The sequence below is a fragment of the Bos indicus x Bos taurus genome, chromosome 3, assembly GCF_003369695.1.
Source record: "Bos indicus x Bos taurus breed Angus x Brahman F1 hybrid chromosome 3, Bos_hybrid_MaternalHap_v2.0, whole genome shotgun sequence".
Taxonomy (NCBI): Eukaryota; Metazoa; Chordata; class Mammalia; order Artiodactyla; family Bovidae; genus Bos; species Bos indicus x Bos taurus.
In genome coordinates, this window is record NC_040078.1 from 21,472,835 (window position 1) to 21,730,200 (window position 257,366).

The 257,366-nt window shown below is 41.9% G+C and overlaps 5 protein-coding genes across 11 annotated transcripts; 1 reads left to right on the plus strand and 4 right to left on the minus strand.

The window, feature by feature from the left end:
* Nucleotides 1–6,301: 6,301 nt before the first annotated feature.
* CD160 (CD160 molecule) lies at nucleotides 6,302–11,838 on the minus strand. The gene is given in 3 exon segments (XM_027538227.1): nucleotides 6,302–7,142; nucleotides 7,145–7,266; nucleotides 11,171–11,838. Coding segments are annotated over 3 exon segments (525 nt in total). The 5' UTR covers nucleotides 11,473–11,838; the 3' UTR covers nucleotides 6,302–7,041.
* A 14,949-nt stretch (nucleotides 11,839–26,787) lies between these two features.
* Nucleotides 26,788–90,068, plus strand: PDZK1 (PDZ domain containing 1). Of its 3 annotated transcripts, none has more exons than XM_027535285.1 (9): nucleotides 26,791–26,960; nucleotides 66,325–66,536; nucleotides 67,294–67,540; nucleotides 69,496–69,632; nucleotides 78,518–78,713; nucleotides 80,877–81,073; nucleotides 86,925–87,149; nucleotides 87,845–88,141; nucleotides 89,583–90,067. In XM_027535285.1, exons 2-9 carry the CDS (start codon nucleotides 66,327–66,329, stop codon nucleotides 89,634–89,636), a joined length of 1,563 nt encoding a protein of 520 aa, XP_027391086.1. In that variant the 5' UTR covers nucleotides 26,791–26,960; nucleotides 66,325–66,326; the 3' UTR covers nucleotides 89,637–90,067. The 3 variants fall into 3 exon arrangements, with proteins under 3 accessions (XP_027391106.1, XP_027391086.1, XP_027391095.1); XM_027535294.1 differs by lacking the exon at nucleotides 26,791–26,960 and adding an exon at nucleotides 44,015–44,110 and having other exon boundaries at nucleotides 89,583–90,068; XM_027535305.1 differs by lacking the exon at nucleotides 86,925–87,149 and having other exon boundaries at nucleotides 26,788–26,960.
* Nucleotides 70,311–77,619, minus strand: LOC113887975 (endogenous retrovirus group K member 13-1 Env polyprotein-like). The gene is made up of 2 exons (XM_027535355.1): nucleotides 77,455–77,619; nucleotides 70,311–72,202 (listed from the first exon to the last, which is right to left on the minus strand). Exon 2 carries the CDS (start codon nucleotides 71,671–71,673, stop codon nucleotides 70,468–70,470), a length of 1,206 nt encoding a protein of 401 aa, XP_027391156.1. The 5' UTR covers nucleotides 71,674–72,202; nucleotides 77,455–77,619; the 3' UTR covers nucleotides 70,311–70,467.
* GPR89A (G protein-coupled receptor 89A) lies at nucleotides 78,711–136,573 on the minus strand. Of its 5 annotated transcripts, none has more exons than XM_027535320.1 (16): nucleotides 136,374–136,573; nucleotides 129,129–129,188; nucleotides 127,641–127,744; nucleotides 119,306–119,412; nucleotides 118,651–118,752; nucleotides 112,500–112,620; nucleotides 111,682–111,762; nucleotides 107,165–107,274; nucleotides 105,182–105,270; nucleotides 103,929–104,021; nucleotides 95,712–95,807; nucleotides 94,066–94,155; nucleotides 91,569–91,634; nucleotides 91,306–91,437; nucleotides 79,943–79,998; nucleotides 78,711–78,891 (listed from the first exon to the last, which is right to left on the minus strand). In XM_027535320.1, the coding sequence occupies exons 1-16, from the start codon at nucleotides 136,413–136,415 to the stop codon at nucleotides 78,840–78,842; spliced, it is 1,401 nt and encodes a 466-aa protein (XP_027391121.1). In that variant the 5' UTR covers nucleotides 136,416–136,573; the 3' UTR covers nucleotides 78,711–78,839. The 5 variants fall into 5 exon arrangements, with proteins under 5 accessions (XP_027391121.1, XP_027391143.1, XP_027391147.1 ...); XM_027535342.1 differs by having other exon boundaries at nucleotides 79,943–80,003; XM_027535346.1 differs by lacking the exon at nucleotides 136,374–136,573 and adding an exon at nucleotides 135,926–136,008.
* Nucleotides 136,574–147,371: 10,798 nt separating this feature from the next.
* GJA8 (gap junction protein alpha 8) lies at nucleotides 147,372–167,536 on the minus strand. Its single transcript, XM_027535365.1, has 2 exons — nucleotides 167,375–167,536; nucleotides 147,372–149,357 (listed from the first exon to the last, which is right to left on the minus strand). Exon 2 carries the CDS (start codon nucleotides 149,344–149,346, stop codon nucleotides 148,024–148,026), a length of 1,323 nt encoding a protein of 440 aa, XP_027391166.1. The 5' UTR covers nucleotides 149,347–149,357; nucleotides 167,375–167,536; the 3' UTR covers nucleotides 147,372–148,023.
* Between the last annotated feature and the right edge of the window lie 89,830 nt (nucleotides 167,537–257,366).

A 257,366-nucleotide genomic window follows, 5' to 3' on the forward strand; every position in this document is an offset into this window, starting at 1 on the left:
TGGGAAATAGATGGGGAAACAGTGGAAACAGTGTCAGACTTTATTTTTCTGGGCTCCAAAATCACTGCAGATGGTGACTGCAGCCATGAAATTAAAAGACGCTTACTCCTTGGAAGGAAAGTTATGACCAACCTAGATAGCATGTTCAAAAACAGAGACATTACTTTGCTAACAAGGGTTCGTCTAGTCAAGGCTATGGTTTTTCCAGTGGTCGTGTATGGATGTGAGAGTTGGACTGTGAAGAAGGCTGAGTGCTGAAGAATTGATGCTTTTGAACTGTGGTGTTGGAGAAGACTCTTGAGAGTCCCTTGGACTGCAAGGAGATCCAACCAGTCCACCCTAAAGGAGACCAGTCCTGGGTGTTCATTGGAAGGAATGATGCTAAAGCTGAAACTCCAGTACTTTGGCCACCTCGTGTGAAGAGTTGACTCATTGGAAAAGACTCTGATGCTGGGAGGGATTGGGGGCAGGAGGAGAAGGGGACGACAGAGGATGAGATGGCTGGATGGCATCACTGACTTGATGGATGTGAGTCTGAGTGAACTCCGGGAATTGGTGATGGACAGGGAGGCCTGGCGTGGTGCGATTCATGGGGTTGCAAAGAGTCAGACAAGACTGAGCGACTGAACTGAACTGAACTGAGAGAAGCTGAACCATAAGGTTGTGTGTACATGTATATAGAGATTTATTATAAAGAAGTGGGCCACATGATTATGGATCCAAACACAGTTTGATACAGTGCCCAAAGCAGAAGTCTCCATAACCCAGACTTTTCAGGTGTTCATTCCTTTACAGCCTGAAGGTTTACAGACTCAGGAAACTGGAGCCTTACTAGGAGTCAGCCTTACTAGGAGAGACGATTCAGCTTTCACTCATTATCAAAGCAAGTAGAAGAAAGTTGCAATTTCAAATCTTAGTCATTAGACTTGAGGCCTTTACGTTTGTACTAAATGGCCTACCCTTTGAGTTCCATGCAGAGATAAGCAGATTTTTTTCTCATTCATAAAATGTCTTTTTCTTCTTAATCTTTTTTCATTATAATTTGAAATAAGGGAAATAATTTTGTTCGCACATAATTAGGAGAGACTTCCTAGAGATTGGTAGACGTGAAAGTTGAGAGGTTATGTAGGTCAGCTCCATGCTGGCCTCCGAGTGATTATTGCTTCTCGGGTAGTTTCCAGATGAATTAGAACTAGGCAGTTGGGTGGGCAGGGCAAAGTGATGAACATTTAGCTGTTATCTTCAACAGAGAGAAGGACTAATCCTGGTATTCACAATTAATTTTCCCTCAAAATTCCTCTTATTGCCAGTTCTCTGAAGAGTTGGGAAACCTGGAGAGTCCAAATAGCTTCCTTAGTTGTGAACATTTGCTACATAACAAATGAGCAAATACTTGTTAAGTGTTTTCCTTAAGCAGTACTCTGTCTGGTCCGATAGTTACTTCTCAAGTTGGAAGATTTGGTGAGAAGAATTTGTTTCCCCCCCAAGTCTCACTTGGATTAAATAATTATTAGAAAAATTCCTTGTTTATGTCTTTATATTGAACATTTGTGTGTGTGTGTCCATAGGCACATGCATATATGCACATTTCACTCTGGAGGAAGAAGGGATTTGGTGGGCACTGAAATAGATAAAGTGAGCAGGGGTACAGCAGAGGGCTGGAGCCTCATAGTCTGATTCCCTCATGGTACCTGCCTTAGGCCCATGTGTCTCTATACTTCTATATTTTGGGGCACTGTTGGCTTGGGCAGGCATCCTGTTATGTGGTATGTGGCAAAGGGTTTTACTAGAGCTAAAAGTCCGGTTATCATTTTTGAAGGTTGAGAATAAATGGCTTTGAGGAAAGGGTGTTCATTATCTGTTTTTCCTGTATTATAATTAGGTGAACTCTAACACATTTGTCTTGTTTTTAAAATTTCTTTCTTGATAAATGATTGATGACAAATTGACTTCTCACATGACCTTCTGTGTGCTTCAGTTTCATTCTTCTTGGTGTCCAAGTGCTGTTTCTCAAGGAATACAGGTTTATCAGAACTTAACAAAAACTAATCAGGAGGGGATCATAGTGTGTCTGTTTTAAACGATAACAAAACAGCCTCTGGGGTTTGGAGAAGTGAGAGACACCACCTCAGAGTTGATTTTTAGAGCTGATCTAGGAAGGCCACTGACATCTGTGAAGGAAGACAGATTTAGGAAAAGGAGCGGGGCTGATGAATAGATATTTGATTGTTAGGGGAAATCCCGTTGGTCTCTGTGGTAGAGAAGTAGGAAGATAAAGGTGCAGTTTGCAGAAATTTACCAGTGGAGATTGGGGAGTTTGAGGGTACTAGCAGGAGAGAGTACTCTTACTATAAGTTTCCAGAATGAATCTAGCATAAGTTCTGATGTAGGGAGTTGGGGGAAGGATTTGGTGGGGTATACCAGGGGTTCTAAACCCCTGGGCCATGGACCAGTACTGGTCTGTGGCCTGTTAGGAACTGTGCCACACAACAGGAGGTGAGTGTCAGGCGAACAAGTGAAGCTTTCTCTGTATTTACAATCAGTCCCCCTCACATAACCATCTGAGCTCCGCCTCCTGTCAGATCAGTGGAGGCATAATAAATTGTACTGCTCTTGAGTCATCCTGAAACCATCTCCCCAGCCTTATCTGTAGAAAAATTATCTTCCATGAAACTAGTCCCTTGTGCCAAAAAGGTTGGGGAACACTGAGGTAAACATATCACAGGTGTCCATCCTATTGGGGGCGGGGAATTGTAGATTGCAGTAATGTCAGCATCCCAGCAGGCTGTGCCATGGGTTTTAAAATAGAATGTATAGAATACAAAGTGTACAACCAGAGATCTTTTCCAGGATCAAGAGAGGATTAAAACGTCTTATCCAGTGGACACTATTGAGGTTTTGATGTCTTATATACCTGCCAGATAAGTGGAATTACAGGCATTCAAGTTTCAAATTTTTTACATATAAACTTTGTGTTTTGCCGAATTACACTTAAGGTGTTCCCAGAAGTGAAGTCTATATGCTACCTTTCCTCTTTCACCTGAAACACTTAATATCTATAAATCATGAAATGTAAGCTTATGATTCTTTTTCTAATAAGATGTATCATTTTTGAGGTCCAAAAATTATTAGATTCCCTCCCAACAAGATTATAATTGTAGTTTTAGTATCTTGCTGGAACACACAGCAAAAAGCTGCTATGCTTTTAGTAATGCTTTTAAATCAATTTGTCTTTATTAGTCACACAAGAATCTACATCCAGTTGAAGAGAAGTATTACTTATTTGTAAGATATATTAGAGATAATACTTATACAGATTTCTTATGTAACTGCATGGCCTTACAGAGGTTCAAATTCCTTGGATTATGAATCACTCATATAGATTGAAGTTTAGATGTGTGTCCAGAAGAGTACTTATTCATGCATGGAAATTTATAGGCTTATTTGAAATCAGTGGAATTAATACACTTTGAAAGTCAAGACATAAGTGTTTCAAATTTCTGTTTAACTGTCTTGAAATAAGCCGAATAAATAAATTCTTTAGAAGTGGGACCCCTGACTTACTGTTGGGTTTATTTATTCTGCTTAGTTCAAGTCAGAGTTAGTAGTCTAATGCTCTTGAATGTCTTGATAAACTTGGCCAGTAATCATGTGTCCTTTCTGCAGACTTTTTTTTTAATGTAGGCTATAATTAGCACAGCACAATGGATAAAAACTTTTTCTATAGTTGGATATGGCTTCTTTGTGAGACTTCCAGCAATTGTATAATATGGAGTAGTTTCAGAAGAGTCTTTGAATAGTAAAAAAATAAAAGACATCTCCACTCATGTAAACTTAAAATACAGTAAAAAGAACAGCACTAGTACATAAAACAGGTCAATAAAGATTAAAGTGAGTGTACTATAGTGGAGAAAGTTTTGGAGACTTTAGTCAGAATTCCAATGGTTCTGGGTTTAAAATCCAGAATCTCATTTGATTCTCAGAGGAATCCTATGGAAACAGAAGATAAAGTAGGAAATATGCCATATTACAGATAAGTAGATAGAAATAGATAGAAATAGTATCTCAAAACTTCATTTGCCCAAGGACACGTAGACATGTAGCCTGTATGTTGCAGAGTCAGAATTTGAATTAAGGCTTTTTTACTTCATGCCTAGTCTTTTTACCTCCATAAGACAACAAAATCCAAAATCCTTAGTTTGAGGTTCAATGCTATCACTAATAAAGGTCTTAACCCATCTGTTTTCAGCCTTTCTCCCTCTGTTCCTATAAACTTTAGCTCCCACATTTTGCAGGTCCTGGCCAAGGATCACAGGTAAGGTGTCTGTTTCCCCTTGATGGTTTGCCATTTAGCCCTGGTTGAATTGTGTTCCCACCTCTTTATTCATATAGTTCCTCCTATCAGGAATATCCTGCCCCCACCTCTCTGCTTAACTATGATAAGAGGTTATCTGTCCAAAGAGAGACAAAAGGATCTGTGAACTTAGGGAGAAAAGAAAAGGCTGCAAATACTGCTTTGATGTTTATTTAAAAAGAGAGAAATGATCAGAGAGGTTGACAAGTATTTCATTGAAGCTGGACAGTTAGGATCTGTGGTGCACCTAGTCTACACAAATAAACCTTCCTCTTCCTCCAGTACTACTACGTGGATGCTGTTCAACACCAAGGTCTCTTTGTTTCCTCATTTTCTGCCAAGTCAGTTACTGGGTCTGGCGTTCTTCCCCTATCCTAACTATGTTTGCTTGTTTCATCTACTTTCCCTTAACCGTGTCAAATAAAATGTCTTCCAGAAACATTGGTGTTCTCATTTTGTTTGACTTGCTTCTTTATTTGACTTTGTTCGGAGGACATAGAGGAAAAGTTCTTCCAGGGTACAAAAACACAAGATACTTAGCCAGTATTTGAATGAGAACTGTATACCAACTGCTTTTGTGAGAACTGCACTGTTTACTGGTGACTGAGGTAGGAAAAAAGTTAGGTTTGTTCTGGCAGTGAGGAGGGGAGGTGAAGGAATACATTTACTTGCCCATCTTATATTTCCCATATTCTTGGCATATTTAGCCTCTCTTCACCTGTTCCCTGTTATTTCCTTCTCTGTATACTGTGATGTGAAAGATACCCAGCTAAAAAAAGTCAGTTTTCTCTTGCTGTAGCTTTTTAAAAAATTTCTTCTGGCACAAAGCTTACAAAGCTGTAGAAAGAAAAAGGAAGATTTGTATTATGCTACAAACTTAAGAATAGCAACAAAATACCTGATGTACTTTATGCTAGGATGTGTGTTTGATAGACCCTTATGACTGGAGGGAATGGACAAGGAAAGGAGGGAAGAAAGTCTTACATGTGTTGTGTCTTACTGCTTAACGTTGTAATTGTAATCTTACGAAATCTGCATGATCCAGATGGAAGTGGGGAAGAAGCCTACCTTTGATCTCTCCTTGCTGGAAAGTAGGACAATCAAAGAAGGAATAGACGCCATTCAATTTCAAGGTAGGTTTTCCATGGATAGCAATGAATGCACAGTGAAAGGACAGAGACACTTACTGAAATTAGCTTCATGAACTGAGGGAGGCATAGAGATCCAGGAAAGTTCCCTCATTTTTGTCACATGTATGCATAGTAACTTGACCTATGTCATTTCTCTGGGTCTGAGAAAATGTGTGTTTTTGTTTTACTGAACACAACCACATCCATAATTCTGCTGAGTCTTGAGTTGGGAGAGAGGGATGAAAGGAATGAACTATCAAAGTTCATTCTCTTCACCTGACTAGAAAAAGGAAAAGAGCTTAGAGATTTTTTTTCCTCTAGCATAACTTGGGAGTCATAAATGTTAGTAGGTTGAATGGCTAAAACAAATTTCCTCTTTAAAGTTTTTAATCTGTATGAATAATTAAAATTAATTTTGTCAATAAAATAGCCATCTGAGAGGATTTGGATTCAATAAAGAATTATGTCTGAAGGGTCAGACTGCTTGATATTCACCAGTTTCCTCCTGAAAGCTGGCATAGGCTTACGTTTGGCAGATGCTTGCCAAGGAGCACAGATTAGGTCTTTGTTGTCTTTTGATAGTTTAGGTTAAGGGCTGAAGTAAGAGTGTTAGGTAGTCCTGTTTCTGGAAATGGGAGGAGGCAGTCTCAAAATGGGGAGAGTGGTGATGGAGTTGAGAGAGAAGTTGCTTAGCATGTAGTAGGTGATCACTGAGAGCACAGATTTTAGAGTGAGACGGTCCTTATTAATTCCTGTGCACTGGGGCAACCTTTAACCTCTTTATACCTGTTTGCTGGTGAGTAATCAGGGAATATTTACCTGGAAGGGTTGTGAGGTTAGAAGCACCTTGTAAAGCCTAGCCCATCATACAAATTCTTTAAACAAATATATTAAGAGCCTGCTATGTGCCTGATACTGTTTTTTTGTTGGGGTAAAAAAGACAAAGTCCTTACCATATTTATAGAGCTTGCATTCTGGTGGCGCTTGGAAAGTATTACTTACTGATTTGAGGAAGGCCTCAATAGGCTTGAAATTAAGGATGTCGAGGAGAGGCAAAAACCTGTATCAGTTATTGATTATACAGACATGAAATGGTAAATCATTGCAAATTCCAGTGTCTTTTTTAATCTAATAGGGAAAACTGATTCACACTGATGCTCAGAGGACTCAACTACAAGTGTTTTATGTACTCAGACTGACCATCATCCTTTGCTAAAGAGCTGCATTGTTTAAAACCCACCTCCAGACCAAGTCTGTTTCTTGCCTTTCTCATCTTCACACTGTAGCCAAACATCTGTTGCCTCAACTTACAGCCTTTTGTTCATCCAGTAAGTTGGGGGTGTTTGCTTGCCTCTCCCACAGGCTTTCTCTCCTCGTAGGTGTGACCTGCCCAATGGAAAGTCTGATTCATCTACCTCCCCTAGTTCGTATGCAGTCACTAGTCCATTTGGACCAGTTCTGCCCTCATACTGATGTTATGTTTTCTTGTGGACAGCCAGGGCCTGGGGAGCGTTTCACTGTCCCATTCTGGGCTTCCTTTCCACTCCTGGAGAGGCATCAAGATGTTAAAGGTATAGGACCCTCATTTCTTGTGGCCCTTAAGGCTCTTCTGAACATCCCTTGAAGGGTCACCAGGCTGGTGAACAGCATCATCCAGACTTTTCTTTCAGGAAACCTGAGCTGAGAACACATTTACTGTGGCCAAACTCAGGGTGTCCTCTGTGTTTCAGTACCATTACTGCAGTCCAGAAGAGAATCAGTGGATCAGGAGAAAGTTTTGAAAATTAATACCTCCTTTTGCATAATCTCAGGACATCTTTTTCATGATCTCCAAGGATACCTCTCAGTATAATTAGTTGCCCACATAAGTATTTTTTAACGTTTGTGGGAGGTGGTGATGACGTACTTAAGCAACAGTACATAAATATAGAATCTATGTGTGTCACAGTGGGGATGCAAATCGGCCTACCTTGAAGGAACTCTAAAGGCCAGAGAAACAGCTAAAATAGCTTAGTTACCTTAGATTTGAGTGTCCCCAAATCTCATTTCAAAACCATCTTCTGGAGTGAATCAAGCAGTTCAGTCTAAGTTAAAATCTTGGGTTTTGTAATAGATCTGGATTTTTATTTACCACTATTTACTAGCTGAGTGAACTTACACGGATTACCTTTGAGCTTGACCTGTCACGTGACAAGAATACTGCCTACCTCAAAAGGCCATGAAGATTAAATGAAATAATATATCACTTAGCACAATGCCTGGCACACAGTAAACACTCAGTAAATGGTAGACATTGTTTATTGGTATTTTCTGTTACCTCTTTAGCCTTATTTCACCTTCCAAAAAGAACCTTATTTCCACATTTGGTGAGCATCCATATTTACTGACTGTAGTACTTAAGTATGCTGAGAGGATGAGAAAGGCTTTCTATCTTGAGGAGAACCATCACAGGTATTAATAGAAATATTTAAGGGGTATTAGGAGAACACAGATACTGGATTATAAGGACAGTGGCTTCCTTATACTCCCATTCTATTCTCCAAGGCTTAGCACTGTGCCTGGGATATGTAATCAGTCTGTTCAGATGAATAAAAGAGGAGTTTCCATTAGGGAGATTAACCAGAACAGTATTCACATAAGTAGTAGAATGAAATTTCATAGAGCACCTCCAGGGCCAGGCTAAACTAATTCACTGCCGCATGACAGTGAAAAGACATCAAAACTCTGAATGGTGTGTAGTTTGTACAAATTTGCATTTTAGATGTCTGGTGGCAGTATGGATTAGAGGTGGAGATCGTGTTTAGGGACGATGGACCATTTATTAGGCAGTAGCTCGGTGCCAGGCCCTGAGGTAGGTGTGGGATGTATTAAATACATGGGCAGATTTGAGATCTGGGGTTTACCACTTAGGAGACTATACTGTGAGATGTTGAAGACCTGGAAAACACCTTTGGAAAGAAAGGAATGAATATGGGAAAGAACTAGTAGTACTTACTGACCAGATAGGGAAAGAGGAAAAGGGAGGAACCAAGGTTATGACTGTGAATCATGGACAAAAATATGGTCTCAGATTTGATTTTGAGTGAGGAAATGGTAGGGCATTCAAGAACAAGGAGTCAGTTGTCAGGGTAGATTTTTTAATTGAAACTTAGAAAAGAGGTTAGAGTTGATTTGTGGGTCAGTTGCAAGGGGTTGCAGGTTTAAATCGAGGGTGGGTGAGAAGTTGGGAGAGATAGTAGAAAAGATCAAAGGAGTGGGGAATGAGCCTTGAATGAAATTTCATGTTTGAGAGGCGGGAGGAGGAAACAGGCAGAGGAAAGAAAAGAACAGCCATAAAGGTAGAAAAACCAGAAAGCAGTCACAGAAGCCAGTAGAGATGAAAGTTTGATAAGGGAGAGAATGAAAGTGCTGAATGTTAAGCTAGTTAGGTCAGATGGGAAGACACCGGGAAGCTAGGAGGAAAACAAATTCCCTTAGGCTGAAGTAGAAAATTTGGATTAACTAGTAACTGTAGGTGATGATGAAAATATTTGTTAAAAGGCTCTGAGATAGGTTTTTATTTGGGGGTGAAGTGTTAGTCAACCAGTCGTGTCTGACTCTTTGTGACCCCATGGACTGTAGCTCACCAGGCTCCTCTGCCCATGGAATTCTCCAGGCAAGGAACTGAAGTGGGTTGCCATTCCCTTCTCCAGGGGATCTTTCCAACCCAGGGATCAAACCCAGGTCTCCTGCATTGTAAGTAGATTCTATTTGGGGGTGGGTAGGTGTACTTTAGATCTATTTTTCTTAAAGTCAAAAAGATAGTATGTGAAATTTCATAAAAAGTAATAGTGTCCTTTTATCCGTTATCAACTCTTTGAGGTGTTTTACCATATTCCTACACAAAGCCCTAAGACTGCCACTTCTTGATGATAAAGTTTAGACATTGTCTACTGACTTTGTGTTATAGAAAATGAGGGTATAGTTCTTTTAAACCTCTACCCTTCTCTGCATCTTTCAAAAATCATTATATCACAAATTTTCATTTATTTTTACATAATTTGGATTCTGTAAATGTTACTTATTACAGAGCCAAATTGTGAGCTACCATTGTGCTTCCTTCTGTGAAATTTAGTGTTTTCCTTGGAGATGATGGTCATCTTAAATAGGCAGTTTTCCATATCCATATCTTTAATCCTTTATCAGATCTATCATAGACCTTCAGAAAGATGATCTGTCAATTCCATTTCACCCGCTAGAGATCTTTCCGAGCCCTCTATCATTTGTTTTCTTCACAACCAATTACCCTTTTGGGCCCTTTTTCATTCTAGAATTTCTTTATCCCCTTCCCCCTATTAGTTTTCTCATTTCCTGGATGATCTCATTTTATCCGCTGTACTGATTCACCTTGGTTTACTGAAGCACTTTTTTTTTTTTTGAGTCATTGTGTGTCGAACTGTCTTCATTCTTTCCTCGTGTTTAACTGGTAGTTTGGTTGGGTATAGTATTCTAGCTAGAACATAGTTTAGTTTTGAAGACTTGCTCCCTTGTCTGGGAAAAGGAGGAAGTCATATATAAAGTTGAAGTTGGAGTGACCATATTTAGGCTGTCCTAAAGCCTGGTGACTCAGAGGTAAAGAATCTGCCTGTAGTGCAAAAGACGGGAGTTCCATCCCTGGGTTGGGAAGATCCCCTGGAAGAGGGCCTGGCAACCCACTCCAGTACTCTTGCTGGGAAAAATCTATGAACAGAGGAGCCTGGCTGGCTATGATCCATGGGGTCGCGAAGAGTAGGACACGACTGAAACAATGAGCACATGCACACAAAGCAGTGACAAAGCAGGGGAACATACACGAAGGAAATGTGCAGAGATGAGAGGGCTTCCTACCCCAGAGAGATTGAGACAGTAACTGGGGTTCTGTTGGTTTTCTGATTTCTGATTCCAGAACTCACGAGAGCTTGCTTTACTTATTATTATTCCCTGCCCCCCAAATCTATGACAATTTGAGTGGTTTCTGTTTCTTTTTTTTAATAGATTTTTTTTTCTTATGAAAGTTCTTAAGATTTACTCTTTTTAAAAAAAATTTTTTTTATAAAGTTTAAAAATAAAAAAATTTTTTTTTTTTCATTGTGCTGGGTCTTCGTTGCTGCTAGGCTTTCCCTAGCTGTGGTGAGCGGGGCTACTGTTGATTGCGGTGCACAGGCTTCTCATTGTGGTGGCTTCTCGTTGCAAAGCACAGGCTCTAGGCACACCAGCTTCAGTAGTTGCAGCACACAGACTCAGTAGTTGCAGCTTGCAGGCTCTAGATTGTGGGCTCAGGAGTTGATGCACATGGACTTAGTTGCTCTGCAGCATGTAGTATCTGCCTGGACCAAGGATCAAACCCATGTCACCTGCATTGGCAGGTGGATTCCTAGCCACTGTGCCGCTAGGCAAGTCCAGGTTTCTGTTTCTTATGACTAAATGTTCTTCAAGACACCTATCCATTTATAAACTAAAGACAAAATGAGATACCTTTGTATCTATGCTTTGAGGAAAGGCAGCATTTGCCAATGGGAGTGATGCCAAAGGATCTAAGTAATGGGAAGGACTCTTTTTCCAAGGTTACTGCCTATCCAGGACCTGAAATAACTACTGTCTCTATCTGTGACCCTGCTTACTATCCCACCTGGTAGCATTGGGATGATATCAGAAGCTCAGCTATGACTCATATAGACAAAAATGGCCCTGAAGGTGGATATCCAGCTTCTGGCTTCTGGCACAACATTGGTAGGTCTCCCTGTCCAATGGAATGGCTTGGTTTACGGTGAGCACCAACTGAGATGATATTTCACTGATACCATCTCTCTCAGGATCCTATTTAAGTCTCAGTTGCTTCAAGCTTGTCTCAAGGGAACAATCTCAAAACTTGTCCTTGCACAAAAACATGGTTCCCGCCTCATTTTCTTCTTTCTTAAGCCATACAGTTGGTTTCCCTCCTGGGAAGTTGAGCTGAGGGTGTGCATTCATTCTGGAATAGGAAGGAAAGTGTTAGCCATGGAAGACAGGTATATACATGGTTAACTAAATCCACTCACATAAAAATGTTGAGGCAGAGATGGGGCTGCTCCATAGACACTGAATGCCACCCTGTTAGAAGAGTAACCTACAGACTATACCTGTATCTGAGGGAGGTCTGCAATCCCAGTTCTTCATTAATTCTGAAGTGGTTTATATTTTATTTCTATTCTTCAACTGGAACTTCTATAGGCCCTTTAACTATTAAAGAGTTCTTTTGTATACATTTATGGTATAGTCCTAGAGACAGGCATTATTTTTCCCATTTTACAGATAAACTGAGGCACAGAGTGATTAAGTGGTTGCTACTATGCTAAAGCCTTTGACTGTGTGGATCACAATAAACTGTGGAAAATTCTGAAAGAGATGGGAATACCAGACCACCTGATCTGCCTCTTGAGAAATTTGTATGCAGGTCAGGAAGCAACAGTTAGAACTAGACATGGAACAACAGACTGGTTCCAAATAGGAAAAGGAGTACGTCAAGGCTGTATATTGTCACCCTGCTTATTTAACTTATATGCAGAGTACATCATGAGAAACGCTGGGCTGGAAGAAGCACAAGCTGGAATCAAGATTGCTGGGAGAAATATCAATAACCACAGATATGCAGATGACACCACCACCTTTATGGCAGAAAGTGAAGAGGAACTCAAAAGCCTCTTGATGAAAGTGAAAGTGGAGAGTGAAAAAGTTGGTGTAAAGCTCAACATTCAGAAAATGAAGATCATGGCATCCGGTCCCATCACTTCATGGGAAATAGATGGGGAAACAGTGGAAACAGTGTCAGACTTTATTTTTTCGGGCTCCAAAATCTGCAGATGGTGACTGCAGCCATGAAATTAAAAGACGCTTACTCCTTGGAAGGAAAGTTATGACCAACCTAGATAGCATATTCAAAAGCAGAGACATTCCTTTGCCAACAAAGGTTCGTCTAGTCAAGGCTATGGTTTTTCCAGTGGTCGTGTATGGATGTGAGAGTTGGACTGTGAAGAAGGCTGAGTGCTGAAGAATTGATGCTTTTGAACTGTGGTGTTGGAGAAGACTCTTGAGAGTCCCTTGGTCTACAAGGAGATCCAACCAGTCCATTCTGAAGGAGATCAGCCCTGGGATTTCTTTGGAAGGAATGATGCTAAAGCTGAAACTCCAGTACTTTGGCCACCTCATGCGAAGAGTTGACTCATTGGAAAAGACTCTGATGCTGGGAGGGATTGAGGGCAAGAGGAGAAGGGGACGACAGAGGATGAGATGGCTGGATGGCATCACTGACTCGATGGACGTGAGTCTGAGTGAACTCCGGGAGTTGGTGATGGACAGGGAGGCCTGGCGTGCTGCGATTCATGGGGTCACAAAGATTCGGAAACGACTGAGCAACTGAACTGAACTGAAAGTTGACAGATACTGGAGTATCTGGATATCAAACCTGGATTTTATAAATTTATAGTATATGAGAGCCTAAAGGCCAGATTACCAGGCTTTTTTGCAACATATAGTAGAGGCAGATGTCTGATGGGAAGGGCAATAGTATTAGTTCTTAAAAAAAAAAGAAAAATAAATATATTTTTCACCCTTTCATTAGTGTCAGGAAAAATGGGTCCTTTTCTTCCCCACCATAAAAAAAAAAAAATTATGGGTTCCATCCCTCATGAACCCAGGATTCTCCCTATTGACTGTCTCTGCTCTAGGGATCTTTGGATGGGCTGTGCTCACCACAAAGCTAGATGTCCACAATTGCCAGAAGAATGGGTAGGGCACAGCAGCCTCTCCATCCGCATCTTGCATGTTGTCAGCAGCCCCAGGAATAGCAGATGTTGGCTCTGCTGGTGTCCTTGGCCTCACTTTTCCTGAAAGCACAAGGGGATCTCCTACACAAGGCCTGACAGAGATCCAAGACCATCTCCCTGCTTCTGGCAGCAACCTCGCTTGGTTAGTCTGATGGAGGTTTCCTAAACCCTACCTTGTACGTGCATTATTTTGTTAATGATGAATCTCTAGAAATGGCATTGCTGGTCAAAGGGTATATGCGTTTGCAATTTTGAGAAAGTTGCCATATTGTCCTCCACAGAGGTTGCACCAGCATAACTTTCCACCAGAAACATATGAAATGCTTCCTCATACCCATGCCAACAGCATAGTGATAATTTGAGAAGTGAAAAATGGTCTTCATACAGTTTTAACTTACAGTTATCTTTTCATGACCTAGGTAAAGCACATTTTTATATATTCAAGAGACATTTGTTTATCCCTTTCTGTGAAATTGCTCATCTCCTATAGGGTTGATGTCCTTGTCCATCCATGTTGCTGTAAATGGCATTATTTCATCCTTTTTAATGCCTGAATAATATTCCATTGTGTATACATATGACATCTTCTTTATCCATTCCTCTGTCAATGGACATCTAGGTTGCTTCCAGTGACATTGATTATATTTCATCCAAGAGCATGATATTCCTTACCATTTTTAAAAGTCTTGTGTTTTGATATGTGTGTCTCAGACGTTTTTAATAGTTTTTAAAATAAAGGTCTTGTCCATTTCTTAAGTTTATTTCTTAGTATTTTATATTTTATGTCACTATTGAAAATATTATCTTTTCCCCACTGTATGCTTTATGTTTGTCATTTTAATTTTGTTATCATTCACTATATCTTTTATCTCTTCAGTGTTTTCCACACCTGAAAGACTATTGATGATTATATATTAATTTCATACCTAGTTACTGTCTCTTACTCAATTCTATAATTGCTTTTAATCATTTTTCAGTTGACTGTCTTGGCTTTTCTAGTCATATAATCATCTTATTTGTAAACAGTGATAATGACTTCATTTTCTAGTTTTACATTTATGATTTCTTTTTCCTGTCTAATTGTGTTGGCTAATATCTTCAGAAAATATTAAATAGTGGTGATAATGAGTCCTGTCTTTTTCCTTAGATTAATGGGGGATTCTTCAATTGTTTCCTTATTAAGTATTGTGCTAAGTATTTTATTATGTTAAGGTATATATGTTTATTTCTATTTTATTGAATTTTCAAGATATCAAGAATAAATATTGAATGCTTTATTAATTGCCTTTAACCATCAAAAAAAGTTCATTTGTACCATTTTTATTTTTAAATTCCACATACAAGTGATATCATATAGTATTTGTCTTTCTCTGTGTTGACTTTAAAAAAATGCACAATTGTGAGAGTTGTGAGTTTATTTTATTTGGGGAAAAATAGCTCAAAGGTCTGATGTGGTTAATTCCAAGGCTACTACTTGTTTTTCTCACATTCCAACTATGTTAACTAATGTACTCCCAGGTGCACAGTGGATAAGGGATATGGGAACTTGGCAGCAAGCATTGGCTCAACAATGAAATCCTACACCAGCACTACTCTAATAGTTTTTAACTCTTTGAAAGGCTCTATATTTTTAGAATGTTTTAGGCTTCCCATGTCTCTCACGGTTGGGAGGCTGTGAAAAACCTGTCAGGCAAGCTAGAAAGCCATCAGAGGGGTTTGAATTGAAACAGTCCTATCATACCCAGGAGACTTATTAACTAAAGCCCTAAGTTGACCTTTTCCAGAGAAAGGTGGTCGAGGATCAGTTCAGTTCAGTTCAGTTGCTCAGTTGTGTCCAACTCTTTGCGACCTTATGAATCGCAGCACGCCAGGCCTCCCTGTCCATCACCAACTCCCGGAGTTCACCCAGACTCAGGTCCATCGAGTTAGTGATGCCATCCAGCCATCTCATCCTCTGTCGTCCCCTTCTCCTCCTGCCCCCAATCCCTCCCAGCATCAGAGTCTTTTCCAATGAGTCAACTCTTCGCACGAGGTAGCCAAAGTTCTGGAGTTTCAGCTTCAGCATCATTCCCTCCAAAGAAATCCCTGGGCTGATCTCCTTCAGAATGGACTGGTTGGATCTCCTTGCAGTCCAAGGGACTCTCAAGAGTCTTCTCCAACACCACACCCCCTGTTAATGTCAGAAGAGTTGGTGAAAGGCACAAAATAGTAAGACAGACAGATTCTGGTTTTGAGGTAGATGCTCGAGCAGATCCAGGGAATCCCTCGAGGCCTGATCCGCCTTTGCCTGTCAGGTTCTCTCTGCATGACCTTTGTCATGGGTGGGATCTCCCGTGGTGGCTCCCGGCACTGGATCATATAGTAGTTCAGTGTTTAATGTTTTAAGGACTTTTCATGCTGTTGTTCATAACAATTGTACCAATTTATATTCCCACAAACAGTGTAGGAGGGTTCCCTTTACTCCACACCATCTCCAGCACTTATTTTTGTAGATTTTTTTCATGATGCCCATTCTGACTGGTGTGGGTGATACCTCATTGTGGTTTTGATTTGCCTTTCTCTACTAATTAGTAACATTGAACATCTTTTCATGTGCCTTTTGGCCATCTGTATGTCTTCCTTGGAGAAATGTCTATTTAGATTTTCCATCCATTTTTTGATTGAGTGTTTTGTTTGTTTGTTATATTGAGCTATGTGAGTTGTATATTTTGGAGATGAATCCCTTGTCAGCCACATCAGTTACAAATATTTTCTTTCATTCTATACATTGTCTTTTCATTTTGTTTATAGTTTCCTGATTTCAACTCTTGATGACTGTTTCCTTGGCTTGTCTCAGGTCCTCTCCTGAACTTTATTTCCCCATTTGTAAGTGAGGAGGCTGCCTACTTCTAAATATTGAAAAAACTAACACACAGATTTGAACCTGGCTTTCTCCCCAGTTGAAAGATTTCAGTGATTCCATGTAGTGGGTGTTTGTCATTCTTCTGGCCACTCAATAGTATCTTTTGATGGAACCAGCTTCATCCTCCTTTCTCCCCTCATTATCTCCCTGTGAGAGTGTTGGTAGAAGGCAGAGCCCCGATTTCCTTCCAGAAGCCCAAAAGACCAGATACACCTTTTTCCCACCCTCTGAAAGATGGAATTGGACTAATGGGATGTTCGTATCAGGCCTTTGGCTCTTGAGGATATGCAGTAAAAAATGAGATGACAGTGAAATAATACTCACTGGTGAAATTTATTCAAAGTCTAGTACCTGCTCACTGTCCTACCCTTATCATGATGTAGCCAAGTTCAGTTCAGTTCAGTCACTCAGTTGTGTCCAACTCTTTGCGACCCCATGAATTGCAGCATGCCAGGCCTCCCTGTCCATCACCAACTCCCGGAGTTCACTCAGACTCACGTCCATCAAGTCAGTGATGCCATCCAGCCATCTCATCCTCTGGCGTCCATTCTCCTCTTGCCCCTAGTCCCTCCCAGCATTAGAGTCTTTTCCAATGAGTCAACTCTTCGCATGAGGTGGCCAAAGTACTGGAGTTCCAGCTTTAGCATCAGTCCTCCAAAGAAATCCCAGGGCTGATCTCCTTCAGAATGGACTGGTTGGATCTCCTTGCAGTCCAAGGGACTCTCAAGAGTCTTCTCCAACACCACAGTTCAAAAACATCAATTCTTCGGCGCTCAGCCTTCTTCACAGTCCAACTCTCACATCCATACATGACCACTGGAAAAACCATAGCCTTGACTAGATGGACCTTTGTTGGCAAAGTGATGTCTCTGCTTTTGAATATGCTATCTAGGTTGGTCATAACTTTCCTTCCAGGGAGTAAGGATCTTTTAATTTCATGGCTGCAGTCACCATCTGCAGTGATTTTGGAGCCCCCAAAAATAAAGTCTGCCACTGTTTCCACTGTTTTCTCCATCTATTTCCCATGAAGTGATGGGGCCAGATGCCATGATCTTAGTTTTCTGAATGTTGAACTTTAAGCCAACTTTTCACTGTCCTCTTTCACTTTCATCAAGAGACTTTTTAGGTCCTCTTCACTTTCCGCCATAAGGGTGCTGCCGTCTGCATATCTGTGATTATTGATATTTCTCAAGGCAATCTTGATTCCAGCTTGTGCTTCTTCCAGCCCAGCATTTCTCATGATGTACTCTGCATAGAAGTTAAATAAGCAGGGTGACAATATACAGCCTTGACGTACTCCTTTTCCTATTTGGAACCAGTCTGTTGTTCCATGTCTAGTTCTAACTGTTGCTTCCTGACCTGCATACAAATTTCTCAAGAGGCAGGTCAGGTGGTCTGGTATTCCCATCTCTTTCAGAATTTTCTACAGTTTATTGTGATCCACACAGTCAAAGGCTTTGGCATAGTCAATAAAACAGAAATAGATGTTTTTCTGGAACTCTCTTGCTTCTTCCATGATCCAGCGGATGTTGGCAATTTGATCTCTGGTTCCTCTGCCTTTTCTAAAACCAGCTTGAACATCTGGAAGTTCGTGGTTCACGTATTGCTGAAGCCTGGCTTGGAGAATTTTGAGCATTACTTTACTAGTGTGTGAGATGAGTGCAATTGTGTGGTAGTCTGAGCATTCTTTGGTATTGCCTTTCCTTGGGATTGGAATGAAAACTGACCTTTTCCAGTCCTGTGGCCACTGCTGAGTTTTCCAAATTTGCTGGCATATTGAGTGCAGCACTTTCACAGCATCATCTTTCAGGATTTGAAATAGCTCCACTGGAATTCCATCACCTCCACTAACTTTGTTCGTAGTGATGCTTTCTAAGGCCCACTTGACTTCACATTCCAGGATGTCTGCTCTAGGTGAGTGATCACACCATCGTGTTTATCTTGGTCGTGAAGATCTTTTTTGTACAGTTCTTCTGTGTATTCTTGCCACCTCTTCTTAATATCTTCTGCTTCTGTTAGATCCATACCATTTCTGTCCTTTATCGAGCCCATCTTTGCATGAAATATTCCCTTGGTATCTCTAATTTTCTTGAAGAGATCTCTAGTCTTTCCCATTCTGTTGTTTTCTCTATTTCTTTGCATTGATCGTGAGGAAGGCTTTCTTATCTGTCCTTGCTATTCTTTGGAACTCTGCATTCAGATGCTTATATCTTTCCTTTTCTCCTTTGCTTTTCACGTCTCTTCTTTTCACAGCTGTTTGTAAGGCCTCCTCAGACAGCCATTTTGCTTTTTTGCATTTCTTTTCCATGGGGATGGTCTTGATCCCTGTCTCCTGTACAATGTCACGAACCTCTGTCCATGGTTCATCAGGCACTCTATCTATCAGATCTGGTCCCTTAAATCTATTTTTCACTTCCACTATATAATCATAAGGGATTTCATTTAGGTCATACCTGAATGGTCTAGTGGTTTTCCCTACTTTCTTCAATTTAACTCTGCATTTGGCAATAAGGAGTTCATGATCTGAGCCACAGTCAGCTCCTGGTCTTGTTTTTGTTGACTGTATAGAGCTTCTCCATCTTTGGCTGCAAAGAATATAATCAGTCTGATTTTGGTGTTGACCATCTGGTGATGTCCATGTGTAGAGTCTTCTCTTGTGTTGTTGGAAGAGGGTGTTTGCTATGACCAGTGCATTTTCTTGGCAAAACTCTTTGACCTGCTTCATTCCGTATTCCAAGGCCAAATTTGCCTGTTACTCCAGGTGTTTCTTGACTTCCTACTTTTGCATTCCAGTCCCCTATAATGAAAAGGACATCTTTTTTGGGTGTTAATTCTAAAAGGTCTTATAGGTCTTCATAGAACCGTTCAACTTCAGCTTCTTCAGCGTTACTGGTTGGGGCATAGACTTGGATTACTGTGATATTGAATGATTTGCCTTGGAAATGAACAAAGATCATTCTGTCATTTTTGAGATTGCATCCAAGTACTGAATTTTGTACTCTTTTGTTGACCATGATGGCTACTCCATTTCTCCTAAGCGATTCCTGCCCGCAGTGGTAGATATAATGGTCATCTGAGTTAAATTCACCCATTCCAGTCCATTTTAGTTCACTGATTCCTAGAATGTCGATGTTCACTCTTGCCATCTCCTGTTTGACCACTTCCAATTTGCCTTGATTCATGGACCTGACATTCCAGGTTCCTATGCAATATTGCTCTTTACAGCATCTGACCTTGCTTCTATCACCAGTCACATCCACAACTGGGTATTCTTTTTGCTTTGGCTCCATCCCTTCATTCTTTCTGGAGTTATTTCTCCACTGATCTCCAGTAGCATATTGGGCACCTACTGGCCTGGGGAGTTCCTCTTTCAGTATCCTATCATTTTGCCTTTTCATACTGTTCATGGGGTTCTCAAGGCAAGAATACTGAAGTGGTTTGCCATTCCCTTCTCCAGTGGACCACATTGTGTCAGACCTCTCCACCAGGGAGGCCTGGCGTGCTGCAATTCATGGGGTTGCAGAGTCAGACATGACTGAACAACTGAACTAAACTATCTTTTCAGAAAGCACTACTCTGGATTCCGATGCTATTCAAATTGGCAGCATAGAAAAAGGAAGAAATCGCATTTCTTTTTACTAATACCTTCCTTGGTGGCTCAGATGGTAAAGAATCCACCTGTAATGCACGAGACCTGGGTTTGATTCCTGGGTGGGGAATATCCCCTGGAGAAGGAAATGGCAACCCATTCCCTTGCCTGGAGGACTCCATGGACAGAGGAGCCTGGCAGGCTACAATCCATGAGATGGCAAAGAGCTGGACACAATTGAGTTACTAACACTTTCACTTTTCACTTGCTAATCCTAAAAGAAAGGATATAAAGGTCCACAGACCAATGTCACTTGTTCATGTGAAAGTACTAAATATTCACATGGAAATACAAAAGAAAAGATAACAAACCAATTCAGCAGGATATTAAAAATGTAATGTTGTTAGTCATTCAGTTATGACTCTTTGGGACCCTATGGACTATAGCCCACCAGGCTCCTCTGTCCATGGAATTCTCCAGGCAAGAATACTGGAGTGGGAAGCCATTCCCTTATCCAGGGGATCTTCCTGAACCCAGGGATGAAAGCTGGGCCCGCAGGTGGATTCTTTACTACTGAGCCACCAAGGTAGCCCATTGTGTCTCATTACCAAGCATTATCTGATTGGAAAAGAAAGATAAAGAGGACTGCAGTGATTCTTTTCACCAAAGGATGTGGTTAAGTCCAGCAGCTTGTGTCCAACTCTTGATCCCAAAATTTACTTGTGTGACAAGTAAGTTTCTTAGGCTCCTGGGACAGGCACTACACTAAGTCCTTGATAAATGAATACCTTTGACAAACCTGAACACCCATGATGTGTCAGGCAACACAGGTCACAGAAAGGTAACTAAAACGCAGAGACAGACTATTTTAGTGGTTAAATGCAACCTGTAGAATCAGGACAGCTTTGTGATCTAGCTTGGACAATTATTAGCTGTATAATGCTGGGCAAGTTTTTAAACCTTTCTGAAAATCAGTTTATTGATCTGATGGTGATAATAATATTCTCTTCCCAGATTTGTTGTGTGGGTTAAACAAAGCAGCCTGTGTAAACTACATATTATAGCACCTGGCATAGAGTAAGGGCTCAAAAAATGTTAACCATGATTATGTTTTTAATGGTTCCTCACATTTGAGACAATTTACAGTGTCTCAAGCACATACACATACATGACTGTGTTTAGTTCTTTTTTGTTAACTTTACATTTAAAAAATTAAAAAATTTTTGGCTGCGCTGGGTCTTCGTTGCTTTATGTGGGCTTTTTCTACTTGTGATGTGTGGGCTTCTCATTGTGGTGGCTTCTCTTGTTGCTGAGCACTGGCTCTAGGTGTACAGGCTTTGGTAGTTGTGGTGAAGGGGCTTAGTTGCTCCACAGCCTGTGGAATCTTCTTGAACCCGGAGTTGAACCCATGCCCCATGAATTGGCAGGTGGATTCTTAACCTCTTAGACCACCAGGGAAGTCCTGTATTTGGTTCTTATCAAACACTGAGGTATTATGGTTATTTAAAAATTTGTCATTTGAGCTAAAGCACATGGAGGCTTAGAGAGGCATTGTGACCACTTTAAAATCACAGCTTCTAAATAGGGGAGCAAGGATTCTAACTCCTAAGTTATGACGTCTTTCTCTTGGAATTTTCTTTGCCTCTTTTCTCCCACCCATCCAGCCATTCAGGAACAGCTGCAACACAAGGGACTCTGATAACAATAATAAGGTTGTAAAGTGTATCAAGGAATAGGGAAGGAGAAGTTCTAGATGAGGGATCTGGAAAGGCTTCAAGGTGACAGTGGAATTAGGGCTTGATAGATGTTTGCTGGTGCCTTATGGGTACATGGTGAGTGGACTAGGGGAGATTTGGCTTCCAGACCTGGCTCTGCACTGGGCTTTCCTGGTGGCTCAGTGGTAGAGAATCTCCCTGACAATGCAGGAGACAGAGGTTCGATCCCTGGGTTGGGAAGATCCCCTGGAGAAGAAAATGGCAACCTACTGCAGTATTGTTGCCTATGACAGAGAGAATACTGCCCCCTCCCCTCCCACAGACAGGGAAGCCTGGGAGGCTACTATCCATGAGGTCACAAAAGAGTCCGACAGGACTTAATGAATAAACACCTGGCTCTGCACTAGCTAGCTGTGAGAAACTGAGAAGGTCCTATCCCTTTTCCAGGCGCGTTTCCTAAGGGACTGGTGCAGCGGGACAGGAGGGGGCAGTGTAGGGGCTGCTTCCAAGAAGAGAGCGGCAGACAAGTCTGGCAAGCTTGCAGGAGCTGATACAAGAGTCACCGGGCTTCGTGGTGCCTAGGGCCGAGCTGGAGCAGAGCGTGTAAGTCTGTCATGGGCCGTTATGGAAGGCTGTGGGTAGGCGGGGTCCGTGGGACAAGGATGCTCTTGGAGTAAGTCACCTTGGTGCTTGTGAACATCTTGGTGTGATGGAGGCAGAGCCCTGCTGGTTCTGCACTCTGACCGCTAGAGGGCGCTGCCTTCCGGTTGAAGTCTTCCTGAACCCAGGCTTCGGCTCCCTGAGCCGGGCGCGGGGTGGAGCTTGCGGGTTCACCCAGGAAAACCTAGAGGCAGAGGTCTAGGGTAGGGGTATGCAATTCCGGGTCTGATGGGTCCTGGGGTCACAGCCTGTACTAGAGTTGCAGCTGGCACTAAATAGCAAGAAAAGTGGTGGGGCGGGAAGTTGGGACATTCTGGGTCCACCACCTGTGTGGGGACAAGTCTTATCTCCCTCATAGAGCAGAGTGGGCAAAGACATGGATGCTGACTAGGTTGGCACCAGACTGGCACTCTCACCTTTTGGCCTTTTCTCGGGGTTTCCTGAACTCCCTTGGCTGCCTAGGGCCTGTGGACTGTCAGTATGGAGTGACTCAGCCACAGCCAGCAGGGCATGGACTCCTTTCCCTGACCTTTTCAAATGGGAGACCACTGAGTCTTGGATTCAGACGCAAGCTTTCTGTGATGGAAGGCACGTTTCTAAATCAGGCTCACGTTCCTTTTGTGTTTCAAGCTGCATCATGGGAATGTGATGATTAAATGGCACGTGAAGCTGTACCCAGGGTTTTCTGGGATATGTGGACTGTTACTGGTGGGGACAAAATTGTAAGGAAGAGGCTCCATTCTCTCCTCTATCAAAGCCCAGACCTAGCCTCTCAGAGGAGCTGGAAGGTTAGCAATCCACTTCACAAACACCTCTGTTTGCAGATCTCCCACAACATTGAAAAAAATGCTTGAGGCCCAGAGACAGGATTTCATCAGTCACTACAACTTCCTTAGAGTAGAGGCAGAGTTGTAAGTCAGCCAAAGTTCAGGCAGGAGACCCTTGGATCACTTGTCTGCTTTCTCAGGCCTCCCACTCTGACCCCTCTCGACACACTAGAGCAGAGGCCTTCTCAACCTTTACATAAATGCGCTATGAACACTTCTGTTGTCTGGTGAAGCCTGTGGATCATCTTCTCAAAATAACGTTTAAAAATTCATAATATATAGAATAACAAAGGAAACAAGTTATATAAAAACAGTTGTCCAAACATTAGAAGAATGTGTGATAGAGTGGTGTATGGGCTTCTTTAGAAGTAGCATCAGTCTAAATAAACAATTGTAATTTCACAGAAGTGATGAGCATATATGACATAGTAAAAAATCTGCGACAAGCCTGAAGAGATTTGTAAATAACTGTAATTTCTATTGATTGCAAATTCTAATGTGGTTTGTTGCCTACCTTCATAATGGAAGCAAATGCTAACTTTCAACTAGAGACTGGTGAAGATAAAGATGTAACATTTCTCCCTAATTCACTATCTCATGAGTGAATCCATGTACTCCCCAGTTAAGAGGTCCTGCAGGACAGGCTCCTTATTTTGCCTGTGGGGAAACTGAGGCAACCAGGTCTCCTGATTCCTAGGTGAAGGGTCTTCCCACTAAAGTGCATAACTCTGGAACTTGGGAAGAACTATCTCCAAACCAATATCTTCACCCTGGAATTTCCAGGTTTACTCTGCCAGAAACATGCAGTGGCCAAAGCCTCCCTTGTTTGCATCACCCATAGAGCCTACATCTGGGATGTGAGCTCCCCGCAAGGCACCTCACAGGGCCAGCTCCAAGCTCCATGGAGCCTAGTGTCTTTTCCCAGGCTAGGCTTGGGATCCAGAGGAGAATTGATTCAAGCCTTGCTAACTTTCCTCTGCTAACTGTCTCCTTTTTATTGATAAGAATGACCCTTTGTCATTCATTCCTCAAGACTGAACAGAAGAAAGGAGCCTGGAGGACTTAGAAGTACATAAGCAATTTAGACTTTGGTACAGTTACAGTTTAGACTTTGGTACAGTAACAGTACAGGTACAGTTACTTGAAGGAGTTCACCTGGCTTTCCCTCCCATGAACACACAGTGTGGTTCTTTCCCATTTGAGGAAGTTGTCAGGACAGGGTGTGCCCCTGAATGCCTCCTGGAGAATATTGAGCACGCCGGCTTCGTGGGTGTGAGGAACACTTCTCTTCCCAGGCTCTTGAGGGCAAAGAACATTTTAAGACATGGGGCTTCCCAGGGACCTCACTGGAAGCCTGTCCTTGCCTGACCGGTCCTGTTGACTGTCCCATCCCCGCTCCCAGGCCCCAGGTCCCCATTGGGCCTCTTTACCTCAGGACAGAAGTTCTTTCCTGCTCTCAGGCTGGGGGCTCTGGTGAAAGCTCTGTGAATGAGCTCTCAGCCCTCAACTTGCTCTTCATTTTTGTTCAAGCCCCATCCCCCTCTTCTGTCGTTGCTGGTGCCCTCATTACTGGTATATATGGTCTTTTAACACCAGAGATGAGTTCTTTAGTAGCAATCATGGGTCTTCCTACTTTTCTCTTCCTCCTCCACCCCCACTGTGAAATCTTTTCTTCTCTGTCTCCTCTACCTCCTTCTCTACCACTTTCTCTTTTTCCTTTTTTTTTGGCCTGTGTTAGAAATAGACTAAGGTGCTGAAAAGGCTGAGAAAAACCACTCTTTGTTTTCTTCACCTTGAGGGACAAAGATTTTTCACTTGGTAGCTCACTATAAGGATAAGACTGAAATTAGAATATCTTAATATCTTGTCACTATAAGGACAGAATGTGCCCTCAAGTATAAAGTAAGGTGCCTAGTCTTTTCTTGAGAGAAGATTTGGCTTAGGAGTAGGACATCGAGGTCCTGATAAAGACATTGGGATCTGGGGTCAATCTCCTCTGGGAAGGCCCTTACCAGGTTATTCTTTCTTCTCCCTCAGCTCTGAAGGTGCCAAAAATTGACTCATGGGAGCATCCTGACCCAGACTAAGTGATGGCATTTTTATGTCTTTATTCTCTATGCTTTTACTTTTTACTTTCCAGATGGGCCTGTTAATCTATGTAGGGCTGTTTCTGCTGACTCCAAATATCCTGAGTCTGCCGTTTGACTCTCTAGACAACGCCTTCCTGTCCTGGGCTCATTCCTAAGCCACATTCCACAATCAGTCTAATTACTGGGTCTTGGCTTAGATGGTAAAGAAACCACCTGCAATGTGGGAGACCTGGGTTTGATCCCTGGGTTGGGAAGATCTCCTGGAGGAGGGCATGGTAACCCATCCAGTATTCTTGCCTGGAGAATTCCATGGACAGAGGAGCCTGGTGGGCTACAGTCCACAGGATTACAAAGAGTCAACATGACTGAGCTACTAAGCACAGCACAGGACAGAGAACAGAGCTGCTTCAGGATGAAGGGGAAGATGGGCCAGGAGTGATGCAGGGAGGCGGGGGGAGCAAGGGAGATGAGGGGTGATGGCAGTCAAAATGGTCCTATACGTAGAGGTGAGGGGGTGGGTGACTGACCTTATTTCTTCACTCGTGACCCCCTCACCCATTTCTATTCTGTTCTATTCCTCCTCGGTTGTTGATGGCTGGGGAGACTGTGACGATTATTCCTAAACTCTAGATTGTGTACTTTGGTAGAAAAAGCATTGGTCTGAGAATGAGAAACTTTGGGCTCTAACCTCTGCAAGGCTGGGCCAGGCCCTGTGCCAGAGGGGACCCAACACAACACGAAGTCCCCTGGCTCTGCAGCAAACTCTCCATGATTGCCAACCAGTGCTGGGCTACCCAGGAGCCCTAATTGGGTTGGGGGAAGTTTTTCATGACTAGAGTCCCTCTCCACTTGTGTGGACAGGGAATTCCTGTTTTGTAGTACTCTGTGCCCCACCCCCAAATAGTAACAGGACTTCTGGAGTTTGAGGTCCTTTCAGTGGACAAGGAAACCATTGTCTGGGCTTTGTCAGGTGAGACATACATCAGGAACATGTTGTTATTCCATTGAAGTATTCAGCTTTCAGTATTCATAATGAGTCAATTCCAGGAGCCTGCGGTATAGAAACCCTTGTTGAGAAGGGAGGTCTTTCATCCCCTTTCCATGTCTCTCACCAGCATCCTGGTCACAAGGCCAGCCCACCACAGCCCACAGGACACCTGGCCCTGCTGACATAAACTCTTAAATTGGACCTGGTATCTGGTAACCCAGTATCCTTCTTTGTTGTCCATACAATAGTGGTCAAATTTATGACCTCCTTGTTCCCTAAAAAGGAGATTTGTCCATGCTTGTCTCTGTGGGGTACTTAGAAGGTTGGCTGTGAGGGCATTCAGCATTTCTCATCATCCAGCGATTATATAACAAAGATTGTTATGAATGTGAAGAGGAGTTAAACATAACAGGGCTGTAGATGCATAAAGGTGGGCCCCCTGAGCCCCAACAGCATAGATATGTATTCACACTGGTTACTGCAAAAACCTCAAAGTTTTGCAAAGACCTGAGGGCTAGAAACTGAATCATAGAGGGCTTCTTTCTCACAGTGAGTTGGCATCTGTGCATCTTGTAAATAGTTGCCTAAATCATTTTCCTAAGATGCCGCTTCTGATCCCTCCCCACTGAGCATCATTGTATGGTAGGCACTGGGGGCTGACGTGCCTGAGTGCCGGCCTCCTCTCAGGAGAACACGCTCTGCTGAGGCCCCACCCCTGAGCCAGAGCCGACCGACCGCACCAGGTGCTGCAAGTCACCCAGAAGTGAGAGGACACCCAGGAAGGAAAGCGGGAAGAGAGGCCGACCCGTGCACCAGATACTGCTGGGCACTTTCAGGAAAGGTGACATTTGAATTGAGCATTTAAAGAAGAGAGAATTTCAAAAGGTAAGTGCTTTTCAGATAGAAGAACAACAGGAATGAACCAGGAGTGGGGACACTCGGGGCTTGTTTGGAAACCAGTGAAATGGCTGAGGTGGCTAGAACGTAGGTTGCTTGCTGGCTGGAGGGGCAGCCCCATTGCCCACAGTCTCCCAGATGTTTATCTTGTCAGCCTTCACGTGTCTGAGGTGAGTCCAATCACACAATTTAACAGCTGATATATTGTTTCCAAGATATTACTATAAAGTGCTCCATGTTAAAAGAAAATCTGGTTAGTTGTTAAATCATACTTGTATCTCACTTCTATAGAACTGTGAGGTCTTAGAACTGGAAGGGACAAACACAGTCATCTAGTCCAGTCCCTGGCAGGGTGTAGAAGCTTCCTTGTCAGTGGTTCTCAAAATTGAGTGTGTATCAAAATCACCTGGACAGTTTGGTAAAATACACATGTCTGGGCCCAGCCACAGAGTTTCTGATTCAGTAGGGTTGCGGTAGGGTCCGCGGATCTGGGCTCCTAATAAGTTCCCAGGTGCTGCTGTTGCTGTAATTCTTGACAACTAAGTTATTTAATACTTCTTGAATCCTCGGCTTCCATCTCTAGTTGTGTGTGGCTCCTGACCACTCTCAGCACCCACCCACTATTTTTTGTTGAACCCTCCAGTTGTTTGAAAATTCTCCCTCTTGTTGCCTTCAGAACTGCCTTCCTTTTACTTCCACCCAACCATTGCTCCTAATTCTGCTGAGAGCACCACACAGAACGTGTCTGTGGATGGTGGTTGAGTCACAGGCCTGGGCTCATCTCCTTACTCTCCCACTAGGTATGTGACCTTGGGCAAGTCTCTCAGCTTTTCTGGATTTTCCTGATCTGTAGAATGGAAATAATATGTTTCTAAAATATCTAAATAAGATGTTTAGATTGAATGAGAAAGTGTGTATAAAATAATTAGCTTGTTTTTTGGGCACATAGTAAGTACTCAGTAAATGTTGAGTTTTAGCATTACCCGGATTTCCTTCTCCATGTGTGTGCATGCTTAGTCTCTCAGTTGTGTCTGACTCTTTGCGACCCGATAGACTGTAGCCCACCAGGCTCCTCTGTCCATGGGATTCTCCAGGCAATAATACTGGAGTGGATTGCCATTTCTTTCTCCAGGGTATCTTCCCAACCCAGGGATTGAACCCAGGTCTCCCACATTGCAGGTGGATTCTTTACTGTCTGAGCCACCAGGGAAACCCTTCTCTATTGGGATCTCATCAAATCACTGAAGAAAGTTAATCATTTTAGCTAACATTTCTGCTTTCTGGGATAAACATCTTTAGTTTCTTCACCTATTCCTTATGGCAGTGTCAATATTTCCTTCATTTTTGTTACTCTGCTCCAAACAGAGTCTGGTTTGTACAGTTCCCTTGTCAAGTGTGCATGGGGCTCAGACCTGCCACTGGCCTCAGCATAGTTGGAGCCTAGTATACTCAGTGCCGCCAAAGATCACTAGCTTTTGTGGCTAACTTCCACATTTCACTTGACCCCATCAGACTTTTAGGCAATGAAATGCCTGAGGCCACATCTGCACATAAGGAAAAATTTGTTATTTTGTCACATTTCCCCTTGAAGCTCCCCTGGCTGCCTCTGCATGGGGCTCTTACTATGTGTGGGGTGTTGGCTGGGGACATCACTCTGATCCTGGGTCTGACCTGGGGCTTCCGCTTGCTTTGTGACTGCCTTGAGAGCAACCTGGGCAACAGGCCATGTGAAGAAGCATGTCAGAGGCTGACGGAGAAAAGGGATCTACTTCTTTTCTCTGTTTGGCCTCTGCCTCTCCTGCCTCCATGGGCCTGGTGGGAGACCCAGCGTCTCCCCTGGGGAAGGGTGAACTGACCCCTTTGGTACAGCCAATAGTTTTCTGGAAGGAAACCAAACTTCAGGGCCAGAGGGCATTTAGAGCAAAGCTGTGTAGGCATTTCAATCCCCACCCCCTGCCTCTGTCTCTACTGGCCTCTTGCCCAGAGTCCTTGGTAACATCATGAGGAGAGAGTCAGGGCTGTTTTTTATGGGGATGGCATGGCAGCTTCAGGGGTGTAGGTATTAGGGTGACAGGCAGGCTCTGGGAGCAATGCCTCTCACAGTTTCAATCCCAATTTCCAGTCTGTAGTGAATGGCTTACTGGGAATAATGACCTCAAGTTTTAAACTGAAGGCAGAAAAAAATCTGCCCAAGTCACTGGTGTCAAGAGAGAGTCTTACCTCTTCCTGGTCACAGAGGACACCAGTTCCTTTGCAGCCAGGCCTCCCTCCTGCAGAACTGCTGGCTTGGCAGCCTGACACTGCCACCTGCTCCACATGCTGATCCATATGGCGATATACCAGGTTTTTTCAGGATACAGCAGCCTGGTGGCAGAAATGGCTGCAGTCACAGCTCTGTGTGTCTTCTGGGCTGGGGTGCCTCCTCACTGCCACCACAAAGCCACACTGTGCCATGTGAGCAAATAGGAAGACGGCTCCTTTCTGCAGTTCACTGCCTATTAGACAGCAGAGTCACACAGAATGTGGCTTTGAAGCTGCAGATCCCCATCTTTCTCTGCTTATGGCCTCTTGACAGCTGCTCCGCAAGTGGCAGGTGTGGGTTCCAGTCCTGAGCTCTGTTGTAGCTCTGCTTAGCTCTGTCTTTGGCCAAAGGAGTCGAGGAAACTAGCCTCCTGCATTTTGTGACATCTGCACTTCTTCAGCCTTCCTACAGCACCTAGGAATCTCAGGCCTGCTGATGCCCAAGTCTTTGAATCAGGGACTTAGCATTTTGTCCTCCAGAATATTTCCAGGCTGATCTAGGGGAAAGGAAAAAGATACTGTTTAGCAAGGGATCCATTGCTGAGGGTAGGATTTCAGCACTCGTGTAGCTGGGGGCATAGAGGCTGTATACCACCTTATGGCATATCAGTTGGGATCATCTTTAATCTGACTGGGGCTCCTGAGAAGAGGTACTTTCTTCAGTGGATAATGAAGGTGAGTATTGTATGTGTGTGTGTGTTTCTGGCATGTTAAAATTCTAAGCAATGGGGAAAAATAGCATGCACATGAATTAGTTGTTTCTCTTAACTAGAGTGTCAAGAAGTCCTGAGACCATCCTGAAGGAGGCAGTACTTTGAGGCAGGGGTGTCTTTTAAATCATGCCACAGACTTGGGTCCATTAATCTATTCCTTGTCTTGATTCTCTCTCACTGGCCTTTCACGCCTGAATGGGATGATCCTCAGTCTCCCTGTGAGGACTGGAGTCAGGCTGAGGCTGTGGCCTTGAAGTCTCTGGCACTTTCCTTGTTTACCTGTCCCTAAGCTTGTCCCTTTGGGGCCCCTGAGAAGCTGGAAACTTCCCAAGGCCGTTGATCCTCCATTTCTGTGTCTTTCAGAAAAAGGTAAGGATAGACCCTAATCGGTATTCCAAGAGTGCCCAGACTTTGATACATTCAGGAACGGAGGACATGGCCAGTTCTTGCTCTGTACCTGTTTCCTGCCCCCGCCCCAACCAGTGGAAAAGTACTGTGTATTCTGACCCCTCAGCTGGGAAAGGGAAGAGGGAGGGAATAACTACTGAAGTATCCTTTGTAGCCTACTTGCAAGTATTAATAAGTCACAGCTCTCTAGGGGTCCTCAGACCTGCCAACCTGCTACCTGGTTGGTGAAAAAACACTAGAAAGTTTAACTCAGCAAACATGTGGAGCCACAGTGTGTGAACCAGCTGAGGACCATGACTTTGCCCTTCCTCCTGCCCATTGCCTGGTACTGCTGTAAAACATTTATCTCAATTCTGTATCTGGACCCTGGCCTAATAAATTCCTCCAAAGGTATGCAGCCTAAACAGAGTGCTTCTTTGGGTGTTGGATGAGGCCAGAGTAATCTAGGGAGTAACAGAGGAGATTGTCATAAATATTGACCCAGGGGCAGAAAACTGCTGGAGCTTAAAATATCAGGCTCCGGGTAAGTTAATGAGCTACTAAAAAGACAAGGATAATCAGATCTGAAGTTGGGGTAAAAATATGAACGTATCAGGGATATATCTGAAATGTAAAGGGTGGAGGCTAGAATCTTGTACTAAACCAGGCAGACTGGTGTAGTAGAAGGACATTGGCCTTGGATTTATTTTTTATTGGACTGTAGTTGATTTGTAATATTAGTTTCAGGTATACAACATAGTGATTCAATATGTTTATAGATTATAAGCCATTTAAAGTTATTGCAAAATAATGGCTATATTTCCCTGTGCTGTACAATATATTCTTATTGCTTACTTATTTTGTACATAGTACTTTTAAACTTTTAATCCCATATCCTATCTTGCCCCTCCCCCCTTTCCTCTCCCACCTGTAACCACTAGTTTGTTTCTACATCTGTGAGTCTGTTTCTGGTTTATTATATTTATTTATTTGTTTTGGTTTTTAGATTCCTCATGTAAGTGATAACACACACAATTTGTCTCTCTCTGTCTGACGTATTCCACTAAGCATAATGCTCTCTAGGTCCATCTGCACTGTTGGAAATGGCAGAATTTCATTCATTTTTATGACTAGTATTCCATTTTATATACCACATTTTCTTCATTTATTCATCTGTTGATGGATACTCAAGTTGATTCCATATCTTGGTTATTATAAACAATGCTGTTATGAACATTGGGGTACATGTATTTTTTTTCAAATTAATGTTTTCACTTTTTCCAAATGTTTGCCTGACAGGAGAATTACTGTATCATATAGTAGTTCTAGTTTTAGTTTTTTGAGGAACTGCCTATTGTTCTCCATAGTGTCTGCACCAGTTTACATTCCCACCAACAGCTGAAAGGTCTCCTTTCTCAACACCTTTTCCAGCATTTATTATTTATAGAATTTCTGATGATAATCATTTTGACAGGTGTGAGGTGGGATTTCATTATTGTTTTGATTTACATTACTCTGATGATTAGTGATGTTGAGTATGTTTTCATACACCTGTTGGTCATCCATATTTCTTCTTTTTTGAAAAATGTCTATTCAGGTCTTTTGCCCATTTTGGAATCAGGATGTTCATTTTGATATTGAGTTGTATGAGCTGTTTATCTGTTTTGGATATTAATCCCTTATCAGTTATATCATTTGCAAATACTTTCTCCCATTCAATAGATTATTTTTTCATTTTGTTGATGGTTTCCTTTACTGTGCAAAGCTTTTAAGCTTTATTAGGTCTCATTAAAAATTTTTTTTCTTTTCTTTTACTTTAGGAGATAGATCAAAAAAATATTCCTACAATTTATGTCAAAGAGTATTCTGCCTATGTTATCTTCTACAAGTTTTATGGTTTCAGGCTTACAATTAGGTCTTTAATTCATTTTGAGTTTATTTTTATATAAGGTATGAGAAAATGTTATAATCTCATTCTTTTGCATGTAGCTCTCCAGTTTTCCTAGCACTGCTTATTGTGGACACTGTCTTTCCCTCATTGTATGTCCTAGATTAATTGCCCTCGTGTGTGGATTTACTCCTGGGCTCTGTGTTCTGTTCCAGTGTATGTCTTGTGCCAGTACCATACTGTTTTGATTACTGTAGCTTTGTAGTACAGTCTATAGTCTGAAGCTAGGGGTGATAATTTCAGCTTTGTTCTTTTTTCTCAAGATTGCTTTGGCAATTCAGGGTCCTTTGTGGTTCCATATAGATTTTAGGATTATTTGTTCTAGTTCTGTGAAAAAGGTCATGGGTATTTTGATATGGATTGCATTAAATGTGTAGATTACTTTGGGTAGTATGGACATTTCAACAATATTAATTCTTCCAACACAAGAGCATGAGATAACTTTCTATTTATTGGTATCATTAATTTTTTCATCAGTGTTTTGTAGTTTCCAGTTATTTCACCTCCTTCATTAAGTTTACTCCTTGGTACTTTATTCTTTTTGATGAAATTTTGAACAAGATTGTTTTCTTATTTTCTCTTTCAGATAGTTCATTATTAGTGTATAGAAAAATAGCAAATTTCTATATATTTACCTTGTATCCTGCAACTTTACCAAATTCATTTATTAGTTCTAACAACTTTCTGTGGAAACTTCAGGGTTTTCTAGTGTCATTTGTTGTCATTGTTGTTCAGTCTCTCAGTCATGTACCACTCTTTGCAACCCCATGGACTGCAGCATGCCAGGTTTCCCTGTCCTTCACTGTCTCCTGGAGGTTGCTCAAACTTATGTCCACTGAATTGATGATGCCATGCAAATGTCTCATCCTCTGTGACCCCCTTCTCCTCCTGCCCTCAATCTTTCCCAACATCAAGGTCTTTTCCACTGAGTTGGCTCTTCACATCAGGTAGCCAAAGTATTGTCAAAGTATTATCTAAGTGTAATGTCATCTGCAAATAGTGAATTCTACTTCTTCCCTTCTAATTTGGATGCCTTTTATTTATTTTTCTTTTCTGATTGCTGTAGCTAGGACTTCCAATACTATGTTAAATAGAAGTGGTGAGAGTGAGCATCCTTGTCTTATTCTTGATCTTGGAGGAAAGGCTTTCAGCTTTTCACCATTCAGTATGCTGTTAGTTGTGGGTCTGTCATAAATGTCCTTTATTATGTTGAGATATATTCCCTCTATACCAACTTTGATGAGACTTTAAAATGAATGGATGTTGAATTTTGTCAAACGTTTTTTCTGTGTCAATTGAGATGATCATGTGATTTTTATCCTTCCTTTTGTTAATGTGTTTTATCACACTGATTGATTTGTAGATATTAAACCATCTTTGTATCCCTAAAATCACAAGTTTTTTATCCATGGCTCTGCTCTAAACTTGAGGTTAATTGACTTGGTTAAGTCACTTCATCTCTTTGAGTCTTTTTACATAGTAAAAAAATTGAATTGGTACAACTCAATAACAGAAAATCAAGCAATCTGATTAAAAAATGGGCAAAGGACTTGAATACACATTTCTCCAAAGAAGATATACAAAAGTTTAATAAGCACATTTCTATTCTTTCAGGAAATACAGATCAAAACCATAATGAGATGTCATTTCACACCCATTAGGATGACTGTTATTTAAAAAATACAGAAAATATCAAGTGTCAATGAAGATACAGAGAAATTGGAAGCTTTGTGCATTGTTGATGATAATGCAAATAGAGCAGCTGCTGTGGAAACACAGTATGGCAGTTCCTCAAAAAATTAAACATAAAATTGCCATACAATCCAGCAAATACACTTCTGGGCATATACTCAAAAGCACTGAAAGCAGGAACTCGAACAGATGTCTGTACACTCATGTTCATAGCAGCATTATTCACAATAGCCAAAAGTAATCCACTCAACACTGAGTGAATACATAAAATATGGTGTATACACACAATGGAATATTATTCAGTCTTGAAAAGGAAAATTCTAATACATGCTAAACATGGATAAACCTTGAAGATATTTGCTAAGTGAAATAGGCCAGTCACAAAAAGACAAATACCATGTGATTCCACTTGTACAAGGTACCTAGAGTAGTCAAATTCATAAAGACAAAGAGTAGAATGGTGGTTGCCAGATAAAAATAAAAATGGACAGTTGTTTAATAGACGTGTAGTTTCAGTTTGGGAAGATAAAGAGGTTCTGGAGATGGATGGTGGTGATTGTTGCACAACACTGTGAAAGTACATAATGTCTCTGACACTAAAAAATGGTTAAAATGGTAAATTTTATGTTATGTATGCTTTTACCACAATAAAAACAATTGAGATGGAGAGATCCAAGATTCTTCAAGTATGCCAATGCCAAGATAGAGATCCCTTCCAATTGTGGATACTGTGTTGCCACCTGAGCAGGCATCACCCCAAGTTCTGACTGCTGTTTGGACATTACATAACAGAATCCCTGGATGAAGACAAATGAACTACAACTGTACACAACAACACGGATGAATCTCACGAATATCATATTGAATGAAATAAGCCAGACCCGAAAGGAATACACCAGAGCAATTTACTGAAAAAAGACCTGCCTCTTCCTCTGTTTTTGTCATATTGCTTCTATTTGTATGGGTCTGTGTGGGGGCTTTTTAGTCTGTTCCAGTGTTACAGTTTACCTTGTGGCCATGTCATGTTGTCGTAATTATTGTTTCTCTAGTATCTTGTTATCCAGGAGAACAACTCCTTCCTTATTCTTATTTTTCGGAATCAGCTTGTCGAGTTTCACCAAAAAACAAACATGTGACCAAACAATCCCTGTGGGAAATTTGATTAGAAATACAATAATCTGTAGATCAGTTTGGAGAACTATCTTAGTGCTGAAGTTTCAGTCAATGGATATGGTAAAATCTTCATTTGCTTAAGTTTATTTGGTTGCTCTAAATGATTTTTTAAAATATTTTTATTTGTTTTTTGGCTGTGCTGGGTCTTCATTACTGCCTGGGCTTTTCTTGTTTGCAGAGTGCAGGGCTTGTCTTTAGTTGTGGTGCACAGACTTCTTATTGCGGTGGCTTCTCTTTTTGCAGGGCACAGGTTCTAGAGGGCATGGGCTTCAGCAGCTGTGGCATGTGGGCTCAGTTGTTGCAGTTCCTGGGCTCTAGAGGGTAGGCTCAACAACTGTGGCACATGGGCTTAGCTGCTCTGTGCCATGTGGGATCTTCCCAGATCAGGGATCCAACCTAAGTTTCCTACATAGGCAGGCAGATTCTTTACCACTGAGCCACCAGGGAAGCCCTCAGTGATGTTTTCTAGTTTTCTACAAGCATACCCAAATATTGATCCCCTCACCCTCTGGGGAGTCTGGGGAAAGCTTGGGACAGTTGGCCCTAGGCAGGTCACTCCAGGCTTAAAAAGCCTCATCTGTTTACTCTAGTGATGAGCTATGCAACTGTTACCAATTTCTCCATGTGACACGATAGGAAAAAAAAAAGGAAAGCATTGGGATGTCTTTTTACTTCTCTGTTCCTGACCACTTGCACAAAATGCTGTATGTGTGTGGGCAAAAATGCCATCCATGATGCCCCAAATGTTCTGAACTCTCAAACAGAGTTGCCCACTGTGTACTTCTAGCCCGTTTATTTCCATGAGCTTGCTTCTACAACATGTGCCCATAAATTAAGAGGTCTTGTTCTTGCAAAAACCACAATAATGTTATTTTCTATTGAGGATTCGTCAGGTTCTGGGTAGTCTACAAATGTCTTTTTAAGTCTCCAAGAAATACTCTAACGTTGTTAGTATCTGTTCTTCATAGAAGAAAAAACTGGAGTTTTTTTTTTTAATAAATTTTTAAGAATTGAAGTATAGTTAATTTACAATGTTGTTTTAGTTTCTGGTATACAGTGATTCAATTATATATCTCGATCTCTGTATAGTTATATATATATATAATTTTCACATTCTTTTTCCTTATAGATTATTATAAGATATTGATTATAATTCCCTGTGCTATACAGTAGGGCCTTGTTGTTAATTTTATATATAGTAGTGTACTCCAATGATGCTGTGAAAGTGCTGCACTCAATATGCCAGCACATTTGGAAAACTCAGCAGTGGCCACAGGACTGGAAAAGGTCAGTTTTTGTTCCAATCCTTAAGAAAGGCAATGCCAAAGAATTCTCAAACTACTGCACAATTGCACTCATCTCACACGCTACTAAAGTAATCCTCAAAATTCTCCAAGCCAGGCTTCAGCAATACGTGAACCGTGAACTTCCAGATGTTCAAGCTGGTTTTAGAAAAGGCAGAGGAACCAGAGGTCAAATTGCCAACATCCGCTGGATCATGGAAGAAGCAAGAGAGTTCCAGAAAAACATCTATTTCTGCTTTATTGACTATGCCAAAGCCATTGACTGTGTGGATCACAATAAACTGTGGAAAATTCTGAAAGAGATGGGAATACCAGACCACCTGATCTGCCTCTTGAGAAACCTGTATACAGGTCAGGAAGCAACAGTTAGAACTGGCCATGGAAAAACAGACTGGTTCCAAATAGGAAAAGGAGTACGTCAAGGCTGTATATTGTCACCCTGCTTATTTAACTTCTATGCAGAGTACATCATGAGAAACGCTGGGCTGGAAGAAGCACAAGCTGGAATCAAGATTGCTGGGAGAAATATCAACAACCTCAGATATGCAGATGACACCATCCTTATGGCAGAAAGTGAAGAGGAACTAAAAAGCCTCTTGATGAAAGTGAAAGAGGAGAGTGAAAAAGTTGGCTTAAAGCTCAACATTCAGAAAACTAAGATCATGGCATCTGGTCCAATCACTTCATGGGAAACAGATGGGGAAACAGTGGAAACAGTGTCAGACTTTATTTTGGGGGCTCAAAAATCACTGTAGATGGTGACTGCAGCCATGAAATTAAAAGACACTTACTCCTTGGAAGGAAAGTTATGACCAACCTAGATAGCATATTGAAAAGCAGAGACATTACTTTGCCAACAAAGGTCTATCTAGTCAAGGCTATGGTTTTTCCAGTGGTCATGTATGGATGTGAAAGTTGAACTGTGAAGAAAGCTGAGTGCCGAAGAATTGATGTTTTTGAACTGTGGTGTTGGAGAAGACTCTTGAGAGTCCCTTGGACTGCAAGGAGATCCAACCAGTCCATCCTAAAGGAGATCAGTCCTGGGTGTTCTTTGGAAGGACTGATGCTAAAGCTGAAACTCCAGTACTCTGGCCACCTCATGTGAAGAGTTGACTCATTGGAAAAACTCTGAGGCTGGGAGGGATTGGAGACAAGAGGAGAAGGGGACAACAGAGGATGAGATGGCTGGATGGCATCACTGACTTGATGGACATGAGTTTGGGTGAACTCCGGGAACTGGTGATGGACAGGGAGGCCTGGCGTGCTGCAATTCATGGGGTCGCAAAGAGTCGGACACGACTGAGCAACTGAACTGAACTGAACTCCCAACCTCTTAATTTATCCTTTCCCTCTTTCCCTTTTGGTAACTATAAGTTTGTTTTCTATGTCTGTGGGTCTGTTTCTGTTTTTTAAAAAATTTCATCTGCATCATTTTTTTTAGATTTCATATACAAGTCATATACGGTATTTGTCTTTGTCTGACTTACTTCACTTAGTATGATAATCTCTAGGTCCATCCTTGTTGCTGCACGTGGCATTATTTCATTTTTACTTTATGACTGAGTAATATTCTATTGGATATATGGACTACATCTTTATCCATTCATCTGTTGATGGATATTTAGGTTTCTTTCATGTCTTGGCTATTTTAAGTAGTGCTGCTGTGAATATTGGGGTATATGTATCTTTAGGGGGGAGGAGGTATATATATATTTTTTAATTAGGGGTTTTTTGTCTTTTCTGGGCAGAAGGCAATGGCACTCCACTCCAGTACTTTTGCCTGGAAAAATCCCACAGATGGAGGAGCCTGGTGGGCTGCAGTCCATGGGGTCCCAAAGAGTCGGGCACGACTGAACAACTTCACTTTCACTTTTCCCTTTCATGCATTGGAGAAGGACATGGCAACCCACTCCAGTGTTCTTGCCTGGAGAATCCCCGTGACGGGGGAGCCTGGTGGACTGCTGTCTATGGGGTCACACAGAGTCGGACACAACTGAAGCGACTTAGCAGCAGCAGCAGTCTTTTCTGGAGTCAGTGCCCAAGAGTGGGATTGCTGGATCATATGATAACTATATTTTCAGTTTCTTTCTGACAGCACTGAGTCCTTGTTGTTGCTTGTAACTTTTCCCTAGTTGTGGCGAAAGGTAGCTACTTGCTGATTGTGGTGTGTGGGTTTCTCACTGTGGTGGCTTCTCTTGTTGCAGAGTATGGGCCTCCGTGGTTGTGGCACATGGGCTCTACAGCATGGACTTATTTGCCCGGTGGCATGTGGAATCTTCCTGGACCAGAGATCAAACCCATGTCCCCTGCATTGGCAGGCAGATTCCTAACCACTGGAGTACCAGGGAAGTTCTATTTTTAGTTTTTCAAGGAACCCTCATAATGTTCTCCATAGTGGCTATGCCAATTTACATTCCTCCCAACAGTGTAGCAGGGTTCCCTATTCTCCACACCCTCTTCAGCTTTTATCATTTGCAGACTTTTTGATGATGGCCATTCTGATTAGTATGAGGTGAAACCTCATTGTAGTTTTGATTTGTATTTCTCTAATAATTAGTGATGTTGAGCATTTTTTCATGTGCTTTTTAGCTATCTTTATGTCTTCTTTAGAGGAATGTCTATTTAAGTCTTTTGCCCTCCCCCTTTTTTTATTGAGCTAAATAAGCTGTTTGTATATTTTGAAGATTAAGCCCTTGTTGTTTGCATTCTTTGCAATTATTTTCTCCCAGCCCATAGGTTGTTTTTTTACTTTGTTTATGGTTTCCTTTGCTGTGCAAAAGTTTATAAGTTTGATTAGGTCCTATTTGTTTATTTTTATTTCTTTTGCCTTGGGAGACTGACCTGAGAAAACATTGCTATGATTTATGTCCAAGAATATTTTGTCTGTGTTGTCTTCTAGGAGTTTTATGATATCATATCTTATATTTCAGTCTTTAAGCCATTTTGAGTTTATTTTTGTGTATGGTGTGAAGAAGTATTCTAACTTCATTGATTCAGCTGCCTGGCTTTCCAAACACCACTTGCTGAACAGACTGTCTTTTCTCCATTGTATAGTCTTGTCTCTTTTGTTAAAGACTAATTGACCATCAGTGTGTGGGTTATTTCTGGGCTCTCTAGGCTGTTCCTTTGATCCATATACCTGTTTTTGTGCCAATACCACACTGTTTTGATTATTGTATGTTTGCAGCATTGTCTAAAGCTGACGTTTTGAGAGGCAAAGTAATGCTAAGTGATAGAATCATTTCTGGAAACATGGCAGACTAGAAAACCTGAAATCCCTTTCTCTACAAAGTTCATGGAAATACTGGGTAAAATATATATTAAAAAAAAATGTTTTCAACTAGATAGTTGAACTTGGAAAAAAGGAAAGAAATTGCTAAGGTCCAGAAGTGAAGAGAAAGTGAAGTGAAAGAAAGTGAGGAGAAAGCTAAAAACCAATAACCAAGTAGTCTATTTTCCCAGGGTCACTTTGGGACAGGAGTTAAGACCTAGGAACTGAGACCCTGCATGGAGCCCAGAATCTCAGAAGGCTACAATCTCAGTGAAAGGGTGGGGTAAAAACCAACCCTGTTGGCAAAAGGAGATTCATTCATCCACTCACTCATTCATTTTTGGAAAGCTTGTTATAAGCTAGGCTTATATTCTAAGCCTAATATAATATAGGCTTATATTCCAAGCTAGGCTCTTGGAATACAGTGACAAAACAATTACAAATCTCTATCCCTGGGGAGATAATATTCTGGTGGGGAAGAGACAGAATATAATTCATAAACATTATATAAACATGATAAAAGGAGATAGGTTTATGGAAAAAACAGAACAGGGTAAAGTGGATCAGGAATAAGAAGGAAACCACCTGTCTTGGCCTGGACTCTGAGAAGAAAAAGAATCTTCTCTTGCAAGTTCCTGACCATGGATCTGCTTTCAGGAGGTGCTGGTGCTGTAACTGACATTCATTTTTTGCATGATCTAGAAATGGCAACCCACTCCAGTGTTCTTGCCTGGAGAATCCCAGGGACGGGGGAGCCTGGTGGGCTGCCGTCTATGGGGTCGCACAGAGTCAGACATGACTGAAGCGACTTAGCAGCAGCAGCAGCAGAAGCACTACAGCAAGTAACCAACATAAATTGACCCAAGGTTTTTCGTGTCTTTCTTTACCATTCTATGTGTATGGAGAAGATCTGCTTGACAAAAACAAAACAGAAAACCCTCCACCCGAGCTGCCAGGTGTTCCATAGATAAAGCCCAGGCAAATTTAAGCTCACAATAAAAAATATAAAACTGTTAATAGCAGATTTAAGATTCAATTCAGCATCTATTTGATGCCAAATTCCTTGCTCATAACTCTTGTCCCTATATACACCGGGGCAGGACTCCACTACATCCTCATGGGCAGGACTCACAGCACTTAGGTTCACAGAATCTTAGAGTTGGAAGCAACCCAAGAAATCACCTACTCCAATCCCCTAACAATGTAGGACATCTTTCTGTAACATGACACAGGTTATCATCAGCCTCTTCTTGAGTACCTCTAGGGAAGGAGAGCACATTCCTTGGATAGTGGGAGGCTTTATTGTAAAGGAAAAACAATTCTACCTAAGGAGACAGACAGGCTCTGTAAGCCTTCTGAGCCAGGAGATCTGATAGGATAATTAACCAGATGGATTTAAAGGCTTCTTATCTGTAAAATAAGATAAGGGGCTTATCCTGGGGCTTCCCTGGTAGCTCAGACGGTAAAGCATCTGCCTGCGATACAGGAGACTTGGGTTCGATCCCTGGGTCAGGAAGATCCCCTGGAGAAGGAAATAGCAACCCACTCCAGTATTCTTGCCTGGAGAATTCCATGGACAGAAGAGCCTGGTAGGCTACAGTCCATGGGATCGCAAAGAGTTGGACACAACTAAGCGACGTCACTTCACTTATCTGTAAAATGGGGATATTGTCTCGTAAGATCATGCTGAGGGTTAACAGAATAATGGATATAAAGGCTTACCAGGCACACACAATAGACAGTGTTATTTTCCCTTATCTTTAATGTCTAGCTCTAAGTAACTGATTTAAATAATCAGCAAAAAGACCTACTCTGCTTTGCATTAACCAGATCACAGCCACTTATTGCCATGAGATTTTTTAAAATCCAAATTTTAGTGAGGGCAAATTGCATTTGGTTCCATGTAACAGTGGGGAAGAGTTTTGTCATTAAAACAAACAACTGCTCATTTCTGTTTAACTTTGAACCAATAGTGTCTCTGTATATCAAGGCCTCTTCTATTTCCAGTTTCCAGGCTGTTATCTATCCCATCTGGCCTGGGGTGAAGAGTAAGTCTGAGAAGTCTCTGAATACAGACGGAGGGTAAACTGCACTGTGAAGCTGCCTTTTCTTTTAATCATCCAATTTTTTTTTTTAATTTTAGAAATTTCAAGAATAATTCTGCTGACTTTGGCTACTTTAAAAATTAAAGAATTATTTCAATGCAACACAATTCATCCACTTGTAGGTGTATAGTTTGGTTGGTCAGTGTAGACAAAACCCACACTTGAGATAAAGAACTAATTCCCTCACTTCCAACTTTCCCCTTTAGGCCTTTGATTTTAAGAGGGATGCTGACAGGCTGGGATCCAGGGCAAGAAGTATTGAAGTCATGGCAAAGGCAGACCACCTGAAGGAATGAAGAGATCCACTGACTCCCAGAGGAATGAAGGCTTATGAGGGATACAGCTTCCCTGGTGGCTCAGTGGTAAAGAATCTGCCTGCAATTCAGGAGACCGGGGTTCGATCCCTAGGTTGGGAAGATCCCCTGGAGAAAGAAATGGCAACCCACTCCAGTGTTCTTGCCTGGAGAATTCCATGGACAGAGGGCCTGGTGGACTATATTCCATAGGGTCACAAAGAGACGGACACGACTGAGCGACTAACACACATGGGGAATACATCAACCTTCAAATATTTGAAGAGCTGCTATGCAGAATAGAGTACACTTAGTGTGTAGCTCAGAGGGAGCCATGAGGACTCCTGGGCAGAAGTGAGAGATGTTTTGATTCAATATAAAAAAACTTCTAAAAACAATGTTATAACAACCATTTACCTGATGAAAGTAAGTGAGACTCAGAGTTAAAAATGAATTCCTCAAAGCTTCTTGGTGGTCCAGGGGTTAAGAATCCACCTGCTAATGCAGGGGACACGGGTTCAATCCCTAGTCCAGGAAGATCCCACATGCTGCAGGGCAACTAAGCCTGTGTGCCACAACTACTGAAGTCCACACACCTGAGAGCCTGAATTCCATAACAAGAGAAGAGAAGCCACCTCAATGAGAAGCCCACATATCGCAACTAGAGAGTAGCCCCTGATCACTGCAACTAGAGAAAGTCTGACTGCAGCAACGAAGACCCAGGGCAGTCAAAATAAATAAATTCCTCTAGATCAAACACTCAGTAAGTGATGGAGTCAGAATTTGAATCCAGGTGTTCTGATCTTACATCCAGATCTTTCCCCTTCTACTGTCCACTTTGGAAGACATGTAGGAGGCCCAGGTAGAAGTAAAGGTGGAGATGACCTGATATGAACTAGCTACTCAGATGTTTGTCATTGTTGACCATTTACCCTCTGGCTCCTGCAATGCCTTCACCCGAGAGCAGCCAAGGCCCAGCAGAGACAAGAGGCGCTTTTGGAACGTAGGTGGAGGAGGGTGAGGCCACCCTGTCCTCAGCCTGTGGTTCTCTTTGCTTCACTGCCGGGAGCAATCTCTTGCCCTGATTTCCAGTGTGGGCTGAGGATCCAGGTCAGTGAGAAGCCCAGCACTGGGTCTGCCTGTGTGGGTGCTGCTGATAGGGATCAGGTGCTCGGGGCTGGGGGCTGAGCTCAGGACACCACTGTGCTTCCCAGGCGCTGGCCCAGGAGCTTGTGGAAGCGCCTCCACCTGCCCAGCAGGGCTTGCCTGAGAGGTTCTGAACGTGGACGGGGAAACCAGTTGTCGGAGAAGAGAAACAAAGCACCCTCAGGTGAGACAGAGAAAGGAAAAAGAGAGGAGAGAGTGTATGAGGAGAGCAAGGGAGTTGGGAAATAAGAGCAGGGGCTTTACTGGCTCAGCTTCTAGGGAGCCTGCAATGTAAGAACGCCAGGTGGAGAGGAGGCAGGATGGGCATACACGGAGCTTTGCTCCTTTTACCGGGACTTCTTGGCCTGTGGCCTCCCAAGGGTGAGGTGGCACAGGCACTGCTCCCCAGGAAGACCTCAGGGTGCTCAGGTGCTGGCGATCAGCGCTGCCCTTGGCCTGGGGGACAGTGGTGGCTCTGAGGCTTGGGTATTGCTTGGGTGTGGCTCAGGCGAGCGGAAGGCCCCTCCATCCTGGCTGGCCTCCCCTCCCATTCTGCGCCCCTCTCTAGGCAGGTGGGCCCGAGCCTTGGGTTTGCTGAGGGTTTTCCAGGTTTGCCCAGCTCAGAGCCCAGCCAGCTGACAGCAAGCTGGACAGAGGTCATTTGAACTCAGACCACACATCCCTGTTAAATATATCAGCTTTTAAATCAACCTTTGTTCAAAGTCCAGTGAGTTCCAACTAGAGCTCACCAGCAGAGAGAGAAGTGCCTGGTGAGGCCAGTGGCTCCTCTTCCTCCAGGACCTAGGTAAGAACTGACTCAGGGTCCCCGTGACTGAGGGCCCTGACCACCTAGGCCGAGACCCCCTTCTTTCTTTTTCTTTTTCCATTTCTATGTAGTAGCTGGCTGTCCAGGGCAGAAGAGAGCCTGGTGGGGAAGAAGCCAGGCAGGCCCCTTTGGTGATGGTGGGATTGGGGGGTGAGGGATTCTCCACACTCTGAGGTTCTCTGTGCATGAGACAGCCAGACCCTCACAGTCTGGGGTCTGCTTCACAAGAGAATAGGTAATCTGACCCTCAGAGCAAGGTTTCCCAGGGTTGCACGGGCGTTTGATGTGTAGCCAGAGGGAGGGAGACAACAAACTTCACAGATTTCCAGGGAGATTCTTTCTCTCACAGAACCTTTCCACTGTTCAAGGGCTTTGGGTAGTAGAGATTTTCTTTTGGAAGCAGCTGTTAAAAGATACAACCTAACAACTTTCTCACTGGAAAATAAAAATGCTTTTTATCACATTATAGCTCTGAGAAATAAGAAAAGTCAGTGGATTTTTAGGCTGACTGAATTTTAAAACAGATCCCCAGACTTTACCCTCTGGAGTGTCTAGTTCTTTGGATCTTGTGAGGCCATGAAAAATCTTTTTTTTTCCTTCTGCAACATCCCTTCAGATGATTCTTGTGGGAAGGGACATCTGGGAGCCACTACTTAGTAACCTATATCCTAAGCGGAAGTGGTCAAGGGACTTAAGTGTGACTGTCGTCTCGGGGCTACCCAGCAGAGGAGATTCCTGGTCTGGGCTGGCTCTGCAGGAACATACACCTCCTCAGTTACAGTTCCTGCAACGTTGCACCCATAAATGAACTCTCAGTCCCATTTCCAAAAGGCACAGGGGCTCTTTGTCTCAGGCCATGGTTGTCTAGTCACCTGGAGTCACATGTTCTTCCCTGCAGCAAATAACTCAGGGACTTTGAGTCTCTGTGTTATGACAAAGCAAATTGTTCTTATCTTTGATTCTTTTGTTTGTTCTTTGCACCATAAACTATGAAGTTGCTAGTAATGATGTTTTACGTTCATAGACCACTGGTTAGACAACTCTTTCTCATCCCAGGGAAGGAACATGGGACTGGAATACAAATAACTTGGGCTTTGATTCAGTTGTTAGTGACAGGCCATTAGACAAGTCCCTTTGCCAACTGGAGCCTAAAGTTTATTGCCTATTAAAGGCTCTCATCTTTTCCCCAAGGCTGTATTGAAAATAAAATTAGAAATATGTGTTCAAGCATAACCACAAATGTGCTTACATTTCAAATATGTGTCTCCAAAGGCCCCGTGGAGCAGTGGGGCAGCCTTGCTGTCAGCTGGGAGATCTTGTGTTTTAATCTCTTTGAAAGTATTAGTCACTCAGTGTTCTGACTCTTTGCGACCCCATGAACTGTAGCCCACCAGGCTCCTCCGTCCATGGGATTTTCCAGGCAAGAATACTGGAGAGGGTTTCCATTTCCTTCTCCAGGGGATCTTCCCAACCCAGGGATCAAACCCGGGTGTCATGCATTGCAGGCAGACTCTTTATCATCTGAGCCAACAGGGAAGTCCTTAAAAATGTGCAACGAATTTGCATATCATCTCATTGAGTCTCTGTTTACTCATTTATCAGTAAGGGGCTGAGACTAGATGATTGCTGGTGTGCTTTTCAGCCCCCCAAATATGATAGATACTGGAGCTTTGAAGGCTGGCTCCTGCTTGTCATTTGGGCATGAATGGAAATGTTACCTTCCCAGGAATGGCTTTTAAATTCAGCTTCCTCCTTCCACCTCACCACCAGATCTCATCATTTGTAGCCTTTATCATCAGAAATCATCTTGTCTACTTTTTGTCACCTTTGGCAGATGTTAAGCTCTAGAGAGCAGGGGTCTTGACCTTTGTCTTACCTTGACCTTACCTGCTCTTAGAACAATACCTGCCATAGAGTAGATGCTTAGCTTCACTGATAAACGGAAGTTAGTGTGGCAGGGAGAGAGCTATAAGAATAGAGTCAGTATGTTTGGATAATGCTTTTATCAAGGAGGAGGCTGAAGAACTCTGATACTCTCTCAGGCACTTAAGGTCCTTGCCTGCGTGTGTGCTAAGTCACTTTAGTCGTATCCAATTCTGTGTGACCCATGGACCGTAGCCCGCCAGGCTCCTCTGCCCATGGGATTCTCCAGGCAAGAATACTGGTTTGAGTTGCCATGCCCTCCTCCAGAGGATCTTCCTGACCTAGGGATTGAACCTGTGACTCCTGTGGCTCCTGAATTGGCAGGCGGGGTCTTTACCACTAGTGCCACCTGGGAGGCCCTTAAGTCTGATAGAATGGGAATGGACGTCTCTGGACATCTTGGTTAAAGGATTTTCACATTTGTTGCAGGAATTTGATGACAGTGACAAGGCAGAGCTAGAACTAGACATATTTTCCTAAAGAGTTCAGCATCTCCTTTCCTTGGCCCTTCATGATGATCTCTTTGCCTGGTGAGCATCGTCACTAAATGATTAAGTATTAGAAACCTGAATTACAGAACAGATGTGTTCTTACTCTCATGAGGAAATGAGGAAATCACCTATCTCCTCACCCGTCAAATGGGTGTAATAGCACCTAGTTCCTAATGTTACGAGAATGAGACTGGAGAAGCACATGGTGCCTCTGGCACCTTAAGTGCTACTATTCTGATGATCATCAGACAGTTTTATGATGGGCATGACCCCAAGGAAGGAAGGAACCCAGGCAGTGGAGAGGAGTTTTGATAAATATGAAAGATAGCTCCTACTCAGCTCCACGGCAGCTGTGGTCCGAGATTCACCATTCGTGAACATGTGTGCTTGCTTAGTCACTACATCGTGTCCAACTCTTTTTGCTACCCTATGGACTGTAGCCCTCGAGGCTCGTCTGTCCATAGGATTTCCTAGGCAAGAATACTGGAGTGGGTTGCCTATTCCTCCTCCAGGGGATCTTCACTGCCCGGGGATCGAACTTGCATCTCCTGCATTGGCAGGCAGACTCTTTACTGCTGAGCTACCAAAGAAGCACCCCCGCCTCCACCCCTCTGATTCGTGAACATGCCTCTGCTATTCCTTTTGCCTGGAATGCCTTCCTCCTCCCAGTCTAACTACTTGGGTTTCTTAACACAGCCCTCATGGTTGGGAGGCTGGGCAGATGGTGGGAGGAACCCAGATTCAACTGAGTTTAAATCCAGATTCTGCTGTTTATCCAAATAGCCATGGAAAACCAGCTTACATTTTCAGGGACTTTTCTCTTGTGAAGCAGACCATTAGGATTAAGTGAGAACTCATAAAATGTAACCTAGGCTGGTGCTTGGAGCCTAGTAGGAGCTCAATAAATGTGTATAAAAATAACAAACATTTTCTTTTCTAGTTGAAATTTAGAGGCTGGAGTGATTCCTTCAGACTGTAGTGGTCAGGCAAGGATTTGTATATGACCTATAATTTGAGCTTCTCTGGTGGCTCAGATGGTAAAGTGTCTGCCTGCAATGCGGGAGACCCGGGTTCAATCCCTGGGTTGGGAAGATCTCCTGGAGAAGGAAATGGCAACCCACTCCAGTATTCTTGCCTGGAGAATCCCACGGATGGAGGAGCATGATAGGCTGCAGTCCATGGGACTGCAAAGAGTCGGACACGACTGAGCGACTTCACTTTCACTTTTAAAATTTGAACAGAGCCTTGAATATGGTTAGGTCTTTAATTCATCCACTTGGAAAAAAATGTGACCTACTATAAATAAATAATTGGGGGTGGGGGCTGGAGGTGTTTCAGGCACAGCATGTGGGGTGAGCAAAAGGCGGGCTGGGTGTGGGTTGACTACATGTGTGCTGAAAGGTGACACTGAGGAGCAGAGGGGGATAAAGTTGGGCTTGATTATGTTGTGCTTCAAAGCCTTCCTGATCAAGGAGTTTGGAATTTTAGGTTCTTTTTTTCTTTTTTTTAAGTTTTTATTTTGTATTGGAGTATAACCAATTAACAATGTTGTGATATTTTCAGGTGAACAGCGAAGGGATTCAGCCATATATATACATGTTTCCATTCTCCCCTAAACCCTCCTCCCATCCAGACTGCCACTTAAAATTGAGCAGTTCCATGTGCTATACAGTACGTCCTTTTTGATTATCCATTTTAAATATATCAGTGTGTGTACGACCTTCCCAAACTCCCTAACTATCCCTTCCCCTTATCCTTCCCCACTTCCTTGCAACCAAAAATTTGTTCTCTGTTTTGTAAGTAAGTTCGTTTGTATCATTTCTTTTTGAATTCCACATATAAGGAATGTCAAATGCTATTTCTCCTTCTCTGTCTGACTTCTCTCAGTATGACAATCTGTAGTGGATTTTAGGTTCTTAAGTGTTATTTTTAGAGACTAACATGGTGAAAGAAAGACCAGGCAATTTGTCTTGAGGCAGTGACTGGGAGAGGCCAGAGGACTTTAAGTTATAGGGAAAAAAGCCAGGGGGCAGAAATGCAGATTCAGTAGAAAAGCAAGATACCTACTTTGGGAGACACTCTCATTCTGGCCAATCCTCAGGATAGTTTGGCTATTTTCAGGTACCAGTTTTGTCAGCAGCACAAAGTATCCTTTCTCCAAGGGTGACTCTTGTTTCCACATGATATTGACTTCGTCTGTCTCCCAACTTGCAGAACTCTTAGATCAGCAAGTAGAGTGAGGAAGGCCTTGAACTCCAACAAGGAGTCCTGTCTTTTAGGACAAAGTATCCTTCATGATGGGTGGGTTGGGGGAGGGGCATTCAGTGCCAGCAGGCCAAATGAATTTCAAGATAAGCAGATTCCATTCCTTATCATAAGAGAGAAACAAGAATCATTCACAGCCTCTGAGCACTCTTCTCTACTGGAACACATTTCATTAATTTCCCATACTTGAAATTTATGGCTGCCTAAGTCCAAAATCACTGTAGATGGTGATTGCAGCCATGAAATTAAAAGATGCTTACTCCTTGGAAAGAAAGTTATGACCAACCTAGATAGCATATTAAAAAGCAGAGATATTACTTTGCCAACAAAGGTCCATCTAGTCAAGGCTATGGTTTTTCCAGTGGTCATGTATGGATGTGAGAGTTGGACTGTGAAGAAAGCTGAGTGCCGAAGAATTGATGCTTTTGAACTGTGGTTGTGGTGAAAATTCTTGAGAGTCCCTTGGACTGCAAGGAGATCCAACCAGTCCATCCTAAAGGAGACCAGTCGTGGGTGTTCATTGGAAGGACTGATGCTGAGGCTGAAACTCCAATACTTTGGCCACCTCATGCGAAGAGTTGACTCATTGAAAAAGACCCTGATGCTGGGAGGGATTGGGGGCAGGAGGAGAAGGGGATGATGACAGAGGATTAGGTGGCTGGATGGCATCACCGACTTGATGCACGTGAGTTTGGGTGAACTCTAGGAGTTGGTGATGGACAGGGAGGCCTGGCATGCTGCTATTCATGGGGTTGCAAAGAGTTGGACACGACTGAGCGACTGAACTGAACTGAAGACCAAACAGTAATCTTTACAGTGGGAAGGTACAGTTAGCAAAAACATATCTTGGAGCCCTACTTATTTTCCTATTTTTGATACTAATTTAAAACTAATACACTGGAGTGTTTTGAATTTCCACAGCTCTTGCTTTGTAAAGGAGGAATCCAGCTGGCTTAATCTGCAGCAAAGATATTGAATCTGCTCTAGGTAAAATATTTTTGAAGAAGGATGAAATTGAATTTCATTTATCTCCTCCTTGCTTGAGACATCTGTCAAAACCAACTGAGATACAATAGGATTTCTTCTATGTTGTTGGAAGAAACAGTGTCTCCCAAGGCTCTTAGGCAGGCTGTGAAAGAAGACACACCTGGCCCAGCACAGAAGCCCACGATCAGGGCTGTCAGCTATAGAGGATTCTCTGATGGTCTGTAGGTGCTGACATAACATCACCAGTCTCTACCAGTTGTAGTTTTCCAACAAAAGTCTGTGTTAGTCACTTAGTTGTGTCTGACTCTGTGACCCCGTGGACTTGCCTGTCAGGCTCCTCTGAGCATGGAAGTCTCCAGGCAAGAAATCTGGAATGAGTTGCCATTTTCTTCTCCAGGGCATCTTCCCAACCCAGGGATTGAACCCAGGTCTCCTAGCATTGCAGACAGATTCTTCACCAACCAAGCCACCAGGGAAGCCCAAAAAGAGTCTAGTGATTTCTTTGTCTAACTCATTACACAGAAATGCTGAAGAGGCAGCATTTCTCACAAGGGCATCATGTGTGGACACGCCTGGTTGAGCTTCCTGGGAAGGTTGCTTTCTCCTTGCTGAAGTTCAAAGTGTTTTGCAGACCAAGCATGGAGTTTTAGGGTAAAGTGAGTAACATTCAGTTTGAATGTTAGCCGAGAGTTCCTGCCCTCTCTTCCCCTCATGCCTCAATGAAACGGAAATCATTTACTCTCTGGTTACATCCTAGGTTATACAAACATCCTCCTACAGTTGCAGGAGAATAAACATTATTCCCCACTATCTTGCTCAGTTTTTGTTCTTTGAGTTTTTCACGCCTTGGGTGTTGGTTACCTAAGCACCTTGTACGGAGAGGTTGTGTTTTCTTTGCAGTCTGACACTGTCTGCACCATTGATTCCTATTTTCCTCTTATCTAAAATAGATGGAGTACCTGTTTTATTCCATCTTATCTAAATAAGATGGTTGGTCCAAAGCACTCATGACTGATGGCAGTAGATTACTGTATTGATAGAATGATCCACTGCATCCTAAATTTGAGGAGAAAGACAAAGAAGACAGCACTGGGTATTTTCTTTCCTGACAGTAGTCATTGCACCTGGCTGTCACTGCCCACAGCCCCTTTCTGATTTCCCCCTCCAAGCAGAATGCTGTTCATACCACATCCGTTCTCTAATCTTTTGGAAATCCAGTGATGTTGGTCCGGTGAGTGAACCTGTTCCCTAGTCACTCCCTGGTGACCATGATCACCTGCACCTCGGTATGTCAGGTGATACTCCCTCACTCCATCTTCTCCACCCTTGTATGTGGGTCCCTTGGCTGCTCTATCTTGTACTCACTTCTGTTAGAACTCATTTTCTCCAGATGTTTGGATTCTCTGGCCAGCTTAGTTCTGTAAAAGCTCCCTAGAATCTTTTACCTCCTTAACACATGACATTTGGTTCCATTTTGGTAATTCTCTAGCTTTCAGTCTTACATGACAGTTCTTAGGGAAATCTGAGTTCATTATCTGAGCTTGATTTCATGGGGGAACAAAATCTTCAGCCGACTTTTCAGCAGCTAAAACTAACTTTGCAGAGATGGTCCAGAGTGAGGAGACAGAATCTCTGACCTGACAATCAGGAGGCCTGCTCATCCCTATCACTCAATCTCTTGTCTGCTTCACAAGGAAAATCAGAAACACTGCTCAAATGTCATCACAGGGAACGGAATTCCCATGGACTCAGGACTTCCACCAGAGAGCAGGGAATATGGTTCACCTGGAGTGGGCTTCTCTGCTCCAGACACTGAGCTTAGATTGCTCTAGACCATCTGTCTTCAGTGATCTTGGCCCGGTGCACTGATCCATGTGCATTTCCTATTTCTGGTGTATTTCTATCTCCAGGTCAAAATTAAGGAAGCCACACATGTTCTCATAGCTAGCAAGTGGTGACAATGAAATTAAAAAGTGGGTTTGGCTTTAAAACTCTGGTTCTTTCTAATGTACTTTATCCAGACTAGAATGCTCAGGGAAGATACAAATAAAAACAAACTCCCTTCACGTCAGCCACGTACCTGTGTTTAGACTTTTTGTTACTGGAAACTACTCTGTCCTAAACATTGTTTAAGATGACTTTTCCTATGTCAGCCACTTAATTTTCAAAACTGTTCCTCAGTCCCCTCTTCCTTCCTCTCCCCATTCATCCTGCCCAGCCAGAAGACTAGAATAGAAGCTAGAACTAGAACAGAAGCTAGAACACTTCATCTTTTCCATCACTCCATCTTGGTAGCTCAGTGCTGCATGCATGCTCAGTTGTGTCCGACTGTGGCTCCATGGACTGCAGCCCAACAGGCTCCTCTGTCCACGGAATTTTCCAGGTAAGAAAACTGGAGTGGGTCGCCATTTCCTACTCCATCAGATCTTTCTGAACCAGGGATCAAACCTGAGTCTCTTGTGTCTCCTGCATTGGCGGGTGGATTCTTGACCACTAGCGCCACCTGGGAAGCCCTCATGCAGTTTCTCTTCCTCACAATTCACACCAGCCTCACAGTCTCACGTTTTAACAAACGCTGGGCTCATTTTACGGAGAAGGCAATGGCACCCCACTCCAGTACTCTTGCCTGGAAAGTCCCATGGGCGGAGGAGCCTGGTGGGCTGCAGTCCATGGGGTCGCTAAGAGTCGGACACGACTGAGCGACTTCCCTTTCATTTTTCACTTTCATGCATTGGAGCAGGAAATGGCAACCCACTCCAGTGTTCTTGCCTGGAGAATCCCAGGGATGGGGGAGCCTGATGGGCTGCCGTCTATGGCGTCGCACAGAGTTGGACACGACTGAAGAGACAGCAGCAGCAGCAGCAGGGCTCATTGTACACATAGAAACCCTCACCTCCTAGCCATCTGTTTTAAAACATGTCATGCTCCAACCTGGGGTAAAAGTGACCACTTTCTTCTTTTATTCTTGATGTCTTGGGTAGGCCAAAAAGTTTGTTTGAGTTTTCCCACAGGCTCTTATGGAAAATCCTGAACGAACTTTTTGATAAACCCAATACATAGTGAGAAAAAGCCATGAGAAATCATGCTGATTGGTCTTGTATAAATTCATGAGATCTATATTTATCTGTCTAATGAAAAAAATATATTTTGGCCTAAGTTGTTACTTAGAAATTTTTATTCAACGTGTTGCCTGTTTACAGTGAAACAATGCTGAGGCTTTGGATAGCCTTTTTGCCAAGATTATAAACTGCCAGCCCAGGGGTCCAATTCTGTTTACTTTACATGAAGCCTTTCTAAAAACTTTGAAATAGCTGCCTGTTTTTAAATATGGGGACATTTCACATAAATCTGGACTTTTAAGTTCTCTTGAGAGATTGGAAGATCCAGCACGCTGGGCTCTTATTTCCTCATCAGCTCAGCTCATTTCAGTTGCTCAGTCGTGTCCGACTCTTTGCGACCCCATGAATTGCAGCATGCCAGGCCTCCTTGTCTATCACCAACTCCCGGAGTTTACCCAAACTCACGTCCATCGAGTCAGTGATGCCATCCAGCCATCTCATCCTCTGTCATCCCCTTCTCCTCCTGCCCCCAATCCCTCCCAGCATCAGGGTCTTTTTCAATGAGTCAACTCTTCGCATGAGGTGGCCAAAGTACTGGAGTTTCAGCTTTAGCATCATTCCTTCCAAGGAACACCCAGGACTGGTCTCCTTTAGGATAGACTGGTGCAGTGGCCTTTGGAGGTAAATACTGCTAATCCACACTCCTCTCCTAGCCACCTTCACCAATTTATCAGTCTGGGGCCCAGTGGAGAATGTGGGGAATGTGGAATGGTCCACATTCTCAAAGTTCCTCATTTGTCTCATTAAGTTGACCTTATCTTCCTCTTTGTCTCATTTTCCCCACTCTTCTCCTGCCTCAGTAGAAGTATTCTATCTCATCAAGGCCAAACCCATTTTCTATGCTGTCTGTATCATCCCTTGATATACAAACATTAAAAATAAACCCATCCACTAACCCTACTTCCCCCTCAAACTGCTATCCCAATCCTCTCATGTATCTGTTTCAGGATGTATCTGTATTCCTTGCCTCTGTTATTTACTAGGGTTCACTTGCTTCTTAGTCCCTTATCTGTCCTGAACTTCCATTTTCTAAACTTAGTGGCATTTTCTGTTTTTATTCTCTTTACCTCCTAGCAGGGTTTTGCATTGTTAACTATGTTGTCTTGAAATTCCTCTTTTAGATTGGACTGTAAAATCTTGGCCATCTGATTATTCCTTCTCAGCTTCCTTCTTGTCACCTAGATATCAGTATTACCCAAGGCTTTATCCTTGGCTCCCCTCCTTTCGTGTTGATACCCCTGGGCATCACATAAGCATTGCTGTGAGGCTTCTAGGCCACTGTTGCCCGAGCTCCAGGTCCATACTTCTGTGTACCTGCAGGATGTTCTGCCAAGTCCTCTAATTTTTAAAAATTTTTACCTTTTGAAGATTTATCCCCATATTTTCTTCTAAGAGTTTAGAAGAAACGGTTCTAACTCTTAATTTTTTCTTTGATTTTGAATTAATTTTTGTGTGTAAAGTGAAGTAGATATTCAATTCCCTCCCCTTTTTTTTCAGTCCTCTGATTTAAAACCATCTCAAACTGACTTTGCCGTATCATTCTTCATGACTATACCATCTTTTAATGGTACAACTTGTCTGTCAGTCACCAAGGCATGAACTTGTGGGTCTTTTTCTTTTTTTGACTTCTTCCTTTCTAACACTCAGTCCAAGTAGGCAGTATTACTTGGAAGGTGCATTAGTCTCCTAGCTGTCATAACAGAATACCACATGACAGAATCCCTTGTTGCTTAAACAAAAATTTCTTTCTTCACAGTTCTGGAGGCTAGATGTCCAAAGTCAAGGTGCCAGCAGGGCTGGTTTGTCCTGAGGCCTCTGTTGGTTTGCAGATAGCAGCCTTCTTGCTGTTTCTTCACGTGGCCCTTTCTCTGCATACGTACTTTTCTGTGTCTACTTATAAAGATGCCAGACCCACATTTTTGGACCTCTTTTAACCTTAATTATCTCTTTACAAGGCTCTATCTCCAAATAGTCATAAGGCTTCAACATATGAATTTTGGGAGTGAAACAATTGAGTCCATAACAGACGGGGAGTCTAAAGCTTGAAGTAGAAAAAGTATCAAGGGTGAAGTGTTAGTTGCTCAGTTGTGCCCAACTCTGGGACCCCATGGACTTCAGCTCACCAGGCTCCTCTGTCCATGGGATTTTCCAGGCAAGGATACTGGAGTGAGTTGCCATTTCCTTCTGCAGGGGATCTTCCCGACCCAGAGATTGAAGCCAGGTCTCTTGCACTTCAGGCAGATGCTTTACTGACTGAGCCATGAGGGAAGCCCAGGAGAAAACTGGGCGAGGGTGATAAGTCCAGGGAAAGTCTACTGCTTGTGGGGAAGCAGACAGAATGAGGAAATGACCACAGAATTAGGGTGTTCTGGCAACTCAGAGCTAAGAGGAGTCAGAAGCACAGCTGTGTTCACATGGGGCAGTGACCTCAGAAGACAGAGCTGCGCATGGACCACTCTGTGCACCTCGATCCGGGGCCAGAAACCAGGCTTGACCACTGGAGCTTTTTGTGTCATAGAATTTTATTAAAGTATGAGAGAGAGAGAGAGAGAGAGAGAAAGCTTCTGACGTAGACATCAGAAGGGAGCAGAAAGAATGCCCCCTTGCTAGTTTTTAGCAAGGTGTTTATGTCTGTTAGAAAGCTGTTAATCAGATAAGAGAGACACCTCAAGGCTGAGGGAGTTTCATCAGGCCCCTCTCCCACAATATGAGTTTTATCTCCCGGTCATAAAACAATTGATATGAATACTGGCTTGTTAAGCCATTATCAGCTCAAGGTTTGAGAAAAGAAGAAAAAAGTTAGTCTTAGGCAGAAGCATTTTGAAGAAAGGCAGATTCCAAAGCAAATACGTAGTTTCATTAACGTAGCTTAAGAAAAACATTTCCATAAGAAAAATGCATTAGTTAGCTCAAGGCAGAATCAGGTGTAGTCAACACAGAATTAAAAGGCGCCTCTTTTAATTTTGTGTAGAGAAGGAAAAAAACTGCCACTTGTAGTTTATCTCCTCCTGCCGCTTGGAGACCTCTGGCCTTCCTACCTGTTACCCTCTCAAATCCACAACAAGATTGTGTGAGTGAGGCAGGCAGTAATTAGGGAGAGTCACAGGGACCTGGTGTATCTCATGGTCAGTGTAAGTAAGTGTTTTGTACACCCGTGTTCTTGTACCTGTCCTGTCCGAGGCCATCTATGTATGGAGAAATCTGAGAGGACAGGATTGAAGACTTAGTACCATGTGTGGCTTAGTCCTCCCTAGTTCCTCCAGCTCTTTCACCTCTACTCTCATGTAGAGGTGCGAGGTCAGGTTGCATGTGAGGAGGATTAGTACAACAGCCATCCCTCCTACCACCCGTGGAGCCCAACTCTGGTCCTGTCCTTCTTCTGCTTATAAGCCTTGCTTGGTCCATGCCTGAGTGCGTGCTAAGTCGCTTCAGTTGTGTCTGACTCTTTTCGACTCTATGGACTGTAGCCCGCCAGGCTCCTCTGTCCACGGGATTCTCCAGGCAAGAATACCAGAGTGGGTTGCCATGCCCTCCTCCAGGGAATCTTTCTGACCCACGGATTGAACCAGGCATCTCTTACGACTCCTGCATTGGCAGGTGGATTCCTTACCAATAGCCACCATGGAAGCCCCTGCTTGGTCCCTGCTGACCACCAAACTAAGGCCAGATCCCTTGGACTGTTACTAGAGGCCTTTACAGCCTAACTTGTCACCCATGACTAAAGGATGTGTTGGCTGTTCTCCTGTTGGCTGTTCTTCAGTCACTTTGGGTTTTAGCTCTTCTTTGACCATCCCCAAGAACTTTGCCACTTCCATGCCTGAGGTTCATACTATTCTTTGTGGCTAGAATATTCTTTTCCTACTTCTGTCCTATTGAAGTCCTACCCATCTGTTGTCAATATCTAAATCAAATCCTATGTAAGTTGCGAAGCTTTCCTTAATTTGTGTCATGTTGTAGGTCTCATAGCATTTATACTCTGCTCATAGTGGTTGCTCATTCTGTACTAAAACTTTTCTTCACCCCTATTTAACTATAAAGTCCATGAGGATAGAGGTGGTGTTTTACTTTATTCCTTCAACCTACTTAACAGTGTTTTGCATATCAGTTCAGTTCAGTCGCTCAGTCGTGTCCGACTCTTTGCGACCCCATGAACTGCAGCACACTAGGCCTCCTTGTCCATCACCAACTCCCGGAGTCCACCCAAATCCCACCCAAACCCATGTCCATTGTGTCGGTGATGCCATCCAACCATCTCATCCTCTGTCGTCCCCTTCTCCTCCTGCCCTCCATCTTTCCCAGCATGAGGGTCTTTTCCAATGAGTCAGCTCTCCACATCAGTTAGCCAAAATATTGGAGTTTCAGCTTCAACATCAGTCCCTCTAATGAACACCCAGGACTGATCTCCTTTAGGATGGACTGGTTGGATCTCCTTGCAGTCCAAGGGACTCTCAAGAGTCTTCTCCAACACCACAGTTTAAAAGCATCAATTCTTCGGCGCTCAGCTTTCTTTATAGTCCAACTCTCACATCCATACATGACCACTGGAAAAACCATAGCCTTGACTAGATGGACCTTTGCTGGTAAAGTAATGTCTCTGCTTTTGAATATGCTGTCTAGGTTGGTCATAGCTTTTCTTCCAAGGAGCAAGCATCTTTTAATTTCATGCATGCAATCACCATCCGCAGTATGAGGCAACTATTTGTGGCATGGACAAATGAAATCAGATTTGGGGCAATATGTCTTCTTGATGTTCAGTAGAATTTTGAGGGATCTTTGTTCATGATCCCAAAGAAGTTGCATGTACTCCAGGATGCTCATTGGAGAATCTAGTTGTTTGGCCTCAGACAGGAATGGAACTCAGGTTTCCACCCATCGGATGATGGAGGAAGAGAAATGGCCTCAACTCTTTTTAAAAAAAAATTATTTGTCTGTACTGGGTCTTTGTTGCTGCATGCGGCTTTCTCTAGTTGAGGTAAGTGGGAGCTACTCTTCATTGTGGTGCTTGGGTTTCTCATGGTGCTATCTTCTCTTGTCACAGTGCACAGGCTCTAAGGCAGGCAGGCTTCTGCAGTAGAGGCATCACAGCATGTGGAATCTTCCTGGACCAGGGGTTGAACCCCTGTCCCCTGCATTGGCAGGCAGATTCTTAACCACTGAACCATCAGGGAAGTCCCAACCTCAACTCTTAAGGTGGTTAGGTTTAGAGGGGCTGGAAAGGGTCCCCTCAGACTTAATTCACAGAACAAAGAGCCTGTGGGAGCTATTAAAGTTTGTTTTCATCTGCTGGATTCTGTTTGCCTGTGTCAGAACTAGAATGTGGTGGGAAGCAGAGGCAAAGGCTTTAGGTTGCCACACACTCCTGTGCTGCAGGTCAGGCAGAACCATGGGCAGAGTGCGATCCTGAGAACCTCTCCTAACCAGGCTGCTACCTTGGTTTCTCAAGTTGAGTAAAGGTGAGCTCAAGGTAGCTGTTAATAGTTCACCCAGCCTTGACATTCTTCTCTGACCCGTGAGGGTGTTATCCCAAGGCTGAGGGGGAGAGAAGGGGAGCTGGGAGCAGAAAGAGTTGTTTGGAGCATGAGCTTGTTAAACTCGCGGGGATTCTAAACATGCCCATGTTCCGGTTTCAGGCCTGGACTGAGCCAGTAGATCTGAGGTGGCGCCAAACTAAGCATCTGTTTTTATAAGTCTCTGTTAGTGATTCTGAGGGCCAGCTAGGATTGAGATTAAACATGTTAAGGTGATTGCGAGGATTAAATGAGATCATGTAGCATGCCTGAATATAGCATGGTGAGTTTTAAAGGGTAATGTGATTTACTATTACTGGCATCACCTGATGGTCTATAGATTTGTGCTAACCACTGAGTAAATCTGTTCTGTCAGAGGAAACCAGCTGCTGCCTTTGGGCAGACAACTCCCAGGACTGAGGAGATGAATGAAGATCCTCTAATTCTTGCTGACTTCACTTTTCCAGGAGTTATCTTTTCCTTCCTTTCCTCCCTCAGAAAAATTTGCTCTTCCCTGACTTGTGTTTGATCTGATCTACAGCAGTTTGGGGATTCTGTTTTTTTAAACTTTTATTGGAGTATAGTTGATTTATAATGTCTTGTTTGTTTCAGGTGTATAGCAAAGTGAATCTTATATACATGTATATATAATATACATATCTGTTCTTATATATAAAATATATAATATATCCATTATTATATATATATATATATATATATATATATAATATCCATTCTTTTCCCATATAGGTTATTACAAAATATTGAGTGGAGTTCTTTGTGCTATACAGTAGGTCCTTATTAGTTATCTATTTTATATAAATGTGTATATATATATATATATTTATATATAGCAGTGTGTATATGTCAGTCCCAATCTCCTTATTCATCACTTTCCCTCACTTTCCTCCTTTGGTAACCAAAAGTTTGACTTCAAGATCTGTGGGTCTGTTTCTGTTTTCAGGATTCTTTCATAAAATAATACCTGGAAACTAACAGGAGTTCGATAACTGCTTTAGAGCAGGAAGTAATTCGGAAAACCCTGTGTTTCCTTTTGTTTTGGGAGATGCTTTGTGTTCTTGTCAGGTTCCCACTGATCTGGAGATGCTCAAATATTTCTCAGGAGACAAGGGATTTTGATAAACTAAGTACCTTTAAAATCCCCTCACCTCTAGTCCTCCCCTGCACTGAGTGGAAGTGGGGGCTTAGGAGCATTTACACCCATGGTATTTTTTTAACTGGACCTTTCCACTTACAGCAACTATCACGGAACGGAAGGCTTTCTGAGGTGCCAGTGACAAGGCAGCGGCGCTTCACTGCTGGGGATCCCACTGACCTGGGGATCAGTTGAAATGGAATCTCACTCTTTTCACAAACTAGCCTTGTCGGGGGAAGTCTTGCAGGTTCCAGACGCAAACACACAAACTGAGGGGAAAATGAGGCTTCCTGCTAGCCTTGGCCAGCTAAGCTGAACCCTTCTGGTGGTTTGAGTCTCACTTTTGTGGTCATGATCCTCTCAGGAGCAGCTCCTGCTCAGACTTGTGGCTCCACCCGGCCCTGCCGGGGGGGTGGGTGTTCCCCTGGGACCGGGAATGGGCCCATGTTGATGGCTGCCTGGACCTGGGAGACCTTTGCCTGCCTTGGCCTTGGAAGAGTCCCCTGGGTCCTACCAGATATTTCTCTCCTGTGGAAAATCACTGGATGGCTTCAGTTCTTTCTCTGGCCACCTTCCTAGGTCCTACCTGCCCTCCTCTGCTGTCATCACCTAGCCTTCCTAACTTCTAAGAGGTACCTGCATTTTCTCCTTGATCATAGACATATTATTCCCTTTCCTGGTAGCAATGATCTAATCCTTTTAGAAGGTGGGGTCTAAAGGTACAATTAATAATTAAGTTTGATTAAAAAAAATGTCTTTGGCTCTTACCTGGAGTCTTTCCTACCTACCAGCTGGCACTTTGTTCTTCCCACAGACAAGCAACTTTGTTGCCAAGAATTAATTTTCTCAGAGCTCAGAAATGGTTAGAGCTTTCTTTCATTTCCAGTGCTTTATTTTGGCTATTTAAACTGGGGAATAAAGCCGACGGAGGTTTTGATGGACTCCGGTTTCAGACGATTGCTCATATGATGTTGTAGAAATCCATGGGCCTTCACTAATTACATATCTATCTACCATAGGGCTCTGATTCCTGTATTCTCAGGAAGTGGAAGATGGGGGTGGGGGACTAAAGAAACAGGATCTTTTTTTTGTTGTTTTTTAAAAATCATTACCTTTACTTGTTTTTAATTTTTAAAAATTGAAGTATAGTGATTTACACTATTCTGTTTCAGGTGTACAGCATCCTGATTCAAAATTTTTATAGACTATACTCCATTTAATGGAGTAGGAAATGGTAATCCACTCTAGTATTTCTTGCATGGGGAATTCCACGGATGGAGGAGCCTGGCGGGCTACAGTCCATGGGGTCTCGAAGAGTCAGACATGACTGAGCAACTGAGCACGTACATACTCCATTTAAAGTTATTATAAAATATTGGCTATATTCCATGTGCTGCACAATATATCCTTGCAGCTAATTTATTTTATACACAATAGTCTGTATCTCTGAATCCCTGACCCCTGTCTTGCCCCTCTCCCCTTCCCCCCCACCACTGGTAACTACTAGTTTTTTTTATCTGTGAGTCTATTTTTGTTTTGTTATATTCATTTTATTTTTTAGATTCCACATATAAGTGATAATATATAGTATTTGTCTTTCTTGTCTGACTTATTCCACTAAGCATAGAACACTCCAGGTCCAGCCATGTTGTTGCAAAATTTCATTCTTTCTTGTGGCTAAGTAGTTTTCCATTGTATATATGTACCACATCTTCTTTATCTGTTCATCTGTCCGTGGACACTTGGCTTGCTTCTGTATCTTGGCTATTGTAAATAACAGTGCTAAGAACATTGGGGTGTGTATCTTTTAGTGTTCATTTTCTTTGGATATATACCCAGGAGTGGAGTTGCTGGGTCATATGATAATTCTATTTTTAATTTTTTGAGGACTCTTTGTACTGTCTTCCACGCACCCATTTACATTCCCACCAACAAACGTATGAGGGTTTCCTTTTCTCCACATACTCATCAACACTTGTTAGTTGTGGTCTTTTTGATGACAGCCATTCTGATGAATGTGAGGGGATATCTCACTGTGGTTTTGATTTGCAAGAAAAGGAGGAAGAAACAGGAAACTACTTAAAAAAATTTATTTCTTAATTAGGGGATAATTGCTTTATACTGTTGTGTTGGTTTCTGCCATACATCAATGTGAATCAACCATAGGTATACATATATCCTGGAGAAGGCAATGGCAACCCACTCCATTACTCTTGCCTGGAAAATCCCATGGACAGAGGAGCCTGCTGGGCTGCAGTCCTTGGGGTCACTAAGGGTCGGACATGACTGAGCGACTTCACTTTCACTTTTCACTTTCATGCATTGGAGAAGGAAATGGCAACCCACTCCAATGTTCTTGCCTGGAGAATCCCAGGGACGGGGGAGCCTGGTGGGCTGCCGTCTATGGGGTCGCACAGAGTCAGACACGACTGAAGCGACTTAGCAGCCGCAGCAGCAGCATACATATATCCCTTCCCTCTTGAGTCTCCCTCTCACCCCCGACCCCATCCCACTGTTCTCAGTTGTCACAGAGCACCAGGTTGAGCTCCCTGAATCAAACAGCGAATTCCCACTGGCTATCTACTTTACGTATGGTAATGTATCTGTTTCAATGCTACTGTCTCAATTCACCCCACCCTCTCCCTCCCCAACTGTGGCCGCAAGTCTGTTCTCTGTCTGTGTCTCCACTGCTGCCCTACACATAGGTTCATTAGTACCATTTTTCTAGATTCCATATATATGCATTAATATATGATATTTGAGGAAACAGCATGCTTGACTACAAAGGTCCTTCCTATCTCAGTCCCAGGTTCCAGAGTCCCAGGCAGCCTCATCATGGAGCAGTGACAGTTTTGCTAAAGTGACAGATCCCGGCCCTGCCTTAGGGGCCAGTGTAACACCAGGGTGTGGACCGGACCCACCAGGACTGGATCTGTACCAGAGCCCAGTCCTCTTGACTCCTGCTGAACCATCTCCACAAGATGGCAAAGGAGACAAATAGTTTCAGGGCTCTATGTTAGTCCAGGCTTTGGAGGTTTTGATTGGCTTTCTGCATTGATACAGTTGAAAGTGTTAAATATTTCATCAGTTTGAGGTGGGCACCAGCATTAATCCTTTAGTGGTTGAATTGTGGGAGGGCAAACAGGGTGGAAGGGTGTAACCGGGGCTTGGAGCAGTGGCTGTTTCCCCATCAATGTGGTAGCGTTTCTATCAGCATTTTTATCATTGTGAACTGGCTCCAATTCTCTGGGCTTCAACCATAGATGTTGAAAAGAAACTCTGATCTTGAACACCTGACCCTTCAAAGACATAAGTGCAAATCAGAGTAATTACTCTCTGACTGTTTGAAACTTGAAACAAACAAACAAAACAACTTGAGATTTTGCCCAGAAACGCATTTGTGTCTCCTTTTATTTCAAACTTTCAGGTCTCTATTGCGATACAGGAAAGCTTTGCTTTTCTCCTCTCCCCAAACACTAGACTGTCCTGCTATCAAGGAGGTTTCACTTTCCATCCTTGAGAGAGTAGGATCCTGTGGTTGCCACTGCAGAGTGTGAGATGGTTGAATTTTAGGGGTGGGTACCTTAGAAATGTGTGGCTTCCCTGGTGGCTTACTGGTAAAGAATCTGCCTGTGATGCAGGAGACTCTGGTTCAATCCCTGGGTTGGGAAGATCCCCTGGAGAAGGAAAAGGCAACCCACTCCAGTATTCTTGCTTGGGAAATCCCATGGACAGGGGAGCCTGGTGGGCTACAGTCCGGGGGTTGCAAAGAGTTGGACATGACTTAATGACTAAACAACAACTTAATTGCTTTTTAAAAATTAATTTAATTGGAGGCTAATTACTTTACAATATTGTAGTGGGTTTTGCCATACATTGACATGAATCAGCCATGGGTGTACATGTGTTCCCCATCCTGAACCCCCGCCTCACCTCCCTCCCCATCCCATCCCTCAGGGTCATCCCAGTGCACCAGCCCTGAGCACCCTGTCTCATGCATCAAACCTGGACTGGCGATCTGTTTCACATATGATAATATACATGTTTCAATGCCATTCTCTCAAATCATCCCACCCTCGCCTTCTCCCACAGAGTCCAGAAGTCTGTTCTTTACATCTGTGTCTCTTTTGCTGTCTCTCATATAGGGTCATCGTTACCATCTTTCTAAATTCCATATATATGTGTTAATATACTGTATTGGTGTTTTTCTTTCCAACTTCACTCTGTATAATAGGCTCCAGTTTCATCCACCTCATTAGAATGGAATCAAATGCATTCTTTTTAATAGCTGAGTAATATTCCATTGTGTATATGTACCACAGCATTCTTATACATTTGTCTGCTGATGGACATCTAGGTTGCTTCCATGTCCTGGCTATTGTAAACAGTGCTGTGATGAACATTGGGGGTACACGTGTCTCTTACAATTCTGGTTTCCTCAGTGTGTACACCCAGCAGTGGGATTGCTGGGTCGTATGGTGTCTATTTCCAGTTTTTAAAGGAATCTCCACACTGTTCTCCATAGTGGCTGTACTAGTTTGCATTCCCACTAACAGTGTAAGAGGGTTCCCTTTTCTCCACACCCTCTCCAGCATTTATTGTTTAAACAATCAACTTTAGAAATGAACATTCATATGTTGATCACAAACAGCCTCATCTCTTGATGAAAACATCTCATCTAATAGTCTTTATTTTGAATAATTATAAGGACATATTTAGAATTTTCTAAGATTTGGATGAAGATTCTCTATAATTACCTCCAAATTTCAGAGGGATTTTCTTTCTTTTCCTTCAAGAGTTTGCAGGCCTATGAAATTGAGAGCTGATAGGAATCTAGGAGTAAGTTTGGACATAGATGTGGATTCAAGTTGGAAAATGGAATCGATGCTTGTGGGATAGATGATCAGCAGAAAGAGAAGCCAAAAGTCAGAGTCAGAGGGACCACACACAGATGCCTGTGTGTGAGAAGCCCCACTCTGGTGCTGTCCTCTTCTCCCCTAACTCCCTACTTCCCCGGTTTCCTCCCAAAGCAGCATCTTCCTGGTGGCTGGTCCTGATACAGTAGAGCAGCCAACACTCTCCCAAGTGTGGGTGGCAACCTTGGTGATTGTGTCTTCACTTTTTTCTGCCCTTGGTCCTCAGTGGGGTGAGCTCGGCCTTACATTCTTGTTGGGCCCTTGTAAAACATTACTTGAAACACTGTTTCTTGTTTCCTTGGCTGCTTAGTCATCCACGCCCCTGGTGGCTTGTCTGCCAGACTCTGCAGAGACCAAGTGAGGTAGCCAAGGGGTCAGGCCATGGGAGGCTTTCTGCTGCGCGTGTACTGTGTGTCTCTGCGGGCTCGGAGGTCAGAGATGGCCATCTGGAAATGCCATGCGTGGCTTCTAGGAGCCTGGAGCACTTTGTTGTCTCTCCTTCACCCCCCACCTCCCCCATCCCATGCCCTGTGCAGTCTTCTGCTCCTGTCCTTCAGGAGAGACGGATGGTTTATTCTGAGTTACTGGTGAGGAGCTGTGATGAGGGGAACATCAGGGTTTGCCCAGCAGGCAGTTGACCCAGCAGAGTCTAGCCTCTGCTTTACACACACCAGCAGTTCTGGCCTCTGTTCTCAATCTCCTATGGGAAAAAAATTGCTTCCACCAGGAGGGGTTGGGAAACCCTGGAAGGAAATTTTGTTTTTAAATTTTATTGATGTATAGTTGATATACAACGTTGTGTTCATTTCTGCTGACAGCAAAGTGATTCACATATACATATTTTTCATATTCTTTTCCTTTATGGTTTATCACAGGATAGTGAATATAGCTTCCTGCGCCTGGCAGGAATCTTACACTTAATGACTGGGTGACGGGGCTCCAAGCTTTTACACTTTTCCTTTCCTCATCCTGTGGCCCAGGACCTCGATCCTACACGGGTGAAAGAAGTAGCAGGATGGGTGGAAAAGTAAGGGGCTTCAGGAGGGATAAACCTGACCTGGCAGCGGGAGCCCTCTCTCTGTGGGGGAATGCCTATTCCTCTCTGACTAGAACCTCATGGTCCTGGAAACCAACTTTTCTGTTTCCAATGTGTCAGCTCTAAGGTCTGGCTTCTCTGATTTTTAATTGCTTGAGGTCTTCCTTATCTTGTCCCATCTCATCACTCTGACTAATTCTTCAGGTCTTGGAAAAGTCATTTCTCTAGGAAGCAGTACTTTATTCTTCCCACCCCATTCCTTGCTCCCAAGACTCTGTTATATTCTCCCTTGTCACTCTGTTCTCCCCTAGTAGATCATTCACCACATGGTTCTGTAAAAACATGTTCTCCCTGACACAAGAGGAAAAGTATAGATCTGTCTTGTCCACAGATTTATCTCCAGTGCCTTGAACTTGGCAAGCTCTTCGGATATTTAAATGAAGGTGGACTTGGATTTTCTTAAAAATTTTAGGTAATATATTTGGAACTAATTTCTTTTGGTCACAGGACAAAAGGGAATTTGGTTTTGGAACTACTGAAATTGAAGCATCTGTGTCCAGTACCTAGCTGAATACATGGGTCTGAAACTCAAGTGAAAGGTCATCTTTGGGGAGAAATAGATTTGGAAATCACTAGCAAGTCCTGGAAGGTGACCTCCCATACCCCAAATGTTGCTTCCTGAACAGCTGGGAGTGGTGTGATTAGAAGAAAAGATGTATAGGAGATGGAGTACAGATTTCTCACCCCAGTTAGACTCTTTCTCAAGGATTTACCTATTCGGTTTTCATCACAGAAATGGCCTCCACCTTCAACCCCCGAGAATGTAAGCTAACCAAACAGGAAGGGAATAGCTATGGCTTCTTCCTGCGAATTGAGAAGGACACTGACGGCCACCTGGTCCGGGTGATTGAGAAGGGTAGCCCAGCAGAGAAGGCGGGTCTCCAGGATGGAGACAGAGTTCTTAGGATCAATGGTGTCTTCGTGGACAAGGAAGAGCATATGCAGGTAAGTGGGACATTTGGAGTTCTTCGAGGATCTCTTTAGCCCCTATATCTCTGATGATTTTAGTTCTGGGTGTTAGTGGAGCTTTCCTGGATGCCACTGGTAGGGCAGGACACCTTTACACCTATCCTCTGCCAGCTAATCAACTCTCCTATGATTAACCAAGAACTGTAAAAGTTATTCCTAGGTTTGAATAGTGTCAGGTCTAATGTGCATTGCATATTTGCTATGTGAAGGGGACTATACTAGGCAATTTCATATTCATTATTTTGTTAAATCATTGGCACAACCCATGAGGTACCATTTCACAGTTGAGGAAGTGGAAGCTCAGACACCTTAGCTTGCTAATGTGTTCACACAGTGAACATATGGGAGTGTCTGACCTCACCCCGATTCTATCTGCCTCTAAGTGGGTGCTCCTTTCACTGTACTATGCTGTCTCCATAGACTCAGGAGGACCTGCTGTGCTTCAGGGCAGTATTCATCCCGGGGAAGACCGGTCCTAGTAAAAGTTCCCTGGGATGGGCTTGGGCTGCACTCTAGAGTCTGGTGGTGCTAAAGGCCCAGCCCAATTTGTCCCTGGATCTTGGTGGAGCCCATGTGGAGATGGCTGGGGGATGATCTGCTGACTACTTGGATGTCAGGGGTCAGATGATAGAATCTCCAGAGTCAGATGGTGAGCACTGCTCTCTCACCCGCAACCCCAGTGGTTGATAGAGGGTAATTAGTGAAAGTTAATCTTTTTCTTTCTTCCTCTTAGGTTGTGGATCTGGTCAGAAAGAGTGGGAATTCAGTGACTTTACTAGTTCTGGATGGGGATTCCTACGAGAAAGCCATGAAAAAGCAAGTAGACTTGAAAGCGTTGGGTCAAAGTCAGGAGCCGAGTTTGAATGATAAGAAGGCGCCCTCTGTGATGAACGGAGGAGCACAGATGTGGATGCAGCCACGGCTCTGCTACCTAGTGAAGGAGGGGGGTAGCTATGGCTTCTCTCTGAAAACTGTCCAAGGTGAGCTTGAAGGTGGGGTGGGGACAAGCAACCTTCTGGAAGAGAGAGATTGGTATCTGTTAATGACTTCGCTGACTAACTTGTCAATTGCTATGGAGATTCAACAGCAGCCTCTCTCCCCTTGGTCCTTCCTTTGTACAGCTGTGCAAAGAGGGATCAGGATGTTGGACAACAGCACTGTGGAGGGACACTGGGGGCTCCTGTCTCTCTGTGTTTGTTAAGCTGAGTCCTCAAGGCCAGAGGGTTAGAGGGTTGACGCTTCTTTGGGGGTAAAGATGGAGGAGAGAATGGAGAATAAGAGGCAAGAAAAAGGAGGTTCTCCATGAGCTACTTTTGAATTAGAATGATATCTCGTTTCATCTCTGAGTGTCCAGGTGGTCACTTATTCAAAAAGTCCTTGAGCACCTATTTATGTATCAGCTGCTGTTAGAGTTGCCGCAGGCACAGCCAAGATCCCCACCCTCCTGTGGCATCAAGATAGTACCCTCAGCTGTGGCTATGCTCTGAGATGTCTCCCTGACCTCTAGCTGAGAGGTACAGTGATTTGAGAAACCCCAACCATCAGAAAGTACTAGAAGTTCTGTTCCTAGAATTTCAGAGTTGCTGGCTGACTCATGAACAGTTGCCTGTGGTTTTCTTGGTTTCACTGGGATTCAGGTTGGAATCGTAGCTGAGTTAGGGTTTTGGTTCCACCTCTAATGTTGCTCCTTCCCTGTTCTTTCTGTACTAGAGAGGCACTGGTGGTGGGTTATAATTTGCTTAACTGATAAAGAGCTTCCTAGGTGGCTCTATTGGTAAAGAACCTCCCTGCCAGTGCAGGAGATGTAAGAGATGCATGTTCGATCCCTGGGTCGGGAAGATCCCCTGGAGAAGGAAATGGGAACCCACTCTGGTATTCTTGCCTAGAGAATTCCATGGACAGAGGAGCCTGGTGGGCTATATATAGTCCATGGGGTTGCAGAGTCGGACACGACTGAGCAACTAAGGCTTGGCTTGGAAAGAGCAGCCCAATACTAAACATGGCTTCTAAGGCTTATTTAACCTGTTAGCAAGAGAAATAAAATAGCTATAAGAGATATCTCTTGAGTTTGTCAGCTGTTAAAACACAGTGATATAGGTGGTCAAAGGAAGCTTGGCATCCCTCAGAGGTTTATTATCAGTAATATGGTAAAAAAAAGAAAAAAAGAAAGAAAAAAGAAATTGCAGTTCAGACTCAATTCGTTTGGCCTTTGTGTAATGTCTGTAGTGAAAGTTTTAAATTAGCTTTATGAAGAAAATGTTTTCTTCATGACAAACATATAAAGAGGTAACAGGAGAAATGCCAAGTATTTAAGAAAGCAGAGTTTAAATTATTATTATTCTTTACAAATGGTTTATATAGTCATAATGAAGGTACTCTTTGCCTAGGCTGAAATATTAGTATCTTGAAAGAACCGACAGCATTTCTTTAAGAAGCACCTAAATCATCCCACCTGCTAATCCAGACTGACCGTATGCGTGCGTGCTTTCCTCTCTTCCTGTGCCTGTTTTCTTTAGCCTGCATCAGTGAGATTTATTTAGTCCACTGGGATGTGGTAGTTGGTGATAGTTTTAAAGAGGACAGAACAGAGCAGATGCCGTCTAATTCCACAAATACAAAGGAAAGGGAGTAGGACACAGCAATGCAGAGTGGACACAATTCGCTACTTTCTGGTTCAAGAGGCCAGTGCCACTTGAGATTCCTTCTTTGTACTTATTTGGGCTCAGAAATCCTATTCAAATCAATAAAAACCAACTGAGTAATGGCTGTGTCAAGTTTGTGCTATGAGCTCTAATTGTCATTCTGTATCAAAGTCTATTTGAGTTAGCCCTAAAAGGCGAAGTTCTAGTTTTATATTATTGGGAGAAAACCCTTTGCTGTTAGACTTTCAGTGTAATGGAGCTGTGACGCTTGTCTACCCCCTACTCTCTTTCAGGTAAAAATGGAGTGTACATGACAGATATAAAACCTCAAGGTGTGGCTATGAAAGCTGGAGTGCTGGCTGATGACCACTTGATTGAAGTGAATGGAGAGAATGTAGAGGATGCCAGCCACGAGGAGGTGGTTGAAAAGGTATATCCCAAAGGAGCACTTTCTCGCCTTTAACTTTCACTCTGCTCTCACTGGAAGTGACAGGAAGACAGGAATGGTAGTTTATGATGGGAAGACTATGATCATGGGAAGCTAAACCTTTGTATTAAGAGCAGACTCATTAGTGGTGTAAGCAGTGTTAACATAGGGTTTTGGAATGAGGCCTTTGCTAGTTTCATGTTGTCTTGAAGAAAAGTGTTCTAAAGAACCATTATCTTCTGGATCTTATGTATAATTTACTGGAATCACTCTCTAAGCTTGCTGCCGGTGCCAGCCAGCAAAGTCGATCAGGTCCCGAGAACGTGCACGGCGGGGCTAAGAAAGAAACTAAAGCAAGAGACTACAACAAAGATGGGGTCGAGAGGTTCAGACACGTCTCCACGAAGGGACGCAGTCTGACACCAACTTTATTCAGCATCTTATATTTATACAGAAAAGCCAGTTGACATTTTTTCTTGGTTGACCTATACATCTTACAAAAAGTCACAAGAAATCTTGAGAGCATGGGAATGGCACCCTGTTATTATTTCTTACACCAGATAACATTTCCCTGTGTGTGAGAAGTTTGCACAGAACTCCAGGTGCCTGCAGTAAATAAGCGCCTAATCTCTGGGGGTGGCGGGACAGAGAGCTATGTTTGCAAGCAAACCCTCAAGGACCGAGGCAGCTCCCAGAGCTGTGTCCTTCGGACAAAGGACCCCGTTCTCACGGGCAGCTCCCCCTTTCTTTTTATATAGGCGCACGCTTATGTTCCTTTAACCGCAGACCATTTCCATAGATGGAAGCCTTTATCATCCATAGATCATCAATCAGTTTTTTAATTATACAAGGTGCAAGAAATAAAAGTTAAAATTATTAAGAATAGTCCTCCTATGGCTGCTCCCAAGTACCAAATACTATTGACAGTAGGTACATGTCGAAAAAGTTCTTTAACAAAAGACTCAGCTCTTTTTGCAACATCCAAATCAAGTCTGGGTGCATTTTCAATGTTCATTATTTCCTGATGTAGATGCAGCAAATCTAAGGAAATATTTTCATTATGCCAAATACCTTCTAAATGAGCTTTCACCTTATCCCAAGCAGTTATAGTACCATTATATTTTTTGGGAGTAACACAGATCCATTGAAAATCAGCATGACATTGTACTCGTAATCTCAACTTTATACTTTGAACCTCTTCACCTAAAAATTTTACAACATCATAAAGGCCATTCAATCGATCCTCTAGCTTTTTGTCAATATCTTCTTGAGTCCCCAGGGCAACGGATGCATTTTGTGCCAGATTATTAACAAAAGTTGCAGTTTGCACTGATTGTGCCAAGGACAGGGCTGCAGTAATCGAGGAAGCAGTAAGAGTTACCAAAGCTACAAATCCCAGAATTATTAACCCTATTCCCCTGCGATAGAGCATTAAAGCACCCTCTACTTCTCTCCAAAGTTCAAGTCCCCTTTCATCATACCAAGACCCATTAATCTTTACAGGAACCATAACAAAAGCAGGCTGTCTTAAGACTAGAACCCTAGTTTGATTAGTAATTCCCCTAATACAGTTAGTCAAAGTACAATTGTTACAAGTTACATTATAATTTCGTAACCCAGGTTGTATATTTACAGATCCTACTAGTAAAGCATAAGGGTGAGGCACACATGCACGAGGGTATCTCATGGTGAGATTCCACAAATAACCGTGTCTCACTTTCGATCCCACCTGAAGGTAGGAACCCTCACATCCAAGGGCGGCCGCTAGTTTCCAGATTTCTGTTTGGAACACTTTAGAGCCGCCCAAGTTCCAAATACGGGATGCAAATTTCCTATTATCCTGAGCTCCGGGGTTTCGGGCCGAGTCTGGAGACCAGTCCCACAATGACTCATTTGTCCCAAATATGTTATAAACCGTAGCAATTCCATCTCGACACAGTTTCCATGGTGCAGCAGTGACTCTTCCCCTTGTTCCAAAGTCGCAGAAAGGGATATCTAAAGGACCAGTTCCATTACGACGTTGAGGAATTCCAGACTCTTTCATTACTCCAGGAATATACAGGCTACAACCATTGTCATAATCAGCATATCCTGACTCCCCAACAAAAAGACATCCTGTTGAATTAAAATATCTAGACAGACAAATAGGTAAGCGATCAAACACTCCATGATAAGAGAAATTAACTTGATTAGGAATAATATGTTTATCTGAAAAACCACCCAAAGCCACAGTATCATTAGTGTATATGGGAATAGACCGACCCTCCTAGCCCACCGGTTGGAGAAGGGGAGGGTTGGGAAAATAAGCCCAGTAAGCACTTGAATATTCTTCAGAATGTGCAGTATTAATCTGATTTAAGATAAATAATAAGGTTATCAGGAAGCTTAAAGGCGATATCGGATCGCCCTGCACAGCAACACTATTCTGTGCCTCTCGCATCAATGTCTGAAGTTGTTGCCGAGATGGTAATTCATCATGCTCTTGAATCGTCAATCTCCTCATCTGGTTTGCTAGAGATCGTCTCCGGCGTGCGTACCAACCTTTCCGGCAGCCGGCGTGGCGCTTCGGCATCCTGTGGGAAAACACAAACATGCCCTCGTCCCCAAATTAGTACAGGATCTGGTCCATACCATTTTCCCACAAGTGGGTCTTTCCAAAAGACTTTAGGTCTTATTGTTTGTGCATCAAAGTTCCAAAATCGCTGTGCTGCTGAATGGCCACTTATATCCAATTGTAAAAAATTTAGAACAAATAAAGCATGGTTTAGAGAGTTGGAGGGGGTATTGGGATACAATTCCCCCTTCTTTAGTTTTTGCAATTGATGTTTGAGCGTTTGATGTGCCCGTTCAATAATTCCTTGAGCTTGAGGATTATAAGGGATACCTGTTTTATGTGAAATAGACAATTGTGTACAAAATAATTGAAAATTTTTTCCAGTGTATCCTGGACCATTGTCTGTTTTTATGGTCTCAGGTGTTCCCATAACAGCAAAACATTTAATGCAATGAGCTATACAATGCTAGCTTCTCCGGATTGTAGAGAGGCATGTAAAAAGCCGGAGAAGGTGTCAATAGTAACATGAACAAATTTTTGTTTACCAAATTCAGGAATATGGGTAACATCTATTTGCCATATATCGTTTGGCAACAATTTTCGAGGATTAACTCCATAATGGGGGACGCTAAAAAATTGAGGACATGTTTGACATTGCTTAACAATCTGTCTGGCAGCTTCTCGAGTAATGCCAAATTGAAGTCTTAAGCTATTACTGTTTTGATGGTGTAAGCTGTGGGAAGTTTTTGCCATTTGTTCCAATGAAGGAAATATCATACGTGTAGCTTCATCAGCCAAAGCATTGCCTTGTGCCAAAGGTCCAGGAAGCCCAGAGTGAGCACGAATATGACCAAAATAGCATTTATTAATTCTGGAACAAATTAAATGTTGTATATCATGAAAAAGAGTTTGGATAGTAGAATTCAGGGTACCAATAAATGGAACAGTCTCAATAGTGTTTAAGGCTCTTATGATATATTGACTGTCAGAATATAAATTAAATGGAGCAGAAATTTGTAATAGAGCCTGAAAAACGGCAAATAGTTCTACTTCTTGAGCAGACTTATAATTAGTACGCCAGGTGGTAGTATTGTCCTGTATAATCAAACTAGCTATTCCATTAGACGAGCCATCAGTAAATACAGTTAGGGCATTGGCAAGGGGCTGAGAAACAACGATTTTGAGGAAGAGAAATTGGTGATAGTGAGCAAATTGCAAAATTTTATCTGAGGGATAATGATTATCAAGCCGTCCACTAAAACCAGCTAAGGCAATAACCCAATTGTCGCTAAAATGAAACAGCCAGTCCTGCTGAATTTTAGAAAATGGAACACATATAAAATGTGGGTCTCTTCCTAGATATACAGTGGATTCTGACCGCCCAAGAGCTATTAGGGCAGCAACCAAATCATAATAGGGGGTTAGTACCCGAGAGGGAGAGGCAGGCAAGTGAAGCCATCTTAAAGGCAATCTTTGGAATAAGACTGCTGTAGGAGCATGTTTAGTAGGAAGAATATATAAACCCCATTCTTGAGTATAGTTGCAATAAGTAGCTTGTTGTTTAGACAGGGCCTGTTTAACTTTATCTAAGGCTTGCCTTCTCTCCAGAGTCAGAGTTCGGGGGGAAGTTGGATCAGGATCACCCTTCAGAATATCAAAAAGAGGCTTTATTTCCCCTGTAGTTAGCTTCAAGTAAGGTCTTATCCAATTAATATCTCCTAACAGTTTTTGGAAAACATTCAAAGTGACCAGATTATCTTTACGAATCTCTATCTTCTGAGCTCGAAACCATTCTTTTTCCAGAAAAAACCCCAAATAAGAATGGGGGGGGGGGGAGAGAAGCGTTGCACCTTTTCTGTTGTGATAATCAAACCATAATCCTGTAATGCAGTTTGCATATAAGCGAATGTTGTTAATAGCAACTCCTCATCTTGATATGCCAAAAGAATATCATCCATATAATGAATAATATATACTTGGGAGTACAAGGACCTAGTGGTTTTTAAAGCTTGAGCAACAAATTTCTGACAGAGTAGGACTATTAGCCATTCTCTGAGGTAAAACTTACCACTGATATCTTTGCATAGGTTCTTTATAATTTGTAGAAGGGACACTAAAAGCAAATCTTTGACAGTCATTAGTGGCAAGGGAAATAGTATAAAAGCAATCTTTTAAGTCAATAATAATTTTGTAAGTATTTTTTGGAATGGCCATGGGGGTAGGCAACCCCGGCTGAAGGGGGCCCATCAATTCCATCGTTTCATTAACCTTTCGTAAATCCTGTAATAGCCTCTATTTACCTGTTTTCTTTTTAATGACAAAAATAGGTGAATTCCAAGGTGAATTTGAGGGGGTAATATGTCCGAGAGCAAGCTGTTCCTGCACAAGCTGATTGGCAGCCGTGATCTTTTCTATTGATAGGGGCCACTGATCAACCCATACTGGATCGTCACACTTCCATTTTATCGGATCAGCATGGATTGCAGGACGATCAATGACCCCTCCTAAAAACATCCTATACCTTTTCTATCATTCTTAACTGCAGGGATCAGGGGTTGTAAAGGCCCTTGTGAATCTATCCCCAACCCCTGATGGGGTAAAAGGCCTTGGTCTAACAATTGATTACTAATCTTTTTATCTGGACTATAAAGATATACCCCCATATTCATCATAACATCTCTCCCCCATAGATTAACCAGCAGTCCTGGCAAAACATAAGGTTGAAAATGTCCTTCATGTCTTTCTTCGTCTCTCTATTTTAAAAAGGTTGAACTCTGTTCTGGGTCATGTGATTGCCCAATGCCTTGCAAAGTAGAAATTACAACCTGCTTAGGCCATTCATCAGGCCAATGTTTTTGAGATATGACGGAAACATCTGCACCAGTATCCAAAATACCTTTAAAAGGCTTTTCTTGAATATACAGTAGAAGCTCAGGGCGTTGCTTATTAATGGCCTGAATCTAATAAGCGTCTGAAGACCCGAAACCTTGGGATCCTCGTTCTTGCTTAATGGCTTTTCCAACTGGAATTGTAGGAAGTAGAATTAATTGAGCAACACGTTGACCAGATTGTATTACTGTTATGCCCTGTGGTGAATGGGCCATAATTTTTATTTCACCCATATAATCAGAGTCTATGACTCCAGGGGCTACTAATAAACCTTTCATCGTAGTACTGCTTCTCCCCAATAGGAGGCCCATAGTGTTCTTCGGAAGAGAGCCAAAAATTCCAGTTGGCAAAGCCTGCATGCCCATTTCTGGAGTTAATACTGTGTAGGTGGAGGAACTGAGGTCCAATCCTGCACTCCCTGCAGTTGCTCTGAACAACTCAGTAACAGTTCTGCGTTTTGGCCTTGAAGCGTCTCCAATTTGGTCAGATTTTGCATCGCCCCATAACATTGTTTCGGGGCCTGGGGCTGGCCCCTCACCCAGTTTCCCGAGACCGGAGGAAGTGGCTTTCCCTGTAAGTCAGTTTTAGAACGGCAATCCTTTGCCCAGTGTTTACCTTTTTTACACCTAGGACAAAGGTTAGGGGTTTGAGCAGGTCTCTGGGCCTGCTTCTGCGGGCAGTGGGCGGCCTGATGACCCATCTGGCCACAAGAAAAGCAGCCAGAGCCAGGGACTCGAAGCCGACCACTAGTTTTATCCCGCTTTTGTTGTTGTTACAGTATTTCTTTGACTGTCTTTCCTTGTAATGCCGCGGCCAAAGTTATGTCTTGAACGTACGAAGGGCCGATATCAGCACAAATCCGTATATAGTCAGATAAGCCTCCCTTTTTCCTGTAAGGTCTCAGGGCAGCTTGACAAGCCGAACTGGCATTCTCATAAGCAAGCTGTTTAGTCAACACCATCCCCGCCTGCTCATCCCCTATCATTTTACCAATTGCCTCAAGCAGGCGGGCAACAAAATCCTGATATGGTTCATCTGGCCCCTGTCGAATTTTAGATAAATCTTCAATCTTTTTATCAGAATTTGGAAGTTTTTTCCATGCTCGTAGAGCCGCAGCACTAATCTGAGGGTAGGCTCCAGGCAAATAATTGACTATTAGTGTCTCGATATTCTCCCTCTCCCACCATCATTTCATAAGTGGTGTTCAGTCCCTGTCGCCGATTGATATCAGCTGTGATCCCACACTGCTCAGCAAACTCAGATTTCCATAGTAAATAATCTCCTCCAGATAAACAAGCCCGAGCAACCTGTTTCCAATCATTAGGTGGCAGATTTTGATTTCCTAAAGCCTCTATAATAGCCTGAGTAAACGGCGCAGTTGGACCGTATTGTGCACAAGCCATTTTTAACTCTTTCAGTTGCTTAAAGGGCAGCGGCTCATAATACCTCTGTTGTTGAGCATTTTCAAATACTGGATAGATTCCTGAAAACCCGGGAATATGTTCTCCTTCTTCATTAGCTCGCTTAATCGCTTGTTGAAGAGGAGATAATAATATCTCACTTTTAACTTTTATGTTTTCACCGGGCAAAGAAGCAGGGATAGATATAAGCTCTTGCGGTTCCACGAAAGGCGGAGGTGGATCGAGTCCAGCAAGAACCGAGGGAGGATATGCTGGAGGCGCAGGCTGGCTGGAGTGGGAGTCTCCCTGTGCATCCTTTTTTACTGCTATAACAATCTTTTGAATTAAATTATCCAGCTGTTCTTCAGAAAGCCCTGAATGCTTTAATTCCCCTTTTCCCAAGGGGGATTGCATGTTAACCATCATCTCCCAAGGCATATCCTCTCTATGGTACTGAGCCGCTTGTTCATTTAACTCTTCCTGTTCATCAGAGCTTAACACATCATCATTCCCTCCAGCCTTACAAGCTGTTCCCTCAGGCACAGCATAAAGCAGCTCAGGCAGAGGGGCAGAAGGCTCTGCAACTTCGGGTTCTGTGGAATCCCTGAGAGCCGTCTGAATTTTATGTCCCTCATGTTCAGGATCCAGACAGTCTCTTATGAGAGTCCACAAAGAAAAAGCATCCACAGGAACACGACTGGGACCATGTAAGGAATAATATGTCTGCAATTGTTTTCCTACCTTTTCCCAAGTTTCCAGACTAACTGTTCTTTCCTCTGGAAACCAGGGACAAACCTCTTCTATAAAAAGTAAAAACTTCTCTAGCTGTAACTTATTTACATGAATTCCCCTACCTTTTAACATAGTTTTCAACATATGTACAAATAACTGGCGGCTATTGCCTTGTCCCATGATTTATTACTCTTGACAATCACCCTCCCTGCCCTTTACTTTAATTAATTAGGAATTCCTCTTTACTTACCTCAATCTTGGCGGGCAGTGGCCGTCGTTGCGCTCCGATTCCTGAGTCCCTGTTTCGGGCACCACCTGCCGGTGCCAGCCGGCAAAGTCGATCAGGTCCCGAGAACGTGCATGGCGGGGCTAAGAAAGAAACTAAAGCAAGAGACTACAACAAAGACGGGGTCGAGAGGTTCAGACACGTCTCCACGAAGGGACGCAGTCTGACACCAACTTTATTCAGCATCTTATATTTATACAGAAAAGTGTGAGAAAGACAAGACAGTTGACATTTTTTCTTGGTTGACCTATACATCTTACAAAAAGTCACAAGAAATCTTGAGAGCATGGGAATGGCACCCTGTTATTATTTCTTACACCAGATAACATTTCCCTGTGTGTGAGAAGTTTGCACAGAACTCCAGGTGCCTGCAGTAAATAAGCGCCTAATCTCTGGGGTGGCGGGACAGAGAGCTATGTTTGCAAGCAAACACCCTCAAGGACTGAGGCAGCTCCCAGAGCTGTGTCCTTCAGACAAAGGACCCCGTTCTAACGGGCAGCTCCCCGCAGCTTGCAATAAATTTCATTCTGAACCAGTGTTACTAAAGTGTTTTAATACAAGCTGGAAGATGACCAGTGTGGGTGATGAATATCGAGTTACACGTGGGGAGTATTTGATGTGTTGTACCCCAAATCTTACGCCCCAGCATGCTTCCATGATGCATGGAAAACACTCAGAGGTTTTCCTCTGGGGTCATATGGAACCTTGAAAATTGACCAACTGTATTCCTTTCCTAGTCTTCACTTAAGTACCTTTCTGGGCTTTCTGAATCCTGGCTTTCACTTGGGTTCAGTTAGCATCTGTATGGGTAACGTCGTACTTAACAAAGGGAAAAACAACTATATAAGGGAAGATAAATAAATACCAGTGAGGTGGTACAAAACAGTATTACAGCTTAAGCTCAGGACTTACATCTCGTATATCCTGTTTAATCTATAGACTGTGTGCTTCAACACAGAAACTTTCCTATTTCCCAGCATCTTTCTTGGAGACTGATGTTGGTCCTCACCTGTGAGTGTTGTTGCAGGTGAAGAAGTCTGGAAGCCGTGTCACATTCCTGCTTGTGGACAAGGAAACTGACAAGCACCATAGCGAGCAGAAGATAAAAGTCAAGAGAGAAACAGCCAGTCTGAAACTGCTACCCTGCCAGCCCCGTGTTGTAGAGATGAAGAAGGGAAACAATGGCTATGGTTTCTACTTGAGGGAAAGCCCAGAACAGAAAGGTAAGGCACTTGAAGAGCAGAAAACTTGGCAGTGTAACCACCCAATTCTTCATCCCAGTCTGACTCCAGAGTTCCATTAGGCCCCCCAGCCCCCCAACAGGGTATCCTTAGGTTTTCATAGCAGAATTATAAGGCGGCATTTTGGATCTGAGCAGTAGCATGCCAGTAAATTGGCTCTCTGGGGGGGAAAAAAAAAAAAGCCCTAATTTGCTGCATGTGTTGTTTCGTTGTGGTGTAAATACTCCCACCATGTCTGATTTCAAGCTACAACATGCTGTCACAGAACGCAAAGTTGGGAAGTATTCTAATGAGCCGGTGTGTGACAGCGCCAACACACCACTAGATCTGAGGCAGGGGTGTGGGTGGGGATCTGGGACATGAATAGAACCAGGAGTCTTTCTGATCCCCTGTAATTCAATAAGAATTAAGGTCCTCCTACACAAGCTGAATACATTAGGAAAAAAAAAATGTAGGTTCAGGCCATGAAAACTGTTATTCACCCAGAAGTTGCCATTTTCTTTCCATCATATATATTTACATTAATTTATGAAACATTAATTTGGCTTATATGGCATAAAAACATCCTCAGGATCTTTGAGAATATCAAACGAATGTGGTAAGAATTCTTCAGTCAAGAAGACCCCTATTTACTAGAGGAGATAAGACACATATGTCCATAACTGAAGGTAGATGGTGAGAAACATCTTAAAACAGGGCAGGTAAGATACTATGGAAATTCAATGTTGGAGCAAGTTTTTCTCACTAAAAAGGTATTGGGAGGCCTCAAAGTAAAGGTAGCACTTGAGCTCTGCCTTTGTAGTATGAATAGAATTTGGGCAAGTTGATGGGGTAGGGACAAGTAAGTCCAATCCATGAAGATAGGATTGTGTGAATAAAGCAGGAAGACACAGGCTCAGTTTGACTGCCATTTAAAGTGTAGCACAGAAAATCAAGTTAGAAGGGTCAGTTGGAGAGACATATGATGGACTGTTAGTGCATGTTGAGGAGTTTAGACTTATTTTCAGAGTTAGTGGGGAGTTATTTTTTGAACAGTGTAAGAGAGAAGACAAATTAAGCCTACATTGTCTTGGGGGCTTTACACATCTCAATTACTCCTAATAATTTTACAAGAATTGCTGAAATTGGGGACTTGAAGAAGATACAATTTTTATATGGTCAAATAGCTAGAATCAAAATTAGGTCTGTTTAGTTCCAAAGCTCACACTCACACTGTCGCGCTGGGGACTCGCTCAGATGTTGCATCAAGATGAATCTGAAGGCAGGTCTGTACTGGAGAAGGCAAACAAGGAGGGGAGAGCAACTGGTAAGGTAGCAGTTTAGGAAGAATTCAAGGCAGGAATGAATACAAACTGAATTTCAGGTAGAGGAACTAGGGCTCCAGAAGAGATGTGTAAAAATATTAAGGTAGCACTGAAGGACTTGGCTGATTAGACACAGGGAGTGGGTGCTGAGGAAGATTCATGCTACATATCAGTGACAGGAGGATGGTGCTCCCACTAACAGGTGACCAAGAGATGCCAAGCAACTGCTGGAAAAGTGAAACTAGAGCTTGTTAAAACTGTATGAGGGGCAAAAAAAAAAAAGGGCGAGAGATCTGAAGGTTTCTGGTGAAGATGGTTTAATTCCTGAAGACTCAACACCCATCTGTGTGGCATGCACTCACAAATCCATTCACAACTGAATTTGCCCAACTGCTACTAAAAGGCTAGCTTGGGTTTCCTGGGGTCTGAATTCTTTGGTTTTGTTCACCATTCTTCCCATCCTCTCCTCCCCTTTTTTATGGCTTCGCTTCTACATAAGCATTCAAGTATGCACACTGACTTCCTGGGACTTTGCTGACCCTTACTGCTTAGCATGCTGTTTTGTCAAGACTGAATCCCAAACACTTTTAGTAATAACATTCTTTTAAGACCCTTTCATTATTAATGACTGGGTTTATTCCTGGAATGAGTTCTGACCAAAGAGCGAGGTGGATAGGATGTGTATAGATATCCTAGGGGGAAGGACAGGAGTTGTACTCAGCATGCCTTTTATACCTATTTTATAAGGGCTTTAGGCCCCAGCAGAAATCCCCCAGTTTGTTTTCTAGGGATCTTTCGGATAATTCTATTTAATTTTTTTTTTTGGGGGGGGGGTGGGTAGGTCAAATCATCAAGGACATAGATCCCAAAAGTCCAGCAGAAAAGGCTGGCTTGAAGAACAATGACCTGGTGGTTGCTGTCAATGGCAAGTCTGTGGAGTCCCTTGATCATGACAGTGTGGTGGAAATGATTAGAAAGGGTGGAGATGAGACCTCTCTGCTGGTGGTAGACAAAGAGACAGACAACATCTATAAACTGGTAAGTAATACAAGGTCACATATTCATGACAAGGTTGGGTCCATTCACTCATGCCCTCAAACTTTGGTTAAGTTACCACTTTGATCTTCATACTGGAAGAGGCATAACATCATCATTAAGGCTGCACTGAAGCTCAAATTGGTAGATAAGAGAATGTGATGGGTTCATGAGGTTTAAGTCCTTGGAAGTAAGATTTTTGAAAGAATTTGCAAATATAACTCCAGAATTTCTCTTGGTGACCTGTGAAAAATCTATGAACAATAGCCTGGAAATAAACAGATATAGTCCTAACTTCCCCAAATAGGGAATGACTGGATTTTAATCTATAGACCAATGTGTTCTATCAATCCCATGTAAAAGCCTAAAGAATGTGAAAGTGAAGTTGCTCAGTCGTGTCCAACTCTTTGCGACTCCATGGACTGTAGCCCACCAGTCTCCTCCATCCATGGGATTTTCCAGGCAAGAATACTGGAGTGGGGTGCCATTTCCTTCTCCAGGGGATCTTCCCCACCCAGGGATCGAACATGGGTCTCCTGCATTATAAGCAGATGCTTTACCATCTGAGCCACCAGGGAAGTCCATAGGGACTAGTTTACAAACCCTTAGCAAGGGAGTAGAAACATAGATTCACCAAGACCAAGCTGTGTCAAACTAATCTTATTTCCTTTTATCTCTTAGTCACAATAGCTATTGTCTGCATATTTTAAAGTTTTTTATAACACATTTATCACAAGAACTGAGGTTCACTCTAGCTTAGCAGACATTCAGGGGCCTTCTAAAGTAGCATCTGCCTTGTGGGGTGTTGGTCACAAAAATGAACAAAGATGAACTTGTTCTATGTGATATACAATAGAAGCATCCAAAGGCATATAAATGATATAGAGGGAGGAATATTATGGATGGTAGAATTAGCCTCCTTCAGATTAAAAAAACCTGAAGCTTAGAGAGACTAAGTGATTGGCTAAACTCACCCATTTTAGCAAAGACTGAAGTCAGTATTTGAAAGCAAGTTTTAATTTATTATGCCATACTCCCTCCCAGCACATTCTGAATAGATATTTCAAGACATTTGTGTAAAGAAGACTAAAGAGTGAACTGGATGATAGAAAAATTAATGGGTTTTTAGCTAGTTGAACAACCACACCTAATAGTACTTGATACTGGACCAAATGTCAACACGAACAGATGTTTAATAGCATGCTGTTTGTTCCTAAGCTACCATATTATTAAATGTGGTTGGAGACATGGAAAACATATTTAATATACTTAAGTCATACAGATGACTTAATGTGTTGATGGATAATTACTAGAGACTAATATTTAAATATCTAGTCAAGATAGAAGAATAAAAACTAGTAAGTTTAAAGTTTAATCAGGAATATATTTCAAGTACTAAACTAACTTAAAAGTAAATTGTATAAATTTCAAATGATGAGGCCTGAACTGATGACTAAAGAAAAAAGTGCAGAAAACTTGACGACACTCTAAGTAGCTGCCCCTACCAAAAAAACTCAATTTAAGGTTACATTAATTGACACTTGGCTTTTGAAGATGATAGTATTACTGTTCTGAGTTGATCAGACTATACCTGAAATTACCAGTAATGTGATTTTGGGTAAATTACCCTCCCTGTGCATGTTTCCTTCATTGTAAGGTGGGTGTATCTATGGCAAAGGGTGGTTATTAAGTGTTAAATGAGTTGATCAACAATGAGTCCAGTCCTGGCAACCTCACTTTAGGCCAGTGTCAAGAAAGGTAACCAGGGAAGAGGTTTTGTAAGACATTATGTGAATATTTGGTTTGAATAACCATAGGTTTTGGGGAAGAAAGGAACACATTGTCAAGAATTTAAAAGGCTAAATGGTAACTATGCAAGGTAATGGATCTGTGTTAATTAACTTGATCGTAGTAATCATTTCACAATGTATATGTCTAGCAAATCATGATGTGTATACCTCAAACATATACAACTGCAACTGTCAGTTATACATTGTTAGAGCTGGGAAGATACATGAAGCAAAAATTGATGAAATTGAAAAACAATTCTACAATGGTAGTTGAAGACTTCAATAGCCCATTCTCAATACTGGATAGAACCAGACAGAAGTAAGGAACTAGAGGACGTGAACAATGCAAACCAGCTAGATCTAATAGTCACACACAGAACACTCTACCCCACAATGGAATACACATTCTTCTCAAGTGCACATGGGATAGTCCCCAGAATAGACCACGTGCTAGGCCACAAATCAAGTCACAAGAGCCAAATGATGGAATCATCCCAAGTGTCCACTGACAGATAAATGGATTTAAAACAAATAATACACACACACACACACACACGAATTTAAAAGGCTATTACATGTGGGAAGTAGACTTATTTTTGAGGTGTCCTACGGGGCACAGTTTCACCAAGTAGAGAAGGCATAAGGAGCTAGCTTTTGGCTTAAAGACAACCAAAGCTACCAGGAAAAAGCTCTGCAGAGTGGGAAGCTCCCAGTTGGAGGTAAAAATCAAACAGAAGTCAGAAGGTCACTGCAGTAGCTGCTATAAAGGGAATTCAGGCATCAAGTCCTCTTCATGCATGCTTGCTTGTGTGCTTGCTGAGTTGCATCCGACTCTTTGCAACCCCATGGACTGTAGCCTGCCAGGATCTTCTGCCAGGATCTTTCTTGACTGGAAATGGTATTTTCCAGTCAAGAAAATGAGTGAGTTGCCATTTCCTCCTCCGGGGCATCTTCCCAACCGAGAGATCAAGCCTGCCTCTTCTGTGTCTCCTGTACTGGCAGGCAGGTTCTCTATCACTAGCGCCACCTGGGAAGTCCCGAGTCCTTCTGATGCCTCCTAATCTTATGACAGAATGACTTAACTATAATTTTAATGTTTTGATTAATATGAGAGAAATTGGATCTAAAAAGATGCCTGTCTCCATCCTCTTCCTCCCTCTTCTCTTGCAAAGTAAGTTCCATAGAGGGGTAGGTACATGATGGTTGGATCTTTGATATATGTATCAGCGAATAAAACAAACACCTAGACCAGTTCTTGGCACATACCAGGCACCCAAATATTTGAATGAAGAATGAGTAAAGACTCATTACTGTCCTCTGCCTCAAGATTAGCTGCTACTGTCAGATACAGTTGATCTGCAGTGATAGCAGAAGTATTTTCGCATGTGATGAGTCACTCTGACAATTTTCCACATTTTAAAGAGAAAGAAATGTGGGAAGATTTGCAAGTACAGCATTGAAAGATCTGCGGTTCACTGAATTGGGTAAGTAGGAGGTTCTGTGCTAGTGCTACTCTTTTTAAAAAATTTATTTTAGGTTGTGCTGGGTTGTGGTGTGCAGGCTTCTCACTGTGGTGGCCTGTCTTGTGGAGCACAGGCGGTAGTGCACGGGCTTCGGTAGCTGCAGCTTGTGGACTCTAGACAGCACGGACTTGAGTAGTTGTGATGAACAGGTTTGGTTGCCCTGAGGCAGACAGGATCTTCCTGGACCAGGGATCAAACCCATGTCCCCTGCACTGGCAGAAGGATTCTTATCCACTATATCATCAGGGAAGTCCTGTGCTGGTGCTACGCTTGTTTAGAAAGAAAGATGTGGTCTTGGGGTAAAACAGATGATACTAGAACCCCAAATCCAGTTTTAGCCAGGTTGTTGAACAGGAAGCAGGAGATCATAAGCCTAAACTCTGCAGGCTGGCTAAAGGTGAAGATGGCTATGGCTTTCACTTAAACGCGGTTCAGGGTTGGCCAGGCTCAGCTTCAATTGCTTGATTTTCTACTCATTGCCTAACAAATGTCCTGTACACCTGTGGGCAGTAATTAAATTGCTGATCCAAGATCTTACCATATCCAAATATACAACTATATAAAATATATAACTAAACAAAACAAAGCTTTAATTCTCTTAACTAAAACCCACAGTCAGCTAAACTCTTCATTCTGTAACAAAAACTAGTCCTATGTTTCCTGTTTCTCTGCCTTTTTATGTTTAAGACCATCACTGCCTTCTTCACGTGGACAGTCTGGGAGTTGAAATGGATTAGAAGTATTTAAAGACAGTGAGGAGTCTGGATGGGAGGGAGTTTGGGAGAGAATGGATACACATATATGTATGGCTAAGTCCCTCTGCTGTCCACCTGAAACTCTCACAACATTGTTAACCGGCTATCAGATCAGATCCGATCAGTCGCTCAGTCGTGTCCGACTCCTTGCAACCCCATGAATCGCAGCACGCCAGGCCTCCCTGTCCATCACAAACTCCCGGAGTTCACTCAGACTCACGTCCATCGAGTCAGTGATGCCATCCAGCCATTTCATCCTCTGTCGTTCCCTTCTCCTCTTGCCCCCAATCCCTCCCAGCATCAGAGTCTTTTCCAATGAGTCAACTCTTCGCATGAGGTGGCCAAAGTACTGGAGTTTCAGCTTTAGCATCATTCCTTCCAAAGAAATCCCAGGGCTGATCTCCTTCAGAATGGACTGGTTGGATCTCCTTGCAGTCCAAGGGACTCTCAAGAGTCTTCTCCAACACCACAGTTCAAAAGCATCAATTCTTCAGTGCTCAGCCTTCTTCACAGTCCAACTCTCACATCCATACATGACCACAGGAAAAACCATAGCCTTGACTAGACGGACCTTTGTTGGCAAAGTAGTCTCTGCTTTTGAATACGCTATCTAGGTTGGTCATAACTTTCCTTCCAAGGAGTAAGCATCTTTTAATTTCATGGCTGCAGTCACCATCTGTAGTGATTTTGGAGCCCAGAAAAATAAAGTCTGACACTGTTTCCACTGTTTCCCCATCTATTTCCCATGAACCAGCTATACTCCAATGCAAAATAAAAAGCTTAAAAAAAAAAAAAAAAAAAAAGACAGTGAGGAGTCTAGCATAGCAGAGTATCAGCTAATGGTTATATCAGCAAATAGTAAAATAGAGTACAACAGACACAGGACTGGAGTGGGGAGTGGGAGATGCAAGTAGTAAATGATTGGAATTGACTTTTGTTACCATATGTGACTGTGTGAACGCCAACTTCCTCTACCCACTCCCCCAACTGATTGCTGCTGCTGCTGTTGCCAAGTCGCTTCAGTCGTGTCCGACTCTGTGCGACCCCTGAGACAGCAGCCCACCAGGCCTCCCCGTCCCTGGTATTCTCCAAGCAAGAACACTGGAGTGGGTTGCCATTTCCTTCTCCAATGCATGAAAGTGAAAAGTGAAAGTGAAGTCGCTCAGTCCTGTCCGACTCTAGTGACCCCATGGACTGCAGCCTACCAGGCTTCTCCATCCATGGGATTCTCCAGGCAAGAGTACTGGAGTGGGGTGCCATTGCCCAATTGATCACTGTAATTCAAATAGTGACAAAAATATCATCTCATGTTTCACTTTCTCTAATGTGTCTAAGGAGCTGTGAAGAGTTCTGAAGACCATCTTACTGAGGGAAAGGCCCAGGTGAACCTCCTCTGCGTGAGGTATTGGGCAAGTCACTCAATGTCTTATGATCTCCCAACAGGGAGACTGCTGACAATTTGTTCAGTGACTTGCTCACTATCATGGAATTAGAACAAACTAGCAGTTCTGTTAGATTTGGATCCTTGTACAACATTCTGTGCTGCTCTTATTTTATGTGTATGTACATTTGCTTACATGTTTATGCTCATTATTCTGTAACTAAGCTCAATCTTCCTTTATACCTTTTTTGTTTGGGGTAGTAGAGATATTTTACAGCCCACAACCAGATGTATCTGGAAGAGGAGTGGAACATAGAGGATACCTTATAAATTAAACCAGTACATTTAATAAAGTGTGAATTCTCATACTTATCATTAATGTTTTTTCCACTTTATTTTCAAAAGGCTGGCTTTTCTCCATTCTTCTACTATCAAAGCCAAGAGCTGCCTAATGGTTCTGTCAAGGAGGTTCCAGCTCCTACTCCTGCTCCTCTGGAGGTCTCAAGCCCAGAAACTACAGAGGAAGTAGGAGATCATAAGCCTAAACTCTGCAGGCTGGCTAGAGGTGAAGATGGCTATGGCTTTCACTTAAACGCGGTTCGGGGTCAGCCAGGCTCATTCGTCAAAGAGGTATGGTGAGCTGGGTCCAGCAGCCCAGCAAACACGGCCACAGTGAGGACAGTCTCAGTGCCTCCCACTCACTAATGGCTCAGTAAAAAGATTACACCAAAGGCCTACACTGAGGGTTTCACTTGGGTTCAAGTAAATACTGGTCTCATACCCTTTACGATAGCTATGAGTACATCAAAGTTCACATCATTTGTTTCTGAAACATCTGTGTGTCTCTTTAGACATTTCAAATTAAATAAACACAGTGAGTTGACATGACTGTGGTTAACAGTCATTACTAACAACTCTTATCTGGGAGTAATACCTGTTTACTTCTGTGTGTCTGGGATAATGCCATTACCCTGCAGGGACAGACAGACAGAAAACTATCTCTGTAGCTCTCAAGTTGGGAATGAAGAAGGGGGACCTATGGAATCTAATGCCTTCACCCTGGAAAGCACCGTATGAGAGATACACAACAGGATATTCAACCATTGTGAACACTATTCTTTTGAGTAGCGCTTATGAAATTGTAGCTTTAATAAGCAGAAAGCATTAGAGCACCATTTTAAACTTCTGTACCTCAAGGAGAAATGTCTGTATTCTCAACATGACTCAGAATAAATTCTCAAAGCCCTCATCTCTCCTCTGAAGAATTGCTAGTCTAACAGTCTGTGGTCTCTGTTTGAAGTGGTAACTCAGCATTCTGCTCACAGGTGCAGAAGGGCGGCCCTGCTGATCTGGCTGGGCTGGAGGATGAGGACGTCATCATTGAGGTGAATGGAGTGAACATGCTGGATGAGTCCTATGAGAAGGTGGTGGACAGAATCCAGAGCAGTGGCAAGACTGTCACACTCTTAGTCTGTGGAAAGAAGGCCTATGATTATTTCCAGGCTAAGAAAATCCCTATCGTTTCCTCCATGGCTGATCCGCTGGATGATGACCCTGATCCTGATGAAGGAAGGCTGGAAGGATCAGAGCAAAACTCACACACGGCAGAAGAAAGAGAACGAGTGAGTGGTGATACATTGCTTTTAGTGATCTAACCAACCAGAGTATGGTAAAGTCCTTAACAAGTGCACCATGTATCTACGTTTACCACAGGTTTCCTAAAACACTAGAACATTACAGTGTAAAGAGAACGAGCAAATTCAGTTACCATGGGTGAGAGGAGGTAGTTTAAGAATAAACTTATTTTTCATAGCATGGAGTTGACAGTAACTTATCAAAATTATAATGAAAACACCAGAAGAACCCAAATCAGACTATTTACATACAAATTCTGGAATTGCCATTTATTACTCTTGGGTAATAGGCTGGGTAATTTACCAGCCTTGGGTAACAAGTAATAGAAAATAATGGATTTATTCTCTGTGCCTCAGTTTCTCCACCTATAAAACAAAGATAATTTGTAGGATTGTTATCAGGATATATTAAGACTGTTGAAGTCTTTGAACAGTGCCTGGTTCATGGTGAGCATGAGAATGAATGGTGGTGGTTAGAGACAATATTCTTTTTAAAATAACTGGCAGGTATTCAAGTTTCATTACTGGGGAAGAATAAACATTATTCTGTTTGTATTTCATTTAGATAAATTCCTTGACAAGTCTCAGTTTCTCTTCATAGATGAACTTGAGGTCCAAAGGTAAACTATCCAAGTTCATAAAGGAAATGTATGACAAAGCCAAGACTCTAAATAAAAGTTTTACATGTTTTTCATTACATTATTTCTGCAGATTGGTAATCTAAAAAGCAAATACTCATTTTTAATGAATACAAGCTATCTTAGTCTGTGTGGGCTGCTAAACAAAATACCATAGACTTGGTGGCTTATAAACAACAAACATTTATTTCTCACAGTTGTAGAGGCTCAGAAGCCCAAGATCACGGCACTGGCAGATTCAGGGTCTGGTGAAGGCGTTCTTCCGGGTTGCAGACTGCTGACTTCTGGCTTGCCTTCATATGGCAGAAGGAGCTAAGGAGTTCTGGGAGGCCTCTTGTAAAGGCCTGATCTGAGTCATGAGAGCTCTGCCCTCCTGACCTAATCACCTCCTCATCACCTTGGGAAACAGGATTTCATCCTCTGCACTTTAGGGAGATACAAACATGCAGACCATAGCATACATGTTGCCATTGACCTTGTATCCTATATTGTTTCACAAAGAAAGTATTCTAGATGTCTTTAAAAATATTCTATAATAAGTCTATAGAAAGTCAATTGTAGTACTATGCTAGTTTATAGAAAAGAAATATGTATATATATATAGATATTAAAAGGAATGTGTCAGGGTCGAACAGCAAGCTGGAAATGAAGCCAAGTGCAGAATTTGGTCACCAAGCTTCTCATAAGTGACTCTTCTTCCTGACTCGAGAAGTGCAAATCTAAAGCAGACCATCCATCTCCTTAAGTTCACACTCTTACCACTTACACATCCTCTGTTTCCTTTTGCACAGGCCCACAGTACAGCCTCTCATTCTTCTTCCAATTCTGAAGACACAGAGATGTGATGAGAACAAGCACTGGCTTTGGCTGACCGCTGTTTCTGGGTATTTAATAGGAATCCTTTCCCAAGGAATGAGCGGACATCCATTTACTGTATTTGTTAGAGAAGAACTCCTTGGAAACCAGTTCATCACATGTGATTGTCTTCTGCTGTTATCTGTCTCAGGTGTGGCTACTGCAGAGAGCTTATTTATGGCCAACTTAGGAAAAGTTAATATACGAGCCAGATGCTTTTCATGCGATCTCTTTCAACCTTCAACTTAACTACTCTTCTCTGTTTGATGTTATTTCTTCTATAGGTTCCCAGAGCATCAAAGATGATTCATAAATCTGTATATGTGAGAACTGCTAATTAAGGTATCTGAGCAGATAAGCCTATTAAAACTATGCTTTCATAAGAATGTTGTTGTTGCTGAAATAAATGCCATTAAAAATGCCTTTTGAGTATGCTTGAATTTTCTCTGTTGGCTGATAGAACCTTAATAGTGCTTTTGTTTCTGGTAAATTTTTATGTTTTAACCTTCATTTTGCCTCTAGAAACCCCGAACACAACAAAACTCAGAATAAGATCTCAGCAACAAAGAGAGACTTCCTGGTAATAGAATTCAAGATTTTCTTAAATTGCATTTCTTAGTGTCCTACAAATTTTCCACAAGCTTCCTATTACAGATGAAGACATTGAGCTCTAGGACAGGAAAGTGACCTATTCCAGTTAAGTTATTCATTGTTTTATCCCACAACTGGCAGATGAAAAGAAAAAATGAAATATCATCAGTGACTTGAATTTAGAGTAATTCACTCTTAAATAATACTAGTAAAGTGAAAGTGAAAGTTGCTCAGTCGTGTCCTTTGCGACCCTATGGACTATACAGTCCGTGGAATTCTCCAGACCAGAACACTGGAGTGGGTAGCCTTTCCCTCCTCCAGGGGGTCTTCCCAACCCAGGGATCAAACTAAGTTGAAGGGAAATCAAGAAAAATGCCATACTCTGACACTGGTACACTGTTTCAGTTGCACACCACTCCTTCCCCAGCACAGATGAACTTTCGGTTATTTGAAGGGGTAAGGGGCTGGGGAGGAGGGCTGGGACGCTTGACATCGCTGACAAGCGATGGTACCAAGCTATCCCTGATAGAATGACAGTAAGGCCCAAGTGTTAACAATCTCTGATTTTAATGATAGTCAATCTCAAGGGAAAGTCATAACCTCCTCCATGGGATCCTTGATTTAAACAGAATCTCATGTGTTTAACCAGCTACCTTACATTTCTCTTACCCCAGAGTTCCAGTGTATTTTCTCCCTTTAGCTTCTTGGCTCCTTTTAGCCCCACCACCTGACATACTCCACCAGCCTCCAACCAAACAGGGTACTCTTGGTTGAGTGCTAGCTTGAGTTACTTCTCTCTCTCATACAAATGAGAAGCTGAAGCTACTCATGATTACAGTATCATCTGAGGACAAAGGCGTAAGCTGCAGGTAGAATATGCTACCACAGCACTATGTTGTTTTAAAAATATTAGGCCCTGGCCCCTCCAGTTTTTCCCTCTTATATCCAAATTCTGACACCACTGGCTTCTAGCAGTCTGTAATAGGCATGAGTTCAAGGTGCCATATGCTTCTCTGGTGCCTGTTTGTGGGCCAGATAGAGGAAGAGTATGCTGGAGAGAGCACTGACCAGGAAGATGACATCAAACCAACGGTGATAGAAGTTGAACTGCAGCTCTCCAAGGACTTCGGTGATGATGGTGCGGTACTCCAGAGGCATGCTCATTCGGATCAGCAGCACAGATGAGACGAAGTACATGCCCTGTAGGTCAAATGAAGCCAGAAGGGGCTTTGAATGCAGTAACAGACAAAGGAAATTGTTACAATATTAAAAAGTTGAAACATTTCTGGTATTTTACGGCTCTAGACATAAAGCTAGTTCATTAAACTTACCATTATCTGAGCTAATAGCAGGACAATGACATTGGAGGACTTACTGCTGGAGATGGCATAAAAGAACTGTCAAGAAAGGGAGGAGAGATGATTATACGGTACTTCTAGATTCCTGTGTCAAAAACATTAAGTAGTATAGTTAGCATGTAAATAAAAGTGTTTTTTTCCATGCCACCATCTTGTATAGAACCGTTCGTAAGATTAAGGCTATAAATAAGACATGTAAACAGATGGCCCCAAAAGGATCCACTTACAGTTTTCCCATATGGATAAGTATGGGAAAATATCACTACAAACTAGTAGCATCACTACTAGTGATGCTTTGTAGGAAGCATCACTATGAACAAAGCTAGTGGAGGTGATGGAATTCCAGTTGAGCTATTTCAAATTCTAAAAGATGATGCTGTTAAAATGCTGCACTCAATATGCCAGCAAATTTGGAAAACTCAGCAGTGGCCACAGGACTGGAAAAGGTCAGTTTTCATTCCAATCCCAAAGAAAGGCAATGCCAAAGAATGCTCAGACCATCTGACAATTGCACTCATCTCACATGCTAGTAAAGTAATGCTCAAAATTCTCCAAGCCAGGCTTCAACAGTATGTGAGCCGAGAACTTCCAGATGTTCAAGCTGGATTTAGAAAAGGCAGACGAACCAGAGATCAAATTGCCAACATCTGTCAGATCATAGAAAAAGCAAGAGAGTTCCAGAAAAACATCTGATTTATTGACTATACCAAAGCCTTTGACTGTGTGGGTCACAACAAACTGTGGAAAACTCGTCAAGAGATGGGAATACCAGAACACTACCTGCCTCCTAAGAAATCTGTATGCAGGTCAAGAAACAACAGTTAGACCCGGACATGGTAAAACAGACTGGTTCCAAATTGGGAAAGGAGTACGTCAAGGCTGTATATTGTCACCCTGCTTATTTAACTTATATGCAGAGGACATCATGCAAAATGCCAGGCTGGATGAAGCACAAGCTGGAATCAAGACTGCCAGGAGAAATATCAATAACCTCAGATATGCAGATGACAGCACCCTTATGGCAGAAAGTGAAGAGAAACTAAAGAGCCTCTTGAAAGTGAAAGAGGAGAGTGAAAAAGCTGGCTTAAAACTCAACATTCAAAAACTAAGGTCATGGCATCCAGTCCCATCACTTCATGGCAAATGGATGAGGAAACAGTTGGAACAGATCCAAAATCACTGCAGAAAGTGACTGCAGCCATGAAATTAAAAGACGATTCCTCCTAGGAAGAAAAGCTATGACCAACCTAGACAGCATATTAAAAAGCAGAGACATTACTTTGCCAAAAAATGTTCATCTAGTCAAAGCTATGGTTTTTCCAATAGTGATGTATGGATGTGAGAGTTGGACCATAAAGAAAGCTGAGCACTGAAGAATTGATGTTTTTGAACTGTGGTGTTGGAGAAGATGCTTGAGAGTCCCTTGGACTGCAAGGAAATCAAACCAGTCAATCCTAAAGGAAATCATTTCTGAATATTCACTGGAAGGACCGATGCTGAAACTGAAGCTCCAATACTTTGGCCACTTGATGTGAAGAGCCGACTCATTAGAGAAGACCCTGATGCTGGGGAAGACTGAGGGCAGGCAGGATAAGGGGGTGACAGAGAATGAGATGGTTGGATGACATCACCAACTCATTGGACATGAATCTGAGCAAACTCCAGGAGATAGTGAAAGACAGGGAAACCTGGCGTGCCGCAGTCCATGGGGTTGCAAAGAGTCAGACAGGAATTAGCGACTGAACTGAACTGATATGGGTAAGCTGGTGGTTTTAAGTATTATAACGTGAAAAGATTCCCACTTACCAGAAACCATGTGATACATATGATTTTAGCATCATTATATAATATTAAAGCAAATTAAACCAGGCCACTCCAAGCCCCTGTAGTTGTTTCTGGGCTCCTGAGCTCTTCCTAAAATTGTGCTGAATGCTTGCAGAGCCCTTTCCCCTTCCCAACCTCTTCACTCCTCTCATTTCAACAGCTCTTGGATTTTGAAATCCCACCTCTTCTACCAGAGAATTTACCTTCCAGTTCCATGAAACCTTCCTTTGCTGATCAGAAAACAGCCCAACGTTCAGCTTCTCCTACTTCCATATTCTCTTTACAAGCGACTCGCCCAGTTATTCGTCTCACCTCAAATACTACCTCATTTATTCATTCCAGCTATCTGCTCAGCATCTACCAAGTGCCAGGTGCTGTTCTAGATGCTGGTGACACATCAGTGAACGAAACATACTGTGATCTCATTCTGTGACCTTTGGTAACTACTTATCTGTCTGGTGTGTGATGTAAATACATTATCATCAATTTATGTGCTAGTCTAACTTTTTCTTTTATTCTGTGGCATGTCTTTTACAAATTTGTAGTTGTTGTTTAAGATCTCAGAAAGCAGAAATCTTAATTAGGTAAAGTTATCTCACAGTGCCACATGTAATTAAGTACTTTTCAACTCAATGATACAACCTACCTTGGTAAGAGTGATCAGCAGTCCTCTGATAGATGTGACTATGATTATTCCAACCAGAATGAAGGAAATGTGTTGGGACCAGAACTTCACCTGTCAAGACAAGAGGAAGAAAAAATATTTGTTAAATCTCTGTTCAAAGAGATGGGAAAGCTAAGACGATACATTATTATCACTTATGTGACTGTGAGAGGGAACTTCATTAATAAGTAAGTGGCAATAAAAACATGTATACAAAGACTTCAGTGGATATCTTAATTATCAGACCTAAAACTTAAGGACAGAAGACAGCAAGTGCAGTGAAGTGATGAAAATAATACTAATAAATCAGAAGAAACACAAAGCCAATAACACAGCTTCAAGTAAAAAGCATGAATTAAAAGGAAACTAAATAGCAGCCTGATAATTTTTAATATTTGTGAATGACAGTTCTATGATCACCCAAAACTTAAATAATAATAGAGTATGTAGACATTCTCAGCTATAGTCTAGGAAGTAGTTGACCTTTATTTGAATCAGAGGATGATACCTTTTCCTTCTCTGGGATTGCTTCAGCGTGAGAGGCAGCTGTGATACCCTGTGCTTGATTCAAGGCTGAAAAGCATCAGAGGGGAGCTGTATTGCCAACATCTGAGAGATGTTATTCAGATTTATGAAATGTGGAGTGGTGTGTAGATGAGTTACAGAAGGAACACATATACATACACAGCAAACTAGCCCTAGAAAGCACTAACAAGGAAGGCCTTTCTAAAAATTCACCCCAGTAAAAAAATTTTAAAAGGAAAATACATACGAAATATGAGTGAGGCATGCTTTACCATATAATTTATATACTACTTAAAGGAAAGAAACCACACTCCTTCACATGAAAAAGGATATACTGTTGATTTATCATCTAAGAAATGTATGCCTTGAGTTGTTTCTCAAGGACTGGAGCTCAATTTGCTCTGGTGTATTTTCATTTTATCAAGTTACCAGGAGCATGCTCAGCTGAGGGTTATCATGCAAACTATGGCCAGGATCATAGAACAACTAAATGGCACTCGTAAGGACTAAGAATGTGACACTGGTTTTATTACCAAAGTGCTAATCAGCTAGAATCATTGGCCATACAAATACCTGGAAAATACACTATTCTACAAATAAAGATATTAAACTTAAATCAGGACAAGACTGTCCCAATTATAAAACAGGTAGAAAGAAGATTAAAAAAAAATTTGTACACAGGTGACAGTCAACCATTTTTAGCTCAAAGCCCATATGAATTGATACAGATAATTTTTTATAGCAGAAATCAGTGTAGTTCTAACACAAAAACACTAATTAGTAGTTAATTTTCTACCAGAGGAATCAAAGGTGAGTTATATGCTTGAAGATATCATCAAGTATCACAGACAGAAGGATTTGAATACTTGGTAGGGAGAAGCTGGAGAGTGGTAGCTGTGACTGAGAAAGAAGGAACTGTAGAAATGATCACTACCCATGAAAATAATAATTGTCAGTCATTATTTATGGTTTTAGGCCCTTTACAAATCTGCCATGTGAATATGCCAAAACATAGAGGGAGAAGAATGAAAGCAGAAACAAGTAGCTAGAGTAAGGACGTAGAATCTAAACATAACAAACGAAGATTTTGATACAACTCTTACATCAAATTGGATCCCCAGATAATTCACAGTGATTTCAATGCCTCTTGTGACTGGATCAGTTTTCCCAACTCGGTCAAAAACGATATTGATGGTTGCCTACAGAGACACAGACCTTTACATTAGAGTATCTCAAAAATCAGTTTCAAAAAATGATTCAAAATAATGAATCACCAAGTGTTTCTTACAGGTGGATATTTCTAAAAATGCAATTCTACTTTCAATCTAAATCATACATACTACTACTAAGTCACTTCAGTCGTGTCCGACTCTGTGCGACCCCACAGACGGCAGCCCACCAGGCTCCCCCGTCCCTGGGATTCTCCAGGCAAGAACATTGGAGTGGGTTGCCATTTCCTTCTCCAATGCATGAAAGTGAAAAGTGAAAGTGAAGTTGCTCAGTCTTGTCCGACCCTCAGCAACTCCATGGACTACAGCCTTCCAGGCTCCTCTGTCCATGGGATTTTCCAGGCAAGAGTACTGGAGTGGGGTGCCATTGCCTTCTCCAAATCACACATAAGAAATCTATTTTGGCTACTCATACATTGGCAAACAAAAGTCCCTATCTACCCTATCTTTTTTTTCCATAGAGTGTAAAGGGGGATAAGGCTATGACATATACACCTCAATTTATTAGGATCCAAAAAGGTAACATTCTGGTAAAACACAAGGTAAGAGAATCAAGTCATTCCAGGGTCATTCCCTATGGTTATTTTCTGAAAACTCTAACAGCAATCACTAAAACAACAAGGAGAGTTATTATAGCTGACAAGCCAACAAAGAAGATCAAATGGAATTATGAAAAATAATAGATTAATCCAAAAGAAGAAAGACAAAAGGAAAAAAGAACACAAGACAAATAAAAGCATACAGCAACAGGGTTGCTCAACCATAACAATAACACATTGAATATAAATGGTTTACCACTGTATAGCACATGGAACTCAGTGTTATATGGCCTGGATGGAAGGTGAGTTTGGAGAGAACAGACATATATACATGTATGGCTGAGTCCCTTTGCTGTTCACCTGAAATTATCACAACATTGTTTGTTAATTGGCTATACTCCAATACAAAATAAAAAAGTTTAAAAAATATAAAAATGGTCTAAACCAGAGGTTAGCAAACTCTGCCACGGTCATATGACGTGTAGATAAATGGACTTGGCTGTGTTCCATTCAAACTTTTCAAATAAAAGCAGGTGGTAGCTGGATTTGGCCTAGGGGCTGCAGATGGCTGACTCCTGGTCCAAATATGACAAATAAATGGAAGAGACCATTAGATTAGATATACAAGCAAGTTGTTTACAAGAAGCCCACTTTAAATATAAAGATACAAATAAGTTAAAACTAAAAGCATGGAAAAAGATTTATTATGCTAATGATAATCAAAGCTGGAATGTCTATATTAATATCAAAGTAGACTTCATAGCAAAATAATGTTGCCAGAGACTAAAAGGGTCATTCCATAATGATAAAAGAATCATTTCATCAAGGGGTACATAGTGACCCTACATGACATACATGAAGAACAAAAACTGATATAATTTAAAAAAGGCAAATCCACAACAATAGGTGGAAATTTCAACACCCCTCTCTCAATAATCAAGCAGTCAGAAAATCAGTAAGAGTATAGAAAAACTTGACGATATTATCAATCAACTTGACCCAAGTGAGACCTGTAGGCTATTCCACCCAACCAGAATAGAATACACTTTCCATTCAAGCACACAAAGAACATTAACCATGGTTGACCATATTCTGGGCCAGAAAACAAGCCTCAAGAGACTTAAAAAGATTCAAATCATACAAAATATGTTCTCAGACCACATGAAATTAAATTAGAAAGTAGTTACAGAAAGATATTCAGAAGATGCCCAAATATTTTATAACACACTTCTAAATAACTGATGAGTTAAAGAAGAAATCAAAAAGTAAATTGGAAAGTATTTTGAATTGAATGAAAATAAATATAAACTATCAAAAAAGTTGCATGTGTGAAATACAAATAAAATAGTGCTTAGTAAGAACTTTGTAGCATTAAAACGCCTATATTTAAATAAAGTTTCAAGTCAATGATCTTAGCTTCCTCTTTAAGAAATCAGAAAAAGAAGACACCCAAAAAAGCAGCAGAAGAAAAATAATAAAGATCAGAGCAGAAATCAATGAAGTAGAAACCAGAAAAAGAGAAAATCAATTAACCCAGATGCTGGTTCTTTGAAAAGTTCAATAAAATTGATAAACTTCTATCTAGATTGATCAGGAAAAAAAAGAATGAGAGATATCAATTCACATCCACCAAAATATTGAAAGATTACCTAATTGAAGGCAGAGTTCCAAAGAATAGCAAGGAGAGGTAAGAAAGCCTTCTTAAGTGAACAATGCAAAGAAACAGAGGAAAACAATAGAAGTGGGAAAGACCAGAGATCTCTTCAAGAAAACCAGAGACACCAAAGGGACATTTCATGCAAAGATGGGCACGATAAAAAACAGAAATGGTATGGACCCAACAGAAATAGAAGATATTAAGAAAAGGTGGCAAGAATACACAGAAGAACTATACAAGAAAGGTCTTAATGACCTGGATAACCACTATGGTGTGGTCACTCACCTAGAACCAGACATCCTGGAGTATGAAGTCATGTGGGCTTTAGGAAGCATCACTACAAACAAAGCTAGTGGAGGTGATGGAATTCCAGCTGAGTTATTTCAAATTCTAAAAGATAATGCTGTTAAAGTGCTGCATTCAATATGCCAGCAAATTTGGAAAACTCAGCAGTGGCCACAGGACTGGAAAAAGTCAGTTTCATTACAATCCCAAAGAAAGGCAATGCCAAAGAATGCTCAAACTACCGCACAGTTGCACTCATTTCATATGCTAGCAAGGTAATGCTAAAAATCCTTCAAGCTAGGTTTCAATAGTACATGAACCAAGAAATTCCAGATGTACAAGCTGGGGTTAGAAAAATCAGAAGAATCAGAGATCAAATTGCTAACATCCATTGAGTCAGAAAAAGCAAGGGAATTCCCGAAAAACATCGACTTCTGCTTCATTGATCATGCTAAAACCTTTGACTGTATGGATCACAAGAAACTGGAAAATTCTTAAAGAGATGGGAATACCAGACCACCTGATCTGCCTCCTGTAAGGAGAAACCTGTATGTAGGTCAGGAAGCAACAGTTAGAACTGGACATGGAACAACAAACTGGTTCCAAATTGGGAAAGGAGTATGTCAAGGCTGTATATTGTCACCCTGCTTATTTAACTTCTATGCAGAGTACATCATGAGAAACGCTGGGCTGGAAGAAGCACAAGCTGGAATCAAGATGCTGGGAGAAATATCAATAACCCCAGATATGCAGATGACACCACCCTTACGACAGAAAGCAAAGAGGAACTAAACCCTCTTGATGAAGGTGAAAGAGGACAGTGAAAAAGCTGGCTTAAAACTCAACATTCAAAAAACTAAAATCATGGATGGCATCTGGTGCCACCACTTTATGGCAAATAGATGGGGAAACAAAGGAAACAGTGACAGACTTTATTTTTGGGGGCTCTAAAATCACTGTACACAGTGACTGCCGCCATGAAATTCAAAGATGCTTGCTCCTTGGAAGAAAAGCTATGACAAACCTAGACAGAGTATTAAAAAGCAGAGACATTACTTTGCTGACAAAGGTCCATCTAGTCAAAGCTATGGTTTTTCCAGTAGTCATGTATGGATGTGAGAGCTGGACCATAAAGAAGGCTGGGCACTGAAGAATTGATGCTTTTGAATTGTGGTGTTGGAGAAGACTCTTGAGAGTCCCTTGGACAGCAAGGAGATCAAACCAATCTAATCCTAAAGGAAATAAACCCTGAATATTTATTGGGATAATGATGCTGAAGTTGAAGTTCCAATACTCTGGCCATCTGATGTGAAGAGCTCATTTATTGGAAAAGATCCTTATGCTGGGAAAGGCTGAGGGCAGGAAGAGAAGTGGGCAACAGAGGATACGATGGTTGGACGGCATCATCAACTCAATGGACATGAGTTTGAGCCAACACCGGAGATAGTGAAGGACAGGGAAGCCTGGCGTGCTGCAGTCCATGGGGTTGCAAAGACTTGGAAACGACTCAGTGACTGAACAACAAAATGACTGTAATTAAAAAGACAGATAATAAGTGTTGGAGAGGATGTGGAGAAATTGCAACCGTCACACATTGCTGGCAGGAATATAAACGGTGCAGATGCTTTGGAAAACAGCCTGGTAGTTATGCAGTTTATTAGAAGGTTGAACATATAGTAAGCATATAACCCAGCAATTCTACTTCTACAGATATATATCTAAGAGAAATGAAACACATGTCCATATAAAAACTTATACATGGGGTTTCCCTGATGGCTTAGAGGTAAAGAATCCACCTGCCAATGCAGGAAACACAGCCTGATCCCTAGTCCAGAAAAGTCCCAAATGCCACAGAGCAGCTAAGTCCATGTGCTGCACCTGCGGAGTCCACACACCCTCGAGCCTGTGCTCTGCAACAAGTGAAGCCACCACCACGAGAAGACTGCGCTGCAACAACAGAGCAGCCCCTGCTCGCGGCGATGACAGAAAAGCCTGCACAGCGACGAAGACCCAGCACAGCCCCAAAACAAACTTATACATGAATGCTCAAGAGCATTATTTACTGTGGCCAGAACTGTCACAATAAAACAACTCAAATGTTCATCAACTAATGAGTGGATACTTTAAATTAATGTGGCATATCCATATAATGGAATAAATAGTATTTGATCATAAAAAGGAATGAAGTATTTACTGATAGAGGCTACAATATAGATAAACCTTGAAAACATTATGTTAGGAAGCCAACCACAAAAGATCACATCGCATGATTCCATTTAATAAAGTTATTAATATATTTATATATTAACATTCAATTATAGAATTTAATTATATATCACATTCATTAATTTATTAATATATTAATATTCCATGCAAACCCTTCTACTAGTTGGAAGAGAAAGAAATACTTCTCAACTTGTTCTTTAAGGTTAGACACCTAAACCATAGACGTTAACAAGAAAACTACACTCTGACATTTTTCATAAACATAGATGCAAAAACTCTTCCACAAAACATTAGTAAATTAAATCTAACAAAACATTAAAAGGATAATACACCTGGCCAAGTAAGGTTTACTCCAGGAATGTGAGGTCAGTTTAATGTTCAAAAATTAATTTTACTGTATTAGCAGACTAAAAAAGAAAAACCACATGATCATCTCCATAGATGCAGAAGTGACAAAATCAAACATGCTTTCATGATTAAAAACACTTAAGAAACTATTAATAAAAGAAAATTCCTCAATCTGATAAAGGCATCTAGGAAAAACCAACAGCTAACACCATACTTAATGGTGTAAGACTGGATGCTTTCCCCCTAAGATCAGGAACAAGATTAGGGTGACTGCTTTACTTAATTCTGTTATGGGAGGATTTGGTCAGTGCAGTAAGGCTTGAAGAGGAGGAGAAGATAGGATGGAACTGTCTATGTAGGAAAACAATGAGAGAGTTTAGCAAGGTAACAGAATACAAAATCAATATGTAAGAATCAATTGTATATCTATATACTATTAACACTTGAAAATGAAAATTATAAAAACACTGTCATTTATAATAGCATCTAAAAATTAAATACTTAGATAAATCTGATGAAAAATGAGAAAGATCTGTACACCAAAAACTATAAAACACTGCTGAGAAAAACTAAGAAAATCTAAATAAACGAAGAGTTGTACCATGTTCAGGGATTGGAAGACATATTGATCAAGACAGTGTGGTATTGGCAGAAGTAAATATATAAGATACATATAAATCTCAACAGAAAAAAAGAGAACAGAAACAGACCCATATACATAAGGTCAATTAGTTTTTGAAAAAATTGCAAAATTGCCTCAATGGAGAAAGGATACTCTTTTCAACAAATGGTACTAGAACATCTGGATATCTACGTGAAAAAAGTGAACTTGGATTCATACTCCAATATTGTATCAGAAATTAAACTTAAGATGGATCAGACCTAAATGTAAAATCTAAAACTGTAAAATTTCTATTTTATATTTTTCATATTAAGAAAACATATGAAAAAAAATCTTTGTGACCCCAGGTTAGACAAAGATTTCTTAGATACAACACAAAAGCATAATCTATAATAAAAAAAGGATAAATTGGACACCATTGAAATTAAGACCTTTGATTTTTGAAGGATACTGCTAACAGAATGAAAAGCCAAGTCACTGATGGGAGAAAATATTTTAAAATCACATATTTGATAAAAGGTTACCAGAATATACTGAAAAACTCTCAAGCCCAACAAAAAGAAAACAATGAACCTATTTAAAAAATGGGCTTCCCAGGTGGCCCAATGGTAAAGAATCCGCAGGCCAATGCAGGAGATGTAAGAGATGTAGGTTCAATCCCTGGGTTGGGAAGATCCCCTGGAGGAAGAAATGGCACCCCACTCCAGTATTCTTGCCTGGAAAATTCTATGGACAGAGAAGCCTGACGGTCTACAGTCCATGCGCTGCAAAGAGTTGGACATGACTGAACGACTGAGCACAATTAAAAAACTGGCAAAAAATCTGAATAGATAAATCACCAGAGAGGATACACAGGTGGCAAAAAAGCACATAAAAGTTGTTCAACATCATTAGGCATTAGGAAAATACAAATTAAAATGATTTAGTACCACCTCGTATCTATTAAAACATCTAAGATTTAAAAGACTGACTACACAGTGTTAGCAAGGATGTGGAATAATTGAAACTCTCAAATACTGCAGGTAGGAATGTAAAATGGTACAACCTCTTTGGAAAAGTTTGGCCATTTCTTCAAAAGTTAAACATATCTGCCATATGATCCAGCCATTCTACAAGCAAATGCTTTCTCCCAAGAGAAAAGAGAACACATGTCCAAAAACAGACTTGTAGACAAATATTCACAGCAACTTTATTTCTAATATTCCCAAACAGGAAACAAACAAATATTGATCAGCAGGTGAACAGATAAAACAAATTGTGGTGCATCCATACAGTGGAATACTACAAAGTATAGAGAGACAAAGGGGCCTGAGGAAACATTTGGAAGTGATGGATGGATATGTTCTCTATGTTGATTGGGTGATGGCTGTTGCACAGGTATACGCATATATCAAAACTTACCAAATTGTATATGTTAAATATGTACAGTTTACTGAATGTCAATCATATCTCAATAAAACTGTTAAAAACCAATACAATATTGTAAAGTAATTAACTTCCAATTAAAATAAATAAATTAAAAAAAATAAAAATAAACAAATGGTCCACACACATACACACAAAAATGTTACACTCTCCTAAAGGCTGCATCTCAGGAAAAACCTTTAGTAGCTTAATAATATGAATACTTGATACCTGAATACACTATCTTTATTTATCCTCTCCCACTGAAGAAGTCAAGATTTAAAAATGTCATCTGCATGGGTATTAACATCAATTTTTTATAACATTTAGATCTGTTAAATCTAGAATCCTCCATTCATCTACACTGATCAAAATTAACTAACAAGCTGACAAAGCTCCTCTTTGTGCAAGCACAGCCTCAGTGGGAAAGTCATCAAACCAGAAAGTCAAATCAGCCTTTTTTATAATCACACTGAAATCCATTAATACCTGCAGATGGGTCACAAGTAAAGACAAATAAAGCGGTGCGTAAAATGCACAAAAAGAATAGAGTGGGAGGGCAAGCCACAAAGAGTAAAAGCTGGAAGCACAGAAGATGAATTTATCTGTAGGAATATGTTTTAGAATTTACTTTTTGGGTATATACAGATTATTAAAAAGGACAGGTGGTTTCTATTCTGAGCTGAAGGCTGGAGTCGTGTTATATACAGTCATGTACTCATGAGTAATATGAAGAGTAGGGCGTAAAACAGGAAACTTCTATAGTCACTTCATATATTTCACAACCTAAGAACTTACTAATGATTTCTGACAGAAGAAAAATGCAACCTCCCTTTTCTAGGTGACCCAAAAAGAAGAGAGGGAAGAGGCTCAGATACGTGAAAGATGACATGCTCTGTTGATGCAGTTGGATTTGGAACTTAGTTCACAGCCTCAATCAGACCCAATTTTCTCTCTGCCATTACTAGAGCAAATTATCTAAACCTTGACAATTAAAAAAATATACTTACCATGAAAATTTTCCAAACACAGTAAATAGAGAAGAAGTAACCCAGAAAATTAAAGTATTTCCCTTTGAAAGTTTTGGAGTATTCTATTCTCTCCTGAGGGAGAACAAACACAAAACATGGTTAGTCTTAGCAAAATGTATATTTACATTCTACAAAAATATTTCTGCCTCTATGAATCACTGTTCAGGCTAAGAATTAAAACCACACATGATAATAATATTAAAATAACAATAATAGTAGTAGTGGGAAAATTTACTAAATGATTACTTTAAACCAAAAATTAGGATAAACACCTTACATGCAGTATCTACTTTAATCTTCACAACAACTCTTATGAGGTATGTCCTTTTTAATTTTACAGATAAGAAAATGAAGGCTTAGAATGGTTAAATAACTTGCTTAAGGACACACAGCTAGTGAGTAAGGGAAGTTAGGCTCAGGTCTACCTGTCTCCAAAGCCTATGTTTATCTCTATCCTATGCAGCTATTCCTGTGAAGTGATCCTCAAAAAGGATTAAAATAGTTGGAACAATCTTAAGTAATAGATTTTGCATGTTTAAATTACATTGCATTTTAGGTGTACATAGGAAAGTTGCTTTTTGCAGTTAGGTTTCTTCTTAATCTGGCGCCTTTAAAATAGAGCTAGACCACAGCAAGGGCTTCCCTAGTGGCCCAGTGGTACAGAATCCACCTGCCAGTGCAAGAGACTTGGGTTCGATCTCTGGGTTAGGAAGATACCCTGGAGAAGGAAATGGCAATCCAGTCCAGTATTCTTGCCTGGGAAATCCCATGGACAGAGGAGCCTGGTGGCCTATAGTTTATGGGGTCACAAAAGAGTCAGACATGACTTTGGGAATAAACAATAACAACAGACCATGGCAGATATCTTACTGCTCTTACAATATTACTAACTTGCAAGAGAATAAAAAACAATCACAGGAGCTACCATAGGAACCACCTTCTTGATCTTGGCCATCAGTAGGAAGTGACGTGTGCAACCTTTCTAGATGATTAAAAGCTTCTTCTGACTATTCCAATAATTTCCATTTTTGAGAGTGTTTCATTAAGGGTTTTGCTACTGGTAGAAGCAATGTCACAAAGAATCCAGGTATCAATGCTTCATGACTGATACTGAAGCTACTGAGGTGCCTCTTACATGGCTTGGCCACAGAGGATGCTACAAAGCTTATTTAGTCTTGCTCTCTCTTCAATCACATTGGTAAAAACCACACTTCAGTTTCCTTGCTCTGTACCTTGGTAGCATACAGATCAGCTGTTTCCAGAAAAAGTTGCCTGCTTAGTTCTTCCAAAGCATCCACTTCCTGTTGAATGAGAGTAAGATCTGGCACAAAATGGGCATCAAGGTTTAAATCACACAGAAGTTTCAAGGAATAGCAATGAATAAAGCACATGCTTTTGGTTTCTTCTATAGCGGGTCCTAGGAACTGCTCATATTTTCAATTTCCTGCTTCATAGCCAGCAGTACTATTTCAGAACTATTTTTTCAATCTCAGACACAGGTGTATAAAAGCTTTACCATTAAGAGCACCACCACCAAACACCTACCACTCAGTTTTACACTAGCTTGAAAGTGGCTCGGGTAGGTAGTTCTGTTTATTTTTGCTTTATCTAGTTAGCTTAAGTCAAATGTCATTTTTGAAATCTCAAAAGGTTAGTTACATAGTAAGAAAAACACCTAAAATATACAGCAAAGTTTTCTCTTGAATTATCTTGAATAAATACGATGCTAGGAAAAGGGATCTAATGTTTACTGAATTCTAATACAGGCTGAGATTTATAGACATTACCTTCTTCAGTTCTTTACAGATCTTATCTTCTATCATTCACAATAATCCCATGAGATAGGTGTCATTATCCATTTTGCAGATAAGGAAAGTAAAGCTCAGAGAGTCAAATATCTTGCTCAAAGTCACACAGCTAATAGGCGTGGAAGCAAAGTCAGAGCTGCCTTACTCTGAGGTCTGCTCTTTCCATTACTCTATGCCACCTTCCAAGAACTCAGTGAGGCTGTGTGATTATCCTCTCCATTTAGGAAAGGACTCAGAGAGGTTAAATAATCCTGATACTTTTTTGACTTGGCTTAGTGTTGCTAAGATAGCTTAAACCTCAAGTTTGGCTTTCATAAATTTTTAAGTAATAAAAATAGTAAAGATAGCCCTTTCTAAAACAGAAGTTTAATTGGTTTTAATCCAAATCCTCCCTCCTCTCTGTGATTTTTCTGTCTATTATCCAAATCAGCAAGTGACCTTCAGCTCCCTCCTCAGTAGTGGCTGCTGTTGGCACAGTTCAGGCCACTGAATACCATGGTTCAGTTACATGTCTGGCTCCCCCATGATTAGGCAGTAAGTTCCTTGAGGAAAGAGGCTATCTTCTGCTCATCAGTTTAGCACTCTGTCTGGAAATAGGAGACGTGAAATAAATGTTTAAATAAATTTAAAGTCACCTTTTTTCCCCCTCTCTCCTGTGGTCATCCCATTTTTTTGTTTGTTCTAATTCCTACCTGCATGTCACACCAGAAAGGTATATCATTAATTTATAGCAAGAACAGGTTACATTCTTTTCCTCCAACTGAGGTAAAAGGGAATTTGTTCTTCCTCAGGCCAGAGATGGGAGGAATATGCATAAGCTATCTCATCTCTAGTCCATCACACCAAATTTTGGCTTGACGGCCTGGTAGCCACAGAGATTTTACACTGCAACCAGCTGGACCAAGACAAATTCTTTAACACAATCTCCTTGATTCTTTAAACAAAAAAGTTACTGGAGATAAAGAGCTGCTTAAAATTTGTTTCTAAAACTGACTGCTTTAGAAATGGGCCCTTACAATCCATATACAAACCAGTCATTTGGGGAGCCACTGTTTCGTGGTGGTTTTTTGGAGTTGGGAAATATAATAGTGTAGTGGAAAGAACTAAGGAGACCACAGTTCTGGTCTTACCTTTGCCACAAGCCACTGTGTGACTTAACTTCTCTGGGTCTATTTTCTCATCTGTAAAATGGAAAGACTGACTTGTTTGGATCCCTTCAACTCAAAGACAATAGTTTTATTATTTTAGGATTATCTATGGCTTTCTATTTCCTAAGCCCAGTCCTGGCCAGCTGAGCTCTGATGCAGTCAGGTATCTTAGAAGAGAATGTCCTGTCCCAACACTAATTTTTCTTCTGCCCTTGGTCCAGAGTTGAGAAAAAGAAATAAGCCAATGGATAAAGGATACTTTCACTTCCTGGTGCTGAAGTGGTAACACTCTTTATCATCCCCCAGAATCCTGATGGTTTGTTATGCACCTCCCCCTTCTGGAACATAGTCCTCCGTGTCATTGCCATCCTGAAATAAAAGAAAATGTAAAGACTTACAGAATGAACTTATGGTTGCCGGGGGTGGGGAATGGTGGGAAGTAAGGATGGGGGAAAGGGATCGTCAGGGAGTTTGGGATGGACATGGACACACAGCTATAATTAAAATAGATAACCAACAAGGACCTACTGTTAAAAAAAGAAAATGTAAAACCTCAGCAAAGGAGCATGGACCCTCAAAGTCCATTCTCATCGTCTCATAGCTGCTCCTTTCATTTGCTGAGCTGTTCAGGGAAGGATTGAATTCTAGAGTCCCACTTTTCTACTGCTTACAACTGAGGGAAAACTATACACTCCCAGAAGGAATGTGGAAAAGGTGAAGGAGCACAGAATTGGAGTTGGCAATAAATCTGAAGACTGGATCTGCCACTTGGAAACTGTAAGGCTTTAGAGTTTTCATGTCCTCATGTCTGGATGATTATGAAGATCAATGAAACAATATATTTACTTATTACCATTATCATTTAAGAACAAAATAAAATAATAGCTAACATGCCTAGATAAAGGATCAGGTACAGGGTAGGAATTCAATAAACGTTTCTTTCCTTCCTTTTCAGAAGCTGACAAGAGAAAAAAAAAATCAGAAAATCACACAAACCTGGCCTCTTCTAAAGCACCATTCTCTCTCTAATGTCAATCTCTTCCTACTACTGAATAAATCAGTGGGACATTTGCCCTTCCTATCAGTTTATGGGAGGGCCTACCACGTCAGTGGTGGCTGCTGGCATGTTCCAGCCTATCACACAGATATTAAGAACAGGGTCCTTTTGAGGCAAAATAGACCATTTGTTCATAAATGGTTACTTGAAGGGTACAATAGGCCAAGGCCTATGGGCTTAAAAAAAAACCAAACACAGGATGAGTTTAATAAAAGTAGATTTGTAGAACTAAAGAAGAATTTAACTCAACGTTAACCTCAAAAGGGTGACAAGAGATAGAAGTGGTAAGGATAAAGAAGCAGCACTGGTGTTCATGGTTAGGACCAATACAAATGGTACCAATGGTACCAAATACCATATGGTATTTCTGAAGGCTAAACTAAGCCATTGGCTAAAATAATAACAATAAAGAAGACTGCCCTGGTGGTCCAGTGGTTAAAAATCTGCTTGACAATGCAGGGGACATGGGACTGGTCTGGGGAGATTTCACATGCCTTGGGCCAACTAAGTCCATGTGCCACAACTTCTAAAGCCCGTGTGCCCTAGAGCCAGCCCATGCTCCACAAGAGAAGCCACGGCAATGAGAAGCCTTCGCACCACAACAAAGAGTGGCTCCTAATTGCTGCAACTAGAGTAAGCCTGCGCAGAGCAACCAAAGACCCAGTGCAAACAAAAATAAATAAATAAAAATTTAAAAATAAACAAAAATTTTTAAAAAGCATTAAAAAAAAACAAAAAGAATGTTAAGTGTATTGGCCACACCTGGATACTGAGTGAATGCAATGTAGTTTCCAAGTTGTATTACTTTCTTCATGGTTCCCCTAGATTTATTACTTCATGGCAAACAGATGGGGGAAAAGTAGAAACAGTAACAGATTTTATTTTCTTGGGCTCCAAAATCAATGCAGACAGTGACTGCAGCCATGAAACTAAAAGATGCTTGCTTTTTGGAAGGAAAGCTATGACAAACATAGACAGCATATTAAAAAGCAAAGACATCACTTTGCTGACAAAGGTCCATATATTATTCAAAGTTATGGCTTTTCTAGCAGTCATGTACAGATGTGAGAATCGGACCAGAAAGAAGGTTGAGGGTTGAAGAATTGATGCTTTTCAATTGTGCTGGAGAAGACTCTCGAGAGTCCCTTGAACTGCAAGGAGATCAAACCAGTCAATACTAAAAGAAATCATACTAAATATTCATTGGAAGGACTGATGCTGAAACGCCAATAATTTGGCCACCTGATGTGAAGAACAGACTTATTATAAAAGACCCTGATGCTGAGAAAGATTGAAGGCAGGAGAAGCGGGTAACAGAGTATGAAATGGTTGGATGGCATCACTGACTCAATGGACATGAGTTTGAGCAAACTCCAGGAGATAGTGAAGGACAAGAAAGCCCGGCATACTGCAGTCTATGGGGTTGCAAAGAGTTGGTCACGACTTAGTGACTGAACACAAACAACTGTATCTATTCATCATTTTTTATTTATCTTTGTCTTTTAGCAATCTGACTATATAAAACTAGTCAAACTTGTGTTTGACTTAAGCCTCTTAGATCTGTAAATTAATGTTTTCCACTAAATTTGGGAGGCTTTTGGCCATTATGTAAGTACTTTTTTTTGCTCCTTAGTCCTAGAGGACTCCAACTACAGGTATCTGTTGGACTGCTTGATAGTGCTTCATCCTGAGATTTTCATTCATTTTTCTTTCATCTTTTATTTCTCTATTCTTCAGACTGAATAATTTCTATTGACCTGCTTTCAAGTTCACTAATTGATTCTTCTGCCATCTCAACTCTGCTAAGCCTACCTAGTAAAATTTTCATTTTAGTTACTGTTGTTTTCAGCTTTTGAATTTCCTTTTGCTTCTTTTTAAAAATATAGTTTCTATTTCTCTTTTGAGACACCTTTTCTGTTCACTAATTAATACTGTATATTTTTTCATTTTTTTAAATGTATTTATAATAGCTGTTTTCAAGTCTGTTTGTTAAAGCTGTTATCTGCGCCCACCTGGAGTTAAGTGTCTGTTAGTTGCTTTTTATCGTGAATATGGGTTACACAGTTCTGTTTCTTTGTATGCCCAGCAAGCTTTGACTGAAGACTTGTCTTTGTAGATATTATATTTCACTGACTTTGTAATCTGTTTTATTTTTCTGAGGACTGTTATTTTTTTGTTCTAGCAAGCAGTTTATCTAGCTGTACTTGAACTGTTAGCTCTACCAGGTAGAGAACTGTGATAATTAGGTCAAATTGGGAGGCTGATTCTTCTGAAAGCCACTCAAATTATGAAGATATGCTGCAGGACCACAAGGCATCCCAGATCCTGACTTACCAAGGTCTATAGGGGTTCATGTATAGATCAGAGCCAAATCCCAAGACAGATTAGTGATGAAATGGCTTAAAAGTACACATCTGCATTTGATGTGCGTCATGACTTTATATTCATCTCTCTACATGAATAAAGTAAATATAGTAAAAGGGAGAATAATCCTGGGAATCCAAACAGTATGTTTCTATATAAAACAGTATGTTTTAATACTGAATAACATCACTCTTATTGTTGTGTTCTAAAAATCAACATTCATATTCATTCATGTAAAATAAACTGTATAGTTTGAATGTGAACGAAACATATATAAGTAAATAAATGTATACACATGTGTATCTACTTCCAGTCCCCTAGTGAAGATGTATACAAATGGAGATAAAGAATTAGTTGGCGAATCTGGACCTCTTTATCATTCTAATATCTATTGTTCTCTCTTACATTAAGTCTTCTGACTTGATTATGTATCTTACTATAGGAAAGTGTTGAAAGAAGACACATGAAATGGAAAAACATTAATCAACTTAAAACTTCTATGACATCATTTTTATATGAGTAATACTAACTCTAATAAGAGTAGACTAATAAGTTTCACGAAGGTAGGAATTGATTACCTTGCTCATCATTCTATCTCTATGTACTATTCAGCATTTAGTACAGTGTCCAACATAAACTAGGCTTTCTACAATTATTAAGTGAATGATTCATTCATATGAATGAATAAAGGCAAAATATTAAAACCAAATGATTGTCCTGCTGAGATTATTAATAGTTCCCTTAGCTATTTATAGTTCACTATTCTAAGAAGTCTGCATGTCACTCAAGTCTTTATTATTATTTCCATTTTATAGATAAGTAAATCAAGACATAAGGAAATAAAGCAACTACCTTAAAGTCACACTGAGTTGTAGGCCAAAGATTCAGATCCAGATAGTCTGAATCTAGCGTCTGTGCTTTTACCTACTGAGACACAAACTTCTAGAAATGCCACTTTGAAAACAAACATTTTAAAAGTACTTTTTAAATAATAAAAACAACAACAATAGTTGGAAGACGTGAAGGATTTTATAAAGTAGTTGGAGAAAAGGAGGTTGAAACAAACTGTGAAAAAGTTTATAAAAATGCAGGACAATAGACTGTTAAAATACTCAATGTAGAATACCTTCAAATATAAAAGATATTCTAATATTTATCTAAGAGAATTTATATTTGAAGTTAGGAAGTAAGGTTGATTTGAAAATTTTCCTTCACACAAGATTAGACACTAAAGTCTCTGGTGGTTCCCTAACTTAAAAATAAATAAGATGAAATTCCCTGTTAGCACCAGTCATGTCAAATTTCCTTGTTGAGAAATTTGAACAGCACAAGTTTTTAATATGCTGATAGCTTACCTTTTTTTTTTGCTTATGATCATATCCATAGTTTGGAGCAGTCGCCGTTCCAGGGCTAGAATATCTGTGTCAGTCACATTCCTATAATAAGCATAAGCTGTTAGCAGAGTTTGGGGTTCCATCTTTGGGCATAATACAGGGCAGCTGGAGAAACACAGGAACCTCAATCATTACCCAGTAATTTAAGGAACTGTACTATTCCTGGGGAATATTAAAATAAGTATAATAAGCAAAAAAAAATGCTTTTATTGTCACTTTTTAATAGCCAATAGTCCTGGGGCCTCAGGGGAGCAGAAGGTAACTAGCTATCTTATAGATTTCCTTAGACTTGATCCAGTGACATTTAGGATATATGTGTATCTACACTTCTAACTTGGCATTGTCGTCTACTGTTTTACTTTTGGGAGGAACCAATTTCCTGAAGTTGGGACTGGCTCACATTGCTGTCCACTAGAAATGTGCTTTGTATACCCGTGGCGGATTCATGCTGATATATGGCAAAACCAATACAATATTGTAAAGTAATTAACCTCCAATTAAAATAAATAAATTTATATTAAAAAAAAAGGTGGGAGTGAAAGGGGTTGGAGGTCAGATTGAAATTGCCATTTTAAAAATAAATGTAGAATAACAAGGGCCAGCAATATATAAGTAATAAGACTCATTTAGAAAGATTCCTAGGCCAATATCCAAAAGAACAGAGAAGAATAAAAAGGCAGTATCATAGATCTAATATTTAAGTATTAATGATGGGGGCATGATGTTACATATGTATTCAAGAAGTAATGAGAAGAAAAGAAAAACAAAATTCTCGTTACCTGAGGAAGTAGGACATGTAAGTATACGGACAGTTGACAGCACCAAATCCAGAAAGAAGAGCCATGAGAGTCACCCCAATCACACCTACCCGGCTGATGAGTTGTTCTATGGATAAGATCCCTAAAAATATGAAAGCACATTAATGCCAGGTGATACAGATAAATCGGCTTTCATCTCACAGCAAAAGGAAACATCACTGAAAACAACAACCATTACTTTTAGCTAACTTACATAAGCTAAATTAATTATTCATATGTGGATTTTTCTCTAATAAATATAAAAGTCTATTGATTTTCTTCTTATCCCAAATGCTTCCAGAATCATCTCTATTCTTGGGTAATGGTAAAATAACAATAAATAACATTTGCTATTTACCCAAGGTAACGTGAACTCTAACAAAGTAGTACTTTTGAGAAAGCAAATCTGTTAGAAAAGTATAAATAGGAGATAATACTTTCCACTACAGTTACCTTCAGTCTACATATTTTCCCCTAATGTCATCAGTTCTTTAGCTATGTCTTATTCATTTTTGCCACCAAGAAGCACATAAAGCATCTAATAAATGGGTTGAATTTATAGAATGAGTAAGTATATGAGTTTTAGATACTCAATTTTATTCCAATTATCAATTGTTTCCTATTTTTTGAGAATGCTGAAAATCAGCATGGTAGTTAAAATAAATGCTATTTTTGATATATTTGGAATAAGTAAAAGAAAGCAATGCTAAGAGTAACTCAGGAAGTCTGGTGTCACAGGGAAAAACGAGTTCAAATTTGGTCTCACTTTCTATTTCTAGGATAGAGTCGACTTCAGCCATCCACTCCTATGGCCTAACACCAGAGGGACCATTCAGGAGTTCTACGGGCTCTGAAGCTGTACTTCCAATATTTAAGTCCTCTTGTGCCTGTATTTCCACTACCCCATTTTAGAGCTCATTGTGATCTCTGGTTTCTAGTCTTTTGCATCCCCGACCTTCCAATTCCTTCCTTGCTGAACCTGGACTCCAAGCTTGTTTAACTTCTCTTCTCAGGACCCTCAGCCCCTACTCTTCTCCTAAAGCATTGATCCTGCAAACTCCTAACCCTAGATCAACCTGACACTCTGCCTTCCCAGTGCCCATGCCTGAGCTGCCCAAAACTACTAGAATGCATGCTGACATTGATGCCATTATAAGTGTATGGTCTCTAGTCTTAACAGAAATCATTCACTACCAAGGAATCCTTTTCTTGCCCTTGGTTAGCCATCTCTCCCTCTACCCCTTAGCAGATATACTTTAACCCATTTTTCCAATCTTTGTTCTTTTTAGCTAATGTGCTTATCACGTAAGGAAGAAGTTATTAGACATCAACTATCTTCAAACATTTACATCTGCAATCATCCTTCTAACTTACCCTCTTCAGAACAAGACGGTGTCCACAGCTAGGGCTTCTCTTCCTGTGCTTTTGATCTAATGCCCCTTCTACCTCCTCTAAAATTTGTTCTACTGTCTGTCCACTCTCTCTCTCTCCCTCTCTTTTATCTTCAATCTTTCCTTCTTTGCTGATTTTTTTCCTTTCAGTTTCAAGTTTTTTCCTAAGAAAAAGTCTGTCCTTGGCCTTGAGTGTACATCTAGGTACCAACCCTCTCTATTTACCCCTTAAATGGAGGAGGTTCTTTCATGTCCATTTATTCTTCAACTGGCTGCAATTCAGCTTTCATCCCACTGTTCTACACTGAATGAAAGTGCTTTCACTAAAAATCACAATGGCAATATAATAGGTAATATTCACCAAGCACCTATTATATACTATGTACTGTTTTAAGTATTCTACTTGTATTAATTCACTTAATTCTCATAACAACTCAGGTGGATATTACTTAAGATCTCATTTTACAGACGATGAAATGGAGGCACAGAGTAGTTAAGTAACTTAGTCAAGCTAACATAGCTAATAAGTGGCAGAGTCAGGATTTAAACCCAAACAGCCTAGCTCCAGAGCCTGGACTCTTAGCCATTATCATAATATGGTCAGGAATTTTCTTCTGATTGCAAAATTCAACATTTTACAATCCATGTTTTATTTGATCATTTATGACATTGAATTGTTCCTATTTTGCATTATTTGTCTTTCTTGGCTTTTATACTACCATTTCTGTTTTCCTTCTCTACTTGCTTTTTCTTGGTCTGTTTTTGTTCTCCATGGACCAGAATTCCCTCTTTCATTTCAGTCTACATTTTCCTTGGGTGATCTTGCCTGTTTCCCCAGTTTCACCTAACAGCATTCAGCTGATGATATCTGTTAGATTCCTGGAATTATCTCCAAGAGGACAGATAAATCTGTACTTTTAAGTTCCTGATTTGTGTATCTAATTACCTACTGAATATCACTTAGATGTGCACAGGCAACACAAATTCTACATATCCTAAACTAAAATTATCTTCCTTTTTCTGTATTACTTTTCTTAGCAAATGATATCATCAACTATCTGGTCACCCAAAAAAAAAATCTATACCATTAGTTTCTATTCAGTCTCTTACTCGGTCTTGAATACACTTCAGGGCTTTACATGATGTCTCTTGTGACTTCCTGCTGAATATACCTTTGGTTTTGTCCTTTAAATCTCAGCTTGAATATCACTTCCTCAGAAAAGTTGATGCTAAGGGCTTGGAATAAATTTGATATCCTTAGCTGCATAATTTTCTATGATAATTTTTGTTCATGGTTGTATCTCTAGCACTTAACATAAACTAGGTGCTCAACAAATATTTGTAAAATGTTAAATGAATGAATAAACCCAAATTCTGAAGGTACTCTTCACATATCTCTTGAATTTGTATCGTTTTTACAGGAAGGAATCATGTCTTATTGATCTTTACTTACTGCCTGGAACATGAAAGGTGTTCAACAAATGTTTGTTGACTGTGGATACATAACTATTGCCAAGTTACATTAAAAAAAAAACCCTAAGGGATTAATACAGGTTATATAAAAAACTGGAAAAATGTGCCCTTTTTACCCTTCAAGGTACTGTCCCTTTATTAAGTATCTTTTTCTGGCTTAAAGTACTTTTAATACTATCTACTTAATCTCAGTATTTCTATGAAGTAAAGGTTAACCATTATAATTCTTATTTTCTAGCTCATAAATGGAAAGTCAGATGGATTAAGTGATTTGCTGCTATTTGCTCACACAGATTCCTTCTAACTTCATATGATTCTTAGTTTCTCTTCCTCTTTCCTACCATGGAATGTCTTCCGACCTTCCTAGGTGCAGGCACTGCACAAGGAATACTTTTACAGACATTTTTTCACATAAGTAAAGACTGGATCTTATAGTTTCTTCCATGGTCTCCATAGCAACAAACCACACTGGTTGTTGAGACAGTCTGGGAAAAGCTCTAAAAAGGCAGTGTAAGCCTCGCTGCTTCCCAGTTATTGCCTAAACTTTTCTTCCTCCTTATTTCTTTTACAGGGTCAAATTAATTAGATACTTGAACATTCCGAAATAAAACCAAAATGCTTATTTACTGGAGCACAAAGGAAAGACTAACACTGAAACTATTCGTTAGCTCTTCTTCTGGGTGTATTCTTCAGGATATCCCCACAGAATTTTAAAAAGGGATGGAACAATAGATGTGATAGTCTTTATCTCCTCTCAGGCACTGTCTGGCTGCACTGGTTACGTGAGTTGACTGCTCTCCAGAAGGCTGGAAAAGGCATCAGTCATACCTTTGAACTACATGTGAGCTTGCACTATCGCTGTTAGCAGCCCTGGGGTCCTCTTACCACTTGTGTCCCTCATTTCTAGTATCACAGACAAATCTCTCTCTGGGCATTCATTTGAAACAGTTTATATGAGAAGTATATCATCAGGGCCTCTCTACTCCAAATTTTTCCACACAATGACATGGGCATGCTGATCACATTAACAAATCTTAAGTTCCTACCCAGAGTGTCAGATTCTTGAACTCATCTACCACCTTGGAGAACCAATTTTTTTTTCATTCACTAATTCAATAGATATGTATTAAACACTTATTATGTGCTAGGTTCCATGACAGGCACTAAGGATATAATGATAAATAAGACATAGTCTCTGACCTCAGGGAGCTCACAGGTCAATGAGGAAGTTAGATAAGGAAACAAGTAATCACAAGTTTTAAAGGTGATATAAGTGTACTGAGGCAGGAGAAACTGACAATTCCTAATGATGGCCAGGAAAGTTCTTAGAGGAATCGACAAGAGTTGAATACTGAAAGAATAAATAGGTATTTTCCAGGCAGAACAGAGGTGAAGGACTATCCAGGCTGATAGAACAGTTCTAGAAACTTTAAGTAATTTGGCAGGACTGGAGGACAGATAGAGAAAGAGAACAGTTGTCAGGATGTGGAAAGTCTTGTATGACACGATAAGAATATAAAGGATTTTGGTATGCTGGTGTTTCTTAACTTTTGGGGGCTTTTTGATGTTACGTGAAATTTCAAAATAACTATTTTTATTTAAAAAATACACAGTTATTATGACATTCCACATGCTTTTAAAAACTGCACATTTCCTCTGACACTCCTGGAGAAGAGTCTTAAAACCTCTCTCCCCCAGATCCCTGCTCTAGGCAATGACTAGACATGAAAGGACACATGGGAGGTACGGCAGATTTACGACACTGGCTCAGGCACCACTCATTTCACTGCCTTTCTAGCATGACTTCTTTTCCTACAGAATCTGGAAAGCCAAAAGCTCTTTCCCAGATTTCCTTGAAGCTAAGATTCTGAATGTCACCTGGGTTGCCTCACATTCACTTGTCCATGTAAGACCTCAAACACAGACGTGAATAATGTGGGAGTGATGACAGCACTTGGGAACTGGAGCAGCTGGAGCCATTTCTAATGTCTGGTCCCCGATCATAGGTCCTAAGTGGCAGGTGACAACTTCTATGGTTTTCTTTTTCCTCCTAATTTAGTACTATGTGGTTGGGTGTTTCTTGTTACTATGCAGCACTCAAGTTTGACACCCTGCTTTACCAGAATTTCTGAAAACTCCCAATACACTGTAATAAACCACTTCCTACTTTAAACTAGTTAGAGTAGAATCTGTTTTCTGCTATAAGAACCTTGATAGGTGCAGCTGCTGCTGCTGCTAAGTCACTTCAGTTGTGTCCAACTCTGTGCGACCCCAGAGATAGCAGCCTACCAGGCTCCCCCGTCCCTGGGATTCTCCAGGCAAGAACACTGGAGTGGGTTGCCATTTCCTTCTCCAATGCATGAGAGTGAAAAGGGAAAGTGAAGTTGCTCAGTCGTGTCCGACTCTTAGCGACCCCATGGACTGCAGCCCACCAGGCTCCTCCATTCATGGGATTTGCCAGGCAAGAGTACTGGAGTGGGTTGCCATTGCCTTCTCCAACAGGCACAGCAGGACAGTAAAATGAAAAGATGTGTATTTTAAAAAAAAAGCTTCAGTATATGAAAGTCTCAGTAGATCCATTATAGTTAGGTGCTCTAATATAACATACACACACATATATATATATGTATATATATTCTGGAGGAGTATTTATTTCTGAAGTAGTTCTAGAAGAACTTGCTTGTTGAGGGATTTTGCCCATTGATGAGCATAGAAAGCAGGGCTCTGTCCACGACCAGTTGTTGAATTTAAAATGAACTTTTTTGTTTGGAGAGACACTAACTCCTAAAAAGCTTTTCATCTACCAATAGAGTTTTATGTCATTGCTCTTTCCCAGAATACATACACTCCCTAGAGACGATCTTCATTATCACTTGAGCACTGACCATTTACCTTCTGGGTCACAGACCACTTTGGGAATCTCATAAGAGCTTATGGATATCTCACTTCCAAATATACATATACATTCCCATCATTCTGCATAAAATACCAGGGGGCTAAAGTTAAGGATACCTTTCTCAATCCATTATTCCCTTAAAGTTCATTCACTAACCTAAAGTCAAAACTCCTGCTCTAAAATGACAGAAGTCTGTTACCAAACCAGCATCTGATACCTCCTAGGATGAAAGAAAAATTCAGTTCAAAACCAGACATTTTTTTAGAGAAATAACTTGCTGTGTTTCCCATAATAAGTAGTTTATAAAAACTGATTTTTTTCAAAGTAGAAAATACTAAACGACACTTTTCCCCTCCCTACCACATACACTCACCATGTTTGGGGCTGAGAATGGGAAATGGATCTCCCAGTTTCCAGAAGAAATACATAAAGGTCAACCATAAGAGACAGGAAAAAAGCAGTCGCTGTTTATGTACTAAGAAAGAGGAGACAAGGTGAAATAAGTATATATAAAAGTTTTCTTTACATAAGTTTAAGAGATCATCCTAATTAATATTTGGCTGCCTTGCTCACTTGGTAAATGATTGGTGGAACAACATAAGTTTTAGAAATTGTTTTCTAAACTTCTTACCATTGTAAGAGAAATCTAGTTGAGTTAGGGGAGACTTTTTTTTTTAAGAATGAAGAAGTCTTTTAAAATGACAGTTGAAGAGGGGGAAAAAGTAATTTTCTGATAAAGTACTAATAACAATCCCCAGTACAAATCAAAAAGTAAAAATAGTACCCTGAACTGGAAAAATGAAAGGAAAGACATTCTAGTAGAAAGAGAAGTAAAGTTGTGGCAGGACAAATAACCTAATCATTCATTTAATATTTATTTTGTGTTAACCTTTTAAAGATGCTGTGTATGAGGTGCCCCCAAATAACAGTAGCTACTGAAAGTAATATAGAAATGAAGCTCTCTGCAGCCTCAATCCCTAAGAACACTCATCTTAAATCATGTGCTGATATGAGGGTAAAATACTCACATAGTCGGATGTTGCTCACAATAAAATAGCCAATGTAAAAAGGCACCATGAAAACCAGGATCAACAAAATTACACACAGGTTCATTTTCCAGTGAAAATAACGGGAGCTGAAACAAATGTCAAAGAATTATCACTAGGAGGGGAAAAGGGCAGCTATTTTCACTCTCTTTAGTCTTCCAAAGGATCTCTTGCTCTTTGAACTCAATACTGAATATATTTCATCTTAGTAGTCAACTAGGCTGTTACTATCTACTCATTTATAGAGATTAAAAAATTTATTATAAAGTTCTGAAAGGTATATATGGCCATTGTAACCTCCTAAGAATTTCATTTTTTTAATTGAGACTGTTAATGCTCTGGTTATAATCATAGGCAATATATAATAACATATATCAATATATATTATTACTGGTAGATGATTATTGTTTCACTTAACACTGGGAGTCATATTTCAATATAAGAATTAAAAGAAAATAAATGTTAATAATATGCATTATAAAGACACATAAATACTTCTTCTGTAACCTCAATATAACTAAACATCTGATCTGCATGATTACTTTCACTACTGCTTATAAAATATTTTATTTATTGATTTTTAGGACTTTTTATAACAATTTACTGAGACATAATTCACATATTTAAAGTGTACGATATAAGGGTTTTCAGTATATTCACATTGTGCAACCATTACTACAATCAATTTTAGAACATTTTCATCAGTCCACGATGAAACCCAGTACCCATTAGCAATCACTCTCCTTTCCTTTCAACCTCCCCAGTCCTAGGAAGAGGAGTTTTCTGTGTAGCTGTCAGTAAAGAATCTGCCTGCAGTGCAGGAGACCCGGGTTCGATTCCTGGGTCAGGAAGATTCCCTGGAGAAGGAAATGGCAACCCACTCCAGTATTCTTACCTGGAGGATCCCATGGACAGAGGAGCCTAGCTGGACTCCTGCCAGGGGATTGCAAGAATCGGACACAACTTAGCAACTAAACCACCACCACCACCAGTCCTAGGAAAGTGCCAATATACTCTGTTTCTATGGACTTGCACATTCTGGATATTTCATGTACATGGAATCATGTAATATATGATCTTTTGGGACTGACTTCTTTAACTTAGCATTAAGTTTTCAATGTCCATCCATGTGCAGCATCTATCAATGTTTCACTTCTTTTTATGGCTGAATAATATTCATACTATTGTATGGATATACCACATTTTGTTTATCCATTCATTAGTTGGTGGACATTTGGGTTGTTCCTTTTTTTAGCTTTTCCACCATTTGGATATCTTATTTGAAGAAATGCCTACTCAGATCCTTTGTCCATTTTTTTTCCTTTGTCTAATTTTTGACTGTGTTATTTGTCTTTTTATCACTGAGTTGTTAGAGTTCTTTACATATTCGAAATAGAAGTCCTATATCAGATTTATGGTTTACAAAAATTTTCTCCCATTTCTGGGATATCGGTAAACTTTCTTGATGGTGTCCTTTGTATTTATTGATTTTAAACTGACTTAAAACTAGGCCTGGTTTCAAAGAAGGTTAAGTAGTTAAATGGCTTATAAGTATATATTAAATACAAGATGATGAAAAAAACTACAAGGTAATATGAAAGGGAGGAAAAACAATGGCAAAATCTAGGTAGAATATCAGGCTAGGCCTGATGGTTATTATGAAAATTCATACCTTAGAGTTCTAGAAACTTGCTACAGGTGGGTCATAAATTTAGCTTTACATTTTCTAACGGTCAATGTAAAATAGAAAATTCGATCAGTTTGATACATCATAGTGTATGTAAGAAAAACAAATTATAAGGGAAGCATCAGTTCAGTTCAGTTCAGTCGTGTCCGACTCTTTGCGACCCCATGAACTACAGCACGCCAGGCCTCCCTGTCCATCACAAACTCCCGGAGTTCACTCAGACTCACATCCATCGAGTCAGTGATGCCATCCAGCCATCTCATCCTCTTTTGTCCCCTTCTCCTCCTGCCCCCAATCCCTCCCAGCATCAGAGTTTTTTTCCAATGAGTCAACTCTTTGCATGAGATGGCCAAAGTATTGGAGTTTCAGCTTCAGCATCATTCCCTCCAAAGAAATCCCAGGGCTGATCTCCTTCAGAATGGACTGGTTGGATCCCCTTGCAGTCCAAGGGACTCTCAAGAGTCTTCTCCAACACCACAGTTCAAAAGCATCAGTTCTTTGGCGCTCAGCCTTCTTCACAGTCCAACTCTCACATCCATACGTGACCACAGGAAAAACCATAGCCTTGACTAGACGGACCTTTGTTGGCAAAGTAATGTGTCTGCTTTTGAATATGCTATCTAGGTTGGTCATAACTGTCCTTCCAAGGAGTAAGCGTCTTTTAATTTCATGGCTGCAGTCACCATGTGCAGTGATTTTGGAGCCCAGAAAAATAAAGTCTGACACTGTTTCCACATCTATTTCCCACGAAATGATGGGACCAGATGCCATGATCTTCGTTTTCTGAATGTTGAGCTTTAAGCCAACTTTTTCACTCTCCACTTTCACTTTCATCAAGAGGCTTTTGAGTTCCTCTTCACTTTCTGCCATAAGGGTGGTGTCATCTGCATATCTGAGGTTATTAATATTTCTCCCGGCAATCTTGATTCCAGCTTGTGTTTATTCCAGCATAATTATTACTAATTATAACTGAATTATTACCATGATCATATTGAAATTTCTCCAAAGATTTCTTAAAGAAGAAAATATGAGGGCAATTAACAATGTTCTTCACACCATGCTTTCAAGAGAAACATCAGTGAGTTTCAGTGGGCTATTTCTTACTGTTTACTCCTTAGTGCATATGGCAGGAATCATAAAACACAGAGCAAAGGCTATCCTACAGAGAGCCAATACCATTTAGTTTAGATAAACTGACAGCTTTTGCTCATCTGGATTACCCACTTTTGAGCATTTAGAGAAACAACATGCACATCCTCCAGGCAACTGTACTCAGTATTTCAGCTAAATTTCTGAAAGATACTGGGAGGCAGTGGGTTTGAAATGACAAGTGTAATCCATATTGCCCATTAAAAGCAAACCATATATTTTAACTGCAATTTGAACTGAGGGTAAAGTGATAGTCTCTTGAGAAAATTAAGGATACCAACAAGATTACGTATTTGAATAGAAGGCTACAGCACTTCTGCTTAGAGATGAGCCAAAAGAATACTCTTGTTCAGGTCGAAGATTTTCCTTTGAAAACTATTGTGAATAGTCAATGCACAGTTAATAATATATGATCACAATCCATAATTCTGTTACATTGTAGGACCAACTGTTAGTATGAAAAAATAGGTATAACTGAAGATACATCTTAGCCTACCCAATCCCTACAAAGGACCTAGAGAAGAACCAGATTTAGCAATGCTACTTTCATAATCTTTAAGATAAGCTATTTGAGGAATATAAATCCAAGTAACTGAGTGACATATCTTACTATATGGGATTAACAATAAATGAGTCAAAAGTTGGGGGACATCAGCTACCAAAAACAATAATTTTGGTTTTAGACTGAGTCAAAGTCCTTTCTAACCTAGACATTACTCATGGCCAGTCAGTCACCTGTTTTTATAAATGAAGTTTTACCGGAACACAGTTACACCCATTTGATTACATATTGCCTCTGGCTGCTTTGGCTCTGCAACAGCAACGTGAGTAGTTACAATAGAAATAGTGTGGCCCACAGAGCCTAAAATATTTACTCTCTGGCTCTTTACAGGAATGGTGCTGACCTCTGGTTAGATAGCAGTAAAACTTTCAGGTTGTGATAATAAAAATTTTTTTTTCTAGCTTTATTGAGAAATAGCTGACATAGACCACTAAATAAGCTTTAGGAGTCCACAATGATGGTTGATTTACATATATTGTGAAATGATTACAAAAGGTTTAGTTAACATCATTCTCTCATTTAGATACAGTAAAAAACAAAACAAAACAAAAAACTCTCAAACTCTCATGATGAGAATTAGGATTTACTCTTAACTTTCCCACATATCACACAGCAAATTAGCCACCTTCCTTCAATTGCCCCTCCTCCAAACTCCCTCTGCTGCTGCTAAGTCACTTCAGTCGTGTCCGACTCTGTGTGACCCCATAGACAGCAGCCCGCTAGGGTTCCCCATCCCTGGGATTCTCCAGGAAAGAACCCTGGAGTAGGTTGCCATTTCCTTATGCGTGAAAGTGAAAAGTTAAAGTGAAGTCACTCAGTCGTGTCCGACCCTCAGTGACACCATGGACTGGAGCCTACCAGGCTCCTCCGTCCATGGGATTTTCCAGGCAAGAGTACTGGAGTGGGGTGCCATTGCCTTCTCCGAAACTCCCTCTAGCAACCACTAATCTGATCTCTTTTTCTAAGAGTTTGGTGTTCTTATTTTTGTTTTTGCTTTTAGGTTCCACATATAAGTGGAACCATACAGTATTTGTCTTTCTCTGTCTGACTTGTTTCACTTAGCATAATGCCTTCAAGGTCCATCCATGTTGTCACAAATGGAAGGATTTCTTCATTCTATACATTGTATATACATTTCATACTTTATCCATTCATCTCTCCATGGACACTGAGGTTGTTTCATGTCTTGACTACTGTAAATAATGCTGCAAGCAACATGAGGTGTTTCGAGTTAGTGTTTTCATTTTCTTTGGACATACTTTCAGAGCTGGAATTGCTGGATCATATGGTAGTTCTATTTTTATTTTTTTGAGGAGCCTCCACACTGTTTTCCATAGCAGCTGTATCAATTTACAACCCTAGCAACAGTGCACAAAGGTTCCCTTTTCTCTACATCAAGACCACTATTTGTCATCTTTTGTCTTTCCGATGATAGCCACTCTAACAGATACGAGGTATCATCTCTCTAATGACTAGTAATGTTGAGCATATTTTCATGTATCTGTTGGCCTGATAAATCTTTGGAAAATGTCTATTCAGGTCCTTTGCCCGTTTTAAAACTGGATTATTTGTTTTTTTGCTATTGAGTTACAAGTTCTTTATATGCTTTGGATATTAACTCCGTATCAGATAAATGATTTACAAATATTTTTTCCCTTCTATAGGTGGTCTTTTCACTTTGTTGATGGTTCATTTTGCTGGGCAGAAGATTTTAGTTTGATATAGTTCAACTGTTTGTTTTTGATGTTGCTGTTTGTGCTTTAGGTGTGATTTAAAAAAAAAAAAAACATTTTCAAGGAGTTTTTCTGCTATATTTTCTTCTAAGAGCTTCATGGTTTAAAGTTTTACATTTAAGTCTTTAATCCATTTCAAGATCTCTTCAAGAAAATTAGCGATACCAGGGGAACATTTTGTGCAAAGATTGGCTCAATAAAGGACAGCAATGGTATGGACCTAACAGAAGCAGAAAATATTAAAAATAGGTGGCAAGAATACACAGAACTGTACAAAAAAGATCTTCACGACCAATATAATCACAGTGGTATGATCAGTCACCTAGAGCCAGACATCCTGGAATGTGAAGTCAACTGGGCCTTAGGAAGCACCACTATGAACAAAGTTAGTGGAGGTGATGGAATCCCAGTTGAGCTATTTCAAATCCTAAAAGATGATGCTGTGAAAGTGCTGCATTCAATATGCCAGCAAATTTGGAAAACTCAGCAGTGGCCACAGGACTGGAAGAAGTCAGTTTTCATTCTAATCCCAAAGAAAGGCAATGCCAAAGAATGCTCCAACTACTGCACAATTGCACTCATCTCACACGCTAGTAAAGTAATGCTCAAAATTCTCCAAGCCAGGCTTCAGCAATACGTGAACCGTGAACTTCCAGATGTTCAAGCTGGTTTTAGAAAAGGCAAAGGAACCGGAGTTCAAATTGCCAAAATCCGTTGGATTATCAAAAAAGCAAGAGAGTTCCAGAAAAACATCTATTTCTGCTTTATTGACTATGCCAAAGCCTTTGACTGTGTGGATTACCACAAACTGTGGAAAATTCTTAAAGAGATGGGAATACCAGACCACCTGACCTGCCTCTTGAGAAACCTATATGCAGATCAGGAAGCAACAGTTAGAACTGGACATGGAACAATGGACTGATTCCAAACAGGGAAAGGAGTACATCAAGGCTGTATATTGTCACCCTGCTTATTTAACGTATAAGCAGAGTACATCATGAGAAACACTGGGCTGGATGAAGCACAAGCTGGAATCAAGATTGCCAGGAGAAAAAGCAATAACCTAAGATATACAGATAACACCACCCTTATGGAAGAAAGTGAAGGAGAATTAAAGAGCCTCTTGATGAAAGTCAAAGAGGAGAGTGAAAAGTTGACTTAAAGCTCAACATTCAGAAAACTAAGATCATGGCATCTGGTCCCATCACTTCATGGCAAATAGATGGGCAAACAGTGGAAACAGTGAGAGACTATTTTTGGGGGCTCCAAAATCACTGCAGATGGTGACTGCAGCCATGAAATTAAAAGACGCTTACTCCTTGGACCAACCTATACAGCATATTAAAAAGCAGAGACATTACTTTGCCAAGAAAGGTCCATCTAGTCAAGGCTATGGTTTTTCCAGTAGTCATGTATGGATGTGAGAGTTGGACTATAAAGAAAGCTGAGTGTCGAAGAATTGATGCTTTTGAACTGTGGTGTTGGAGAAGACTCTTGAGAGTCCCTTGGACTGCAAGGAGATCCAACCAGTCCATTTTAAAGAAAATCAGTTCTGAATATTCACTGGAAGGACTGATGTTGAAGCTGAAACTCCAATACTTTGGCCACCTGACTCGAAGAACTGACTCATCAGAAAAGACCCTGATGCTGGGAAAGACTGAAGGTGGGAGGAGAAGGGGATGACAGAGGATGAGATGGTTGCATGGCATCACCAACTCAATGGACATGAGTTTGAGTAAACTCCGGGATTTGGTGATGGACAGGGAGGCCTGGTGTGCTGCAGTCCACAGGGTTGCAGAGTCGGACACGACTGAGCGACTGAACTGAATCCATTTCCAGTTAATGTTTGTGAGTAATATAAGACGGGGGTCAAGTTTCACTCTATTACATGTGAATATATAATTTTCCCTCCATCTTTTATTGAAGATGTTTTCTTCAATATTGAAAAGATATTGAAGTCTTTTCTCCATTGAGTATTCTTGGCTCCCTTGTCAAACAGTTGACTGTATATGCTTTGGTTTATTTCTGGACCCTTACATAAAATTTAATAATTAGCATGTAAAATAACACTTGCCTAGTCTCGATAGTCATAGGATCTATATTTAGCTCACCCAAGAAAGGTTTGGATTATTAAAGAACAAGTTTAAAAACCACAAAGTCAGAACATTGTCCTGTTTTACAAGTTCTTAATTTATCCATTACGAGACTATGATCATCAACTCTGATTCTCAAAATAGGAATTTGAGAATATAATCTCTTTATAAGTCTCAAGACTCAGGGATCTATATATAATGAGTTACACAGCTTAGCTCAGCATTGATTCCTGACTACAGAGCCAATCCCACTTTATTCTTAAGACTTTTCCATGCAGTGATTTTAAAAAGGTACAACAAAACTCTACACAGAATAGCTGATGTACTCTAAACACAAATACTGGCAAAAAGGAAGCCTGCAGTTTAACAAGCAAGAAATATTTTGGATAGACTGTTCATAACAGGTCTATTTTTTGGAGGAGGACAGGAGTTACTTTTTAAAAATGCTTTAAAGAACACTCTTAAGTTCAATCAGACTTGAACATGCCTGTGAAATAAACAAAATTAACTACATTGGTAAGAACTGGAGTTCAGTCTTCATAGAAGCCCTTAACTAGCTCTGAGGAATTTGGATCTTTCCAGGTAGAGATTTCTCCATCAGCAGGACAATGTGAAGAGCTCTTCCTGGGATTCAATCAGAGAGCAGCTTGAGAAAAATAAACCTTCTTATAGTAAAGCCTGGGACCTAGGTTCTCACAGCCCAGTCTCAATTAGTACTTCAGAACTAATGTTCAGACTTGTTTTCCTGCTATTTCACAATCTTTGTCAAGCCCGTTACTAGGTGCCTGAAACCCATATTTGCTACGATTATTACAGTTACTGCTGCTGCTGCTGCTAAGTCGCTTCAGTCGCGTCCGACTCTGTGCGACCCCATAGACAGCAGCCCACCAGGCTCCCCCGTCCCTGGGATTCTCCAGGCAAGAACACTGGAGTGGGTTGCCATTTCTTTCTCCAACGCATGAAAGTGAAAAGTGAGACTAAACTAACTACACAGTGGATTTTTTTTCAGCTATGGGATGCCAGTAAATCTTCCACCATAAAGAAAGTAACATAGGTCTCTTTAAGAGGAGACCCAATTAGTACTCTTACTCACCTGCTATTCAATACTCCTAAGATTTCAAAGATGATGAGCTCAAACATGGTGCAAGAAAATGCAAAAGTCACAGAGAAGATCACCTGTACCACATACTGACGCACCTGTTAAAAGTCAAATAGAGACGAAAAGTAATTTCCTTGTGTGAAATATTGAGTTGATGATTACAAGTCAGAAAACTTATTTTGAAGAAATTCTCAAGTTATTAGAAACAGGACCATGACAGTAACCTGTCTAGAGCTAAAAGAATAGATGAAAATAGGTTGTACTTCTAATTCATAGGTTACTATTACCATCATCCTCTTGTGGATGAAAAATTTAAAGCACAAGAAGATGAAGTGACAAGGTCAGAAGTAGCACTTAAAATTCTTGATGTACACTGACAAAAAATGACAGATTTAGATATATAGGTTAGTTCTAAAAGGGTTCCTTCAACATTCTGCACAGACCTTGAAACAGTTTTAGAACCTCTCCTAGGAGGCCTTACAGTAATGAGCAGGAGAGAATCTCTAGAAATCTGGGCTCTTTTAGACAACAACTCAAACTCCCTGGGGAAGTTTAATGGAGAACATACTAGAAATGACCCCAGATAGTCCATGACCATTGAGCTTATTACTAAATGAGGAAGATTAATCAGGAAATGTCCAATGTAGGCTGTTGTCTTTCTGAATTCAAACCCTAAGATATGATTCAGACCAGCCTTAGAATTAACTTAGGATGTCAGACTGATAATTAACACTGAATGCCAGATACCCAAATGAATGAGTATATTTATGAGACATTACAAGTTAAATTCTCTCCCAAAGAACTATTTGCTATTGATGTGTATACTAATATGACTAAACCATGATATTTCTTGATCCTGGCTTCTGGGCATTAAAAAAAAAAATCAACTAAGCTTAATTATATTCTTCAATTTAAGAATTATATATTATAGTAGCAAAAGCTTCCCATCTTGGGAGTGAACATGATTATCCTTTTTTATTTTTTTTGACCATCACAGGTCATGAAAGTTCAAGCATAAATGGTTTTTTAACTGAAGTATAGCTGATTTAAAATGTTTCAGGTGTACAGCAAAGTGATTCATATATATATACACACACACACACATATTTCAGATTTTTTCCATTACAGGTTATTACAAGATACTGAGTACAATTCCTTGTGCTCTACAGTAGACCCTTGTTACTTATCTATTTTACATGTAGTAGTGTATATCTGTAAACCCAAAGTCCCAATTTATCCCTTTGCCTGCTTTCTCCACTTTCCCCATGGTAACCATGAGTTTGTTTTCTATGTCTGTGAGTCGACTTTTATGTTGTAAATAAGTTCACTTGTATCATTTTTTTAGATTTCACATATAAGCGATATAATATGATAATTGTTTTTCTCAAACATGATTTTTTCTTTAATGAAGGTATTTTTCTTTTCCCATTTAAAACAATAAGTTCACATAATATTAGCATAATCAAAATGATCTCTTCTTACCTCGTAGTCCTTAAACAGCTGTCGCATGAAAAAAAGCCACCCAAATCCAAAGAAAAGTATCTAGAGGAGAAAGAAGATAGAAGATCAGCATGTCAATACACAATCTTTTGAGAAATGCCTTTTACAGACCACTTTATGATAAAAGGTTGCCTAACTAAATAGCTTATTTTAGAGATTAAAGGTGACATCCACTCATATAACACTACTTATTAAAGTCCTCAAGAGTGGACCAGATGTTGAAATGCTCTTCAATTTTTGAAATTATCCTTGTTTTAGAACATGTTTTAAGTTGGGCACAAATTAAGATAGTAGGCACATGACAGCTCTGTTCATTGTTCTAAAGCTCATTTATTTTTCACTGGTAAATACCTTTTCCACATACACATACTCTGACACAACTCCTCTTCTTGTATTGGCTAAGAATGTTATCAAAAAATAAAATTCTTTTTAAAAATTATAGTTGCTTTAAAAGGTTGTGTTAGTTTCTGGTGTATTCAGTTATACATACACATATATATATATATACACACACACACACATATTGTTTTTCATATTCCTTTCCATTACGGTTTATTACAGGATATCGGATATGGTTTCCAATACTGTGCTATGCAGTAGAACTTGTTGCTTATTTTATATAGTTTGCATATGCTAACTGAAAACTCTGAATTTATCCCTCCCTCACCCCCTTTCCCCTTTGGTAGCCATAAGTGTGTTTTCTATGTCTGTGAGTCTGTTTCTATTTCATAAGTAAGTTCGTGTCATACTTTAGATTCCAAATATAAGTGATATCATACGGTATTTGTCTTTCTCTCTGATTTACTTAGTATGATAATCTCTAGGTCCATCCATGTTGCTGTGAGTGGCATTATTTCAGAATAAAATTATTTTATGCCTTCCAACTCACTTCAGGAGCAAGTGTGAACTCTCGAGTATGATTTAGCAGATTCTTCCTCCTCTTACTATGTCCCTCCTATCCACCAAATTCGTGTTTTCAGCCACATGGAACTGCCTGTGCTTCTTTAGATATAACATTCTTTCATACCAGGACCTTTGCAGATGTTATCCTTTGACAGGAACTTCTCTCCAGTCTCCTCCTCACTTATCCTACAAATCTTTACTATTATTACTTCTAGAAGGCCTTCTCTGGCCTCCCAAATATAGATAACTTACTCTTTTTACATAATCCTATTATCCTACCTTGCATTTCCCTTACTAAAGCATTTGCCACACAGTTTTTTAATGTCTAATTTAAATACACTCTTTTTAAAAAGACTGTAAGTTCTGTGAGGATAAGGGTCACATTTGTCTTGTCAATCTTTGTATTTTAGCACCCAGCACAATGCCCGGGACATAGCAGGCTCCCCATAAATGTTTGCTGAATGGATAAATGGTGCACAGTGAAAGATGGCTTGTTCTTCAGGAACATTCAACCTCAATTCTTTGGTAACAACATCTATGTACTGTGCTAAGTGATGAGGACACAAAGATGAGTAAGATTGTTACTACTGTCAAGGAGGTATAGTATAGTGGTGAAGACACCAAGTAATTATTGTGTAATATGGGACATGCAATGATAGAGACATGCACATGATATTGTTAAAGAACATGAAAGAGGGAGACTAAACAAATCTGGTATGGGGTTAGGACAGATTTTTCTGGGGAAGATAATACCTTGGCTGAAGGAGGTTTTAATTTAGAGTTAAAACCTGGTATCATGTGCAAATTTGAGGATTATATGCATTTTTCTAGAGAGAGGCTTCAAGATATTCACATACACTCAAAGGTTCCCACCGTCCCTAAAATATTTTAAAACAAACAAAAGAACCAAACACTCTCTTAAGGTGTTGAAAAAGAATTAGGCAGGTAAAGACAGGTAGTGGGGGTGGACAGGTCTTCTTTTTCAGACAGCAAAGAGCATGAGTAAAGGCACAGAGGTGAGAAATAGCATGGTATATACTGGTAACTACACATGGTTTGGCACTGCTGGGAGACAAAGTTCAAAGAAAAAAGTGGTTAAAAATGAGGCAAAGAGGGGAGGAATAGAGGACCAATGATGGAAAGCCCCAAAGGTCACTGTAAAGAGCTTGAATCATAGTCTGTAGGTGATGAGTTATTTAAGGATGGAAAAGACATGGCCAGGTTTATTTTACAGAGAAACTATGGGGACTCTCTGAAGGAAACAACACTGTAGAGAAAGAAACAGAACAGGAGGTTGCTGCAGCAGTTCAGATGAGAGATAACAAAGGCCTGAATTAAAACAGTAAAAAATGGTTTTTCCAGTGGTCATGTATGGATGTGAGAGTTGGACTATAAAGAAAGCTGAGCGCCAAAGAATTGATGCTTTTGAACTGTGCTGTTGGAGAAGACTCTTGAGAGTCCCTTGGACTGCAAGGAGATCCAACCAGTCCATCCTAAAGGAGATCAGTCCTGAGTGTTCGTTGGAAGGACTGATGTTGAAGCTGAAACTCCAATATTTTGGCCACCTGATGTGAAAAGTTAACTCATTTGAAAAGATTCTGATGTTAGGAAAGATTGAAGGCAGGAGGAGAAGGGGATGACAGAGGATGAGATGGTTGGATGGCATCACCGACTCAATGGACATGAGTTTGGGTGGACTCCGGGAGTTGGTGGTGGACAGGGAGGCCTGGCATGCTGCGGTTCATGGGGTTGCAAAGAGTCATACATGACTGAGCAACTGAAGTGAACTGAACTGAACTGAATTAAAACATCAGTAGTTGGAGAGGAGGCAACACATTTGAGTACTTCGAAGGTAAAATCAGCAGGGAGGAATTAAGGATGATTAGTTTGGAATATAGGATGAAGAAGGAGGCCATCCACTTTATATAAAGACTACTGGAGGAAAAAAATTGGGGAATGTGGATGGGAGACAGGAAGATGACGGGTCCACTTTTAGATATACTAAGTGCTTGAGGGCCACCCAAGTTGACATAAAAGATTATGAAGGGACAGCTGAGACACACCTGAGAGTTGAAACCGTCAAAGAATATGAGATCATTCAGGAATAGTATATAGAGTGAAGAGAGCAATATGCCAAGAAGAAAATAGTAGAGAGTAGGAATGGGAAGAAGAGACCGGGAAGGAGACAGAGAAGGAATGGTCAGAGAAATAATAGGTGCCAGAACAGTGTGGTATCCTGAAACCAAAGGGAATAGAGTTTAAAGACATGTTAAAAAAGTAGACGGACAAGAGAACCAGGATTGAAAAATGTTCAAAGGATTTGGTAACTGGGAGGTCAACGCTGACCTTAAGGAAAACAGTTTGAGTAGTGAGGTGGAGGCAGGAACTAGACTTCACTGGGTTGGGGGTGCATGGGCGGTAACACAGTAGAGACAATAAACACAGATTACTCAAGGGACAGCCAAGAATGAGACTGTAGCCTAATTAACTCACTTATAGTGGGTGTCAGAATCAAGCTGAAGTCTGTGTGGCTGACCCCAAAGCTTGTGCTTATAATCACTTCACAACAAGCTGCTCCACAATCAAAGGTACATGTGGAAAACATGGCTTTAAACAGGAGTAAGGGGCACCTTATCTTCTGACATGGGAGGAAAGGAGTTGGGAATGGTCATGGACATAGACAACTGCTTAGATTAAGATGTAGAAGGAGCTCACACCTTTTGGCCTCACTTTTGTTGATCAAGTAGGAGGCAAGGTCATCTGCTAAGGGCAGGAGAGGTGAAATTGAAAAAAGGGGCTTTGAAAAGAGTGATTAAAAACTCAGAGAAATTATGAAGGGAAGGGAACAAGGAGCTGATTAAAGAAAAAAAAAAGAATCAATGACCTAAGGGTGTCCATAAACTCAAGGCATCAGCAATCTGCACATATGTGATTTTCTACGAAAGCCTTCAGGCTCATGAGTTCAGTTCAGTTCAGTTACTCAGTCGTGTCCGACTCTTTGCGACCCCATGGACTGCAGCACACCAGGCTTCCCTGTCCACCACCAACTCCCAGAGCTTACTCAAACTCATGTTCATCGAGTTGGTGATGTCATCCAACCATCTCATCCTCTGTCATCCCGTTCTCCTCCTGCCTTCAATCTTTCCCAGCATCAGGGTCTTTTCCAATGAGTCAGTTCTTTGCATCAGGTGGCCAAAGTACTGGCTCCTGAGTTAGCAGTAGACAAACTACAGCAGTGATCCAATTGTGGACTTTACATGCAGGCAAAGAAACAAGTGAATATGAAGGAGCTTGGATCCATGATTTTAGACCAAGTAGAAAAGGAAGAGGGTGAATAGATTAGGACAAAATACCCCTAGACTACTTATGAGATCCTTTGGCTATTTTAAATCATTACCAGTGGAGACATTTAAATTCATAGTTTAGAGGCAATATTTAAATGATTTCTGAAGTCATGACTGCAGTTGAAGTTAGGCATTTAAAGAGCAGTGTATATGGTGAGATGGATAATAAAAAATATATATTTCATTAAGATCACTCTGAAATGGGACTTTAGACAAGAAAAAGAAAACAAATGAAATTGATAAGTCTATATGAGGGGGCAGGAAATGGGAGAAAAAGAGAGAAGAGATACGCACCTTTATATTTCATTGTGGCTTCCTTTCATATTGACAAAAAAAGTGTAAAGACTTTTACACAACTAATATAAAAAAATACCAGGAAAATTCAAGAAGTCCAGGATTAATACAAATTCTGGCAAGATTATACAGGATCTAAAAAGCATGCAAAAGGGAAAAGCAACTTTAAACATTTTGCAAATAAAACAAGAATGTGCACTGCATTTATTCAAAAAAGAGAATATTTTTGAAATTGTGCAGTCTTGACCTTGAGCCTTAGAGTGTACTTTGGAACTGATAAGTCTTATAACTGTAGAGAAGGCTGAAAACAGAGGTTAGATAACAGTTGCTGTCACAAAAGATAACTCCTAAATTGAAAATTAGCTACAGATTAAAAAAAAAAAAAAAAGGCCATTAGCAGGATAGTTTAAAGAACCGACTAGAAAAAGATTCCTTTCTTGGATCATTTATTTACATTTTTATTTAACAAATATTTATTGGTGTCTAATATGTACCAGGTCTTAAGGGTAAGGGTGAACAAGACAGCATGGACACTGTCTCAAGGTTTGTAATCTATGGAGGAGATGGACAAGGAATTATGAAACAATGCGATAGTGCTACTATAAGGGAAATGGGCAAAGGGTACTAGGAAAACATGTCAAGGGATATCTAGTCCAGCCTGGAAGAGGTTTTATGGATATCCATGTTGAGAAACAAAGGCTGAGTAGGACTCAGTCGGGAGAAAGAAGGAGTATGGGAAAAAGGTCCAGAAAGAGAACAGACTGGCGGAAACCTGGAGGCATGACAGCATGGCCAGGTTAAGGAACTAAAAGAAGTTCAGTAAGGCTAGTGTATTGGAGGAGGAAATGGCAACCCACTCCAGTACTCTTGCCTGGAAAATCACATGGATGGAGAAGCCTGGTAGGCTATAGTCCATGGGGTCGCAAAGAAATGGTTAAGGCCAAGGCTGAAGAGGTTAAGAGCGGAGTCTTCATCATAAGAGACCACATAAGCCAATTAAGGATGTGAACTTTATCCTGTGGAATGATGAACAATCTCTATACCAAGATGTTGCCTGGGGTGAACCAGCTTCAATATATGATCTCTGATTTCAGATTTCCTTTCAAATAAATCTTTCAGTTCATATAAAACATGAAAAATGAGGGGGAGATGTTTCTAAGGCAATCACACCTCTCCAGAAAGGTGCTTTTTATTAAATATTTATTAGGCTTCTACTACAAGAGTCCCTTGGACTGCAAGGAGATCCAAACAGTCCATTCTGAAGGAGATCAGCCCTGGAATTTCTTTGGAAGGAATGATGCTAAAGTTGAAACTCCAGTACTTTGGCCACCTGATGCGAAGAGTTGACTCATTGGAAAAGACTCTGATGCTGGGAGGGATTGAGGGCAGGAGGAGAAGGGGACGACAGAGGATGAGATGGCTGGATGGCATCACTGACTCGATGGACGTGAGTCTCAGTGAACTCCAGGAGTTTGTAATGGACAGGGAGGCCTGGCGTGCTGCGATTCATGGGGTCGCAAAGAGTTGGACATGACTGAGCGACTGAACTGAACTCAATACAAACACAGAAAACAAAAAAAAACAACCTAAGATTTAGTTTACTTTAAACTCCTAAAAGGAACTGTTTCTGTCATGTGCCACTTGAAAAAAAGAGCAATTAAAGAAAAATACCTTTAGTTAGTGGAGAAATGAGGTGGGGGGAGATCAGTAATTAGGTAGTCTGAGCTTCTACAAATTTTAACAGTTGGCCAATAAATACTTACTGAGCGTCTGCACTTGGAGGGAGGATAGAGCTATTAAAAAGATAGGGTCTCAAAAAAAGTAAATTCATAAATAAATGAATACATAAATGGTATCAGTGCTATGATAAATGCTGTGTAGAAAATAAAAGAGTAACTCAAAAAATTTACATAGTAAAAACAAAAAGCTCACTAAACGAAGTTTCTACAGAGCAGGGACAAGTCAATGTCTTATTTAGCTATGTATCCTCAGAACTTTATATAATGCTCCATAAACGTGTTTATTGACTGTACGAATGAATGCAGATGGCTAATCTTCATTAGCCATCGAATGAAGCCATTTCTTCCACGAATGAAGGAAAGAGGGTCAGAAAAAGATCCGAAAGCGTGGCCGAGAGGATACACGTTGGAGGTATTAACAAACGAAAACGGATACTTAGATCTCTGAAGTGACGGCGGCAAATTCCTCCGCATCCGGATTCAGAATTTGACAACTAACCTCACGTGTCCCCAGGAGCCAGCCGGATTGGCGAGTCGCACACTCTGCACCCGGAACCACACTCTTCCCTAATCCATGGATCAGCCGCGTAGTCTAGAGCTTCGGGGCGCTTTGAGGACAGCTCCCTTCTCGCGGCACCGGTTCTGAGCCCTAAGGCCACCTGACCTCTCCCCAAAGTGGAAAGGAAACCGGGAGGTGGGGTAGGATGGGAGGAGGAATGGAGTATGAGTGGGGGCGCGGACGGCCGCGGGACTCCTCCTGACAGCGAGGGAGCAGGGAGCCGGACGCAGCAAATCCCATACCCTCTCGGAGCTCTGAGCACGGGTGAGGCAGGCACTACCCGCAGGCGAGAAGGGCGAGACTCCGGGCCAGCCCGCATCACCGAGGCCTGGAGAAGACGACTCGGGAGACAGGTTGAGGAGTCCAGAGGCGGGACGCGGTGGCTCACCTGGGAAGTAATCATGATGCTGGAGTCGATCAGGAAACTCATGGTGAAGAGTAACGAGGGCTCGTGCCTCCACTTTCCCCGAAGCCACAGCACTATAGGCCACGGGCCCCCCTCACACAGGCGGCAGTCGCCTGGGGGCCTGGGTTCGCCAGCCCGACGCCATCAAGCTGCGCCCCAGCCAGCCAATCAGCAACTACGTCCAGCGCTTCCCGCCTCGGGCTCCGAGTGGGAGGGACGCTGAGGAGCTGAGAGCGGGGGGCGGGGCCGGGGGGGGGGGGACGTTCTGGGGGCGGGGATTAATTAGAGGGGGCCTGGCCAAAAGGAGCAAAGTACAACAACGAGGTCTGAAAATTCTAAAGCAGTTGTAATGCAGGATAGCATTTCCACTTCTGAGGCTAACGGAGGTGCGGCCTGAGATAACATCTTATTTTAATTCTCTTTTATAATGGTGAAAGTGAAGTTGCTCAGTCGTGTCTGACTCTGCGACCCCATGGATTGTAGCCTACCAGGCTCCTCCATCCATGGGATTTTCCAGGCAAGAACACTGGAGTGGGTTGCCATTTCCTTCTCCAGGGGATCTTCCTGACCCAGGGATAGAACCCGGGTCTCCCGCATTGTAAGCAGACGCTTTACCATCTGAGCCACCAGGGAAGTCCTTATAATGGTGAAGTTAATAATAATGGATTATACCACAAATCATGCGTTCTACATGTCACAACTTAGCTTGGGTCCACAAACAATGGCATAAAGAGGGAAGAATATAAAGGCAGGTTTTAGCACATACAGCTAATCAAGTAAATTTCTGATTCTTTTACCACACTTTTGAGAGGCAATTAGATGTATTGGAGCATGCTCAGAGGTGAGTCATCAGATAAGGACAGATGAAAGGAATTGAACAAAGAAGGCTCAGGTACATTGACAGTTGTCTTCATTGGAAAGAATGGATAGAATTGATATGGCCTCAAAAGATATTTGTAGGACAAAGGAGTTAAACGAACATAGATTTAATTCAAAACAAGGAATAATTCTTTAAGAGTCTGAAGATGAGTTATTTTAGGAAATAGTTGCCCCACTCATGTTGGAATTGCTCAAATGTAGACATAATCACTACTTCATCCATTCAATACTCATTTCGTGAAGGCTTAATGGCACTGCTGTGGAGCTTATCCTTTTCCACCAGGCCTCTACCTAGTCCATGAAGTCCCTATAATCTCATCCTGAAGCTGTCCCCAGTTGAAGGCCATCACCCAATGTGAGACTGGCTGCATTCAAGGCTGCAGTCAATACCTGGAAGTCAGTACTTGCAACTTGGACCAGAGTGTTTAGTCTACTACAGTCTGAATCACTGAGACTCAGATTTATTACACACAAGGAAATGTATCTTACTTTCTTAGACTTGAATGCTACTCATACTAAGCAGCCCAAACACCTCTCAGACGTCCTGTCCCCAATCCAGAAGGCCAGGGAGCAGTGGAGACATCCCTACTAAGGGAGAGTCTTAGCTAGAGAACTTTGTGTCCCTGGCTACATCTATCAGGGAAGAAGTAGCATCTGTGAAGCAGATGATGAGTTAGACTCTCACCTATCAAGGCTGTGTGATAGTGCAGAATGCTGCGTTAGCCTATCAAGGCAAACAGTTTACCTTAGTCGCTTACTGGAATGCATGGTGGGGATCAGGGTCTCAGTGAAGCTTGCAGCAGAAAAAGGTATACAAACCCACTGGCCCCAGGACTGTGTAAAGCTTTGAAAGACACCATTCAAAATTCTATGACAAACCTTGACAGCATATAAAAAAGACATTACTTTGCTAACAGAGGTTCATCTAGTCAAAGCTATGGTTTTTCCAGTAGTCAGGTATGGATGTAAGCGTTGGACATAAAGAAGGCTGAGTGCCAAAGAATTGATGGTTTCGAACTGTGGTGTTGGGGAAGACTCATGAGAGTCCCTTGGACTGCAAGGAGATCAAACCAGTCAATCCTAAAGGAAATCAATCCTGAATATTCACTAAAAGAACTGATGCTGAAGCTCCAATACTTCCACCATCCGATGCAAAGAACTGACTCACTGGAAAAGACCTTGATGATGGGAAAGATTGAAGGCAGGAGGAGAAGGGGATGACAGAGGACGAGATGATTGGGGCATCACCAACTCAATGGACATGAGTTTGAGCAAGCTCCAGGAGATGATGAAGGACAGGGAAGCCCGGTGTGCTGCAGTCCATGGGGTCACAAAGAGTTAGACATGACTGAGTTACTGAAAAACAGAAACAATTCAAAATTCTCTTTACTGTTAACACCTTTGTCCAGGTCAAGGACTGATGTGGGTGATCCAAGGAACTGCTACCCCCTGCTTTTGATTTTAGAATGTCTCCAAAAATCTTCACACTAGATAAACATCCATGTGACTGAACTTCTTTACAAGTTGGTCACCACTCTTCCAAACCTTCTTGGCTATGCGAGTTGGTTCTTTCTTCTTATCTAGGCTCATTTTGGATGTGTTGACCCTGGTGTTGACCTAGTGTGCACTTAGGATGCCTTGTCCAGGGCTTTGGTTGGTTCAGATGAGTCAGAGGTAGTTCTGAATCAAGTGGCATCTTTACCTCAAATCTTGCTCCTCTCTAGTTTATTCTCTGCACAGTAGATGGAGCAATCTTAGAGAATGTGACTAAAAATGCAATGAAAGTGATGGTATGTGATTTCCAAACCTAGGTCATAAAAGACATTGAAGCATCTGCCTTAATCTCTTGATTCACTTGTTCTAGGGGAAACCAGCCACTGGTTCATGAGGACACTCAAGCAGACCCATGGAGTGGCCCAAGTAGAGAGATACTAACTTACCAGCACCAACCTTCTGTGTCACATAACCACGTGAATGGGTGGATCTTACCTCTTCAGTCAAGCTTCAGATGACTGCAGACTTTGTCAATATCTGACTGCAACCCTATGAGAGACCCCAAGCTGCTCCAGAGTTCCTGACCCTCAGAAGCTATAAGAGATAATACATATTGTTGTTTCAGGGGCTCCCAGGTGGCACTAGTGGTAAAGAACCCATCTGCCAATACAGGAGATGTAAGAGACATGGGTTTGATCCCTGATTGGGAAAATCCCCCTGAAGAAGGGCATGGGAAACCATTCCAGCACTCTTGCCTGGAAAATCCCATAGACAGAGGGGCCTGATGGGCTATAGTCCACGGGGGTGCAAAGAGTTGAACACAACTGAAGCAACTTAGCTGGCACACATGCACGTTGTTGTTTCAAGCTGTGAAGTTTTGGAGTGATATGTTACAAAGCGATAGATAACTAATACATGAATCATCACAGACTACATTTTTTACTAAATATTTGCATGGCATAGCCTGAGGCTCTGTCTTTGTAACCTTTTTTTAAAAAATTTATTTATTGGTTTGCATGTGCAGGTCTTAGTTGTGGTATATAGCTGCGGCATATACCACAGCTATATTTGATCCCTGACCAGGGATCAAACCCAGGCCCCATGCACTGGGAGCTCAGACTTTTAACCATGGGGCTGCCAAGGAAGCCTTCAATCGTTGCAACCTTTGATTTTCATTTCTTCACCACTCACTGTTCACCTGTCAAGCTAAAGCCACATATCTTAGGGTTTTGTTATAGCTACATCTAACCTCAATTTATATAAAGATACTGCTAGGCCCGATAACAGATAAATCTTGAGATCTCAGAGAATTAATACGACACAAGTTTATTTTTTGTTTCATGTGAAATCCAAAAGTCTGATTCATGGGTATTGGAAGAGGTGTTGGTGGGGGTGGTAGTGATCCTCTAGTCTGTAGTCATTTGAAGACTGACTGCCATTGTCGACATATGGCTTCCAAGGCTGCTCTGGGTGATAACAGCCAGCAATTAGTCTGAAAATTTCTCTTTTTTTTCCCTGTAATTATGATAAAACAAGCCCAGTGCCTTAAACCTGGAATTCCTGGGACCTTCAAGGAAGCTCTTCCTCAGATACATTCCTTACAGTGTCAGCCTGCTCTGGTGCTGGGGCATACTTAGCCAATTATCTCTTTTCTGCCCTGGGAGTAGTATTCATTCATTCCCCAGACATTACTATGTTCCATTCACTGTGCTAAGTACTGAATATTCAGAGATTATATAATAATATTGTCAGGCAAGTGTATTCTCCTCGGTTCTGTCTCATCACAACAAAGATTTGAAGTGACGATATGAAGTCTCTTTTTGAAGTCACTTTTGATAAGTGCTATGATCAAGTGTACACAAATATTAAGGGATCAAAAAGGAGGGAGCAACTCACTTTGTATAGGGAATTTTGTGAAATTTCATAAAGAAGAAGACAACTGAGTTGAATCTTGAAGGATGAGAAGGAGCTGATTACAGAAAAAAGGCTGGACAGGGCAGAGTCCTGAAATACTATGAAGTTCCTTCATCACTAAATGTCAGGCTTGTCCATGTTGGGGACCAGCCAATGGCTCTGTAAGACTGGGGCATATGCATGTGTGGATGGATGTGGGAAATGAGGCTAGAAATGTGGGAGATGAGGCTAGGATGTGGTGTACCTACCAGTTAGAAGCTTGTAAGCAACAGGAATAATTTTGGCAACATTAGAAAAAAAAGGAACTCTGGAGTAGCTTAGCAAACTGAAGAAAGGTTGATGAACCATGATCTGTAAAAAGAGGAACTAAGCATTTGCCAGAAATCTAGGTAAGCAGGGAACTAATTGTGAATCTCTTCAAGGGGTTCTGTCAAGATAAATGAATCCCAACTACGTTTCAGTCTCTGTTACTAGACTCAAGATTCACATTCCAGGGAGAGAGTGTATGACTGGCCCATTTGAGTTCAAACAAACAAAACTTGACCCATGATGGATTGAGGGCTCTCCTTTGGGGTCGGCCTGCCCTCCCGCCTCAAGGGTGTACTATTCTTTGTTTGCTGAATAAAACTCTGAGCTGTAACCAAAAGAAAAAACAATGTTACTAAGAATCTCACCAAGATTATATCCAATTGAGGAAGCATAAATCCCAATAGAGATGTTTTTAGAGCAGAAGGGAGAATAGATTCTGGGCAGGTAAAAACAGAGGTCTTCTTTAAGTGGGTTGTAGTCACTTACAAATGCTTTGTAAGTCATGTTAAGGAATTTAGAATTGGGGGTAAGCAATTGAGTCACTGAAGGATTTTAGGCAGAGAAGTGATGTGATAAATCTCATGCAGAATATTTTGGCTGATTTTATTTGATGTATTTTTATTTGTAATGAATAACTTTACTTCTTTCTACAGTTCTCAATGACATAAGAGTGAACAAATCCTATTCTTTTGTCTCTTCTCAAGTGGCCAAAGAAGTATATTTTGATTTTTCCTGAGATTTGTGTAGAATAAGAGAGGGGACAGACTGACCAAACTTCAACTGATAAAGAGAGTGTTCTTGTTCTTTCTGAATCAGATTCTCCTCCATTTCACCTAGCGGTGTGCTGGAGCTACTTGTACTGGCTTGTAAGAGTCATTTGCTAAATTTCTTGGAATTTTGTGAGCCAGTGCTAAGTAACAGTTATTAACAAATTACATAAATTTAAAAATGATATAAAGATAATACTCAAAGCTTATCACTTCTTATTTTACTATTATTTATGCTCTTGATATTTATATCTATTGTATGATAGAAATATTTATAATGTTGTGCTATTGTACATCTCATCTCTATGTTCAGTGGCATTATGTTGGTGAGTTGAAATTGAATATGGTGGGAGAATTTACACCAAGGAAATTGACAAACACTGCAAACCAGGGGCTCTTTACCCTGGAAAGAGCTGGTTGTTACACATTTACAAACTTACCACTGCCTCCCTCCCTCTTCCCCAGTGCTCTTGTTCCTCAACCCCTTAATTTCAAAGGAAGAACACCAGAAACTGGGAAGTCTGTTGACAGGGTAGCGTGGCTGACAGGGCAAAAGAAACACAAAGACAGTGAAAAGTCAAGTTAGTTTTATTGTTTTGTAACAGTCTAACATGTGACTATTAGCTCTGACATAAAGATGTGGAAGGCTGGAGAATTCAGGACACAATCTCAGTAATGCCTTTGCCAGAGGTTTTCCCCAGGAAGTTTGTTTTGATTATGTTTCTTAGCTGAGTCTTTACTAATCCTGTTTCATAGATGAAAATTTTGCAGAAAAAGGCAATGAAGCTATCTACTTTTCTCTCCACATGACTTTATGAATTCTTCCAGAATATCCTTTGTTCTGGAGAACTTCCAGAATGCCTTGGAAGGAGACTGCAATGTAGCCCACTGTTCCCTCATTGGTCATATTGAGTACCACTCTCTCCAGACTTTGGGAGCAGCAATGTCTAGGATAGTGGAGATGACTTGTCTTTCATAAATATCTTTCCTGCTATTTAACTGTTGAACCTAGAAATTTACGTCCTTTTTCTCCTTTCTCCCCCAATTACATGCTTAGTTATCATAAAATAATTACAAGAAGGGACAGTCTCCCTGCCTATTTCACTATCACTTCTAGGTACATACTTACTTTGCTTTACACATTGTATTTATGCTTAGAAGAGTTTCCATCCAACCAGGCAAATGTGTTTCATCTACACTTTGCTACTTTGGATTGTGTGATCATTTGCACACAATACACATGGTGGGGGGTAACTCAAGGTTAGGGGAAGGAGCTAGGAGGAGTTGGGGGTGGGTGGGAGGTGCTGTCTGAGTTGTCCGAGCTGCCTCAGGGACTCTCCTTAGGAACTACAGAAAAGCAGCTGTCCACACAAGTCTCACCCCGGGCCTTCCTCACAGCTTGGACTAAGAGCTGCTATATGCAGCTCTTCTGATTCTATGAACTTCCTTCTGCCTGCAGTAAGACTGCCCCAGGGCTGGTACAACTCTCCACAGCGGCCCTAGTGAGCTGAATCCTTCAGCACCACTTTCAGCAATGAATTTCATGCATGGTCAAAGATGTTCTTTTTTGCACTATAATTCTCAGGAATTCAAAACTACAGAAAAATTGACCTCCCCCATCACCCTCATTTTCTTCTTTCATTTTTACTCATTGGCTCAATTTTAACCAGTTGCTTAGTTTACAATCTGTGAAGCATTTGAAAGTGGTGACTGTTATTTCTTCAGTCAACATTTTAGAATAAGGACTTATGACAGATTTGGATAAGACCTTCCCCCCTTTCATTTCCCAATAAGTGAATTAAAAAATCCCACTTATTTCTTCTAGTATGCTCCTGGTATTTCTTGCATATCAATTCACTGGATCTGTCCCATGGAGGAGGGACAGAACTTATTACCCACAATTTACCTAAGGGAAATTGCCATATGGAGTGAGTAAATGACATCTTGGGGTTCCCAGAGTCAGAGAGGTACAGCCCACACTTCTGATTTGACCTTCAGTGTTCCCTGTGGGAAAATCTGATCCCCAGGTTGCACTGACCTTCAGGAATATTTGTCCAACTCTGTGTTGCATACTTCACGTGGGTGCCAAGTAACCGAGTCATGATGAAAAGCAGACAGGCCTTTGTACGATGACCCAAATATGAGACCCAGGGATTACCAGAGCCAAGCTTGAAACTTTCTCACTGAGCTTTGAAGAACTCTATCCTTCCTGGTCACAGATCTCTCCTAATGAAGGTGTTATAACTGCTACTGGGCAGTTAGTCCTTTGCTTCTGGAGAGAGCTGCACTTTTGATGGCCTGCTGTCCAATGCTTCTTTTTACTGGTAGTTCCACGTACCATAAAGGTTTAGTCTAACAAAGGCAGGACCAGGATTAGGATCGAGAGCTTGGCCTTAATGAAGCCCAGGGATAGTGATAATCCTGAGTCATTCATAATTATTTGCCTCAGAATAGATGCTGAGGGATCCAGATGTACGGGGTAAGGTCCTCCACAGACACACTGCTGCCTGTGAATGGAACCTGACAGCAGTTGTGTGCAGCTTAAGATGGAGCGTGAAGGAACACTTTTCCCAGGTAGAAAGTAATTACCCTTCTGTCCCCAGCTATGTCTCAAGGTCAGATAGGTTCCTACCAAACATATGGGGTCAAGATTCTGTTTTGAGTCTTCTCCGAGAAAACATCTCCAGAGTGTCCAGTCCACACCAAAAAGCTGTCACCAGAAAACTGCAAGGCAGGTCAGGAGGGTCAGATAGAAGCTACCCACCTGCCCTTCTTCTCAGTCTCCCTGCTGTTTGAGGAATCAGTCAGGCACCACTCAGCAGGGTCTAGAGTTGGCAGCCAACTCATTAATCCTTCTGATACCCCTGGAGGTAGGTTGGTGGCAAATGCTATCTCTAGTTTGCAGAAAGAAAACGGAGATACAGAGAGGTTAAGAGACGACAATAACACAACTACTAAGTGGCAGAGAGAGAAAAAAAGAAAAATTCGTGGTCCCTTGATGCCTGGGTCTGTTTCTTCCGAAATAAGCTTCCTTGCTTGTTGGGAAGCCTGAGAGGGACAATGGCAACTTCCACGATAGTGGGGTAGGTACAGACTCTGAAGCAGGATGCCACTTTACTCAAGGAAATACACACACACTTAGGCCTTAGCCATGACAAGGAGAAAAGACCCTGATGCTGGGAGAGACTGAGGGCAGGAGGAGAAGAGGGTGACAGAGGACGAGATGGTTGGAAGGCATCACTGACTCAATGGACATGAGTTTAAGCAAGCTCCGGGAGATGGTGAAGGACAGGGAAGCATGGCGTGCTGCAGTCCATGGGGTCGCAAAGAGTCAGACACTACTAATTGACTGAACAAACAAGACAAGGAGACCAGCAGCCTTCACCTACACATCTGCTACTGGTCCCAAAGAGCACCAGCACTTTTCACTTAGAAGAGGAAGCAATTGTTTTCTTTTCTCTTCTGGATTAGATCCTAGTCGAGATAGATACTTTACTCTGGTAGTGATCGAGCTATTCTCGGGCTCTGAGTTTACATCTTCTTAAAATGGGTCTTCAGGAGCAAAACTGTAGGAGCAATAGTGCAGCCATTGGGGGCAGGGGAGTATGATGATGTCCAGTTCTCAGGCGTGGGATTTTATTTCTTTCACCATCCAGAAGAAGCTCTGTTTGGAATAGCTTTGATGGAAAGGGGAAGGAAGATTCAGGTAGTAGCCAGAAAGCCACAGGTCCACAAGATAAATACACTTGTTCAACTGTCCACCGCCTGATACATTCCTACACTGAAAATTTGTCACTTTGAGTTAACCTAGGCAAAATACATTTTAGGCCTTCTCTTTTAGAATGCAAAATTTCTCTGGAGTAATTATAAAAAAATCATATCTTAGAATGAATTTAATTTTTAGACCATTTTGCTTTAGGATGGAGCACCAAGGAGTGGGAATACTGTCACAGGGGAGGAATAGTTTTTGAGGAAGCTTTGGTCTGGAGAGCATATCTAGAATGAATATCTTAAAAGGAAGGTGGTAACCAGAGGTCAGCACAAGGGATTTGGCTTTTGAGGGGGATGGTGCTGGATGGGGGGGCGGGGGATACAATGAAGGCAGTTTTTCTGGGTCTCTGGGGTTCTCCTGTCCAGTTCCCTGTGATGTCAACTTGGTTTCTATCCCTCCTACCTTAGTCTTGGCACTGCAACCCATTAAGCATAGCTTTGGTTTAGATGAACCATCTTGGTTATCAATTTCTCCCTCTGCTTTGGGAACTGGTTGGCTCTAGTTAAAATTACTGTGTGTGAGAAATATGTAGTTATACCTGAGGATTTCCTCTGATTGGCCTCTACATATGCGGAGTGTTGGTTGGGGGCACAAAGGGTAGAAGATCTTTCCCTTCAGCCTCTAGGTCCCTTCCAGGGATGAAGTCTGACCTGGGACTAGACAGGGACCCTGGCTGTTTGTGTTCCCAGTTTGTAAAAGGCTCTCCCTGGTGGCCCTCTGATGACTCTTTAGGTATACATCTTGTGACCGAGCAAGGCCTGAGGGCTGATTCTCCTCAAGACAAGCCAGAAGGAGGTATCGTCTAGCCCAGAGCTAGGTTTGTTCCCAGTCCCTGATAAAAGGAGGTGTAGATTTCAGGCTGAGTGTTGAAGCTACGAGAGGACAGGAAAGAAAGGGACCTTTTCTGCTTTAGGGAAGAAAACTGCAACCGGGATTTTTAAAACCTTTTCAGTTCAGGGACGGAGAAGGCAATGGCAACCCACTCCAGTACTCTTGCCTGGAAAATCCAATGGATGAAGGAGCCTGGTAGGCTGCAGTCCATGGGGTCGCTAAGAGTCGGACACAACTGAGCGACTTCACTTTCACTTTTCACTTTCATGCATTGGAGAAGGAAACGGCAACCCGCTCCAGTGTTCTTCCCCGGAGAACCCCAGGGATGGGGGAGCCTGGTGGGCTGCCATCTATGGGGTCACACAGAGTCGGACACGACTGAAGTGACTTAGCAGCAGTAGCAGCAGAAGTTCAGGGAGAGGGTATGGAGTCTTGTACTCCTTTTCTGATGGTGCCTAGTGCAGAATTCCTGCTAATACAAGGGATGTAATTGCATCAGAACCCAGGGCTACAGTGACCCAAAAGAAAGGCCAGTGAGAACTCTGGACATCTCCTGGACTGATGATTTAAACTAAACACTCCAAAATGGTAAAATGAGGTTTGGAAGCCACAGAAATGAGTTGAGACCATAAATAATATGACCAATTCCATAGGAAAGCTGGGCTCACAAGTATAAGCTGAACTTGCAAATTGGTGCCTGGAAAATCCCATGGACGGAGGAGCCTGGTAGGCTGCAGTCCATGGGGTCGCTAAGAGTCGGATACGACTGAGTGACTTCACTTTCACTTTTCACTTTCATGCATTGGAGAAAGAAATGGCAACCCGATCCAGTGTTCTTGCCTGGAGAACCCCAGGGACGGGGAAGCCTGGTGGGCTGCCGTCTCTGGGGTTGCACAGAGTCGGACATGACTGAAGCGACTTAGCAGCAGCAGCAGCAGGTTAAATTTGGCTTGCACATTTTGAGGCGGTGGCGGGGGCGGGGGGGGGGGTGCTCACATGGCATATTTAAAACTTAGTTAGCAACGGTAAAAATGTGGAAAACTTCACCTGAACGTTTGGATTTCTGGCTTTTCTTGAAAAATCAGATGGCCAGGTAACACTGTCTGGTAATCGCTGCCTGAAACTGAGCAGCTGCCCTCTGCTCTCCAAATTTCACAGCTCCAGCCCTGGCATGGCATTAGAACATGTGCACTTCCCCAATTTAAACCACTTCACGAATTAAACTGCCTGCATCCTGTAGGCAGTTAAGTTTGGGACCGCTGATATATGCCACACGGTGTCTGCTAGGGAAGTGCTGAGTTGATAAAGTTCAGCTGAGTTTGTAAAGTTGCCACAAGGCTGGTAAAAAGTCCTGAGGCAATCAGTTCTGATTGAAAGGCTTTCTATGGGGAAATGAGGATGAAAGCAGAATTGCCCGTGGCTATGGAGAGGGCCAGGGCAGTCACGAGACTGGGAACTTTGATGGGACAATGGGCTTATCTGGGTAGCCTTTGTACCCGGGAAAGGCAGTTTCCTGGTTGTCTTGCACGCACGGTTCTATCACGGTGCCCGTCCAACCAGGGTGGGTGTGAGGGGAGGGAGAGAAGACTCAAATCGTGTCGGCAACTTTAGGTTTCATCTTGCCGTGTGTTAGCTCAGGCGTTTTCTTTCTCTCTTTGGCACCGCTTCACACGGTGAGATCGTCTGACCTGGCCCGGCTGCTGGCTTTGCTCAGCCTGCTCAGGGGTCTGGTGTCGTCCCCTGGCAGCTCCGCACATAGCGAAGGCGCCTTCTCAGGCGTCAGCTCTTGCTTTGATACCTTCTCAGGCGGCGGCTCTTCTTTCTCAACCTCCTTCTCCACTTCGGGGGGCTCCACTTTCTCCACTTCCAACACGGCCAGGGTCTCTTGGCCTTCTGTGCTCACTCTCTCTGCCTCCTGACTCTTCTCGCCCACCTCTGGTTCTGCGGCCGCTTCTACGGGCTGCTCCTCCTCGACTCCCTCCTGGGCACCCACCTGAGCGTAGGAAGGCAGGGTCTCCTGGTAGGCCCTGGACAAGTCTCCCAGGGGCCCCGGGCCCACCTTCTCCTCGAACTGACTGAAAGGCTTGGCAGAAAGGGGGCTGGCCTCTACCATCCCCACCTCCGTCAAAGGGAAATAATGGGACACGATTTTCTCTTCTTCGAGGAGCTGGTAGCCCTTGGCCTTCTGGATGGAGGAGACGGCAATGGAGTGGAGGGACTTCTCAGGAATCTCCCCCAGTGGCTGCTCCACTGGCCTCTTGAAGGCGGATCGGATTTTCTTCAGGCCCAGGTGGCTCATCTCCAGAATATTGAGGAAGAGGGACACGGAGGCCACGGACAGCATGAAGAGGATGAAGATGGTTTTCTCGGTGGGTCGTGACACGAAGCAGTCCACCACGTTGGGGCAGGGCCACCGGCTGCAGCGGTAGAGAGGCAGGATCCGGAAACCGTACAGGAAGTAGTGGCCCACGATGAAGCCCACCTCAAAGAGGGTCTTGAAGATGATGTGGCAGATGTAGGTCCTCAGCAGGGTCCCCTCCAGCCGGAACTTCTTGGTGCCTTTGCTGCTGCTGCTGCTCTTCTTGACGCTGCCCTGGTCCGCCGCTAGGGGCGCCCTCTCGCCGCCGTTGCCCGGAGACTGCTGGCTCAGCTCCTCGGCCTCGCGCTCCTTGCGCTTCTCCTCCATGCGGACGTGGTGCACCGCGTGCCCCACGTACACCAGCGACGGCGTGGAGACGAAGATGATCTGCAGGACCCAGAGACGGATGTGGGAGATGGGGAAGGCCTCGTCGTAGCAGACGTTCTCGCAACCTGGCTGCTGGGTGTTGCACACGAAGTCGGACTGCTCATCCCCCCACACGAACTCTGCGGCAGTACCGAGGATGAGGATCCGAAAAATGAAAAGCACCGTGAGCCATACGCGGCCGATGACAGTGGAGTGCTCATTCACCTCCTCCAAAATGTTCCCCAGGAAACTCCAGTCTCCCATGATTCACCTACCTACAGAAGGAGAAGGCAGAGCTGAGCGGCCACAGTGCAATCCACCTTTTTTTTTTCACTAACTCTCGGGGTACCTCCCCTTCATGGGTGGCTGAAACGGTCAGTGGGTAAACAGTATCTTTTGAGTGTTTCCTCAGTGCAGACTAGTACTAGTACTAGGGAACAAAAGAGGCATAAAAGAATCTGCTTCCACTGGCTTTATCATCTGTAAAATGGGTTCTCATTCACTTCACAAGCTGCCTGAAAGGATAAATGAGGCAGCGTCTGTATAAGCCTTGAATTACATATCAAATAAGAAATCATTGTTGATCTTAAATAGAAACTCATGGTTTCATGGATTTAAGTCAAGAACACAAGCTGAACTGAGGTTCATGAGGCATAATGCTGAAGAAATATTCTAATTCATTGGTGTCTGCCCTCCCCCGCCCCCAGTTTTTTCCTATGTATGAAATTGCCTGTGGTCACCTTACTTGTGACTGTGTTGGGGTATACAATGATCGTATGTTGAAAGGGAAGTGGAACGAAACATATTTTTTGAATATTTGCTTTGTTGCTGACCTTTGACATTACATTTTTTTCATTCAATTTGATACTGTGAGACCTACTCAATGCGTGTTACAGAGCCCAGCACATAATGAAAGCATGATAAATGTTTAACTAATTTGATTCTATCACATGAGAAAACTGAGGCTCTGAGAGTTTAAGTAAATTGTCCAAGATCAGGTAGCTAGCAGCAGTTCTTTCTGTTAGGTTCTTTTTGCCACCCCTTTGGGACTCATTGCCTGTGATTGGAGCTGTACAGTTCTATGACTCCTGTGCTCTTATTTATGTTTTCTCTACTCTAGGCTGAAATCTGGAAACCTTTCTTAATAGCTTTTCAAATTGAAGGTGATATATATATATATATATATGTACATATATATTTATTTTTATTTATTATCACTCTTTTAAATCCAAAGAATGGGGAGAGTGCTTTGGGAAGAAATCATGTCACAGGGTGAGAAAAGTCCGTTAAGATGGTTTTAATGTCCCACGGAGTGAAAAGGGTTTAGGGTCTGTAACATGTGGCTGCTTTAATAGAACTAAAATTTCATCTGTCAGAAAAAAAATGCCATTAAACACAATAGTATACAATGCCCCTAGCAATGCGATGACTAATGGACATGGGATTGAACTGATGGGGTGATGTGTGCAAACTGGGTCATTTGTCCAGTGCAGACCTGTGGTGCAAGCTGGTAATCTCTGAAAGACTCTGGTCAAAACCTCCACCTTGGCTATGTTCCTCTAGCTTGAACATCTTAAGAGTTGTGGGGTGTACTCATCACTGCCCTCAGATCAGGGCAAAAGCCCATGCTAGAGATGCTGGTCTGGGCTTCTCCAGCCGAGCCCTACATTACAGGATCAGAAGTCCATGGGGCCAGAGGATATGCCCATGGCATTTAATGACAATGATATTTGCTAAACACTTGGATGAGTGATGAAATATGGTATCTTAAATTAAGTGGGAGTGTCATCTTTGGAGAGGGTAAACAAAATGACATCTGAAAGCTTTCTTCCAACCTGTAGTTTGGAGACTGGCCAGACAGAATTTGTGGCAGATACTGATGGCAGGGGTGAACAGTGACCAACTTAGGCTCTTGGCTATTTATTGTTTTTGGTGAAGAGTAGAGTTATTCCTCTTGGAGCCACAGAAACTTCCAGTTAGGCCAGGCATCTGCCAGCAGCTTCTCTCCTCATGGGAAGGTTAGAGCAGCTGTGGCACCCCCAACCATGACCCTGGCTTTGGGAAGAGTTCCTTTCGGGAATGGGGAATTGAAAGTGGGCAAGGGTTCTTGACTCAAAACCAGCTGTTCAGAATCCCAGTCACATGCATCTAGTGATACTACTGCCTTTAACACTCCTCAGGTGGCAATCAAATTTAGTTTTTGCCCTATGAAGAGTGGCAGCCATTCCTATTGCCTTCTGGAAGAAGGTGGGAAACAATCATGTAAACAGCTATGCATAAATCCTACTGGTGACAGAGCTGGGAAAATCCAATATTTTTTAATCAACTAGTTCAATCTAAAATTCATGTCAAAACAATAATTTATGTGGTTTACTCCTGGGAGATCAAGTCTGGCTTTAATGAACTCTAACTGTCATGTTGCTAATGGCTTATCCCCATTGATACATCAGCTCAGTTTGCAAGCTTACTTGTATTGTACCATATTGGTCCCTTTGAAATTTTGTATGTTTTTCACTCATGTACCCAACATGAATGTGTGTGGTGAGCACCAGCTCTCAGGACTGTATGTCTACTAGTCTTGTTTCCTCCTTTTATTTTTTATTTATTTATTTTTTTGTTTCCCCCTTTTAGAGTCGAAAGCCCTTGGAGGACAGGGACCATTTTGTCTTTATCCTCTATGAACCATCATGACACAGAACAAAGACCTTACAGAGTGGGAGCTCCATAGATACCAGGGGATAGGATCAATGGTAATCATTTGAAATCTGAAATTCTCAATCCCTGAGTGCATGTAATACTAGTCTTACCTACAAGGAGCTCCAATTCCTAAGGAACTTCAATCCTTTTTGCTGTGGCTAGCAGTGGGGAGATTGAAAACTTGCAAAGAAGTGGTAAATTCAAAAAAAGGTTGGTAAATGGATCCAGAACTAGTTATTTTGAGGTATTGTCTTGTATAAAATTAAAGATATAAGCTGTAAGGCCAATAATTCTTGACATGTATCATGACACACATTCATGATATATAAAGACCCTCCTGACTACCCCATTCATAATTTCCAAACTAAAACCAGACAGAGCTGTGTCCTTCCACACCTCACCCTGCAATGCTAGGAATGTTTGACTGGTTTTCTTTCTTTTTTAAATGTCTATGTTACAGAATTTCTTGTATTAATGAAAAAAGAGAAACTATAATTGAGGACAAAATCTTTCCAATTCCATGCTGTTGAAACAGGCCAACAATACCATTAAGGAGAAAAGATTTAGAAGTGCTAAGGAGAGGTGCCCTGGGTTATTGACTTCTAAAAGTGAAAATTATAATTAAAGGAAGTCAGATAAGAGTAAATCTGGGCAAACTGTTTCATTGGAATGGCAAAATCTAAAGCAAAGGATTTCCCTTTTCTTCAAGGAGGCAACTCTCTCGTTTATTTTGCTTGTTAAAATCTATTACAGGTGGAAAATAAACTGACAGAGTTCGAGCCTCCACCCTCAAGCTATCCACCATAACACCCCACCAGAGGATTATGGTTTCAGGTAATGATTAAAATAATACCTTATGTTTGGGTAGCCCTTATCTATTTATAAATGGTACATTTTAGCATATCTTATTTCAGTTTCATAACAACGTGTGAACTAAGGCCAGTGGTCATCAGACTTGGATTTCAGAGACTAGTAGAATAACAACAAAATAGGATACTGACTCCAACATATTGCTACTAACTCCTTATTTTGCCAAAAAACTTTATAAATTACTATAACTGCAGTCTTTTTTCACCATCATCTCATAAAAGGGGAATTTTAATACTATAAACCTAGATAGGACATAAATTTGGAATAAAAGACAGGCCTTGAAATCGAACACATTTAACTTGGTGAACAATTTACTCCATTGTTTACTACATCACTGTCACATTTTAGTCCCAGGCAGCTGAATAATTCATCTTGGACCAGAGCTGACAGGTCTACAGATGGATGGTTGAGAACCAGGGAACCTGGCATTATCAGCCCCATTTACCAGGATGGGAGATGGAGTGGGAGGGTAAGTAAGTCTCCCAAGGGAGCTCAGCTAGTGAAGGCAGAGCCAGGACATGAGCCGTGGTTTTCGACTTCAAGCCCAGGGTGGTTTTCAGGATAGCATAGCCTTCTTCTGGCTTTGAAGAGGCAGAACAACACATATACATCCGTGTTAACTAGTTCCATAAAAAGGATTAGAGGCCACTTACCACTGGAGTAGGAAATGGAAACCCACTGCAGTATTCCTGCCTAGAAAATTCCATGTACATAGGAGCCTGGAGGGCTACAGTCCACGGGGTTGCCGAGTCGGACAGGACTGAGCAACTGAGCAAGCAAGCAAGCACCACTCCGGTGGGTAAGGCAGTGTAAATGTGCCGCCACGTTTCTCGAGCAGCCCCTTTAACCACCAGCTGTCAGAACCTGCTCCCAGGAAGATCTTAGCGGTGCTTAACAAACCCATTCCCGTGCTCCAGTAAATACTCCAACATGGAAAATGCTGAGCATGAAGCCTCTCCTACCCCCACGGCACTCAACAGATATTAACATCACTGCTACTTCTATGGCAGAGTTTGAGTGAAAAAGTACAGAGAACTTTCATAACCTCAAATACATGGTTTAGATCCCTCGGGCTACCTGGGGGCATGTTAATTCATTCTGATAAAAGAAAGGCCTTAGAAAGTCAAGTTGTAGTTAGAATTTGGACATCTCTGCCACCACCCCACCTTGTCCCTCCATTCTCGCATTTCTTTCCCTTCCAAACCTCTGCCAACTCAGGCTAATTCCAAGGTTTTTGGAATTGAACTCTAAATCCAGCCATCCTAATCCAAGACTGAACATTAGTGGCAACCTTTCTCCTTTTGGAGAATTCCAGAAGTAGCCCTTAGATTAGGCTGGGAAAGAAGTGGGGGATGGGAGGGGTTGGGAAGCCTTCAAGCTAATATCACCCAGGGTAAACTTGCCAATAGGAGTAGGATCTCCCGGAGAGATATGTGTTCTCTTCGTCTCTTGGCGCTCAGCGGTAAAATGGCAACTTTGGCCTCTTTCCTTTGGCACCTAAAAGCCCACCTCCCACTTCTCTACCCCGCCCCTACTGTGCTGCACGACTGAGCAGATATGACTGGATTGACCCTGATGGGTAGGTTTTACTGTCCAGCAATATTTTAAGCTCCCAGCCAGACAGCTTTTATGAAAGGAGGGATGTTTGGAAAACAATAGGCGAGAGAGAATGGGAGAGCTGTGTTAGGCATTGAGGGGAGGAGAGTGGGGAAAAGCTGATGTGGGAAAGCTTAGCCGGGGCTTCTGCAGCCTCCAAAAGTTTCTTTTAGCAGCAGACTGGCCCTCCACAACAGGAGATCTTTGACTTCTCTCCAGAGGACATAAGCCCTGGGCATATTTTCCCAGCACCTTATCGTGGGCTTAGAGAATCTTAGGGATGTAGGGACAGTCAGAGGTCACGGAGTCAGATGGGGCCAAAGCCACTCCAGAAAGAGTAAACTTGATCCCTTTAAAGGATGATATCTCATCTTCCATTGGTGGTTTGTTCTTGTGTCTCATAACTTTCAGCAGGGCAGTCTCCCTCACTGGAAAGGAGTTTTAATACTCCAAAGAATTCTGGCACCATTTGTCAAGGTAATGATGTTTCCCGCTTTGTTTCACTCATAAATACTTTTGAGAAGCTGAAGAATCAAGGGGAAGAAAGCTGAAGAGATGTCAGTGAGAGTTTTAGACTTTAGTGCCTCCATCTGTGGAATGGGGGTTTGATAGTTTTGCCCACCAAGAGAATGTTGGATGAAACACGAATATGACTGAAGGAGGAATGATGCTTGGGAAGCTAGCGCGGAGCGCTTGAGTGCATGTTCTGTGCCTCTCTGAGCCTGCTCCCTTTCCACTATTGCACTGCTATAATGGTAAAATGGTTGTTGTGACCACATTTTCCAAAACAAAAATTGGGGCATTTTATTCTACAAACTTACTTGTGGAAAAATAGAGCAAAATAGTTGAAACTGGAATTGTTTTAAGAAATCTGCAATGTGTGATTACTAAATCAAAGGCAACTTTGAGATTAAGCCAGGGGGGAAAAGGGCACTTGCCTCAGCCACACTCCTTATTTCCTGTCCTTTCTGGTGTCATGGGCATATTGCATTTTATTTTTCAAGTCCTAGGCATACTTTATTTTTAATCTCACAACAAACCACTGCAGTAGGTGTTCTTACTTTGGTGGTGTTTAGTTTCTAAGTTGTGTCCAACTCATTGTGACCCCATGAACTGTAGCTCTCCAGGCTCCTCTGTCCATGGGGTTTCCTAGGCAAGAATACTGGAATGGACTGCCATTTCCTTCTCCAGCATATTGCATTTTGATGGTGGCAGTTTGAAGGAGGAGAGTTCCAAGGTTGTGGGTCTCAACTTCTACTTTTATTAAAATGTTCACTAGCCCACAGCCTTATTTTCTCTAGAATTCTGATTTCTTTCCAACTTCTAGGTTTAAGGGCCCACAGTGATTGAGATGATGCCCTCCAGGGAATCCCTCTGTTGAAAACAGCCAGTCATGGTTGTTCCCAGTATCAGTAAGGCAAGAAGATGGAGTAGAGAGGGAAAGAAACCCAATCATTCTTTCTTTTGAGAACATTCAGTAACTGTTGATTCCTGACGCTTGTGTTTTCCCCGAGACATCCCAGAACTTTCAAAATGAACTTCACTCACTCAGGGCATCCCGGCCCAGTTTGGCTACGTGCTGGGGTGGCCCCATCTCCTGACATCATTGTGTGAGAGATGATGGTAGAGCATGTGCTTGCATCTGGAAAAACAGAGAATGTCCACATCGCTCTGAACCAGTCAGTCTCTCCAGTTTGGAGGAATCCAGTTTTCTAATTGAGCACTTTCTTTGCTTATTTATTCTGTTGACACTGAAGACGCTCTACTAATAGTGCCCAATTGATTAAAATATATTTGTTGGCAGCTGCAAAGTCCTTGAAAATATAAACACTTAATCCCAAACCTCTTGAGGAATGTTTTGAAAGACATGCGGAGAGAGACTCATCTTAGCTGTTGCTGAGAGATGGGCGGCCTAATCCTAAAGGAATCAGAATCAGTTTCTCACGTCTTTCAGAGGGATGTTTTCTCATGATGGCCCTATTATCTCATTGGATGTAAATAAATCTTTAAAACATGGCACATAACCACATTCAAATGCAAATTCCAATTTTTTTATATTCCATAATTATTTAGAATAGATTATCAACATTTTAAATAATTCAATGGTGGCATTTTTCTACTAGTGTGCATTTTTGAAACAGCGAAGCAGTTACATGTATGCAAAGATTATGGGGTTTGTAGTCAGGAGACCTGGCTCTGGGTGTGGCTCTTCTGCTTCTTGCTTGTGGGCAGTTTATTTGGCTTCTCCAAGTCTCAGTTTTCTCATTTGTGAAATAGACAGGATAATACCTGCCTTTTTGTTTGGTAAAAAGAACGTTTTATAATGATGGTGGCTACTTATCTAGCCCATGCAATGCTGTGATGACTTGTTGGTCATCTTTGCTGTGATCTCTTCTTGCTCCGAGTATGGCTGTGTCCTGCACTCCTGGGACCTGAGTTGGTTTGTTTCAAAGTGTACCTTGATCAAGGTCCAACACTCCCCTGTTCCTGCAGGAAGTGTCAGAACTGGGAAAGACCAGAAGAGATCACTGACTCCAAATGCCTTCATTTTATAGATGAGGAAACTCAGGCTTGGTGTGGAAATGACACTCTGATGTTTTGTTGCAGCTCTGAGGTTCAGGCACTGTCCATGGCTCTGGTGCCTCCGTGTCTCATATAAGCAGAGGGTTCTTTAGGGAGAAGCAGGTGAGCTTGGGCATGAATAGAAGGGCAGATGGTTACATGGGCCAGAGGAGATCGTCCTCAGTCAATCCCAGTGACTGCAGTTGGGGGACATGTATCTCCTCCCCTCTGGGCTTCCCTGGTAGCTCAGATGGTAAAGAATCCACCTGCAGTGCAGGAGACTCAAATTCGATCTCTGGTCTGGGAAGATTTCCCTGGAGAAGGGAATGGCTACCCGCTCCAGTATTCTTGCCTGGAGAATTCCACGGACTTCAGTGGAATGGACTACAGTCCATGGGGTCTCAGAGTTGAACATGACTGAGAAACTAACACACACACACATCTATTCCCTTCCAGCTGCTAAGGTGTGAGAGGGAATGAGCCTCTAAGAAACCTAGGATCAGACCTTGTGGGTAAATTGGGTCCCTTTCCTGAGTGTCTTAGGCCTGGCTCTGAGTTAGTGGGCAATATTCAGAGATTCATTCAACAAGTATTTGTTAAGCTCCCACCCTCTGAGATGTTTAGGACACATTGGTGAATAAAACAAAGATCCCTGTCACAGCAGAGCTTATATTTTGTGCGGGAGGCAGGTAATACTCATTAAATACAATAAGCCAGGGAATCACATAGTAGATTAGAAGCTGATAAGTGCTGCTGCTGCTGCTGCTGCTAAGTCGCTTTAGTCGTGTCCGACTCTGTGGGACCCCACAGAGGGCAGCCCACCAGGCTCCCCCGTCCCTGGGATTCTCCAGGCAAGAACACTGGAGTGGGTTGCCATTTCCTTCTCCAATGATAAGTGCTACCAAATATGAAAAAAATATGACCGGGTCGGGGGATTGGGAGAGCCAGAGGAGGGGAGGTGGTACTGACACAGAACTTACTGAGAACATAAGGTTTGAGCAGACTATAAAGAAGGTCTGCTTTGAAGGGATGGAGCCATGGGGTATTGAGGGAAGGCTGTCAGCCATAGCAACAGGCCCGAGGGGCTGAATCAGAGCAGGCAAGGACAGAAATTGTTGGGAAATGTAATTTTTGTCTCTTGATTATTTGTCCACATATGGTTTGTTCGCTTGCATGTCTTTAAAACTACAATACCACCAAAAGATGAGATCCCACAAGGCATCCGATGTGCAAATTTGCCCTTCCTTTCCATTACACACTTAAGAAAAATTTTTTTTAATTTCAATTTTTTAAAAATTTTAGTATAGTTGGTTTACAATGTTGTGTTAGTTTCGGGTATACAGCAGAGTGATTCAGTCATAGTCATACATACATATAAATCTATTTTTTTGCAAATTATTTTCCCTTATAGATTTTTTAAAAACTTTTTTATTTTATATTGGGATGTAGTTGATTTGTGTGGTTGTGTTGGTTTTAGATGTATAACAAAATGATTCAGTCATATATATATATATATAAATAAATTTTTTTGAAGATTATTTTTCCTTACAGATTTTTTAAAAACTATTAAAATTTTATATTGGAATATAGTTGATTTATACAGTTGTGTTGGTTTTAGGTGTATAGCAAAGTGATTCAGTCATACATACATACAAATCTATTTTTTTCTGATTATCTGCCCTTATAGGTTTTAAGAAATTAAAAAAATTTTATATTACACTTGATTTACAATGTTGTGTTAGCGTCAGGTGTACAGCAAAGTGATTCAGTCGTCATACTTTTTGCTCAGCTGTCACTCTGCCTGGTGCTGTGCTGGGAACACAAAGATGCATAAGGCACAGGCCCCGATGGGATGCTACCGTATGTATATCTGCTCAAGGAGACGGGACCATGGGAGTCTGGTCTGCCAGCCTCCACAGGGCAGAGCAGGCCTTGGGGTGGGGCCTCCATCTTGTAGGAGACTGAATAGCCATGATGCCGAGGCTTGGAATGAGACTGTGTCAGTGTTGCCACTAGCACACGGCCTAAGCTTGTGTCAGTGACTTCCATGTCTCCGCCTCAGTTTTTTCTTATGAAAAATGAGAACCCATATGCACTGAAAAAGAGTTGCAGTGATTAAATAAAGCAACGTGCGTAAAACTGAGTTCAGTATTTGGCGTTCAGGAAGCTCTTGATAAATGTGTATATTAGTTGCTCAGTCGTGCCTGATTCTTTGCGACCCCATGGACTGCAGCCTGCCAGGTTTCTCTGTTCATGGAATTCCCCAGGAAAGAACACTGGAGTGGGTTGCCATTTCCTCCTCCAGGGGATTTTCCTGAACCAGGGATGGAACCTGGGTCTCCTGCATTGCTGGCAGATTCTTTACCATCTGAGCTATCAGGATATATATTCCCACTGTTAAGAAGAAGGTTTGGATACTGTTGGAATGAGGTCAAGGGACCCTTGCTTCACCAGCACTGGGATCAGTACTTGCTGCCTCTTGTTTTCCACATGGCCCTCTCTGTGCCTCCTCCGTGGTGAGCTTGGTTGTCAGACAGGAATTCTTCTTCATCACAGCTATTTGGCTGAAGTTCAAGGGCTCCTGTGCCCTGAGGGGCAAAGGGTTGGGTGGAGGGTGGATCTGGGGCACTTTCACTGGGGAGAGGATTTCCCTCACAGACGCACAGACGAGCTGTCAGGACAAGGCCGGGCTCTCTATTGAGCAGAGCAGCTCATGCATGAGAGCAGATTGTGCCAGTTCTATAGAGCACGATCCTTCAGACCAGCTTCTCCTACTAACAAAGTTATCTTTCCCAATCTGCTTAGGCAGAAGAGGGACACACTTCCTGTCCTTATGCTGAGCACACAGAGCAGACAGGACTCAAGCCAGGGCCGGGGCTGGGCCTGGCTCTGAGTGTTTCTTCTCATCTCCTCCCCTCTCCCTGCTCAAAGTCTTGGGCTCTCCTCAGCTGCCCCATCATCTTGGCAAGAGGAGCACAGGCCACAGACAGTGGCCACTGGCTGGCCAGGGGTGAGCCTAGGGAGCGTCCTGGCATTCTAGGTGCCCGAGAGAGGCTCGGAGAGACAACATCTAAAAAGAGGGGTAGGGAAAGAGGCTGCTGCCGCCTAAAATTCACTGGGATGGGAGCAGTTATTGATATTCTAGGGCAGTGGGCCTGAAACTGTAGTTTTAGCATCAGCACTATAGTTTAAGCATGCAACATCAGCATTGCCTGCAAACTTTCTGGAATGCAGACTCTCAAGCCTGGACCAAGCCTGGATCTACTGAATCAGAATCTCTGGGGTGAGAGTCCAGCAAACTGTTTTAACAAGCCCTTGAGGTGATTCTGAGACTGCTGGAGGTAGCCCCCACTACTAGAATTGATCATCCCAGTCCTGGTACCCAGAATTTTCTTTGTATAGCCTTCTCCCACATCCACTGCCTTTCCTGACACTCTGCTGCCAAGACAAAGCCCTAGAAACCTTTCTTTGGGTCTATCCAGAAAACACAACTCTTGTGATTTCCCTGATGGCTCTCAGCTGCTGTATTAGCCCATCCTCCATCTGTAATATGGGCTTCCCTGTTGGCTCAGTGGTAAAGAATCTGCCTGCAATGCAGGAGATGTGGGTTTGATCCCTGAGTCGGGAAGAGCCCCTGGAGAAGGAAATGGCAACCTACTCCAGTATTCTTGCCTGGAGGATCCCATGGACATAGGAGCCTGGTGGGCACAATCCATGGAGTCGCAAGAGTTGGACACGACTGAGCGACTAAACAGCAACAACAACCGTCTATAATACCATAAATCAGAAGGGGATAAAAATATTTTTATACTTTTTATCTCCATTTTATCAAGCCCCAGTGAGGCTAAGTAATTTGCTCACAGTCACAGAAAGAAAGGGGCAGGGCAAGAACAGAAATCACATCTGCTTGACTCCAAAGCCCGTGTTTGCTCTGGCTGCTCATCTTGTCTCCTTTAATTAGGAGATTCAGTACTACAGTGCTGACCTTTCAGAGCATTTGGGGTCTCTGGTCTTTGTTCTAACCAGTTAATATCTGGGTATTTAACTTTTTTTTTTTTTCTTGTTCTGGGCAACCAACATGGCTGCAAATATTTTCTAAATAGATGAATTCTCTTGGCATATATCCATATTAAAAAACTACAAATGTATTGCATGAACACTTGCACATTGAAAAAAAAATTAAATAATATAGGAGCCTATAAGATAAAAAGTAAAGATCTCTTTTTATCCTCTTCTTCCCCATGAGCACTATAAGATGCTTGACAATTCGCTGTGTATTCTCTCAGACACTTTTTCTTTTTTCACTTAATATATCTTGATATATTTGAAGTATACATATAGAGCAATGGCATTCTTTTAATGTCTGCAGTAGTATTCCATAAAAAGGACATCTTATAAATTTGTTCAGTATGTTCTCTATTGAAGGACACTTAGGTTGCTGCTGCTGCTTCTTTTTTTTTTTTTTTGCTGTTACAAATTTTTAAAATAAATACCCACATATAGATATTTTTGGAATATATATATTCCAATATTCCAGCATGTGCTGGAATATTTTTGAAGGATGTCTTCTTAGAGGTAGAATTAGTTATTCAAAAGATAGGTAAAATTTTTAAGTTGATGGGATAATTCCAATTACTCTCAAACCAGACTGCACCAGACAGGGTTCTCCATATAGGTTGTGAGAGGGCACTTCATGACATATTCTTACCATCACTTACTATTGTCTGTCTTTACATTTTTTGACAATAGGCTGGGCATAAAATATTTTTGGATTTGCATTTTTCTGCTTACTAGACAGATGGAGTGACTCATTACATGTTTACTAGCCATTTGCATTTTTTCCCTCTGAGTTGCCTACTCATATCCTTTGTCCATTTTTGACAGGTTATTTGCTTTCTCCCCATTGATTCATAAGGTCTTTTTATAGACTATGGTTATTATTTCTCTGTCATGTATGTTGTAACGTTTTTTTCAAACTATCACTTGTAATTTCTGTAACTTCGCTTTTAGCATGTTTTGCTATACAGAGGATTTATAGTTTCTATCTAATTGAATCTCTCATTTGAAAATTTATGGTTCCTGACTTTGTGCATGGCTTGGAAAGGCCTCTATGTCTCATTAAAATTCAGGAAATCAGTTAGGAAAAAAAAGTTGCCAGAGTAGACTTTGTTTTAGTTCAGCATTTAAACCTGGACCCTTGAAAAAACTGAATTGTCAGAGCAATATGAGTACTGTCTATTCTCCTCCTGGTTTTTAGCCTCTGTATTTTTTCTATTGGCCTTTTTTTTTAACTGATAAAGAAATTATACAATTTTTATTCATCAACTTGGTGTAAGTGGCAACAGATTTCATCATCATCACCATTTTCAAGGACCTATTCTGATTTGCAAATCAGAAAACCAAACGTAGGAATCATCTGTGTCCTTTTGCTTCTTATAGGTGTTTTTGTCTTGCCTCCTTATCGTTCTGAATGCCTGATTTTTTACTTATATTCAGATATTATGGGTGGGTGGAGAAACAGACAGCATGAATGCTATTATTTTCTGTTTTACAGTCATATTTTCTACCCTCTTATGAGGAGGAACTTTTATCTTTATCTTTTTGCCTCTCTCCCCACCCTCTGCTGCTAAGTCAGTCGTGTCTGACTCTGTGTGCCCCCATAGATGGCAGCCCAGGCTCCCCCGTCCCTGGGATTCTCCAGGCAAGAACACTGGAGTGGGTTACCATTTCCCTCTCCAATGCATGAAAGTGAAAAGTGAAAGTGAAGTCGCTCAGTCGTGTCGGACCCTCAGCGACCCCATGGCCTGCAGCCTTCCAGGCTCCTCTGCCCATGGGATTTTCTAGGCAAGAGTACTGGAGTGGGGTGCCATTGCCTTCTCTGCTCACCACCCCCTATTTGGTGGCAAATAAAATAGCTATAGTCTGGAACAGTTACCCACAATTCCAAAAAAAATTTCCTCTTACTTATTCCTTTACTACTACTGATTTCTTTTTGATTTAAGTAAGGGGTTTGAATCTGACCAGATTCATTAGAAAGAGTAGGGTTATGGCAGCAGAAAAATTTCGTTGTCTATGGCTTAATATAGCAGATCTCTCAATCACTAAGGACTTAGTTTCTTCATCCTTGAAGTAGGGATAATGCCAATCTCTTGTAAGTCATCTAACATGGCTCCTAATCCAAAGAAAACTCAAAAGAAACATTATTTCCCATAAATTCCTCAGTTTCTTGACCTGTAACATGGGTGAAAAATGGGACATACCTTACTGAGATATTTTGAGGATTAAATAAGAAAATAGGGAATTTTACAAATGTGACACCAAGGTTCTTAGGAAGCAATCTTGGTTCCTTGGTAATGGTGTACTCATACCACTAGATGGCGTCATCAACACAGCGAGCTGACGAAGATGATTCTGTCTGATGTCCAAGTGGAGAAAGGGGATCCCTATTTCATTTTCTTCTGAATGTAGTAAGTTTGGCAACAGTTATCACAGTTTAGCTTTCATTTTTTGCTTCAAGTAATTTATTACTGTCAAAGTTTTTCTTAAACAATAGACTTTCCCTAAGGAATGGTTGGAAGTGGGACCCAGAGGCCAGAGAGGTCTTTCTGAAACACAAATTTGGCCTTCCCTATACTAAAAAGCCTTCCGTAGGTTGCACATAGAGGTATTGTTCAATATTTTTATTTCAAATTAAACCTTACTATGTAGTTGAGTCACTTGGGTTGGGGGTGATGGGCCCCAAGTCCTGCCTCTCAGGAGCTCCAGGAAACAAGGTTCAAAAACCACTTCAGGATGAAGCTTGTGCCTTTTAACAAAGCAAATACGGCCCTCTGCTGCCTCGCTATTTGAAACAGCCAAGACATGGGAGTAACCTAAGTGCCCATCAACAGATGAATGGTTAAAGAAGATGTGGTACATATATACACTGGAATATTTCTCAGCCATAAAAAGAAAAAAAATTGGGTCATTTGTAGTGATGTGGATGGAGATAAAGTCTGTCAAACAGAGTGAAGTAAGTCAGAAAGAGGAAAAACAAGTATCACATTAACGCATATATGGAATCTTGAAAAATGCTACAGAGGAACCTGTTTGCAAGCCAGGAATAGAGATGCAGAGGTAGAGAACAGACATATGCACACAGTGTCGGGGTGCAAAGGGAAGGGTGGGAGAGTACCATTGACATAGATACACTAGCATGTGTAAAACGATAGCCAGTGGGGAGCTGCAGCATAGCATAGGGAACTCAATTTGGTGCTCTGTGATGACTTAGAGGGGTGGGAGGAGATTCAAGGGGGAGGGAGAATATGTATACATGCAGCTGATTCACTTTGTTGTACAGCAGAAACTAACACAACAGTGTAAAGCAATTATACTCCAATAATAAAATAAAATAAATTGAAACCTGGAATTGTTAAAAAAAAAAAAAAAAAGAAGAAGAAAAGAACCACTGCAGGATGAAGCTTGTGCCCTTTAACAAGGCATACAGGGCCCTCTGCTGTCTGAAGCCTGCCTATTACTCCAGCCCATCTTTTGCAGCTCAGAGCTTTGCACTTGACCTTCAGCATCTGTGACCTACATGTTCCCTGTACATGTCACTCTGATTCTTGCCTACATTCCTTTGCCCATGCAGTCCCCTCTACTTCATCCTCCCTTCCCCAACTCTGACTCATCTGTGAAGGCTCAGTTTGGGCTTTACCTTCTCCAGGAATTTGTCTCTGATCTTATCTATTTTGTTTTTCAGTAATTCATTTATGTTTCTGTTTCCCCCACTAGTCTATGAGGTTTCTGAGTGGCAGGAAATGTGTCTTCCTTGTGTCTAATTTAGGAAGGCTGGGCAAATGAAAGAACTCAATGTGGTTTTTTGGTAAACAGATATATGAATAAGTGTAAAGTAGAAGAAGAGTCATCCCAGTAGATGAGGTGATAGGAGATGAAGACATAGAAGTGGGAAAGGGAAGGAGTGCTTCAGGGAGTGGATGGTTTGTATCCGGGAGTAAGACGAGTTTCTCAGGCTGCAGGCTGAGCTACCCACAGGAGGCCAGGGTGAAACCTCTCCTCTCACAGCTCTCCTCTCACAGCTCCCATAGTAGCCTTCATGATGGGTCACTAGGGGTTGGGGGACTGTTAACTCCTTCAGAGCTGTGGCAGCTGTAAGAGAAGCCCCAGTGTGGTCTGCTGCTAAGAATCATTTTGACTGTGACCTGGGCTTCACTGACAGCTCAGTTGGTAAAGAATCTGCCTGCAATGCAGGAGACCCTGGTTCAATTCCTGGGTTGGGAAGATCCCCTGTAGGAAGGAAGGGCTACCCACTCCATTATTCTTGGGCTTCCCTGTGGCTCACCTGGTAAAGAATCCACCTGCAATTCGGGAGACCTGAGTTTGATCCCTGGATTGGGAAGATCCCCTGGAGAAGGGAAGGGCTACCCACTCCAGTATTCTGGCCTGGAGAATTCCATGGATTATATAGTCCATGGGGTTCCAAAGAGTCAGACACAACTGAGCGACTTTCACTTTCACTCTGGGATGGAGGGTGAGGAGTGATAGAGGCTGGACTTAGAGGATCCTGCCAGGGCTGACCCCTCGCCAGAATCCTCTTTTTCCTTCCTCTCCTGGGAGAAGAAAATACCTGAGAATGTCCACTGAGGGTACCTGATAAGGACAGAACAGATCCCTTGGGGTTAATGAAAGTGACCTTCCTATGATGGGCTGATGTAGGTTTCAGATATGGGACTCAGTCCTGAGCTAGCACTGTGTGTGGGGACAAAGAGAGCTGACCACAAAGCTATCACCTTCTCTGGCCCTATAGGGCATGAAGGTTTCAGAATGTTGGGAGACTTGTGTTCCCTCTGAAAACAGCAATGGAATTGCCGTACTCACTGGGGCTTCCTAGGTGGTACTAGTGGTAAAGAACTCACCTGCCAATGCAGGAGACATAAAAGACATGGGTTTGATCCATGAATTGGGAAGATTCCCTGGAGGAAGGCATGGCAACCCCCTCCAGTATTCATGCCTGGGAAATTCCATGGACAGAGGAGCCTGATGGATTGCAGTCCATGGGGTTGCAAAGAGTCAGACATGACTGAAGCGACTTGGCATGCACACACACACTGCCTTGGCACTCCCTAAGCAGCAGACTCACTCTGCGAAATGGCTCCAGGTCAGCCTTTTGAGATATTATGTCGCCTCGTCCTGAGCCTCTCCCATGAGGATGGCACCACAGTGTCCTGTCATCTGGAACCTGGAATCTTTACTTTCTCATCTTGTGAGGTTGTAAAGACCTGAGAAAGTTTAGTTTGAAGGTCTCTGGCCAATTAATACCCTACCCCACTCTCCCAGGTAATGCTGGGAAAGAGGCTGCCGCTACTGCTGCTGCTAAATTACTTCAGTCGTGTCTGACTCTGTGCGACCCCATAGACGGCAGCCCACCAGGCTCCCCTGTTCCTGGGATTCTCCAGGCAAGAACACTGGAGTGGGTTGCCATTTCCTTCTCCAGTGCATGAAAGTGAAAAGTGAAAGTGATGTCGCTCAGTTGTGTCCGACTCTCGGTGACCCCACGGACTGCAGCCTACCAGGCTCCTCTGTCCATGGGATTTTCCAGGCAAGAGTACTGGAGTGGGTTCCCATTGCCTTCTCCAGGGAAAGAGGCTACCCATTTCCAAAACACTGGCTACCTTGGGTCTCTATACTTCCTCAGATACTCTGTGGCTTCTGAGGAAGTTGGGGTTTCCCCTAACTTTTGTGCTTCTGACATGACTGGCTGAGGCCAGTTTCTGTAGGCACCCGGCCCTTTCTCCCCAGGCTGTCCATCAAAATAGATCAGAGCCAGGTTACAGTCTCACCGGCATGAAGAAACTCTGGACACATAACAGAGAGGCTTGTGGGAGCCCCTGTAACTCCGGAGGAGGTTCAGAGGAGGGACCTGTAACCGCCCCCCCACCCCGGCATTCCCATGGTCAGAGGGCCTCACGTATGCCCCTGGGACACACCGAGGCATCTTAGTTACACCCCCAAACTGTCTAGGGGAACATTCTGGTAACAGGTCCTATTTTACCTTATTCATGAGAGCTGGCCAAAGATAGAGACGAATGTTGAGAAAGCAGAGATGGAGTTCTAAATCCTCCAAGAGGAGGAATTCTGCTAATGGGTAAGTGTAGTTCATGGCCAGCTTTGCTCGCATAACCCAGGGCTCCAGGGAGGCAAATGACTTCCCCTCTTAATTTCAAATAGGAACCTCCCTGGAGGGCACGGGGGGCTCTTGGCCTGAATCTGGGAGGGAAGCCACTTGGAATTTATTTTTTGTTGAATTGTTCCTTCATTTTTCCTTCCGAGCGGGTCCCCAGGCATCCAAACGCGATGCCTCTCCACGCAGTCGGGGCATGGCTGTCATAAAATGCAACTGCAATCCGTATCTATGGAAACGGGCTGGCTCCTTTTGCTTTTCTCACCCCCCGCTTCTGTGTTGGCCAGGATGGGTCTAGACTTTGCCCTCTGATGGAGCTCTGCGCTCTGATGGAGGGGCGGCTCCAGCTGCACCCCAACTGTCCTCTGGTATCCACCCTCCACTTACCTCCTCCTATCAGAGGCAGAGGAGGTCCTGGGAGGATGGTGATCTCAGTGTGGTGGCAAAGCCTCCGATGGTCCCAGGGCGACCTGCAGCAGGAAGAGTGTTTTTCTGCAGTGGGAACAGCACAGACCTAGGTGCACAGAGCTCGATGCCCCTAGACTGGCTTCTGAGCTCAAGACCCAGACCTTTCCCTAGTCAACAAAATTTATTCCCTGCCTCCTTCCACTCACCCCAGGCTTGGCTGGGATTCTCTGGGCCTTTCTTTCCCTTGCCTAAAAAGGTAATTCATTATTCCTTAGGAGTAATATGTGATGGTGTTTGATTTCAGAGGTTTATTTATTTATTTGGACTTAAGACAAATGAAAGGGAGTCTGCTTCAACCTGGCTAAATGGACTGAAATGGAAACAAAGACATCAGAATTCCCTTTTTCTTTCCAGTCCTGATCTGCTGACTTACCAACCTACAAGCTTTCTTATAGAAGCAATGTACATAAAAAAATGAATCAAATGAATTTATATACCAAACAGAAATAGACTCAGACAAAGAAGACAAACTTATGGTTATCAAAGGGGAAGAGGAGGGGATAAATTAGGAGTCTGGGATTAAAATTTACATACTACTATATATGGGCTTCTCTGGTGGCTCAGTGGTAAAGAATCCGCCTGCCAATGCAGGAGACACGTTTTCAATCCCTGGGTCAGGAAGATCCCCTAGAGGTGGAAATGACAACCCACTCCAGTATTCTTGCCTGGGAAATCCCATGGACAGAGAAACCTGGCAGGCTATAGTCCATGGGGTCACAAAGAGTTGGTCACAAAGTGTCGGCCACAACTTAGTGACTAAACAACAACAGCTACGACTATATATAAAATAGATAACCTGTAAGGACCTACAGTACAGAATAGGATATAGACTCAATATCTTATAATAATCTATAATGGAAGAAAATATTAAAAAGAACATATATTTATGTGCTCAGTTGTTTCAATTGTATCCAACTCTTTTCAACCCTATGGACCAAAGCCTGCCAGGCTCCTCTGTACATGGGATTCTCCAGGCATGAATACTGGAGTGGCTTGCCATGCCCTTCTCCACGGGATCTTCCCGACCCAGGGGTGGAACCCACATCTCTTACATCTCCTGCGTTGGCAGGCGGGTTCTTTACCACTAGCCACCTGGGAAGCCTATACAACAGAAACTAACACAACATTGTAAATCGACATGAAATATAGTTAAAAGAAAAAAGAGCCAGACACTGCAGACAATCCTCATTTGTCTGTATAGGAAACTGGCTGGCAGGATAGGGGGAGCAGGGGGATATGTGGAGACCTCACCACTTAGGCAAAATGACTGTTAAAGCCATTTAACAGTCAGAGGTTCTAAGGGAGTTATTTCCATTCTGGTGATGTGCTTCTGCCTAAGTGTCCAGGAAAGCTTCCAGAGCACCACAGGGGTTGGCCTTGAGTCACTAGAGGGCGATGCTGTCTCTCTTTTGCTCCAGGCACAGTTTTTTGGACAACTTCGGAGGGCCGGCCAAAAAATAATCCAATACAAGGTCTTCGAGGGAGAATGGAGTCGAGTGAGCTCTTTTTAATCACACCAGAATAGATGGACTTGGTCTCAGTGGGAAGGGTTGAGATGATAGGAAATTCAAAGGAGAAAGATCCGGGCCAGCCACATTTGGGGAACTGTTTACTGTGTGACCACATTTTCTGGACCACCTTCTGGTGCCCTCCCTGGTGGAGCTGGAAGTCTCAGAGGATATCCCCCACTTGCCCCCTTTCCCCTCTTCCTACTCACTAGCCCCTTTCATCACTGAAATATTTGTCCTGTCTCCCACAGCCCCAAAATTCCAAACCACCAAACCTGAGTTTCTTTTCTACATCTCTCTCTTCCTTCTCCCAGGCCTGTCTTCGTTTCCTCTGGTCCTGCACAATTCTGCTGTATTCCTTATTATACTGGGGGTGATATTTGATTATAAAAAGGCAAATCTATGCAAAACATGGATGGACCTAGAGATTGTCGTAATGAGTGAAGTTAGAGCAGGAGAAACATCATATGACATCCCTTATATGTGAAATCTAAAAATGAACTTACAAAACAGAAAGAGACTCAGAGACTTAGACAACAAACTTATGGTTGCCTGTATATGCTGCTATATTTAAAATGGATAACCAACAAGGACCTACTGTAGCGCACAGAGAACACTACTCAATGTTATGTAGCAGCCTGGATGGGAGGGGAGTTTAGGGGAGAATAGGTACATGTATTATGTATGGCCGAGTCCCTTCTCTATTCACCTGAAACTATCATAACATTGTTAATTGACTATATTGTTGTTCAGTCGCTAAGTCATGTCCGACTCTTTGTGACCCCATGGACTGCAGGGCGCCATGCTTCCCTCTCCTTCACTGTCTCTTGGAGTTAGCTTAAACTCATGTCCATTGAGTCAGTGATGCTATCCAACCATCTCTTCCTCTGTCTCCCTCTTCTCCTCCTGCCTTCAGTCTTTCCCAGTATCAGGTCTTTTCCTAGTGAATCGGCTCTTCGCACCAGGTAGCCAAAGTACTAGAGATTCAGCTTCAGTATCAGTCCTTCCAATGAACAGTCAGGGTTGATTTCCTTTAGGATTGACTGGTTTGATGTACTTGTTGTCCAAGGGATTCTCAAGAATCTTCTCCAAGACCACAATTTGAAAGCATCAGTTCTTTGGTGCTCAGCCTTTTTTATGGTTCAACTCTTACATCCGTACATGACTACTAGAAAAACCATAGTTTTGACTATATGGACCTTTGTTGGCAAAGTGATGTCTCTGCTTTTCAATACGCTGCCTAGGTTTGTCATAACCTTCCTTCCAAGGAGCAAGCATCTTTTAATTTCATGGTTTCAGTCACTGTCCACAGTGATTTTGGATCCCAAGAAAATAAAATCTGTCACTGTTTGCACTTTGCTTCCTTCTATTTGCCATGAAGTGGTGATGCCAGGGCTTCCTGGGTGGCTCAGTGGTAAAGAATTCACCTCTGATGCAGAAGATGCAGGAGATGCCATGGGTTTGATCCCTGGGTTGGGAAGATCCCCTGGAGGAGGGCATGGCAACCCACTCCAGTATTTTCGCCTTGGAGAATCCCATGGACAGAAGAGCCTGGCAGGTGACAATCCATAGGGTCTCACAGAGTCCCACGTGACTGAGGCGACTGAGCATGCATGCATGAAGTGATGCCATGAAATAATTGGCTATACTCCAATACAAAATAAAAAGTTAAAAAAAGTTTTTAAAAAGGCAAATGTGGATTGAATAGAGTGTTGCTTCATGTGATGGCAAAGGATAAACTTCAGCAAATGGAAGACTGATCTCAAAGATTAGATTCACAGGAGACAGAAACATTCCGGGGCTATCCTGGTTAGAATAGCAGAGTGTCCATTTTAAGAGTTAAGGCTGAGATTGTGTGAATCTAACCCATCCACCTGAATGCTACACACAGCCTCTGTTGCTGAGGGCGGGGTGGATGGAGCTGCTGGGGCCATGTGGAAGGTAGTTGGGAGGGAGCTTCCTCGGCTGTGAGCTACCCACCCTTAGCCTGGCCCTCCAAAAGCCTGCTGGCTGATCACAGGTGAAAGCCTGCCTCAGTAGACTCCAGGAGTCTATGTGGAAGTTCATTCTCCCCTTGGCTTGTCTACACATCCTTTAGAGTGCAGACTCCAGAGGGATCTCCCTCCTCACCAGATCCAGCAAGCACATTTGCATGACCTTCTGAAGGATGAGGGTGTCTTGCATGGAAGACCCTGTAGTTAGAGTTCATCACTGACTTTCTCAACATGATCTAGTATTTCCTTTGCTCTCAGACACTATAATCAGACAGCCTGTCTCTGAGCCTCCCACTCTCTAGCTCTGTGATATTTGGCAGATTAATTCTTTGAAGTCTCAGTGTTATCATCTGTAGATGGAGATGACTGTTATGGGGATTTAATAAGATAATCTCTGTAGAGTACTTGGCCCAATGGCTGGCACATGAATGGCCACTCTCATTATCTGGAAAGGCAGCAGAGTGTGACAGCTAAGCCAGCTGGCTCAAATCTGGACTCTGCCACGTACTAGATGTGTGATATCAAGCAAACCATTTAATCTCTCTGTGCCTCAGTTTCCTGATCTATAAAATGAAGTCTAATAATAGCACCTATGTAATAGGGTAATTGTTAGGACTGAATAGCTAATGCATGTAAAGTACTGAACACAGTTCCTGGCACAGAGTAAGTACCCAAAGGAGACCAGCCTTCATTGCCTGTGGAGCTGTGGGTTAGATCATCCAAATTCTTTTGAATGCCATGATGTATGTTTTAGGGGAATTCTTTTGGCTTCCTAAGAGTCGGACATGACTAAGCGACTTCACTTTCACTTTTCACTTTCATGCATTGGAGAAGGAAATGGCAACCCACTCCAGTGTTCTTGCCTGGAGAATCCCAGAGACGGGGGAGCCTGGTTGGCTGCCTTCTATGGGGTTGCACAGAGTCGGACACGACTGAAGCAACTTAGCAGCAGCAGCACTAAGATGAATCTGTGTTTGTTGCTTATACAATTATTAAAGGCTGGGGCTGGGGACTCAGTACACAGCCAAAAAACATCATTTTGAGCTGTTCGCATGGCACTTTTTCATGGTCAAACTATTAGTGGTCCTGGATAGTTTATGTCTTACTATATGTCAATGTGGAAAGACAAATCTTATTGCCATACCAGTTTTGCAGGTGGACAAAGAGGTGAAAGAGACAGATTATGTGCCCTACTCCAAACTTGCAGAGGCAGGATCTATGCTCCACCCACACAGCAATTGCATTTAAAAATAAAATTAATCAAAGCAGCTTTTGGCATTGGCTGACAGGACAGGCCATGGACAGTGTGTATGACATGTCATTCAGCCGTGTTGGCAGCCTTGGGCACGGCTGCAGTGCGTCTGGGGTAAGGCCAGGAATGAAGCACATCTCAGGGATTCTATCACACCTCCCTCAATACTTGTTTATTTTGAGAGTCTCTAACAGGAAAATGTTAAAAAAAGAAAAGAAAAGAAAAAGCTATGGGTGGGAATCAGAAAAGACCACTCTAGAGAAATCTAAAAATTTCTTAAAATTAAAAAAATATGTATAATGAATTTTAGGGTGCTTCCTAAGTCCTGGACCACTTTGATAAGACAGTCTCTAAATAATATTGCTGTCTTCCGAAAGAAGATCTTGAAGAATAGAAAGATCAGAATGGGGGTGATGTGTCATCAGTCATTCTAAAAAAGTGAACAGAATATTTAAAATGGATAACCAATGAGGACTTACTGTAAAGCACAGGGAGCTCTGCTCAATGTTATGTGGCAACCTGGATGAGAGGGGGTTTGGGGAAGAATGGATACATGTATATGTACGGCTGAATCCCTTTGCTGTCTACCTGAAACTATCACAGCAATGTTGATCGACTATACTTCCAATATAAAATAAAAATTTTTTTTAAAGTGAGCAGAATTAATCTGGAGAAACAACCTACTAGAGTTGACAGCTGGTTAAGTAAAACTGATGAAATGGAATTGGGAAGAAAATACTCAGCTGGCTTCTTAAATGAGATGATGATTCATTAGCGGAGAGACTTAGGGGTGTCTACAGTCCTTTTCTGATGATCTGTGGAGCAGTAGCCAAGATTATCCAAAAAGATACTTACTTTTAGCTTTGGGAAATGTCATGACATTTGTCTTGGCAGTAGATTAATTTTCCAACTAAACTTGTTAGCCTGATAAAAAATAGTTTATTAGAGATTGATGGGCATATGGATGTTGTAACTTCTTTTCATTCACCAAATATTTATTGAGTACCCACTTTGTACCAGGCACTGGGCTAGAAGCTAGAAATACAGTGTTACATCAATTACACATGGTGTCAGTCCTCCTGGAGATTGACATGGACCAAATAATATGTATAAGTAAAGGGAGGCCTGGCGTGCTGAGATTCACGGGGTCGCAAAGGGTTGGACACGACTGAGCGACTGATCTGTTCTGAATGGGCTAATTAGTATTTTCTCAATGGAGGAGACATGGGGGGAGTTGAATATGCAAATAATTAAGAATTGGCCTTCCCAGAAGGTTAGAAATATGAAAGCCCTTTGAAAACTGTGAAGTGTTTACTGAATGATAGAACAGTTCCCTGCTTCTGGACTCATGATAAGTCTCTGAATGGTCACCAGGTTGTTCCTGGTTAAAATCTGGGCCACTGTTTCTGCTGGAACTTCCTCTCTTGAAGGAGGCCAACCTTCTTCTCCAAACTCTACATGGTGAATAAGAAAGACCCCAGGATTGGGTGGGATTAGGTTGAGAAATGATTCTGTCCATTACTGGAGCAGAGATACGGGTTCAGCTCTGCGAATTCATCACCTGGTTTGGCTGGAAATCTGACACACAAAAAGAAAGCACAACAATTTCTTGACCAAAGTTATAAGTAAGAAGGTCTGCTACTGTCCATCACTCATGCTATCAGGAACTGACACAATGTAGGTCTCATTTGCCATAGCATTCTAAGAGTTAGACATCTGTGGATGAGAGTCTCAATGTTATTGTGAGGATGAAAAAAGTATATACCTAGAATTGAAGAGTCTTTTTTTTCTCTAATAGTTAGCACTTGCTAAATGTACATTATATGGCTTGCACCTTTACATTTATCTTTTCATTTAATCATGTAAACCCTGCAAAGTAGCTCTTTTATTCCCATTGTACAGATGCGGGGAATGAAGGTTAAATATATTGATTCACTTGTCCAAGGTCACAATGCTAAGAGGCGGCAGAATCAGGATTTATACCCAAGTCCCCCTGAACTTTAAAGCTTGTGTTTTTTTTCCATCACGTGATACTTTGGAGAACGCAGAGATAGAGATAAGAGCTGGAGTTCAAGACTCTGGTAACATTATTTGCTTTCCCTTGTTAAAGAGACAAGCAGGGGAGGGGAAGGAAGAGTCTACAACTGAGCTTTAAACTGGGGATTCGTGGAAGCAGATCCTACATCATTTTAAGCTCAGCATGTTTTATTGGGTGGGCCCTGGAATGAAAGACTAGGAAATAAGACGTCTGCTCTGACATGGAGGTGGAAGATCCTGTACTCTCACATGCCCATTAAAGCGAGAGATAAAATATAATCAGTCAGGAGAGGGCTTGGATAAAAGAAACCGAGACACATAACTGGGCAAATATACAAGAGCATGAAAGGGACCAAGACCCAGAAGATCACAGAAAGAAGTGACACATAGCTCATCGCTAAGCTGGAGTTATTTCTGCTTAGAGAGACACCAAAGTCCTCCCCTTCCCCTTGTCCCTTAGTCTTGGGAATGTGAAACTCGGGGGGTCATTCACGCTAACTCCATCTCCTTTATGGCTCCCTGTATAATTAGATCCAACCTTTTAAGGAAGAGAGCCCTGGCAGATATGTCTCATGGTTTATGCATAACCCGATTCCTTTCATGTTTCCTGCTGTAAATTTTTGCTTATAAATTGCATTTTTGAAACCCTATTGTAGCCATTCCTGGGGGTGGGGAATTCCTTTGTAACCAGACCAGTCAGCTGCTATTTGGCTGACTGCTAAAGTAGATTGGAAGAGGCTGTAGAAGAACTGTGCAGGGAGAGCAAGGTAAGAACCTTGAGAAGATTATAGTGTCTGGGGATTTCTGGTCTCCAGTCTTCCTTCATTTGGTACTGTCCATAAGAAACCAACCTTGGACTTCCTTCTCCTCTGACTTCTCCCCAGATGCCTTATAAAATGTTAAACTTCCAACTGTGTGATTTTGCTTGTTGCCGTATCTTCTATTCTTAGAAATAAAAAAGCTTTTGCCCTGAAGGGATCTTTTTTCTCCCTCATGTTAGTTTTAAGTTTAATAATTTTTATAACCTCTTTAAACTGGCCTTTTTTTCCACTAGCATAGTCAAATAGAGTTCGTGATTATACCTGCTTAGGAGTTAATTAGCTTAGTTTAAGAGTGGACTTAATGTGGCTCTAACTTTAAGAACCACTGAAATAATAACCACAGTGATGATAACATTGAGTATAATCAATGAAAGAAAATTGTACCGCAATAGGGGATAGTGGTGATACATTTGTAGCACTTAGTTTAACACACTTAGCTGTTGGTCTGACAAAGATCTAAAATCCATCATTCTTAACAATCTATTCAATGTCTGAAAGTGTTTACAATGAAGATGATCATTCTGGTCTCTTGAAAAACTTGATAAAAGAAAAACAGTAAATTATCCCTTTGTTTGGTTGGTTGGGATAATCCCATCCTATCCATATCTCTATTATGGAATTTATTAAATTGCATTAGAATTATTGATTAGTTTAGCCCCTCCAATAAAATGCAAGTTCCTTGAGGGCATATTAATTAAAATTCATATCAATAAAATTTTACTAATCTTTGATTAAGTGGTGTCCAAAAATTCACTAACAAAAAACGAGGGGTCAAATTAATAAAGTTAATGAAATAATTGGGGCTAACCAGCTCAGCTAGCCAGCAGGGAGTTCCCATCCAAATTTATCAACACCTGGCTGAGTTTTGGCAACCCCTGGTGTCAGTTATCTTTTCTGACTTAAATATTGCTGGGGATGCTTCTGTGATTTATTGTTGGAATTTCTAGGACAAAAACAGTAACTGTAGCAATCTCGGGGTGAGTAGTACCCATTTGTTGGCCTACTTCAAGAAAATACATCTGGAAGATCCTGGGGATGTTGAGATTCACCCTCCACTTCTCTGCTTCCAAAGGTGCATATATATGTATATATATATATATATACTGGATAAGGAAATGGCAACCCGCTCCAGTATTCTTGCCTGGAGAACCCCATGGACATAGGAGTCTGGCAGGCTACAGTCCATAGGGTTGCAAAGAGTCAGACACAACTTAGCAACTAAAACAAACAGACTAGAATAGGGGCTGGCTGGAGGATAGGAGCCATGTTCAATTGTCTTAATTCTAGTTTATGTCATTGCGGGAATCTTGTTGTATTGAGTGCTCAAAAATTGTTTATTGAATGAATAGTTTGTCTCACTTAGCATCACCAGGCAGTAACCTGAACTTCTTTGAAACTTAGATTAAAAAAAAAAAGATACAAGTAACCAACAGAAGGGCTTCCCTGGTGGCTCAGTGGTAAAGAATCTGCCCCTAATGCAGGAGACATGGGTTCGATCCCTGGATTGTGGAGATCCCCTGGGGAAGGAAATGGCAACCCTCTCTAGTACTCTTGCCTGGAGAATCCCATGGACAGAGGAGCCTGGTGGGCTACAGTCTGTGGGTCGCAAAAGAGGCGGACATGACTTATTGACTAAATAACAACCAGTAGAAGGAATCAACATTTGGCCCCATTACATCTTAAGTATCTAGAGTGCAGACTAGTCAATAATGTACAATGACATACTAGCAAGTCTAAATTTAAAAGCCTGAAAGAGCTGCACTGCATTTATACCTGATTGGCCTAAATACCATACTCAAAACTGTGCTTAATTCTAGCTTAAAGAGAGGTTTGCATTTGGGTGAAACTGAAGATGGCCATGGTTGTGACTCTGAATTGAATAATTGGTGCTGGAATAGAGCAAAGTGTACTAAAGCTTCCAACATTGTTGGTGGCAGAAGCAGAAAATAAATGGCAATGAAGGAGAAAACAGACCTTTACTTTTTAAATATATATTATTAGATCCTGGGGCCAAGAATTCATCAGATTATCTTGGCAAAGACTGTACAGACATTTGTACATAGTGTATTGAAGAAGACATGTTCAGATGTACTGGAACAGCATTATCTTAACAGATCAACTAATCCTGGCCAAAGACGAACTAATCTAACAAATGATAATGAAACTTAGTATTAATGATTAGCAGATAAATTGTCTGTGGCTTAAGAAGAAAAGTGAGAAAAAATGTGATGGTTGAAAAATGTGGAAGGATTTCTAATTATCACCTGAGTGACTACGGGGGTTTTGCCTCCACCAGACAAGCAGCTTTGGGAACTGGGGTTTCATTACTTGATACTATCAATTTATACAATATTCCTTTAGAATCATCCACATATTTATCATTTCTGTTTCCTCTTTTCCTTTTTGCATCTCTAATATACTATCTGGGATAACTTTATTTCTCCCTAAAAAACTACCTTTATTTTTTCTCTCAGTGCTAGCATACTTTTGATGAAATCTCTCTTTTTTGTTTGTTTGAAAATGGGTGAACTTAAACTTCACTTATGATGATAATTTTTTCTGATGGGTTATCAAATTCTAGACTGCAGTTATTTTTCTTCAGCATTTTTAAATATGTCATTGCTTTCTGGTTTCTATAGTTTCTTTTGGGAAGTCATCTGTCAATTTTATTTTGCTTCTTTGTAGGTAATGTGATTCCATTTTCGCCTTCCCTTGCCTCCTGCCCCATATTCTTTTAGTTTTTCCTTGGTCTTGGTTTTCAACAGTTTTGTGGTAACGTGCCTCGTTATGGGTTTGTTTGTTTGGTTGGTTTTTGTATTTTGTTGCTTGGATTCACAGAGATTCTCAGTGTGGGGCTTGATGCCTTTAATGAGTTGTGGAAAATTCTCAGCTGATATCTCTTCAAATATTGCTTCCTTTCCATTCACTGTCTCACTTCCTTAAAGACAAATATTGTGTCTGTTGGAACTTTCACTGTGTCCATATGTCTCATGCTCTTTTCTGTACTTCTCTCTCTTTTTCTCTGTGTCTGGATATTTTCTATTGATTTTTTTTTCTGGTTTGTGAATCTACTTTTCAACTATCTAATGTGCTGTCAAATCTATCTGTTGAATTCTGAATTTAAGTTATTGTATTTCTTTCAGTTTTAGAATTTCCATTTGATTCTTTAAAAAATATTTTCCAGTTGTCTGAGGAAACTTTTCCATCTTATCTATTTTTGAGTATATTATTCACAGTTATTTTAATTTGATAATGTCATGATCTGAATCTCTCATGGATTTGGGTCTGGGTCTCTCTGGGTCTCTCATTTTCCGTTTTTTTCCCCTCTTGTTTTTCACACATTCAGTCTTGTCTTCTGTTGCTTCTGTAACTCTTGTTTGAGTCCTGGGCATTGTGTATAAAATATCAGAAGCTCTTACTGACATTCTTTGGCTTCAGAAAATAAATACATTTGCTTGCAGCAGAAGTCCAGAGGGAAATTATCCCAATCCAATTGATGACTGAATTCACTGAGAACTGAGATTTATCCTTTTTGACATTTATCATTTTTTGTCTATTTCTAGTTGACATTCACTCCTAAAATGTTACCTTTTAGAGGTCCTGAGTGAAAGCCTAAGGTGTTATCAGAGTTCCTCCTCCTTGGTGGACCCTGTCTCCAGTTTCTGTTCTCCCAGTGTTAAGGCTGCCAGTGGCTCTGCTCAGTCTCCCAGCCTCATAGTCCCCACTTTTAAATCAACAAACGTGTCTAAGATGGTAAAGTTGAAAGTTGTGTTCATCTCTTCATTGTCAAAGTCTTTGTCTTCAAGTGTCTGATGTCTTGGTAGCTCTCTGAACCTTCAAATTGATGCCTTTACTTCAAATATTTATCCAGATTTTCTAGCTGGAAGAATTGATCTGTACAGATTTCAGTCACAGCAGGAAATCTCAATTATGTTAAATGAAATTTCTAGAAACCTCTGATGCGGTCAGTCTGTATTAGCAAACTTGGCTTATAATGCTCATATTATATTAAGAATAAACAACAACAGTTACAACTGAGTTTAGATTAGGTGCCCAGGGTAGCATGAGGAGGATTTTTCATGATGCACTGATACAGTGATCCCCATACCCCTGGCCCAAGGCAATACTGCAAGGAAAGAACATCCACCTTCCTTTCTCTACCTTTTTCTCAGAAAATCTCTAATCTCTCCATCAGGGTAGAATCCCTGCTTGAATTATTCTTGTAGCTGTAGCACGTATAGTATCATGCACAAGGTTTGTGCACCTGTTCAAGGTCTTGCCCTTCCATCGCTTTCAGTTAGTTGGTAGCTTGAGCAAAATCTCATTATCCAGTACAACAGTCTGGTGGTTTGCAGACTTGTGTTCTTGTCACTATGAGACATGGGGAAAACCATTTCCTCTCTCTGGGGCTGTTTCCTTATCCACAAAATGAGGGGTGTGGACCAGATGCTTTCAAAGGGTTCCACCAGCTTAAATTATAAATATTTATAAATATAACCAACCTAGCAGTATTTCAATCTTTAAAATAATTTTAAAATATGAATTTCTAAGTGACAGGATATGTGTGGAATGATTCTGAAATAGTGAGTCCTTCCCCTAGGAAGTTGCTCCCGTCGTCACCATTTCTACTACTTCTACTTGGAAGGAAGAACACTTAACTGGATGCTTGCTGTTCAACAGACACACGCTAGTGATTTTCGCCTTCATTCTCCACTAGAAGCTCCTGTAGAAATTTATACATTGCCAAGACCCCATCCCTAGAGACTTCTTTTTCATGACCTAGGTGGGGTTAGGGATTAGTATTTTTTAAAAGCTCCCACATTCTAATTCTAATGTATAATCAGGGTTTATAAGCACTGAGCTTGGCACAGTGATGCTTACTGCATCCTTACAACAACCAGATGAGATAGATGGTATCAACTCTATGTTACCAGTAAGAAAATTGAATTTCATCAAAGGGAAGCATAGGGTTCACAGCTACACAGGCAGTAAGTATGACCTTTTGGTTACAAGTTCAGAGTGCTTTCCTCACTCAGCAAACAGAGACTGAACATTCTGGAAGTTCAAGCATCTAATTTAGGTACTTGGAGGGATGCAAAGATGACAAAGGTGTGGCCTCTGCTCTCCAGGTGGAAAGAACCCTGGGCCAAATATCTATTAGTTAACTAGTTAGGTGTTTTTATACACATTGTCTATTTTAATTCTAAGAATTATTCTCTAATGGGGAATATTGTCAACCTAAATTTAATACATGGAAACAGAGAGTCAGAGAAATCCAGCAATTCAACAATTTGCCTAACTCCAAATAGAAGTAGTATGTGATAGAGACTGAATTTGAATCCAGATCTATCTGTTTCCAAAAGTTGTTTCACCAGGACTTGTATGTAGTAAAGTGGATGGGAAACATACACTAATAACTGTGCTATGAACTGGTGTATGATTAAGTGTAATAACGGAGCACACAACCTGGGTTTGAAAAGTCTTCTTGAGGGATGTAGCAGTGCTTTGGTATTTGACTTCTGAGGGATTTCCACCTATGCCTTCTCTTATAAAATATCTTCCAGGGTGTTTTGAAGAGTATGATAAAGGTAATCATGTCAGTGGTTTCCTACAGAATTGGTAAGAAGGGTAACACTTCAACATCCAATTAGCAAATGGAAAAAAAATCTTCCCCAATATATCAGAGGGTGATTCTGGCATCAGAAAGCAAGTCAGTGTCACCTGGATTAGGGGCTTAATCTGTACTGCCTCTGGTCCTGGAGGAGGCTGAACCCAGCTCAAATGAAGACTTTAATTTGCAGTAGATCCATCGCCTCATCAGGAGCACTGTCGCCCAGCCACTACGAGATATGTTGCTTGGCCCTGAAGGCTCAGGGTCCTGCTATTCTCTAACCTGTGTAGCTAGGACCCTCCATGTTCCGGGGCAAGATGTATCTTCCCTGAGTGGGAGGGCATGCCATGGATGTCTCCTGGCCAGCAGAGCCTAGAGAAATACAAACTCAATTACTATATACACTTTGTGTATGATCGTACTACAGTACAGAGGGCAAGAGCAGAGGTCTTAGAATCAGATCTGGGCTTGAATACTGATCTTGCTCCTTACTAGCAAATTATATTTACTCTCTGGGCTTCAGTTTTCTCATTTTAAAGTGCTAATAATAATACATAGCCTTAAGATTGTTGGAAGGAATGAATAATATAATGTACTTAAGATACCTAGGCTGGTAGGTGCATAACACATAGAAGATATTCCATAAATATCAATGGTAATAAAGGATACTTTTCTAAGGTTGGCTTTTGGTCCTAGGAAATCATTTTATCTCACTCAGTTTCCCTTTTAAATAGAATCATAAAGAGATTTGTCCATCTTGTAAACTTTGCTTACTTGAGATTAGGAAGTAGTATGAAGATTTTGAATGAAATATTCTAAGTTGACATAGTCCCAAATGTGTTCAGATAATTGGTTCACAAAAGATTTCAAGTGACTAGATAGTTCATTTCTCTATCTACAAGCATTCCCTGATTACATTTTAAAATGTCCCAGGTAGATGAGAATCTATCCTATATTAAAAGATTTACAGGAGCAGGATACAAATTACAAAACTGCTGTGTTTAACAACTAAGCAAACCCTTTCTTAGAGCTTATCTACATCCTTAGTGCTAGAGCCCAGAATTATTTCTTCCTGTCCCTTTGCTGATGGGTAAATTCCTTAAGGACAGAACCTGTGTTATTTTGCTCACTATGGTATTCCCAGTGCTCAGCACATCATAGGCATTTGGTATTTGTTAAATGAATGAATGAAAGAGAACCACAGAATTCTGAAATTGAATTATAGAATACTATAATTTGATGAAAACATAGATGTTGACTGGCTCATTCCCAGCCCAAGACAGAACCATCTTCTCCAGCTTCTAGACAAGGACTCTTACTGCTCCTATTTGAATACTTCAGTGACCGTTAACTCACTTCTTTGAGACAGCCTATTTCACTATTAAACAACTCTGATATTAAAATGAATTTTTACTTAGGTAGAGCTCAACATTTATGTAGTTATTATTAGGTATCTGTGCATTTTCTTTTCATGAGTCCCTCCAGACTTCTTATCTTCTAGTATAATAATATGTTAACCTTTTCTCATGGCTTTATTTTTCTACCTCCTTGTTCTGGGCATCTAATCTCTATGCTCTTCAAGGTCTTTAATGCCTTCTTAGCTGGGAAACTGTGAAGTAGACTAAAGTATACTAAGAAATGTTTCCAGAGATTTAATCTGCAATCTGAACATGCTGGTCCAGTTTCAGTGTTCATCAATTCAATTGCTGTTCAGGAAATTACAGTCAATTTTTTGAAAATCCAAAATAAATAGAAAATCTTAAAGCAGCCAGAAGTGGGGAGGGGGAAAATTAGATGTAGGAGAACAAAGAAACAAACTAGAGCTGACTTCTCATAAGAAACAAAGGAGGCTAGAAAAAAACGGAATGACGTGGGGAAAAAAACCCATCCTTATCAACCCAGAGTTCAATATTTGGTGATAATATCCCTCAGATCTTAGGTGGGATAAAGCACTTTTAGGTAAAGAAAAGCTGAGAGGATTTGTTACCAGCAGATCTGTATTATAAGAAATGCTGAGGAATACTTATTAGTCTAAAGGAAAATGATACTAGATGAAAATTCAGATCAACTGAAATGAATGACAAAATAAATATGTATTTAAATCAGAGGACTATCTTATTTTTAATATTGATTTTATTTTAATTACTTTGTTTATTTGACTCTGCTGGGTCTTGGTTGTGACACACGGAATCTTCCTTCTTCATTGCAGTGTGGGTTGTGGTTATATCTAGAGCAAATGCTAAGAGAAAAAATCCAAAGAGATATAATTTAAAAGCCAATAGAGGAAATAAATGGGAATATGGAAAAAGTTCCATTAATAAAAAAAAAACAACACTAAAAGGCTGAAAGGGAGAAATACAGGGGAAAAAATCTAGATGGGACAAATAGAAAAGAAATAGCAAGATTGGGCTTAAACCCAATGATCTTAATAGTTACATTAAATGAATATGGACTAAATACTTTATTTAAAAGATAGATTTTTCAGATGAGTAAAAAAATATCACGACTCAAGTATATATGATATCTAGAGGAGACACAGTTTAAATACAAAGAACACACATATCAGTTTACAGTCAAGGGAAGGGAAAAAAGATATACAATTAAACAGTAGTACAAGCAATTTGATATGGCTATATTAATATTAGCAGACTTAAGTCAAGGCGTATTTTCAGAGATTAAGAGGGCTGTTTCAAAAAAAAAAAAAAAAAGACGGCTGTTTCATAATGATAAAAACGTCAGTTCATCAGGAAAACATACCATCTCTAAATATACATCTAATAACAGAAGGAAAATGTGACAGAACTAAAAGGACAGACAAATATCCAATTATAGTGGGAGATTTTTTTGTTTTAGGCTACACCACATGTCATATGGGATCTTAGTTCCCTGACCAAGGATCCAATCTGTACTCCCTGCGGTTGAAGTGTGGAGTCTTAATGACTAGGCCACCAGGGAAATCTCCATAATAGGAGATTTTAATAACATTCTCTAAGTAATTTATAGGACAAGTAAATTTTAAAAATCAGTAAGGATAAAAAGCTTAGAACAACACAGTCAATAACTTGACTTAGTGACATTTATAGAACACTTCACCCTATGACAGCAGAGTAAACATTCTTTTCAAGAGCCCAGGGAATATTCACCAAGTTGGACCATAAGCTGAACCATAAAATATCGCTCAGTACTTTCAAAAGACTACTATCTCACAGAATATATTCTCTGACTATAATAAAATTAAATTAAAAACCAATAACAAAAAAGTGTCAAGAAAAGTTCTCAAATATTTGAAAATTAAACAACACATTTATAAATAACCTGTGTCTCAAAGAGGAAGTCACAAGAGATATCGGAAAGTAGTTTTCACTGAATGAAACAAAGGGTTGGTATACATCTAAAGAAAGGCTTGAAGGAAAATTCAAAGCTTTAAATACTTTCTTTTAAGAAAAGAAGAAATGTTTAAAATCAGTGATTTCCATATCCACCTTAAGAAGCTAGAAAAAGAACAAATTAAACACAAAGGAAATAGAAGGCAGGAAATAATGAAGAACTAAAGTTAATTAAATAGAAGAAAAGACAAACAATGGAAAAATTAATAAAGCTAAAAGTTGGTTCTTTGAAAAGATTAATAAAATTCATAAATTTCTAGTAAGGCTCATCAATGAAGAAAACTCCAAAATCAAGAATGAAAGAAAGAATATAAATATAGATGCTACAGATACTAAAAGGACAATAATAAAAATTTTATAAATAATTTTATGTCAATAAATATGATAATTGAGATTAAAATAGACAAATCCATTAAAAACATAACAAAATTTACTCAGGAAAAACAAAAAATTGAAAAAAAAGAAAAAAGTTCTAATTTTAAGCCTTTTCGTGAAGAAAACAGCCCATCCATATGGTTTTATGGAGAGTTTTGTCAATTATCTAAGCAGAAAAAATACTATTCCCTATATAAATTCTTTCTGGAAACAGAGGAGGAGAGAAAGCTTCCTAAATAATTTTATGAAATCAGCATTATACTGATTCCAAAATCAGAAAAGAGGACTTTATGAGAAAACTGAAGACTGTTTTCTTTAAAGAACATAGATATAGATATAAAAAAATAACTCCTCAACAAATTACTGTCATACTAAATCTAACAATGCATGAAAGGAATACTTTTAAAAATTTTATTAAGGATAATTTATTAAGACCAAGTGAAGTTTATCACAAATAATGCAAGGATAGTTTAATGTTTGAAAATCAATCAGTGTAATTCACCACATTTAGAGAATAAAGAAGAAAAGTCATATGATCAACTCCATAAATACAGGAGAAAAAAATTTGGAAAAAATCCAACACTCATTCCTAATCAAAATCCTCACCAGAGAGGAACATAACCTCTTCAATCTGATAATAGACATCAATGAAAAATTCTACAACTAATATCATATTTAATAGTAAAACATTGAATGCTTTTCTCTTTAGATTAGGAAAATGCTCTCTCTACTTCTATTCAGTAATGTATTGAAGGCCCTAGGCAGTACAGTACTGCAAGCAAAAGAAATAGAGTATAAATTTTGTAAAAGAGGTAAAATTACCTTTATTCTCCAATGGCATTATTACTGTGTATTCTGTGGAATCTAAACAAACAAAGAAAAAACCCTATTGGAACTAATAAGTGCACTTAAAATGTTATGGACAACAAAACCAATATGCAAAGATCAGTTATATGTGTCTATACTAGCACCAAAAATTTGGACAATAAAATTTTAAAGTATTATTATCATAGTGTCAAAAGCATCAAATACTTAGAATAAATTTAATAAAAGTGCAAAGTATCTACACTGAGAAGTACAAAACATCATTGAAAGAAATTAAGACCTAAACAGAGAACTTGGAGAAGGCAATGGCACCCCACTCCAGTATTCTTGCCTGAAGAATCCCAGGGACGGGGAGCCTGGTGGGCTGCCGTCTATGGGGTCGCACAGAGTCGGACATGACTGAAATGACTTAGCAGCAGCAGCAGCAAACAGAGATCTAATGGATTCAAAGAATCAGTATTGCCAAGGTGCTCATTCTTTGCAAATTCATCTATAGACTTGTTCAGTTCAGTTCAGTCGCTCAGTCGTGTCCGACTCTTTGCAACCCCATGAATCGCAGCACGCCAGGCCTCCCTGTCCATCACCAACTCCCAGAGTTCACTCAGACTCACGTCCATTGAGTCAGTGATGCCATCCAGCCATCTCATCCTCTGTCGTCCCCTTCTCCTCCTGCCCCCAATCCCTCCCAGCATCAGGGTCTTTTCCAATGAGTCAATTCTTCGCATGAGGTGGCCAAAGTATTGGAGTTTCAGCTTCAGTATCAGTCCTTCCAATGAACACCCAGGACTGATCTCCTTTAGAATGGACTGGTTGGATCTCCTTGCAGTCCAAGGGACTCTCAAGAGTCTTCTCCAACACCACAGTTCAAAAGTATCATTCTTCGGTGCTCAGCTTTCTTCACAGTCCAACTCTCACATCCATACATGACCACTGGAAAAATCAGAGCCTTTTTTGACTAGATGGACCTTTGTTGGCAAAGTAATGTCTCTGCTTTTGAATATGCTGTCTAGGTTGGTCATAACTTTCCTTCCAAGGAGTAAGCGTCTTTTAATTTCATGGCTGCAGTCACCATCTGCAGTGATTTTGGAGCCCCCAAAATAAAGTCTGACACTGTTTCCACTGTTTCCCCATCTATTTCCCATGAAGTGATGGGGCCAGATGCCATGATCTTCGTTTCCTGAATGTTGAGCTTTAAGCAACTTTTTCACTCTCCTCTTTCACTTTCATCAAGAGGCTTTTGAGTTCCTCTTCACTTTCTGCCATAAGGGTGGTGTCATCTGCATACCTGAAATTATTGATATTTCTCCCAGCAATCTTGATTCCAGCTTGTGTTTCTTCCAGCCCAGCGTTTTTCATGATGTACTTGGCATATAAGTTAAATAAGCAGGGTCTATAGACTTACTGTAATCCTAATAAAAATTCCAGTGGGTTTTTTAGAAAATGTAAATTGGTATGTTAATTCTAAAACTTATATAGAAATACAGAAGACTAGAACAATCAAGATAATCTAAAAAAAAGAACAAATTTTTGGAATTCCCATTGTCTGATTAAATAAATATTTTACAATTATAGTATTTAACACAGTGAATTGACATAAACATAGAAAAATAGATCAATGGAACAGAATATAGAGTTCAGAAAGATCCATACATATATGGTCAGTTGATTTTTGACAAATCAGTTCAGTAGAGGAAAGAAAAACCTTTTCCAACACAGTGCTGGAACAACTGGATAAACATACGAAAAAAAATTTACTCTTACCTCATATTACATACAAAATTAATCTGAGATGTATCATAGACCTCAACATGAAAGTTAAAACTGTAAAAATTCTAGAAGAAAACCTGAGAGGATATTTCTTGTGACCTTGGAGTGGAGAATATTTCTTAGAGAGGTTACGAAAAGCACTAACCAAATAGAAACAAACTGTTGATAAATCAGATTTATCAGAATTCAAACTACCTATCAAAAGATACCATTGAAATGAAAAGGCAAGCTACAATCTAGGGAAGAATATTTGAAAAACATATCTGACAAAGAATTTCTTTCCAATATGTATAAAGAACTCTTAAAAATCAATCATAAAAAGACAATCTAACAAATAGAATGGGGAAAAGACACTTAAGAAAAAAAAAGTATAAATGGCTAACATACACATGAAAATGTGCTCAATATCATTAGTCATTAGTAAAACGCAAGTTAAAACTGCAATGAAATGTCACTACCTACTGACCAGAATGGCTAAAATGATAAAGACTGACAACACCAAATGTTGTCAAGAATGTGGAGCAACTGGAACTCACATACACTGGTAGTGGGAGTGTCAGATGGTACAACTACTTTGAATTAGTGTTTGGAAGTTTTTTAAGAACTTAAAGTCATAGCCTTGACTAGATGGACCTTTGTTGGCAAAGTAATGTCTCTGCTTTTCAATATGCTATCTAGGTTGGTCATAACTTTCCTTCTAAGGAGTAAGCGTCTTTTAATACTCTTAATACTCTGTAAGCCAGCAATTTAATGCTTAGGTATTAACCCAAGAAAAATAAAATCATTTTGGCAAAAAGACTTTTGCAAGATTGCTCCTAGTAGCTTTATAAAAGCCCAAACCCATAAACAACCAGTGTCCATCAACAGGAGAATGACTAAATAAATGGTTGTATTTCCATACAGTGGAATTCTGTTCACACTTCCATGTGGCTCAGTGATAAAGTATCTGCCTGCCAATGCAGGAGCCACAGGAGGCACTGATTTGATCCCTGGGTTTGGAAGATCCCCTGCAAAAGGAAATGGCAACCCACTCCAGTATTCTTGCCTGGGAAATCCCTTGGACAGGGGAACCTGGTGGGATCGTCCATAGGGTTGCAGAGTTGGACACAACTGAGTGACTGAGAACACAAACAATAAAAAGGAACAAACTAGATATACACAATATAAATTAATTGCAACAGCATTATTCATAAGTCAAAGAAGCCAGGAGCAAAGGACTATGATGGTATGATTCTGCTTATATGAAAATTATTAATAGAACAGGCCAAATTAAAGTGATGGAAATCAGATCCATGATTGCCAGGGGTCTGAGTATATGGTCGGAGGAGGGGATTGACTGTGAAGAGGCTGGAGGAGCTCTTTGAGGTAAGGGAAATATCCCATATTTTGATTGCAGTGGTGAATATATGACAGTATACACTTTGCGAAACTTAGAGGATTATATTTTTTAGTGGGTGAAATTTATTGTGTGTAAATTATATCTCACTTAGAGATGATTTAAAAGCACAATCTTGTGAGGATAAGAATGTTATCCCTATTTTACAGATGGGAAAAGTAAGATCAGAGAGGTATTAACTTGCTTAAGTTCATACAGCAGATAAGTAGTAAAGCCAGAGTTTAAGCGTCTATATGTCTTTTATGCCAAAGGTCAAGATCTTTATGTCTATAAAGAACTTAAAAATGATTTTGTGTGTATGTTTGTGTTTATACATGCAGGCATCTTCTGCTTCTTCAACTAGCATGCAAGCTCTTCAAAGGCAGGGGATTTCCTATATTCGTTTTTTCTGGGTCTAGTGTGCAGACTGCTCTGTAGCAAAGTTGGGCTGTCTGTAGACCAGAGCTTACCCATCACTCCTGTGTGCAGTGACTTTGAATGGATTACAGGTGTGTCTGAGGAACTGCTCCCCTTGTCCTACGGGCATCTGGGGTTCCTGGGCTAGTTGCCCTGGCTGAGATCAGCTTCATGCATTTAACCCTGGGTGCAATGGAAATATTTTTTTCCTTTATTCCATGAAAAAGATTAAGAAGCACTGACTTAGGAAGTGCTGCTGAAGTTTAAAAGTAGAGAGAGGGTAACTCTGACTGAGATGCTCTGGGTCAAGGACCGATGGGGAAAAGCTTACTAATCAGAGAGAAAGGGAAGAGAAGGGTAGAAGGTAGAAGGGGAAGAGAAGGTTGGATTGGAGTAAGACTGTGTTTGACACATCCTTGGGGAGAGTGAGCAGAGTGGCCAGGTTAGAGCTGGGTTAACAGAGATGTGTTTGAATGAGCTAGATGGATACTTTTCTGGTGAGGGTCTAGCATTGGGTCTAAGGACTTTCAATGTACTTTGCAGTACAAGCTCCTTGTTCAGCTTTCACACGAGATTTAATATGTGAGGCTGGGGTAGGGAAGGAAAAGTGAGTGTTTTTAAGAATAACATGCTGTTCCTGGACTTTGTGGCTGAGGGTCCTGCCGGCTGCTGGGACGAGCCAGCCCCTCAACCTGGAGACTCTTATGTAGTCTGGCTTTCCTTTCACACAGCGTTTGTTCCCAGCCCCTGGCTGCCTCCCCCCTGGGGAGGACATCCGTGGGGACAGTTCCTGTTTCCCTGCCTTTGCAGCCCTTGCCTTCCTGAATGCGATATGATTGTTTCTCTGGGCACAGTGAAAAGATGCCAGTGGAGAACGGAAGTATCTCATGCTTCAGCAATTTTTTTTTAAGGCAAAAAAGAAAAGGCTATTGAACTTGGGAACTCTGGACCTGGAGTCCTCTCTTCCTGGTGTGGGAGCGGGAACATTGTACCGAGTCTATCAATCAGCTCTGTGGGCTAGATATCCAACATGGGAACGATTTGACTCCCATCCATCAGCTAAGCAGTGACAATAGTATTAAATTCCTTCTTGCTCTCGAACTGCTATATTTATGCTTTTCCCCTTGGGGATCTTGGGGCATGGAAATTGAGAACTTCATCCTCGGACCCCTCCCCCCTCCTCACTTTCCACATCTTCATCCCCTGTAAATATTCCTTTTTTTTTTAGCTTTATTTAAAGGAATTTTAAAAATAATTTTATTTAGTTTTGGCTGTGCTAGGTCATCGCTGCTGCACAGGCTTTTCTGTAGTTGTGGTGAGTGGGGGCTACTCTCTGGTTGTGACTTGCAGACTTCTCATTGCAGTGTTTTCTCTTGTTTCAGAACACAGGCTTTAGTGGGTGCGGGCTTCAGTAGTTGTGGCTCCAGGGCTCTAGAGCACAGGCCCAATAGTTGTGGCAGAAAGGCTCACTTGCTCCATGGTATATGGGATCTTCCCAGATCAGGGATTGAACTTGTGTCTCCTGCATTGGCAGGTGGATTCTTCACCACTGAGCCACAAGGGAAGCCCTAAAAAAATTCTTTTTATTTTTGATTATCTTTTTTAAAATTAATTTTTATTGGAGTATGGTTGCTTTATGATGTTGTGTTAGTCTCTGCTGTATAGCAAAGTGAATCAGCTATTTGTTTACATATATCCCCTCTCTTTTGGATTTCCTTTCCATTTAGGTCACCATAGAGCATTGAGTCGGAGAAGGCACTGGCAACCCACTCCAGTACTCTTGCCTGGAAAATCCCATGGACAGAGGAGCCTGGTAGGCTGCCATCTATGGGGTCACACAGAGTTGGACATGACTGAAGCGCCTTAGCAGCAGCAGCAGAGCATTGAGTAGAATTCCCTCTGCTATACAGTAGGTTCTTGCTAGTTACCTATTTTATATGTGCATGCATGCTAAGTTACTTCAGTCATGTCCGACTCTTTGTGATCCTATGGACTGTAGCCCACCAGGCCCCACTGTCCATGGGATTTTTCAAGAAAGAATACTGAAGTTGGTTACCATGCCCTTTTCTAGGGGATCTTCCCGATCCAGGGATATAACCCAGGTCTCCTGCATTGGAGGTAGATTCTTTACCACTAGCGCCACCTGGGAAGCCCACCTATTTTCTACATAGTATCGGTGGTATATGTCAATCCCAATCTCCCAATTCATTCCACCTGCCTTTCATCCATTTTAAATATTCTTTCATCCACTCTTTTATTCACTTGTTCAACAAATATTTCTTGAAAATCTATTATGCATGAGATACTGAGGTAAATATTGAGAATAAAGCATTGCTTGAGACCCCCATCCTTGACCTCACGTGTGTACAGTTCAGTGAACTGTGCGTTTACAGAGTTTCTACTGCATGAAGGTAGTTATCGTAGACATGGAAAGACAGAAAATACAGAAAAAGAGATATCATATAGGAGTATACCTCAAAGCTTTTGAAGTCTGGGTTTCTGTCTAATTGATCTTTAGCCCTCTTACACTACATATGAGCATGGCACATAGTAGGCACACTATGATTGTTTGCTGAATTTGTAAAGACAGAGTATCAGTTTGTCTTTACTAATTCAGCAAACAGTCATAGTTTTTTGAGAAGTCACATAGCATAAAAAGAACATAGGCTCTGAGTTTCGCAGACCTGAATTTGATGTTCAGCTCTACCACTGCTGTGACCTTGAATATGTTGCATAACCTCTCTGGGTCTTAATTTCCTCTTATGAAAAATGAGGATAATACTATTGCTAATATAATACTATTGCATAGTAATAATACCATTACTACGGGAATTTGGTAAGAATCAATGAGTATGTAAAGTGTTTAAGGACAGAAAGTATCTGGCACATAGTGATTAATAAATAGCTTACTCAATTCTTTGGTGTCATCAACAATGAGTAATAAAGGTGAAATGAACAGTAGAGATAAAAACTTACAGACCAATGGAGAAAGTGTGGTTACAGAGGGCTGCAGCTCACGTGGAGATGGGGAGGCCCTGAGCTGTGCCTGGAAGGTCACCCGCATGTGGATAAGTGGAGAGGGGGCTGAGGCAGGGCAGAGGGCATAAGCAGCAGTGAGGCGCTACCTTCCGGGACATGGCAGAGGAAGGGGTGGACTAGCAGGGAGGGTTCCTCCAGGACTTGGCTCCAGACCGGTGGAGTATTAAGTGGAGCTGGCATCCGCTAAGTAGTGTTTGGAATAATGAACCTGGAGCAGTATGCAGGGTGCCTAGAAGGGGAGGCAGGGGGAGTAGTTAGGAGATGACACAATAATCCAAGGGGCATGGGGGCCTGGATTCAGGGGACAACAGAGTAAAAAGGAAAGTGTGGATTTGACAGCCCTTGCGATAGAACAATTAGCAGGACCAGCTTTAGAGAAGTTTGTCTAGGATCACAGAGTCAGTAGCTCCTCCTCCTAAAAATATGGAGTCCATCAGGACCCTTCAGAGATCTTTTCCAAAATCTCTGCCATACTGAGTCTTGTTCTGATACTTTTTAAAAAATTTTGTCTCTTCAGACAATGTTTTTCTAACTTTAAGTATGCCTTGTCATTTTTTTTGTTGCTGAAATTGGGCATGATAAATCTGGGAAAAGGAACCAAGACAGATTGGTCTTTGGTGTGAGACTTTATGTTTATCTGGCAAGAGTTAGGCTGTGCTGACTGTTTATCGTAGCTTCCTGTCAGAGAATAAAATGTTCTCTAGTATCCTTGCTTTCGTCTCCCTCGTTGTCTTTTGGTTTCTTTAGCATTTGTGTGCATGCTCAGTTGTGTCCAGCTTTTTGTGACCCTGGACTGTAGCCTGCCAGGCTCCTCTGTCAATGTGATTTTCTAGGCAAGAATACCGGAATGGGTAGGCATTTCCTTATCAAGGGTTTCCTTAAAGAGTCTTTCTTAAAAACAGTCATGGAAGTTTCTAAGGGGCAGGAGTTGAGCATTTTCTTTCCCCAAGGTTAGGTAGGCTCTGGCAAAATAGTTTTCCTTGAGGGAAGGAGAACAGAGAGCTCTGGGCATATTGGAAAATGGCTACTTTCTCTACCCTCCACTCCCTTACTGGAAGCATGAGATTTTTCTTTAATTGTCCAAGTAAGAATCTAGTAAAACTCAGGAAAGTTTAGGGATCCCCTAAGACTGCCCTTCCTTCAGTTTTCAACTCTTGCACTATTCCTCACTACACTTCCAGCAGTTCATGAGTGATAATTTAAGTGCTGGCTCCATCTGTGGACTTCTGCTCCCAGTTAAGCATGTGCCTAGTGGTCTCTCCAGTTTTCAGGGCAGCAGCTTGCTCTATGACCTTATTCTCTGATGGATCTGAGAAGAGTGATGATTTTCCATTTGTTCCCCTTTTTTCTTGTCATGAGGAGGGGAGCGATGACATTCAAACTCTTTCAATGTTGGACCAGAAACTGGAAGTCCCAGAGGTCTTTCCCCTTTGAAATAAACTTACTTTGGTTGGTCTAAAAGCCAGAGAAAAACAGTTACCTAAGTTTTTAGAGGTAAAGGGGTAATAAACATTATTAAAGTTTTTTAATAATGATTATTCATCATTCACTTATTTATTCAAAAATATTTCCTGAAGGCCTCAGGGTGCAATTGTATTGTGCTGGGCTTTCTGGGAGTTATTAAAAAAAACCAAAAAACAGTAAGACATGGTTCCTGGTCTAAAACTCATGATATCCTCCTGATTTTATTCTTCCCACCTAAAGTTATCTTCCACATCTGACAATTGTTTTTCTTCTCCACTTTAACCAGTGTTGCCTAGGAATTAGCACATTACTGCAATCAGAGAAATCTCAGCCCACATGGTGGCTCTGCTACACATCAGCTGTGAATCTTATGAACATGTCTTAGCCTCTCTCAGGATAATAGCCCATCTCAATGAATTTTCATAAGGATTACCCTATAACCACATGGCATGTAGGAGGTAGTTAGTAAATGGTAGCTATTTTAATTATTTTCTCTGATTGTACCAGAAGGCGATCATGTAAAACACGTGTAACATAAAATTTACCATCTTAACAATTTTCAAGTGTATTATTCAGTATTGTTAGGCATATTCACATTGTTTTGCAACCAGTCTTCAGAACTTTTCACCCTGAGAAGCTGAAATGCTCTAGCCATTAAACAATCCCTCATTTCCCCCTGCCCCAGTCCCACTGTTACACTATCTGTGTTTAAGAAATAGCCTCTTAAAAAAAAAAAAAAACCATCAACATGAGTATTCATCTTGCATGGGCCTCTAGAATGAGACCTGAAGACTTAACATCACTCCCTGGGCTGGTCTTTGGTATATTCACGCAAGAAGAAAACTATACACCCTTGTCAGGGCCCAGCTGAATCCTGGTCTGAGCCCTGGAGCTCTCAGGACCTGGATCCTTGAGATCAGTACTGGATCCTTGGCATCATCAGTAATAAGCCAGGGATTCCCCCACCTTGTGATTTTCACAGTTTCAAGATGAAGAGTGGGGACGTGATCCCTGAGCTGCAGCCTCACCTTCTCATGCTGTGTGTTAAGGCTGTTGTTGGATGACTTGAGCTCTAACCTGTAACTCATGTCCCCAGTAGGAGTAGATTCTGACCTTCATGCAGGTGTCTCCCAAACTTCTGGCTTTGACTTCTTCTTGAGTATCACACTTTTTAGATTTTTCAATAGCAGTCCAAACTCAGCAGGTCCCAAGTGAACCCACTGTCTTTCCCTCACAACTTTCTGTGTTTTTCTGACTGTGCTTTTCATTTCTATAAATGATTTTTCCACATTCCTATTTCTTATCCTTTGAAATTTTCTTCTAATTTCCTCCCTCTCCTTTACCCCTACATTCCATCAACAGCCAAGGCCAGATAAGTCTAATTGATTCCTTCCCTGTCCCCTCATTGCCATTATTACAAGTTTTCTTTTCGTCTCATCAGGAGATCCTGTGCTTATAGAGAGTTCTGTATAAATTCTTTTTTTTAGGAATTTGTTTTCTTATATAATTTACTTGGCTATGCTGGGTCTTGGTTGCAGCATGCAGAATCCCTAGTTCCCTGACCAGGAATTGAACACACGCTCCCTGCATTGGGAATGCAGTCAGTCACTGGACCACCAAGAACATCCCTATAAATTAACTTGGGAATCTCTTCATTTTCCAACTCCTCTTGTGAATCACTGTCAGAACAATGTTTGTAAAACCTGTCTCTGGTCACTCATTACTTACAATCTTTAATATATCACAACTGCCTATGAGATATTGGCAAGATATATCAGGCATAGGTCAGATATAGCAGTCTGCTACTGAATGTCTTCCAAACTTTGTCTCTAATCCTTTCTATGTATATTAATTACCTGCTGCTGCATAACAAATTATTCCAAAACTTAGTGGCTTAAAACAGTGCATATTTATTATCTAATAGTTTCTATGGGTCTGGAATCTGGGTATGACATAAATGGGTCCTTCAGGTCAAGGCACCAGCTGGGACCACAGCCATCTCAAGGTTTGCCTGGGGAGGAGCTGCTTCCAAGCTTACCTGGTGGTGGTTGGCAGGTTTCAGTTCCCTGTGGACTGTTGAGCCGAGGGCCTCAGTTCCTCACTGGCTGTAGGTCAGAAGCTACCCTCAGTTCCTCATAAATTGCACTGTTCCACTGGGCAGCTCATAACATGGCAGCTGGTTTCGTTATTGAGAGGAAGGTAAGAGGGGGAGATGATGAACAAGATGGAAGTCAGCTCAGTCTTTTATAGTCTATTGTGTGGTGGGGCAAGGAGAGATTTCACAGGAAGGGAGTGGCTATTAGGAGGCCATCACTGGGAGCCGTTTCAGAAGTTTCCTACTCTACCAGGCTTCTTGACTCCTCCATCCACTTGATGCCCTGGGTACTGGCCCACATCTTGTGCTGGCTGCGACTTGAATACTGCCACTCTTTTATACCCCTATGCCTTTACTTAGGCTGTTCCTTCCATCTCAATGCCCTCTCCACCTCCATAGCTATCTATGAATCCTTAGGTGCATGTGTGCATGCTCGTGCTAAGTTGCTTCAGTCGTGTCTGACTCTTTTCGACCCCATGGACTGTAACCCACCAGGCTCCTCTGTCCATGGGTCTCCAGGCAAGAATACTGGAGTGGGTTGTCATTCCCTCCTCCAGGGGATCTTCCCGACTCAGGGATCGAACCTGTGTCTCTTACGTCTCCTGCATTGGCAGGGTGGTTCTTTACCACTAGCACCACCTGAACAGCCAAAAGTGAAAGTGTTAGTCGCTTGTTGTTTTTGTTTAGTCATTCAGTCGTATCCAATGCTTTGGATGCCATGGACTATAGCTGCCAAGCTCCTCTGTCCATGGAATTCCCTAGGCAAGAATACTGAATTGGGTAGCCATTTCCTTCTCCAGGGGATCTTCCTGACTCAGGGATTGAATGGGGATCTCCTGCATTGCAGGCAGATTTTTTACCATCTGAGCCACTAGAGAAACTTTGATTCAAACACCACTATTCCTGTACCAGGTCTGGAATAGATCTTCCGCTCTGGAGTCCTGGGGCGTACCCAGGGGCATATCTATATATTGGCTGTTATCACATTCTGCTCTGTGGGAGACTGGTTTGTATAAGTGTACTCCCCAACTCTCAGTAGGCTGAGTTCTTTGAAGACAGAATTATGTCTTAGTCAACTTTTTAATCTTGGCCCTAGCACAGTTCCTGAAACACAGTAAACAGTCAAACATTTGTTGAATTGCAAACAATGGTGAGGCCTGAGAGCCCAGGTTCTGTGCAGATGGAATGCTGTTAATAGCAGTGGTGGGGGAAAGACACCCCATGCTTCGCAAATAGCCCTTCAGGGCTGATGAAGCAGCTGCCTTGCTGTGGCTCCAGGGATTAGTCAGGGACCTGGAACATCTGTAGGGACCGTGGGCTGCTGGGGACTAGAAGTCACTGATACCTGATCCTATATAGGAACTCGGAAAGAATAGAGTCAGGTTGTGTTATTATTCCATTTAAAGAAATTCTCCTCATGACCCCAGCAATGCCAATGACCTAGAAATCAAGGGGGAAAGGAGCTAATATTACTTAACCCCTAAATTTTGCTAGTATTTAGTACTCAGAAAATCCCCTATAGAGTGATTACTATATGCCCATTTTAAAGATTAAAAAATCAAAATTCAGAGAGGAATAGTAACTTAGTGGAACTTAGTAATTCAAATTCAAATGTGGCCACAAAGCATGTGCTCCTTTATGACACCACAATTCTGCCAATATCTACTGAGTAAGTAGTTTGTGCAAATCTCTGTGGTAGAACATTGAAGATTTCAAAACCTATAAGCATGGATCATATCTTTCAAAGGGCTCTAAGATAGAGTTGAGTTTGGATGAGTTGACTGGTGCAGGGTAACTGAATTTAATTAAAGATGGTGGACAGTCCCATACAGAGACATAGATGCAAACACACATCACACACACACACACACACACACACACACACACACACACATTTGTCTATATATGTAATAGGGAAAATAGTTTAAAATGATTGATGGCAACTGGGAAGACTGGGGAAGTTTCTTGAAGGAGATTAACAGTAAAAAAAAAAAAAGGTAGGATTCTGAGTTTAAGAAAGAAATCTCATGTTTCATGCTATGCCTCTCCACCTAATCCTGAGCAACATATATACTATTGATATCTATTGATGTGCTTAGGTGTGACAAGAATTAGAATCCAGATTTGCTTGGTTATATACATGAATTCAGAGTTGTTAAACCTAAATCAGGAAATACTGAATTTGTAATCAAAAGGATAAATTAGAGTAAATTTTTTCTAACATATTAGATTCACTAAAGCTAACTTCCTGAGTGATTAAATGAAATGCAAGGGCTGTGAGCAGTAAAATGCTGTTTATTTGTGAAATACTAGAAGAATGGTCAATCAATATTCCTGTCTTTTCATTTGTGCTGCTGCACAGTTAATTTTGTGAACCTAAATGCAGGACTTTATATTTATCTTGATTATATTTCATCTTGTTATCCTGGGGAGATCATTTTGGATCCTGACTCTGTCAATTTCTGTGTTTTCTATTCTCAGCTTCATTTGTGCTGTACATTGATAAACATATTCTTGTATTTTCATCCGGTTTATTATTAAAAACTTTGAGGGAGTCAGGGCTGAGGCCGGTGGCGGAGGCCGGCAGCAGTGAGTCTGCCATGTCTGCATACAGCCGTCTCCCACAGTGGTTGGTAGAGCTTGGCAGGGACACCGCCGGTAGGCACAGTGACACACTTGGCTCCCTCCTGCCAGAGTGGGCAGGGGAACAAAAGCAACCGAGTTCAAGTGTTGTATAAAGCCTCTGCAACAATAAGAACTCTTATGAGTCTGCGTTTTCTAATTGCTTTCATATTGATTATCTCATTTGGGCTTCACAAACACCTCATGAAAGAAGGTGTAAAAATGTTGATTTTCAGAGAACTCTGATGAACTCAAGACTATCAGAAGTAACTTCATGTGGCTGTAAGGGGAGCTGGATCTCAAATCCTCTTCTGACTCCAAGACCTGTGATTTTTTTTTTTTTTTTACTTGCCTTTTAATAGCCATTTTCATCAAGGATGAAAACATTTTTTTTTTCCCTCTTATTGTCACTCACCACACGTGTAAGGAAGGACTGGCTAGTTGCGTCTCCCCGCTAGACTCTATGCTGCATGAGGGCAGGGACCGTGCTCTTCTCTTCATAGCTGCATCCTTTGTGCCTAGATGGTGGTCAGCACCGTGTACATGCTCAATGAATATGTTTCTAACAAATAAATACATGAGTAAACACAAACTATCAATCATAATGTAATTGTTAATAATAGCAATCTTCATCTTATTTAGCAGAGTTAAGGTTTAAAATTGTTCCCTTCCACTAAGCACTGAGTAAATACAGCAAAATGGCTACACCCTGATCTCTTAATAAAGAACTCAAGACACTTTCTAAGTACACTCTGTTTATCCTCACATGCACCTTGACAATAGGTATGGGTTAGAGGTGGTATCATCATAACACCCACAAGAATAGAGAGATTCTTTATCTCACCCAAGACTGCACAGACGTTTTCAGAGCAGCTGTTAATAGATTTTATGTTTTTTATCTTCAGTCTGTTGCTGAGGCTGCTAAATCCTACTAAGCTATCAGGCACCAGAGCCTTATGCAGCTTTTCAAGCGTCTACAGTGCTCCCAAGTTAATTCACAGAAATGGCTGCAAGACTGTGCAAAAACAGCTGGTTACCTCTCAGCAGAATTAGCTGTAACCAGTTTAGTCACTTGCTGAGAGAGAGCAGGAAATCTCATGCAAAAGTCAGCAACATTCTTCATCGTGTAATATAGCAAGTAAATCTATTTCTGAGCAGACCCAGGTGCCTGGCTGGTTTAAGAAGATTCAAGGGCAGACAGAGATCTGTGGTCTAAAGAGTGGGAGAGATTGTTAAAGCCAGATCTGGGTCTTTGATTTGGTGGCTCTGGTACAGACAGGCCAAATATTTTGAGAATGGAGAGAATGATTTGTCAGTGAAGTTAGAGCAGAAATGTGGACAGATGGAAAATGTTGAGCCCCACTCAGGCAGCTGCTGTTGTGCTGACAATAGCAGCTCCTTCCCCCAATCTGAGATGAGCAGCAAACTCTTGCTCTCTAATCCCACAGGTCAGTGATGCCCTGCAAGGCAGAGATGGAGGACAATCTGCCCAGGGGAAATCAGACCATAGTTTATTTTTCAATAGTATATTTGGAAAAAATCATGGAAGTTCCAGAAAAGCTATAGAGAGGAAGTAACTATTTTTCCTTAACCCTTTGGGAATAGGGTTACCAATCTGATTCTCTGTTATTCTGAAAATTTTGGTGTGTATTTCTTATAAATAATGACATCCTTCCATGTACAAGGAATAAATCAGTGAACAAAATCAGGAAATTAACCTCAAAGCATAACTACTATCAGACCCCATTTAAAGTTTGTCAAGGGTTGCAATAATATTCTTTACAGCAGAAGGATCCAGTTCAAACTCATGCTGTATGTCAAATCTCTTTGGTTAGCTTCGATTTGGTAAGATTCTGTAATCTTTCTTTGACACATCTTTAACACTTTAGAAAATTATAGGTCAGTTATGTTACACAGTGTCTCTTCATTTAGGCTGTTTCCTCAGACTAGATTCAGGGTATGCATCATTGGAAGGGTTGATGCAGAAGCTGAAGCTCCAATACTCTGGCCATGAAAACAGCTGACTCATTGGAAAAGACCCTGTTGCTGGGAAAGATTGAGGGCAGGAGGAGAAGGGGACAACAGAGGATGAGATGGTTGGATGACATCACCAACTCAATGCACACGAGTTTGAGTGGATTCTGGGAGATGGTGAAGGACAGGAAAGCTTGGCATGCTGCAGTGCATGGGGTCTTGAAGAGTCAGACATGACTTAGTGACTGAACAAGAACAAAAATGCATCTTTGGAAGGAATAGCACAGAAGTGATTTTATGTTCTTCTTGGCGCATCATACCAGGTGGTACAAAATTTCATTTTTTCTGGTTACTGATGCTAACTTTGTTTGCTTTATTAAAATGATGTTTCCCAAGCTTTTAGTCTCAAGTTACTTATTTCTTCACTGTAATTAATAAATATTTTGAGTGGGAAAAATGAAACTATGTAACTATTCCTCAACAAACTTCCAATTTATTCATTTACTGTTTTACATCTGTAAGGATTTACTGCTTCTTTCCTAATTTATTCAATGAATTATAATCTTTTTCTATCATTATTTATTCTGACATTCGTATTGTCCTCAACTTGACCACTAAAAGCCTCTTCAAGTTGCATTTGTGTGGTTTTTACATATCTCTATCATTTTTGAGTACTTTGTTGTCTCTGGCAAAAAAAAGAGATGTTATAGGCTGATCTTATATTTTCCCTACCCCAGTTTTAAACTCACACATTTCCATAAAGAGCCCTAGCTCCTTTAAGTGGAGAATGATATTTAGAAGCCAGGATCTGGGCAATAGGTGTGCTTATTACTATGGGATGTTGCTCCTCTCAAGACCCCTCCTTAGTGGACAGAGCTAAGGAATATATGTATGTTTATATACACACACTCAACTCTATAACTATACATTTTGCAAATTATACCTCTAATTCCAATCCAACATCAGAGAGTTTATTTTAATTTTCTTTTCTATATTTGTAATTCTATTTTTTGATGATGAGAAATCTGGCTCCCACTGTCTATAACATATTTAATTTCTTGATCAATACCTCTGTGTGAAGCCAATCTCCCATCTCCATGGCCATCCCCTCACCTGCAAAGATACCCTCCTCACTCTACTTTGGCTCTTCACACAAGGTTTGGAAGAGGGTACCAAGCCTGGAAGGAGACTGAGAAAAGTATGCAGCTACAAATGTGTGCTACCTTTCATGAAAAAGAAAGGATGACTCAGAGTCCAAAAATTGAAAAGCTATAGAGGATTTAATCCCATGTCTTGAAACCTAATCAAGGAAGTCTAACATTTGCCTAGCTTAAAGTCAGAACTGTGATGAACCAGGGACTCTTTTTTTTTTTAACCTTCTATTTTCCTCCTTTATGGGCCAGAATGTCTATATTTATCATCCAATGCTGCTGCTGCTGCTAAGTCACTTCAGTCATGTTCGATTCTTTGTGACCCCAGAGATAGCAGCCCACCAGGCTCCCCCGTCCCTGGGAGTCTCCAGGCAAGAACACTGGAGTGGGTTGCCATTTCCTTCTCCAATGCATGAAAGTGAAAAGTGAAAGTGAAGTCGCTCAGTCGTGTCCGACTCCTAGCGACCCCATGGCCTGCAGCCTGCCAGGCTCCTCCGTCCATGGGATTTTCCAGGCAAGAGTACTGGAGTGGGGTGCCACTGCCTTCTCTATGACTGTCCCACTATTGTATGTTGGAAGTGAATTATTTGTCTCTTTAGTTTCACAAGTCCTTAAATGGAGAGTAATTGTGTCCTAGTAGTGGTACTTAATTGGTTATACCCAAGATCTTCATTAGTGCTTGATTTGAATGATGAGATTTTGGACTTTAAGGTGATTAGATGGTGAGATTTAGATTTGGATTATGAGATTTTGTTGATGATGTGATGGGATGAAAATTGTGGAATGGTATATTAGTCAACCAGGGCTGCTATAATGAAGTGCCATTGACTGGGTGGCTTAAACAACAGAAATTAATTTTCTCATAATTCTGAAGGTTAGAAGTCTAAGATCAAAGTTCAGCAGGGTTAGTTTCTCCTGAGGTCCTTTCTCTTGGCTTGTAGAAGGCTATTTTCTCTGTGTCTTCACATGGTCTTCTCCTGTATATGTCTATTCCCAGATTTCCTCTTCTAATGAGGGAACCAGTGATATTGCATTAGTGACAATCCTAATGACCCATTTAAACTCAATTATTTATTTAAATGGAGAAGAAAATGGCAACCCACTCCAGTACTCCTGCCTGGGAAATTCCATGGATGGAGGAGCATGGTAGGCTATGGTCCATGGGGTCACAAAGAGTCAGACACGACTGAACAACTTCACTTTCTTTCTTTCTATAGTTCCTTTTGGAGAAGGAAATGGCAACCCACTCCACAGTTCTTGCCTGGAGAATCCCATGGACAGGGGGGCCTGGTGGGCTACAGTCTATGGGGTTGCAATGAGTCAGACACGACTAAGCAACTAACACACACACACACACACACTTCTTTAAAGACCTTATATCCAAATACATTCATAATTCTGAGATACTGGGGGTGGGTAGGATTTCAATATATAAATTTTAGAGGGACACAATTCAGCCTGTAACAGATAGGCTATTTTGTGTGTGGGATGGACATGAAGCATTGGGGACTCAGTTGACCATGGTAGGCAGAATTCTAGGATGGTTGCCAAGATTCCTGCCCCCCTGGTGTATACACCCTATATAATCCTTTCCCCTTGGTGTGACTGGGAACTATGAATATGATAGGGTAGTCACTCCTGTGATTATCTTGTATTTTATAAGGCTCCATCTTAACAGACTGGAGGGGATTAGCTTTTCTTTCCAGGCTTACAGAAATAAGTGGCCAGGTTGTGCAAGAGCCACATGGCAGGGGAGGACCTCTAGGAGCTGAAATTAGCCCCCACTGACACCCAGCAAGAAAGCAAGGACCTCAGTCCTACAGCCACAAGGAACCAAACTCTGCCAGCAACCATATGAGCTTGGAAGAAAAAGCAAAACTCCATAACAAAATGCAATCCAGCTGACACTTTGATTGCAGTCCTGAGCAGAGGACACTACTAAGCCACGCCTGAACCCCTGGCCCACAGGAACTGGGTGATAATAAATGCATGAGGTTTTAGATGAAGTCTGTGGTAATGTTACATGTCAATATATTAGAAAACTAATATACCCTCTGCAGTTGCAAATCCTTGTTTGCTGTTGGCTATCACTCTCTGCACTTGCTATACTTCCCAAGATCTAACCAACACACTGGACTTCTACCAACAAACAAGCATGCAAACAAACAGTTTTTGCAATGAGTATTGGGATTCAGTAAGTGTCCATTAAGCTCACTTCTGCTTCTGGGGAATCTCTAGTGTTGGATTTCATGGAAGGAGCCAGCAGCTGGTACCAGTTTGTTATCCTGTCTCCATAGTACCCAGATATGCATTTGAAGAAGATCCCCCTTGGTCCTACATGGTGAGTGAATTGGCAAGACCAGCTGCAGGACAGCAGTTAGGAGCTGCTGTAGAGGCCAGGTGAGAGACGACAGTGACTTGACTAGGTGATGGCATGGAATCTGGGCTTGGATTTGAGAAAAGGCAGTAGAAGTCACTCTCAACCTCACTGCCCAGAGATAACCAGTGTTAATATCAATATGAACCATGTTTATATTTTGGTGTATTTTGTCTTCCTTTTTTAAATATTTATATATGTAATACTTTATTTTTAAAGTGATGGGATGACATTGTGTTTATAATTTTGTATACTGATAATTACCCTTGTCTTGTGGTCAATTATCTGAAGCATTCAATATTATTTTAAAATATTATATTTAAAAAGTCATTGTCTATTTTGTGGTCCCTGCTGCATGTGGGCTTAGTCACTCAGTCACGTCAGACTCTTTTCAACCCCATGGACTGTAGCCTGCCAGGCTCCTCTGCCCATGGGATTTCCCAGGCAAGAATACTGGAGTGGCTTGCCATTTCCTCCTCCAGGGGATCTTCCTGATTTAGGGATCTAATCCAGGCCTCCTGCATTAGCATATGGATTCTTTACCATTAATGCCACCTGGAAAGCCCTCATGGTCCCTGGGGCCATACTAAAACATATTAGTGGAAAATACTTAGAAGAATTCAGGAGAGAAAAATGGAGTGAATGAATCTGAGAGCTAGGAGAAGTATACATCCATAGGTGTCCCCTGATTATCTGACTATGAGAGAGGGTAAGAGTTGATACCATCTGTATTGAGCTTAAAGTTGGCAGCTGTGGTTTGGGAATATTGGAGTGGGTTTCCATGCCCTCCTCCAGGACATCTTCCCAATCCAGGGATCAAACCCGTGTCTCCTGTGGCTCCTGCATTGCAAGTGTATTCTTTACTGTTGTGCCACCAGGGAAGCCCATTATAACTATTCTGTGCTGTGCTGTGCTTAGTCACTCAGTCATGTCTGACTCTTTGAGACCCCATGGACTGTAACCTGCCAGGCTCCTCTGTCCATGGAAAGTCTCTAGGCAAGAATACTGGAGTGGGTTGCCATTCCCTCCTCCAGGGGATCTTCCCAACCCAGGGATTGAACCTAGGTCTCCTGCATTGCAGGTGGATTCTTCACCATCTGAGCCACCAGGGAAGCCCAAGAATACTGGAGTGGGTAGCCTATCCCTTCTCCAGGGGATCTTCCCAACCCAGAAATCAAACCAGAGTCTCCTGCATCGCAGGCAGATTCTTTACCATTAGTGCCATTTTTTGACCCCGTGGACTGCAGCACACCAGGCCTCTCTGTCCTTCATCATCTCTCACAGCTTTCTCAAACTCATGTCCATTGAGTTGGTGATGCCATCCAATTATCTCATCCCCTATCGCCCCCTTCTCCTCCTGCCTTCAGTCTTTCCCAGCATCAGGGTCTTTTCTAATGAGTCAGCTCTTCACATCAGGTGGCCAAAGTATTGGAGTTTCAGCTTCAGCATCAGTCCTTCCAATGAATATTCAGGGTTGATTTCCTTTAGGATGGACTAGTTTGATCACCTTGCAGTCCAAGGGACTCTCATGAGTCTTCTCTAACACCACAGTTCAAAAGCATCAATTCTTCAGCACTCAGCTTTCTTTATAGTCCAACTCTTATATCCGTACATGACTACTGGAAAAACCATAGCTTTGACTAGACAGACATCTGTCAGCAAAGTAATGTCTCTGCTTTTTAACATGCTGTCTAACTTGGTCATAGCTCTTCTTCCAAGGAGCAAACGTCTTTTAATTTCATGGCTGCAGTCACCATCTGCAGTGATTTTGGAGTCCAAGAAAATAAAGTCTGTCACTATTTCCATTGTTTCCCCATCTATTTGCCATGAAGGGTTAGGACCAGATGCCATGATCTTAGTTTTCTGAATGGTGAGTTTTAAGCCAGCTTTCACTCTACTCTTTCACCTTCATCAAGAGGCTCTTTAGTTCCTCGTCATATTCTGCCATAAGGGTGGTGTCATCTGCATATCTGAGGTTATTGGTATTTCTCCCGGCAATCTTGAGTCCAGGTTGTGCTTCATCCAGCCCGGCATTTTGCCTACTGTCCTACAATTCTACTGGGTGCTTAATGTGATCTGGAGTAGATAAGGGTAAATTTTCAAATAGTCTTTTTTAATATATATCTAATTTTATTTATTTACTTTTGGCTGTGCTGGATCTTCATTGCTGCAAGGGCTTTTCTCTAGTCACAGCGAGGGGATGTTACTCTTGGTTGTGGTGCTCTGGCTTCTCATTGTAGTGGCTTCTTTTATTGTGCTCTAGAGCTCCTGGGCTCTTGAGCACAGGCTCAATAGTTGTAGTTCATGGGCTTAGTTATTCTGTGGCATGTGGGATCTTCCAGGACCCCAGATCGAATCTATGTCTCTGGCATTGTCAGGCAGATTCTTTACCACTGAGCTACCAGGGAAGCCCCTCAAATAACCTTTTATAAGGGAAGCAAGAACAAGTTGGATAATAGGAGAGCAACTGGCTGTTTAAATATTTTTTAAAAATTAAGTCCACTAAACAACAAATCAACTATCCTTTGAGAATCTATACATTCTACTCAGGTCCCACTAACTTCCCTGCAATCCTCTTCTCAGAACTTGCTTTCTGGTTTCTAGAAGTCCTTACATAGATTACACAATACACACACACACACACACATATACACAAAACCTCCCGCCGCTGCACCCACCCCTCTCCCATGAGTTCAGAGCAAGGCAAGTGGTCAAGTTAGTGGAGACTTATCTTTGGTCTCGTCTAACAAGTCTCTCCTCCCACTTTGCATTCCCCAAACCTATCTCCACTCTTCACCTTCCCCTACCAGGGACAAAGCGGGGTCTTTTTCCCACACACACTTGGAAAGTTGTCAAATAATTTAAGCCAAGGTGTTTGCTGATAACAAATGTGCTATGGCTGATAAGGAAAGTGTTAGCTGATAGGCTTAACATCCTAGAAATATTTGCATTTTCATAGGGGCCTTCTAAAAGGAGAAGATGTCTGGGGCCTCAAAGAAAGAAGTCACTTGTTGGGATTGCTTTGGGGACCTGAAATTTGGGGGCAGAACTCCCTGATATAGTCTCAGACCGTCTTCTCCACCCACCTGCAGTGTCCCTTTCAGATAAATACCTGACTGCCCCTAGATGAACAGGCAGATACCCCACTGGCCCAGCCAGACAGACTCCTGCTCTGCCCTCTGTCCTGCTTTCCTCCTGGTCTCTTTGGGAACTTTGGGAAGAATGGTGAGAGTGGGAGGTTGGGGAGGGCTTGTTTCACCCCAAATTGGGAGATGTGAGGTTAGAAGGTTATTTCCTTTATTGGCTGCATATGTATAGGAGAAAGTTTTCTATAAAGACTGTGATTTGAAATTAGCTACTTAAATGAGCTAGACTAGCAAATGGCTCAGACAGTAAAGAATCCACCTGCAATGTGGGAGACCTGGGTTCAACCCCTGAGTTGGAATCCTGGAGGAAGGCATGGCAACCCACTCCAGTATTCTTGCCTGGAGAATCCCAGTGGACAGAGGAGCCTGGCGGGTTACAGTCCATGGGGTTGCAAAGAGTCAGACACGACCGAGTGACTAAGCACACACACTTAAACAAGTTGGACTAGAAAATTTCACTTCTTACTGCACTGTTGAATATGCACATCTCCAAACTAGCAAAAGATTACATATAATTTAGTGTCATAAAATAACAATTGATCTTGTACCTTTCCTGTGTTTTGTTGGTATAGGCTCTAAATACTCTTTCATCGGAAGAATTTACTTTTATTCTAAGATTCTTTCCTATCCTTTAAAACATCCTTCTTTTCTATGTTTGGTATTTTTCCTATGTTTGGTATTATTTCCAATCCCCTTTCTTGTGTTTCATATTATTATTATTTCTATCTTAGAAATGATTTTCTCATTTGTCACAAAATTGGCAACTCTATGTCAGTTCCTAAATTTTAAAAAAGTTACTGATTCATGAAATCCAAGGGTTGAGAACATAGAATTGAGAGTCAGAACAACCTGCATTCTGTTTTGGATTGATCTTGTGCAAATTGTTTGATCTGTGTAGGCCTCGGTTTCCTCATCTGTGAAAAGGGAGTAATTCTAGTAGTTACCTCAGAGGGTCATTTGAGGATTGCAGGAGATGGCATGCAGGTGCTGGGTCGAAACGATGGCTCCAGGCAGGATTATGAGACTATCCTAGGATGGGACTGGGTGCTTATCAGCCCAGGAAGTGGTGTATGACTTTGCATCCTTGTTTATGCTTGGAGGCAGCCTCTTTGGAGGGAGCCTTCCCCCCCTCCCCCCCCCGCCATAGTAATTCTTCCCCTAACATCTGACGACCATACATATCTCTTGCTCTCTCTCTCTCTTCTGTTTATTGTGGACTATTTTAAAAATCTTTATTGAATCTGTTCCAACATTGCTTCTGTCTTATGTTTTGGCTTTTTGGCCATGAGGCGTGTGGGATCTTAGCTCTCCGAAAGGGAGAGTGTTAGTCACTCAGTTGTGTCCAACTCTTTGTGACCCCATGTACTGGACAGGTTCCTCTGTCCATGGGATTCTCCAGGCAAGAATACTGGAGTGGGTTGCTATGCCCTTCTCAGGATCATCCAGACCCAGGAATTGAACCTGGGTCTCCTGCATTGCTGGCAGATTCTTTACTATCTGAGCCACCAGGGAAGCCCACTAGCTGCCTGACCAGAGTTTGAAACCGCACCCCCTGCGTTGGAAGGCAAACAAAGTCTTAACCATTGGTTTTTCAGGGAAGTCCCCTGTAGTGGTATCTTGACTGTAGAATTACCTGACACTAGTCTTTCCCTGGAGAAGGCAATGGCACCCCACTCCAGTTCTCTTGCCTGGAAAATCCCATGGATGGAGAAGCCTGGTAGGCTGCAGTCCATGGGGTCGCTAAGAGTCAGACACGACTAAGCGACTTCACTTTCACTTTTCTCTTTCACGCACTGGAGAAGGAAATGGCAACCCACTCCAGTGTTCTTGCCTGGAGACTCCCAGGGATGGGGGAGCCTGGTGGGCTGCAGTCTATGGGGTCGCACAGAGTCGGACACAACTGAAGCAACTTAGCAGCAGCAGCAGCAGTCTTTCCTTAGTTGTAGATGGAGTAAACTGAGCATACTCTTCAGCGAATTATGATTTTTCACTCTTAAAAGTTTAAAATTTACTTTAAATGTTCAATAAGACATATTTTTATTATTCCAAAAACTAGAGACTTAGTATTAGCAATTTTATTACCCCATTATGGTTTTTTAAACTCAGAATAACCTGGAATTTTATGGTTATGAAAATGGAACTCAGAGAGATTAAATGGCTTTTTCAGAGCCTCTAGTTAGTAGGTTGAAGAGCTAAGGTTGGATCCTAGATCTGTTTGACTCTGAAAAACATGCTGTAGGGGCTTCCCTGGTGGTCCAGTGGCTAAGACTCTGTACTCCCAATGTAGGGGCCTGGGTTCAATTCCTGGTCAGAGAACTAGATCCCATGTGCTGTAACTAAGAGTTTGCATGCCTCAACTAAAGATCCCACATGAAGATGGAAGATTTCAGGTGCTGCAACTAAGACCTGGCAAAAAAATACAAATAATAACAATCCATGCTATAACTATACTGTGCTGCTGCATGGTAGAAAGAAAGCATCTGTTGTCTATTTCAGTGGAAATTTTGGAGCTAGGACTCTCTTTATCACCTTCCTTGGTGAGATGAAAGTAAAATAATCCATTCGGCCTTTTAACTAAATCCTTTTTCCACTCTAGTGCTAAAGAACAAGCTTTGTCACTTAATAGCTGTGTGACTTTGAATAAATTACATACCCTCTCTGAACTTTAGCTTCCTTTCCCTGTAAAGTAGGAATAGTAACTCCTGCTTCTCTCTCTAGATTATTGTATGCAAAGATAGCTTGTTAAGTGCCATAAAGAGTTGAGATTTTTTTTTGGTGGTGGATCCCCTTGATTTCCTAGCTGACTTCTCTTTCATGGATCTGTTTTATTGATTAGAAAGTCCCTTGCAAGGCTATTCCTTTTATATTTCTAATTAATTGATTTCTACTTTACCTCTAATTGTCCACTTTCTTCAACTTTCCCTTTCTACACCCCTCCCCGTGCCGCCCCCCACCGCCCACACCAGCTCAATTAGGCTGTCTTTCCATTACACTCTGCTGATTACTCAGGGAGCAGAAATTTTTCAATAGGCCATCATGGGCTTCCCAGGTGGCACTAGTGGTAAAGAACCCTCCTGCCAAGGCAAGAGATTTAGATGTGAGTTCGATCCTTGGTTTGGGAAGATCCCCTGAAGGATGGCATGGCTACCCACTCCAGTATTCTTGCTTGATGAATCCCAGAGATTCTGGTGAGCTATAGTCCATAGGGTTGCAAAGAGTTGGACATGACTGAACGACTTAGCAGAGGACAGCACAGAAATTTTTCAAGTGCCTGGTATTTTGGTTCATTTCATACTCTCCGCCCCATCCTGCCCCTGTCCTTGGCTTTTGGTTAGCTGTGCTAAAGTAATCTCCAGGGTTCTAGGGCATTACTGGATTTTAAAATTCTGCCTTTTAGTATTTTTCTTCTTAACACTCCTGTTTTGTTATAAACCCATTTTCCAAGCAAGACAGGTGATTGCACATGCAAACAGCGAGGAACAGTGGTTCCTGACCTTGGGAGGTGGCATGCTGGAATAGGTGATGTCAAAGGTGTCAGAAATATCACAGCATTCGATGGGCTTCAGTCCTCCTTCTAAATGGGTTTCAGTGTTCTAAGTCTGCATTTGGGATCGAAAACACGGAGACATGCTCTCCTCAAGATGGTCCTCTTCTAAGTGTTAAAGATATTCTCAAGCTACCACTCTGCTTTCCCTGAGGAGTGACTGCTCAGTTAGGCATTGAGGGAGTGTCAGCAAAGAGACACAGTCTTGACCAGCAGGGCTATTGGGGACAATACTCACAGATGACAGACCAACAGCTAAGGAGAGGCATCCGTCCTCACTGGGCTTCTTCACACCCCACTCCTAAAGGGGTCAGTGTCAACTTGCGCCAACCCTAGGCTTCTGGAGGCCTCATGAAAATAAAAATGAATTCCTCCTTTTCCTCCTTGAATAAAAGTCAATCTCAAAACAGCACTTATATCAGTTCATATGTAATCTCCAGTATGTACTAGGGACAATCTTGTCTAAGGACAATTCCCTGCATAGAGCCTGGTGTCTCAGAGCTCCCATTACAGCCTTGCGTTCACCCCAGAGAGACCCTTGGCCTGTGTGGACCTCACACTCCTGCACCCTGTCCCCAGGGCATCCCAGGGAGTCAGGCTGGATGAAGAAAGCAGTTGTTCCCTGGATCCCTGTAGAGAGAAGGAAGACTTTTCCCATTCGATTTCTCCTAAGCTCTGGCCCTGGAGAAGGAATAGGCAACCCACCCCAGCAATCTTGCCTGAGAAATCTTATGGACAGAGGAGCCTGGCGGGCTATAGTCCATGGGGTCGTAAAGAGTCGGACACAACTTAGCAACTAAATGACAACAATAAGCAGCTCTGGCCCAAGCGCTGCCCTTACTGCATCATCTCCCTGGACTGAGGGGGAAGCATCTCTCCAGAGGCTGTGTGGTATGAGGAACATGTCTTCTATTTCCCGAGAAGGCTCAGTCCACTGTATTAGTTTACCAGGGCCGCCATAACAAAGTACCGACAACTAGGTGGCTTAAAGCACAAGAGTTTATTCTCAAACAACAGAAGTCTTTTTATTTTTATTTTAATCTTTTGGCTGCACCATGTGGCATGTCCATGATCAGGGACTGAACCCTCGATCTCTGCAGTGGAAGCATGGAGTCCTAACTATTGGATCACCATGGAAGTCCTTCAAACAACAGGAGTTTATTCTTAGTTTTAGAGGCTTAAAGTCTGAGATCAGGATACTGGCAGCATTGGTTCCTTCTGATGGTGTGAGGGAGAATCTGCCTATGGTCTAGCTCTGGCAGTATTTGGTGATCCTTGGCGTCCCTGGTGGCTCAGACAGTAAAGAATCTGTCTGCAGTGTAGGAGACCCGGGTTCAATTCCTGGGTTGGGAAGATTCCTTGGAGAAGGGAAAGGCAACTCACTCCTGTATTCTTGTGTGGAGAATTCCATGGACAGAAGAGCCTGGTGGGCTCCAGTCCATGGGGTCACAAAGAGCCGGACACAACTGAAGTGACTAACACACTTTGGCTTCTAGATGTGTCACCCAATCTTTGCCTTCAACATCACACGGCATTCTCCCTGTGTCTGTATATTTGTCCAAATTTCCTCTCTTTATAAGGACACAGTCACACTGGATTAGGGCCCATCCTGCTGATCTCATCTTCACTTGATCATCTACAAAGATTCTATTTCCAAATAAGGTCACTTTCACAGGTACCAGAGGGTAGGACTTAAATATCTTTTTGGGGGGGTGGGGAGCGACACAATTTGGCACATAACAGCACCTACCTCAGATCACTTAGCTTCTCCTCAAAATTCCTTGCTATTTCCACCCTCTGGCTCCTCCTTGGTGCCAGAGAAGTCTCCCTCGTCCTGTCCCAGGCTGACTCCTACCCTGGTTCTCCTAATTCCATCCTTTTTAACTTCCTCCTGAGACCTCCTAGGTTGGCTAGTCTGTCCTGGGCCCCTCTTTAGGATCTCCCAGATTATAAATTTATTAGGTTTTATATCTGCTTCCATTGACCCGGCCATTGCTGTTTCATGTTCTTGTGTTCGTTTTTCCTCCTTCACAACCTGCTTCCATTTTCCCATCACTCACTTTCACCCCACTAAAGTTGCTCTGTAGAAAGAGCTCTTGTAGGGACTTCCCTGGTGGCGCAGTGGGTAAGAATCCACCTGCCAGTGCAGGGGACACAAGTTCAATCTCTGGTCCGGGAAAATTTCACATGCCTTGGGATAAATAAGCCCAAGAGCCACAACTGCTCTGCAACAAGGGAAGCCACCATAATGAGAAGCCCAGGCACTGCAACTAAAGAAGGCTTGTGCAGCAACAGAGACCCTGCTGCTGCTGCCACTAAGTCACTTCAGTCGTGTCCTACTCTGTGCGACCCCATAGACGGTAGCCCACCAGGCTCCGCTGTCCCTGGGATTCTCCAGGCAAGAACACTGGAGTGGGTTGCCATTTCCTTCTCCAATGCACGAAAGTGAGAAGTGAAAGTGAAGTCGCTCAGTCATGTCTGACTCTTAGCGACCCCATGGACTGCAGCCCACCATGCTCCTCCGTCCATGGGATTTTCCAGGCAAGAGTACTGGAGTGGGTTGCCATTGCCTTCTCCGAACAGAGACCCAGTGCAGCCAAAAATAAATTCATAAATATATAAATAAATAGATAAAAGAAACACCCCTTGTAGATGCAGTAGAGCCTGGTAGCCAAGACTGCAGGTTTTGGAGTCAGACTTCTGGGTTTCAAGTCCTGGGCCACTTAATCTCTTTCATCTGCAGTTTTGTTCCTCTGTAAGTGTGCATAAGGACATAATGACAGCATCTACTACATGGGGCGTGGTGGGGATTAAGTGACGAAATACATGTGTTACCTTAGCACAGCTCCTGGTATACAAGTGAAGTCTCAGCTATGTGCTAATACTTAAATTTTTGGTGATTTTGACTATTTCTTTTGCTATGAAGATGACAATTGTGCTTAGTTGCTCAGTTGTATCTGACTCTTTGGGACTTCATGGACTGTAACCTGCCAGGCTCCTCTGTTCATGGGATTCTCCAGGCAAGAATACTGGAGTGGATAGCCATTCCCTTCTCCAAGAGGTCTTCCCAACCTAGGGATTGAACCTGCATCTCTTGATAGGGGTGGATTGCATTGACAGGTGGATTCTTATTCACTGTGCCACCAGGGAAGTCCCAGTCCTCAATATCTTTTTTAAAGTCTATCCCTCTGTGGCCCTTAACACAATCTGTCCTCCATTCCCTAGTAGGTGAGAGGACAGAGACATTCCTGTCTCATTTTAATATCTCCTGTAGGACTTCCCTGGTGGCTCAGTGGTAAAGAACCCGCCTGCCAATGCAGGAGACAAAAGAGACATGGGTTCAATTCCTGGGTCGGGAAGATCCCCTGGAGGAAGGATGGCAACCCACTCCAGTATTCTTGCCTGGAGAATCCCATGGACAGAGGAGCCTGGTGGGCTACAGTCCATGGGGTCACAAAGAGTCAGATACTACTGAAGTGACTTAGCATGCACTTCATACCCATAAATTCACACAATTATTAGGACTCTTGTGCTGACTTGAAGAGTACTCAACTTTCCACACAAAACTTCTTTTTCAAAAAGACTTCACCGGGCTAAGAGAGAAAGAGCAAATGTGAATGAAGGCTGAAGCGAAGCATAAAGGCAGATCTTTCCCCTGCCTGTCACCATCCAGGGGTATATGACTCTGAGTCTGGGGCTGGGCTGGAAATGAGAACACAGAGAATCAGACTGTGGGGAAAGACTGGCCCCCTAAGCCGGGTCATGGCCCCCTCAGGCTTCCTTCTTCTCCAGCAGCACCAGGCTTCCTCCTTGTCATCTTGCTGCCTTCCTCACTAACTCAGAATCCCCAGACATGCAGCAACCTCTTTTTGTTCCATTGGCCAGAGTTAATCAAGAACAGAGAGGCTTTCAAAGTGATGACTTTGTTCACAGAGACCTGTGGAATGCAAAGGACTTTCTTCTTCCATTTTCAGAACAAACAGCTGAAGGTCAGGAATTCGGCTCCCCCCACCCCCAAGTTCCGGATAGTCTTCCCTTTCCTCCCCCTGGCATCTCACCTCCAGGCCCCTCTACCCCACAAGTGCACTATCGTATGACCGTACCCCCAGGGAGCTGCAATTTAATCTTCAACCTGTTTCTCCAAGGAGATGGCTTTTCTGGAGCACATTTTTGGGAGACCATAGATGTTTTAGGTCTGATCATCCAGCATTCTTTGTTCTGCCCGTGACCAGCCACTCTATTAATGCATCCCCGTGTTTCCATCAGCCGTCTCTTTGTAAACTTGTTATCTCTAGCTGCACTACTAACCCTTCCCTTGCTATCACGATTTCTCAATCCTAGTTTAACCCAAATCACTCATGTGTTTAGAGACCACTGCTCTGGGCATGGACATGGCTTGCTTGTGCATGTCCAGAGCATGTCCCTGCTCTGTCATGGAAACAATCCCAACACTCCGTGCACTCCAAATACTCTCAAATTAACCAAGTCTTTTTAGCTACCTGTGAAATTGAGTTCTGTTTCTGCTGCAAATATTTTCAGGAACTAAGGGGACACTTTGTAGAGTATTCCAAGTTCACAAGAAACATTTGTAAATGAATCAAGGTATTCTTTATATCCTTATCATTCAGATTAATCTGATTTTAGTACATTAAACAGAAAGGCAATATCTCTCCTGTGTACTACAATTAATCCAAATTTCATGTAAGTGGAACAAATATCTAGAGATTTTGTTTTCTCACCTGACTTCAGTAATATGACATCAGTAATTCCCAGGAACCCTGGGGACAGCTGGTGTAATAGTCATGTTTCAAAAGTGGTTGGTCAACTACCACCATACCCAATAACATGGATGAATTTCCTGGACAAAATATTGAGAGAATGAGGCCAGGCCAAAAAAATAAAATACTATATGATCTCATGTTTTAAAGTCAAAAAATGGGAATAACAAATCTATTATGCTAGATGTCAGGATAGTGGCTGCTATGGGGAGGTAGTGACTGATACAAGATGTGGGAGGTGCCGTGGATGCTGGTAATATTTCTTGAACAGGTTATGTTCACTGTATGAAATTTCATTGTGCTCTACATTTGTGATTTGAGTACTGGGCTTCCCTGGTGGCTCAGAGGTTAAAGCATCTGCCTGCAATGTGGGAGACCTGGGCTTGATCCCTGGGTTGGGAAGATCCCCTGAAGAAGGAAATGGCAACCCACTCCAGTATTCTTGCCTGGTGAATCCCATGGATGGAGGAGCCTGGTGGGCTACAGTCCATGGGGTCGCAAAGAGTCAGACACAACTGAGCGACTTCACTTCACTTCTGTATATGTGTTATACTCTTTTAAAAAGAGGGAGGGTTTGTCAAGGGTCTGGATGTTGTGCTTGGGAGCAGTGTGAGGTGAGAGCAATACCTTACTGCAGCACTAAGTTATCAACTTAAATGACTTTTGAAAGTGGCAACTCCCTTATAATTCCCTCAAACGGGCATAGAAGGGCAAGTAAATGGACATGATATAGGGCTGACCAAAAAGCTCTCGGGTTTTTCTATAAGATCTTATGGAGAAACTCAAATGAACTTTTTTGCCAACTCAATGAAATTTAGGGAGTTCTAGGAATTGTACTGAGCATTCCTCATGTTCTTAGATATCTACTTCTGAATCCTAAAATAAGGGACCAAGGTGAGAAAGACAGGTGTCCCGTTAGGAGAGCCAAAGAGAGGAAAGTAGTCTTCTTTTTGCTCCCTGGGCTGGGACATGGCTATGGCCAGGCTGTGGTCCAGGCTTGGCCAATGGCTGCTTTGGACTCTTTGGGGGCAGTTGGAAATGTTTAAGGCAGCAGAGGCAGAGATTCAGATACCTAGGGATTCAGTGTTGAGTTTCCAGTAGAAGCAAGAGTCCATCAACTTTCTAGAGAATTTGTTTTTGTTGCTTGATCTAAGTGAGTTCTAGGGTACCTACCCTTTCTTCAATTATGTCTGACTTTCAAGCCTCCTTGTTGGTTGAGGATAATACCTGATACCCTTTCTAAATACCTTTTCTGATGAAAGTAACCAGAGTAAATTTCTGTTATTTGTCTTCAAAAATCTTGACTAGTACAAAAGCTCCCCAGCAAAAGATATTTCCAATTCTGCTTGCATTTCTTTACCCCAAATGTGTCAGATGGCTTCTAATTCACTAACTAGAGATTATTTGGGGTTAACTCTGCTCCTCTTTCAAAAATACCAGCATATTTTTCAGGGTAAACTAATCATTCATACTTCATTCCAAATCTAGCTGCTTGATCCCTTACTTCTATCTAAGATCAGTACTTTAATAGAAGGGAGGAGGAAAGGGCTCAGGAAGTGTGTCATTTTGGAAAGTGGAGCATTTCAGAGAAGGCAAGAGTGAGATAAGATATTAAGGCAGAGATCCTTGGGAGGTCAGAGGGTCTCATGAGGTCACAAGATTCAAATAGGGTGAGGCAAAGAGGACACTGTGAAATAGGAAAGAGCTCAGAGCAGTGTGTTAAAGAACCAGAGAAAAAATGTACAATTTAACTTTAGGCTGCTCTTTTGCATGTAAGTATTTTTTGTTTTGTTTTGTGTTACGATAAGGAATTGGGAGCTCTAGCCTGTTAGAGTTCTGGGAGTGATTATAGGTGATTTATCATGTTATTGCAACTCCTAGTTTATGTACAGACACCATCAGGAGAAACAGTGTGGGTTCAGGATCCACCCTGCCAGACTAATCTTTGTAAAACAACAGGAGCTTGCTCAGAACCAGTTATGCCAGACTAAGCTCATTTCCTTTGTTGATGGGGTTACCGGGCTGGTGGGTTTCAGCAGGATATAGACCCATGAGCCCAGTGTAGTTAAGTGGATTTGTAATTGGTTGAACAATCACACGCGAAGACTGATGATTAATGAACCTGTGTCAACTTTAAGGGCGGTCTCTAGTCATTTGCTGCAGGGTCTCAGTCAACTTTTTATTAATGACTTGGATGGTTTCACAGAACATACTGATCAAATTTGCTGAGAGGGTTAGTGACTGTGTTGGATGATAAGATCAGGATTCAGAAAGCTCTCAGAAAAGGAAAGGATGTCCCAGCTATAACAAGATGGGATTTGATAGGGATAAAGGGGAAGCTTACACTTAGTCCTAAAGAGCCAATTATATATGGAGAGGCTGGAGGTGACTCAGCTTAACAGGGGCCTGTTGAGAGAGACACCCTGAAGCAGGGGCCTGACATGTCTGAGTGGGCACCACTGCCCACGTCACAGCTGGGGAGTGTGGCTCATTCTGGGTGCTGCCTCTGAGAGCAACAGGGACAAAGTAAAACGAATTCAGAGGTGGGGTCCGAAGCCATTTTGTAGGCAAGACAGCAGCTGAAGGATATCTAGCTTGGAGACAAGAGGGCTTGGAGTCAGGCCAACCATTTTTAATTATTTGTAGGCTGGTAGAGTTGAAGGAGAATTAGGTATCTATTGGTGGTCTCAAAGGGTAAAACACAGAACTGTGAGTGGGAGTTGCGGCTTCCACCTAAATTATAAAACTTCGGAAAACTTCCCCACAATTAAGGAAGAAGGAAGGCCTAGTGGTAAGCCCACAGGCTTAGGAGTTAGGGCTGGGCTTGACTTTCTCAAATATGCCAGTTATTAGCTATAGCTTTGGGCAAGTTGATTTTACTTTTGAATTTTTATGAGGATTAACTGAGATGTGATGGCACCTATGTGTGGTGTGCTACACCTAGAAACTCAATAAATGAGAGCTCTTTTTAAGATGGCTGTACTGTTTAAAAGTTGAATGAGTGGTCTCAGATGGGAGTGAATTTGAGTACAGATGAAATGATGGAGAAGGGATTTTATGTTTCATGTGGTGGTGGTGCAGAGCTAGGTTAGTAGGGCCTCTTTAATTCTGATGTCTCTTGTACAAAGTGAAGTGGGTGTCCCAGTAGATGAGGAAACTAGTGCTGTGGCTCATATCTGTATTTTATTTTATTTTTTCCCAGAATAGCTAGGTTTTGTGATTTACAATGCCCAAGAAGTTGTTTTTATCCCCCCTCAAATTATGCACACTTAAAACTTGACCTACAGATCAAATATAAAGTGTAATGCATAATCTTAATAATAGCTTCTCTTTATTGAGGCTGGATTATAGGATAGTCAATTTGTAAAACACCTTTCATATATCTTTATGGTGACATAAGAATATTATATAATAAATAACATTTAATATGACTTAGGAACATTGTGTAATAAATATTATATAACATTTTAATATAATAATGTGGGAATATTCTATAATAAATGTCACAGGAACATAGAGAGGGAAGCAATTAATTCTAACTAGAGGATTAGAAAAGGCTTCTTGGAGAAAGTGACATTTGAGTTGGGTCTTAAAGAATGAGTAAAACTTTAATTGATGGATGTCAATGGGGAGGCCTTCCAGGCTGGGAAATGGTTTAAACAAAAGCACAGAAGTAATTAGTGGAGATAATGAGCCATCTTCCCAAGGCAGACTCTGCCTTTTTTCTCGTGGATGCCATCATCCTTGCCATCACTGATGGTGTATGTTAACATGAAAGTCCGCAAAAGCTTTTGTAGTCAATGACTTGTTACCATTGCCCCCAGACTGCGGTTATTTTTTTGTTTTGTTGTTAAAATAGATGGAATGCCTATAATACATATAGTCTTCCCAGGTAGCACTAGTGGTAAAGAACCTGCCTGCCAAAGCAGAGGATGTAAGAGACATGGGTTCGATCCCTGGGGTTGGGAAGATCTGGAGGAGGGCATGGCAACCCACTCTAGTATTCTTGCCTGGAGAACACCATGGACAGAGAAGCCTGATGGTCTACAGCCCACAGGGTCACAAAGAGTCAGACATGACTAAAGCGACTGAGCACACACGAACGCACAATACATATGCACAGCCCTGAGGTCTGAGGCAGAAGACCTAGGGCAAGGTAAGGAAGAGGTTACTTTGCCATCTGCACAGCAGGAAAGGATGTCTGATCTCACACTGACGTGGGCCTTCTCCACCTTCCTGGGAGAGGTTTCTGTGGCTTTGAGAAGGCCATTTCTGGCTGGGTTAAATCCATGACCTGGAAGGGGCTCTATGGATGGGAATCCATTGACACTGAGATCTGGAGGTCTGTCACTGATTTTTCATGTATTACTTCATCCACTGGACATGGCTGGAAAGATGAGAGTGACTAGGGGCCAATGTCACGTCACGGGAAACAAGACCCAAAGCCAGGGTGACTTTCCTATAAATGGAAGGAAAAAGATACCCCCTCTCTTTAATCTGTTTGTTCCCAGAAAACTAGGCCTTCTGGGAGCAACTATACCTATCTCTTAGACCAGCCTTAGGACAGGACCACAAGCGGTGAGAGCGGGGTTAGTGATGACTTCGGAATTTGCATGTTAGACATCGGTGGCACTTAGGGCTTCCCAGGCGGTGCAGGTTGTAAAGAATCTGCCTGCCAATGCAGGAGACGCAAGAGATTCGGTTCAATCCCTGGGTCAGGAAGATCCCCTGGAGTAGAAAATGACAACCTACTCCAGTATTCTTGCTGGAAAATTCTTTGGACAGAGGAGCCTGGCAAGCTACAGTCCTTGGGGTCGCTGAGTCAGACACAGCTGAGTGACTGAGCGCACACACACGCACACACCCACAGGGACAGAAGTCAGTTTGGAGGGGATGATAGGATTCTTTTTTTAGAAAACCTTTTTAGTTTGTACTGCGTTATAGCCAATTAACAAACAATGTTGTGACAGTTTCAGGTGAACAGCAAAGGCATTCAGCCATATATATACATGTATCCATTATTCCCCAAACTCCTCTCCCATCCAGGATGCCACATTTTTTATTGTTCAGTCACTCAGTCATGTCCAACTCTTTGCGACCCCAGGGACTGCAGCATACCAGGCTTCTCTGCCCTTCACCATCCCCCAGAGCTTGCTCAAATTCATGTCCATTGAGTCAGTGATGCTATCCGACCATCTCATCCTCTTTCATCCCCTTCTCTTCCTGACTACAATCTTTCCGAGCATCAGGGTCTTTTCCAACGAGTTGGCTCTTCATAGATGCCACATGGCCTTCCAATGAGGCTGCTGCATAGGTGTTAGGATTCTTGTCTTGAAACTGCTTTTGCATAGAGAGCACTGTTTTAACTTAGATTGTATAGCATAAACCATTAAATAAAGTGATACTTTAAAAAATACATTTTATTTAAGAGTAAGAAAATGACCATTGTCCACCTCAATGGGAGAGGTGCTGACAGAGATGAAAAGAATTGGAGTTTAAGTCATCCATTAGTGGATGGGCCATATAGAACCTGAGGCAGAGTACTGATGCCTGGGATTGTTCCTGGGCTTTAGCCCCAGACTGAAATGGGATTCAGGGATAGGACTGCAGTGTCTTTGGTGGAGAAAATGTTTAGACCTCTCTGGAGAACTGGGAAACCAGAATGGAAATCAATCAGAAGCCCAGTTAAAGAGGAGTTGTATCGTAGGTAATGACTCAGGAGCCCGGGAATCAGCCCCACTACACCTTATCTAAGTCAGAGTATTAGTCCCATTCCACCGCCCAGCATTTATTGAGCATGCAGTTTTTATTAGATGTAGGGAACTAAATAGGATGCCACAGATAGACATTAAGATCTTGACCTTAAAGTGCTGCAGGTTTAGGGAGATAGTGATCAAAACTAACTCTAAGATTGATGGGGGAGTCAAGAACTAGGGAGGTGAGAGCAAGAAGCAGAGGTTGTTTAGATCAAGAGTGATAACAGCCACCATTTATTGTTCACTTACCATGTTTCATGCCCGATACTAAACACTTTGTACATTATCTCACTCACTGTCACAATACCCCAAGAGGTAGGTGTTTATTGGATCCATTTTACTAAAAGGCTATGTGACTTGTTCAAGGTCACACAGCTAGCCTCCAAAGCCTGTGCTTGTGATCATCACACTAACAGCCTTGGGTTGGGTGAGATAAATGGGACAGGGTTAAGACTGGAGTAGAGTAGGCAGAGGCAGAAGCTGCCCTACCCCTTCATTTAAGTGATGCTAACTGATGTACATTTATCCAGCAGAATTTACCTCCCTAAGAACGCATTCTGATCCAGAGAAGTAAGATCTTGAACCATGATGGAAGTGGGAGAGGGGGCAGCCAGTGTAGTGAGAACATAAAGGGGAAGAAAGAATTTGAGACACATTTAGCTAAGTTTATAATCTTTATGAAGAGATGGTCCTGACTATAGTTAAGACTTGTCCAGCAGTTGGGGAGAGTTTGAGAATTGAGCCAGCTGAGAGGGACATCACTGTGTTTCTCAGTCTAGTCAAGCTGGAGCCATTCCTTCTGAGGATGAGAAAGCAACTATAGAGAATTCTCTGTGGATTCAGGGATTAGCTCCATGAAGGATGATGCCAGCCAAAAAGAAAAACTACAAGTCACCCAGCCTGGACTTTGACATCAAATTCGTTACTGAGTAATTCATTAGGACTTTCATCTAATCTTCAAGTTGAATTGTTTATTGGCTAACGCAGTCCTTGCCCTTGAATGGTTTTTCTCTGAAATGGTAGGGAGGGTGGAGGAGATGAGAATAGGGGTAACCAGTCTTTTTACCCTGGCTGAAACTTGTAAGTAGTGAGACAGAAATAAACCATAGCATTAAACCACCCAAGGCAACATAATAATATAGCAATTTGACTTATTTCTCAACCATACGTCTGTTTATGTTCCTATTTTTGGAGGATTTCCCCTTTACTTCTCATCACTTGAACATTGACCTCTTTCCAGGCATCATAGCTCAGTCACACTCACAGTGTATGTCACAAGATCCAAGGGTCTGAAGAAACAGCCTCACACAGCCAGAAACCAAAATGTCGCAGGCTGCTGGGCAAAGAAAGGTCAACCTACAGCAGACAACAGGGAGACAGCATTGTTGGCAACCACTCCAAACATCCTTGCTGATCATCAGTAAATGAGAGAGTGTGTCTGTGATGACTGTGCTGTCCCTGATGTCAAATAATCAAGGATTTTTCCTTTTTACTGAATTTGCTTTCTTTGCCTGTAATTTCATTCTTCAAAAAGATAGTTCTTTACATATATAATGGAATGTAGCTTAATTATTTGACTTTTGAGAGACTTTTCACATAAATCAGTTAACATATCTGAAGTAGGAAAAAACCCCAGTCATCCATATGGTAAGGCCCTGCATTCATAATCTTTGGTTTTGGAAAATATGGTTAAGGGACAGTGAGGAAATACATCTAATTCCCCCCACCCATAAGGGGCAGCTCCTTGTCAGAAACAGAGTTTAAGGCAGATCAGAAGCCAGGAATGAAATCTAGGAGCTTGGGCAGAGTAGTTCCTCAAAGTGAGTTCTGGGGTACAGTCTGTTGAGAGAAATGGGAAAGGGAGCTAATACCCATGGTCATCTCCCTTGTTTGTGGCTGTGGCCAAGTGCTTCACACCCTGCCTCATCTAATCTTCCTAATCACTCTCTGAGGTAGGCATTACTAACTCCATTTGTAGATAAAGACGTTGAAGTCCACCATTCAGTTCAGTCCCTCAGTCGTGTCCGACTCTTTGCGACCCCATGAATCACAGCCTGCCAGGCCTCCCTGTTCATCACCAACTCCGGGAGTTCACTCAGACTCACGTGCATCGAGTCGGTGATGCCATCCAGCCATCTCATCCTCTGTCATCCCCTTCTCCTCCTGCCCCCAATCCCTCCCAGCATCAGAGTCTTTTCCAATGAGTCAACTCTTCGCATGAGGTGGCCAAAGTATTTGGAGTTTCAGCTTCAGTATCAGTCCTTCCAATGAACACCCAGGACTGATCTCCTTCAGAATGGACTGGTTGGATCTCCTTGCAGTCCAAGGGACTCTCAAGAGTCTTCTCCAACACCCACCATTAGGGCCCCTTGAAAAGACCAAACAGTGGTTTCCTTAAGTTCAAATTTTCTTTTTCCAAGCTGTACCTATTAAGAAGCTACATTTTCCCAACAGAAGAAATAAAAAAGCAAGGGGAAGTTTAGTTTGCTTAGAAACAATAAGACCTCCTTCTCCTCTCTGCTCATGTAACAGCCCCCACCCTTCCTCCAGTAAATCTACAGGTGATATGTCATTTGGCTTGATGACAGCCTTGGAGATGATCTTCTATTTGCACCTTCTTCACACCAGAAAGGGAGCTTTGAGTCTGCCCCAGGGCTCTGATATCTTGCGTGTGAGTTGTTTGAGATAACTCTCTGGACTTAGTGTGATAAATCTGTCCTGGAAGCTTCTGCTTTGACTCAAGAGAAGCCACATAAAAGCTTTCCGAGTACCATTGTGTACTCTCCACACAGTTTCAAAAGCATCCCAAGTGGAGGATACAATATATTGTTTTAATTACAAGGGGATAATAGGCTAAAGTAAAGGAGTTTTACCAAGAAGAAATGAGTCTCACAAAAGGAGCAATAAAAGCTACTGCTATTGTTATTACTGGTTTCATTCAGGCCTAGACCTCAGTAAGTTTGGGACGGAGGCCAACTTGTACTTGAAAGCCATTCTTCCCTGCCCCATACGTTCCATTCTTCTCTGGGCATCGTTTCTTTCCTCCTCTTTCATGATTTTCAGCCACCAGAGGAGCCCAGTCCTTTCTATTGAGAAGAAAGCCTGGGTTAAATTCATTTATACAAAAGTAATAGGGATGTAATGTGTTACTCCTCCCAGAGGTATTTACATTTCAAAACTTTGGCCCAGAGAGGGTAATACTTAATTCAAAGAAGCAAGCCTCTGTGGTGGGACTGTAAGCCTTCTGGAAGCAAGAATTTCAAGAGAGATTTTTTGAGAGGAAGATACCAAGGGGATAGGAGCTTGGACAATAGTCCCTTATTTTTAATGCCAAAGCATAACGGCTTAACATAAGGCATTTGAGTAGGATGAAATTGGTTTCCTCATTTCCCCATATCAAATTTATGAAGGTGCCTATTGGCCTTGCCTCTACAGAGGTACGGCCCTGGTTTCACTGACTGCTTTCTAAATCAGAATGACTCATTTGAGAAGTGGTATAGCTCAGCTCAAGACAATTCACTTGAGGATGTAAATTCATGTCAAATAGTGATACAAAGGAGTGAAATGTCATCATTACCTTCAAAGTATGAAAGTCGCTCAGTCGTGTCCAGCTCTTTGCGAACCCATGGACAATGCAGTCCATGGAATTCTCCAGACCAGGATACTGGAATGGGTAGTTGTTCCCTTCTCCAAGGGATCTTCTCAACCCAGGGGTCAAACCCAGGTCTCCCACATTGTAGGTGGATTCTTTACCAGCTGAGCCACTAGGGAAGTCCAAGAATACTGGAATGGATAGCTGTTTCCTTCTCCAGGGGATCTTCCCAACCCAGGAATCAAACCGGGGTCTCCTGCATTGGAGGCAGATTCTTTTCCAACTGAGCTATCAGGGAGATTATAATTCCCTTGGGAGAGAGTGATGCGTCTCCTCAGTCTAAGCTAGTGCATTACTGAGGGCCATTAGCTTTGAAACATGACACTTAAAAACAATCTTCTGTTTTTACCCTCTGCTCCCTTGTAGCAAGATTGCCATTTCTCTCTTTTTTAAAAATACTTCTGGGCCAGCAGGCTGGGTCTTAGTTCCCCAATCAAGGACTGAACCCATGCCCCCTGCAGTGGAAGTACAGTGTCTTAACGAGTGGACCACCAGTGAAGTACCAGGATTGCCAACTCTAATATACTGTGTAGAAGATTTGAGCCTCTACTTGGTGGTACCAATTCACTGGGACACACTAAGAAGTTTATAGGGTCCCTTTCTCTGCAACAAATCAGCTTGATGCCATCAACAGTTCTTCCATTTATATGGTATGATATTGTGGTTCATAGTAATGAATGTATATTTAGTCTTCCCTGTTTCTGGCACAGAGTTCCTAAAACACTTGGGATTTCTGAGATAAAAGTGATAAAGTGATGTCATTTGTTATTAACGACAAGCCCCTTTCAAGGACCCCTGAGTTTATGTTAATAAAGTAACTTTAGGAAAGTCCCTGTCGGTATCTGTCTCCACCTCCCTTTACTCTCTCTCTGTCTTATAGATTCGAGTTGCAGCCCCTTTGCCTCATATTTCTTTCTGGACCACTGTGGACTGGACACTTGAATTGGACTATGTCTGGATTTCAGGCCATCTTCTATACCCCCATCCCCAAAGCTGATTTCTTTTTCCCAGTTACTCAGTAATCTTGCTACAATTGCCTCTGTTCTTTCATCCAGTTCAAGTTTTAGAAGGCCCGTGCAGGTCAGAACCCTAGGCCCGTGTTTACTTAGGAGGGGAAGTTAGGCAGTGTGACCCTGCTTTACAAATGCGGCGGCAGCAGCCACTGTTCTTTGAGGTTATTTAGATCAATCAATGGGGACTGAGTGATTGGATGAGCCCCTGGAGAGTCCTGGGATTCTAAAATAATTTTTAAAAACCATGTAGTTTCTCTGGGAGGTATTGTGGAAGTCCGGAAACCCTCCCAAACCACTCTGGAGGGATAGAGTGAGGAATATATATGTAGTTAGTGTAGGGAATGCGTTGATCTTTGTACAAAGACAGGATCGATGATCAAAACAAAAAAGAACTATGCATCTGAGGCATCCACCTGAATCAATCAAGGTCATCCAGCTCATGAAATGTGTTTTTCTCCAAACAGTTTATGGTGTTTGCCATCATTGTAGAGACAAGTTTCTCAAAATATGATTCCTAGACCACCTGCATTAGAATCACCTAGGGAGCAAGTTAAAATGTAGACTTCTGGGTTAGAGCCAAGATAGGATGCTCTCAGCTGCAAATAAGAGAAAAACTCAACTCAAAGTGACTCTAGCAACTGGTTAGTTCAGAGGTTCAATAATCTCTTCAGAGACATTCTTTCTATCTTTCTTCTCTTGCATCACCTTTTTCCACAGGTTTGTTCCCCTCATACTTGGAAGATGGCTGCCAAATCTTCCAAAATCAGCCACAGTGATATCCAGCAAGGGAAATACTCCTTAAATGAGAGATGAACACTTTTCAAGGAATCTTCCAGCCTGCGCTGGCTTCATGGGCATGAGGCATGTGCAGTCACATGGGACCCTGTGCTCAGAAGGGTCTTGTACTTGGTTTAATGCTTGCTTAAGACTCTGACTGTCTTGAAATTCCTAGTAATTTTATCTCTGAACTTGCATTTTGTAAATGAAGTTTGATGAGACAATGGAGCACATATGTGAGCAGAAGAGTTATGTGTCTCTGCCCTTCTTTGCTGCTGTACTCTGTTCGCAGGTAGCACAGAATGCCAGGAGCTCAGCAAGACTCAAAGCTTGTACAATGTGAGCCTGTTATGGAAGCTGCTTCAACGGAGTGTTCATAGAATGAAAAGTATAATAAGAAGTAAATTTTTTTTTTTTTACTTTTACTTTTTTTTCCCACCCAGTTCAAGTTCTAGAAGGCCAGTGCAGGTCAGAACCCCAGGCCCATGTTTACTTAGGAGGGAGTAAAGTAAAATATTTTTTTACTTCTAAGAAGTAAAATAAAACCGTTGAGTTTTATACATACCTTTCACTGTTCTGGTAATAGCAAAGTATGTCTATGAGCTATATAATACAAATTGTGTGATTTCAGTGGTTCTGAATACAAGTTATACATTCTTATATTTGTATTTAGAATTGCTGTTACACAATATAAAAGTAAATGCATGATAATAATAATACTTACACTAATAATTTAGAATTTTAACTTTTTTTTTTTTTTTACTTAGGATGAAAGTAAACCGCAAATAAAGAAATACATGACAAGATTAGAGAACCATCACAGAAGAAAGGAAAACACTTAATATTCTAGGGCCTTTAATGCAATTTTTTCTTGATTTTTGAACAAGGGATCCTGTCTTTTCATTTTACACTGGGCCTCACAAATTATGTAGCCAAACTGGATCCTAGTCCTATGTCTCCCTGGCCACAGTGGTCATTGGCAAGAAAAATGGGTTTACTCTGATCAGTGAGAGAATGAAGCCAATGGCTATGAGGAAAAGGATTCTGACAGGAAGGAGGAAAGGGAATGAATGATTGTTTGATGGTGCAATGGATTGAAGGTGTCCCCACTCCTAGTTCATATGTTGAAACAGCCCTAATCCCAACATGAGAGGTGAGGTATTTGGGAGGTAATTAGCCTGTGAAGGTGGAGCCCTCATAGATGGGATTAGTGCCCTTTTCAGAGGAGGCTGGAAAGCAAGCCCTCTTTTTGCCACATGAGAATCCAAAAACAAGTCAGCTCTCTGTAACCTGGAAGAAAGCTCTCACCAGAACTGGACCATGCCAGCACCATGATTTCAGACTTCCAGCCTTCAGAACTGTGAGAAATAAATTTCAGTTGTTGTTAAACCACGCAGTTTATGGCATTTTGTTATAGCAGCCCAAACTGGCCAAGACAGGTGGGCAACCAGAAACATGTGCTTCACCTGGGTGAATGTGTTGTAAACACACACTGCAGGCAATTCTTACATATGCTAAAGAACTTTTCCGCATTGTGTCTGGCTGAGAAGAATTAAAAGGTAGCTTGTTCTTCCATTGGTGCTTCCATTCCATTGGTAGCCCGTTTGATTAAGTGTTTCTTTTTATTTTTTGAGCATCTTTGGGACTAACTGCACATACTTTGAGAATCAAGAACATCAATTCCGTGAGTGGCTTTTTTCCTTCTAGGCAGTACATTGAAAATTGAGCGCAATGACTCTAAAATAACAGAGAAGCCTATTTATGACAGTGTGGGCCAAACTACCAGATTTTCTCCAGGTGTTGAAAACCGAGTTCAGAACATTTAGTGTGTGTTTTTGCCATTTTCTTCTAGTAAAATATGGCTCCATGAGAATATCTGTACCTTTGAGCTAACGTGCCAATCAACTACTCTAACCTCTTCATCACACCTGCTTTCAGAAGTTTTCTTGTCCTCTCTTCACAATTATTCACAACTCTTGCCTATGACTTGCGGGTGTGCATAGTCGCTTCAGTCATATGGGACTCTTTGCAACCCTATGGAACATAACCCACCAGGCTCCTTTGCTCATGGGATTCTTCAGGCAAGAATACTGGACTGGATTCCTGTGCTCTCCTCCAGGAGATCTTCCTGACCTAGGGATCAAACTTGCGTCTCCTTTCTCCTGCATTGGCAGGTGGGTTCTTTACCACTAGTGCCACCTGGGATTGGCTGCTTATCACTTGGCTTCTATTAAAAAACACCTGTGGGACTTCCTTGGCGGTCCAGCGGTTAAGACTCTGAGTTTTCAGTGCAGGAGAAGTGGGTTGGATCCCTGGTCCGGGAACTAAGATCTCGCACACTGTGTGGCACAGCCAGAAAAAAAATAGAAGTCATCTTAAAAAATAGCAAGAAATAAATAAAACACTTGCCAAAAAAATTGAAAACAAGAAAACAGCAAACATCATTTAAGGTCTAATTATGGCATTTATGGGAAAGAATTTCCAGTCTGATTTTCTTACTGTAAGGATAAGGAAACTGAGACCCAGAGCAGAAAGTGATTAATCAAGGTCATACTGCAAGTTAGGCAGAGCATTCAGGCTAGAGTTCAAGTGTCTCATGTCACTTTTTGGCTGGAGGCTGAACATCCTTGTGTCTTTTATCATGGCCCCTTTCTCCAAACTCTTCCTGCTAGCTGAATCTCTCAGTTCTGAATCTCTCAGAACCAACTCAGAAACACCTGTAAGTACAAAGACTTGGTTGGACTTCTTTAACCTGTTTCTCTTCCTTTGACATGGTTTTTAACCTTGAAGTCATCTTCACACTCTCTTTTATTTCTTTCTCATATATATCCTCTGCATTCAGTTTCCCCACCCTCTAGCCCGTCATTTATACCTGTCATTCTTCTTCTAAAACATTTCTTATGAGGCAGAATTAAAGCAATCTTAATAGCTGGTATTAGAATTCCTGTTAGGGAGGCAACTGTCTTCTTTTTTAAGATAAATTTATTTATTTTAATTGGAGGCTAATTACTTTACAATATTGTATTGGTTTTGCCATACATCAACATGAATCCTCCACGGGTGTACACGTTTTCCCCATCCTGAACCCCCCTCCATCTTCCCTCCCCATACCATCCCTCTGGGTCATCCCTGTGCACCAGCCCCGAGCATCCTGTATCATGCATTGAACCTGGACTGGCGATTCATTTCACATATGATGTTATATGTGTTTCAATGTCATTCTCCCAAATCATCCCACCCTCGCCCTCTCCCACAGAGTCCAAAAGACTGTTCTATACATCTGTGTCTCTTTTGCTGTCTCGCATACAGGGTTATCGTTACCATCTTTCTAAATTCCATATATATGCATTAGTATACTGTATTGGTGTTTTTCTTTCTGGCTTACTTCACTCTATATAATAGGCTCCAGTTTCATCCACCTCATTAGAACTGATTCAAATGTATTCTTTTTAATGGCTGAGTAGTACTCCATTGTGTATATGTACCACTGCTTTCTTATCCATTCATCTGCTGATGGACATCTAGGTTGCTTCCATGTCCTGGCTATTGTAAACAGTGCTATTATGAAGACTCGGGTACAAGTGTCTCTTTCAATTCTGGTTTCCTTGGTGTGTATGCCCAGCAGTGGGATTGCTGGATCATAGGGCAGTTCTATTTTCAGTTTTTTAAGGAATCTCCACACTGTTCTCCATAGTGGCTGTACTGGTTTGCATTCCCACCAACAGTGTAAGAGGGTTCCCTTTTCTCCACACCCTCTCCAGCATTTATTGCTTGTAGACTTTTGGATAGCAGCCATTCTGACGGCCGTGAAATGGTACCTCATTATGGTTTTGATTTGCATTTCTCTGATAATGAGTGATGTTGAGCATCTTTTCATGTGTTTGTTAGCCATCTGTATGTCTTCTTTGGAGAAATGTCTGTTTAGTTCTTTGGCTCATTTTTTGATTGGGTCTTTTATTTTTCTGGAATTGAGCTGCAGGAGTTGCTTTTATATTTTTGAGATTAATTCTTTGTAAGTTGCTTCATTTGCTATTATTTTCTCCCATTCTGAAGGCTGTCTTTTCACCTTGCTTATAGTTTCCTTTGTTATGCAGAAGCTTTTAATTTTAATTAGGTCCCATTTGTTTATTTTTGCTTTTATTTCCAATATTCTGGGAGGTGGGTAGAGGCAACTGTCTTAATTTAAGAAAATCCCTTGATAGATTTGGGGATGGGAGGTAAGATACTGAGTTTGGCAGGAAACCAAAAAACCAGAGATTGCTAAACAACTTGGCTTAAGAACTATGGGAGGGGTAACAGAACAGAAGGAAGGCCCAGGAAAAGTGAAGTGAAGTCACTCAGTTGTGTCCGACTCTTTGCGACCCCATGGAAAATAGTCTACCAGGCTCCTATATCCATGGGATTTTCCAGGCAAGAGTACTGGAGTGGGTTGCCATTTTCTTCTTCAGGGGTGGGCCGCAGCAATTTAGAGGGAAGAAAATCAGAGTTGCTGGAAAATTGCAGAGGCACTTTCTAAGAACATGGACTTTAAAAAAATTTTTTTATCACATATGTATATCAACATATATATATATTTATATTTTTATCACATATATATGTGATACATTTTTATTATATGTACAATAAAATAAATCACATATATATGTTATATCACACATATATATCCTAGATATATGTATTGGCCACACTCTGTGGCGTGTGGGATCTTAGTTTCCCAACCAGGGATCAAACCCGTGTGCCCTGCATTGGAAGCACGAAATCTTAACCACTGGGCCACCAGGGAAGTCTCTGGACTTTTTAATGTTGCATTTTAATTGGTTTGCATTGCTGCAAGGTAAATCTTCCCTCCATTTTCCTCAAAATGTTATCAAAGGCCTTGTAAGATTTGTGGGGTGTGTCAAGGAAATGGGCTGAGTTTCACTTCTGGCTTAGAAGAGTGGCCATAGGCACAGGAAGGTGAGAGCTGATAAAGGGAACTAATTCCAGAACCAGAGACCACAAAAATGTAAGTGTTCTGAGAAAGTGCAGACATCTTGCAGAGGCACTGAACTTTCCACAGGATGTGGACTGGAGATTCAAGCCAATCTTATCTGGATCTCAAGTGGCAGGGTGCCTGCAGCTGACATTTGGGTTATGGAAGATTTTTATTTTATTTATGACGTCAAATTCATTTCCTTGGCTTTCCATGATATTGCCTCACCCTACGAACCCAGCCTCAATACAGAATCCCTCTGCTCCAGCTAAAGTAATATTGGTGTCAGCTGAAGAAAAGGCTTTGGTGACTTGGAGCATCCAGCCTTGCCTCCATTCTCCTGAGATGTCGAATGCCCTTCCTTCCCCACTATGCAAACTCCACATCCCTCAGCTTTGCCCAAGCCTCCTCGTGAAGGTCTGATACCCTCCTGTCTACACACTCTGTTTCTGGCTGCTTTTTGCTCCTACAGTTCATACCCATGATGTCTCTCTCTTTTTTGTCCAATGGACTATTTTTTAGCACTGTTTTAGGATTATAGCAAAATCAAGTGTAAGATACAGAGATTTCCCATTTACTCCCTGCCCCCCTCCAGATATCAACACCTCCTTCCAGAGTGGTACATTTGTTACAATTGATGAACCTACACTGACACATCTAATCACTCAGAATCCATGGTTTACTTTAGGGCTCACTCTTGATGTACATACATGTGATGAATGACACATGTATGTGATGAATGATGTATTCGTCATTATGATATCATACAGAGTATTTTTACTGTTCTAAAAATTCTGTGTTCCACCTATTCATCAGGTCTCCCTGCACCAACCACTGATCTTTTCACTGTCTCCATAATTTTTCCTTTTCCATGAAGTCATATAGTTGTAATCATATTCCCTGGTGGCTCAGGTGGTAAAGAATCTGCCTGCAATGCAGGAGACCCAGGTTCAGTCCCTGGGTTGGGAAAATCCTCCAGAGAAGGGAATGACAACCTACTCCAGTATTCTTGCCAGGAAAATTCCATGGACAGAGGAGCCTGGTGGGCTACAGTCCATGGGGTCACAAAGAGTCAGACACGACCAAGTGACTGACACTTTCTCATGGTATGCAGCCTTTTCATATTGGCTTATTTCACTTAGTCATATGCATTTAAGTTTCCTCCATGTCTTTCCATGACTTACTAGCTCATTTCTTTTTAGTGCTGGATAATATTTATTGTCTGGATGTACCGCAGTTTGTTTCTCCATTCACCTACTGAAGGACATCTTGGTTGTTGGATCTACTTTTAATCAACATACTGTTTTCAATATGTTGCAAATTACTATTCAGATTTGCTTGGCTTTCAGCCCTGCCCTGCTGTGGGCTCATTAAAGCCATAGCCCTTCTTGTTCCTTGGGTGCCCCACAGTGCTTCACATTTACACAGGACACTGACATCCCGACTTAGACCTTCCCCTTTGGGGCAGTCAGTGCACCACATGCCCTGCTTGTTCTGTTGCCTTTAGCCTCGCAGTTTTGTCCCTACACTCAGGAGCAAGGACCTTCCTCTCTTGGACTGTTGAACTTCCTGCTTGGGTTTACTCCCAAATCAAATTTCTCTGCAGGTGCTCTGACACCTCTGAGCTGAGGAGGTGGGCAGTCCCCTACAGAGCCCATAGGCCCCAGTTCACGAGCCCCCGACTTGCCCTTCCTGAGTGGGTGGGATCAGCTCTGGGTCTGGAAGACCCTCTGCTGCAGCCTGTAACAGGTACTCCTCTTTGATAGACAGACTCTGTAGTAAGCACAATACCGCAGAGGGTGGCCCCTGGGGCGAGGTGCTGGTTCCTGGAGATCACTCTCCTGGTAGTCTTCCATGGCCCTGAAAATTCAATGAAGGTAAAGAATCGGCATGAGAGGAGTCTGGGTCCCCTCACTAGTCTCTGGGCCAAGTGGGCAGCTTCCCATAGAGTGACATCTGAGAGCGGGCCTGGGGCTCTCCCACGGGGGCTGGACGCTCCATGCCCTATTGTATTGCGAGCTCTGTGGACACTTAGGACAGTGCCTTGTGTGTGCAATAAACACGTATTGAAGGGATAACTGAAGAGTGATGACCTCCTGTTTCCATAGTTCTTTGTTGGTGGCTGCTGACAAGGGAAAGACCCTGGGGAGAGGGAGGATGGGAAGGAGGGAGGGATTAACACGAATCCTCACCACGAGTGATGCTTCTGGATGGTGAAGTGTCCAGTGTCCGCCCTGCAAAAGGCCACACTGGCTAGGGTGACCCCTGGGCTCCTTCTACACCCAGAAGGGAACCTTCTCAGTGAGGGTCAAGGACACATGCTGCCTTTTCACGGCCTTTGCCGGTGGACAGGACTCTTGCAGCCAAGCAGAGGAGGGGCTGTGTTGGGCAGGACGAGGGAGGTCCTCAGGAGATTACACTGGCTGCGGCATTTCATCAGAGATGCAGCTCACGAAAGAGGAAGTGATGAGGAAACGTTAAAAGTCAACAAGGTGCTGCTGATGTGCTCCGGGCCGCCCTCCTCCTGCTGGTCATGGTCACACAGCAGGTCCCCTATAGCAGCTCCCAAGGAGAGGCTTTCTCTCTGGACCATGGCATGGGACCCTGCTGGCCCTCAGGGTACAAGGACCCTCTCCACTCTGCTGCCCTGGGAAGCAAAAGAGGCACCTGTTCTGTCTCCATGGCAACCTGGAGGCCCTGTCTCTCCTTGTTTGGGAGTGTGGGTGGCCCTGAGTTGGGTGACTTATCAAGTTATTTTAATTCTCTTTAAGTATCCTCATCTATTAAATGGGGCTTGATAATACAACACAGTTCTGGTGATGATGAAAATGAGATTAATTTATATAAAATCCATAGCCCATATTTTCTCAATGAATTAATTAATTCAACAAATACTTAATGACTAGCTGTTATATATCCCTCTCTATATTAAAGGCTAGGGATGCAGCAGTGAACAATCCTGGCTGTCATACAGCTTATATTCTAAAAGAGGGAGACAGATAATAAATAACAAAATAAGTAAATATATAAAATGCCAGATTGAGAGAAGTGCTTTGCAGAAAAGTAAATCAGAGTAAAGGCCCCTGAAGGTGGTTGGAGAGGGGTTTTATTTTACACAGGTTGATCAGGACCAGATGTTTGTGTCCCCACCAAATTCATATGGCAGAGCCCTGATCCCTGATGTGATGGTATTTAGAGATGGGTCTTTGGTATACAATTTGGTCATGAGGGTTGGGCTTCCCTGGTGGCTTAGATGGTAAAGAATCTGCCTGCAATGCAGGAGACTCAGGTTCAATCTCTGGGTTGGGAAGATCCCCTGGAGAAGGGAATGGCAACCCACTCCATTACTCTTGCCTGGAAAATCCCATGGACAGAGGAGCCTGGTGGGCTATAGTCCATGGGATCACAAAGAGTAGGACACAACTGAGCAACTAACATTTTCACTTTCTTTTGGTCATGAGGGGAGGGACCTGATGGGATTAGAGCCTTTTAAAAATGAGATGCCAGAGAGCTTGCTTTCTCTCCGTCTCCTTCTCATGAGGACATAGCAACAAAGTGGGCTTTGTAAGTCAGGGAGAGAGCTCTCACCTGAACCTGATCAGGCTGGCACACTGATCTAAGACTCCAGCCTCTGGAACACTGAGAAAACACAATTCTATGACTTAAGCCACCCCACCTGCCTGGTATTTTGTTATGGCAGCCGGAGTGGACAAATACAGAAGGTCTCTCTGACAGGAAGACATTTGAGCAGTGACCTGAAGAAGAGAGCAGGTCATGGAGACTTTGGGGTGGAATATTCTAGAAAAATGGAAGGGTAAGTGCAAAGACCCTGAGATGACAATATGCTTAGTGGATTCCAAGACTATCAAGGTGACCAGATTGCCTGGTTAGGAGTCAGAGGAAGAGAAGTAAGAGATGAAGAAGCAAGAGATTTTAATAAGTAAGAGATTATCATGAGCCCCTTTAAATAATCAAAAATTTTTTTTTCACCAAGTCTTTTCCTGAGCTGGGAATTTGGAACAATAAAAGAGGTTTATGGGAAGAGGGATGGACTGAGGGTGGGAGTAGGAATCAGAATAGGGTTGACTTAGAGTTTCCATGCCTTCCCTTTTGTCTCCTTCCTTCTCTAAGACCACTTGCAACTCAGTTACCTGTGAGTCTATTTACTGACTCAAGAGCAGTGGCCAACAGAAGACCATGTGTGAAAGACTGCTTTACTTGTTGACAAATCTGTGTGCCCCTGCATTTTTCATGCTTTTCTGCAGATGACATCCTATCCATCAGCTTCACCGTGGGCCATGGGACTTACTTTGGTAAGTAGAACAGGAGCAGATGCGTCAGAGCTGAAGAGTTAAGTGTGCTGGTGCGGTTGGCTCTGTCCCCTGGGGAGTCTGTTCTTCTCAGGGAGCGGCTACCACTTAATCAAGGGTCATTGAATGAGAAGACAAGTGAGAAACCAGGGGAGTTCCACAGAGCCAGAGCCAATCCACAGGCCTCAAGAAAGAAATGTCTGTGCTTGTAAATCACTGAGACTTTTCCGGTTTAGGGGTTGTCATTGCAACAAAAATCTGACTAATAAAATTAGATTCTGTGCTAAGTACTTTCAAATGTTATTTCATTTAATCCCCACACCAGCCCTTGCCTGTCTGGACTGTGGGTGTTCTCATCTGAATTTTGTAGGCAAGGAAGCTGAGGCCCAGCAAGGTCAAGCAACTTACCCCGCTTGTACAACCAACAAGAGGCAACCACCAAACACAGATCTCGCTGACTCCCCATTCCATGTGCCATTTTCTTTTCTTTCATACATGATCCAGTGGAAGATTAATAGACAAAGATGTCTCCATGACAAGCCCAAATCCCCTTTGAGTAAGGCTGGACCTTTCCCCCACAAAATCAGTAGACCCCTTACATCTCTGCAGATTCTCCCTCCCTCAACCCCACCCCTTCCACCTCTACTGCTGAAAGTGCTCTTTGCCTCTCACTTGCTTCCAAATGGCTATTTGAAATTACCTTTTTGGGTGAAATCTTTCCCAGTTGACAAAAGGAAAAGTTTGGTCTCTCTTGCCATTATTATTTCCAAAACTACAATAAAAAATTTCTTGGCAGTTTCCTCTCCATTTTTCATTCCCCAGTGCACTAATTTTTCTCTTTACATTGTGAATGTGTAAACTGCCATATTTAGTGAGTTCCTACTATGGACCAGCCACTGTACTGGGGCTGGTGAGTAAGAGGTGAGTAAGGTACTTTGCCGGAGGGCTTTAAACCCTAGTGGGAGCCAGCACATAAGTAGATTGTGTTATTAAAAGTGCTATAAAATAAGTACACCTGAAACTAACAGGGTTATGATTGCACAGAGGAGGGCTCAGTGCTCAGCCGGGGAGCAATGATGACGAAGCTTCTCTGGGGATGATGACACATAAGCGGAGTTTTGCAGGACGAGTGGGAGCCAGCCAGATGAAGAGGCAGGAAAGAACAGCATGAGAAAAGGCTGCCATGGATTTGAAGAACCTCGAGAAGCTGGGTTATCTGAAGTATAAACTTCAAGTGCAGTCTGTAGTGGGGTGTGAGGTGGAGGTCGTGGCAGAAGATGGCCTGAGGGACACAGCAGATGTTGACCCCTGAGGACCTGGTACATATAACTCAGTAGGTTAAAGTGCCCAGGGAAGGTAAAAGTGTCATCCCCCACCCTGGTGGGCAGCATTGCTTCAGTCAGAGCAGCACTGCTGTGCAGGCCCTATGGACAGGTTTTTTTCATGTGTGTGGTTTTTTGGTTTGGTTTTTTTTGAGCAGAATTTTTATTAAAAAAATTTTTTTTAAATTTTATATTGGAGTATAGTTGATTTACAATGTTATATTAGTTTCAGGTGTATAGCAAAGTGATTCAGATATGCATATATCATCTCTTTTTCAGTTTCTTTTCCCCATATAGATATTAGAGATTATTAAGTAGAGTTCCCTGTGCTGTACAGTAGGTTCTTGTTGATTATCTAGTTTATATATGCTGCTGCTGCTGCTAAGTTGCTTCAGTCATGTCCGACTCTGTGCGACCCCATAGACGGTAGCCCACCAGGCTCCCCTGTCCCTGGGATTCTCCAGGCAAGAACACTGGAGTATGTTGCCATTTCCTTCTCCAGTGCATGAAAGTGAAAAGTGAAAGGGAAGTCTCTCAGTCGTGTCTGACTATTAGCGACCCCATGGACTGCAGCCTACCAGGTTCCTCTGTCCATGGGATTTTCCAGGCAAGAGTACTGGAGTGGGGTGCCATTGCCTTCTCCCAGTTTATATATAGTAGTGTGTAAATGTTAATCCCAACTTCCTAATTTATCCCTCTTTCCCACCTTTCCCCTTTGGTAACCATAAGTTTGTTTTCTATGTCTGTGGATCTATTTCTGTTTTGTATATGTTTGTTTGTATTGTTTTTTAGATTCCACATATAAATGGTATTGTTTGATATTTGTCTTTCTCTGTCTGATTTACTTCACTTAATTTGAGAATCCCTAGATCCGGTTTGTTTTTGAAGCTCCCCACCTCTCACACACTTTCCCTTGTTGCTTCCTGTGTGTTCCTTCCCTGACCCCACAGCTTATCAAGACCTTTTCTGATAATCTGCCTTCACCATAGAGTGCAAGGTTAAAGCATCCCTTTTCCCAGGCATGTCTGTATTCTCACAGGGGGTTAATGGCACCCACAGCATCAACAAGTATTTCTTGATACTTTACGCACCAGGCTCTGTATGAAGCACCATGCACGCACACATTACATCATCTGATCCTTTCAACCACCCTGTAAGTAAGGCACTAGAGTTATCCCTGTTTTAGCAATGATATGACAGAGCCTTGGGGAAAATCCTAGGAAGAAGAGAGACAAGAGGTGGGAAAATTTGAGGGAAGGGTTGGGAGGGGGTGAGTAGGATCAGGGGGTGGGGAGAAACTTCCAGCTCCAACATCCCATCACCCAGGCTGACTATCAACATACCTTCCTGAGCTCGTCTGTCCTCTGTAACTTCAGAGCTCAGTGTTAGGAATGAGTATTAGGAAAGAGGTGCTGCATGCTGGCATGCTTTGGGTTAGTGACTGTCATTTTCAGGCTCATGACTTGGCCAGTTACGTATGGGTCACATATAGTGAGCTATATAACGTGACTCTGTATTTGATTTTTTCTTTTTTGTCTTGAGAGAGGGAGAGCTAGAGAGGACTGGGTCTGCACTGCCTGCCAGCCTCTGGCCCTTTAAAACTACCCAGCCCTTTAGGAACCCTGTCCCCACCAGCGTCATAAAGGCCACAGAGGCCAAACCAGGAATTTGCTGAGATGACACACGGCCAGCCTTGCTTGCACCCAACTTGCCCTTGATCTGACCCCCTTTACCCAGGCCGTAACTCGACTTCCTCAGATCCCGCCTTCTGATTCACTGGTTTCAGACGTCCTCTACTTTCCCCAAGGGATTCCAAGTTGCTTACCCTGGTCCCTTGGTTCCCGTGCTCGCTAGATCTGGCTCTCCTCAGGCAAACCTAGCTTCTCACCCCCATCCCCACCCCCATCAGTGGCAGGCAGACAGGAGCAGGGTTGCTGATGCAGCTGGTGCTCAATAAAGCCCACTGATGAGGGAAATATGATATTAATAGGGGACATCACTGAGAACTCCATTGACCAAGTCTCATGCATTATGTTAGTTAATTAACATGTTGCTAAATCCCCTGGTTAGTTCTGTCCTCATCTTGTTTTGTTTTGTTTTTAACTTTTTATTTTGTACTGAAGTACAGCCAATTAACAATGTTGTGATAGTTTCAGGTGGACAGCAAAGGACTCAGTCATACATACACGTGTATCCATTCTCCCCCAAACTCCCCTCTCATCCAGGCTGCCACATAATATAGTCCTCATCTTACTTTAAATGTTCTATAGGCTACATTGACTTTCTATACTTGCTTTCCGAGACTCACACTCTCTGAATTTTATCCTTTCTCAGTTTCCTTTAAGAATTCCTCGTCTTCCTTCTGACCTGTTAGTATTAGTGTAACCAGGACTTGGTCCTCTATCCTGTTTTCTATTTATATTCATTTCCTTGGTGACCTCATTCTCTCTCATGACTCTGAAACCTCTTTCCTGAACTTGTATATCCAATTATCTACTTGACATCTCTAACAAACATCTCAAAGTCACATTCCTCTGATCAAACCTGCTCTCCCCTCAGTCATCCCTATCTCAGTTGAGTGTAGTTGATGGCAACTATATGTTTCTGTGGGGTCATCATCCCACCACCACACTTCTAATCCTTCTGTAAATGCTGTTGGCTGCACCTTCATCTGACCACTCCTCACCATCTCACTGCTACCGCCTTTGTTATCTCTTACCTAGATCATTGCAATGTCTTCCTAACTAGTCTTTCTGCTTCCACTCTCTTCCTCTACAGTATCTTATTCACACTGTAACCAGATAGACCTTTTTAGAGAGTATAAGTCAGACTGTGCTGTTCCACTGCTCAAAATCCTGGAGTGAGAAGTAGAGACAGAGAAGTAAAGAGCACATATACGTATATCAAGGGAGAAAGGGGGTGGGAGGAATTGGGAGATTGGGACTGACATATATACGCTATTGCTACATGTATTTTAAAAATAGATAATTAAAGAGAACCTACTGTAGAGCACACGGAATGCTACTCAGTGCTCTGTGGTGACCTAAATGGGAAGGAAATCCAAAAATGAGGGGGTATAGTTGGTCTACTTTGCTGTACAGTAGATACTAACACAACATTATAAAGCAGCTATACTTCAATAAAAATTAATTTTTAAAAATCCTGCATTGGCTCTAATTCTGTGTAACAGCCAAAGTGCTCACAATGGCCTGGGACACCATCTAGTCCTGCAACCTCTCCCACCTCACCTTCTAACTTCCTTCTCCCTTACTTGGCTCCAATCACACAGCCTTGCTAATAAAAGGGATCAAAATATGCCACCCCAAAATGTGCTACTGTGAAATATGGATTATTCTGAGCAGAAGACAATAGAGCAGGCTGAGCTCTATCCTCTCTCTGTTTACCTAAAAACAGGGTATAAATTTTCCCTTGGGAGGGTGTCGCCCAGTCCTCCTCCCATGTCAGGAAAAGAAGACAACGCTTATTGTAGATAGCTTTGACTTGTATCTGCATAAATAAATGTTACCAAAAGAACTCTTATCTTCCATTAGCTTCTCTCTGTGTGTTTACCTGACCACAATTTACTGCCCCGAGAAGCTCAGATATTTTCCTTTGTCTTTCCACAGATTTATTGCTCTTTTGAAAAATGGTATTATAGGACCTTGCACCGGGGCTTCCCTGATAGCTCAGTTGGTTAAGAATCCGCCTGCAATGCAGGAGACCCTGGTTCGATTCCTGGGTCAGGAAGATCTGCTGGAGAAGGGATAGGCTACCCACTCCAGTATTCTGGCCTGGAGAATTCCATGGACTATGCAGTCCATGGGGTTGCAAAGAGCCAGACACAACTGAATGACTTAAAAAAAAAGACCTTTCACCTAACTACTTCTTCGGGTTTTCTCTTCACTTTCTGTGAGACCTCCATGTATGTGTAAACACAATTAAAATATTAACTCCAAATAAAATTTGTTTGCCTCTACTCCTGTTAATTTGTCTTTTGTCAGTTTAATTTGCAGGGCACCAGGTACAGAACATAAAAGAATAGAGGAAAGTTTTTCCTCCCCTACACTCACTGTTCCTCCAACATGCTAAGTGCACACCCCCACCTTAGGGCTCTTATACCAGCCAATCTCTCTTCTATTATATTTTTTCCCCAGATTTAGGCTTGAGTCACTCCTTTTAACTCTCAATTCTTTGCTAAAATATCACCTTGTCAATGAAGGCTTCCCTATCCATCATGTTAAAGATTGCAACCCACTCCAGGCACTCTGGGTTTCCCTGGTGGCTCAGATGGTAAAGAATCTCTACAATGCAGAAGACCTGGGGTTTGATTCCTTGGTCAGGAAGATCCCCTGGAGAAGGGAATGGCAACCCTCTCCACTGTTCTTGTCTGGAGAATCCCAGGGACAGAGGAGCCTGGAGGGGCTACAGTCCATGGGGTCGCAGAGTCAGACACAACACACACACACCAGGCACTCTCAGTCTAGCTTTCTTAGTTTTATTTCCTGCTTGTAACACTTGTCACCTTCTAATATGTTAAAATAGTTTACTTATTTATGATTTTTCCCCCTTCCATTAAAATATAAGTTTCAACCAAGAATGCAGTACCTAGAAAGACAGCTAATAGTTATATAGTACTGTGTTCCAGGCTTTATTATAAGCACTTTATGTATGTTAAGAAATTTAATTTTATATCAACTCTATGAGGTAGGTATTATTGTTATCTTCAATTTATGGATGGAGAGATTGTATGACTTACGCAAAGTCACATAACTAGTAAGAGGTGAATCCTGGACCCAGATTCACCTGGATGAATCCTGGTTCCAGGGTTCATGCTTTTAACCCTTAAAGTATACTGTCTTTTGCTGCATAGCACATATTAAGTGCTCAATAAAGATTTGTGGAATAAATACATGCTTCTGCTGCTGCTGCTAAGTCGCTTCAGTCATGTCTGACTCTGTGTGACCCCATAGATGGCAGCCTACCAGGCTCCCCCGTCGCTGGGATTCTCCAGGCAAGAACACTGGAGTGGGTTGCCATTTCCTTCTCCAATGCATGAAAGTGAAAAGTGAAAGTGAAGTCGCTCAGTCGTGTCCGACTCTTAGCGACCCCATGGACTGCAGCCTACCAGGCTCCTCCATCCATGGGATTCTCCAGGCAAGAGTACTGAAGTGGGGTGCCACTTCCTTCTCCTATAAATACATGAGTGAATGATTAAAATAATAACTAAGTAAATATGTGTTATTGCTACCTTACAGATGAGGGCATACATGCTGAGTCACTTCAGTCCTGTCTGACTCTTTTCGACTCTATGGACTGCAGTCTGCCAGGCTCCTCTGTCCTTGGGATTCTCCAGACAATAATACTGGAGTGGGTTGCCATGCCCTCCTCCAGGAGATCTTCCTGATCCAGGTATTGAACCTGAGTCCCTTACATCTCTTGCATTGGCAGGCAGGTTCTTTACCACTAGTACCACCTAGGAAGCCTGACAAATGAGGGCCCTGAGGGACAAATCTCAAGATTTAATAAATAACTTGCTCACACATGGAGTGGCTGAGCTGGGCTCTGAACCCAAAGTGCTGCTTCTATTTCCAGCTCTAAATATCATGGATGCAGGATTAATACAAACTGCTGATAAGCAACACTTTGCATAGTTTCTCATTGTAAACCCTTCATGTAAAATGTTTCTTTAATGCACTTGTCTGCTACTGCTAAGTCACTTCAGTCATGTCTGACTCTGTGTGACCCCATAGATGGCAGCCCACCAGGCTCCCCCGTCGCTGGGATTCTCCAGGCAAGAACACTGGAGTGGGTGGCCATTTCCTTCTCCAATGCATGAAAGTGAAAAGTGAAAGTGAAGTCGCTCAGTCGTGTCCGACTCTTAGCGACCCTATGGACTGCAGCCTACCAGGCTCCTCCATCCATGGGGTTTTCCAGGCAAGAGTACTGGAGTGGGTTGCCATTGCCTTCTCCGTAGGAATTCTAATTAAATACCATGAAGGAGGTAAGAAAGAGCACCAGGCTCCAATATACTAATATGAAAACAAATCTCAAATAGGTCAGTTAACTTCCTCCATGAGAAGCATAGCTTCTGTTTCCCAGAAGGATTCCAATTTCCCAATAATCTATAGAAATACAGAGGAAATAAAAAATTATTCTCACTGACTTCACTCTTGTGTCTAAAGAAAAATGCTGGAGTTGAGACCTGCGTCATTTTATGACACTAGATTTGCGTAGAGACTGGCCATGCCTGGTCACTGCTGCTCTCGATCCTGGCCTGAGAATCACTTAGTGGCTCAGTCATTTTTGTCAATTTTCCAAGTGTGCGTTGGTTGTGTGTGTTCCAAGTTGTCCTGGTGCTTGCCCAGCCGGCTCTGCATCTCATGGAGACATTCCCACTCTGAGAAGGTCATTTATTTACATGTCTGCATTCCTGAATTCGCCACCAAGTCAGTTAAGAAGCACTAAAGGCGGATGTCAGAGCTCTCAGAAAATGGGACCCTGGAAGAGGGTGTACTCTTTCTGAATGCTGACAGCACGGGGAGCTTAGCAAGAGGGGGTGCAGAAACTAAAACCTCTCCTGGCTAGGACAGCACCTGACTGCTAGGTCTTATGCAAAACTGTCATGTTAAGGGAAGTTAGTCTTAAAAGCCCTTCCATTCCAAAGTTTCTTCTTTATCCACAGCTGAGACTGTGTTTTCAAGTCTCCCAGACAAGGCGTCATCTCTGGACCCCGCGATAGCCCTGCTCACCTGAGATTGCCGCCATCTGTTCACTGTGTCTCTCCAACTAACTGTGGGATCCTTGGTGGGTCTTCTTCATCTCTGTATCCACAGAGCTCAGTGCACAGCCCTTTTAGGTCACACAATACTGGGCATGAAATGGTAACAGAAACAAAACCTCATGTGGCCTCAAAGGGAAACGATGATTACATGGCAGTTATGTTCAAGTTGTGGGACCCATTTTCACCTCCAATCAACCTGTCACTTGCCCTTTTGGCAAGAGGTTTATAAGCCCTCTCTCCACTGCCACGTGACAAACAGAATGGCATGGTACGTGGGGGCAGAAGGCAAGCAGCTGAGGACTCTAAGATGATGAAGGGATGCCAGCGGATGGTGTACCACATGGACTGGAAAAGATCAGCACCCGAGGAATAGTGAGGCTACCTTCTCCGTACTCAGGGTGGGCTCAGACCCAACTCTTGGTGAAAAAGCTGAGATGTTCCTAAAAGCAGCGATGAGGCTGTGACACAAGCAAGTGACCTGTCCCCCAGGTAGGGCTGAGGAAAGGACAGTGGGAAACATGGGAAAGGAAGGACCAGTGGAACCAGGGTAAGGGAAGGATAAAAATCTGGATCTATAAAAATTGAGACAGCACTCTGAGTACTGTAGGCTAAGGGTTGCCAGCAATTCCTCACTGAGGAGGGGCTGAATGTCACCAGCAGGGTCCTGCTGTGAGGTGACTGCACCTGCATATAATTATGTCTGCCATTCACCAAACAGTAAGCCATACACACTTCCCACCCGCTTGCAAGGATGAAATTAATCCTTTTAATATTTTCATTACTCCCTTGGTGCTGGATCTGAATCCTGTGGATTTGACAGCTATTTTGGTCCTGATCCTGCAGTTCAATCTGGGCAGGACTTGGTTCTTAATGAATCCTATTCGCGTGCGTGCGTGCTCTGGTTAAACCTGTAACGCAGCAGGTATCCCATTGCTGTTCAGCGGATGAATGAATTTGGCTCAGGTTCCTTATGCTATCACTGGTCAAGCCTCTCCACCATGCCCATTCATGACCTTCTATCCAAGGCTAGTGCCCCGTACTCTGAACCCATCTGTCTCCAGTATTTTTTTAATATTAAACAAAAGGCTAAGCGTTAAGGAATCAGGGTACAGCTCACAGTACAACTCTGCTTTGTCACTTCACTGAAAAGAGAGAAATAAACCTACTCAAAGGAGTAGCTGAAATGGCTGAAATTTATTCCATCCAATCTTTCCCTCAAGTTCAAGTTAAACAGTGACAGATTCTGTTTTGTTTTCCCTAATTTCAATTCCCTAGATAGGAAACCATCTGCCTTGATGAACGTGATATAGCTCTGGAATTGTATGTAGTGGAAAGAGAGAGCCTACTTGGATAAGGCTGACTGTGAATTTCTAGTGTGAACCAACCACAGTAACTATTCAGCTGGAGGCACCAGTGTTGAGGACAGCTAACTCTACCTTCAGGCTCACACAACCCTGGATTTGGATCCTTGCTCTAATACTTTCTACCTGTGGGACCTTGGGTATGTTCCTCAATGTTTCTGAGCTTCACTTTCCTCATCTATAGAACAAGGTATTATAATGCCTATTCAACACATAGCTCATCTGAAATCATATTATTATGGGAAGGAATCTCATCAATAGACTTACCCAAAGGTAAGTTGAGATTTTAACTTAATGTACGAGACCCTTGTGTGACTTCCCAGGTGGTGTAGTGGTAAAGAATCTGCCTGCCAGTGCAGGAGACGCAGGAGACGTGGGTTTGATCCCTGAGTTGGGAAGATACCCTGGAGGAGGAAATGGCAACCCACTCTAGTATTCTTGTGGAAAATCCCATGGACAGAGGAGCCTGGCGGGCAAGAGTTGGACATGGCTGAGTGACTGAGCATGCACACACTGGATCCTTCCAAAGACATTTTAGTGGGGCCTGGTAACTTACTCCAGGGAATGAAGCTCTGATGGGGGTACAGGGCACTCGAGGTCTTGGGTAAATCACACTTGTGAGTCAGAAGATCAAGAGCTCCCAAATCAACAGAGCTAAGAGGGTGGGCCGCAGAAACAGGCAGAGTAGGATATGATAGGCACTGTTCTTAGGACTGGAGATCCAGTGGTATATTGAGACAATCAAACCCTTACCTTCTTAGAGCTTGCATTCTACTTGGGAGAGGTGGGTAATTAAACACATAAATACTTTAAATACATGATATGTCGGGTTAGGGCTTCCTGGGTGGCACTACTGGTAAAGAACCTGCCTGGAAATGCAGGAGATGTAAGAGACACAGTTTCGATCCCTGGGTCAGGAAGATCCCTGAAGGAGAGCATGGCAACCCACTCCAGTATTCTTGCCTGGAGAATCCCATGGACAGAGGACCCTGCTGGGTCACAGTCCATGGGGTCACAAAGAGCTGGACACGACTGAGCAACTTAGCATGCTCCCATGGTGTGTCTAAAGGTGTCTAAACAAGAGAAGTTTTCTTTGGTGGAGTGGTGCTGAGTTTTACAATTTTAAACAAGGTGGTGAAATGTGCCTTCCTGAGAAGGTAACATCTGAACAAAACCCAAAGGAGACAAGGATGTCTCTAAAAGGTAGTGGGCAGCCTGGGTGGCAGGGGGCAGCCTGTCCACTTCCAAGTCAGTGGACAAGGGGTAGAAAAGACTGCAGCCTCAGTTCCACTGCCAGTGCCTGGTGACATCCGCGAGAGCAAAGGGCAGTCTCCGTGCTAATGATGTTTTGTGTTTATTTGTATTGGTTGTGCTGTGTCGTCATTGCTGCATGTGTGTTTTCTTTAATTGCAGTGAGTGGGGGCTACTCTTTGTTGTGTGTGCAGGCTTCTCTTGTTGTGGAGCATGGGCTGTAGAGCAGGTTTCAATAGTTGTGACACACAGGCTTGGTTGCTCTGTGGCATGGGAGATCTTCCCAGACTAGGGATCGAACCTGTGTCCCCTGCATTGGCAGGCAGATTCTTAACCACTGGACCACTAGGGAGGTCTGTGATTTTTTTTAATAGGACCAGTTGGTAGGGACCCTTTCTGCCTCCTCCCCATCACTGCCTCACTGGATCTCTACCTGTCTCTATCAGCCTCATTTTAAAAAAGCAGATACAGGAGTCCTTCTCTGAAGTAGGATTGCTATGTATGGTTGTGAAGGTTGCATACTATAAGAATGATGCATTGAAGGGGGTTCCATTTATATTTCACACATTCTCGATTTGTATACAGAATAGTAATTTTCTGGAAGGTGGCAGTAAAGTGTGTGTTCTAATGAAAGCAATATATTACGTGCTTTTCTGACTATTGGAATAAAGCATCTCAAAGAAGGGGAAACTTTTTCCAATTCATATTAAGACACCTGGGAGCTAAGTGGCAGCCCTTGAAGTTCCAGATTTCCAACAGGTCCCACCTGCGGTTTGTTGGGAATAGACATATTGGTGAAGTTAAGTCCTTCCTTGGCTGAAAATTCTACTGTGGCTCCTACCACATACTGGAGAGAATTCTGCAGAGAGGCATCCAAGCAGTGGAAATTCCAGAATTTGTATGCTGAAGAGGCATCAGGTAGCGATCGATTGGGAGGAGGGAGGAGATGAGGAAACAGGATGAAGCTGCACCAGCAGGGCAAGTGTGCCGTGTTCATTTTTTAGTTTGGGGAACAGCACTGCACACGACCCCTTGACCCCAATTCCTTCTCCACTTGGTCTCTGCCACTTTCTCTTGCCTCATCTCTGATAGCACTATGGCAAGTCAGTGACCCAGTGTTACCCAGCTACTAGAGATGACAGATCATTTACATGTAATGCACAAGATGTCCACTCCCCCTCCTGCCCCAGCATGGCTGCCCTTAATCATTGCTTCCTCTTCAGAGTCTTCCCTGATGGCCAAATCTCACTCCATGCACACTCAGTCACTCTCTTCTTGTGCTCATACTCGTGCTCAGTCGCTCATTCATGTCCAGCTCTTTGCAACTCCATGGACTGTAGCCCGAGGACGACTCCTCATGGAATTTTCCCGGCAAAGAATACTGGAGTGGGTTGCCATTTCCTTCTCCAGGGGATCTTCCCAGCCCAGGAATCAAACCCACCTCTCCTGTGGCTCCTGAATCAGCAGGTGGAGTCTTTGCTGCTGAGCTACCGGGAAAGCCCCATTCTTGTGCTCATAGACACCTTATACTAGTTCCTTTTAAGTAATGTTTTCTCTCTCTGTAATAAAATGACAAGTTCATCTGTCTAGATTAGACCATAGATTCCTTGGAGCCTGGACTGTGTCTTTTCAACCTTGGTAAACCCTCCCTGACACTGCAGTAGATTGAAAAATGTACCCACAAGCACTGTTCCACAGGTATAATTCCTAAGCATCTTCTGGTGATAATAAAGAAAACGGTCTTTTAAAATTATGCGTTTCAAAACTGTGGCACATGCCACAAGCAGCTTCTAAATCCTTTAAGTCCTAAAAGGCTGTTTTTTCCATCTGTCATGTCTGCATTGAGCCTGATAATTTCTGGGAGCTGAGATACAAATATGCATCACATGGGTACACACGCAGATAAGAATAACACCTGCAATTATGGGATCATGGATCAAATGGTCCTGGCTACGATCTTTACAATTTATGGTATATGTTCATCCTGCTTTGGGGTTGGAGAGAAAGCTCATACCCCAATATGGCAAGATTGGGTCACTGAGAGCCCTAGGACTGTACAACTGGGCCGCACCCCGGGTCTCACTGTAGCTGTTTCAGTTTCTGTCAGCCTTGATCACTAGGGAAACGTACAGAGTATGTGGCCTTTGTAACCCCAGCACATAAGTCTTTGCGGAAAGTTGCCATTCTCAGGCGTCAGGCACGTCAGTGAGCCAAGTCCCCAGGGTGACTCTGGGGCAGAAATATCTCAATTTAAAAATATTCTCCAAGTGGCTTATAAAATGTGTACAAGTTCATTTACTTTCCATTCCTGCGTGCTGCGGCAGCTGGCCTGTCTGTGTTTATTTGTTCCTCTGACTTGTGCTTATTCAGAGACACTGCATTTGTCTCACTGTCTCCTCCATGAGAGGCAGGGAGCCCCTTAGAAAAGAGGTCAGCAACCTCAGACAAGTGCTGGGTCCCGCTGGAGACTCTCGTCCTCCAGGGATGGAGATCAGGGGAGTGCGGATCCTCCTGAGGAGTCCGGGGACAGGTTGGGCAGCAGTGGACAGGGCTGGGTATGAGCTGGGTGGCAGTGTGGCCATCAAGAGAGGACAGTGTGCAATGCCATTTCCACTGGCCCTGGAAATCAGCCCTGGTGCCATCTTGATTCCACTTACAGTGGGTGGCCAGTCCTGCCTTTGCTGTGTCCTTGGAGACACAGGGGAGGGAGTCACTAGTCTAATAAAGCACAGTGACAGAGGATAGTTGAAAAACATTATAAATACAATTTAAACAATAGAACCCATGGTGTTGAGAACAGAGGACTGTCTCTAAATTCCTTTTGGCTGGCAAGGTGACCAGGGGATTGTCCAGCTAGTGAGCCAGGGCTGGAGAGGGAATTCTTCACCTAAAGTTTTGGGGGGATGTCATCCAAAGAAGACATCCAAATAGGCTGTGAAAAGAAGGGGGACTGGGAAGATAAAATGAGGCCTGGCCTCCAACCCTTACTTACTACATGACCTCAGCGTCCCATCAGGCCTGACTGACCTGAGGGATTCTGGGCCTGGTTGTGACTGTGACCACTTCAAATGCCCGTGGAGAGGACAAAGGGGCCATATTTTAAAGCCTGCATTGTTCCAGTTGGCAACTGATTCTCTATTTCATGCCTCTTGGTTCATGTTTTTTTTTTTTCTCTCATGTTGGAGAGAAACATGATTCAATTAGTCAGTAACTGAACTTCCTGACCTTGGATTTCTGCTTTCAATGCCAGTGCCACCGATACCCCACCTTGGGTTGGTCTGATTTGCTCCACACCTTCATGAGGTTCATGTGCAAAGCCTTTCACATTCCTGATCTCATTTGATCAACACAGCAATGCTGAGAGGAAGGTAGACCCATTTCAGAGATGAGAAAAATGAAGAGAAGAGACGTGACAGGTACAAGGTCCCTCAGCTGAGAAACAATGGAGTCCGAACCTGAACCCAGAACCCAGACACTCTATTTCTGTTTTGACAAGTCACTTGTGTCCGTAGATCACTGCTAGCCACACTTTCTTTTTGCAGTGTCACATGTTTGAGCATGCCCTCCAATGTGTATATGTTTACTAATCTACAAATTATAAAATGTATGGTAGTGTTATTCAGTACATATATTTAATTATATTAAGTGCATTATATTATTATTTACAACGTGTAAAAACATATTCAAAGGGGGTTAAAAAGTGATATAAATAATATTTAAAAAGAACCCGCAGGGGCCAACATTTGTTGGTAACAGTTGGGAACATGAGGACTTATTATTCGGACTATTTTCACATATGTTTGAGATCTTTCTTAAGAAAAAGTTAGAGAAAACTAACAAAGAGACAAGAAAGGGCCAACAAACAGTCATGGAATGTTTGGCCAGGAGGCTCAGGTACAGGCAGGGTAAAGAGAGGGCTAGGAATTGCCCTGGCACCACCTGGCTTTGTGTGGCATTATTGTTGCCAGGTAGGTGGGGTGACAAAGGCAAGGACTTCAGTATCACCACTGGAGTCTCCTCCCTATCATCACTCAGCTCCTCCCTCTGTGAGAGGCTCTATGGCGTGGAGATCAAAAGGCTGAACTCTGGAGATGGACACAAACCCAGCTGAGTCACAAACCCAGCTCACTAGTTATTCAGTCCTAGGAAGTTACCTAACTTCTGGGTGCCTCAATTTCCTTCTCTGCAAAGAGGAGACAATAACAGTGGCTACTTCAGTGGGTTGCTGTGAGGATCAGATGATATATACATATCATTTACATAAATTAACATATGCAGTAGCAGGACAGTGTTTGAAACATAATGCTGTGTGTGCATGCTCAGTCGCTTAATCGAGTCCAGCACTTTTCAACCCCATGGTCTGCAGCCCGCCAGGCTCCTTTGTCCATGGGAAGAATACTGGAGTGAGTCACCATTTCTTTTTCCGGGGGATCTTCCCGACCAGTGAGTGCTACATGTACTTGCTATTGTTATGAGAGTTAGAGTTCCCTCTCCCCTTATCTTCCTAAACATAATGCATCTGAATTCTCAGGGATCCTGCTTTCCCTATTTCCACTCCCTGACAATCTCTGAAAACATCTAAATTAAAAAGAGGCCAATCCTTTCTGGGTAAGTGGGATTTGGAAAAAAGGAAAATGACTCTGCCATACATTACACATCATAGGGGGAAAAGTTTGGTGGAAAGAGGTGAGGTGATGATTCAGGAAAGCAGATTGTAGTATAAATTCAGCCCCGTGGGACATGCTGTCCACTTCAGTGGGTGTCTGTTTCATCATTTCTGAAGGGAGTAATTTGGAACAGACGGCCCCATAGGCTCCCTTCAGAGTTGACATTTTTTGACTGTGTTCTGAGTTACTCTGAGCTGTGATCACTCAAAATTTTTAATTTCAAGCATTCTCTTTAGAGCCCAATCATAAGGAATACTCTAATCTTAGATTCTGACATAGGCCATGTAACTATGTGCCCATATGCCAGGTTCCCTTCAACACAACAAATCACAAATTATGTGTTAAACTTTTAAAAGAACAAAATGTATCATAGTTTTTATTATATGTACATGATGATTGGTTGATAACATAGGAATTCATAGCAGAATGCCAAATAAAAATACACACGTCATATAAGCTAATCTCTATTTAGACAGTTGTATATAGCTAGCTATATAAATCTCTATCTACTTATAGATATTTTATGATGCATATATCTAGTTATATGTAGGTTAGATAAATCTGAGATACATTTCAGATACCAACTTATTTCCAAGATCCTGTGTCACTAGAAACATCTAGAATAGTGCACTTAAGAAAAAGAAGGAATTCATGGTTTTAAAAATTTTATGAAAAGTCACATGTGTCTATATATAAATATAGATGTTGGTATTAAAAAGCAGAGATATCAGTTTGCTGACACATGTCTGTATATATAGTTAAAGCTATGGTTTTTCCAGTAGTTATGTACAGATGTGAGAGTTGGACCATAAAGAAGATTGAGTGTGGAAGAATTGATGCTTTTGAACTGTGGTGTTGGAGAAGACTCTTGAGAGTCCCTTGGACTGCAAGGAGATCAAACCAGTCCATCCTAAAGGAGATCAGTCCTGGGTGTTCATTGGAAGGACTGATGTTGAAGCTGAAACTCCAATACTTTGGCCACCTGATGCCAAGAGCAGACTCATTGGAAAAGACCCTGATGCTGGGAGAGATTGAGGGCAGGAGGAGAAGGGGATGACAGAGGATGAGATGGTTGGATGGCATCAGAGACTCAATGGATATGAGTTCAAGCAAACTCCGAGAGATAGTGAAGGACAGGGAAGACTTTTGTGCTGCAGTCCATGGGGTCACAAGAGTAGGACATGACATAATGACTGAACAACAATATGGATTATATAGATATAGTCACTGTTAACAGTGTTTATTTGGGGGTGGTGGCATTCAGGTGATTTTATACATTCTTCCTTATGACTTACGTATTGTGGAATTTATTTTTTTACACTGAGTATCTATTATTTACATAACAAGAAGAAAAGGTTGTTTTCATGGTGAAAAGAAGAGTATCTAAAGGACACTAAAGAGATTCTGGTATAAAAGATGAAATTATTAAAAGGAAAAATTAACTAAATGTCTGATGTAAAACCTAAGCAAAGAATACCAAAATCTTTTTAGATAAGAAACCTCTAACACATGTTTTTAAATGCAGTATTTTAGATCTTTTTGTTTCCAATAGAGTTCTAGGGCTTCTCAGAGAACTCATAGGACTGCCTACCTCTACAAATGCCAGAAAATATTCGAAGCTGGGACAATTTAGCCTTTTGAGGACAATCAAGTACTTTGACACTTGGGTAACACATTTCTTTGTGTAGACTCTTAATTTTCTTTAGTTTTAGAAAACTCTTCAGCTCACTACATTTGTATTGGGTGTTTCAACGTGTTAATATTGGGGCACCCTCACACTGGCCCCCTGTCTCAATCTGCCCTCCCCTTGACAACACACACAAACAAACCCACAGAACGCAGTCCTTCTTTGGAAGAGAGCCGCCCCCCAACTGCAGCCCTGCCCCTGCACTGACCCAGGCTTGTGTTTGGGCAGCGGTTCCCGCAGTCGAGCTCTCAGGGGAGCTAGTGAGGGAAACTGGAGCAGCTCTGAGCTGATAGCCTCTCAGACGTGTCTGGGGCAGGTGAGGGACCTGGGCACACTTCCTCCTCTGTGGACCTTGCCTCCTTTGCTTTGCAGCTGGTTATCTGGGGAACAGAGTCTTACTGAACAGAGTCTCAGTTCTCACTGCTCTGGGGATGGGTGCAGAGGGTGATGAGGGCAAATGTCATAGGAGCTGGTGCCCCAGGACTGCCTAGGAACTGCTCATTTGCCCCTTGTGACCTCAGGTGAGGGCCCCCCCAGAAGTAAAACAGGCAATATCCCATTTGGCAACAGAAGAATTTCCCTTAGCCCCATGCATTCCTCTTGCCTGAGCTCACTATCATTAAAAAAAAAATTCTACACAAAATACTCATTTAATACTTAATGTAATAGTAGTAGAGGATATTTATGAAGCACTCATGAAGTGCCAGGGGCCCAAGTAAATGGTTCACATGTGTGGACTAATTTAATCTTCATAATAGGTCCATGAAGTAAGAACTATTATCACCCCATTTTACAAATGAGAAAACTGAGTGCCAGGAGCTTCTTTCTCTAAGTTACACAATGAGTAAGTAGCTTGGTGGAATTCAAACCCAGGTCTATTTTTCCCCTGAACCCATGCACTTACCCTCTGATCTGTGTAGCAGAGCTGTAAATAAGAGAGGCATTGTCCTTTCCTTCATGCAGCTCATAGGCTACTAGGAAGAATAGACAAAAAAAGAGTTGATTATGTCTGTGAAACAGGAATGAGAGAAGATGCAAGGTTTATAGCACTCACAGCAAAGAGAGCTAACCCAGGCTGGCCAGATGGTTCACCTGTATGTGTGAAGCCACATTCTAGAATAGTTTGTGAACATAAGTCTAGCTTAGAAAACATAATCTGGCTTACCCAACACCTTGTCTGAATCTTTGTTGTTAAGGAGCTGCAGACTCTTGGGTGATTCAGCTTAACATGAGTTGGAGTTGGTGGGTAGGAACAAGGTGAGGCACAAACACATGTAAACTCATTATGGAAATCAGGGATGTTCCTTCTGCGAATCCTTTACTTTGTGTTCCCCAACAGTCTTGGAATTCCATCTGGCGAGGAAAGTGGGAGGTTTTCTCCTCTCCAAAACATTTCTTTTGGCGAATATTGGAAGATTCTAAACCTGATCAGTGATCTACTGGGCCTTTAAGAGGAAACAGATTCCTTTTGTAATAAGAGCACAAGCACAGCCATTCATCAGTTTCATCTCAAAGCTTCTTTCCAAGGCTCAGTGCGGAAGTCTGCAAGCCAGAGATACTAGAAAGGGCTAATCTTGAGTGTTGGCCTATTGGAATAGAAATTTAAGTTTTTAAAAAGTGCATGATTATTTATATTTCTACCCATCTCTATGAAAATAAAACATAATATTTTATTCTAAGCATTCTGACAAATAAAGGATTTCTTTCCCTAATCTGTTCCTTGCAAAGATAGCAGAAGGTTAGTATCAAAATATATGACATCTGATGGGGCTTCTTCAAGACAGGAAAATGGATCAGAACTTTATAAAGTGTTTATTAAGGGGATGGTGAAAGTCAAGGTTTCATCTGAAGCTTATAATTGCCAAGTCAACAATTTTGAAAAAACTCAACTAAGTTCTATGCTGCCTGGTAAACATGCTCTTACCCTTTCAGTTCATTTCAACACTCATTTACTGATCCTTAACTACAGAATGTAGTGGGAGAAAAGAACTTTAACTTTGGAGTCCAAAAGTCTGGGTTCTAAACCCATTTGTTAAAGGCTTGATTTTGACTAAATTCTTTAAACTCTCTGTTCTTCAGTATCTTCATCTGTTGAGTAAAGATCACACTTACCTGATAAGAACATTTAAAGCAGGGGTCTCCAACCTCCGTGATCTAATGCCTGATGATCTGAGGCGGAGCTGATATGATAATAACAGAAGTAAATGCACAGGAAATGTATTGAGCTTAGCTCCTCCCCAAACCATTACTCACTCCATCCCCCAGTTTGTGGAAAAATTGTCTTCCACAAAAGCAATCCCTGGTGCCAAAAAGGTTGGAGACTGCTGAATTTTAAAGGATCGATATAGTGATCTCAAGGGGCCTAATAAATGACATCCCCACTCCCTGCCCACATTAGGAAAAATGAGAGAAGAGACAAGGAGGGACAAGGAGGAATGAAATCATCATGCCCTTTCTTACTGACGCGATGAAGGCTTATAGCTTAGGGTATATAGTAACAGTGGGCTTTACTTCCCAGTCACCCACCAGTGCTGGCTGCTGCTCTGCCCCTGTCAAACGGTGATACAGGAGGAGCAGGCTAAATATTTGCTTCCTGTCCACAGGCAAGGCAGCATTCCCAGAGGAAGGCAGGAAGGGGCTGAGCTACCCATGTCCAGAGAGCTGCATGATGACTCATGTGGGTAAAGGCACATTGGCCTTTGGGGACCCTTTTCCCCATACAAAATATTAAAAATTATATATGCATGCACGTTCAGTCAATTCTTTGTGACCCTATGGACTATAGCCTGCCAGGCTCCTCTACCCATAGGATTCTCCAGGCAAGAATACTGGAGTGGGTTGCCATTTCCTACTCCAGGAGATCTTCCACATCCAGGATTTGAACCCATGTGTCCTGTGGATCCTGCATTGCAGGCAGATTCTTTACCACTGAGCCACCTGGGAAATTTCCAAATTATATATGCATTGGCATAAAGATGAAGATATTAACATCATATTTTAAATGCTTTCTTTGACCTAACTAAACATTTGTCTTTTTTCTTAATAAAAAAAATTAAACCATTTTTCAGATTTAGGGTGGGCCCCTAAAAGTATTGTGGACCCTCACCACTGTGCTGAATGGGTAAATCAGCCTTGAGTGCTCAATCTTTGTTCCCAAATTTCCCAATGAGATCATCCCCTCTTCCCCTCTTGGGGAGGACTGAGGGGGTGAAGGCCCTAGGTGTTGTTCCAGATGGAGATAAGAATCCAGGGAACAGGAGGCCCCCAGATCCCCAGGAAAGTAAAGTGTTAAAGAGAAGAAAGGTGTGATGTAGCCTAGGCTGTAAGTATCACCAAGGTGAATACGACACTCTCTCTGCCTTCAAGAACTAATTACAACACAAAGCACAGAGAAATAAGCACACAACTGGAGAACAAGTCACGTGCTGAGGGAATTTCCAGACACAAATGCTTGAGGTGGTGATGTTTGAGCTTGGCCTTGAAGGATAAAAGACTTTTGCTAGACAAGGTAGTATGGGGTGAGGTGAAAAGGCCATTCCAGACTGTGAGACTAGCCAAAGATCCGGATTCACTAGAACACAGTGATGTGCTGGGAATTGAATTCAAAAAAGCATCCACTTACCATACTCTTCTGGCTCCCATGGACTGTCTGTTTGATGTATTATTTTATTCTAACAATGGATGGGAGGGAGGAAACATTTATTCAGTGCCTACCACGTTCCCAGTGCTTTATAGGCATCACTTCATTTAATCTTTACCCCAGGGGTTTGAGGTGGATTCTGTTATCCCCACCTTTTCAGACAAGGAAGTTGAGACCCTCAAAGTATAAATGAGTTTAACCAGGGCCCCAGAGCCTTGTTGACATTAACAGAGGTCAGAACCAGGGCTCTTGATTGCCAACCCAGAGTTCTGTTCCCTGCTCCTTGGAAACTTCAAAAGGGGTTTTCTGAGAGCTATACAAAGAGGAGTTCTTGAAGTTCTAGCCTAGGTGGAATGTTGTCTCAGAGCTTCATTTCTGGTGTTCCATCATGCATGCTTTCAGACTCCTGGGATGTTTTTCCTCACACTGATCATCCACCTGTTGAGGGCCCCTCCTTCATCCCATGCAAGATAACAGATTCCTGCCATTCCAGGGTCTCTACTTATGATTCCCCAGGAGGGGCTGGTTCTAGGTACCCAACCACAGGTGTCCACGTGTCCCTGTCCCAAGACCACGTTAGACTCATGGGAGCTAACATATAGTGGTCAAGTAGCTAATATTTAGGAGGCACCTGCTCTGTGCCAGGCACTGTGCTTAACACATTCTTGACTCATCGTTTAATCCTCTCAACATTCCTCTGACATAGGCATTATTAGAATTTTACAGATAAGGACACTGAGACTCAGAGAGACCATGTAACTTTTCCAAGGTGACACAACTTGGTGTTGACACAACTTTTCCAGGTGACACAGTCCTGCTGGAGTCAGGATTTAATTCCTGCAGCCTGACTTCAAACTCTCACCCTGAACCACAATGGGGTCCAGCCTCTTGTGATACTTAGAGCTTCACATTAAGTCTTTAATGTTTGTGAGAAATTGGCCTCTCTGCTTTTCTTCAATTAATTTGTTTCTCAAAGTTCTTCAGTATTTTGAATCTTTTCTTTCTTACCTTTCAAGTTATCCTTTATAGGCATGCCTTTTATTCTCTTAGAATTTTGTCATTTGAAAAATTTCTCATTCAGAAATTATTTTCTTATATCTGTATTTTATCCATTCCTTTGGTTATTTGATTTTTTTCTTTTTCTTTTTTGCTTCTTGACTTTTT

Coding starts and splice junctions, on each gene's coding strand:
- LOC113887975 (XM_027535355.1), bottom strand. CDS start 71,673: ATGAAAGAGTCTGGAATTCCTCAACGTCGTAATGGAACTGGTCCTTTA.
- PDZK1 (XM_027535285.1), top strand. CDS start 66,327: ATGGCCTCCACCTTCAACCCCCGAGAATGTAAGCTAACCAAACAGGAA. Junction 87,150..87,844: donor CAGGCTCATTCGTCAAAGAG/GTATGGTGAGCT, acceptor TTCTGCTCACAG/GTGCAGAAGGGCGGCCCTGC. Junction 88,142..89,582: donor CGGCAGAAGAAAGAGAACGA/GTGAGTGGTGAT, acceptor CCTTTTGCACAG/GCCCACAGTACAGCCTCTCA.
- GJA8 (XM_027535365.1), bottom strand. CDS start 149,346: ATGGGAGACTGGAGTTTCCTGGGGAACATTTTGGAGGAGGTGAATGAG.
- GPR89A (XM_027535320.1), bottom strand. CDS start 136,415: ATGAGTTTCCTGATCGACTCCAGCATCATGATTACTTCCCAG. Junction 107,275..111,681: donor ATCATAAGCAAAAAAAAAAG/GTAAGCTATCAG, acceptor CTTTTATTTCAG/GATGGCAATGACACGGAGGA. Junction 91,635..94,065: donor TGCTGATCACTCTTACCAAG/GTAGGTTGTATC, acceptor CTTTCTTGACAG/TTCTTTTATGCCATCTCCAG.